The sequence below is a fragment of the Hylobates moloch genome, unplaced genomic scaffold, assembly GCF_009828535.3.
Source record: "Hylobates moloch isolate HMO894 unplaced genomic scaffold, HMol_V3 SCAFFOLD_18, whole genome shotgun sequence".
In the NCBI taxonomy this organism is placed as follows: Eukaryota; Metazoa; Chordata; class Mammalia; order Primates; family Hylobatidae; genus Hylobates; species Hylobates moloch.
In genome coordinates, this window is record NW_026652293.1 from 58,413,382 (window position 1) to 58,701,739 (window position 288,358).

General features: G+C 42.0%; 1 protein-coding gene and 1 non-coding gene across 8 annotated transcripts; one reads left to right on the forward strand and one right to left on the reverse strand.

Annotated features, from left to right (window-relative positions):
• Positions 1 to 44,783: 44,783 nt before the first annotated feature.
• ENAH (ENAH actin regulator) lies at positions 44,784 to 204,193 on the reverse strand. 7 transcript variants are annotated; one of them, XM_058430914.1, is made up of 15 exons: positions 203,826 to 204,190; positions 203,458 to 203,573; positions 118,261 to 118,426; positions 105,415 to 105,592; positions 80,758 to 80,842; positions 69,385 to 69,716; positions 67,378 to 68,172; positions 64,801 to 65,105; positions 63,044 to 63,189; positions 62,830 to 62,887; positions 62,022 to 62,070; positions 58,191 to 58,257; positions 50,948 to 51,026; positions 48,288 to 48,345; positions 44,784 to 47,753 (listed from the first exon to the last, which is right to left on the reverse strand). In XM_058430914.1, the coding sequence occupies exons 2-15, from the start codon at positions 203,502 to 203,504 to the stop codon at positions 47,716 to 47,718; spliced, it is 2,403 nt and encodes an 800-aa protein (XP_058286897.1). In that variant the 5' UTR covers positions 203,505 to 203,573; positions 203,826 to 204,190; the 3' UTR covers positions 44,784 to 47,715. The 7 variants fall into 7 exon arrangements, with proteins under 7 accessions (XP_058286897.1, XP_058286899.1, XP_058286901.1 ...); XM_058430916.1 differs by lacking the exons at positions 203,458 to 203,573; positions 203,826 to 204,190 and adding an exon at positions 123,257 to 123,337 and having other exon boundaries at positions 67,378 to 67,488; positions 67,957 to 68,172; XM_058430918.1 differs by lacking the exons at positions 203,458 to 203,573; positions 203,826 to 204,190 and adding exons at positions 85,715 to 85,771; positions 123,257 to 123,337 and having other exon boundaries at positions 67,378 to 67,488.
• An 83,587-nt stretch (positions 204,194 to 287,780) lies between these two features.
• LOC116458132 (U6 spliceosomal RNA) lies at positions 287,781 to 287,886 on the forward strand. The gene has a single exon (XR_004245206.1). It is a non-coding gene; the product is annotated as a U6 spliceosomal RNA (small nuclear RNA).
• The last annotated feature ends 472 nt before the right edge of the window (positions 287,887 to 288,358 follow it).

The window sequence follows — 288,358 nt, forward strand, 5'->3', positions numbered from 1 at the left end:
CCAGTTATGGTCAGTCTGTCCCTCTGTTCCTTCTCATCCGAGGACTTGGAAAAAGCATTCGCTGTCACCGGGCTGCGATCCCAGAACAGCCGCTATTCAAAACATCTTTATAAGGTCTGATTCTGCCTCTGCCTCACCCCAGCCCCACAGAATTCGACTTGGCTCTGGAAACATGATGGATTTTTATTCAGTGTTTTATTGGTCAAACACGTATCTTTGGGATAAGATCTTCCGAAACGCACAGGGTTTGATGGAAGTGCTCACAGCCTTCTTCCACACACATCTCTGTCATTGCTGGCTTCTGGACTTTTCATTACTTTAGCCTGGGATAATATTCATCCTTCACTTCATCTGACCAAGACACAAGGAAAGTTTATACCTCAAACTATGCACAAAGCAGAGGAAGCTAAGTTTCAGGGATCTTTGTGAGGTTGTCCTGGATAAGGGTCCTGTGAGTCTCTCAGAAATTTGTCCTCCCAGAGTAAATTCAACCTGGGGACCTGTCATAGCTCTGTGGCCTCAAAAGCCTCTCATTCCCAGGCACTGTGGCGGGAACACTGGGCTATTGTCCGACAGGGCTAGCTAGTGTGTGCACAGCTCTCGGCTAGGATCAGAGAGAAGTTTGCAGGCAGACCCAAGGTTTTAGAATCACAGAAATCACATCTCTTCCCTTCCCAGGACCCTCCATCCTGGCTTCTGGCTGAGATTTTAGGAGAAGGATGCTCAGTCTAGTTGGTTTTCAGGTTGTGTCCACTCTGGTGAGAAAAGAGTAAGGTTTGGTGGGGGCACGCAAAGGTTAACCCTCTCAGGGTCTGAACTTTGGGGTGGCCTCTGGGTTCCAGCGCCTGCCTCTCATTGAGTCCCAGGCTCCCGACCCCCTGTCTGGATGTCCTCATGGTGCCTGGGGCATCCTGCCTTGGGTGCCCACTATTTCTGCACCCCAAGGGCAAATTCTGTGTCTTACTCAGTGACCCAGGTGCCACCTTCAGAGTAGGAATTCTATAAAGACTCCCAAAAAGCTGAATGAGGGAAGGACCTAGCAAAAGGTGGAAAGCTGAGATTGAGGAGCTGTGCTTGGGGAAAACCCCACATAACTTTGTTCTTTTCAGCCTCTCTATTGCTTGGATCTCAGCTTAACTCAACACAATTCGGGGGGGTTTTTTTGTTGTTGTTGTTTTGTTTTTCTGAGATGGAGTCTTGCTCTGTCGCCCAGGCTGAAGGTCAGTGGCGCCATCTCAGCTCACCGCAATTTCCGCCTTCCAAGTTCAAGCGATTCTCCTGCCTCAGCCTCTCAAGTAGCTGGGACTACAGACGTGTGCCACCACAACTGGCTAATTTTTGTACTTTTAGTAGAGATGGGGTTTCACCATGTTGGTCAGGCTGGTCTCAAACTCCTGACCTCAAGTGATCCGCCCACCTCGGCCTCCCAAAGTGCTGGGATTACAGGCATGAGCCACTGCACCCAGCCACAATTTGTTATTAAAAAAAAAAATTCCCACTCTTCATTACCTCAGTTCAATCATAGGGCCACCTGTATCCTCTATGCCACCTTCTAGGCTGGGCATTCACCCGTCGAGCTTACAGGATGAGTCAGAACCCATCCTTGCTCTCCCAGAGCCTGAACTCTAGAGTGGGTTGGGAATAAGGAAAGGCAGGCGCCGACCGCCAACCATACAGGTGCATATCTCAGCGCGCAGTCACGCCCTTCTCGCCCAGACCTGCCTCTGCTCTGTCCTCCTGGCCCCTGAGGAGCACCTGGGGCAGAGGAGGAGCCCCTAGGAAGCCTCCATGATAGAGCACAGGAGCCTGCAAGCGGTTGATTTGGTCTCCTCTGCCCGGCCCCTGCCTCTCTCTGGACCCTGCAATGTCGAGGTAGAGAGTGTTATTCCCATTTTACAGATGAGGACAATCAGATTCAAACAGGTCAGGTGACATGCCCACACTCGCACAGTGGGAAGGTGGCAGAGCCAGCTCTCTGCCGCCTGGAAGGGAAGCCTGTGTTCTGCTCATTGGGCAGCACTGCCTCCCTCGACCACTGCCAAGCTTTGATGGCAAAGGAGCAACAGAGCTCACGTGTCGGGGACTGGCAAGCAAGGGTGACAGGAGGAGGTGGCATTCCAGAAGGGCCTTGGACTATGGGCAGGATTTTAGAAGACAGTAGAAAAGATGGGAAGGTTGACCTGGCAGGGGGCACAAAGAGAGCCAAGTCGGGGAGGCAGGATGGTGCAGGCCATGCCCTACAGCAGCTGATGATCCAGGTTACCCAGGGGCGGCCCCTATGCCTCACACCTCCAGGCCCCTCCAAGGCAGAACAAGCTCCTGACACATTTCTCATGATTCTCCAGAATTCCAGGGGGCATCTTTTCCAGTTATCTAGGGCTATGACATTGTACCACACTGTGAGATAAATAAAATATGTATAAGCATAGCCACTCTTTCTTCTTCTTCTTTTTTTTTTTTTTTTTTTTTTTTTTGAGACAGAGTCTCGCTCTGTTGCCCAGGCTGGAGTGCAATTGCACGATCTTGGCTCACTGCAACCTCCACCTCCCAGGTTCAAGCAGTCCTCCTGCCTCAGCCTCCCGAGTAGCTGGGACTACAGGCGAGCACCACCATACCCGGCTAATTTTTTTGTATTTTTAGTAAAGATGGGGTTTCACCATGTTGGCCAGGCTTGTCTCAAACTCCTGACTTCAAGTGATCCACCCGCCTCGGCCTCCCCAAGGGTTGGGATTACAGGCATGAGCCACTGCAGCCAGCTGCAACTGTTTCTTCTGATGAATGCAGCTGTGCCAGTTTCCAGGCAGCCTGTGCAAAGCTCTGCCAGCTCATCATCCTGCTGTCGCAGCCCTGGGGCTTCCTGTCAAGGGGAAGGTCACAGTGGCCCATGTAATCCCTCACTCTGCTCACACAGTTGTGAGCAGGGGCACACTCCAAACTGCAATGTATATGACAGTAAGTAAACTGCAAAGAGAAAAGGGAAAAAAGGCAATTGCTTTCCTGGAGCATAACCAAAAAGTCTAGGGACAGATCTGGTGCTTCCGGCTCAGCTTGACCAAGGGACTCATATGATATCACTGGAGCCACAGTCTCCCAGCCCTTGCCTCCACTTCTGCTGGAAGTTTGGTTTCATTGTCAGGCCGCAGCAGCTCGAGGACACAGCCAAACCGTATCACCATCTTTTACCAAGGTGCACACAGCCCTTCAGAATCCTCCTCCCCCTCACTGGCCTCCTCCTCTGACCCTCTTCCTTCTGCTCACTCAGCTCTAGCCACAGTGGCCTCCGGGCTGTTGGATTCCACCTCAGGGCCTTTGCACATGCTGCCCTCATGACTGGACCACTTCCCCAACACTCCTGAGGCTCTCTCCCTCTTCTTCAGGTCTTGCCTTTGCAGTGAGGCCTTTCCTGACCGCTCTGCTGAAAACTGCAACCCATTACCAGACCCAGTCCCCTTCCTTCCCTGCAGAGCACTTTCCACCACACACGTATGTCACTCCTTGTACGCCCATCAGTCTGTCTGGGCTGGAAGAATAGCTCCTGCAGGACAGGGGTTTGTGTCTGTTTTGTTCGAAGCTGCATTCCCAGTCCTAGAGCAATGCTTGTGGGGCCTAGCAGGTGCTGGCTAGGTGCTCATGGACTGGCTGAGAGCTGAGTTGACTCCATAGGCTATGCCACAGAGTGGCCCTGGGCAGCTTGCTGTCCTTCCTCCACACGGACAGAGGCGGTTGTGGTTTGGTAAGATACCCTCTGAACACCTAATGTGGGTAAAGAAGCATCTCCCTGTGGGCAATGGTAGCCATCTGCAGGCCCCTGTGGTTCAGCTCCCTGCTCTGGAGGGCTGAGTCATTGACGTGGTGGCCTTTTAGAGACACACCTCGCGAGACTCCGTTGTTAGGACAGAACAGTGTCTCCTGGAATCTTTATTTAAATTAAAAAAAAAAAAAGTTTCTAAGAACCAGGCCTTCAGAAAACTTCAGACTGCCCCTCACTTTGTCCCCACTTGTCAGAGATGGTTTGGGAAGAAGACAAAAAAAGACACTGGGAAAGGAAACAGGGTCAGGCTGCGGGAGCAGCGCGGGGGCCTGCCTGGATTCCTGCGTGTCAGCGCCATAGCGCCTTCTGAGAGTGGCACCCAGCCGGGTTAGGGACGCTCGGTCCAGCCATTCTGGCGTCCAAGAGCAGCAGCGCCCCCTAAAGCAGCTTGGGAGTGGGTGCTTCCCAGTGCCAAGCGGGCTGCAAGTGTCTGCCCGCTGCCCGCACCCGCGCCCACCCCACTTCGGGGTGCTGTCTCCAAATCTTGGCACTATTTACCTGTGCTGGGCTCCGTTCGGCTGTAGTGCGGAGGCCCCTCTCCTGGGGAACTCCTGCACCACAACAACTGGAGCTTGCAGGGGCCAGCAGCGGGGGCGGTGAAGCAGCAACAAAACACCCCAGTCTCTGTCCTGGGGCCTCACCGTCTGGTGGGAAAGGCAGCGGTGTAGCTATGGCTAAGGGCGGTGGTGGGTGAGGAGGGCAGAGTACATGAAAATTATGGCGCCTTCTCCCCGACCAGCTCGGGGGCCACCGGCAGACAGGTCACCCTCAGGACCCCAACTGCCCTTCGAGCCCCAGGACACATTCTGGGTGAGGCCTTGATTTCCTTAATTAATACATAGAACATGCTTCTTACACCCAAGTTCACAGCAGCATTATTCACAATAGCCAAAAGGGGGAACCACCCACGTGTCCCTCAATGGGTGAATGGATGAACAAAACGTTGTATTTACATGCAATGGAATATCACTCAGCCAGTAAAGGAAGACCATGCCCCCACCTGCCACAACATGCACAAACTTTGAGAGCTTAATTAAGTAAAAGAAACCAGACACAAAAGACAAATACTGTAGAATTCCACTTAAACAAGGTTCCTAGACTGGTCAAAATCATCACGACAGAAAGTAAAATGGGAGTTGCCAGGGCCTGGGGGAAGGGAATGGGGCATTACTATTTAACAGACACAGAGTTTCTGTTTGTGAAGATGAAAACGTTCTGGAGCTGGGTGCGGTGGCTCACGCCTGTAATCCCAGCACTTTGGGAGGCCGAGGCAGGCGGATCACGAGATCAGGAAATCGAGACCATCCTGTCTAACACAGTGAAACCCCATCTCTACTAAAAATACAAAAAAATAGCCAGGCGTGGCGGCGGGCGCCTGTAGTCCCAGCTACTCGGGAGGCTGAAGCAGGAGAATCACTTGAACCCGGGAGGCGGAGCTTGTAGTGAGTGGAGATCACGCCACTCACTCCAGCCTGGGCGACAGAATAAGGCTCCGTCTCAAAAAAGAAAAAAAGAAAACGTTCTGGAGAGGGATGGTGGTGATGGTTACACAATAGTGTGAATGTACTTAATGCCACTGAACGGTACACTTAAAAATTGTTAAAATAATAAATTTTGTATATTTACCACAATAAAAATGAAAAAAAACTCATTTCAGGTGCTTAGGAAAATATGTGTTTGGGTGCATCTTATCTGCAGAATAATCCACTGGGCTGGACACTTCTAGATATTCATTTGGAGGAAGGGGCATAGCATCATGATCAAGAGCATCAGTTTTGGAGACTGTATTAATCTGTTCTCATGCTGCTAATAAAGACATACCAGAGACTGGATAATTTATAAAGGAAAGAGGTTTAATTGACTCACAGTTCCACATGGCTGAGGAGGCCTCACAATCATGGCAGAAGGCGAATGAGGAGCAAAGTCACGTCTTACGTGGTGGCAGGCAAGAGAGATCTTGTGTAGGGGAACTGCCATTTATAAAACCATCAGATCTCATGAGCCTTGTTCACTACCATGAGAACAGTATGGGGGAAATTGCCCCTATGATTCAATTATCTCCACCTGGCCCTGCCCTTGACACGAGGGGATTATTGCAATTCAAGGTGAGATTTGGGTGGGGACACAGCCAAACCATATCAGAGACATATTTCCTGGATTGAGAATCCCAGATTCTCATCTAGCAGCAGTGCGACTTTGAGCAAGTGAGTGCTTCTAGTTGCCACAGTGTCCTCATCCATAAAATGAGAATAATGATAGCACCTTCATAAATATGACTTGTTAGAGGTAAATAGGAATAATGCATTAAGCACTGGGCATGGCTTCTGACATGTAGCAAATCTCACAACAAATGTTAATGCTCACTAACTATTATATATTATGCACAAAAGAACACAGCGCTCTACAGGAAGAGCAGTTACTAAAACCTGCACTCTTGCAAATGTGCCTCACAGTCTAACATTTGGATTAAACAGAACACCCATCAGAAGTTGGCAATGCTCCATCACACACAGTCATGTTTATTTGTTATAACAGGTGCCAGGATCAGTAGCTAAATTTGGTAGCAGTTGATGCTGCACCATTAGTTGATTCAACATATATTTACTGAGAACCTGTGCTGGGTATGAGAACACAGATGGAACGAGACAGAGCACCCCTGCCCTCCGGGAATGTGTGTCCTCGTGGGAGAAAACAGAGATCAAACAAAAAGTGAACAACTCCTCACCTCCCTCCATTAGTGAGTAATAAGAAAACAAGTTTGCATCACAAAAATATCTACAAACGGGAGACAATGTGACGAGAACATAACTAAAACATAAAGATGGTCATTCTTGGAAGAGAATGTGGCTCAAGTCAGCTTAGCACAGATACCCTTAGCAGCAGACCATCCTGAGGTTGGCTGGGCAGGGGACTCTCATAGCCACAAAAGCCTTCTCAATGGAGGCTCCCTCTGGTCATTCAGATCTGAGCTGAAATGTCATCTCCTAAGAGATCTTCCTTCGGCACCTGACCTGAAATAGCCCTCCTGGTACTCTCTGGACATTACCGTTGTTTTCTGCAATTAACATTGGTATCTGATGTTTGCTTGTTTATTACTGGCCTTTTCCCCACTAGAGTGAAAACTCTACAGAGAGAGGACTTAGCATCTCATAGGAGCTCAAGATGCCTGAATGATGAGCTCCAGGAATCTGCATTTAATAAATGCCCACAGAGATTCAGAAAGGCACTTGCGTTCAGGCTCCATTGCCTTCAAAGACCAGTCTGTCAACTACCTGACATTTCTCCACTTGTGATTCACACACTGGTGACTCAGCCGCCCATTTGGCCAGGGTGATGGAGAAGTCAGAGAAATGCCAGGACTGTTGTTCAACACAGGCTGGCTGCTCCTGTCACCTCTCCCACGCCTCCCACCCCTTATGTCTAGTCTCAGAAAACCAGAACCAGGGTGACAATTGCCCCCAGAGTCCACAGGGAATCAGAAGAGCTCTTTAAACAAAAGAATCACTCAGAATGATTATTAATTTTGAGTGTTGTTCTAAAACACAAGAAAGGGAAGATGTATGTTTCCTCATTAAAGGTAATCAATCCATTTGTAGATGGATTGATGACAGGGAAAGGGAGGAGGAGTTAAAGTATCTTAAAAGGATCAGGAGCAGTGGCTCACACCTGTAATCCCAGCAATTTGGGAGGCTGAGATGGGAGGATGGCTTAAGCCCAGGAGTTCAAACCAGCCTAGGTAACATAGTGAGACCTCATATGTACAAAAAAATAGAAAAATAAAAATTAGCACATCTATAGTCCTAGCTATTCAGAAGGCTGAGGTGGGAGGATCACTTGAGCCTCGAAGGTTGAGGCTGCAGTGAGCCATGGTCACACCACTGCACTCCAGCCTAGGTGACAGACTTTATCTCAAAAAAATAAATAAATAAAGTATCTTAAAAGGAATTGCCCATTCATGTAGATGTTCAAGGGACGCAGGATAGCCAGAACAATCCTGAAAAAGAACAAAGTTGGAGGACTCACACTTTCTGATTTCAAAACTTACTACAAAGCTACAGTAATCAAGACTGTGTGATACTAGCATTAGAATAGAGATATAGATCAATGGAATGGAACTGAGAGTTCAGAAGCACATTCTCACATTTACAGCCAATCAATTCTTAACAAGGATGCCAAGACAATTTTCAGTAAATGGCGCTGGGACAACTTAGACATCCACGTGTAAAAGAATAAAGTTGGAACACTGCCTCACCTCACACACAAAAATTAACCTAAAATGGATCAAAGACTTAAATATAAGAAGTAAAATTATACACTTCTGTGATGGTTAATACTGAGTGTCAACTTGATTGGATTAAAGGATGCAAAGTATTGATCCTGGGTGTATTTGTGAGGGTGCTGCCAAAGGAGATTAACATTTGAGTCAGTGGGCTGGGAAAGGCAGACCCACCCTCAATCTGAGTGTGCACCATCTAGTCAGCTGCCAGTGTGGCCAGTATATAAAGCAGGCAGAAAAACGTGAAAAGACTAGACAGGCCTAGCCTCCCAGCCTACATCTTTCTCCCATGCTGGATGCTTCCTGCCCTCGAACATTGGACTCCAAGTTCTTCAGTTTTGGGACTTGGAGCAGCTCTCCTTGCTCCTCAGCTTGCAGATGGCCTATTGTGGGACCTTGTGATTATGTGAGTTAATACTTAATAAGCTCATATATATATATATATATATCTCCTATTAGTTCTATCCCTCTAGAGAACTCCAACTAATACAACTTCTTTGCAGAAAATACAGTCATACATTTTTTTACTGATACATAATAATTGTACATATTTATGGGGTACATGTGATATTTTGACACATGCCTACAATGTGTAATGATCAAATCAGAGTAACTGGAATATCCACCACCTCAAAGGTTCATCGATTCTTTGTGTTGGGAACTTTTCACATTTCCCTATTTTGAAATGTACAATAAATTATTAACTATAGTCACCCTGCTGTGCTATTGAACACTAGAACTTATTCCTTCTGTCTGACTGTGTGTTTGTACCCAGTAGCTCAACCTCTCTTCATCCCACCCACTTTCCCAGCCTCTGGTAACTATCATTCTACTCTCTACCTCCATGAGACATGAGATCAACTTCTTTAGCTCCCACATATGAGTGAGAGGACATTTGTAGTTCTGTGTCTGGTTTATTTCACTAACACAATGATCTCTAGGTCCCTCCATGTTTCTGCAAATAACAGAATTGTATTGTTTTATGGCTAACTAGTATTCCATTGTGTATACATATACTACAGTTTTTAATTCATTCATCTGTTGATGGACTTTTAGCTTGATTCCGTATCTTGGCTATTGTGAATAGACAAGGGTGGTGCAGGTATTCCTTTAATATATTGATTTCCTTTTCTTTGAATAAATACCCAGTAGCGGGATTGCTGGATTGTACGGTAATTCTACTTTTAGTTGTTGAGAAACTCCCATACTGTTTTCCAGAATTGCTAAACTAATTTATTTCTCCACCAATATCATCTAAGAGTCCTCTTTTCTCCACATTATAGAGATAAATTTTGACATCAAGGTAGGCAATGGGTTTTAAAATATGACACCAAAAGTACAAGCAACCAAAGGAAAAACATGGATAAATTGGGCTTCATTCAAATTAAAAACTTTTGTATTTTAAAAGACACTATTAAGCCAGTGAAAAAACAACCCATAGAATGGAGAAAAGTTTTGTAAATCATACGCCTAAGAGACTTGTCTCTAGCATATATGAAGAACTCTCACAAACCAATAATAAAAATATAAATATTCTAATTTAAAACGGGCAAGGGATCTGAATAGACATTTCTCAAGGAAGATACATAAATGGTCAATGAGTACATGAAAAGCTGCTGAACACCATTAGCCATCAGGCAAATGCAAATCAAAACCATGAGATACCACTTCACAGGCATTAGGATGGCCACAGTCAAAAAGACAGATGGTAATGAGTGTGGGTGAGGACGTGGAGAAAGTGGAACCCTCACACTTTACAGGGAGGATTGTGAAATAGCACAGCCACTTTGGAAAACAGTTTGCCAGTTCCTCCAAAAGTGACATAGAGTTACCATATGACTAAGATGACCGCTAGGTATATAGAGCAACAAAAACATATGTCCACACAGAAACCTGTATAGGAATTTCATAGCAGCATTTTGTATGGACTGTGTGTAATAGTTAAGAAATGAAAACAACCCATGTATTATTCAGTTCAGCTGGTGAATGGATACACAACATGTGGCCTAGTATATCCACACAATGGAATGTTATCTGGCCGTAAGAAGGAATGCTACTTGTTACAACGAGGATGAGCCTTGAAATATGCTAAGTGAAAGAAGCTAGCCACAAAAGACCACATAGTATAGGGTTCCTTTAATATGAAATGTCCAGGATAGGCAAATCTATAGAGGCAGACAGTAGATTAGTGGCTGCCTAGAAGTGGGAGAGGGTCAGGAGGCAGGAATGAGGAGTAAGTGGTAATGCACACAGGGTTTCTTTTTGGAGTGATGAAAATGTGCTACAAAATCGGTTGTAAGGCTGGGCGCAGTGGCTCACACCTGTAATCCCAGCACTTTGGGAGGTCAAGGCGGGTAGATCACAAGGTCAAGAGATTGAGACCATCCTGACCAACATGGTGAAACCCTATCTCTTCTAAAAATACAAAAATTAGCCAGGCATGGTGGCGGGCGCCTGTAGTCCCAGCTACTCGGGAGGCTGAGGCAGGAGAATGGCGTGAACCTGGGAGGCAGAGCTTGCAGTGAGCCGAGATTGCACCACTGCACTCCAGCCTGGGTCACAGAGAGAGACTCCATCTCAAAAAAAAAAAAAAAGAAAAAAAATCGGTTGTGGAGGTGGTCACATAACTCAATGAATGTGCTAAAAGCCATTGAATTCTACATTTTAAATGATTGACTTGTATGATATGTGAATTATATCTCAATAAAGCTTTTTGTTGTTGTTAAAAAGAAATTATTCACCGAGATGGGAGCAGGGAGACCATGGAGGAAGAAAGACCAGTAAGGAGGCGACTGCAGCTGCTGAGGGTAGGAATGGGGAAGGTCAGAACCACCACTGTGGCAGTGAATGGGACCTGGATCTGGAGATAAGGTGGAGCCCACAGGACTGAATCACTGGCTGAGTGTGTGTGTGTGTGTGTGTGTGTGTGTGTGTGTGTGTGTGTTGGGGGAAGGGATTAATAACAGCTCATTTTTACTGAGTGCTATCTGTATGGCCACTTCTAATGGAATATCTCATTGTTTCCTCACTAGAAGTCTATAAGAGGAGCACTGACGCTATCTGGGAAACTAAGGCACAGAGAGGCTCAGGAACTTGCTAGGATCACACAGGAGGTGGTAGAGCCAGGATTTGAGTCTGGTGGGTGACTCCAAAGCCTGCATTCCTCTGACCCCAGGGCTTCTGGGCTGGGTGCTTAGGAGGTGACATTACTCTCCGAGTAGAGGATACTGAAGGAGGGGCGGGGATGTGGGGGAAGGGGGACCAGTTCAGTTTGGGACACAATGGAGTTGAGATGCCCCTGGATGTCCAATCGCAATTCCTACAATGAGTTATATGAATCAGAAACTTTACAGAGAGGAAGCCTAGAAACAACAGATTTCCGAGGCCTGGGCACATGTCTGTTCTCCTCGGGAGTGGACAAGCTCAGGTACAAGGGTCTGGTTGGGAGAGAAGAGGCTCAAGAATGAGGACCTAAGGTCCTTGCTACTGAAGAAGGGAGCCTGAGGAGAGGACCCAGCCAAGGAGGCAGAGAGCAGTCCCAGGGTAAAGGCAAGGTGGGAGGGAGCCCTGGAGCTGAGCATGGCCAAGCGAAAGGTGCAGGACCTCAGCGATCCGTAGGATGAGAACTGACAGGATCCACTCTGTTTAGCCACAGAGCTAAACAGGCACAGTCAGATTATTCTGGGGGAGGAACGAATGAGGGTGAGGAAAAGGTGACAGGGAGGCCAACCTGGATTTTCCCACGGAAGGAAATCCCTTTTCAGGCCCCTGGTGGCAAAAGGAGGAGCAGAGGGAGCATCTCCAAGAGTCCTCGGCAGCTGCCTCTGGTACCGCCCACCCCAACCAGGGCCTTTGTTGGTGTCTGTGGTCTGGGGGCTCCCGGGGCCATCCTCCCTGCAGCCTAGGGTGCAGACAGCCACCACCTGCCACCCAGATCAGCAGTCATGTCAAGGGCTTCTGTTGAACTGGTTTAGGAGCATAAACTATAGTTAGCTGAGGCCTGGGGATTTTTTAAGCTACAGAGTATTTTACGGGGTTTTGCCAAAGGTTGCATTCTGCTCAGAAACCTAGCCTGTCCCAACTATTCTTTCTTGCCATGCTTCAGGAAGATCTAATCTACTGTAAAAGCAGCAACCACAGCTATGAGAGCTAAGCCAGGTGCCACCTCAGGTTAAGGTCCCTCAGCTGCCTTAACCCCTGCAAGCTCCTCTCCTTTGCAGCCACCTCCTGACACCTCATATGACACTGCCCACCCCACAGGGCCTTTGCCCATCATTTCCTCTAGATAAACAATTGCTGAATGAATGAATCATCCACCAGCCAGCTCCCCCTGCCAAGAGCAAGGAAGCGGCAAGGCCCCTCCCCTCTGTCACCCACACCTCTCACTGTTACCCCAACAAGGGTGCCACCCAAGGTTTCTAGTTCGAGAAACAAAACCTCCTAGACTCACATTGCTAATCACACCTACTGAGTATAAGTAAAAGCAAGTGCGGCTCTCCCCGACCAGCGGGGGATGGTGGGGAAGGGGTCTTTCCTGCACAGCTGGCAGACAGGCACCCCTGGCTGATGCCTCGCCTGGGCTGGGGAGGTGATTTCACTTCTCCTGCAGCCTCTTCTCTCCGTGTCCAGCTGTCCTTGCCTGTTTGATGCGGGACAGCACAGGGAGCTTGCTGCTCCTGCCTGGAGCTAGCTGGAAGGATGAGGTGGCTTTGGAAGGACTTGGAGGACCTACTCCCCACTTCATCCTCATCCACGGTTCCTCTCCATCCAGCTCTGCTGATGTTTACCGGAGTCTGGAGGGCAGGCAAGGTGCAGAGTGGCAGCCGGCCAAGGCCCAGAGGGGTTGCAAGGTCACATAGAGGACCTTGGGCTTCGCTGCACAGCTTCAAACACATTAAAACCCTGAAGGCCTGAAGATATATGAAGCAATCCCCTAAAAATGAAACTGCTCAGGGGAGCCCTCTTTGTAGCTCACCTGCCCCTGCCGCCTTTCTCGTATTACTTGAGGCTGTGTGCTCTGCTCTCTGGGACCAGATGGCCTGTTGGAGACTTCTGGCAAACGCCCCAGCTCCTCTGCCCAGTCGATGCTGCAATCTCCACTCCCTGCCTGCCCACGGCCAGGCCAGGTTGCGGTGTCTTGAGCCTGCTGGGCTCCCAGACCAGGCTAGAAGAGTCCACCAGGTAAATTGTTTTGTCCCAAAGCCAGAGATGTCAGGAGGAGTCTGTGCCCCCCTCTGCCCTGCCCCATTGCCTGAAGGAACAGCACAGCTTCATTTTATAAAACCAGGATACAGAACGGCCTGGACCCAGCAGACCAGTTGTGCCCCTGTCCCCTCAGCCGCTTTGTCAGGACTGGTGAGGGCCAGGGAGGGGGCTGGCAACTCTTCAGGAGCAGCCAAGGAGCACAGCTGCTGGGATGTGGGTGTCCAGTCACCCAAAGCATGACAGAATATCTGGTGACTTGGGGACCCACCTACTCAAGGGCATGAGAAGGTGTTGAGGGAAGGAGGGTCAAGGTGGCTGGGGCTGGAAAGCCTGGAAGACTGGCCATGGGGCCACATCACTCATCTCCCAGGACCTCCTTCAACATCCAGACTACAGGAGCGCTGCCCCTGCCCTGCCACCCCATGGCCTGCCTCAGGGGGCCTGGAGCCGGGGGCCGTCTCCCTCTTCTGACCCTGCCTGCACAGCTCGCCTTCCCCGCTCTCTCCAACCCACAGCCGCTGCTGTCCCAGGCCCGTGGTGGTGGGAACGGCCTCTCCCATGTCCCCCTCATGCAATAAAAGCCCATTTACCTGCAGACCAGCTCAATCCAGCTCCAGATTCCCAGGGAAGAAACTTAACAGCCCACCCTGGCTGGGCTCATGCTCATCTGGGTGGAGGGTCTCATTGAACCTGGGGCAGTGACACAGACCAGTGAGGGAGGATCTCATTGGGCAATGGTGGAGGACTGCTCTGGCTAAGGGGTTTGCTGGGGACTAGAAAGATGCTCCCAAAATGTGTTCACCTCAGATGCTGCAACCATCCCTGTAAGCTTTATAAAATGAACCCGGGAAGTAGGGAGTGGGGGGAAGGAAAATAAACCCAGCTGGCAGCACATCCAGTGTTCGGCACGAGGCCAGCCCACTCCCAGACCCGCTTCCTCAGAGATGTTCGCCTATTGTCCTAGAATCACGTAGACCCTGTGACAAGATTAAAGTTCCCCATCACTGTTCTATAGATAACAACTTGAACACTATAAAATGGCGAGTTTTCCATTTGAGATATTCTTTCAGGTCCTTGCATACCAGTGACACTACTGATGTCAGCTGGTCTCAAGGACCCCACGGGAACAGACTCACAAAGAATGGAGTTTCCACCTCCTGGTGGCTTCATTCCCCTCACTCCAACCAATCAAAGACCCCAATCTCCCAACCCCTCACCCTCCATGATCCCCTTAAAAATCCCAGCCCAGAACTCTTCAGGGAGATGAATTTCAGGGCTTCCTCCCACCTCCTGGCTTGGTGCCCTGCTATTATTTCCCCGCTGTCTCCATGTAATTAGCCTGTTACTGCACAGCAGGCATGCAAACCTGTCAGTCCTAGAGCAATGCCATCTTACAGAGGTGGATTTCAGGAGGAGGCGCAGGCGTGGGGAGAAAAGCAGTGAGTCTGAACGGTCCCTGCGGCGTGGAGTGTCTGGTGGGATCATGCTCTGCAGAGGCCCAGCTGGAGGCGTGGATCTGGGAGCCATCAGTAACCAGGTGGAGAGTGAGGTCATGGGGGTGCAGGTCATCCCGAGGAAGAGAGATGAAGGGGCTGAAGAAGAGGCAGAAAGAAGCATCGTCAGCTGAGAACACAGTGGAAGGGGGCGGAGCAGGAGCAGTCAGGGAGGCGGGAGGAAAACAGGCAAAACAGCCTCCCAGGTAAGAGGAGGGAGGGGAGGGGAGAGGTGCACAGGGCCTGGTGCTGCTCAGAGGCCAAGCAAGATAAAGCCTGTCAGGGGACAGGGCTGAAGGAGCAGTTCTCGGAAAGGCCCCTGAGAGGGGTGGGCTGAATCTGGAGAAGCAAGTGGGAGATTTTCAGGTGGAGAATCAGGCAGCCAGGTCTGCAGGATGAGAACGCACCTGTGCAAAGACCCCAAGGAAGCAGAATGCCTCTGGACAACTTCCAGGGACAAGGAGTTGGCACAGGGTGTGGCGGTGGGGAGTGGTAGTGGGTGTGGCAGGTGAGACACTGAGGAGGTAAAAATGAACCACACCCAAAATGCTCACTGCACTGCTGAGCTGAGCAGGCCTTATTCTGTAGACTGGAACCGCAGCCCCAGGACCAAATCTGACCTGACACCTGTTTTTGTGAATAAAGTTTTATCGGAACACAGCCCTGCCTGTTTATTTGCATACTGCCTGTGGCTCTTTTCACCCCATGATGACCTTATGGCCTGAAAACATTTATAAGTGGCACTTTAAAGTGAAGGTTTGCCCGCCCCTGCTGTAGACGACATTTCACCACTGAGCCACTCTGAGAGGTGAACAAGAAGATGAGACCTCACTGGCTGCAGTGGAGGCAGCGCTGGAGGGCAGGAGGCTGGAGGCAGGGGGCCAGGGACCCGGCATGGCTGTCATCCTGGTGACAGTTGATGCCAACCTGAATTCGGCCAATCAGGATTGAGGGCACTTCACGTTCCAGGGAGAGCAAATAAAATCCTTTGGTTAGGCCAGGTGTGGTGGCTCATGCCTGTAATCCCAGCACTTTGGGAGGCCGAGGCAGGCAGATCACCTGAGTTCAGAAGTTCGAAACCAGCCTGGCCAACATGGTGAAACCCTGTATCTACTAAAAATAAAAAAATTAGCCAGGCATGGTGGCAGACATCTGTAATTCCAGCTACTTAGGAGGCTGAGGCAGGAGAATAACTTGAACCTGGGGGGCGGAGGTTACAGTAAGCCAAGATCACGCCACTCCACTTCAGCCTAGGCAACAAGAGCAAGACTCTGCCTCAGTAAATAAATAAATAAATAAATAAACTTTGGTTAGCGCTGGCTACCTGAAGTACTGGATTGAGAAAAACCCCGAGCATGCAGCTTGGCTCAGCAAGAGTTCACTGCATCATTAACGTCATATGGAAAAGGGACCGGGAGCGGGTAGCACAAGACCACGTAATTTTTCCCCAGTTTGAAATATCTATTTCCGTTTCGTTGAAAACTAAAGCTTGGCCACTGGGGTTTCTCCTCTGCTGAAAGATACTTTAAAAATTCATCTTGGGATTTGCTCACATCTGAAATCTCTAGAATCTCCTGAAGACTCTTAATGGCAGGACCTGGGAGGCTTGTCTGGGCTTATACTCAGACAAAGGCCTCTGTCTGCAAGTCAGTCCTGCATTCCAAAGAAGGAAATGAGGGGCGCTGGGGTCTGACCTCACACAAGGGCTGCAGGGTTCAGCGGCAGAGGGAGGCTGGGCTTCTGAGGCCACTTGCGCTGCAGACTCCAGGAGCCAGGGCTGGGCTTTGACTGGCAGAGTCCGAGCAGAGGAAGCTTGCCGGACCCCAGGAGAGCTGCCACCTGGACAGAGCTGGCCAGAGGCCTGTGCATGGGCCACAAGGAAAGAAGGCACAGCCTAACGTAAGCCCAAGGAACCTGGCAAGCCCCTGTGTAGCCTCTGGAAGTGCTTACCCAGAGAAGCAGGAGCACGGCGATCTGGGTGTTTGGTGACACTTCCATCTGAGAGCAGGGCCCAGGTGGAAGAGGCAGCTGGATGCAGGTTAGTGGGGCCGGTTCCATGGACATTTGGGGCTGGGTGGGACAGGAAGTGGGATCTAAAAAAACAGTGTGACCATGCCCAGTTAGCCAGGGCTAGGGAAGGAAACACAAAGCCTTTTACAAAGTTTTTTTCTGGGTGAGCAAAATGGGCACAGCAGGGTGCTCCTGTCCCATTGAGAGCCTGGTGATGCAGGCAGGGCTACGGGCTGGGGCCTGGGGCTGTGAACCACGTAGGACTCCAGCACCAGCTGTCTTTTCCTGATCCACAGTGCCATGAGACGTCTTTGGTTGAACGCCTGCCAGATGGCTATGAAATGAGCTGTCTGGGCACAAGAAACGAGGTGAGAGGAATGCGCCTTCCCCCAAACCTGGAAGGACAGACAGGACTTTGTGCTCCTCCGCCAGGCTCCCAGAGTGGGAAGGAAGGATGGGCTTGGGAGCTGATTCTCTGTGCTTCAGGGGCTGCCCAGGCAAGAAGGAACCACCTCCCACAGTCAGACCAGAGAGGAATCACTTGAGTTGCCCGAGACCCAGCAGGAAGGGGGCCTTGGGCTTGGGGGCCTCCGACAGGAAAGGCCTGCCTCCTGCCCAGGTGGCCAGACTGCCCACGGGCCGTGGTGTGGACTCTGGAAGAGCCACAGAGCTCCCCCGTCTCAAGAGCCCTGAAGGGGTCCCTGGGCACAGTCTGGCCACCCAGGAGGACCCCGTGGGGACATCTCTGAACCCCTGGAGTGGGGGACACTGTTCAGGGAACAGAGGAGCCGCAGTGAGTGCCCAGGATTAAGCCAAGGCCGGCGCCGTGCTCCTGTTCCCCCAGAAGCCTCAGGACTCCCACATGAGCCCATGTGTTACCGGAAAGGGGTCCGGATCCAGACCCTAAGAGAGGATTCTAGGATCTCGCGCAGGAAAAAATTCAGGGCGAGTCCGTAGAGTAAAGTGAAAGCAAGTTTATTAAGAAAGTGAAGGGGCCGGGCGCAGTGGCTCACGCCTGGAATCCCAGCACTTTGGCAGGCTGAGGTGGGATCACCTGAGGTCAGGAGTTCGAGATCAGCCTGGCCAACGTGGTGAAACCCTGTCTCTACCAAAAATACAAAAAATTAGCCAGGCATGGTGATGGGCACCTGTAGTACCAGCTACTCAGGAGGCTGAGGCAAGAGAATCGCTCGAACCCAGGAGGCAGAGGTTGCAATGAGCCGAGATCTCACCACTGCACTCCAGCCTGGGCAACAAGAGCGAAACTCTATCAAAAAAAAAAAAAGAAAGAAAGTGAAGGAAGAAAAGAATGGCTACCTCATAGACAGGCCAGCCCTGAGGGCTGCTGGTTGCCCACTTTTATGGTTATTTCTTGATGATATGCTAAACCAGGGGTGGATTATTCATGTCTCCCCTTTTTAGACCATATAGGGTAACTTCCTGATGTTGCCATGGCATTTGTAAACTGTCATGGCGCTGGTGGGAGTGTAGCAGTGAGGACGACCAGAGGTCACTCTCATGGCCATCTTGGTTTCGGTGGGTTTTGGCCAGTTTCTTTACTGCAACCTGTTTTATCAGCAAGGTCTTTATGACCTGTATCTTGTGCCGACCTCCTATCTCATCCTGCGACTTCCTTAACCATCCAGGAATGCAGCCCAGTGGGTCTCAGCCTCATTTTCCCCAGCCCGTATGCAAGATGGGGCTGCTCTGGTTCACACGCCTCTGACACATGCCGTGAGGACCCCTCCCTGCCCAGGAACCCAGTGGATGATTCCTCTCAGGAGGTGCGGCTGGGATTTAATTTAATTTAGGGAAATGATGCTTGTTTCATGTTCAAATGTTCTGAAGCGGTTACACCAGTGACAGAGACCCTCTGAACTTACACACACGAAAGGCAACTCATTCGCAGGAAGATGAGAAAGCAGAAACAGCCTCAAGACAGGAAGCTCGGCTTGGTGTCACCCAAATGTGTCTCCCCTTGACGAGCCACCTCCCATGATCTGCCGGTCCCCAGGAGGACAGGCAGGAGGCGGTGATGGGCTGTTGATGTGCATCTGGGCGTGTGGCAGGTGACAGGGCACCTTCGTAGGTTTCTTCTCTGCAACTTCACTGCCACCCCCTCGGAAACTGAGACCCATCAGCGGCCGGCCTGAGGCACCCACAGCTGCAGAGAGCCGGGCACATCCAGGGCCTTGGGTGTGTCTCCCCTCCACTGTGCCAAGCCCGGGGGGGCTGGCAGGCCCCGTGGGTGTGGCCCAGAAAGACCCGCAGTGTCTGTCCCAGACCTCAGGGCCACAGACACCAGATAAGCACCCACCGCACTCAAGGCCTCTCTGATCAAGTCCCGCGCCCAGGCTCTCCAAGTCCTGACACTGAAGAGACCCCCAAAAGAGAAGGATGGAGCAGGGGGCAAGGCTCTCAGCTCCCGGGACTCACCCAGCTGCAGAGGCAGGGGGAGCCGCCCTTTCTGTGGCCGGGGAAATTGAGGTCACTTCCTGTCTCGCTTCCCTCTCTCTGTGCCGGGTGCATCCTTCAGAAAGGGGATGGGTGGCTGCAGGGCAGCGCCAGGCAAGGCTGCGGAGAAGCCGGTGCTCCCTGTGTCTAGGACGAAGAACAGAGCAGGGGGCTCCTCGGCAGTGTCCCTTCACCTCTCTTCCTGCTCCTCGATTCTCCCCACCCCCACCACTGGCCCAGGTGGAGGCTCTAGGTGATGAAGGAGCCGGCAGTGAGGGGCCTGCAGAGTCGGCATCTCTCCGCAGCTGGAGGGGCTCTCGGAGGCCAGTGGGAGCCGGAGAGGGAGGAGGTCAGAGGCCTACAGTTGGTTTTCCTGCTTGGAGAAAGAACAGATAGGAGCTTTCTAGGGCTGCGGCTCCATAAATAGATCTAACTGTCCTTTCTCTCTCTTTTATGTTCTTTCAAACATGAAGAAAGAAACAAGCTCTAGCAAGGGACTCAAGTTAGACCTGCAAGTATTTGCCAAAGGTTAAGGGGCCAGAAAGCCAGAAGGTGGACACAACCTCAGGGACCCTGGGCCATGAGCTGTGAGACCTCTAGGATCAGCAGGGCCCAACAGGGCCACGCAGGAAGCCCTAGCTTCAAAGCTACAGGCAGCGGGGAGTGGGTGGGGGCTCCCCAAAAACCACACACTGCTCCCCAAACTCCTTTTAGAAGTGCCCTGGAAGACCTGGACCTGGCTGTGCACAAAAGCACCATGCTGTCCTCTGACCAGATCCCTTGGATGAGATCCTTAAAGACCCCCTGGAGCTCAGTTTCCTCATCAGTAACTGGAGAGGTTTGCACCCCAGCTCTGAGCCCACGATGGTGCATTTCACCCCCTGGACTGTGTCTGAAAACTTGAGAAGGAGTAGGGAATAGGACAGATGCGAACTGAGCTTCTTGATGGGGTCCCGTACCTGCCCCATATTTACTGCACTAGAAGCAGGGCCTGGAATCCACACTTCAACAAGCTCACACTAAAATGGCAGACCGTGCCACGCTGGCCTTTGTGGGGCTCCTCAGCCACGTTTTTGCACCTGCTGTTCTCTCTTTCTCTGTTATTTCCCCTAGATCTGCACTGCTGTGTCCCTGATTTCACTCAGATCACTGCCCAATGTCCTCTTCAGAGAGGTCTTTCCTAACTGCCTCCTCTAACAGGTAAACAAGTAATTTTTTAACGTAGGTATGTCCCATGCAATGTTTGGAAAATACCGATACTAAAACATTATTTGTAATTGATCTGAAATTGAAATGTAACTGGACATCTGGTATTATTATTTGCTAAATCCAGCAACTCTAAGCAACAAGGACTCTGCACCCCAGCCCCCAGACTATAGGCCATTTGTGAGCTTGAGTCTCCGGGGCGGCAGACAGGGCTGCAGCTGCTACCCCTGCCCAGCCCTTCCTCTCTGCTCCCCTCCCAGAAAGATGCATAAATGCCCGGGGTGGCCTAGGCAACTAAGGTGAATTGTCTTCTGGGCAGTCCTGCATACCTGCAGAGGAGTGTACCTGCAGAGGTGTGCACAGGAGTTTCTGGGCCAAGAACAAGACCTCAGGGCTTTCTCTTCCCATTCTCCCCTCCCCACCTCCTACCCCACATGTTTAAGATGCCTTGAGTCCCCAGATGATCACACACTCTAGCCAGCTGTACATATTGGTACACACTACAATGAGGCAACTGCTGCATGTGAGCGCCCCTGCCATAGGTAACAGGCACCATGGTTCAGACATATAAATAGAAGGTGAGGCTTCTGCCAGTAAGCATGGCAACCTGGAATTGGGGTGTGTTATAGGTTAAATGGTGTGTCCCCTCAAACTTCATATGCTGAAGTCCTAAGCCCCAGGACCTCAAAACGTAACCCTATTGGGAGATAGAGTCTTTACAAAGGTAAATCAAGAGGGCATAAGGTCATTAGAGTGGGCCCTAATCCAATATGACTGGTGTTCTTATACAGAAAGAAACCTGGGGCCAGGCATGGTGGCTCACGCCTGTAATCCCAGCACTTTGGGAGGCCAAGGCAGATGGATCACCTGAGGTCAGGAGTTCAAGACCAGTCTGACCAATATGGCGAAACCCCATCTCCGCTAAATACAAAAAATTCACCTGGCGTGGTGGTGTGCACCTGTAATCCCAGCTACTTGGGAGGCTGAGGCAGGAGAGTCGCTTGAACCTGGGAGGTGGAGGTTGCAGTGAGCTGAGATTGTGCCACTGCAACTCCAGCCTGGGCAACAGTGTGAGACTGCCTCCCCCCCCAAAAAAAAAGAGAAAAAAGAAAGAAACTTGGACACAAACGCATGCCATTGGAAGACCGTGGGAAGACACGGGCAGAAGGTGGCCATCTCCAAGCCAGACAGGGACCTCAGAAGGAGGCCACCCTGCCAACGCCCTGGTCTTGGACTCCAGCATCCAGAACTTCGAGATGATAAGTGGGGGTTGTTGAAGCTGCCCAGTCTGGGGAACTTTGTGACAGCTGCCCCAGAAATCTGATCCACTGTACCTGGCCTCAGAGTTCAGGCCGGCTCCACCCTCTCTCTCCCAGCACCTCCCATCAGGTGGGGACCTGCAGCCCATTCCCAGGTGGGGGTCTGCACAAGGACAAGTTTGGGATGAAGTCTCAGGTCACCTGGCTTCCTGGATCTATAAACTGTCATCTAAGCAACTGGCTTGGCTCAGGAAAGCCGCTCGGTGCCAACCAGCTTGAGAGCCTAGCTCCCGGGGGCAGGCCACCCCACAGAGAACACACATACTTTCATAACAGCCTTGCTGGGGAAATTTGGCCACTGGCTGCCAAAACCTCACTGGAAGTAAAAAATAGGATTGTCAGATCTTGTAGCTGAATGAAAGAAATTTGGACCAGCCAGGGTTAAGGAAGACAGACTTTCTGCTCTCCAGAGTCTGCCTGTGCTCTCAGGACAGGCCTCGGTGGGGCAGCACGTGAATCAGTGGCAGGCTGTTTTTCTTTCTTTCCATGTTCCCGGCACCTGGCACACGGTAGGTGCTCAGAAAGTGCTAAGGAATTCCTAAATGCAAACATACACATCCTAGCCCGTGCAGCAGGGAACGGAGATCATGAGCACTCGGAAGCCAGCCACTCAGTGGTGGGCAATTTGAGCCGCTGTCTTCAGGACCCAGACCAGGCATCAGGGACCCCAGATTCTGGAGCAGACAACAATGCCAGCTGACCTCGGACGACGTCTCGTCCCGTATTCTGTGTCTCGTGTCCTCTGTGAAATGGAAGAGCCTCCATCCCTAAGGGGACAGAGTTTCGGGCTTGGTGAACGGAGCCTGGTGCGAAGCAGGAAGGAAGCCCCTTGGCTCCCACCTGCCAGCCATTCCGGGGCACTCCCCTGACCTTCTAGCCGTCTCCATTGCTCAGAGCCCCACCGTGGGAGGTCTGAGCTCTCAGAGGCTGCAGTGAAGAGTGACAAGGATGATGCCCCCACCAACCCCATCAGGGTTCCTGGGGGTGCGGATGACATGCGGGCCACCTGGGCTTGTCTTTAGCGTTTTGGGGAGATGAATAGTTTGAGTGACTGTCTGCCTTGCACCTGCCTCAGGACAGAGTAGTGAGGGGTAGGAGGAAGGCGTGGAGGGGAAGGGAGCTCAGAGGTAACCCCTGATTGAACTGAGGGTGCACAGGTGGTCATCCTGCACTCCGGCCTCCTGTCAACACCAGTAAGTGGGTGGGCCCCTCCCTGGGCAGAGCAAGACCCCTGGGCCTGAGGGAGGTAGGAACGAGTGCAGGTGGCGGGGGTTGAACATCTCCGCAGGAGGCAGAGCCTGTGAGCCAGCGCCTCTGGTCAGCCCCTACTGCTGGGTATAGCAGGTATGAAGGGAGACATGTGGACCGGCACCTTGTTCCGGCCACTTCCACTCTGAGCTTTGCCTGCCCATCACACCAAACTGCCGGTGGCGCCCCCGCCCTGCAGTGCCGCCACCTGAGGCCCTATCCAAGCCATCCCTGATAGAGCTGAGCCTTGAGGGGCAGGACTCCCCTAAAAACATCCCCTGTCTTCAGCAGGAGTCCAGGGGCCTAGACCGTTGGGGGACCACCCCTTGTTGCGGAGTGACTGGGAGGGCCACCCGAGGAGAGCCAAGCAGGGGACCACCCCTCCCAGCATGGGCAGACCTAGCAGGGCAGCCCGGGGGCTTGGGGCATGAGATCCGGTTTCCTGGGGCTCCACTCCTGGCTGGGGGCAGGCCAGGCCACCGCGGCTCTCCAAGGAAGGCGCACTGCCCAGCTGCGTGGAGGGTGGTTGGCCTCCAACTGTTGGCTTCCTCAGGGTCAGCATCCTCTCTGCCTCTCCAGGAGTCTGAGCTAGGTGAGGATACAAGGGCCTGACTATTCCATCCCTCAAGGGCTCCTCTGATAGGCAGCACTGGCTCTGCATGCCCACTGGGCTGCCAGAGATGAGTGTGGCAGATCTCCATCACAACCTACACACCCCTCCTGCACTCTCTTGCAGCCTCTCTATTCTTCATGGGTGTTGCTCCCTCATAAGTATATATATATATATATATATATATATATATATATATATATACACACATAGTTGTTGTTGTTGTTGTTTTTGAGGCAGGGTCTTGCTCTGTCGCCCAGGCTGGAGTTCAGTGGCACAATCACAGCTCATTGCAGCCTCTACCTCCTGGGCTCAGGTGATCCTCCTACTTCAGCCTCCCAAGTAACTGGGACAACAGGTGTGCACCACCACACCTGGCTAATTTTTGTATTTTTTGTAGAGACAAGGTCTTGCCATGTTGCCCAAGCTGGTCTCAAATTCCTGGACTTAAGCGATTTGCTCGCCTTGGCCTCTCCAAGTGCTGGGATTACAAGTGTGAGCCACCATGCCCAGCTAATTTTTGTATTTTTTGTAGAGACAAGGTCTTGCCACATTGCCCAGATTGGTCTCAAACTCCTGGTCTTAAGCAATCCACTCACCTTGGCCTCCGCAAGTGTTGGGATTACAGGCGTGAGCCACAGTGCCTGGCTTCTGATAAATCTTTTGCTCCCCTAACTCTGACTCAGGATTGGCCTCCTGGAGAATCCCGTCTGTGGCACCGTCTTCTACACTCCTGTCCCTCCGTTTCCACCTCACAGCTGGTATCCATGCCTCTGACCCAACACTGAAGCAGGACTGAGCCAGAACCCTGTGCCACGCCCACCTTTCCGAAGCACTCTGACCTCCTGATTCCCCTCCTGCCCAGTGAAGAGACGAGACAGCCTTGTGCCCACCCCACAGCACTGGCCATGCATGCCTCCTGCCTCGTTCCTAATGATTAGGACCTGTGTCTCCTAAAGAGGCTGTGAGCGCCTTAAAGGGCCTTCCCATATTTATTCTAATTCTTCCAGACCAATCAGCAAGTGGCCAGCCCGGCACTCTCTAGGCCCCTGGTGAGTGGGATGTCCACTTCATGAGGATGTTCCCTCCTCTGGAGGACAGCCCTGGCCAGTGGAATGTTCCAGATTGCAGAAACCTGCCACCCCATTCTTTCCATTGTTCCTCACACGACTGGATCTGGAGTCCCCCACCACTCTGCCCACGCAACCTGAACATGTTGTAGTTTGCTGATGAACTTCAAAAGTGGGGTACCCAGGGCTCAACACAGCTCCCTGGAACTAGCCGATCAGCTGAGCACAGAAAAAAGGCTCTGTGGACACATTGACACATATGACAAAGGTCATATTCGTTACCCTGGACTTCATGCAGACTCTTCAGTCAGAATACCTGCATTCACATATTTTCTCAGTCAGCTTCACCTCGGATGCATTACTTCACTTCAGCGCCTCTGTCTCTCAGCTGTGAAATAGGATCCTACCAGTACCCTCCAATCCCAAACTGAAAGGCCGGAAAAAGGCAAAGACGCCCGTTGGCCGGCAGAGGGCGCTGCGCACCCGTGTTGGACGGGGGCGCGCTGCCGAGCAAGACCGCCAGGGGTCGCTCGAGCGCCGCCGTCCAGGCCCCGGCCCCCGGCAGAGCCCGGCTGGCCTTCGGCGCCCTGCGGACCTACACGCCTGGGACCTTGGGACGTGCCGCCCTTCCCTGCTACTCACTCTCCCCGCTCCCCTGGGAGGCTCCGAGTGGTTCCCTGCAAATCCCCACACCAACCCGGCTGCAGTGGCCGAGGGCAGGTGGGCAGGCTGGGTGAGATTGGTGGGATGGTGTAGCTAGTGATGCCAGCCTTGGAAAGGATGGAAATAACACCGCAGAGTACAGCAGACCCACCACCTCCAAGGACTCAGTGGGGTCGAGGCCAGCTCCTCTCCCCAGCAGTGTCTTCTCGTCAGCTGCTCCTGAGGCCTGTCCTGGCCCAGGACCTCATGTGCTCCTCCTGGCCAGGTGCCTGTACCATCCACCCTGCCCGGGGCGCCCTCTGCTCCATTAAATGCCCCGCCCGGGAGCCTGCGAACTCCCAGGACTGCCCCTCCATGGAGCGTCAAGGAAGCAGGCTGGCTTTACCGGGAACTGCAGAACAAACAGACGGATCCAGAGCCGATGTTAGAATTCTCCTTCCCGGCCGGGTGCGGTGGCTCACGCCTGTAATCCCAGCACTTGGGGAGGCCAAGGCGGGACAATCACCTGGGGTCAGGAGTTCGAGACCAGCCTGGCCAACATGGCGAAACCTCGTCTCTATTAAAAATACAAAAATTAGCCGGGCGTGGTGGTGCGCACCTGTAATCCCAGCTACTCAGGAGGCTGAGGTAGGAGAATCGCTTGAACCCTGGAGGCAGAGGTTGCACTGAGCCAAGATGGGGCCATTGCACTCATTGTCAGCCTGGGTGACAAGAGCAAAACTCCATCTCAAAAAATAAAAACAAAAATAATTCTCCTTCCCCTTGGTGAGGAAATGGAGATGACACCTCTTTCTGGCCAGATGGGAAATGGCAGTAAATGGTCACAGTTCCTCTTCCTCTCGGTGGCCAAGGAAGCATTTTGATTGGGCCTAAAGTCGAGGAAACTGCCGTTTCCAAAGTGCCTGCTGGGTCCTTGTCAGCCAGGGGAAGACCATCACATCTCCGTGAAGGTTCATTTTCAGTGTCGACTTGGCCATGGGATGCCCAGGCATTTGGTCAGACATGATTCTGGCATGGCTGTCAGGGTGTTTCTGGATGCAATTTGCATTTGAATGGGCAGACGGAGAACAGCAGATTGTCCTCCCTGGTGTGGGTGGGCCTCATCCAATCAGTTGAAGGCTTGACAGAGCAAAAAGGCTGACGCTCCCACAGGTAAAAGGACATTACCTGCCTGACTGCTTGTGCTGGGACATCATTTTTTCTTGCCTTCAGACTTGCACTGAGACTTCAGCTCGTCTCACATCTTGAGCCTGCTGGTTTTTGGACTGGAGCTACACCATTGGCTGTCCAGGTCTCCAGCTTGCCAACTCACACTGCAGCCTCCATCATCAAGTGAGTCAATCCCTTATCACAAGTGTGTGTGTGTGTGTCTGAATATACTTGTATGTATATGTCTGAATGTTTATTTTCCCCCAAAGTTCACGTGTTGAAATCCTAACTCCCAAGGTGATGGTATCCAGAAGTGGGGCCTCCAGGAGGTGAGGTCATGAGGGTAAAGCCCACATGAATGGGATTAGTGCTGTTATGAAAAACATATGTACACCACATCCTCTTTGTTCTGCCTCTCTGGAAAGCCCAGACTAAACATCCAAACCAAAAGCACACAACGGGCCGGGCGCGGTGGCTCACACCTGTAATCCCAGCACTTCGGGAGGCTGAGGCCAGGCGGGTTGCTTGAGCGTAGGAGTTCAAGACCAGCCTGGGCAACATAACGAAACCCTGTCTCCACCAAAATACAAAAAATTAGCCGAGCGTGATGGCACACATCTGCAATCCCAGCTACTCTGGAGGCTGAGGCACAAGAATTGCTTGAACTTGAGAGGCAGAAGTTGCAGTGAGCTGAGATTGCACCACTGCACTCCAGCCTGGGTGACAGAGTGAGACTCTGAAAAAAAGAGAAACAGAAAGAGAGAGAGAGAGAAGAAAGGCTACTTAAAATTGTCCCTGAGGTTGAAATGACTGTGTCAAAGTGTTCATGGCAAAATGTCCTTTATCCCTCCTATGTTCCAACTAAATGGGAATTTTCCAGTCCCATTCCCTAATTTCTGTGCTCCTACAGTACTCTCTGCCTGCGGCACCCTTCACCATTCACCCCCAGGGTTGCACTCGGATGCCACCTCCCGCATGAAGTCTTCCTCTGCACTCCCACACACCCTGCTTGTGTCTATTAGGAATCCTTTTGGCTGCAAGCAACAGAACCTCTGACTAGCAGTGACTTAAACAAAGAGTGGTTTCTTTTTCCTTAAATAAGCATGGGGGTAGGTGGTTGCTGACATGAGTGTGGTGGCTCAGAGATGCCAGGTCTGGCTCTCTGAGATTCTTGACCTTCCCCTCATGATTACAAGATGGCTGCAGTTGCCCAGAGCATCATACACTCCCATTGAGTTCAAGGAAGAGAAGTAAGGGGATGGAGCAGGGGAGAGCTTTCTCATTTGCCTTCCTCTTATCTGGGAGAAAAAAAAACCTTCCCAGGAGCTTCCAACAGATGTGCCCAGAACTAGGCCACAAGGCCCCCCTCACAGATGGATCTGCATTCCTGAGATCAAGGGAGCTCCACTGAGGCCTACACGAAATGGGGTTCTGGCAGCAGGGAAGAAGGGAGGGGGAGGCTTTTGAGGAGGCAGCTTCTCCCACATTGCCAGCTGTCCCTTTCCTGCCTCCCGCTGTAGATCACAGGGCTGACCATAAAAGGCACTTAAAACATTCAGACTTCATTTTGATTACAGTCTGTGAGCCTCAAAAGGTCTCGAGCAGGAAGAGGCGTGTTCTGACATGCGGTTCACACGGCTCCCTCCGGCCACAGTGGGCTGTATGCAGGGCGAGAGAGGAGGAAGCGGGAGGCTGCTGCGGAGGTCCAGTGAGAGGTGGTGGGAGGTTGACAGGACTTGGCAGCAAGGCTGGAAACAAGTGGAGCTCCGGGAGGACCATGCAGGAGGCAGATCCACGGGGCCTACTCACTTATGGGCAGGGGAGCCCAGGAGAGAGTAAAAATTGCCTGGGGGTCAGAACAGAGGAGGAGTGTCAAGAGTTTGGTTTGGGTCATCTTGGATTTGAGATGCTGCAGGGCTGTCCTGGGGTCTTGTCCCCAGTGGGCAGGACAGGGGCTGTGGTGCTCAGGAGAGAGCACAGGGCTAAGACACTCCTTGGAGTCACTGGAGTGTTGATGGAGAAAAGGCGAGAGAAGACACGGGAGAGGACAGGCTCTCCCAGGGAGGCTGAGAGGTGGGTGAGGAACAAAGCCTTCAAAAGCACCAATAGCGGCTGGGCGCAGTGGCTCACGTCTGTAATCCCAGCACTTTGGGAGGCCGAGGCGGGTGGATCATTGAGGTCAGGAATTCGAGACCAGCCTGGCCAAAATGGTGAAACCCCATATCTCCCAAAAATACATTAATTATTTGGGCATGGCGGCGGGCACATGTAATCCCAGTTATTAGGGTGGCTGAGGCAGGAGAATCATTTGAACCCGGGAGGTGGAGGCTGCAGTGAGCCGAGATCGCACCCCTGCACTCCAGCCTGGGTGACAGAGTGAGACTCCATCTAAACAACAACAAAAAAAAGCACCAATAGCGGGTGACAGCTCCAACAAGGAGACTGAGAAGGAGCCCCCTCAAAAAGAGAGGAGATGGCAGGGCAGGACAGCTCCCAGGAAAAGGGCTGACACAGCTTGGACTTTATAACTCACAGGGTTCTCATTCCTATAATTCTGGTCTCCAAGAACCTACAGTAAATCCCAAATTTACTGAACTTCACTGTAAGTTCAGCTCTGTGGATAGAACTTACCTCTAAAAGGAGGTAACTGCTTCTCCTGAACCACAGTAGTCAGTGTGGTGCACGCTTGGACCTTTTAAACAAACTGTCATTCGGTCTTTGGAGAGAAGCAACTAATCTTGGTATCTACCTTCTTTCAGTGTTCCAAGAACCATCCCCAGTTCCTTAGGTTCCTCACCTGAGACTATTTCACAAATCTTTTATATACACAAGCCAGCAGAGACAGCTAATCAGTTTTTGGATTAAAACATTTTGATTTGTGGTTCATGCAAATATTCATATATTCTGCCAGCCAGGCATGTTGGCTCACGCCTATAATTCCAGCACTCTGGGAGGCTAAGGCAAGAGGATCGCTTGAGCCCAGAGTTTGAGACTAGCTGTGGCAACATAGTGAGAACCCATTTCTACAAAGTAAAGATAAACTAGCCAGGCATGGCAGTGTGCACCTGGAGTCCCAGCTATTCAAGAGGCTGAGGCAGGAGGATCGCTTGAGCCTGGGAGGTTGAGGCTGCAGTGATCTGAGATTGCATCACTGCATGCCAGCCTGGGAGACAGAGCGAGACCCTGTCTCAAAAGTATAAATGTATGGCTGGGCATGATGGTTCACGCCTGTAATCCCAGCACTTTGGGAGGCTGAAGAGGGCAGATCACTTGAGATCAAGAGTTCAAGACCAGCCTGGCCAACCCTGTCTCTACAAATACAAAAATTAACTGAGTGTGGTGCTGTGCGCCTATAATCCCAGCTACTCAGGAGGCTGAGGCAGGAGAATCGCTTGCACCTGGGAGGCAGGGGTTGCAGTGAGCCAGGATTGCACCACCGCACTCCAGCCTGGGTGACAGAGCAAGACTATGTCTTAAAAAAAAAAAAAAAAAAGTGGCCGGGTGCAGTGGCTCATGCCTGTAATCCCAGCACTTTGGAAGGCTGAAGCAGGCGGATCACCTGAGGTTGGGAGTTCAAGACCAGCCTGGCCAACATAGAGAAACCCCATCTCTACTAAAAATACAAAATCAGCCCGGCGTGGTGGCATATGCCTGTAATCCCAGGTACTCGGGAGGCTGAGGCGGGAGAATCACTTGAACCCGGGAGGCGGCAGTTGTAGTGAGCCAAGATCACGCCACTGCACTCCAGCCTGGGCAACAAGAGCAAAACTCCTCCGTCTCAAAAAACAAAGAAGTATAAATATATTTATTACTGCCTACCAGACCATGGATTCGAGTTTTAGCACAGAGGTGTGATACACATCAGTGTGGCTTTCCAGAACTCCCTAGCCTTGCTTTGGGGTGAAGATGAGGCCCTGGGGTGCCTGCCTCATAGCCACGTCTACTGCTCCTTGCTGGGCAGCGAGGAGCTCAGGAAAGCGGGTTAGGTCCTGAGAGATGCATGGTAATTCGTCTGAACCAATTAAGGGAATCTCTCTTCTTTGTATATGAAGAGTAGTGGGATGGGGCCAGCTCTGCCTGAGATCTGAAAGTCACCAGGGGCCACAGAAAAGTTTCCTGCCTGAGAAGAACAGAAGGGATGCACAAGGACGAAACCTCCTCCTGGGAGCTGAGGCAGTGACAGTGGCCCTGCGGAAAGGCAGGAACCTAGCTAGTGGTGGCATCCAAAACTGTGGAATTAACCAACCCGGGCCCTCCTACCTCAGGGTTGACTGTCACATGTGCTAATAAACCTGTAGGGTAAGACCTAAAATTCAAACCCAACACTATGTGTTGCCTTGATCTCTGCTCCAATCGGAAGGGCCAGGTGTGACCGAGCTGCAAGTTCCCCTCCTCACTCTGTTCTCACAGATAAGGCCCCCCAGCCAAACATCCCTCCTTACCCAGGGGACCAGGCAGGGCTCCTGCTCACCCACCAGTTGTGGGTTTCGCTTCCTTACCAGCCAGTGGAATTACTTAAACAAGTCAATCATATTCTCCGGTGGGAACCAGGGGTCACCACACCCTCTTGCTACTACGAAGCCTGCCTCCCACAGCCTCCGCTGGCTCCCTCTGTTCCTGAGTGCAGTTCCCATGGGGCCCTGTGTGGGGCGCTGTCCTCCTCCCCTGAGCTGTGAGTTCAGGTTACTGATAACCTGCTGTCAATCGCACCTGTCCAGGATCAGGTGCTGTGTGTTTGACCATTGCTACAATCCCAGGGCAGGAGTCCTTCCCTCATTAACAGATGAATAGGAGGAAATTAAAACTGCTATTTACATAAGCTGCTTTAAGTCAGGTGTTATTTATGGCTGGACGCAACCTGTCATCTAAACCCAGGTGCTCCCATAATACCAATTACTCCTACCCTGCACTCGCTTGACACGGACTCAGGAAAGCATCAAGCCAGTGGGTTTATTTCCTGCACCCAGAGTGTGACAGATCACAGAACCTGATCACCGTGTGGCACATCCATGAATCCAGGTAGCACTGGCACGGCTGCTCTCAACCACTGTCCAGGAAATGACAGGCCGTTCTGTTTCCTAAAGGGGCCAATATATTATTTTTATTTTCCCTCTGGAATACTTAAAAACAATTTGTATTGGTGGTTTTTTAAAGGGTTATATTTTCTACATTCTGAATGTGCAGAAGAACGTGCTTTCTGGCAGACAGGGAGTATGTCACACATTTTTATATCTTCTGTGCCAGAACCTTAAAATCGTTTTCTTTTTAAAATCAGACTAAAACGCTCATTAGGACCTCTGAAGCTCCCTAGAAACCATGCAGTCTAATGTGGCATGTGCCGGATTTCAGAGGACAGAGCAAAATGCTTCCAATGCTTTCCCAACCTCTCCAGCTCACCTCCCGCCTTGCCTCCACCCCACGGCTCGTCTCCAACCTCGCCCATTTACGGGGCCCTGTTGCAGAACAGCCCATGCACTCTCACACCTGCAAACACTGCTGGTTGCTCTGCCAGAAATACCTTGCCCCGTTGATGCCCAAGAACACCTGCTCATTCTTAATAGCTCATCTGTTAATTCCAGGTGAATTGACTTCTCCATCACCACCAAGCAGCTGACATTATTTCCCCATCTGTTTCTATACCATTCTGTATAATTTATTACACTCACATTGTAATTTTTGTTTTGTAAACCAATTTAAGCCAAATTGTTCACTGATCTACTTGTCTGCCTCCCCCTAAACCCACATGGACTTAGGGACCAGGGCTGTATTTTAGAGGCAAGTAAATGCTTCTCCCTCTCCCTTGCCTTACAATTCTAGGGAAAGAAGTGCGTCATTCCATTCGTATCTGGGTGTTGAGGCCCTTGTGTATTTGTGATGGGGGTTATTATGGGAAGAGAATGTTAAGCTGATCTACCATCTTGGGTAAAATCTTTTCAAGCTCATTCACATAATTTACAAATTACTTGGCACTGGCTCCTGTCTGAATTCCAATTACCCTCCATCCTCCCCACACTTAGAGCTTCCTGATTTGGCAGGGCGGGGGGGACTGGCGGGGGAATGAGCCACCAACTCTGACAAGCTGCCTCTTTGAGCTGTCACTGTCTGGCAGGGCTGGAGCTAATGATTTCTATGGTTACCCCAAATTATGAACTCGGATCGTTCTCCGATCCTTGGCCCTTTGACATGCCCCTTTTATAATCATGCCTTTTAAGTTTACAGTTCCAGCCCCATCCTTGCTGTTCAGTACCCACTCCTGCTACGTTAATCCACGAGGATTCCGGAAAGCAGCTCTGAAATTTGGAATTCCAACAATGCCTGCATTTGCTCATTTGGAGGCATTTCAAGCAGCTATTTTTATTCTTTGTTCACATCACCAGGTTTCAAGAAAGCACCCGAGACACTGTGCCATTAAGTGTTGAGTAGGACAGGAGATCTGCAAGGCAAAAACAAATTCCCCTTCCAGTTCCACCCGCTGCGCACACTCACAGCCTCGGGAACCTTGCTGACTAACACGTCTCAACGTTCACAAGATAATCTGACACATGGGATTGATATTATGTGGAAAAAGTCTTTTCCCTTTTTTTGAAAACAGGAGCTAGAGGGCTTTGGGACTTGAACAGCTCCCAGTTAATAATAATAAATAATCTTTGGCAGTGGGTCATGCCTGTAATCCCAACACTTTGGGAAGCCAGAACAGGAGGATTGCTTGAGACCAGCCTGGACAACATAGCAAGACTACGTCTCTAATTACATTTTTCAAAAGAAAAGCACTTTTTTTTGAGATAGAATCTCGCTCTGTTGCCCAGGCTGGAGTGCAGTGGTGTGATCTCAGCTCATTGCAACCTCTGCCTCCCGGGCTCAAGCGATTCTCCTGCCTCAGCCTCCTGAGTAGCTGGGATTACAGGCGCCCACCACCACGCCCTGATAATTTTTGTATTTTTAGCAGAGATGGGGTTTCACCATGTTGGTCAGGCTAGTCTCAAACTCCTGACCTCAGGTGATCCGTCCACCTTGGCCTCCCAAAGTGCTGGGATTACAGGCATGAGCCACTGCACCTGGCCACTTTTTTCATACTGCCAAAAATTATTGGCACTTAACACTGGAGATTTGTGTCTGACCATCCACTTCATGCCCTAGATTACTAGACAGAAAGTGGAATCACCTCCTTTAATCAAGCAAATTCCCGTCTCATAATGGGGCTATGGGAATTTCTCTAGAGGACATCGTTTAGAGAAAAATAAAAAAGGCAGCCGCTTCCTTGGCCTTTGGGTATGTGCTCTTGCTTCTTGTGCCCTGAGAGTGAGACCATTTTATAAGCTGCAGGTCATGAAGAAATGTCTGATCCATCAATCTGCAACTTGTTAGGAAGCAATTCTAAATGAACTAAAAAAAATTAATTTCATTGAGTATAAACTCACCTTATTGGAGGAAAATAGGCCTTATCTTCTAAGTAAATGCTTACAATAAATGTCGACATGAATAGTATCGTTGTTAAGAGGGAAAGAAAGTTGTATTTGAAACTTAATTCCATGTTTCAGGGAAACAGAATGAGACCGCAGTTAGCCGTCCAAGGCAGGTTCGGTTCTTTCACTGGATTGTTCCCTGTGCTGCCCGTGGGGCCATTCACAGAAGGGAGCTACGTTGGAGGGAGGCTCACAGCCCCACCAGCTGACATGCCCATAAATGGCTCCAGCACTGCTAGGCACGTTTAGAAGTGGGTCAGGATCTACTGAAGCTGAACGCAGGCATACGCTGTGACCCACCAACGCTATTCCTAGTCACACACCCAGAAGAAACACATCCATATGTTCACCAAAGACACATGCTAGAATATTCATAGCAGGACTACCCATAATAGCCCTAAGCTGGGAACTACAATATCACGAGGACAGACAATCCACCACTACACACACTACGGATGATCTCACATCCAATATTGGGAGAAAGGAACCAGGCACAAAATAGCAGGATTCCTTTACATCAAGCACAAACACAGCAACCTCGGGGGTCAGAAGTCAGGAGAGGGGTGATGCTGGAAGGGAGTGGCTGGAAGGAAACACGAGGGGGCTTCTGGGTCTTGACAATGTCATTTCTCGCTTTGGGTGCTGTGCAAATGGGTGTAGTTTGTCAAGACAGTGAGCCGTATGCATACGTACACTTTTCTGTCCACGTTTTACTTCAATAAAGTTTTTCGAAGGCCGAGCATGGTGGCTCATACCTGTAATCCCTGCCTTTTGGGAGGAGGGTGAGGTGGGAGGATTGAGCCCAGGAGTGAGACCAGCCTGGGCAGCATGGCCAGACCCCATCTCTAAAATTTAAAAAAAAAAAAAAAAAGGTTTTTTTAAAAAGCCAAAACGTGGTGGGCAATCCCAGCTGTGGAGGCTCCTGACAGCAGCCCTTTTGTGGGGTTTGAGTGGCCTCATCCGTGGGGCCCCATCTGTCCCAGGAGGCCTGCTCACCTCGGCTTCCCAGCTGGCTGCGACAGGACCTGTCTGCAGGGTTCTAACACTTCACCCAGCGGCAGGAGCTGTGGCAGGAAAGGCCCAACTCAACGCGACACATTTTTTGCAAACCAGCTTCCTGGCTTCTCAGACTCATTTTTGTCTTGGGGGTCGGGAGTGATGACTTAGAGCTATAATCATCCAACGATAGACATCACTGTCATATCCCAGGTGACTTTTAAAAATGCTTTGAAGCACGCATCTCCGATGCCTTTACCCACAGGAGTGGCTTTACAATATTAAAATTGGTTCAACGCTGTGTTACTCCTCAGCCAGAGGCCTTTGCCATGATAGCCTGTGGCCAAGGAGAAATGACAAATGAGTGGTTCTTTTTAGCTTGTTCACAGAGAGAAGCCTTGAACTTCACCCACATAACCCCTCCATACTTGTGTCTGCAGCTGTCAGTGTGAGTGTGGTGACAGAGGCTATCTCGCACTCTATGATACTGTCACTGTCAGCCGGGCCACCTGGGTGGGGAGCCTCAGCCAGATACCCCCAGCATATTGAAACCATAGAAGCTGGAGCTGGAATGACCTTTGAAGACCCAAACACCTCACTTTACAGCTGAGAGGAGAGAAGGCTAAAATACAACTCCCAGACTCAGTGCCCAGGTGCCACGGTGTCCTTGCCCACACCGCCCAGGGCTAGGGTAGCAATCTCATGACAATAAGCTCCAAAAGTTACTGGGAACTGAGGGGCTTCACAGATCTTTTCAGCATATAGTCTCTTAGGGTCTGGCCTCTTTGCCATAACACAATGGGATTCAGCCTAGAATGAAAACATCCAAGAATACAGGAGGCTGGGTCAGCTCATGACTGCAGTGGCAAAATGCATTCCCCTACAGCCCCTTTCCGCTGTACGCCAAGGGCTTCTCAGTTGAAAAGGAGAGGAGAGGTAACAGACATTCAGTCTATTTAGAAACGAGGCTGGCGAAAAAGGAGGTGACAAGTTACTCTGGTTCAGTTGATGAACCTTCTTTTCACCTGAGCCTTCTTTTCACCTCCCTGACATCAGAGAATGAAAACAAAGACATTATACAGAAAAGTGTGGCCATTAGAAGGATCACACCCTTTACACTAATGTGCCAGCAAGCTCCTCACAAACCAGACTCCCAGATGTTCTTAGCTGAAAGGCACCTGCCTCTAGGGACCTCCAGTGAGGGGCAGGATGGTCACAGAGTGAGAACACCAAGTTTTTTGTTTTTTTTTTGTAGAGATGGGATTTCATCATGTCACCCAGGCTGGTCTTGAACTCCTGGACTCAAGCAATCCGCCCACCCCTCCCAAAATGCTGGGATTACAGACATAAGCCACCGTGCCCGGCCTGAGAACGCTAAGTCTTATGTGTGTCTTCAGCTCTTCAAAGCCCCAAAGCACTTGTGCCATTGTGTAATTTTGCAGTGGTACCAGTACTGGTTCCTGCAGTAAGTATGCTTAATGCTAAAATGCACAGGGCATTTGGTCCTGGAGGAAAATAGCACGTGCATGCAGCTCGTTCATTTACCAACAGGCTGTTCACTGGCCTTGGACGCCTCCAATGAAGAGGTCACCAAGCTTTCCGTCATAGAGGAGCAGCAGCATTCAGGGAAAGGATGGCGGATTGCAAAACACTCCCCTTGGTGATAGGCTGAAATGCAGAAGGACCAGTATAGAACGCTCCTCAAGCTTTTAGAACTGAGCGTATTTTAAGGTCAGAATCACAACCAAGACAACGGAATGCAACTCTTTTCATGTCATATACCTTTGGTAAATTAAGAGCAACTGGTAAAATAAATACAAGTCTCCTTTGAATTAAGTATTTCATCTTTTTATTTCAAAAGAAAAAAGGATACCAAGAAGCAGAAGAATGAAGCAGTTAAAACCAGCAAAGCTGCAAAGTAGGAAAGAAAGCTGAGGGAGAGATGGATCCGATTTCAATGATATGGCCACTTAATGCAAACACAGGGGTCTGATGCTGCAAACCTAAGTCACATAAGTCCAGTGACTTCAGCAGGTCCACTGATCCACCACAGTGACAGGGCTAGGCCCCTTCCTGCTGAATCCTAACTTTACACATTCTAGACACATGTCATGCACATACAGGTTACACTTTATGGTTACATGAAATTGCATGCAATTCACACAGAGAATCATTTTGAAGGCACTGTATTTTGCAGCAGGAGCTGCTACTTTCTGGCAAGTCCTTCCTAGGTTGGCTCACAAGTGGTCTTCCTTTTTATTTATTCCTATATGAAACTTTGGTCCAAAAATCAGGTGCGGTCTGATCCTACCCTGCCAGCTGTTTTAGTTTCATGTCTCGCCCTCTCTTCCACATTCCCTTCTTAAACGCAGATGTCAAGCTTAGAAGATGTTTCCTGACAATGAGATCCTGTTTAATTCAGATTTTCAAACAACTTGAGTCAAGCAAGGAGGAGCTTATAGTATGTTGATTTAAAACAAGTTGTTACCAGTTTCCCTTACCCTTGAATTCGGCAAGGCCCATAATTCACAAATTCCACGATAAGATACATGAGGTTCTGTATGCATAGTAAATGATTTCTAGTTACAATTAAAATACAGCCTTGTATATGCTTAAGTCAACCTTAACTTTTAAAACATGATTTCAGTATATGCAACCTTAGGCTCACTTCCAGATTATAAAGTCCCATTCATGGGGTGCAAATGTTTACATCGTTAGCAAAGAAAATAATTCTGCATAATCTTTTGACATACATGCACACTTCTAGTTCTAAAATTCAGAGCAAAGCAAGATGACAAGAGACTCCAATTCCAGCATATACTATGAAAGGTTATGGACTGTCACTATCATCCTTTTTGACCATAAGAAATTCACTTTTAAATTTTTTCTACTGTGCTGTTCTACTATATACTTTTGGTCTATCAACTTGGTAGGCCTGAAAAAAAATGTATTTAACCTTCTAAATCTCAAAATAGAAATTATGTATGTTGTTCTTTAACCAAAAAGGTTCACTGCTAACTCCCCGACCTCTCAAAAAACAAACAAAACAAACACCACCAAAGCTTTCCGCCATTCATGCACATGCTTATTCTGACCCCACCCCCATCCCTACAAAGGGGCAGCAGAAAGCACAATGGTCAAGGATAAGGTTTTTATTTATTTATTTATTTGTTTATTTATTTTTAAGGAGACAGGCCTCGCTATGTTGCCCAGGCTGGCCTCCCACTTTGGGCTCAAGTGATCCTTCTGCCTCAGCCCCCCGAGCTGCTGTGCCTAGGAGCACACGCCATCACACCTGGCTTAAGCAGAAGGTTCTGAAATCTGCAAGAGGCTGAGCAACAGAAAGCTTCTAATGAGAACTCAGAAGGCATTCACTCTGCCTGAAGTTGTGCTCTGCTCACAGCACGAGTGTGGCTGTCCCTCTCTCTCTCCCACTCCAGCTACATAATAGGGACTTTCAGGATGCTCCTATAAATACAGACTCCAGAGAGGCTTCCTCAAAAATTAAAAAAAAAATTCTATGCAAATATGTAAGTACTGTAATTGAGGATTACAGAAATACTTTGCATCAACTACAGATGTCTCAAAATAGAATTCTTTCTAGCTCATTCAGTTTTGTTAGAAACACTTCGTGTTCTCCAAAAAAGAAAAGCACCTAACGAAAAGCATGTCCTATTCGTGCTAGCAAGAAATGAATCCCAAAAGACACGCACTAAGAACCAAAGTAAAGAATGTCAGCAAAACAGGACCCATCTTTCATCATCCCAAACTTCTATTTACATCTCTGACTTTCTGCCACATTATCTTCATCTTCCTAAGATGAAGCAAAGACTCAGAGCCCGCAAATGGCACGGAAGCGGCACCCGGTCTGCCAAGACATTGCTGTTAAACAGAGTCTTTTGGATTAAAACCAGGGAACTCGGAAGGAATGACTATATGGATATAGATGGGTAAGATGGAAGATATAAAATAACAAGGGCAAGAGGGTAATATTATTCCTTTTTTCCTTTCAAGGATGACAGTGATAGAATAAACAGCAGCACAGCAGGTTCAGATGATATGAAAACCACTGAATTCTGCCCAGGAATTGAAAGGGCTTCTTCACTTCGTCGAGCTCTGGAAAGTCTATTTACTTAGAAACAGCTCTTTAACTAGAAGAGTCAAATGGACCTTCTGTTATTCATATAATTGGAGCATGGATCTCGTGTGGTCCCAATACATGATTGGAATCAGTCTTTCTGAATGGCAGAATGTGCTTCCAGGTTGAAGCACAGTGGAGAATGCACTGAAGCCACCACAGAGATGCCCATAATTCAAACTGTGAAAGCACGTGGCACAGAGGAAACTGGCACAGAACAGCACAACACTGGTGCTTTATGCAACACCACTGACCTCAAAATGGTCACTCCATTGATTTTTCCGCATTGTTTACATCCAGGATGCATGCTGTCCAGTGCAATAGCGTCTATGACTATAAAACAACTAAAAGCTGCACTTAAGATGGGAGAGCCAAACTCAGATCTTTTTTCTCCTTCTCTTCAAAGATCAAAAGAATAAGAAGCCGAAAAAGATAAAAAAAGAATAAACCAACCAGTAGCTGCCGAGAATACACTGAAAGAGGAAATTCAGAACTAAACTTTATCAGGGACGGGCACGGTCGCTTACGCCTGTAATCCCAACGCTTTGGGAGGCCAATGTGGGTGGATCACCTGAGGTCAGGAGTTCGAGACCAGCCTGGCCAACACGGTGAAACCCTGTCTCTACTAAAAATACAAAAATTAGCCGGGTGTGGTGGCGCATGCCTGTAGTCCCAGCTACTAAGGAGGCTGAGGTAGGAGAATCGCTTGAACCCGGGAGGCAGAGGTTGCAGTGAGCTAAAATCACACCACTGCACTCCAGCCTGGATGACAGAGTGAGACTGTCTCAAAATAGTAACAACAATAATAAAAAGCTTTATCTATCCTTGCTTGTATAGTGGCAAGGAAAAAATAAAAACAAAACGAAAAGAATTTAAAAAAAGAACTAAACTTCAGCGGTAGAAGGCTCAGAGAGAATGACTGACAGCCTGAAAACTGGTGAAGTCAGTCCCAGTCCAATGACCTGCCCACAACTCCACACGCAAAAAGGACAGACTGAGAGACTGAGGGCAGGAGGAACAAAGAGAAAGGGAAATCAAGTCCAACAAGGTGGCAAAGACATGGACTCGAAGACAATCTTTTTACCATGTTTTCTTTCAGAAACAAGGACATTTTATGTGAGGATCAAATATTCTCCCTTCAAAAACTTCTGCAATTGAAGGCCAGGCACTGTGGCTCATGTCTGTAATCCCAGCACTTTGGGAGGCCGAGGCGGGCAGATCACCTGTGCTCAGGAGTTCAAGACCAGCCTGGCCAACATGGTGAAACCCTATCTCTACTAAAAATACAAAAATTAGTCGGGCATGGTGGCATGCGCCTGTAGTCCCAGCTACTCAGGAGGCTGAGGCAGGAGAATCCCTTTGAACCCAGGGGGCGGAGGTTGCAGTGAGCCGAGATCGCACCACTGCACTCTAACCTGAGTGACAGAGCAAGACTCCGTCAAAAAATTTTTTTTGCAATTGAAACTTAAAATGATCAGGCCTAAAGTACCTCTGGGAAGGACACCAAATTGTGAAGTCCTGACTCAGGCCTGAACCTCCCATCCCTCTAGTAATGAGTAGAAAGGAAATGCTACCTAGATTTTAACAGGGCTTTCTTCTCAATTATCTAAGCCTTCCCAATTACCTTCCTCAGATAAACTATAAGCTATTCTTCTCCCTGGAAAATTAAGTGGCAAAGTCAATGTCTATTACCAACCATCCATGGGCTGTTGCTGAGTTGTGGAACTAGCCTACAGCTAACTCAAATTCATCACCTCAGACTATGATGCCCAACCACTGGCACTGGGGTGACCTCATGACTTACGACAATCAGATGGGGTTTGTGAATCCATGGTGACGCTAGCCCACCACCAAGGATGGACAAACCTCAGACTTGATCAAAGGGTGGAGGGAAACTCCATATTTAAAACGCCCAGTGCCTCGGTCAGCAGAACCAACCAAGTGACACCTGAGATCAACTGGTACTAACAATGAAAAGCTGGTGTTTCTCACATAAAACACGTTGAAAAACATTTATTTATTTAGAGATGGAATCTCACTCTGTCACCCAGGCTGGAGTACAGTGGCGCGGTCTCAGCTCACTGCAACCTCCACCTCCCGGATTCAAGCGACTCTTCTGTCTCAGCCCCCCGAATAGCTGGGATTGCAGGTGCCCACCACTATGCCCGGCCAATTTTTTTGTATTTTTAGTAGAGATGGGGTTTCATCACGTTGGCCAGGCTGGTCTCGAACTCCTGACCTCAGGTGATCTGCCCACCTCAGCCTCCCAAAGTGCTGGAATTACAGGCGTGAGCCACCATGCCTGGCCATGAAACATTTATTTTTAAAATGCCTTTAATCTTAAAAAAAAAAAGAAAAAAAGAAAAGAGGTTTCACAGATGTGACTAAAGCATAGAATGTTAGGTGCTTGAGACCAAATTTTTAAAAGCTTTCTATAATGTATTTCTCTTGTATGGTTACAACAATGTATACTTTAAGTGTAAGCCAATAACCTTTTCTCTCAGTTTCTATAGACTTGGATGGAAACTTTTGGACTTGATGGGAAAATTAACTCTCTCTCAATCTAAACACCAGTCAATGTAGACTTTCTTTTCTTCTGAGTGCTTTTTCCTATTGAATTCAAAGTACCAACTATTCGATTTTCTCTATTTTCTAAGCCTTCTTAGAAGAGTAACTATTTACTAAAACCCAACCAAACCAACCTATAACATCATCCATCTCCTTTATTAGTTATTTCTTTATGCTTTTAGAATTGTCATCTACTGCTGAAGAAATCTTTCTTGGAATTGAAGGGGAACAGTTAAATCAGATTTACAACATGATAAACTATGAGGTCATTTTTATGTAGAACTTTTACAGAATAAATGTAGTCTAACTGGGCTCTCTAATGAAATACGTAAGCTTTTCTAATAATTTCTATTAAAATGAAAAGCTATATTCTCTTAGAATTTTTTTGAGACACAGGTTCTCGCTCTGTCACCCAGGCTGGAGTACAGTGGCGTGATCACGGCTCACTGCAGCCTCGTCTTCCCTGGGCTCAGGTGATCCTCCCGCCTCACTCTCCTGAGTAGCTGGGATTACAGGTGTGTACCACCATGCCTGGCCCAAATTTTAAAATTTTTTTTTGTAGCAACGAGTCTCCCTGTTACCCAGGCTGATCTCAAAACTTCTGGCCTCAAGCAATTCTCCCGCCTCTGACCAGTTTACTGAGCTATTTAGATGACCTAACTACTAGGAATTATATGTCTTTAAAAACTGAGGAAAAAGAACAGCACTACTCAAATGGTGTATTCTTTTTACTCTCAGCCACCAACTGGGGCCCCTAATTTTCTCCCTCTGCCTAGAATTCCTGTGTCCTACACCAGAAGCATCTATGGGCCCTGCTCTCTGCTCTTTATGAGTATTTAACATGCTTCACAGAACTGGGGTGCAGCTCACTGATTCTTTTGGTTCAAAAGATGGGGCTTCATCTTTGATTTTTTCTGTATGTTAATCTGCAAATACTCAAGGCCTACTACGTGCTTTAAATGATACTAACACTTCTGTTTAGAAGGTTGCGTGCATCACAGAGTATCTGTAACGGAGACAGTCCTATTTCCCTTTCTCAATTTTCAGATGTATCGATTCCTTCAGATTTCAACAGAAATAACCAATAAATGTGGCAGACATTCTTACAGCATCCTAAGTCATCATGATGGTCATTTATTTACCCTTTTACAATGCTTCTGTTACTTTATAAAGAAAACTATTTAGACAAATTTACAGTTAATTCTTTAGCAGTTTTCAAATGTGTCTCCTCACCAAAAGATTTAATTTTACTCTTATGTGACATGACCATTAGTATTCCACAAATAATTTATCCTAGAACTCCATTTATTTATGTTGATGGTATCTGTAACCATCCTAAATTTACTGCATTAATATTTTACTTTTCTTTCTAATCAATTTTAGGTTTTAATTTGAAGGTTTCATCTTTCCAGTATTGATATTTTAAAAAATCTTGGTGTCTCAAAAATTATCTAGAGATAACATAAAGGGGAACACACCTAATAATCCACAGCTTTTTATGTTGGGAACAGAAAAACCTGCATCACAGACCTCCAACAGTTCTTGGCTCCTATAAACGGCCTTTCTTGAGGGGTTACTGACTTCAGCTGCTTAGTCAAATCTACAAATCCTCAGAAGAAAACTCTTCTTATAAGTAATTGTCCTCTACTATGTCTTTACGTAGCCAAAGCTATCTACATCAATTTCATTCCTTCAGAGTCATGGAGATTCCTTATAAATACCTGTATGTCAAGTTTTGACTTTAAAAATATTAAATGGCTTTCAGTGAAAAGGCAGAGGTATTAAACATCAGTAATTTCAATATACTAGGATCCTTTTCTCATTCCTTAGAGCTTTGGAGAGATGTACAGATATGAACTCATCTTTCTATTAAAAACAAAAGTGGTGCTACCAGAAAAAAGTTTGAAGTTTGGAAGTGAATGATAGAGTAAATGTCTTCAGGAAAGTGAATTTTATGATAGCTACATAAAGGAATTAAGAGCTCCTACAGAGTTCCTTTGCGGTGTTTGCTTTATATAGTTACTTTTATGCTGCTTATAATTGGTAGAATTTAAAGGGTAATGGTGTTATAAAGTTATAATGGATACACAGGAATTAAAGAGACCCTGTAGCATACCTTTGCACACTGTGCTTCATAGGGTAATAACACTACTTAGAATTAAAAGGCCAATTCTTCACAACGGCACTGAAAGTTATAAATTTACAAGAGACATAAAAGTTGTAGCTAGGCAAATTTAAAAGATTATCATGTTACTTAACTCATTTTTGAATGACAAGTGACTTTTAATTTGTAGACAAAAATACTGACACATATGAAGAGAAGCAAGAACACGAGACAGGATAGAGCAAAAAAAAAAAAAAAAATCAGCTGAAAATTTTACAACTGTGAACTCTGTAATGGCTGCAAATGTTAATGAATATTGGGAACACGCGGTCCACGATAAGTGGAGAGGAGAATGGTGGGGGGGAAAGGGGGAAAATTTGGGTCTGGTCAAAGAAAAAAAATACAAGGATTGTATTTTTGTATTTCTAATGAAGACATCAGAATTATAAAATGGAACTCAAAATTAATACTTTATAATAGAGAAAAAGTACTACTGCTTATATGTAGGTTTTAAAAAATCAGCATCATGTATAAACACCACACACATTTTGCTATACTTAAAATTCATTACTCGATAACGCCCTTTACCACACAATGTCCTTTACCATGCAGACTACAGAAAGGAAGATTCTAACTGCATGAATGAGTTTTAAGCATCTGAACGTGTTGCAGAACAAAATGGAATAAAAATTAAACACTTATCATCATCTTGACTATAAGAGGAAGTTACTGTGTCAAGGTGGGCAGAGAGAAAATAAGAAGAGGGAACACCCAACAGTTATTTCAAACAAAAAGTAGACACATCATCACATATTTCTTTTGTATACATTACTTAGTATTCACGACTTCTATGAAATCTTTAAAGAATAGTGACGTGACATGTAAACTTTTAAGTAGTAAAGTCTTGGACTTTAAAAGGTGTTTTTCACATCCAATATAACTTACTTTAAAACAAATTATTTCAGAAGATTATCTAAGTGTCACAAACAAGCAACATATGTATACTGCAATTTTATTTCAATCGCACAAACGAAGTTAGCGTGTAGGAAACTTAAATGAAACAAATTTAAACAAAATAGTTACGGTAAAAATAGCAGAAAACTGAAAATTCTAAAAAGGAAGTACACCTAAAAGCATGAGAATTCAACATTCATTAGTGTTTCATCTTCAGTTTTGATTGACACTTGATGCTTGCAAATTTTTAAACAAACTTTTAAATCATGATGACTATTCTGAAGAGATTTCAGCACCAGCACTAAGATTTGTACATTCAGTTTGTTTGCAATTGACTTGTGAGCCATTTACATAGTGGATAGTACAGATTTGTCACAGGTCAGATCACAGTGTTGAGGAAAGCAGTCCCTTCCTGTCATTAGAAAGGATCCCCTAAACTGTACTCAGCTTAAGACATCCAATGTACAAGAGCACAAAAACCATCATAATAATGTGGTTCCAAGGAACATAGTTTTGATAAGGTAAGTAACTTAGGCTTCTGTTTCCCGTTTTAATTACTGAAATCTCTAATAATGACACAGCTGTCATGTATGATAGCAAATGTATATAATAATTCATTCAGACTTCTTGGAAAGAACACATTTAGTAATCTGGGATGATGGAAAATATAGCATGATTCAACACTGGTTTTTTTTTTTTTTTTTTGTCATTTTACACAGACATCATGTTAATATTAGACCAAGGCACAAAACGTTTAGTGCATAAACCCAGTTTAAGATTTAGCATTTTATTTTAGTCTCTTATCTTAGTTTGGACCACTTGTACCCAGTACTCTACCTACTATAGACTATTTAACTTACCCAACAAAATCAAAAGAGGTTGCTGACCAGATTTATAGGGGACATAACTGTTTATATTATCAAAGTGTTTGCATAACCAAAAGTACAATAATAAAGATGAAAATGCCTCCTATTTCTTTTAGAAAATAATACTTAATAAGCTTGCTGCATCTTTGATGTTTTTACTACTACTGCATGACAATGAATATCTGATAGAAAAAAGAAATGTATACTTGAATTGATAGCTCATCCATCACAGCTTAATCTAAAAATGAAATTTCTACAGAAACAGGAACTATTTTGACAAAGAAAAAAAATCCCTCATCCAAACTTCTCTGCAGTGGTAAAGGCTGCAAATTCTCAGCGTTTAGAAAACTACACTATCGACAAGCTTTGCTTTATGGACTGAGACGTACAAAATCTAGAAAGCAGATGAAAGTGATTATTTCAAAATTTTAGTAAAACTTCTGAAAAACAGAGTTCAAAGCAAGTATGGCACATAACAACTCAAGCATAAATCAAGATGGAGAGCCTGGAGAGTTTGACTTCTCAAGTTTTCCAAAAAGCTATCATTGCAACATATAGGATTTCTCCCCTATTTTAACCTTACCAGTTTCAAAGGAAAGAAAAGGGAGTGGCTTCCATATAGACAGCACGTGCGCGAGAGCACACACACGCAGGGTGGCAGGCAGTGTCTAACTCCTTCTTCCCACCACCCAAGTCTCACTTTATTTATTAAAAGAAAACTGCAGAACTTCTCATTGGTTTTCCTTTACCTAATGATTTCTGTGACCTTAATTGCTGCCATCATTGTTATTTCTTGCATTTCAACATAACAAAATTCAAAAGCAGCTTCATTCAGGAACACGTATCTAAACACCTGTGTAACAGCAGGGGTACCTAGGTAATAATAACTGACAAATTCAGTGATCAAACTTTTGAGTTCCACAGTTAAGATATTATGTGAAGCTCAGAATCATGTTTCAGACCATTGAAATTACTGGTTAAAATACAAATAGCTGAAGACATGATGTGAAAGATTAAGTACTTGGTTTTGTAACATATTTACCAATTAAAGTCACAAAATATTCCTCATTATTATTCATGCAGGTAACTGAGAAAAAGATAGTGCAGAAATCAACTTTAAATAAAAAATTATTCCTCCCCTTCCTCCCACTCCCATATACTCTACAAAATGTTTTCCCTGGGACTAGGCCTTGAAAAGGCCACTACATATTAGTGTGACATGCATTATTGTCTGCAATTAAAAAAGCTAACCTTGTGGTGATTGTAATTACATTATAAAAATGTCCACATGCATAAATCTAAAAAAGGTTGAAAACCTACAGTAAATCTACAATATAGTGTTTACATTTGACCACTGGTTTGTGTTATGTAGAAGTCATAGATTTGGTAAAGCATTGTAACAATTTAGGAAGGCATCTAAATCTTTAAATTCTGGACAAATTTTATGTTTTAATCTACAAAATTGCATGAAGGCTAACTCGAGAAACTTCCTATCATCCTAAAATTCCTCAAGCTGAAGAAACATTTTTCGGACACTTTCTTATAAATATTACCCTTTGAAAGCACTTACAATTCCATTTGTTCCACATATTATGATCTTAACTTACATAGGGCTGATCTCAATTATTCGTGGAATATCAAACATGATAGGAAGAACAAACCTGAGAGAAACATTACAATACAATAGCAAACTTGCTCAATTCTTTACCAGCACTCTCTGCAAAAAAACTTCCTAAGCCTTTCTCCTCTTTATTTTAGCAATGTATTGTGGAAAATGTGACTTTATCTTGATAGGAAACTATTTCAATGCGTGGTGATCTTGCCTGATGGGTTTTAGTATTTTCTGCATAACTGTTACAGGAACTCTTATATGATTCTCTTCCATTCTGTTGTAAAGGCCAGAAAAAAGCAGCAAACGGAGAGGGAAAGAGCTTATCACCAGAGTCATAATGTCTGAAGGCTTTTAGAGTAGGTTGGTTTTTCCCTCCTTCTGTTTGTCTCCATTTTCTTCTTACAGCTCATAAAATGTAGGGGTTTGCTGTTGTGAACAGTTGTTGTCTGTAGGATTTTTTTCCTCCAGATTAAGGTCCTATCTCTCCTTAGTCTGTTCCTCTATGCAGTATTTGACTTGCTCAGTTCCTGCCTGATTGCTGGATGGAAAAGAACAAGTATTGAAAATAAATATAATGATAAAGTAAGATAAATGAGTGATTCATTCTTAAGAAACTTTAAGGATTGTGCTCAAACTCACAGTAATAAGAAGATTAACTTTGCATCTTTCATTGCACACATCTTTAATATTAGAAAGATGATACTAATTTCTATATATTTATTTTTTCCTTTTGTATACAAAATGAAAACACTGATTATGTGGGTTCAAAAACAAGAGGGCACTGGGATAGGTGAGTAGAGGTAACCTAGAGAAAGATCTGTTCATGTGGTTTTCCATCTAAGAAAAGACAACACCTGAAATTTAGGGATATTGTTTAATCCCTATTTATAAAAATAATTTCCATTATATGAAGGAGAAACCTCCTCCCCAAAACCCTAATCCTAAAAGGGCAGGACTATAGAAATCATTGCCCTCAACTAATCAACTAGGTATTTCCTTATTTGCATTTTCTTAAAAATGGTGAATCTTAAACATTGTTTTATAGGAATAGTAATTTTGTCCAGACACTTACCATCAATGAGCTCTTCTTTTAGCTTTGTTAATTCCTTTCTCATTTCATCTAAAATGTCCTAAAATATTAGAGAAAAATATCAGAAATACAGAAAAAAATTACCACTAAAGAGATTCTTACTCATATAAAATTTTAAGAATGTCGTACAATATGATGTGTAGTTTTTTTTGTTTCCAGAGCCACAATTCTATTTCTTAGAAGACTAGCCTTGGTGAATTTTGTTTTAATATTCTGCCCTTCCCAATCTTGGCTTATTCTAGCCTAGCAATATGTGAAAGAGAATGCTTCCTAAAATTAAGATAATTACTGTCATCCAGTGAAACGTATGAGTCAGATAGTTTCTAGAAATGATAACAGCTGTGCTTTTAATCTAGTCCTCTGGGAACAGTCTGAGAGGTGATGCAAAGGAAGTTTAGAGGAGAAAGATATTACAGTAAACTGAACAATTGGCTCTTGGCAAATCTGTCCTTTTGTCTGAAGTATGTATGGAGATTTCTTAGGAACCACCATAGCTGCCAAACCATATTTCAAGGAGTCTAGGATTTCCCTGAAGGGACCTCAGAGATTGCCCTAATGGGTAGGCAGGAAGGTGGATGAGGCCCTGGTTGACCCATGCTGTCCAATACGGCAGGCACCAGCCATATGCAGCTGCTGAGCCCTTGAAATGAGGCTAATCTGAAATGAGACGTGCTGTTAAGTATAAAACACACACCAGATTTCAAAGACTTAGTATGACAAAAATAATGTAAAATAACTCATTAGTAATTTATAAAATTGACTACATATTAAAACATACTTTAAATAATTAAGTAAAGTTTTAAAATTAATGTTGTCCTTTTCTCTGTTTTGTATTTTTAAAATGCAGCTACAGCTGGGCACGGTGGCTCACACCACTGCACTCCAGCCTCGGCAACAAAGCGAGACTCCATCTCAAAAAAATAAATAAATAAATAAATAATAAAATTCAGCTACTAGAAAAATTATAAAATATATACGTAGCCCACATTATACTTCTATTTAACTGTAGTGCTCTGGGCCCTCCTTCAAGAACTGCAGATTTGGCCAGGTGTGGTGGCTCACACCTGTAATCCCAGCACTTTGGGAGGCCGAGGCGGGGGATCACTTGAGGCTGGGAATTTGAGACCAGCCTGGCCAACATGGTGAAACCCTGTCTCTACAAAAACTACAAAAGTTAGCCGGGCGTGGTGGTGCACACCTGTAATCCCAGCTACTCAGGAGGCTGAGGCAGGAGAATCGCTTGAACCCGGGAGGTGGAGGCTGCAGTGAGCCAAGATCGCACTACTGCACTCCAGCCTGGGCGGCAGAGTGAGACTCTGTCTCAAAAACAAAAAACAAAGAAACAAAAAAAACCCCTGCAGATTTAAGATTAGAGGTCCCGTGACAAAGTGACACAATTTTAATAGGTGAAAAGTAATAGCTGTCCTTTGGAAGGATTAGTTTTGAATTGTGTGACTTTAACACTGAATACCCCAGGAAAAATTAAACTGCTCTGTTAAAGTTTACCTTTTGAAAAGCTTCTCATGTTTAAAATAAAACTATCAATTAGTTTGTCTTCATTTTAACAATGGAAAAGACTGAGACACAGAAGTTATTAAATAGACTCACAGATGCCCTGATCCAAATTACTCTTTACATCTCATCCCCCAAATCAAATCTATTCCTCTGTTGTCCTCCAATTCTTCAGATGACCAAGAATTGACCATGTTTTGAAGTGTGTGGAAGTGCTCTATTTTAAAATATTTTTCAAGAAAGCCATGTTCAATACACAGCAAAACAAGTGCTTTTCAATGACCACATGCTCCCCTTTAAAATTATATAACTCAATTTAACTTTTCAAATAGCTTTGCAGTATAAAAATTCAGTTTATCTAAAAAATGTATTTCACCTCTTCTGTGAATAAGGTATTTTAAATGACAATCTTATCACTTACTACTTTTTCCTGAGTACATAGGTATTAAATATAAGGCATATGTATCCAAATGTGGACAGTATCTTTTTCTTTTTTATAAAATTGAGATAACTGTACACATTTGTTTTGTTACCTAACACAGGCAAGTGTTCACAATTTACTATTAAGCATACTAAATTATGATCCCTTGAAGCCTACAGAGCCTCTACTCCACCCACTACACATTCGTATACTTCCACAATATTTTCTTCAAATAAATTCCTGGAATTCACATCACTGAGTTCAAGGTAAGACATTTATTTTTCAGGCTTTTGATTCTGTTTTCCCAAACTGCTTTTTAGAAAGCAGAAGTATAGAAGAGTGCCTATTTCCTTGCACTCTTGCCAAAATCAGATTTGTTGGGTTCAATTTTGCCGGTACAGTAACTGAAAAGTAAAAGCCCATTGTTTTCGTCACAATTGCGTACCATGCACTTACATTTACACCTTATGCTGTTATCACTGAACCACAGCCCCACCCTCCACTACCTCTGGACCTTCATGCAAACTCAATGAACCGGAAGTGTAGATTTGAAAAAATACAGTACTACCAATGCCACTGTTTAATTTGTATAACAATAGCTCTATCGTCTTTCTAAGTACATTCAGGATCCATGTCAAAGATATGCATATGAGATATTGTTTAAAAAGAAACAAGTACAAATAAAGGAAAGCTGCCACTGAGCACCCACCTGCTTCAGCCTATCATAGTCAAGTCCTTCCGTCTGGACTCCATTGGCACTGGGCTGTGACAAGGGTGTGGATTTTGGTCTGTATAAATGAAATTTCCAGGACAGGTAAACAACATTCTTAATACTTAATGAGTTCATAAATAATTGCAAATTTACCAACCCAACACCAGATTTAAATACATTTCTTTAAAAAAGTCATTTTCTTTAAAAATTATCAAAATTGTAGGGCTGATTAGAACATAAAACAAAATTTTTTCACTTTTCTCAGTACTTCTTATTTATAAAGGAACTAGAAAAAGGTGACAAGATGGTAAGACTTCTTCAGAAAAGAGCAGAAGACGGTATTCTTTGGGCATGAGGCAACCAGGTAACGTGGCACGTTGACCAAGACATTGATGAAGACGCCAGTTGAAACATCTGAGGCTCAAATAACACAATCTTGTTTTGTCTTTCTTTTGAACTTTTACATTATCTACTTAAATACCTGGGCAAACCAGTGAAAGGAGAAACATAAAGACTTGAATGTTTTACACTAACATAAATCAGCTTACAAAGTTGATGCCTTGGATTGCAGGAAGAAAACATTTTTAGTGAGCATGATTTGCTTTATACATATTATTCCATTTCAAGCATCAAAATAAAAAAGTTTTAAAAATGTTTATTAGATTAGACTATGTGACTATTTCCTTGTGAAATTTTTTATGGAGACGTCATTTGAATGGCGTGTTTCAGGCTAACTACTTCCATACATTTATTAAATAAAAAGGAAATGCCAGACAGAAGCAGATTGTCAATTATTACTGCACTTTCGAAAGTTTAGTTTCTATTATAATTCTTAATAAGTCAATGATTAGGTATATTTTAAACAAGTTTCAACACCAAATAAATCAGTCATGGCACCCTCTCCAATTCTGGCAATAAAAGAATCCTCAGTGGAAAACCTAGAGTTTTAATTGGGCACTCCTCTGGATTCTGGTTTAGTCTAGTAAGTGCCCTCCTTTATGAGCCACAAATAAATGCAATTTAAAACCATCAGGCAAATCATATATTCCCAATTTTGCAGAGTACCAATGTTAGCAATCTGAAGCAAGACCCAACAGGCATAATAAATTTTTCAAAGTTATAATTTTATAATTCTTATAAGACATAAAATACTTTAAACCCATAGGCATGGTTCCTGAAGATTAAACACTGAGTTAATCTGCTTTTTGTTGTTGTTGTTGCTGCTGTTTATGAGATGCAGTCTTGCTCTGTCGCCCAGGCTGGAGTGCAGTGGTGCAATCTTGGCTCACTGCAACCTCCGCCTCCCGGGTTCAAGTGATTCTCCTGCCTCAGCCTCTGGAGTAGCTGGGATTACAGGTGCACCACAATGCCTGGCTAATTTTTTTGTATTCTGAGTAGAGACGGGGTTTCACCATGTTGGCCAGGCTGGTCTCGAACTCCTGACTTCATGATTTGCCCACTTCAGCCTCCCAAACTGCTGGATGTAGGTGTGAGCCACCACGCCCTGCCTGTTAATCTGCTTTACTATCAAAACGTATTACTGCTTAAAAGACTGTTAGGAAGCAAGTCGTCTAATTTTAATTTATTAGGTATCTGCTTATATGAATAGGGGGAAATAATAACTTTCAGAAAATTTCATTCAATAAGCACTGAGCTAGGCATTGTAGGGAATAATATTCGTATGAAATATTTCCTTTCCTCTTGTGAGGCTACACCTTCTTACTTGCTAGGGAAGACTACTAAATTCCAAGGTCGCTTAAGATTTACTGAGACCCATAAAATGAAGAGTCACGTCTGGCAAATATTCTTAAAGTTTAGGACGTTATTTCATATACTCACTCATGCTACCTATTCCTGTTCTCTAGAATTAAGCTATAATTCATACTCTGCTTTTCTTTTACATTTTCCATTTAAGCGGCCCATTTAGCTAGTTATTTTCTCAAGTTATATAATGAATACCTCTGAAATTCACATGAACAACTACAGTCTGCTATTTAATTGGGCAAGTATGTTATGAATATATCCATATTTACTAGGCAATGCAAAAAATTATTGTTTTGTAATAAACAATTGTGGAAACATGCAAATTTTTTAAAATTTAATTCATGCTAACATGCAATCCATCACCACCACCACCATGATAATTAACTAAAGGGGGGAACTTTTCATACTGAAGGAAAGATGTAATCACCACTTTTTTTTCTTAACTTTTACCAAAAAAGTTTATCAATAACATTATCCCAGGGGGTACTATGTGTGAAAGCAGCAAGATAACTGAGCAGATTTACTACATTTAAAATATATATATATTTTTGGGCACAGGGTCTCATTCTGTCACCCAGGCTGCAGTGTGCATGATCTCAGCTCACCGCAGCCTTGACCTCCTGGGCCCAAGTCTTCTTCCCACCTCAGCCTCCCACAGGCACATGCAACCATGCCCAGCTAATTTTTGTATGTTTTGTAGAGACAGGGTTTAACCACATTGCTTAGGCTAGTCTCAAACTCCTGGATTCAAGTGATCCTCCTGCCTCAGCCTCCCAAAGTGCTGGGATTATAGGCATAAGCCATGGCACCCAGCCTTAAAAATCTCATTGTTAAATGCTATTTTTCTATGTACTAGCAAATTTTCTAAGGAAATCTTTTGGCCAAAACAAACCACCTCAAAAAAAAAAAAAAAAAAAAGGGCAGAAAAAACTATTTCACTACCGGGATAAAAACATTTTGCGAAGATTTAACTGGTTGACAAAATTAACTTGTCAAGTATTTTGATCATTAATAGCATAAAAATAATTTTAGCAAGTAAGAATTTGGCCAGAGTCTGCTTACAGAACTCCCAACTCACTGCAATAGACATCCACTATGAACAACATTTAATTCATATTCCCAGTGAATTTGATGTATTTTTAAAAAAAATAGATGTGTAAAATAACATAAATATATTTCAGTTATTTCTAACCTATGAGTTTTCATCATAATTGATCACAAAATGAGGGTTTCTCAGGTTTTTATTTTACTTTTTTCTTTTTCTCTAAGAGAGGGTCTCACTCTGTCACCCAGGCTAGGGTGCAGTGGCGTGATCATGGCTCACTGCAGCCTCTAACTCCTATGCACAAGATATCCTACTGTCTTAGCCTCCTGAGTAGCTGGGACTATAGGCACAAGCTACTAGGCCCAGCTAATTTTTTTATTTTTTGTAAAGATGGGGTCTCGCTACGTTTCACAGGCTGGTCTTGAACTCCCGGCCCCAAATGATCCTCCAGCCTTGGCCTCCCAAGGTGCTGAAACTATAGGTGCGAACCACCGTGCTGGGCCAGTTTTTATTATTTTATGATGAGAGCGTTGCCTTTAAACATCTGCCTATAAATGACTGTACTACTATATTTAAGTCCCTATTCTGCCAAATTAATTGTGTAAGTAACTGAAAAGCATTTGAGGATTATTTTTAGCTGTCAATTTTTTTTAATTAAGAAAAAAACTAGTTCATATCTTAAGTCTTCTTAATTAAAAAATGGTGTAATAGGGCTCATCCTAGAAAACAATCTACTCAGGGTGTTAGATGTTAAATTGTCCAAGATAATTTACTACAAAGTATCTAGGAAACAGAGATTTTCCTCAAAGAATCAATTATCCACCACCATGGCTTTAATATTAGTCCATGTTCCAGTAACAGATGGAAAAGGATCTTCTATTCAACTTTTTTGAAACCTTGTCTTACAATCATAAGACGAACAGCCTTTAAAAGAAAATGCTTAAGCTACAAATGGTCTAGATAATATATGTGGCCTTAGATTCCCAGTCTAGTATTCCTAACATGTTTACCATTTGTATTTATCCTAATCCAACTGTGAAGTGATGGCAGAATTTTTAAAAGGTATTCAAAATAAAGAAAAAAAAAATCTCCCTTGTGGTGATTACCAATCCAGGTAGAAAAAGCTCAGCCCTATCCTGAACATGTTATTTAAAAGTCTCAAATCACAACGTCACAGCAGGATGATACCTGTGTAATGAATCATAGGACCTGTTGTCAAAAACAATCTGATTTTTCCTTGGAGAATCCCGTCTATGAAGGGGAAAACCATTGAAAGGGATACACAATAGAACTTTAAAAAATAATTCTCATTATGTTACTGTTTTATAGGTTGTTAATAGCAAACAAAACAAGAATTGAGTTTATTAACCTTAAAATAACCAATTTTTCCCCAATAAGAAAGATAATTTTAAGACTACTTTTAGTTATGTGAAGATACCAGTTACAGAAAATTTTAAAAATCATTACACAATGGCTACTTTTTATAGGTTGTAGGCACAGTAAGTATATAAAAGTATACAAAATTAACTCTTCTCAGGAGGCATGTAAAGGACTAGTTTTCCCATCTTGAATACATGATCTGTAAGGTCTTAATAACCACAGATGAATGCACCAACTTCCCAAATGTTATAATCCGGTCATAGTTTAAAGCATTTTTAACCAAACATTCTTGCTTTTACTCTGACATCTTCACTTAACAAATACAGCAATATGCAATATCTCATGCATATTATGGGACATTAATCCATCTTACCACTAACATAATTTTGACAAAGCTATTCCAAAGAGAAATGGGCACCTTCACTACAATGCAAGGATAAGACATACTTAAAGCAGCTAATACACTTGCTTTCCGAAGGAACAGGGGAGATAACTTAGGAAGAAAAGCAATATAGTTCTTACTCTTTTAAACATATTTTAAAAATCCTTCATGGTTTAAAAGAGCTTTTGGTGAAGTTTTAAAACCTATATATCAGTAGTTGGATCAAATCTATCAAAAGATATATGAGTGGTCAGGAAATAATCAGGAGTTTCAGAATTTCTATTTTGGGAAAGGGGAGAAAAACCACCTAACAGAATTGAAACATGATTATGGTGCACTACTGGATATTATGAATCAAGATTCAACTCATCTATATAAAATTATTTTCAAAATGATGACCTTCAGAGCACTTACTAAATTTCCAAGTCTGAAAAAAAAAATCTTTTTTTCCCTACCCTGGAATTAGGAAAAATAAAAAAATCTTTCAAAGAACAACTTTTCCCTTACTAAATGGACCAAATACATCAAAGAATGTATTCCATTTGGAGAACCTCGTCCATGTCCCTTCTAAGACATGACTTCTGCCATCAACGTAGGCTTAGCTTTAGTTCACTATGGAATGCAGATCAATGAAGCATGATGAAGAGAAAGGACAAATGACACATGACAGGTCTGCAGACTGGAGTGCAATAGCGTGATATCAGGTCACTGCAACCTCCGTCTCCCAGGTTCAAGTGATTCTCTTGTCTCAGCCTCCCAAGTAGCTGGGATCGCAGGTGTGCGCCACCATGCCCAGCTAATTTTTGTATTTTTAGTAGAGATGGGGTTTCATCATGTTAGCCAAGCTGGTCTCGAATTCGTGACCTCAAGTGATCTACCCACTTGATTTTAAGATAGCTTCGTCTTTTCCAATTTGTATTTTGAAAAATTCAGAACTACAGAAAAATTAAAAGGATAGTACAGTGAATATGCGTAAACCCATTTCCTAGGTTTAACAGTTGTCAACATTTTGCCCCACTTGTCTTAACTATCTACATATCCACACTTTTTTCCCCTTTACTAAATGGACCAAATACATCAAAGAATGTATTCCATTTGGAGAACCTCGTCCATGTCCCTTCTAAGACATGACTTCTGCCATCAACGTAGGCAAATCCCAAAGCGCTGGGATTACAGGCATGAGCCACCACACCTGGCCAGCTCCTTGTTACGGGCTTAATAAATCAGTACGTCATAATGTGCTACTGAAGAAAATCCGTAACTAGTAGATATGTGTTAGAAGGCCATCTCAGTTAGGAGTCTTAGAAACATAAATGTGCAATTTTTCTACTCTACTGAAAACACATGTCCACCAAAAGCAATTCCCCCTTTCTTCTAAAGTAAAATACGATCATCTTTCAATCACTTAGAAACTAAAAGCTTTTATACATTCCAAAAGGCCTAGTTTCTTTGTGGAGCTTAAACAATTGTGTCATTACCAAATCTTTCCTACTAGCAGAAAGAACCACATAGAAAGCCAAATCCAAATTCAGACTTAGACTAACACAGAACAGGTCTGTGATAATATAAAGTCTATCCTTGTACTTATCTTTATTAGGTTTCTATAATTAGAGTCAAGTTGCTTTTTACGAGACAAAAATAAGGCAAATAGCTCAGAAAGAAAAGACAAAATACCTTTTAGTTTCTAAATACATACTTTTTTTTTTTTCTGGGAAAAATACAAGTCCTTTAAACTGTCTCATAAACCAAGAAAAGGTTTCATCTATGTTCAGGAGCTGTGATATAAATTTAGTCATGAAAATAAAGTATGCCTAGCTAAAGGAAGAACAAATTTGCCTAAATATGCCCACATGTACTTGTAGAAACAAGTATTAACTAGCCTTGTTTCTGGATACTATCTTTTCTAACTTGATTACACTTACAAGTTTCAAATGAGATAGGGAAATATATGTTTCTACTTTACAGATTCAAAGATGTATGTTTTATTTTGCTCTCTTTTCTCTCCAGCTGATATTCAGCTTAAAAAAAGGCTCCAAAAAATTATTTTTATAATATATATATATATATATATATATTCATCTATGTCATTGGGACTAATGGGGAAATGTGACTATATACTATATTAGATAATATTATTGTTCAATGTTAAATTTCTTGAGAGTAATGATGGTATTCTGGTTACATAGCAGATGTCCTGGTTCTTCCAAAAAACACTGAAGTATTTAGGGTAAAACAGTTCTTATTTGTGAATTGCTTTCAAACTAATCAAAGGGGAAAAAAGTGTGGATATGTAGATAGTTAAGACAAGTGGGGCAAAATGTTGACAACTGTTAAACCTAGGAAATGGGCTTACGCATATTCACTGTACTATCCTTTTAATTTTTCTGTAGTTTTGAATTTTTCAAAATACAAATTGGAAAAGACGAAGCTATCTTAAAATCTCAGATCATCTGGTTAATAAATATAAGGTAGAACTTATCAATCACTAGTAATGTAGATGAGTAATATATAATGAGGCTTGGTGGTCATCTAAATACTAGGAGGATCATGAGAGTTTTATGGGCTCCTCTGTATAATTTCTTACCATTCAATTTTTTTCTACACTAAGAATGCATTAATTTCTTTTTTTATACAAATAAAATATAAAACTTAGAGAAGAAAATTGATACCTGGAGATAACAGGTGACTTGCTGCCATTCATTGTATTTGTTCTTTCCCAAGGTTTTCTTGTCGGTTCTTTAAAAATAAAAAACAAAAGCTATTAAACATATGCTTCCAGAGTTATTATAAAACAAATAACAAAATACTAAATCTCATTATACCTGTTTACATAGTAGTAATATATTTAAATTCTAAACTTTAATTGAAATCTGTAAGGACTCTAATTTGCACAATGCCAGACCTTAAAATGAGAAGAAATTATAAGCTAGTACAGTAAGTTTCCAAGGAAAAACTTACATTGTTAAGTCTAAAATATTATGATTCTATAACCTGGATAGTAAGGAGTTTCTCTAATAAAGAAAGGATAGTAAGAATAAAGTAGGATAATTTTTAAAATTAGGATAGTTCAATTAATTAAAATGGAATAGTATTACCGACACTGTTTTAAATTATTTTTAGTGCCAATGATAAAAACAATAAGTATAACTTATAATATGTTCATGTATTTCAACATTTAATCTAAATCCAAATAGTGCCTCTTGGGGAAAAAAATAGGAACAACTCAAAATAAATATCGGAATCCTGAAATTCTATTGTACTTCCTTGATTCTTAAACAATTAATTCTTGGGCCTTAGCCGATTATTCCAGTGAAATATAAACAAGCTCGCTCTAAGCTCTTATTACAAAAGACACTATGTAGTCAGTGACTCACTGCTTGGCTGTCTATTGTGCTTGAATTGTTTTTCTAATATGGGCTGACTCACTGATGCTGTCACTGGCCTCGCTACATGACTGGGTAAAATCAGAAGTGGAATCTTCTCATGGAGGAAGAATTTGGGCCACATGAGAATGAAGTCTATTCATGAGTTGTGATCTCACTGTATAGTTTTAACTAAAACTGCTCTGAGTTCCAATGCAGCTCCTCAACCGGCTTCTGCACATTCTCAGGTAGCTAACGGTCTCTCTTTAAAGTACACTTAACGCAAAAATAAACTCACACTCTTCCATGAAGCCCTGCTTTTGGTTCTGGATTTCTTGTTGCATGCAGGCATTAGGTGTGAAACCTTAAAGTCATTATTGATCCTGCTTTACTCCTTATCAACCAAATTCCTTCATTTTTATATTCTTTCTTTTGTATTCTAACAGCTAACACAGTCTCTCAATGACCGCCACAGTGGTGGCAAGTTCCACACTTGACCAGGAAGATCAAATAATCGGATGGGGTTTGGGACAGGCGGAATCAGAAACATATCCAACTGACACCAGCCCCAGCAGGTGAAAAGAGGGAAGTCCTGAATGAAACTGAGGGACACCTGGACAGGGAGAGGAACGGTCATCGGACCCTGTCACTAAGGAGGAGGCAGGTGGAAGGATGACGGAGTAATTCCAAAGTGGCTAAGATGTAGCAAGGGCTACCTTTTAACAGCTGGCTGAGGTCCTTTCTCAATCAGCCAAACCAGAACCATCTTTTAGTCTTAAAAGGGCTCATCTGGTTCAGCTGGCCCTGCGGAAGCTGAGAAGCAAGGGCCTCTTCTCTCTAAGGAGCTCGGGTGTGTTTCAGGAGGGGCAAGGCTGGGTTCCCTTCAGAGGATCTTTACTGGCATGCATATAGAGCTTCCTAATTGGTCTGCCTATCTCAATCCTCCCTGGTTTCAATGGGAAAACCACAAGTGCCATTTTAATGTGCCTCAAATAGTTTCAGTGGATTAAATGTCCACTGAACTCAGTACTTGCAGGATAAAGTCTAAACTCTTGATAATTTTATAAAAGGCTCTCAACATTTTTGTTTCTAACTCATATTTTCAACCTTTTCCCTACAATACTCCTCAAAAAGATTCCCTGTTCTAGTCTATTTCCTATTTCCTAATCTCTCTTTGCTCATCTCCAACTCCATACCTTGCTCATGCTATACTTACATCCTGAAATATCACACCTTCCCTCACTTTCAGCCAAACTAAATACTCTTCAAGGAATAATAAGTCACTTTTCTCTACAAAGATGACTCAGGTGACTCAAATACGTCATTCCCTCCCTCTTTGACACATTACTTAGTATCCAACAAGTGGTTGTAAAAGGTTAACTTCACACCTGAGTGTCTCATATTCCCAGCTGGACCATGAGTTTTTTTGGGCTTAGGACCTGTACCTTTCACTTCAGGTGCCTGACACAATGTCAGTTTAAAAACGGAATGAAACAAGTGACAAAAGAGGCCCTGCCCTTTTTGATTTTATATATATGACACACACACAAAACCTGTGCCTTAGTTTTTCATATTTTATATAAGGGGTTATACATTAGATAAGGAATTTTTAACTTGGAGTCCATGGATAACCTTCAAGAAATTCATGAACATTCTGAAATTATGAACAAATCTGAATAAAAATACAATTTTCCTCCCTGGAAAGAGGATCTGTAGCTCTCATCATATTCTAAAGGTTCTGTGACCCTAAAGTATGGTTCGGGTTTACAACATCTATGCAGTACTAATGAGAGTATACACAATTAATTTTGGCTTACAGAAAGAAGGATAAAGCTAAAATAAGTGGGTCACAAACCAGTGAATTTTTAATGAAAATAACATAAACTGAGTCCTATTCAGAGAGAAAACAAAGCCATGATGTTAATTATGGTACAGCAATCAGGCTACTGAAGAGTCACTATTTAATAATAAGAATGAGGAATGGGGGGGTGGTGAAAAGATGGATTACAATCACAAAAACAAAAACTTCAGAAGTACTTAAAAAAAAAAAAAGGAATTCTACGTGGCGCACTGTGGCTCACGCCTGTAATCCTAGAACTTGGGAGACTGAGACAGGTGGATCATTTGAGCTCAGGAGTTTGAGACCAGTCTGGGCAACATGGTGAAACCCTGTCTCTACCAAAAATGCAAACAATTAGCCAGGAGTGGTGCCATGTGCCTGTGGCCCCAGCTACTTAGGGGGTTGGGGGGCTAAGGTGGGAGGATCACTTGAGCCCAGGAGGTGGAGGTTGCGGTGAGCCAAGATCGCACCATTGCACTCCAGCCTGGGCAACAGAGTGAGACCCCATCTCAAAAAAATTTTAAAAATGAAAATTAAAAAGGGAATTGTAGATGCAGCTGGTTGTCTTTAAATCAAAACTGTAGGAATATAAGCATTTCTCTATAATGGTTTCCTATGGACCACTCTAGACATTAACTCATCAAGTTTATTTATGTCGTTTCATTCCAGAATAGATAAGGAGTTCAATAGATAGTCCAGCCCTTAGTCTTTAATCAAATATGAGGAAATAACATGTGAACATGTAATGAGTTCGCATTCTCATCTTGGATACAGTACCATCAAGTACCTCTAGTGAAATATACTTTGTTAATATTCTAGGTGATTTACTGGATGCTCAAGAATTCTCAATGTCAGAAATTTCACTGAATTCAAGAACACTTCCCCAGAATTTTAAGGAGACTTTTTAAGTTTACAAATCAGAAACTTTATTCCCTTAATTATCAATATCACCCAAATGAATGGCTAGGACATCCTTCTCAATTTGAGAATGTTCTGAAGCAGACTGCATACTAACTAACATGCTCACTTTATTTTTACCTCTAGAAAAACAATTATGAAAAATACTCTCGTCACCTAATGGTACATTAATATTTTCCTTGTTTTAGTAAGTAACCTCAAGAAAGTAACAGCAGCTTCCAGGAGGAAGAAAGTTAATGTTTTCGGGTGTGAACAAAGAACTCTGGCACTTTAGTGTCCAGTCACTTGGTCCAAACATGGGGAAAGGGGGAATTTTTAACTGGGGAGTATTAATATTTAGAGAAAGTTTATAAAGGTTAAAATATTTATCTTGAACTTACCAGGTGTACTTGTTGAAGAGGCCTTAGAAGTTACAGGCTCTGAATCTTCCTAAATATACAGATATATATTAATATCACATCTACCAGTCCCCTGTTGCTATATACATTTAGTTTTACACGTCCACTTCTAATATTCTTTCTGCCACTCCCACTTTCTCTTTCATCGGTCTTCTCTCCCTTTCATTTCAGCTTAGACTTTCTTCTCCTGTCTTCAACCACCTCCCCCTCCTTCGACCCTCCCCACAGCTCCTTTCCTCATGTGTTCTCCCTGAGAACTTTCACTAGCCAATGCTACAAAGCCAGACACAAGAGACAGATTTGAGGAACGGCATCTAAGGTGGCCAAATGGAGCAGGGGGAACATATTATTTGTTGCACACCAATATACAGCACAGACAAAGCAGAGTTTGCCCAGCTGAATCAGGGAGGAGGACATGAAGGTTACATTCTTAAGGGGCACAGCCAATAACCATCGAGCTCCTAAGGAAAACATATGAATTTAGGCGAATTACTTCCTTTTAAATTAATGCAAGGGAACTGAGATTCTAAGAGAGAAAGTAGTGAAATGTCGTTCACTCATTTAAGGAACAGTATTAAACTCCACATATTCAACTCATTTTACTAAGACTGCCATTAAAAATTTATAAATAACAGTCAAAACAAGCCACTTCACATGCATAGTTTAAAATTAGCAAATATAAGTTCAAACTAATTAAGCCCAAATTAAATAAATGCTGACACTATTTCCTGAATAAGCTGTGCTTGAATTCCATATTTTAAGGTATGGTAGACTATCTTTATTAACTTACACCTTTGTCCTCTTTTTGTTCTGTTTCTATTGTTGATCCCTTTTCAGCAATTCTTCTCCTACAAAGAAGGCAAATCCGATTTTTAAAAATATTATCTGATTCAATATAAAAACCACTTCTCTATGAGGAAAGAAGTGCATCTAGTTAGTTGTATTTGGAATAAAATTAAAATCCTCTCAATTCTGGGCATGTCCATTATAATGAAATTCCTTACCTCCTGGCCAGCAGGGCACTCATTTCTTCCATTAAACCACTACCCCCTAAAGGAAGGGGTCCATTTCCACGGCCTGTATCTGTTTTAGATGAGGCCGAGTTCACACCAATAGCATTCCCTCCACTTGGGAAAGAGGTATCCTCCATCTTAATGAGAATATACAGACATAATCAACTCCTATGTTAGACAACCATATTTTTATTAATATATTACATCTAAAACAGAAGGAAACATCAGCATTAATTTTAAAAAACCTAAGTATTATTTTTTAAGCTTTAAGAACCAAGATTCTTAGCATTGACTTTATATATCAACAAGAGTTTATCAAAACTACTTATCACCAAGAATGCAATAAAACAGTATCATGTATCTCTTCCTGTGCTGCCATGAAAAGGGCATGACTTTGCTTTGATAATATTCCTGCTAAAACAACCCCTGCATAACTTGAATCTAATCTTGAGGAAAAATCAGATTTCTCCTCTGATGAGGAAAATGAGAAAAGATGAGAAAAGCCAAACTGAAGGATAACAGGCAAAATAACTGCCCTACAGTCTTCAAAAATGCCAGTATTATGAAAGATAGAGGAACTGTCATAAAGTATATCAAAGGGACATTATAACTAAATGCAATAAATGATCTTGCACTAGGAAAAAAACTGTCACTAAAGATGTCATTGGACTATAGATGAAATTTGAATAATACATTTGTAGATTACAGTATTCTATCAATGTTAACTTTCCTGATTTTGATAATTATACTACTGGTTATGCAGGTAAGTGTCCTCGTTCTTATAAAATTCACACTGAGGTACTTAGGAAAATAGAAGCTTGTGTCTCTGAGTTACTCTCAAATCATTCAAACAAAAGTGCATGTATAGGCCGGGTGCGATGGCTCACACCTGTAATCCCGGCACTGTGGGAGGCTGAGGCGGGTGGATCACCTGAGGTCAGGATTTCAAGACCAGTCTGGTCAACATCGCGAAACCCTATCTCTACTAAAAATACAAAAATTAGCTGAGCATGGTGGTGGGTGCCTGTAATCCCAGCTACTCAGGAGGCTGAGGCAGAATCGCTTGAACCTGGGAGGTGGAGGTTGCAGTGAGCTGAGATCGCGCCATTGCACTCCAGTCTGGATAACAAGAGTGAAACTCCGTCTCAAAAGGAAAAAAAAAAAAAGTGCATGTGTAAAGAAGGAAACATATCCAAAGAAGCAATAAAAAGGCAAATACTGGTAAAATGTTAATGGGTGAATGTAGGTGATGAATTTATAGAAATTATTTATACTATTCTTACAACTTCACTATAAAAATTTAAATTATATCAATTTTTAATTTTTATTTATTTTTTGAGACGAAGTCTCACTCTGTCACCCAGGCTAGAGTGCAGTGGCACGATCTCGGCTCACTGCAACCTCCACCTCCCGGGTTGAAGCGATTCTTCTGCCTCAGCCTCCTGAGCAGCTGGGATTATAGGCATTATACACACCTGGCTAAGTTGTGTATTTTTAGTGAGATAGGGTTTTACCATGTTGGCCAGCCTGGTCTTGAACTCCTGACCTCAGATGATTGGCCCACCCCAGCCTCCCAAAGTGCAGGGATTATACAGGTATGAGCCATCGCGCCCAGGTAAATTATTTCAATTTTTTAAATCAATGAAGTTCATAACAGTTCATAAAATTAGAATACAATAAATTCAACATTTTAGGTATTTAGGAAGAATAAGACATATTAAAAAAAAAATTTTCAGAAAGGTATTTACCCGTGACACTTTCCTAAGTTTTGCTCCGGCAATTGCAGCTGCAAGTCCAGTTAAAGGGCGATTGTCTTCTGACATGGATGCCAAAAAGAATCCAGATGCAGGGAGGGGTGGGGCAGGAGGTGGCGGTGGAGGAGGGGGTACTTGATTAGGGAGAGGAGGGGGAGGAGGGGGCGGCGGAGGCCCAGTGGATGGGAGTGGAGGAGGGGGGGGGGGCCCGGGGGGAGGAGGGAGGGCTACTGAAGCCTGTGCAGGCCCTGGTGGAAGTGGTGGAGGAGGTGGAGGTGCAAGTGGTCCCAAGACAATGCCTGAGAGAGAGAAATGTTAAGTAAGACCATCAACAACAGAGCTGGGTGATATTATTTTATGTGGGAAGGTACACAGAATGCCATGCTCAATTAAACTGACTCATGTATTTACTTAATGAGTCCAACTTATCATAGTTGTAAAAGTCTAGGTCAGTTTTTGAAAGATACTGAAATGTAAGGTCCAAGTATATATAACTACTTACTTTAGGTTAGAGCTTTAGTAATAGAACTATGCAACAGATCATCTAATTAAGATTTTTTTTTATGAGGATTTGGTAAATAAGCAAAATAAATACTTCTAAATTTGGAAAAGAGGTAAGCATCCCCGAAAAAACAAACTAGTATATAGGATGGCAGTTAGTACTACTTGAAATAACAGACCCAAAATAATCCACATTAACCTTAAGTGTTGAGACAGTAAATTCAGTAACAATGAACACATGCATTTAGTTGTTTACAGTCAAAGTGGCTGTATTAAAAACATGAAGGAGGAGTAAATCCCAGCTTCAGCCATTTAATTCAATGGATAGCCAAGGCTGAGAATCACTGAAGTAAAGGAATTCACTAGTACAAAGTAAAACCTCAAAATAACGCTCGGAAATAAGTAAATACCATAGGATTTGAAGTAGAGTTGTTTTATCCCACAAAATGGGGGGCAAGAAGAGAAATGTTCAAATGTTATAAAATCATAAAGGGAGTGAACAAGAATTTATTTAATAACAGAATCCTGAAATAGTAGGTGCTCCTTTAGTTAAGGTTTAAGAGGGGTGTTTTCAGAACGAATAAAATGCTATTTTGCACACTGGGTGGTAATTGCTAACTTTTTCAGCTTGAGCAGTTACACAAGTGGAAAACATAAATTGTTAAAAGAAGCATCTAGAAATAGTCTGTCCCTTCTGTAGGGGTTGTTAAGAGTTCTGAAGCTACAGCAGGTCACTTTGTCAGGCTGGCTGTGCCCATTTTGTACAGTATAACTGTCACGGTGAAACCAAACTGAACATCTTAGAATTCTGACTAACCTTTTAAGCAAATTTGGTAAGTCAACAACAAAAAATATATATATATACAGCAATAACAAGCCTTGCAATGCTTCTTTAAGTACAAATTTGTTTTCAGTTTTCTTTCTGTAGTCCTCCTTAAATCGTATTTTATAAACGAGGGTTGCCAAGCATCTTCTTATTTACTTACAGAACCACGTCCTTTTCTACTTACAAATAATCCACTTAGAGATTACATCCTCCCTTCCCTGTTACCATAACAATAAGGTGGGGGGTGGGGAGAATAACTACAGAGGATGCTATTCTCTCTCGATTACCCCTTCAAGCCACTACTTATTGTAATTTTGGACCTTGGAACCCTTTAGGGCATATACGAAGCCTGCCATCCTCTCTACTCCTCCTGCAAAGTCATAATGCTCCAAGGGTTAGGGTGACACCTACCCTGAAAGTCCAACATGGGGCATCTAATATAGGAAAGGCAAGAAGGAAACAGGGCCCAAGACCAGAACTGCTCCAAAGGAAACTCTGGGATGACGTATCTAATGACTACAGTTGGGCACTAAATATATCTAAGTCTCCCAGAAAATGAGGGAAAACAATTTAGATCATGTATTTATTGTGTGGTAGATCAATGTGTCAAGCAAAGTTTTCCCAGTGAAAGAAATGTATTGGCTGGGTGAGGTGGCTCACACCTGTAATCCCAGCAATTCTGGGAGGCCGAAGGGGGCAGATCACATGAGGTCAGGAGTTCAAGACCAGCCTGGCCAACATGACAAAACCCCGTTTCTACTAAAAATACAAAAATTAGCCAGGCGTGGTGGTATGTGCCTGTAACTCCAGCTACTCAGCTGGCTGAGGCAGAAGAATCGCTGGAACCCGGGAGGCAGAGGTTGCAGTGAGCTGAGATCCTGCCACTCTACTCCAGCCTGGGCAACACAGCAAGACTCTGTCTCAAAAAAACAAAGAAAAGAAAAAAAAAAAGAAAAAAAGAAAGAAATGTATTATGAGGGGCTCTTAAATACTAGAAAACATCTTTAACTGTGATACTATAAAAGATACCAAACCTAGTTCAATATGGAAATTCCTCCAAATGCAATTAATCCAACAGGAAAAACATTTTTCCACTTTAATTTTTTTAATTAAAAAAAATGGCATTATGGCATATAAATGTTCAACGATCAAAACCATCCTACCCATCCATTCAGGCAATTAAAGTCGCTGCTATATAACATTTTCAAGTGATTAGCTGTTAGTAGCAATAATGAAAGCCTTACCCTGTTGGGCTGGAGTCTCGGCCGGCTGAGAGGCTGCCTGCAAGCCTGGCTCAGAAGCAGAAGAGTCTCCCAGCACAGAGTTTAGAGGAGTCTCAACAGAGGCAGGGGCAGCTGCAGAGGGAGAAGGGAGAACACTAGGCTTGGATGAGGGAGTTGAGGCAATAGGGGTGCTTGGAGGAGGAGAAGCTTGAGATCCACAGTGTGAGAGTGATGCGAGGGAAGGCAGTGGAGGCGGCGGCGGAGGAGCTGCTGGCCCTGAGGTAGGCGGTGGAGACACTGGATATGTTACAGAGTCAACCAGCCCATTGGGTGCTGTTGGTGATGGAGGCATTTGGGGCACAGGAGAAGAAACACAAACAGGGAGGACAGGCCTCGGACCAGTAGCTTTGCCTGGGGGGCTGCTAATCATTATTGGAGGAGATGGAGGGAGGGGCGAAAAATTGGAAGTAGACCAGGCACAGGGCTTCGTAGCTGGAGGCTGAGAAGAGGGTGTGTTCACAGGAGAAGAAGGTCGAGAGTTTTTGTTCAGAGGACGAGGAACTGTAGCGTAATGGGGAAGAACAGGGTGGAAGGCTGAACCTAAAGATGTTGCAAAACGTGTCGCTGAGTGTCGCAGTGGTGGTGTAGGGGGTGTGGAAGTAGGTGGCAAAGCAGTCACTACAGCATAATCAGGAGTGGCATCTGACACTGGAGCTGAGATGACTTTAGCGTATGATGGAGGAGGTGCTGAAGGAGGCTGGCAACTGGAATACTCAGGAAGTGGAGCGTTATACAGGGAGCTGTCTGAAGATGGAGCTGGACAGAAGGTGGAAAGCAGCAGCAAAAGACAGGATAAAAAAGGAGAGAGAAAAAGGGAGCTAGTGAAGCCACAAAACCAGCATTCAGACACAATGTATAAATGTAGACTACAGTTAGTATCAGAGAATTAGGCACAAACGCAAATAACTATTTTCACCCAAGAATATTTTAACTTGTAAATACATTTTGAGATTCAGAAGGGGATGAAATAAGTTTCCTTTTTATCTAATAAGTGGATTAATAAATTTAATTGACTAATTTCTTTTACAAGAAAAGGCTAGTATTAGTCTTAATTTTTTTATTTAGTCCACAAGAAAAAGGACATTAAAATCACATGACTAGGACCATAAACAGAAGAATAAATTTAGTTGTTTTTTTAAAAACAACAAATAGCAAAACTAGTAAAGCTGGCAAAACATTTAATACGAAGGGTGAGAAACCTCCTATTCAATGCTAATTTGTGGAAAAGTTTTGTTTTGTTGGCCATAACTCCAGAAAATAGATAGCTAAAAATACATAAATTAACTTAAACAATAAACCAACCAACCAACCACTATTTAATCAAACCACATTGAGACTTTTTATACAGGCCATAAGGAATATTCTTAAATCCTATAATGAATGCTAATTTTAATAAACGTTAAAATATCTCAAACTTTCAGCCATATATTAACCCTTATGTCTTTCAGTAAATTCCATCAGATTCCGTAATTTTCACTAATTTTTCATAATACTAGAAAGCATATTTAAATAACTAGTCTTAGAGAATATTTCTCTAAAATAATTCTTCCTCCAAAATCTTTAGAATGCAATCAAGCAAATTTCTTGCTGAATGGTACTACAGTACTATAGTATTTGAGACAATTTAAGTGATCTCATGAGGGAAATATATTTGAAGTTCATCCAGTAAAAAAATTTCCCATAAAAACACACTTACACTTTATAGCCATTTTATAGGGAGTTAGAAGAATTAGAATGGCAGAATAAAAATTTCCAAGAGCTTTCTTTAAGTCTCCAAGCAATAAAAGCAATATAGAGAGAAATAAAAAGAAAATGTTAAAGTAGTAATTGCTGCATATTTTTCATAATTTCAAATTGTATGGCTTAATCCCAAACATCTCAAATGTGAAATATTTTAACACATGACTGCACAAGAGACATCATCCAAGCTCCGATACAAGAACACAGAAGAGTTTGTAAACTTCTTACCAGCACTTGATATTCTGCGCTCTCTCTCCCATTCCAGCTGTTCCCTTTCTAACTGCTCTTGTCGCTCTCTTTCTTGCCTCTCCCGTTCCAGTCTCTCCAGCCTCTCTCGTTCTTGTCTTTCTTGCCTCTCCCGGTCCAGGCGTTCCTGCCGCTCCAGGCGTTCCTGCCGTTCCCGTTCTTGTCTCTCTCTCTCCAGCTGTTCTTGTTCCAGTCGCTCCCTCTCCAGCCTTTCCCTTTCTAACCTCTCTCTCTCCAACCTTTCTCTTTCCATTCTTTCTCGCTCCAGCCTTTCCCGCTCCAACTCCTTTTGCCGTTGCTGTTCTTGTAGTTGTCTGAAAAAAAAAAAAAAGTAAAAACATGCATCTATGGCTACTCATCATGAAAAAGCGATTCTTTTCACCTATGTAAACTGTTTCTGAGTCAAATAAAAGCAATGTAGAGCATGCAAACATCTCTCCTCCCACATGAAGGCTACCTTGGATAGAGATTGTTTCATACAAATAAAAATCATTTCTCCTATTAGCATCATATTGGCTGAATGCTTCAGCACATTACACTAACATTTCATTTTATTCTGTACTTTTCATGAGTACTCTTGCAAGTAAATGAATTTTCCAAATAACATACCACTTTAATAACCAAGTCATTATTTTAATCATTTAGTGAAAAAATTTGTAAAATTTAATATCCTTAACATCAAATTTAATGGTACAAATAATAATAATTTCAGAAAATACAATGACTGGCCACAGCAATAGCTCAATAAATATTTACTGAATGGGCCGGGTGTGGAGACTCACACCTGTAATCCCAGCACTTTGGGAGGCTGAGGCGGGTGTCTCACTTGAGGTCAGGAGTTTGAGCCCGGCCTGGCCAACACGGTGAAACCCCATCTCTACCAAAAATATAAAAAATTAGCCGGGCGTGGTGGCGTGCGCCTATATTCCCAGCTACTTGGGAGGCTGAGGCAGGATAATCGCTTGAACCTGGGAGGCAGAGGCTACAGTGAGCCGAGATCGTGCCACTGCACTCCAGCCTCGGTGTCAGAGCAAGATTCCATCTCAAAAAAATAATAATAATAATAAAATAAAATAAAAAAGTTTACTGAATGAAAAAGAGTCAAGAAAGAAGAAATAAACTTTAAATGACTGAAATCTCATATCCAGAGGCAACTATCATCAACATATGTATATAAAGACACACACATCTATATATACACATATACATACACATACACACACACACCCCTATATACCTCTAGACTTTCCCTCGTGTAAAAATACACACATAAACTTTAAAAACAAAATAAAATGTAACCATTTCCCGCTACTGTGAAATCTGCTTTCCTTTCTCTCAATATATTGTGAAAGTTGGTCTGGGTGAAGTGGCTCAGGCCTGTAATCCTAGCACTTTGGGAGGCTGAGTGGGAGGACTGTTTGAACTCAAGAGTTCAAGATGGGCCTGGGCAACGAAGCAAGACCCATCTCTACAAAAAATTTTAAAATCAGCCAGGCATGGTGCCATGCACCTGTATTCCCAGCTACTTGGGAGGCTGAGGGAGAAGGATCACTTGGGCCTAGGAGTCTGAGGCTACAGTAAGATAAGATTACATCACCACACATCAGCCCAGGCAACAGAATGACACCTTGTCTCCAAAAAACAATGAAAGAAAACAAAGGAGGAAGGGGGGAAGGAAGAAAAAGAAGGGAAGGAAGGGAGGGAGAGAGGGAGGAAGGGAGGGAGGGAGAAGTTAGTAAAATTGAGGATATCTAGGATGAGAACCTGCCTGTGTGTACAACTCTGGCTGGATACACACACACACACACACACACACACACACACACACACACACACAGAGAGAGAGAGAGAGAGACAGAATGTTATCCTAAGGCACTTAGTTCAGCATCTTTATTTTCCATGAGTACATAATAATATTCGATTGTTTAGCTGTCCACAGTCTAAGCAGTCTCCTACAGTAGGATATTAAGTTATCCTAACACTATTGGCAATACTGCAATAACACTGTGTTCATCTTTGAATCTTTTTCTGTTTCTATAGGATCAATAAGGACATACATTTTGCTAGGTGAAAAGGTATGAATTTAAGATTTTTGACACATGGTTCCAAATTGTTTTCAGGAAAAATTGTGTCAATTAACCTTCCCTAAAAAAAAAAAAAAGTTATCTTTGCCGGGCACGGTGGCTCATGCCTGTAACCCCAGCACTTTGGGAGGCCGAGGTCAGGAGTTTGAGACTAGCTTGGCCAACACGGTAGAACCCTGTCTCTACTAAAATTACAAAAATTAGCTGGGCGTGGTGGTGTGTGCCTGTAATCCCAGCTACTTGGGAGGCTGAGGCAGGAGGATCACTTGAACCCGGGGAATGGAGGTGGCTGTGAGCTGAGATTGTGCCCCTGTACCCCAGCCTGGGTGACAGAGTAAGACCCTGTCTCCAAAAAAAAAAAAAAAAAGGTATCTTTATCTTACACATATATATTTCATAGCACTGTGGGGAAGATTAAATGAAGTAATACCTAAAAGCTCTTTAAGAAGTACCTGAAACATAAGAACACTCAATGTGGGCTATAACAATAATTTTTTTGGTTTTTTTGTTTTTGTTTTTTTTTTGTTTTTTCCCCAAGACAGAGTCTTGCTCTGTCGCCTAGGCTGGAGTGCAGCCATACAATCTTGGCTCACTGCAAGCTCCACCTCCCAGGTTCACACCATTCGCCTGCCTAAGCCTCCCGGGTAGCTGGGACTACAGGCGCACGCCACCACGCCCAGCTGATTTTTTGTATTTTTAGTAGAGACGGGGTTTCACAGTGTTAGCCAGGATGGTCTCCATCTCCTAATCTCGTGATGCACCCGCCTCAGCCTCCCAAAGTGCTGGGATTACAGGTGTGAGCCACTGCGCCCGGCCTAACAATAGTTATTATTTGAAAATTTTGAATTGGGACTTTCTGGACTGGCTAATAAACTGGGTGGGTCTAGTTAGAGACAAAGCTCAATGACAGCACATGCATGCTATCCTTTGTTCCTTCCAGCGGTACCAACACACCAGTAAGATCTTTCCAAAAAGCTCTCTCCTTCATGTTTCCTAAGCTGGCTATACAACAAAAGAAAAGGCCCATTTGACAAATATATCAACCCCACTGCTCTCACAAAACACACACCCTCTCCTGGACATACCATCACACTTAACAATGACTGCAAGAGAAAAACACAAGAAACTGACTTTATTTATGAGTAGTTATTTATGAGCAGTTGTTTGAGATACTGACTACTAATAAAATCAGATTTTCAGGATCTAGTACTGACTTCATTATGCTATTTGATAAATCACTAGCTGCCAAAGTTTTTGAGGGATAACAATATCCCTGCAGGGATGAGGGGAAGAAATTAGATGTATTCAAAAGAATGTTTTTAATAATAAACAAAGAAAAGTCAGGGTTGGTTGTTGTTGTTGTTTTTCCAGTAACCTGCAGTTAATAAACTCAGCTGGAGCCTGTATTAAATTTCAGATATTCAACATATATCAAAAAATATGGGCCATTTAAAATATAATATTGAAAGCAATCTGTTGTGCCCAAAGGGCAAAAGATACGCCCATATTATTCTAATTAGAACAAATTTAAATACAGAAGCTAAAGAAAAATATTTAAGAGCACAGTAGCTGTCCCAAGAAATCTATGATGAAAAGATCTAAGTTTTTAGATCTTTGAGCATTTCTGTTACTTCTTCTATTTTATCAAAACAACATAAATACATACTTTTTAAAGCTTATAACAAACATCAGTAGTTCACTGCCCCAACCCTCCCACCCATTTCCTACTCTTGTAGCTGTTTCTTACATTTTAGCTTTCGCTATCTACTTTCTAACAGGAAGATGCCTTCTACAACTCCCTCACTATACTCATGCTTCTCCCAATACGGAAAAATCAATATTCAGGGCTTACATTATTCACATGATAATGTAAATGCTGCTCACAGCTGAACCAAATAGTATTCTATGACTACATTTCAATTCTCATTCAAGTTCTTAGTAGTTGGGGTTTTTTTTTAACCACCAAGTTAATGGCTGTTTCTCTAAGCAACACAATGCTTTTAACACACAAAAAGTAAGCTTAAGTCACAAGCAGAAGGCCAGGCATGGGTGAGGTGAATCTGAAAGAATTATTGGTAACAGCATTTACAGCTAGGGTGTATTGACTTAAGAAGTTTGTTCCACATGTCATCATATTCCAGGGTTTTCAGACTATAAAAGATAAGGAGTGTCTACTGGTACAGGAAAAGGGCACAATGCTGGGGAGTATTTCTAAGTTCACAGACAGATGATTCAAGCACGCAATTCATATAGCTGCAGGAGATTCTTACTATTTTCTTGTTCTGAAGGTAAGAAAAGAAAGTGTTGAACACTTTAAGCTAATTTTTAGCCTGCTTGCTGAAAAGATGCCCATCTCAACGGATTTCCCAAAATAGTGATTCAAGCAGAAAATCTCTGGCTTCCAAATCTTGTGTGGCATGAATAATTCCCACCTAAATTGGATGGTTTATAAATTTGACTCTCATGTTTTGACCTCTAAAGCAAGACATTTGTGTAGCTTTCTAGGAGGAGTTTCCAAATTTATAAACTTTGCTTTTCCTCAGAATTATCGCTGCCAATTCACATACTGGAAATGCACATGGCTCCTCTTCCTAGAGTTCTCTCTCCAACTGTTTTCTTCAGTCATTAATAGAATCGTCTGAGGACTTTTTTCAAAGAAAGAGTGCCTTAATTCTGAACCATGAAAAATCCTGACAGACTACTTTAATTTTTCTTTTAAGCTAGGCGTATATATTCTACAATAATTTGAAAGTTTCTGAGAATATAAATTTTTTTCAGAAATAATTATAGTGTGAATGATCAATATTATTTTTTAAGCATTTAAAAAATATCAGACACAGTTCCTCCACCACCCAAATACCTATTTCTCTCCAAAACAGCTATCCCCACATGTAAATAGATGCACAAAGCACCAGCCCACATTGAGATTAACAGCTTTTTAAATATATATTCATTAGTTTATGTTGACTCAAAGACATTTCTTGAAGCAAGTAAAATGTAAATAACATCAGTTCAAAATACATCTCACCCAGCTTTACCTATAATGAATAGTGTTATTAGGTAAGTAAGAATGATTTCAACTTTAACAAAATGAAATAGGAACAGTCTAGGAAAAATGTTCTGAGTTGGTAATATTTAGTAACACTGTTATTATTGCCATTTCTCAGAAAATACAACTACGCAGATACAGTTTGATTGTATAACATGAGCATTTCACTTCACTATCAGTAAACAAATAAAACATGGATAAAATGTAATCAGACAGCTAAGTTTTAATATTACAAAGCCGCTGAGGCAAGAGTTGATACTCACAAGAGAAGGCGGTCAACTTTTGGTCCATCCTGCCTCTGAAGGCCAATAGGAGGGCTATACACTCTCATTGTTCCAACTGCTCAGTTCTGTGCCGCAATTTTTATTCCCCTCTTATAACTTTCAGATAGTACTGGTGATTCGCGAACTATTTATAGATATTAACTATATTAAGGTTCTATGTGGAGACTAACATAGGACTGACTCATGTTTCTTAGAATGTTTTCTCATCATGGCCAAGCCAAATATTAATTATGAGTAGGAACCAAAAACTATTTAATAAATGATATAATAATAAAGGGTATTAGACTAATAAGAATGAACGCTTAGACATTTGCTCTATTGACTCTACATTTATTAAAAATAAAAAATTAAACATAACAGTAGTAATAACTAACTTAAAAAGCCAAATTATATTATAAGACTTATAACAGTACAGTAATCCTCTTACTAATGCTCACCACTTCTGATTTTGCTCCCCAGAAGCAATTATTTTCAATACTCTGGTACTTATCACATGTTTCTAAATACAGTAATTCATTTAGAACTATTACTTCTAGACTTTTCATATTTAGATGTTATCTACTTACTTCCTACTATACAAATTATTTAATTCCTATATCTCTAGCTCCCCAAAACCTTTTCTTCTCCATTTTCCCAATAAACTCGTAACACCACTTTGGATACACCAATATTCACGTATCACATAATTCACTGCTGATCACATTTACTTTCTAGAACAATTTTTTTCTTACTTTGGTGCTAAAAAGTAGTACTTTTTAAAATTTAATTCTTTTTCTATATACCTGTCCCTACTTCATCCCAAACTCTCCATTAGAACTGTAATCCCTATCAACATGGTCCAACATAGCAGAACCATGGTCAGGTTTTTCTATTCTTTCGTTTTGCTTTCCCTCAGAACTACCCGACGGGAGCTTTCAGCCCTCCTGGCACCAACCGGACGGGCTGCTCCCTAGGTTTTGCTTTGACCTTAGTCGTGCTGGGAATTACCTATCTCTTTCCTAAGTTGGATTCCTTGTCTCCTGGATGCTGTCATGGGTTCAACATTCTTGCTTTACTCCCTCATCTTAACAGAACAGATCTTCCAACAGCTTCTTAGGAAGTTGTGCAGAAGAGGAGATTTTAGACTGGAAAGAGATTCTCTTAGGATTTTGAAGCTCCCCCACCTTGTCGCTCCCACCACCCCTTACCAAGCATTTGAAATCTTACTTATTCTAGGACAGCATTCTAAAATACCATAGTGAGAGGCCTTGGTGGGAGGTCTTTGTGTTTTTCCCACTTACTGGGCTGGACTTTTGGCAAGCTTTTTTGACCTACACCAGAAGCTAGCAAACTATACAGCCCTAGGGCCAAATCTGGCTACAACCATTTATTTCCATTTTGTCTATGGCGAGCTACAAAGGAAGAGTCTAGCAAATGACACAGATGGCCCTTCCCAGAAAAAGTTTGCGGACCTTTGATCTAGACGATCAATGAGTTCCAGCAAATTTTCTTGCTATTTATTTGCAAATTCAATTTCTTCACGTTTTTGTTCTCCTTCCCACTCCCCCAGAACTTCTATTATTTGGATGCTGAACCTTCTAATCTGATCATCTTACTTTACTTTCTTTCTCATATGCCACCTCTTTGTTTTAGGACTATTTTCAGAGAATAAATTGCTCAACCTTAGTTCTCAAAACTTTTTTTTTTTTTTTTTTAAAGACGGAATCTCACTCTGTTGCCAGGCTGGGGTGCAATGGCATGATCTCAGCTCATTGCAACCTCCACCTCCCGGGTTCAAGCGATTCTTCTGCCTCAGCCTCTCAAGTAGCTGGAACTACAGGTGCATGCCACCAGGCCTGGCTAATTTTTGCATTTTTAGTAGAGACTGGGTTTCACCATATTGGCCAGGCTGGTCTTTAACTCCTGACCTCGTGATCTGCCTGCCTCGGCCTCCCAAAGTGCTGGGATTATATAAGCCACAGCACAGGCCCTTCTACTTCTCGGGGCGGGTGGGGGACAAAAGTAAGGTGGTTTTTAAAAAAAGTTTCCAAGTTTACTTTCTTGTTCTCAGAATGATCCATTTAAAATAACTACCAATTTTTATTTCATCAATGAAATATATTCTCCTAGTTCTCTGAAGCTATTGCAGTATATTTTTAGGTTTTCTTCCATTCCCTGCATTGCATCTATTTCATACAATTTCAACTCTTTGTTTTGGTCTTTCTTTTATAGAAGTTGGCCTGAAAGGTTTGATGATCCTTGGCTGTCTGTTCACATTTATAAGTAGCACCAAAGTTGATCAGAGGCCCTTAACTAAACGAGCTTCACTGGCAAGGACGAGTGTCAACATCTCTGTCTTCTCTTGGCCATGGCAATTTTCCCACAGAGGAATCTTAGTTTCTTGCTGGGCTCTACAGGTCTGGCTGCCAGTGTCTAGGAGCTGAGCAAAGGAAAGAAACCAAGTTGGCCAACTTTCACCTAATCCCTCTTTTCATTTGGCACCTCACCCACATTCTCATAGCTGTGAATTTATAATGCAAACTGATAATGTTTTTCATTACACGTTCCAGTAATAGTATAGAAAAAGGCCAGTTAAACAGCCAAAGTTAACAGGACAATTTCACTCAGCTTATGAAGTATAAAGTTGGCCTGAGGGTATTTTATTGTGCCTCTGAAGATTAAATCAAGTTTTAAAAAATGATTTTTATATAAATAACCACATGAAATAAATTTTGGAAATATAATTTCTACTGAGAACCAAACTTCACACTAGACTGTGCTATACATCCTTCCCGTTTGCGAGCCTACACAACCAGATCCAGCCATGCACTACTGTCAGCTGAGAGAAAGTGAAAACCAGTACTAAGTGTCTATATAAATATTTAGTAGATATTTTAGAGTTTTGTGGTATCTTTTTCCAAGTATGGTTTAACCACAGGCAAAAATAGATTGTACGGGATATATGTCAAAGAAAAATGACAAATACCTTTTTTATAATTGTATATAAGGCCCTTACAAGGTGGACACAACCTCATCTAACCGTACCATTGGTCCTGGAGGGGAAAGGAGGAAGCGTACTCACATTGCACGTGTGTTTGCATCGCCTTTACACGCCTACTCTTTCTTCCTGGAATGCTTTTCCCTTCTATGACTGGAAACTCCTACTTTATTGCCTCTTTAGGCACAGCTCAAAGAGCACCTCCTCCATGAACCTCCCACCAACTCCCAAAAAACACAGAAAATCCTAGGCAGCAAGAAAAGAGTGTGTTATCTTAATCAACTCAACAACCTTTCTGGGTAATGTCTTCCCTAGCACCTGGGAAGTCTCTAAAAGGCCATTTACCAGCTAAACATCAGTAATTTCTCCTCCAAACCATGAGTTTAGAGTGGGGAAAAAATTAGGCAAAAGTGAAGAAAATTACTACATTAAAGGACAAATATATATTTTCTGTCTTATACCCCAAAACCTGCATATAAATTAATTCGGTACCAGAAACTTCTTAACTTTTTATTAGAAATTTTATTGAGGTTTCTACTCTCAAATTAGCCCATAATGTTCACTGTGGAGGTAATACTCAAACGTAAAATAAACAAGTAGGAAGAAAATACAAAACACTGTGTGATTAAGTTACAGGAATTCAGAAAAGAAGAACATCAGTGTGCACGGAGAAGAGTCTACAGAAAATGACAACGTAGAAAGGATATGAGAAGGACATGTCAGAAGAGGTGAATGCTACACACAAACACCGAGGAAAAGATGAGTATGGTGTACACAGAGACAGTCATGAGGGGTGAAACACAAACACGGGGTGAGTTCCTAAATGCCAGGCCAAAGAAGTAAACTGGATGTGAGGAGAGGCAGCCATAAGGAATGCTGAGCAGGGAGATGACAAGACAGGACTGTCTGGACTCTTATTCAGGTTGGTAGATTGAGGAGTCCTGTAATCTTCCCCAAAATTCTACTAAAATTCCAGAAACATCAATTAAAATGCATATAAATAAACCCATGACCAAGTAGAAAACTGAAGGTGGTGGTCATTAGTAGCGCAAATTTATCATGAGATTTCCGGAAGACAGAAAGGGTAGGAAAGAGTTATATGTTTAGAATTCTTCCTTAGTCTCCTAGAGACTAATATTCAACATCTCTACTTACATGTCCAGTAAAAATCTCAACCGAACATCCTCAAAATTCATCTCTGACACCCCCCAACAAGACCTGCTCTACGCAGTCTTTCACAACTATTAATGGCAACTCCATCCTTCCCACTAGCTTAGCCTAAAAACCTCAACCCCTCTCCTTCCCTCATACCCCACCATACAATCCACCAAGACATATAAGGATCTGACTTCTCAACAACCACTTCTATTACCTGAGGGAAGCCACCATTATCTCCTGCCTAGTTCACTGCAACAGCCTCTTAACTGGCTTTCTTGTTGAGCTGCTGTCACAACCCTGCACCTGCCTCAAGTCGTGTCTCAATAGTGTAGGCTCAACAGAGCAGCCTGACTGATTCTGCTAAAATTTTAAGTCAGATCATGCCTATGTTCAAAACTGTACAATGGTTCTCCTTTCTCTCAGAGTAAAGTTTAAATTCTTCACAGTAGCCTGCAAGGTCCTGAATGATCTGACCTCTATTACCTTTGACCTCATCTCCTAATACTCTCTTGTGCTCCTGCCTCCACGGCCTCCTTGTTTTCCCTTGTACACACAAGCACTATCCTTCCTTAAGGCCTCTGCACAGAATGCACTTACATAGGTATCTGCTTGGTTAATTCCTTCTTTTCACCTCAGTGAGATCTACCTTGACCACTCTATTTAAACTCACAAGTATTGAGACTGATAAGTAATGGATGGAAAAATAAAATAAAATTCAACCAGCACTTCCCTCTGCCCCTCCACAACATATAATCCTCCTTACTCTGTTACATTTTTCCCCATAGCACTTACCATCTTCTACTGTATCATGTCATGTCTATTGTCTGATGAGTTTAAAGCTTTTTGTTCCCTCCACTCTCCCCACCCTTCCCAATATAACTTAAGCACTTAGAACAAAAAAATGCCTGTGACATAAATAAATGGAGCAGCAGAGGCATCCACAACCCAGAACACATACTGAAGACGGTCAAAGCAGACATGGGAAGAGGAAGCTGGGAAAGACCTAACTTGAGGTCAGCAGGTAGAGAGAACGGGAATGAGCAGTGCCACAATAATCAAGCTGATTAATAAGTATATACATTGTCTGAAGAACAGCTGTACCAGCTCCTCCCCTGTCCTCCCCAACCCCAGCTCAATGGATGGAATGGCATTTACCAAGGAAGACTGTTCTCTAAAGAAACTGAACAAGCTGCCTCAGATGAGTTGGGGCTTCGGGTGGAACTTTAAGTAGCTCAGCGTTTGTGCAGTTCTGAGGCCTGCCTGCTCGCCATCCTGGTACTCCAAAGGTTTGCCTGTCAGCCTACGTACTCTGCCCACTTTCAGAGAACTCCCAGTCATGGAAGAATGCTGCCCAGTAGAGAATGATTTTGTATTCTACTACTAAACCCTATAGTAATATCTGAAGATCAATGTGTTACAGAAACAGCCAACACTATTTCAACTTTTTAGTTAAATTTGTCACATGAAAATCATAGTAGTCACAAATCACTTTATAATTACAAAAGTAAGACTTCTTGAACCATAAGAAGATTTTGAATTCTGTTAAGTGTATTTACAATATTTTAAACATACCCTGAGTATAATTTTTACAAAAAAAAAACACATATGAAATTTTATAACATCTCATGTCCAGCATAACAAGTATCTGGTAACTTATTAATGATAGTCGCAAAACTTACTAATATAAGAATAAGTTGTGACTCTTCAACAGCTGATAAGACATAATCTACTTTAAACACAGGATGTTCAGTTTTGTCTTCTGAAGCATAAAGAAAAAGTACAAACAATAACTTGAAAATTTACCTTCTTTGAATTTCCAATTCTTCTTGGGATGGGCCATTTTGAACTTGAGCAGGTAGTTGTGAGTTTTGTCTAGGCAATGTTGGCCCTACGGAGGGAGAAAACATTACAGATGAACATTATCTTCATATCTAGCTGGATAGAGGAGATAAAATCATGAGAATAACATAAAACCATCACATATTTACAAACGTGTCTTCTTTTTGTCTAGCAAAATAAAATATAAGCTTTACATAACACAGAGCAAATGAAAGACTGCAACATAATACTGTCATCATCTCCAGAAGGCTTACTTGAAACAAATGGAAAACATCAACAATAAGGAAAAAGAAACATTTATATATGAAGAGCTTGAGTAAAACAAGTGTTCGATGAGCATCTGAAGAGGCACCTAAGCTTGACATTTTCTAAGACAATGAGACATTCTCTTTGGGGTAATTATTCATGAAGTGGAGAGGGAGAACTTAAATGAAAAATCAGAATTCAAAAACTCACCTAAATAGAACACTGGAAATGAAAAACAGGAGAGAGAGAGAGCATGAGAACCTTATTACTAGACTCCAGTATGCTAAAGCATTTATCAAATTTGCCCAATTTAAGCTGCCATTTTTGTCTAATGGCCTAGCATTTCCAGCACTGGTGAAAACAAACATTTGCTAAACTTCCATATAGTAATTAACCTACTGAACTGAATTTTTAATGTAATAGGTAATTTTAAGTTTTCATTTAGGGTAAGAAGAAAAAAAAAAACTTGCATTCATACAACATGGTTCTGTCATGAGACACTAATGACCATCCATTCCCACATACCATGTACAATGCAGACCTGTTTTTTGCATCTTAGATAGAATGCCACTGAATTATGGGACATCTTAATGTCATTGGATATAAAAATTAAATCTGTCACAAAATGAGATAAATACTGGAGCTAATATATAACACCTAGGGTTAAAATAGAACAATCTTAAAGTCTAATTCAGTAAACAAGAAAGTAAAGAAACAATAGTTATCTTCCACTCTTAGAGAAGAATATATGAGTAATGACACACTACATATATTTGTGAATTCTAGTGTACCAGCAAATGCTCCTAACAGGTATTTTGAAAGATTTGTAGCCAACTTATTTAAAAGTTACGAAATAAATCCTTCTGTGTACTAAATTCTTGTAATCTATGGGCTAATCGTGCAAAGTATTTTATACTAGTGGAGTAGATTTCACAACCAGAAGTAAAGATTTATTAGGATGCAATGCAGTACTGGTGTATCCCAAGTGTGGAAAAACAGAATTAATTTGATCTGAACTTACCTACTAACTTTTTTTCTCACCTCTTTACAAATGTTTTTAGATTAATCACTTAATTTGTCCTCTAAAGACAAATTGATGACAACTGCAGTGATATATTTCATTAGATTTCCTAAGAGTCTGCTATTTTTAAAACCAAATAAAGGAAATATAAAAAAAAATTAATCCTATGTAATCAATAACAAAAAAAACCCCAAAACTTTTGAAATTAAATACACATCTAAATGTTTGTATAAATAAAAATACACGATTGCTGTCTAGTAAACAGACTAGAATTCTTTCCTTGGGAAATTAAAATAATGATGTAAAAACAGACTCTCCTATTAGGCTATACACAAATGTTTAATACTTTACAGGGAAAAGACCTCTCTTCTGGGGACACACAAGTGCAAGGAGGGGCGGGTAAATCTGAGGTAGCATGAAATTATTTGGGGAATGTACTTTATATATCCAAAGTACCAAATGTGAGCATTTAGCATGGGCAACTCACAAGATCATTATGTTTTAACTATTTTTTAAAATAATGTTTACTTGAATATTTAAGTTGAAAGCCTCAGGCTGCTTAAATAATGAAACAGCTGAATGTGAGTAGGTTAGACTTGTTTGGCATCTACCTCAAAGAAGAATGCAATTATTCCAGTCACACACCTAGGACAGGTGTTATATATCAAAGGTATTATTAATGGATTAAATTTGCCAATTAAAATCTCAGTTTTAATTCAAATATATAGATTCAAAAAAGACGTCAAAATTTCAACTCAATCCTATTTAACAGGTTTTTAAAAAACTAACACAAGTTTAATGTAACTCACAAAAGCTAAGAAAAGAAAATCTTTTAGCAATTTACAGAACCTGCTTTGGAATATTTTTTTTAAAGCTTTTTAAAAGCTTAACTAAGCAAATCTGTTCAGAAAGGAGATTTTTAAAATGTGGGTAATAATTTGTGGCTGTTATCATAATTATAAAAAAAAATTACTACAGTTTATTCCTGCAGCTGAGATGAAAAGCTTCAAGGAAGATCCTTTTAAAATGGGGAGAATTTTGATCCTAGAACAACTCTTAACAATTCTTTACTACATGGTTCTTTGTGATGATAATGGATTTTTGGGTTTTTTGTCTTTCCAGACGTCCTTTAAATGGGGTGTGTGCATGTGTGTGTGTGTGTGTCCGTGCATGGAATCACTCCCCTTGGCACTTTTTCACATCTACATTTAATCTGGTTGTTCTGTTTGTTTCTTCTTCAAATTGTCAGGTTGCAGTAACTAGCACATTGAAATTTATGTGCATTTAAAAATTAATACAAACATACTATAAACATTAAAAGTTCCAGGTAAATATAAACTTAAGGTACACAATTACATTTTTCCTTCTTGTCAAACATTCTAATGGGCTATAAAATTGGTAAGTAATACCAAAGCCACCCCACATGACATGAAGCAGCAACTAGGATCAGGCAAAGTCTCAGCTGCCACTGTATGTTCAGGAATATAAACATTACTTTACACAGGTCACGTTCCTAAATGAGTGTGTTCTCATAAAATGCAAAATAGGTACTTTCATAACCATTTCAGTGGGCAAATGACAATATTTTATGAGCATCATGTGGTGGTTAACAGCCCTTTGGGAAGGGGAAAAAGAGGGAAGAACAACCAAGGTTAAGAAACTAGTGAACCTGCTTTGCTCTTTCTGTGTTATCATAAAGAATAGCAGCCGTTTGAGAGTTTGTTCTCTCCCTCACAGCCAAAGATAGTGGCTGATCTTAATTTGTCCTGGCTACAAGAAGAAGGTATATAGCAAAGTTTGTGAGTTACTGTTTGTAACAAAGAAATGTGGCAATGTCACTGATACAGTATCCTATCAATGATTAAAATCAGATCAGGAGACTCTATAATAGGAACTGCATGTCAGTCTTGCCTTCAATATTGAGTTTTGGTTAAAGCACATTCCACTTAATGTCACATTTTAATTTTCACAAATCTATTTTCACAATTAGCCACAGACTATTTAAAAACACAGGACTAAAAGACAAATCGGTGTTATTATATACACAATACAATCAAGTTTAAACTTAGCAACGTGGTAGTTATATTGTTTGCACACAGTTAAATTAAAGGTAATAATGGGGGGAAATCTGCTTTTTAACACATGATTTTACAACTTTAAAGATTCACCTTCACTTAGGTCAAATCAATATTTTCTCTGCAATTGGGTAAAGTATCCATTATTCTGCGTATGGACCTCAACATATTAAATAGAAAGGTATACAACATTGGGTGGGTTTTCAAAATGAGCTAAAGAGAGTCCTAATAACACAAATATCAATAATCACTCATGACTAGTTCAAAAGATAGCCTGGAAAAACCCCCAGGAGGAGGCAGAAAAATGAGGAGAAAAAGTTACTGATTACACATTTAATCTGCAGTGTTTAATTGTGGGATCTGGGAGGGAGAGGAGAGATTTATGAACAGCCACACAATAGGCTCACTGCTGTAACTGTGTCCTCTGGAACAATCCTAAAATATAACTTTAAGTGACTAACAAATACATTAGCCTTTTCTTTTCTTTCCTTTTTTCTTTTTTTTATTTTAAAGAAATTTGCAACACGTACTTCTTTGCCTAAACCAGAAAGTACATACATTTTAAAATAATTCTCTTCGTAGGTAAAAAAAAAACAATATCATTAGTATTGAGGAGTCACATTAAAAATTCTGAGTCACATAAAGTACATACACAGAGCTGAACACTTTGTGTAAAATTGGAGCAATACTGTATATCATTTAATAACTTTACCTCTCTCATAAAACAATCTGGCTAGCAAGGTACACATGAATCAAAAAGGTATATATGAGGTTTCTTTTCAAAGCTCAAGTAATTAAAAGTAACTCTTTGGAACTTGGGTTTTTAAAACAGAAAGTTTCAGAAACAAATGGAAATAAAAAGAATTTAGACAAGGATATGTATCTATCTGTGTTTATAGATAGATGCGTATCCTTGGGTATATATCTTATTATCTCTAATTTGGGGTAGCTAAGTGACATACCTGGTTTGTCCATGCAAACAATACATATATGTGCACACGTGTGTATATGAGAGTGAGAGTGAAAGAAAACAATAAGCCTAAATTCACTTAAGTCACAGATCTCTAACCTACCGAATAAAGGAGGCTGTCAATCAGAAATCAACCTATTAAAGCAAGTAATAGCTTACATCTGCCTCACAACATGCACACCTAAAATTAATTCAAGTTAAGCAAAAGTTTCCTTTGCATAAGGCACATTTACGTTCCTCAAATCATATTAAGATGGACATAAATTTTTTCCTTAAGTTCTAAATCAAAAATTTGCTCCCAAACAAAATAATTAAAAACAAAAAAGTACAAACAAACAAAAACCCCTTTCATTTGTGTTGGAAGAGGTGGACAAGAATAGTTTTAAGATCCTAATTCTAACTAATTCTAATCTTCACTAACAAGCCAACTCAAAGCTGACCAAATCACCTACATGAACCACAACAAATATCACAACATAAAAACAATAGCTTGCTATATATCCCAAATATCACAAACCAGACTATGGCCTAAGAAAACAAAAGTTATGGAAATGCGCAAGTAGCATGTACCACAGCTTGAAAAAGTAATGTAAACATAATGTTGCTTACCACAGAAAATACATCGCAAATTAGTGCTGTCCTGGGTAGCAGTAACCTTGCTCTGGGCTGCAACAGACACCTTGGTGTTAGAAGCTTCGAAGGACAACGGGGCCATCTGAAGAACTTCACATAAACTAAAAGGTGCTTTGAAATGTTCAAAATGTATTTATACATACGTCCTATCTAGATCCTCATCCTGGAAGCTCTGTAATTTAATAAAAACGCATCCTCTTTAACATCGGCTCTTAAAAAAAATTTATGCAATCTTTTTTTGTGGAAAAACCCTCTAAGCAGCCATAAATCAAATGATGCACTTATAACTTAGTTATTTCCTAAGTTATACGGTCAAAGAGTGCAACCAGCATTTTAGGGTTATATATTTTTAAAGTCAATGAAGATACGGTAGAGGAAGTCAAGATCTATGGCTATTAGTGTTAATTTCACAAGATCTATACTCTCAGTTAGGAGAATTGAATCCGAAAAAAATTTAGGCTTGGAAGTGCTTAATTAACTCATTCCTACTAGTTGGAAAGAGACCAAAGCCATTATAAATGGCACACTGCAATAAAGAGTTTTATATTCATTGATACAAAATAAGAATATCTTTGGTTTGCTAAAAATCAGCTATTCATTTTTTACCAAGCCACGTTACTATTTTTTTCTCAATATATATATATACACATACTTGACAAAATGTCTTATTAAAAATGTGTGGCCAGATCAAACAGCCATTTGTTTAAGCTATTTACATTAAATTTTAGCTTAACTGTCAATGAAGTAAATTCTTTTTAGGAGAAAAAACTCAATGAGAAGGTGATGATCTAAGAAAAGGGGAAGGGTTTATCTGAAATCAAAGTGACACTCAAAATTGGGATGAGACAAACAAAAGTAAATTTTTTTTTTTACTATTACTTTAGTGACATCCAAAACTTTACATCGATAATTTTCTGTAAAATCCTAAATAAATTATTTTCAGCATGGGAAAGATTTTCTTTTTCCGTTGGTATTAACCAAGAAACAATTAGTGGTTAAAATGCACTGGGGCTTAAGAAAGCCCACATAAAGGCAAACAAGACAGTGTTTTAGATCTCCCCTAAGACTGTATTATTTAAAACATACAACTCATGCTAACTAAAAGTTTTAGAAAAATCAGAACCAAATCAATTTATATTTAAATAACACACATCTAAAAATGGTAATGTCTTAAATAAGAGAATTTTTCATCATTTTTAGAAATTAGATTTAACATAATCCAATTAAGTCTTGCTTTGAAAATATTACATACACTATATTTTTTTGCAAACATAAGATTGATAAATGTCACCTTTGCTAAGTACTTCCAATCACCCAATGTATTAAAGTTGCATGCACAATATTTATTTACAGTAATGACATAAGATATAGAAAGACCATAGGCGTACATATAAAATGTCTACCAAGCCAATGAGATCATTCCACAGGAGATAAACAATTTAGAATATTTTCAATAATTATAAGTTTAAACTGTTTTTTAAAAATCTGTCTTACCGATGTTTGCAAATGGCTACTTCTATAAAACCTTTATTAAAGAAACATGCCTAGTCTTCAGGTTTTACCCTTCAGTTCCTTTATTCCATATATAAAGAGAAAAAAAACCCATAAGGACAATTTTTAAAACTTACAAGAAAAACCTGAGAAATTATCTCTTCTTTGACAGCAAAGAAACTGCCACATCCCATTACCAATCATGTTGGCAAAAAGTCATCTGACAAGTGTCAGAATGCAGGTAAACCATTATTGCTGCGTAAGACAAAACATTTCCAATAAAAACTTCCCAGTCTTTCTCACAGTTTAAACTATTAACATTCTTCACTTGGTATCTTTAAGCATCTTCTTTCCACTGACTTTAATTTCATACTATCATGTAAAATATTGATCTAAATTCTGATAGGGTGCTTAAATTCTACTGCAGTTTGCATTTCCTGAAGATGCTAAATTATTCATACCATCATATGCATAAGCCTAACAGAACTTCCTGCTTAAAACTGATACCATTAACTCTTTCTTCATTCAGTCAGGGGAGCAGAGCAGAATAAGGGAAAGAAGATTTATTGTCCAGGTTGAGTAAATTCAGTAATGTTTTCAGCATATTTTTTAACACTAGCACTGATGTTACATAAACCTTACATTTTACCTATGAAAGGACATTTCTTTTTAAGTTAGCCATATTGACTTTTTTTTTTTTCATGGCTGTCCCTTTATTGCTAATGCAGTTGTCAAACAGCCATCCTTCAGGTTTACCCCTGCCTTTAACATACTTTACCATTAGGTGTTTTGTACGAGCAGGGAAATGTAGAAATGTTGGGTGAGTTAACAGTAGTGGAAAACGACAGGCTGTTTAGATTTGATTGGCATTGGCTGTATTTTATTACTGTATATAATTACTATAGTAGACTCTGCATTCATGATTTTCACAACCAGCAGTTTCTCCTATTAGCAATTAGTCCCAAGGCAATTGGTAATGCGGATATGATCCATCTCAGCATTGTTTCTTACGATTAAATGAGATAATGTTTGCTTAAAGACTGGCTTGAATCTGATTTGCATTCTCTGGAAGGCTGGTCAGTTGAGTGGGTGAGTGAGCACAACATCAGCATCTAAATTAGTGGTGTTCACACTTTGGACCATCAATAATGCCCCCAGGTATTTCTCTCATGATTGCAAAGTTCTACGCAATACCTTTTTGAGACAGAGTGAAAGCAAATGTGTTTACGTTTGCTCAAAGGTATCTAGAATAGAAGGGAGGCAGATACTGCAGTGGTACAGTTGCTGCATTAAAAAAAAAAAGTTACCACATTGCAGGGCACTGTGCTAGGAGGCATAAGGATTACAAACAGTAAATTTTATTCAAAGCAATGCATTTTTAAAGTGGCATTTTGAAACATTTTCAAAAATATTATTTCAAATTTCGTTTTAAAATGTGATTAAAAAACTTTTATATATCTCAGGAAATGGAGCATCGTGCATATATAGGTATACATGAAAATGTACCATCATAAACATCTTCCCTTTTTTTTTTTTTTTTACTCAACCTTAAGGCGAAACTGTATATACGATTGGGTTTTTTCCCCATCCTTTATTTCTTGTAATCCTCTCCCAACTTATGACCCAAATGCATTTTATTCCCTTCTAAGCCAATATGAAAATCACTGCTAACAGTTGATAACTTGCTGAAAAAGTATTCGTCTGCACTGGCAATAGTCTTAATATGTTCCTCAGTCCACCATGTTTTGTAAGCCGTTTATTTTTAGTTGTGAAATGAATGGCCCTGCCTCTAGCTAAAGACACTTCAAGAGGCAACTGCAAGTTGAGGGGCCTATCATTTACCAATCCTGTCATACCCTAATGCCTCCAAAGGCAAGAGTAACCTGTGTCCTCAGGTTCATTGCTCTGCTTCCTCTTCCTGAACACAGATCAAGACTTGCCCATCAAATGCCCTCCTACCATTTGTTACTAAGGGCATTATTGAGTATATGCTCAGAGAAACCACCACATTCTGGTAGAATGCTACTTTAACACAATTAGCGTCTATCAGAGTGTTTGCTGACTCTTTAATCAGCGCTCTTATCTATTCAGTTACACAAACCAGAAATCTACTACCTTTTCTTTTACTCCTATTTAACAAATTTTCAAGTCTTGTTAATGCAACCTCCTAATTTCTCTCTCCAAACTATCTCCATTGCCACTGTTCTTGTTCCATGATCTCTTGCTTAGTCACGTTCAGGGTGGGGCAACATGTATCCCAGAAGCTTAACATACATCAGTTGGGGTAGGGAAGAAAATAGTAGCACTTCCATTCATTAATTTTTCTCATCTATTTCACTGTTTTTTAATGTCTTATAATGTACTCAACATGTCAACAACAAAGTACATATATATAAATGATAAACACACATGTACAGGGGATAAGCTCGAAAACTGAGAGACCACCAACCTAGACAATTACATTAGCATCATCTAATTAAGTTGCCCATTCCAATCTTGGTATCTGTCCCCTTCCCCACAGTAGCCAGTGATACTTTAATAATTAACCAGATCAAATTACTGCTCCTAGTAAAAGCTCTTCAATTGCTGCCCACTGCTCTTAAGATAAATACCAAAATCCAGTGCTTGCCCCCCATGATGTGATTGCCACGTATCTCATCCAATTCCTATTCTATTGCTCTCTAGGCTCTAGGTACACTGGTCTCTCAATTTCTCAAATATGCTGTATCACCTTTCCTCTGAGAGCCTTTCTGACACATGCATGTGCCTTCTACTTCTAATATTATTCTCTTGGTCAACTGGCATGCCTCTTTTTGTACCAACTAGAACTTTGTGGCAGTCAACACTCAAGAGTTACTATTAGCCCTCAGAAAACTAAAATAATTAGTTCTTCCTTCACTTGGAATCTCACTTTCTACTTCAGGTTTTATTGTGTATGCTTTTTTCTGATTAGCCACTTCAAGAGATTCGAAAGGAGAGAAGTATAAATATAAAATTAGATAATATCAAATTTCCTAGGAAATACGAGAAATCAGTCTAAAGACTCTCAGGAGAAAGGTTTTAGAATGATATTAAAATTAAACAAAAAGGTTCAAACTTGTATTTGGGTACAAAAGAAAGAGGGTTTGTTTTGGTTTCTTTCACTCTGGATGCGAGTGGGCAACGGAGAGAAAATAAACCTGGAATAGCCTAAAAGCTTGAAGTTTCAGGGGAAAATGATAATGGCACCCAATTCCATAGCGTTCAAGATAGGAGGATACCTCACGTCATTTTAAGGAAACACAATTTCACTCTCTTATCCACATGTAAAAAGCTGAATCTCCTTTAACCAAGATAGGTGTTTTTATTCTTTATAAGTAATTTAAAAAGACTTTCAAAGACCATGTCTGTTTTCTCCCACTTTTATAGGAGAAAAAAGAATTAAGAGAAATACAAAGACATGAGGTTTCTCATAACTACAGTAACATACTTAAGGGTGGGAAAAAAATGAAGGTGGTGGAGGTAGGGCAATTCTGGGCAAGAAAACTGAGCCTGGACCAAGAGAATAAACCTCAGACATTTCCACAATTTGGTCAAGAATTCATCCCTCTTTACACTCAATCTGGCATTGAAAATGCTACACAGTTCTCCTTTACATAATTTACCAAGTTTTAAAACGTTTATTAAAAAAAAAAACAACTAAAGCATCTGAGGAAGGCTTCTTGCTTTGATTTTAATCTTTGCTTTAAAAATTCTTAAGATTTAGCCATTACTTTTCACTATACACCACACTCACACAATTAAAATAAGAGCCAATAACTAAAACTAAGAAAGCATGCCTAGATACATGAATATGCTTTTTAACTAAGATTTGCTTTTCAAAATGCCATGCATGATAAACGCTACAAGATGTATGAGCCCTGAAAACAGTACACTAATTGAAAGCCAGTCACACACAAAAAACCCCCACATTTTATGATTCCATTTATCTAAAACGTCCAGAACTGGCAAATCTTCAGTGATAGAAATTATGTTAGTAGTTGCCAGATGCTGGGAGGTATGGAGGAATTGGGGTGAAGGGACAATGACTTAAGGGTAGAGGGTTTCTTTCTGGCGTGATTAAAAATGTTCTAAAATTGGCCAGGAACGGTGGCTCACGCCTGTAATCCCAGCACTTTGGGAGGCCAAGGCGTGCGGATCACGCAGTCAGGAGATCGAGACCAACCTGGCTGACACGGTGAAACTCCGTCTCTACTAAAAATACAAAAAATTAGCCAGGCGTGGTGGCATGCACCTGTAATCCCAGCTACTCAGGAGGCTGGGGCAGGATAATTGCTTGAACCCGGGAGGCAGAGGTTGCAGTGAGCCAAGATCGCGCCACTGTACTCCAGCCTGGGCGACAGAGTGAGACTCAGTCTCCAAAAAAAACAAAACAAAACAAAACAACCAAAATGTTCTAAAATTGTGGCAAAGGTTGCACAACCTTGTGAATATACTAAAACCACTGAATTGTACCCTTTAAATGGGTAAACCGTATGGTATGTGAAGTAAAGCTCAATAAAGCTGTTACGGAAAATAACAAGTGCCATGCTGTGCATCTGTTCTTCATCTCACAATTGTTTATAACACAAAGTTTAAAAATATCCCAATGCCTACTGCTTTTTCCATTTTGAAAAGTATTAGAGGTGATTGGTGGAATTTTCGGTATTTTTATTTTCTTCTTCATGCTTTCCTGTACTGCTTAAATTTTTATAAATAGCACGTGACTTTATCTCAGAAGAAAAGAACTTATTCTCACTTGAAAAACAAAATGCTATGGAAATTACAGTTCTGTTAACAAGAGTGGTTCTGGATGGACAGAGCTCTAAAACTGGCTCTAGTTTGTTTTTTGTTTTGTTTTGAGGCAGCGTCTTACTTTGATTGCCCAGACTGAAGTGCAATGGTGAGTTCCAGTGCAGTGGAACCTCAAACTCCCAGGCTCAAGTGACCCTCCCACCTCAGTCTCTTGAGTAGCTGGGACTACAGGTGCATGCCACCACAACCAGCTAATTTTTTAATCTTTTTGAAGAGACAAGGCCTCACTATGTTGCCCAAGCTGGTCTTAAAATCTTGGCCTCAAGTGATCCTTTCACCTTGGCCTCCCGAACTGCTGGGATTACACGCATGAGCCACTGCGCCTGGCCTAGCTCTAGTTTCTAACAAGAGAACTGGACATAAAGAATGAAGTGACTCTATAATAACGCCAACATGACCCCAAATGTTTGGAAAGACTGCAAAACCAGGACCTGAATATCCTTTCCAAACACCAGAGCTGGTTGAGAGAAGGTATACAGTGGCTGTTATGCCATCACGCTACTTTCCAAGAGGAATCGAACCCAAAGGCATTTTTTAGGTCATAACTCTCTCAGTACATATCCATTCAGGATGGTTCATCAAAAACCAGGACTGTCCTAGTTAAACAAAGACAGCTGTCTCCTTTTCCATGGGAATCCTATTGCCCTTGCCCTTCTCTATCTCTCTGCACAATAATTCCTGGTATTTCAAGAAGCTGCTTACCAAGAAGCAACCTCTATCTAAAACAACACAAGACAGCTAATATTTAAATGACAAAATTGTCCACATTTACTTTTTGAAATTCAAAAATATGTAAAATTCTATTAAAATAGTTTGGTTGAATACACAGAAATTAAATAAACTGGGTTTGTCTCACATGGGATTTACTAAATAGAATTAAAGATGGCCAGGAGCAGTGGCTCATGCCTGTAATCCCAACACTTTGGGATTACACTGAGGCAGGACATTGAGGCCAGGAGTTCAAGAGCAGCCTGAGCAACGTAGTAGCGAGGCCTCATCTCTACAAAAAAATTAAAAATGAGCTGGGTGTGGTGGCATGCACCTGTAGTCCCAGCTACTCAGCAGGCTGAGGCAGGAGGATCCTTTGAGCACAGGAATTCGAGGTTACAATGAGTTATGACTGCACCACTGCACTCCAGATTGGGCAACAGAGCAAGACTCTCTCTCTCAAAAAAAAAAAAAAAATTCTGTACTTTATTCTAAGATTGATAAGAAGCCATTGCAGGGTTATCGCTGCATATTACAATAGTTATCAAAAACCCACTCGACCATCTTCCTAGCAATATAAGGCTAATTCCATCAGTTATCTGCAGAAGAGACTGGAGACGCATTTCCTAGGCACCCATATCATTCATCCAGTCTTCAAAGTGGGACTGATTTCAAGGCTCAAGGAAAACTTTAAACCAATGGGAAACCAGTGACTATTTCTGAATAAGAAAAAGTAATTCTCTTTGTTACAATATTACCACAGCAAAGAGCAGGATAGTATTTGCAAAATAAACTCCTTCATAAAAAATGTATTTCTTCCTACATGAATGACAATGTCATAGCCAAATACACTTGAAATTTTCCAGAAAACAGAAGTCATTTGTTTTCTCATGTGAATGATTTCAGAAATTACAAAAGCTCACAGAAATAGCAGGTCTACCTTGTAAGAATTATTTTTGGTACCTTTACATGAGTAGCATTCTATATTTGTTTCCTAACTACCATTCTGCACCATTCATGGTACTTACACTGCCTTGTGGATATTTTTGACCATGACTTATCCTCTCTACACAATTAACAGCCCCCTTAAGACCAAAAATTTTGAATTATTTGTTTCTCTCATCTCATGTAACATAGTACCTTAACAGGAGTACAAATAATTCCAGTTAACTACAGCATTTCTTCTCTTAGATTAGAACAGCATCTACCTCTTAGGAATTTTTTATGTATTAATGAAATAATGTCACAATATTTTTCATATATGAAATACCAACTGACTTCAAAGATACTACTATTCAACACCATCTTCAAAAGACTCCTTAGAATTTTTCTACTTTGCCTAGATTATGAAAACAGGAATGCCCAATGTTAACTCAGAGGCAATGCCCCAAAATATGCACATGGGCAACCTGACAGGGCACCATCAGGCTTCCAAATGCATGAAAGCACAGCCAAGATTAAGCTGTAAAAATCGTGGACAGGTTTGGCTGCTGCTGTGTGTTGTGAATGGTCTCATCAGAGTGGAAGTGGTTCCTGCAATTCATCTCTTATCATCAATGGAAAACAAGACAGACTATTAAAGCCTCTCTTTATTGTTGTTTTAAGAGGAAAACGTTCCACACAGAGGTATCAAAATTTTTGACTATTTAACATCCAGCAAAATGCTTCTTCAATTTATGAGCAATAAAGGATAAAAATTCATGAATAAAGTAATTACATGCAAATTACTATCCTCATGTAGGAAAGCATGCAAATATTCACAGATGACATCCTCAGGTCATTGTAGCACCACGGAATAAAGATCAAGCCTACTGTAAAATAAGCCTGGAAGAACTGAAGTCACTAGCTGGACATGCATCAGACAATAGATTATAAGGTGCCTAACTGCCACAGAAACAAGGACGCAGAGAAAAGGGAATGAAAGGCAGACAGAATATAGTGTTTGCATGACAACAAACTCCAGGCTAAAATAACTTGTTATAAGACATGAAACCCATATTTATCACAAAAATAGTATTTGCCTCTTTTTAGCCATTTAATCATTCCCACCTTGGAGCAGGACAAGATGTCTTAAGTCCCACAACGTAAGACTAAAAGCTGTGTTCATGAAAAATGAGGCTTCATAAGCTAAAGCAGCTTTCCCAGACAGTTAGTGAACAAGAACTTAAAAGTCATATAAGTTAATATATTAAAATGTATTTATTGTAATTTAGTATAAACAATTTATAAATCCACATATATGAATATGTAATTCCGATATAATTATGAAAAATCACAAAAAAAATCACAAAAAGAAAAATCACAAATGTACTGACTGAGACAGAGCTAGAAACAGCTAGTAACAACAGTTACCGCTATTAAATAGATGGTGGTTACAAAGCTAATTGCTGGGCAATTTTTATATATTAAGCATCAAAAAGGCCATCAGACCTACATTTTCCCTTTCGTTGACAGATGATGACAGCAATTAGGAATAATTTTTGCCACTTCTGTGACTTGCAAAGTCCCACTTCTGGCCAGCCCTCCATGATGTCTTCATGGGGGAGGAGAGAAGATGAAATACAGAAAGGAAAAAGACAGGAAGAAAGAGTTCTCTGTTACAAGCAAAGCTAGGCATGTCCACCTACATTGAAGGGACAGAAAATATGGAATAATCAAGCCCATCTGACAGACAGCCTTTAAGATTTTTTTGCTTTGCTAGCCTGTTTGGAAAAGATAAAAAGACTATAGAAATTCCATTCTTAGTCAACAGCTGTCCCTGCTAAGTTATGACAGTAGTTTTCAAAGGTCTTGTTCCTAGGATCCACTCTTAACAATTATTAAAGACCCTAAAGAGCTTTTGCTTATGTGGGTTACATCTATCATTATTTACTGTACTAAATAACTAAATTACATGTTTTAATTTTTACGAATTCAGTTTTAAAATAACTAAAAAGCAGTTACATTTAAAATAAGTAACATTTTAATGAAAAATAACTATTTCCCAGAATAAAAAATATTAAGTGATTAGAATACCATGGTTTTACAAATCTCTTTAGTATTTAACACTAAATATTAAATAATAATCCAGACAGCTAGATTATTTCATTTGCTTTTGTATTCAGTGTGCTGTGGCATGCTGTTCTGGCTGAAGTATAAGGAAGAAGATCCCTTGAAATGGTCCAGAGGGGGACCCTCAAGAGTTGCCATGGACCACACTTTTTGAATCCCTGAGTTAGAGGTTTAAATTCAAGATTCCCAATTTTACACCTGATTTAGCCCAAAGGAAAATTAAAACATGGAGAACTACAAAGTACATAGTAATTTAGGCCTTATTAGCTCTAATGATTAGGGTATCTGTAGACTTTTTTTTTTTTTTTTTAAAGACACAGGGCCTCACTGTAGCCCAGGCTGGAGTGGTGCAGTGGCGTGATCATAGCTCACTGTAACCTCAAACTCCCAGGCTCAAGTGATCCTCCTGCCTCAGCTTCTCAAGAAGCTAGGGCTATAGGTGTACGCCATCATGCCCACCTAAATTTTGTTTGTTTGTTTTTGTTTTTGAGACAGAGTCTCGCTGTTGCCCAGGCTGGAGTGCAGTGGCACGATCTCGGCTCACTGCAGGCTCTGCCCCCCCGGGGTTCACGCCATTCTCCTGCCTTGTAGCTGGGAATACAGGGGCCCGCCACCACGCCCGGCTACTTTTTTTGTATTTTTAGTAGAGACGGGGTTTCACTGTGTTAGCCAGGATGGTCTCGATCTCCTGACCTCGTGATCCACCTGCCTCGGCCTCCCAAAGTGCTGGGATTACAGGCGTGAGCCACGGTGCCCAGCCTGCCCACCTAATTTTTAATATATGTATTTTTAAAGACAAGATCTCACTATGTTGCCCAGGCTGGTCTGAAACTCCTGGCCTCAAGAGATCTTCCCAAAGCACTGAGATTACAGGCCTGAGCTACCATGCCTGGCCCCAGTGAGAAGAGAATCAGCCTGGCCTGAGGTCTGTAAACTTTAAGAGGATAAGCTACTATCAAATATTCACTCAAATTTTCCTTTTAGTGACTATGAATTATTAGATATAATTTCAAGCATTAATCAACACAAATATTGGAAGATAAAGCTATAGTCATTTTCTGGTCCCAATTCCAACCCAGAACTTCAAGGTTGTTCTTGTGTGTAAATGGGGGATCAGAAAACAGAAGCATAAAGGGAGGGCAAGGAAAGAGAACAGAAGAGAAGCATCCTTCCAAGAGAGTCTGGCCCTAACACATCCATGGTAGGTAAAGAATACCTAAATACAGTCCTTGGGAGAACTGACATTAGTTACTCAAACAATTTTCCTTAGAGCTTAACTGTCTCACAACCCCGGTTGAGAAAGGCTAAGGAAGGGGCTGAAAACTGAGACTTTGAGGTGTAACAGGTAGGCCACAGGATCTGGAGGCCTAATTCAGTAGCTCCCAATCTTTTCAACAGCTAGAAACCCTTTTATACTGTAATTAACCCCCCTTGAACTCAATATTTAGAGTGAATCTGCCCAAAGAAACTGTATTTATCATTAATCTTAAGAAATTAATGAAGTTTCTTTTGCCACATTGTGAACTATTTGAAGCCAGAATTGTGTCTATGTACCTTTCTTTCTAAAACCTGGACTGAGGCTCACAGTAAAACTCAAACTTATGCTGAATTACATTTTCATTTTTACCTGTTTCTCCCAAAGTACTGATTTTCTTCATATAGTAGAAATAATTTTAGGTGTCACACACATTATATTCAAACATATATGATACTTTCCCGGAGACATCTATTATTTGTTTTGTTTTGTTTTGTTTTGTTTTTGTTTTTGTTTTTTTTTGAGACAGAGTCTCACTCTGTCACCCAGGCCGGAGTGCAGTGGTGTGATCTCAGCTCACTGCAACCTCCGCCTCCTGGGTTCAAGTGATTCTCTTGCCTCAGCCTTCTGAGTAGCCAGGATTACAGGTGCGCACCACCATGCCCAGCTTATTTTCGTATTTTTAGTAGAGATGGGGTTTCACCATGTTGGTCAGGCTGGTCTCGAACTCCTGACCTCGTAATCCACCCGCCTTGGCCTCCCAAAGTGCTGGGATTACAGACGTGAGCCACTGCACCCGGCCGAGACCTCTATTATTAACATATGAGAATGGGTAGCCAGAATTCTTTCTTAATGAAAAAGTTACCTAAGTGAAGTACAATCAGAACCATATTGGTTTCCTGTTTAAATTCACCTCATTCTACCACTGTTTGAATTTTCTTCTCTATTTCTGCCTTCACTCAGGAACTGAATGCTTGACTTACAGCCTCCAGTAGCTCCCTTTTCAAACCACAGCTACCTTTCTGGAGTACAGCTTTACTCACATTATCACTCTTGCTTGAAAACTTACACTGAATCTCTATCACCCAAAGGTCTCAAACACCCTTCTTGATCACCTACCTTTCTGCTATTTATTCCCACCAGGCCAAACAATTCCCTGCTCCACAAACACAGCTCATTCTTCCCATTTTTTGTACACGTATGCTATTCCTCAGGCCTGATATGTCTTTCCCCCTCATCTTCCCATGCCTACAGTATGTCCAACTTTCAAAATCCAGACCTGAAAGTCAGCTCGTCACTAATATGTTCCCGGCTGCTCCAGTGAGAAGAAGGCTCATCCCCTTCACACACCCAATACAGTATGTCATCTGTCCTCAGACAGGGTTTCTCTTGTGTGTTATGGTTGTGTCTTATCTCCCCTGTAAGAGGAGAAAGAAGATCTGTGAGGACAAGACTTGTGTCTAATTTGCCCTGGCATACAGATGCACTCAAATGATGGATGAATTGATTTTTCTATAGGAAAAAAAAAACACCCAAAAGATACGTCTTTACTGGGCAGTTAAGACAAAGCAGATGTTGGAGAAAATTTGAAAGTCTACCTTTTTTTTTTTTCCTCTAAGTTAATCCACATAGAATTTTCATTTTTTTTTTGGACATTAGCATTCAAAACAACATTTCATAGCTTAATACTATGCCTTTGCCTTGTTTAATTTCCATGATATCCTGACATAAATATTCTCATGATTCACATTTTATAAATTAGGAAACAGCTTTAGAGAAGGCAACCTGCCACCAGAGGGAGAGACAGAACTAGAGTCTTTTGACTCGAAACTCAAGTTCTGTCTACTAAATCACAATAAAGACCTTAACATTTTACTTAAAAACACAAAACTAAAAGTAAATTCAAATTTTCTCTTTCCTAATTTCTCACTCTAAACTGATTTCCCTCAAAGGCGTTTTTAAAAATGCTTTGAAGATCCTGAATGGAAGGCCAAACGCAGTAAAAAGAAATGGCCTGAAGGCTCGAAAACCCAATCCCCTTTGTGCCTCCCTTTCTAGGTATGGACAGCCTGGGGAAATCCCAGCTCTCCATGTCAATCTTTCTAATTGGAAATTGGGAGTGACAACAGACATATTAACCTCACATTACTGTGATTCACAAAGGGAGGACTGTGAGAGGTAAGTATGAGAAGAAAGTAGAGCAGGCAGACCTATGAAAAGACTGTTCCCACCTACCCAATCCCCGAACCTGTTACTTAATACTTAGTGAACAGATTTTTTTTTTCTTTTTTGAGGCGGAGTTTTTGCTCGTCACCCAGGCTGGAGTGCAGTGGCACAATCTCAGGTCACTGCAACCTCCGCCTCCCGGGTTCAAGCAATTCTCCTGCCTCAGCCTCCCAAGTAACTGGGACTACAGGTGCCCGCCACCACGCCCAGCTAATTTTTGTGTTTTTAGTAGATGGGGTTTCACCATATTGGCCAGGCTGGTCTCGAACTCCTGGTCTCAAGTGATGCACCCGCCTTGGCCTCCCAAAGTGCTGCGATTACAGGTGTGCGCCACCACACCCGGCCGAACAGATAGGTTTTATAGGGTTCAAAATGTTAATTCTCCAGTAAGATTAGTTGTTTCAGAAAGCTAAACTAAAAAACTTTGTCCAGGGTTATCTTTGGGATTCTTTTCAGGTCCAAATTTTTAAGATTTCATGAAAGCACTAAAAGAACCCCAAATGCAGTATATCCAGAACCAAATGTGTTATCTACAGCACAGTATTTCCTCTTCCACCCTCTTCCACTCTGTCTCTGGTTAACAGTACCATCTTTACTGGGGGCCCAAACTGACACACCTGGTCATCATTTTAAAACACTGTTCTCTCCTTCCCGGCCTGCCCATTACATCTTACTGATAAAGAGAAAAGAGGTTGAGTTCTAAGATCTCGGTACAAAAGCCACTAATGCCACTGTCTAGCTGTGGGTCCTCGAGTCACTACAGTTACCTTCTGTAAGTGCCAATCTCATTTCTAAAACAAGGATAATATCACCAACCTTGTAGGGTTGTTATAAAGATGATTGGTTATGTATATGCCAGATTAAGACCAGGCACACAGAAGGTGACCAATAAATAGATCATTATTCCTGCCTCAGAATGGCTTTAATTTCTATATGAGGACAAAGGTAGAAAGCTAGAACACTGCCATGGCAGGTACAGCCAGCACTAAATGAAAGCTGGTCACCTCCTTTTCATTCTGCTCCTCTCCTCTCTCTACTTTGTCAGTTCAGGCCTCATCTTTCTCACCAGTATTATTACAACAGTGTCCTGAATTGATCTTCATGCTTGTAAACTTGCATGCTCACCACACTTGTCCTAAAGCACAAACTTGATCGTATCAATCCTTTATTTAGCATCCTTCAATGACTCTTCACCACCACCATGACAAAATGCACACTCGTCAGCACCAGGCCCTTCCCAACCTTATCTCTTGGGATGCCCTGCTCCTGAACCCCACCACATAAATTCTCATGTCCAAGCCACATCATGGCATATTTGTTATTTCCCAATTGCTCCATGCTCTCATGCTTCCAAACCTATCTAGAATGTTCTATCACTGATGAGCCCTCCCCATTCTTCAAAACATAGCTGAAACATCACCTTCTCTTCAAAGCTTTCCCTGACCCTAGAATTTTCTTTGATATTCCGAAGGCCTTTCTTCACACTACATTCGCAAGCTGTATCCTAATTTTGCTGGCCTTGTTTCTGGCAGCTGTAGCCCGACTGTGACATCAGGCAAGGGACAGGCTTTATTTATCATTTTTGTATTATTCCCAGTGCCTAACACAGTTTGTAAAAAACACGCTTTATTGAAAATATTTTTGTGATATAAGCTTAATACTGTTTGCATTAATATCAACAATCTGGAAGACTAAAAAACAAAACTGTCACTATAACGTATTTCTGGAAACTATTGAGATTTTTTTAATCCTATTAATTCCAAACATAAAGAGATTTTTAAATGCTGTGATAAAACTCACATAAATGCACATACTGGAAGGTGTATGTCAGGCCAAATTATCATTAAAAAATGAAATCTCAGTATTACAAAACCTCTAGAAAATTTCAACCATAAGGAAAGTATGACTTTTGACCATGTTCTCATGTTCAATAGATTAAAAAATAAAACCCAACAAAAGTAGTCTTTTAGATAATGGTAAAATACTTATTTTGGGGTATTCTGTTTGAAAAGGCATGCTTCATCTTGGCTGAGAACAAAAGCAGTGGGATAATCTTACTGGTTATGCATATAATTTTCTTTTTTTTGGATTTAAAAAATTATTCCTATTTTCAAATGATTTAAACCTTTTAAAAAAATAAAACAGTTGGGCAAATTTGCCTCCACCAATTATCACAAAAATTAACTTTGTAGTTTATATAATCCATAACTATTACCTATAAAAATCTATAAATGTACTGGATAAATAATAGAGAAATCAAAAATATCACTTTAGGTAATACACCCATTTAAAATTGAATCCATTTCCATGGAGAAAGGAAAAAATACACTGTAGCATTTGGTATAAAAGGAAGAGCACTAATTCAGCTCTTTTTCAAAAATGTTAGAACATGTGATTTGTGTTTTTTTAACTTCCAAATATAACTCACTGTATTTAGCACCTTCTGTACTTTCCAGTATATTAGATAATTGCATACCAAGTTAAAAACAAAATAAAGGAAAACATTTCTGCCACCCACCATTTTCATTAAAAAAAGGAAATATTACACAAACACACAGAGCACCTTGTAAAGGTTGGTATGACTAGCCCCCCAGAAAGCTGTTTTTTATAAATTTAAAAAATTTGAGGATTTAGGGGACATGGGAGAAGAGGAAAGGAAAATTATGTGATTATTGGTTTTAGCACAAAAGGTGAGCTAGTAATTTTCAAATTCAGTTCTAGAGAACCATGGAGGCATCTCGGTGGTTGCGGATCCAGAACCCTACATCAATTAGAGAAGCTCCATATTTTTTGTCCATTTATACACTGAACTACCAAAGATCTCATTTGCACAAAAATGTCCATAACTTTTAAAAGTCTGAAAATCACTGAGAAGGATTAGCCAATGACAACAGCGGATAATATTGATATTAGCACCTAATAAATAAAAATACAAACAGAAATGTTTAATATGGAAAAATGTTTTAAAAAGTGGTAAAACATTAAGAAACGGGCAAGACTAATATTTGTAGCTGCTTTGTCAATAAGTTTGTTCTGCTTCTCATCGGTTTTATCAGGCTACAGTTTGTAAAGGGAAGGGACATGTAAGTTAAGCTTTTTCAACTTGGTTTTGGAAGAAAGACAGTAGATGATTTCAGCAGCGAATTGGCTGTGTACCCAAAGCAAAGATTTTTGGCAGGGTATGATCAAGCTGAGAGGTGACATTATTGGGTATGTTTGTTTAGATAAAGGGGAGGTGGCCCATATAATGTTGGGGTACGGTATATACCTTTTCTACATTGGAGAATCTGTGTAAGAAATTATATCTATTCCCAAGAACACTCCTGATCCTTTTTTTTTTTTTTTTTTTTGAGACAGAGTCTTGCTCAGTTGCCCAGGTTGGAGTGCAGTGGCACGATCTCAGCTCACTGCAAGCTCTGCCTCCCGGGTTCACGCCATTCTCCTGCCTCAGCCTCTCGAGTAGCTGGGACTACAGGCGCCTGCCACCACGCCCGGCTAATTTTTTTGTATTTTTTAGTAGAGACAGGGTTTCAGCATGTTAGCCAGGATGGTCTCAATCTCCTGACCTCGTGATCCACCCGCCTCGGCCTCCCAAAGTGCTGGGATTACAGGCGTGAGGCACTGTGCCCGGCCCTGATTCTTAACATCTTACTCTCTCCCATGCTTCTACTTCCACACTAATTAAGGCCATCAAAAATAAGAAATAGTACTTAACTACAGTAATTTATGAAAACAGTCATTTTCTAAGTAAATCAGACTATTTAGAACTTAGCCATTCTATATGGTTTTTTTTCCATGATGAAAAACTACAGAACTAAAAGCTTCCTTGCCAGTGACCTGATCCACAATACCAGGAGGCAGCTGTGATGGACTCATTTCTTCCACCATTATCTCTTTCCTCAGCCCCTTAGTATGAGTGGTTGAGATTGTGACTGAGAAGAGAATAAAGTATCAAAATCATCTAACAAGAAGCCTTTTTCCCACACTAAAATGCTTGTGTAGCTTGTAAAATGATGGTCGATTTTCCTATTTGTCAAACTTTCTATAATGTGGAACACTGTTTCTTAATGCTTATTACTTTACAATGGAGAATGTAATTGAGTCTCTCCACATTAAGATTCATTAATTGAAAAGATCAAGATAAAAAAAAAAAAAAGGCTGTGCACGGTGGCTCATGCCTGTAATCCCAGCACTTTGGGAGGCCGAGGTGGGCAGATCACTTGAGGTCAGAAGTTTGAGACCAGCCTGGCCAATACGGTAAAACGCCATCTCTATTAAAAATACAAAAATTAGCTGGGCATGGTGGTGCGCGCCAGCAATCCCAGCTACTTGGGAGGCTAAGGAGGGAGAATCACTCAAACCCAGGAGGCAGAGGTTGCAGTGAGCCAAGATCGCATCACTGCACTCCAGCCTGGGCAACAGAGCTAGGCTCCGTCTCAAAAAATAAATAAATAAATAAATCAGAAAAAAAACCATTAATTAGCATTTGCATTTTGAAATCAAACCATATGACTACTCGTTGAGAGAAACAATCCTTTCCATTTGGCTAAAAACTAAAAATCAAAAGTCAATGACAAGAGGAATAATGATTTTAACTACTTTTTAAAAAGGAACATTTCATTCCTAAGTTCCTAATATCAGTAACATTTAGTTTCTAATATCAACGGATACACTTTTGAAAGTTTAGAAATCAAAATAATGCTAGTTTGTTCTAAAACATGGGAAAGTCAAACGTCTACTCTCCAAACTTTGATACCTTAATTATTTATCACATAACTGACCTATCCAACAAGATATTAAGAATCACGATTCTAGCTTCTTCCCTACGGTAAAACTACAGTAAATGAAAAGCAATTCTATACCTATGATAGCATGCCAATAAAATACTGACACCTACAAAAGAAGTACAGAGACTTAGAGAAATGACCTACATACAAGACTGTACAGACTTTCCTATGCTGTTTTCTGGACTTAGAGACACACCAGGCCAAGTTCTAGTGGTTTATTTTCTCAAACTAGACAAAATATGCAAACTATGTATAATTTATGTATTGATATTAATTTCCTCAAAAGAAGATCTGATACAAAACATCTAAAGGCATAACAACTTTAAGTTTCTGCAAGATCCCAAAATGTCTTCTTGCTCTGAAATTAGTATTTGACAGACTAACACATGAGCTAGATGCTTCAATCCTTTTTAGTATAAGGCAACATACACATTTTTAATGTATTTATAACAGATTTTGAACAGATTTTGATATTCTATACTTTCAACAAAGTATCAAATTTTCATCTGACTGCAACTCTTTCCTCTTAAAATATATATTGTTTACAGTGCATTTATATCATTAAAATCATTACTAAATATACAATATAGGCAAGAGTAATCATATTTGTGTTTTTATGTATAACAATTACTTTCTGATTATAAAATCTATCTCTTCAAAGAAATAACCACACACTGGTACATTGTTCTATTTTTTAAACCAAGACAAAACTGAGCTTATTCTTGGCATATATACGGTTTTTAAAAATTGGGATTTTTTAAAAAGTGATTTCTATATATATTTCTAACCAATATGCACTATCAGAGGAGATGCAATTCATGACTGGTACCACCTGAGGGCACTCCTAAAATCTTTAAAAAACCGAGAATCACATTTTTACCTACTGGGAAGGAGACCCAGTCCTACTTCAAGTTCATGGTTTGAAAAATGTCTTTCAGAAAACATGTATTTCTTTACACAAAGATGATAAATAAGCATAATTCCTATCCACTGCATATTCTCTGGGCTTCATGTACTCGCAACAAAAGTGTTTCTAAAGCAGGATGAAACACATCTAAATACTTCAAATAAAAGGGTTACAGAATTAAAGAGAACTAAACTTACAGGATTATCTTTCTAGATTATACATTTATCATCAATAAAAAGTTCACATTTCTACAGAAAATAAAAATTCAAGAACTACTTCAAATATATACAAGATCTAAAAGTTAAAAAACAGTTTTAACATATACATGGCACTTCAGTTCAAGAATACAAGTAAACCTTCAGTTTTGCTTTGTCTCTGGAAAAAGAAAGAAAATACAAGTAAACCACGGGCACCTTACCTGTTTCCTGTGAATTTAACACTTCTAAGGCATGCATCATGGCACTTGCGAAGACATTGGCATCCTCTTTGCTGCCAAAGTTGAGACCATACACCTGTCTAGCATCTCGCCACTGGTGGAAGGTCTGTGTAGCTTGATTGTACTTCAACCCTTTAGGAATGGCACAATTTATCACGACCTAAAAAATAATAATTCTTTATAAAGTCAAACCAATAACTGGCAAAATCAAGGATGTCAACAAATGCTGATTGTATATATTCATTCAAATGTGTTCCTAACAGACCTTGGCAAAAATTGCTTAAAAAATTATCTGGGTAAAATCTACAGAAATATCAGTCTGATAGAAGTTAAGCTTTTTGCTGATTACAAAGGTCTGCCATAAAACAGTAAATCAGCTGGGCATGGTGGCTCATGCCTGTAATCCCAGCACTTTGGGAGGCCGAGGCAGGCGGATCACGAGGTCAGGAGATCTAGACCATCCTGGCTAACATGGTGAAACCCCATCTCTACTAAAAATACAAAAAATTAGCCAGGCGCGGTGGCGGGTGCCTGTAGTCCCAGCTACTCAGGAGGCTGAGGCAGGAAAATGGTGTGAACCCAGGAGATGGAGTTTGCAGCAAGCCAAGATCGCACCACTGCACTCCAGCCTGGGCAACAGAGTGAGACTCCGAAAAAAAAAAAAAAAAAAAAAAAACGTACATCAGCAAAACAAAAAAAAATTTTCCTCATTAAATATATTTTAACTTGTTTGCTGAAGTTTTACAAATACAAAAAAGTATACACAACCTAAGAGTGTATCTCCGTGAATGTTCACATGAAGTCAGTACCCTGATTAAGAAATCAAACAGCAGGCCGGGCGCGGTGGCTCAAGCCTGTAATCCCAGCACTTTGGGAGGCCGAGGCGGGCGGATCACGAGGTCAGGAGATCGAGACCATCCTGGCTAACACGGTGAAACCCCGTCTCTACTAAAAATACAAAAAATTAGCCAGGTGTGTTGGCGGGCGCCTGTAGTCCCAGCTACTCGGGAGGCTGAGGCAGGAGAATGGCGTGAACCCGGGAGGCGGAGCTTGCGGTGAGCCGAGATCGCGCCACTGCACTCCAGCCTGGGGCACAGAGCAAGACTCCGTCTCAAAAAAAAAAAAAAAAAAAAAAAAAAAGAAATCAAACAGCAACACCAGAAGCCCCTCTTCTTAATTCCTCCCACCTCCCAAAAGGTACAAGCCACACTTCTAACATCATAAATGACTACATTTATATGAAATCCAAAAACTAACATATCAATCTGAGGAGGGTCTTGAGTACCTATATAGGGATCTTAAGTATCTTTCATTAGATTTATTTCCTACTATTAATCGAGTTTTGTAGGTTTTTGGATTTTATATAAATGGAGTTATATAACATGTATTATAACATATCTGCTCTCTTATCCTCAAAATTATAAGAGCCATCCACTTGTTGCATGCAGCTGTGGTTTGTTCATTTTCATTGCTCTATGGCAGTCCTTTGTATAAATCATATTTATTTAACCATTCTCCCATTAATGAACAATTGGATTATTTGCAGTTTGGGCTATTAAAAATTGCGATGTTATGAACTTTCTACTGCATGTCTTTTGGTATAAACAAGCATTCATTTTTGTTGGGCACATACCCAGGAGTGGAAATATCACAGGACATGTGTATGTTCAGCTTTAGTAGAAAATTCCAAGTAGCTTTCCAAATTGGTTCTAGTAATTTACACTTCTACAAGAGTATACAAGAGCTTGTGCTACTTCCACATACTATGCAACATTACAACTGGTACTGTCAGTCTTTATTTTAGCAATTCTGGTGGGTATGAATGCTTTATCACTGCAGTTTTAGTTTGCATTTCCCTGATTTTTATTAGCTATCTAGATGTCTCTTTTTGTGAATATCTGCTTGAATTAAGTCTCTTGTCCATTTTTCTCCTGAGTTGTCAATTTTTTTCTTCTTTGATTTCTAAGCCCTTTATATATTCTAGATATGATATCATTGTTGGTTATGTGTGTTGCATATATCTTACGCCATTCTATGAATCGCCTTTTCACTCTTAACAGTGTCTTGATGGATATAAGTTCTTCACTTTGATTCTGTTCAAATTAGCAATCTTTTCATTTATAGTTACTGCTTTAGTGCCCTGTTTAACAAATGTTTCTCAATCACAAGATTATGAAAATATTGTCCCATATTATCTTGAAGAAGCTTTATTATTTTACCTTTCACATTTCTATCCCCAATCCAACTGGAATTGATCTGTGCCTATGGTGTGAGGTAGGGATCAAGTTTGCTATTTGTTTCAATATGGCTGTCCAAATGATCCAGCACTATCACTGTGCTGCAGGTTTGCCTGCAGCACATAAATCAAGTGTCTATATGGCTCTACTTTCTCCTATAGATCAATATGCCTTTTTGCCAACTCTACAATGTCTTAGTTGTTGTAGCCTTATACGAAATCTAGATGAGTATTAGAGTGTGTCTTCCTGTTTCATTCTTTAAAATTGCTTTGGCTCTTCTCAGTCCTTTGTGTGCAGCTAGTTTTACATTCTTTTTTTTTTTTCTTTTTTTTTTTTTGAGACAGAGTCTTGCTGTCACCCAGGCTGGAGTGCAGTGGCGCGATCTCGGCTCACTGCAGGCTCTGCCCCACCGGGGTTCACGCCATTCTCCTGCCTCAGCCTCCCGAGTAGCTGGGACTACAGGCGCCCGCCATCTCGCCCGGCTAATTTTTTGTATTTTTAGTAGAGACGGGGTTTCACTGTGTTGGCCAGGATGGTCTCGATCTCCTGACCTCGTGATCCGCCCGCCTCGGCCTCCCAAAGTGCTGGGATTACAGGTGTGAGCCACCGCGCCCGGCCTAGTTTTACATTCTGATTATCAGTTTCTACTAAAGAAATTTTGGGGACTTTGAGGTTGCATGAAAGCTAACATATCAATCTGAGGGGCTCTTAAGTATCTTTATAGGGGTCTTGAGTATCTTTCATTAGATTTATTATTTTCTATTATTAATTGAGTTCTAAGTATTAGAATCTTCTAATATTCCTAATAATTTACATTAAAGTTTTTTCCTCTAAATACACAACCATGTGATCTGCAATGGACAGCTTTATTTCTTCCTTTCCAATCCATTCACAATGTATTTATCTTCATACACTGGCTAGAAATAACAATACAATGCTGAAAAAAAGTGTTCATAACAAGTATCTTTATTTTCTGATTTTAGAGGGAAAGCTTTCTCAATTAAACCATTAAAAGTATGATCTTTCACACCAGGTGAGGTGGATCATGCCTGTAATTCCAGCACTTTGGGAGGCCAAGGCAGGTGGATCACTTGACATCAGGAGTTCGAGACCAGCCTGGCCAACATGGTGAAACCCCGTCTCTGCTAAAAATACAAAACTTAGCCAGGCATGGTGGCATGTGCCTGTAATCCCGGCTACTTGGGAGGCTGAGGCAGAAGAATCACTTGAACCCAGGAAGCAGAGGTTGCAGTGAGCTGAGACTCTGCCACTGCACTCCAGCCTGTGCAACAGAGTGACACTCTGTCTCAAAAAATAAATACATAAATAAATAAATGATCTTTCATGTAATAATTTTATTGATATCTTTTACCTGGGGAAAAACCCTATTACTTGATAGCTAAGGGTTTCCATCATGATTGAATACTGCATTTTATCAAGTCCTCCCCAACATCTCTTGAGGTGACAGGTTTTTCTGTTTTTATGCAGTAAATTACACTGATGATTTTCTAGTATTAAATCAACCTTACATTCCTAGGATAAACAATCTTGGTCCTCACATATCAATTTTTATAAATCTCTAGATTTTTGTTTGATACTGCTCTGTTTGAAATTTTTACATGCACTTTTATGAGAGAGATTCACCTGTAATTTCCTCTCTATTGTATTCATACCAGGTTTTGATACCAAAGTAATGCTGGACTTAAAATGAATTGGCACTGTAGAGTTGACAAAAAGATAGGCATCCTCTTTTTGTATTCTCTGGAAAAAAGTAGGTAATATTGGTGTTCTTTAGTTGTTAAAGGTTTAGTTGAAAAGGACACCACCAGTAGTGCCAGCTAAACGAAGTTTTCTTCCCTTTACTTCTTTTAATGATAGTCTTAATTTCTTTAAAGTGTTTTCGTAGGAATTTCTACATCTACATTTTCAAAATTACTAAAATAAAGTAGCTCAAAATATCTCCTTAATCACTTAAATGTCTGTAAGATTCACAGTGATGTCCCTTCTTTCTTCATAATGGTTAAACCATTCTTTTTTTTTTTTTCAAGAGCTGTCCCTCACAAGGACTTTAGAGACAAACCTCTCCTCCTTAGTGTGTTTGCTTTCTACTGCATTAATTTCTGCTTTTTTTTTTGAGACGGAGTCTCGCTCTGTCGCCCAGGCTGGAGTGCAGTGGCGCCATCTCGGCTCACTGCAAGCTCTGCCTCCCGGGTTCACACATTCTCCTGCCTCAGCCTCCCGAGTAGCTGGAACTACAGGCGCCTGCCACCACGCCCTGCTAATTTTTTGTATTTTTAGTAGAGGTGGGGTTTCACTGTGTTAGCCAGGATGGTCTTGATCTCCTGACCTTGTAATCCACCCACCTCGGCCTCCCAAAGTGCTGAGATTACAGGCGTAAGCCACCGTGCCTGGCCTGCTTCTGCTCTTATCTTTATTGTTACCCTCTTTCTATTAATATTCTATATGGCTTTAATGGCCTGTTATTTAATTTCTTGAGATGCATCCTGAGTCTGGCTGAAAAGTCAACAATACTTTTTCTTATTTCATTGTGATTTCTTCTCTGACTCATGGACTATTCAGAAAGGTATTTCTTAACACCTACACCTATGAGATTCTCTATTATCTTATTTCTAGATTAATTCTGCTGTGACCATACACTTTGTATGATTTTAATCCTTTGAAATTTGTTGACACTTTCTTTAGGGCCAAGCATACATACAATTTTGAAATTGTGACATGTACATTTCAAAGGTATGTGGTATATATGTCAATTAGGCTAGGGAGGTAATTGTATTGTTCGAGCCTTCTATACATTCTTACAGACCTTTTTTTCTGACTGCCTGTTCCATCAGTTACTAACAGAAGTAAGTTAAAGTCTCCTGCTGTGACTCATAAATTTGTAACCAGAACAAGAGGAACTGTGAGATGTCTGGTTCCAAAATGGCAGCGCAGAAGCAAGCTATGGCAAAAGCCGCCATTACTTCTGCAGCAACCTAATAGTTCCCTACTCTCCCTGCCTCCTCTCCCCCTCAACAAAACAAAATCAAGAATACAGCACCAGCAATATCCCACAACTCAAATAGGAGTAGGAGACAGTTCCTGGAGACACAGAGAAATAAAAAAGCTCTCAGCAGACAGTAAGAGAATCAGATCTCCATATCCACAATGGCCCTCCCCACAGCCTGCTGGCACCAAGCATGCAGAAAATCTCCCCCAACTCACGCCTTCTACACTGGAAAAAGTGAGATCAAGGTAAACAAACTTCTCCACCATCCTGGGTTCATGGCAAAAGATCCATCTGTCATCTCAAACCACGGGAAGCACTGGGAGTGCCAGAAGGGAGAAATATCCCTGAGAACAGCCAGAGACAAAGTGGGGAAGCAAGACTAGCCCAGAAAGTCTGCTCTGTAACTTGGCCAAAGGAGACACCGAGTCAAAGTGGCTGTTCAGCAGCACCACAGCCAGCCTTCCCACACTACCAGGACATCCCCATTGGGACTTCCTCAATTTGGGATGGGTAGCTCTCTGTTTACTAGAACCTAGGGAAATCTGAACTTTTTTTTTTTTTTTTTTTTTTTTTTGAGACAGGGGCTTCCTGTGCCCCCCAAGGCTGGAGGTAGCTCATGGTAATTCTAGCACTTTGGGAGGCTGAGGCAGGTGCATCACTTGAGGTCAGGAGTTCGAGACCAGCCTGACCAACATGGCAAAACCCTGTCTCTACTAAAAATACAAAAATTAGCCAGGCATGGTGGCACATGCCTGTAATCCAGCTGCCTGGGAGGCAGGAGAATCACTTGAACCCGGGAGACGAAGGCTGCAGTGAGCCAAGATCACGGCATTACACTGCAGCCTGGGTGACACAGTGAGACTCTGTCTCAAAAAAAAAAAAAAAAAAAAGATTAAAATATTATGTACATTTTACCATAAGGCTGGAGTGCAGTGGCTATTCACAGGCACAATCATAGGACATGACAGTCTTGAACTCCTGGTCCTAGGCAGTTATCCTGCCTCAGCCTCCCGAATAGCTGGGACTATAGGCACAAGCCACTGTGCCCACCCTCCTGATGTGGTTTTTATAAATATTGGGGTGGGGGTGTCACAATTCCTTAGAAGACACTAGAAACCCAAAGCTACTAAATTTTAACATTATCAGAAAATTAGAAGACCCATTTTAAGGCAAATCAATATCCCTGCTTGGCAAATAGCTTAAAATGGCAAACAAGAGAAAAGATGTGTTACATTTACTTTTTCAATTGTTCATAACAGAATGCTAGAAAAAGTTGTGGAAAATATTACTAGAATCAAAATTATATAAACTACTGTTTCCTTTTTCCAATATAAAAATTTGAAATCTGGGGCTGGGCGTGGTAGCTCATGCCTGTAATCCCAGCACTTTGGGAGGCCAAGGCGGGCAGATCACGATATCAGGAGATTGAGACCATCCTGGCCAACATGGTGAAACCCTGTCTCTACTAAAAATACAAAAATAGCTGGGCTTGGTGGTGCATGCCTGCAATCCCTGCTACTCGGGAGGCTGAGGCAGGAGAATAGCTTGAACCAGGGAGTCAGGTTGCAGTGAACAGAGATTGCACCACTGCACTCCAGCCTGGCGACAGTGAGACTCCGTCTCAAAAACAAAAACAAAATTTTTTTAATCTGAATTAATTCTTTCACTCATCTAACCACTGAGGATAGACAGTACTGCAAATAATCTTTAAAAGTATTAAAATTAAATATTTTCAGGCTGGGCGCAGTGGCTCACGCCTGTAATCCCAGCACTTTGGGAGGTGGAGGTGAGCAGATCATGAGGTCAGGAGATCGAAACCAACCTGGCCAACATGGTGAAACCCTGTCTCTACTAAAAACATAAAAATTAGCCAGGCGTGGTGGCACGTGCCTGTAATCCCAGCTGCTCGGGAGGCTGAGGCAGGAGAATCGCTTGAACCAGGGAGTTGAGGGTTGCAGTGAGGTGAGATGGCGCCACTGCACTCCAGCCTGGCGACAGAGTGAGATTCCGTCTCAAAAATAAAATAAAATAAAATAAGTATTTTCACTTAATAACTACTTATTGGATGTCCACTAAGCATGCTGTCAGGTTTGGACTACATCATAATCTTAAATTCTGTGCTTCAGATCCAGTGAGCTTGAGTCTAGACTGGTGGTGATGTTCCATCTCACACATGCCTACCCATTTTTAGCCTGACCATAACAGAGTAAATAGGGCAGTAAACACCCACACTTCCTTGTGACCTGGCTCACTATCTTATCCTGTCTATGAGGTCATCCATGACCCTTTCTCCTATCTTCTAAACAAACTGATGATGCTTTTATGCCCTCACTGTGCTCTATTTTACACTTATCACAACTGAAACATTTAACTGTGGTTCTTTGCTTATGTGCTTAACATCTCCATCCTGCCTCAGCCTCCTGAGTAGCTGGGATTACAGGCGCGCACCACTACGCCTGGCTAATTTTTGTATTTTTAGTAGAGACTGAGTTTTACCATGTTGGTCAGGCTCTTCTCAAACTCCTGACCTTGTGATCCACTCACCTCAGCCTCCCAAAGTACTGGGATTAAAGGCGTGAGCCACTGCGCCCGGCCAACATCCCCATTCTTTACTGCATCTTTGATTCAAGGTCAGGAACAATATTCTATATAAAACCCAAGCACAGGCCGGGCGCAGTGGCTCACGCCTGTAATCCCATCCCTGTAATCCCATGGAGATCAAGACCATCCTGGCTAACACAGTGAAACCCCATCTCTACTAAAAATACAAAAAATTAGCCGGGCATGGTGACGGGCGCTTGTAGTCCCAGCTGCTCGGGAGGCTGAGGCAGGAGAATGGCGTGAACCCAGGAGGCGGAGCTTGCAGTGAGATGAGATCGAGCCACTGCACTCCAGCCTGGGCGACAGAGCGAGACTCCGTCTCAAAAAAAAAAACCACACCCAAGCATAGTACCCATAAGCACTTAATAAATGTTAGGCTGGAAAATGAAGTATTTTTTTATATATTTATATAATTGTACATATTCAATTTTATAAGTAAATGGTGGGTGGTTTTAACAGCTCTTACTATATGAAGTTTAGATGTTTAGTAAATTATAACAACATGTGCCCACTTACAACAGACTGACAACCACTAAGATACGTAAGAATGATGGCCAGCCACAGTGGCTCATGCCTATAATCTCAGCTACTCAGGAGACTGAGGCAGAGGGTTATCACTTGAGCCCTGGAGGTCAAGGCTGCAGTGAGCTATGGTCACACCACTGCATTCCAGCCTGGGCAACAGAGCAAAACACTGTGTCAAAAAAAAAAAAAAAAAAAATGCAAGAATGAAAGACAGAAAACCAATTATTTATTAGATTTATTCTTAGGGATGGTGTTTCCTTAAGTATCATTATATCAATAAAATTATATTTTCTAATTGTTTATTGCTTATACAAAAATGCGAGTGGCTTTTATATACTAATCATGTAACTAGCAACCTCACTGAAAATCTTGTCAGTTCTAATAGTTTATCTGCAGATACTCCTGGGAGATTTTTATGCAGACAATTACATCATTGGTGAGTAACCAGCTGTTTCTTTCTTATCAATTCTTACAGCTTCTATTTCTTAAACTTTGTATGGCTAGGTTATCTAGTACCTCCTCTGTAACACTAAATGAAAGTGATTAGAGCTGAAATGCTCATTTATTAACAAATTTAATGGAAATGCTCTTGACACTGTACTATCCTGTAAGATAATTGCTGTATGCTTCTATTATCCACCCATATCAGCTGAAGAAGATTAATTTTATGCCTAATGTGATGAGAACTGTTATGCATTCATTCAAATTTTATCAAATGCTTTTTCCAGAACCTCTTGCTTTTGTAGGTTTTCTCCTGGGAAATAACATTAGTAAGTTATCTAATGTTAACCATCCTTATATCACTAAGGCGAACAATGGTAAGCCCTATTTGATCAAGAAGTGATTTTGTTTTGTTTTTTACTCATTACTACATTTGGTCTGCTAATATCTTACTGAGGACTATTATATCTAGGTATATATTCATAACTGAAGACTGGCTCCTCTCCCAGACATGTTCTATGTTTTGGATATCAAAATTATACAAGCCTTATAAAATATCATTTTCTACAATGGTTGCATAAAACAGAAAATATCGTGACATTTTAGATTTCATTTGTAAATGCTCTGCACTCTCCTGCAGCTTTTTAAAATTTGGGGGGCAGATTATTTACTACTGATTTATTTCATGATTGTAGGTCTATCATATTTTCCTATTCTTCAGTTTTAGGAAGTTATGTTTTTCTACAAAATGGCCTACTTATTGGCATAAAGTTTTTCATAATATTTTATTTCCTTCGGTAACTATAGTGGTATTATTTTCATTCCTAAAATTGGTTATTTGTACTGTTCCTTTTTTTTTTTTTTTTTTTTTGAGACATGGTCTTGTTCTGTCTCCCAGGTTGGAGTGCAGTGGCACAATCACACTCACTACAGTCTCCACCTTCCAAGCTTAAGTGATTCTTCCACCTCAGCCTCTCAAGTAGCTGGGACTACAGGCACACACATCACACCTGGCTAGTTGTTGGGGTTTTTCTCTCTTTTTTTTTTTTTTTTTTTTTTTTTTTGGAGATGGCGTTTCACTCTTGTTGCCCAGGCTGGAGTGCAATGGCACAATCTCGGCTCACTGCAACCTCCGCCTCCCAGGGAACAAGCGATTCTTCCACCTCAGCCTCCCAAGTAGCTCGAATTACAGGCATGCGCCACCACACCCGGCAATTTTTTTTTTTTTTTTTTTAAGTAGAGACGGGGTTTCACCATGTTAGTCAGGCTGGTTGCGAACTCCTGACCTCAGGTGATCCACCTGCATTGGCCTCCCAAAGTGCTGGGATTACAGACAAGCACCACCACGCCTGGCCTGTTGGGGTTTTAAAAAATAGTTTTGTGGAGACAGAGTCTCATTATGTTGACCAGGCTGGTCTTGAACTCTTGGGCAAGCAATCTTCCTGCCTTGGCGTCCCAAAGAGCTGGGATTACAGGTGTGAGCCACCACGCCAGCTAGTTTATCTTTTCAATGAAGCAGCTTTTGTATTAACAAATACTATTTATTTTCATTTAATTAATATCTTTTTAATATTTTCTTCTGCTTTCTTTGGGTTAAGCTCATTATTTTTTAGTTTCCCTTTTTTTCCTACTACATGCAATTAAGACTTGCCCATCTAACAACAGCTTAGATGTCCTACAGGTTTCTATATGTAATATCACTCAGGTCTCAGTGTTTTCTTATTTTCTGAATATTTTCTAATATTCATAATAATTTCCTCTTAATGTCACAATTTAGAAGCACAGTTTTAAATTTTTAAATGTTTTAAGAAACATTCTATTTGCCAAAATCTAAGAGTCATAGGATAGTTTACTTCTCCTGGAAATAAAAATTTTGGTATTTCATATGCAAATTTCCTAGCTTAAATTTCTTTCCGGGCCTGGCGCGTTGGCTCATGCCTGTAACCCTTGCACTTTGGGAGACTGAGGCAGGCGGATCACCAGAGGCCAGGAGTTCAAAACCAGCCTGACCAACATGGAGAAACCCCATCTCTACTAAAAATACAAAATCAGCCAGGCATGGTGGCACATGCCTGTAATTCCAGCTACTCTGGAGGCTGAGGCAGGAGAATCGCTTGAACCCGGGAGGCAGAGGTTGCAGTGAGCCGAGATCGCGCCATTGCACTCCAGCCTGGGCGACAAGAGCAAAACTCCGTCTCAAATAATAATAAAAAAAAATGTCTTTCTGATTATCTTCAAATATTATTTTTCGTTTCTCTAAATGTAGGATTGTTCATCAGTACTTTCAAATAACCAATTCACTAAATTTACCAAAAATGTAGTTACTTTACAGCTATCAGTTTAGAATGTTGTATTAAGAAGGTTCAACAATTTCTACAAAATTTTAATTGTCCAGTTTTCTTTTTTTTCCCCCATAATAACATCTCGGGGTGTATTTGATTTATCTCTGGCCTAAGTCACTGCTGGAACAAAGACAAAGATGAGAGAGTGCTCCCCAGAACCTGGACTACAAATAGGACAGAGGGGGCTCTTGGTAAAAAGCCTGAGAGACCAGAAAAAGGCTGTGCAACACAACAAGGAAACTGGAGCCTAGAGGAAAAGGCAGGAAGACTAAGGAGGGAAAAGAAGAGAGTAAGAGGGCGGGGCACAGGGGAGAGACAGAGAGAAGGGAGCCGGAGAGGGCAGAAAGAGGGGCAAGACTAAACCGTTTGTATAAATGGATAAATCTGGTGAATTCAGTGAATTGCTCTTTCTACAGACTGACTCAGAGCTGTGAAAGTTCATCTCCACGCAGGCACCACATTTGTTTTTACCACGTGCCCCAACAGTTTCAGTGCTCTACAACCAGTGTTTCCTAATTTCTTGGCTTAAGTTGCTTAAGTGAAGGAGTTTCTCATTTCTCGGGGGAGCTTCGGAGCCAGCTAAGAAAGCAACTAACTCCTTTGCTTCCCTGTGCTGATAGGAGGATTTCTCTTAGTCCTCTTTCTACGGGGTGTAGCCCTTCTCAGATTGCTAGTTTTCTGTGTTTTTGTTTTTTTGTTTTTTGTTTTGCCAAAATACCAGTTTCACAGCCCAACCTCTTGTAGGCCCACAGCCCCTATATGCATACACGACAAATCTTACCAATCCATAATCACCATCCTAAAACCCAGGGCTAATGCAGCATCTGTTTACACCACACCACCACACAATGTAGGGGAAACCTAGGAACCTACCTTTCTTTATAAGAGCTCAGCTGGGCAATGAAGAAGAAAATTTGTTACATTCTTTCTGCATGTGTAGCAGGATGATTTTTAAAGTCAGTTGATTCCAACATCTTTGGTAAATATTTTTTCCCAAAGTATTTTGTAAATCTACTCTTTGTAAAAGTTCTTACTATTAGTATATAGTTAATGTTAGTAAGAGCTTATCTGCCTTTTCCTCTATCTACTGCTCTTGATCTGTTAAGGCCCAAGAAATCAAGTAATCAGATAATCCAGCTACTTTCTAAGAAATCCGGAGCAAGGAATTAGTAAAAGCTTAGCTGTCGCCCCAGACATGAACTGCAAAAGCCGAACTATTCCAGCAACCTCAATACCTACTATTTTTCTATCATATGTGAATTTAACAGTGTTTTCTGAAACTATCTATACTTTCAACTCCCTCTTCTAACCCCATATCCCAAACTTTGGCAGGAAATGAATTCCATAAACATACAATCTGCCACTTAAGTAGTTTTGTTTCTGTTTGTCCTTAATTTGCTTTAGATTTCAAAAACTAACTAATTCAAGGCCAGAAAATCTAATGAAAATTCATCATAAAAGAACTCGTATTTCTATTTTTGTACAATTTGGTCTAAATCTTCATTTAAGTTCAGGCTTCATAAAAGGTAGAAAGGATGGAGAGACAATTTCATATTCAGTTTTTCCCAGAGAGACTATTTTGATTAGAGTTTTAAAACTACTTTATTTTACGGAATATACCAAGTCCTTCTGTAATACTAAATCATTTTTAACAAGAATTGTAGTAAAGCCTTACCTGATGGTCCTGAATCTTCCTGCCCACCACTCTGAATGTGTTGTTGCCTGTATGGTGATAGATATGAACTCTGCTGAATCCAGTTGAGCCACCAGCTGGCACCCACTTCTTATTGGCATCATCATAAACCATCACAGCAGCTCTTGCCTGACAGATACTCTGTTCACTGTAAAAATAAAATAAAATATTCAAACTTACAATATTTAAAATATGCTAAGTGTTCCACATAGCCACATAAACCTAGGAGTCAGTCAACAGTCAGTGCTATTACTGGGTGCTGGAAACAACAATGGACAAGACAGAGGCTTCCTGCCTTTGTGCGTAGAGTCTAATGGTGAAGACAAACCAAAAAAAAAACTATAATTAAAAGACCGAAAGGAGAGCAGGACCCACGAAGAACACTTAGATAAGCAACACAAGAAATGGTTCTTCTAAATTTGAGTATCTAATTCATTCACTAAACTGAATACAACTATTATGTTGGTTCAAAAGTAATTGCACTTTTTGCTATTTTAATGGCAAAAACCGCAATTACTTTTGCACCAACCTAATACAAGTGTAAATTAGTCATTATTTGCTTAACTGCATACATGTTTAGTATATTGATGACCTGTCTGTGATAACACCTTATTTACTGAGAAAATTATTTTTATCCTCAGGCTTGCCTTAAAGTCTGTAACGAAGTCTGATAATCAACCATCTGCCCCTTTTAGACATGGAGTGGCCTCTAACAACCAATGGATGGCAGTGTAACTAAATTCCTCATTCCCCTTGGGCAAGGTAACATCCCATGCTTCAAATTTCTTCATTTAAAAATGAAAATGTAAAATGAGATAATTTCTAAAGACCCCACTAGATTTTAAATTCTAGCCTCCACAGATAAATATTAAAGGGGAAAAGGCCAATTCTGTCATAGAATCTTTAAACATTAGCTTCATCTATCTCAATTATTCTTACCAAGCGAGACTGAGATACACAAATAAATAAAATAGAGACGCCAGGCACAGTGGCTCAATGCCTGTAATCCCAGCACCTTGGGAAACCAAGGTGGGAGAATAACCTGAGGCCAGGAGTTTAAGACCAGCCTGGGCAATATATCAAGAACCCGTCTCTATTTTTAAAATAAAATATAAAGATAATCTCAATTTCGTCTTAAGCAATGGGTTCATCTTTCAAATACTCTAGGATATTAGAATACGCACATCAACTCTATGCTGTTAACCCAATTAAAATAACTCAACCTCAATACAGACAAGCCTTCTGATACTCCTGATGACTTAATAGTCGTTAACGGAAATCATCTGAAGTAGCTCATGCAACCACATCCTTCACAAAAGCACTGCTTATTCTACCGATTTTATCTCAAAAATTTTAAACAATAAATCATGTGGGTTCTTTCCTAAAAATTCTCAGAAGCAGAAAGTCACCCTCACACTCTCCCCTCTTGCTCGTGCATCTGCCCCACCTCTTAACCCATCCAAGAAGGATAATGAAATGCAACTTTGCAGGAGATGGCATGTGTTTTATTCTTGTCCTTGATGACAGAAGATCACTGAAGGCCTAAAGAGGTCACAGCACTGAGTAATAAAATTGCGTCAGAACAACAGGGTTATAATTATTTGTAATTTTCCATTAGAAAAATGTTTACAAAAACTAACTTGTAACAATATTTGTGCAGCAAACCCAATGGTAATGTCTAAATTTTTATGCTGCACTGACATTTTTGGTAAAATACTTCTGGGAATGCAAACAAGCCAATGACTAAAACTTGAATTATTTTTAATAAAAGATAGATTAAAGGGCATTTGTCAGTAGCAGCTGAAAAATCTCTCCATCATTCACAACAGAAATATTTTGTATGTGATGACATTTACATAACCCTATGGAAAGATTACATGAAACAAGCTAAGGCAAAGTGCCTCTTACAGCTTACAATTCAAGCAACAAATTTACTGCTAAATGTAAATAATTCAATAAACAAATCTAGAATAATACAGGATAGTAGTTTCCAGTTTTCAAATAATATTTTTGCAGCTACATTGTTTCCAAGATTCCCAAGATTCAAGAAATAATGTCTTGGGGTGTGGGGGGCTGGGGCAGGGACAGCGTTAGGAGAAATACCTAATGTAAATGACGAGTTGATGGGTGCAGCAAACCAACATGGCACATGTATACCTACGTAACAAACCTGCACGTTGTGCACATGTACCCTAGAACTTAAATAATAAAAAAATAAAATCATGTCTCTTTAAGAAGTGTCAGTAAGATCATATAAGCTAAAGCAGTACCTCGTTTTGTAAATAGGTCACTTCATGCCTCAAAAAAATTTTTTTCTTTTAAGTATAAGAAATCTATAACAAGAAAAGTTAGCTTTAATGGCCCCAAAGTTTTCCTCTACTTTTTTTCTCCAAATGAACATATCCAAGTAGCCAAGTCAAAAATGCAAAAAATTAATTGGTTTTCTGATGAAGATGAAAAGAAATCTTCAAAATGAAATGTTAAAACATTTCCAATTCTAAACAAAGCTGAGAATAAAGAGAAGAAAAAATAAGCTATGGGTAAGAGCTGAGGTGTTATTAGAGAGGTAGTAATAGCCATGTGGGTATGTGGCACACTGTGAAAGGATTGGCTAAACCCAAATAACTGTGTAATCCTAGAAGATATCAGGCACTGGTGGGGCGCAGTGGCTCACACCTGTAATCCCAGCACTTTGGGAGGCCAAGGCAGGTGGATCACCTGAGTTTAGTAATTCGAGACCAGCCTGGCCAACATGGGGAAACCCCATCTCTACTAAAAATACAAAAATTAGCTGGGTGTGGTGGCAGGCACCTGTAATCCCAGCTACTTGGGAGGCTGAAGCAGGAGAATCATAATCACACCACTAGACTCCAGCCTGGGCAACAGAGCAACACTCCATCTCAAAAAAAAAAAGACATTAGGCACTCAGAGAAGCCCCATCAAGGCCCAGCCAGGAAAGGATGGCACTGCCTGCTGGGGTTTAGCGACAAATACAACTCAGTCCTCTTATTCCTTTCCACAGCATCTGAGGACCTCTACTCACTAGAGACATCCTGTCATGTAATAAAAAATACAGCTGACCATTGAACAACATGGGAGCTGCGCAGGTCCACATATACATGGATTTCTTTTTCCAGTGTGTTTTTCAGTATTTTTTCCAGTGTTACACTGGAAAAACTGTGCCTGCCTCCTCTTCCACCTCCTTCTCCTCTCCCACCTTACCCTTCCTAAGACAGCAAGGCCAAGCCCTCCTCTTTCCCGCCCCTCCTCAGCCTGTTCAACATGAAGACAAGGATGAAGATCTCTATAATGATCCATGTCCATTTCATGAATAGTAAATATATTTCTCCTTCTTGTGATTTTTAAATTTTTTTAAATAACATTTTCTTTTCTCTAGATTACTTTAAGAATATGGGCTGGGCATGGTGCCTCACACCTGTAATCCTAGCACTTTGGGAGGCCGAGGCAGGCAGATCACCTGAGGTGAGGAGTTGGAGACCAGCCTGACCAACATGGAGAAACCCCGTCTCTACTAAAAATGCAAAAATATTAGCCAGGTGTGGTGGCGGGCACCTGTAATCCCAGCTACTCGGGAGGCTGAGGCAGGAGAATCGCTTGAACCTGGGAGGCAGAGGTTATGGTGAGCTGAGATTGCACCATAACACTCCAGCCTAGGCAACAAGAGCGAAATTCCGTCTCAAAAAGAAAATGGTATAAAATACACATAATATAACAAAACATGTGTTGATCAACTGTTTATGGATATCTATAAAGCTTCTACTCAACAGTAAGCTATTAGTAGTTAAGTTTTGGGGGATTCAAAAGTTGCACTTGGGCCGGGCACAGTGGCTCATGCCTGTAAACCCAGCACTTTGGGAGGCCAAGGCAGGCAGATCATTTGAGGTCAGGAGACCAGCCTGGCCAACATGGTGAAACTGCATCTCTACTAAACATACAAAAATTAGCCAGGCATGGTGACGTGCACCTGTGATCCCAGCTACTCGGGTGGCTGAAGCATAAGAATCGCTTGAACCCAGGAGACGGAGGTTGCAGTGAGCCAAGATCACACCACTATACTCCAGCCTGGGCAACTGAGTGAGACTCTGTCTCAATAAAAAAAAAAAAAGAGAGAGAGAAAAGAAAAGAAAAGTTGCACTTGGGGGCCAGAGTCCCTAACCTCCTCCATCCCTCTACTCACCTTTTGTAACTCTACTGTTCAAGGGTCAACTGTATTTGGTCTGGGGTCCTGGGTTCCTAGTACAGGGCTCCTCAAAGTGTCTTTGGTATACTACTGAGATGATTCTTGGCTGAAGGGGCTTCTAGATGGCTTCAGATGGGGCCAAGCGGCCAGAAATATCATGGCATGATTGGAAGGCTGGAACTCAGGCCCACACTTCCCACTTCATTACTGCCCCCCCCCCCCCCACCAACAACTGGGGAAGGGAAACGGACTAGAGATCAAGTTCAATCACAATGGCCAATTATTTCATTGATCGTGCCTATATAATGAAACTTCCATAAAAACCCTGAAGGACAGGGTCAGAGGGCTTCCAGGTTGATCAACATATGAAGGTGCTGGGGGAGTCGCACTTGGAAAGGGCAGGAAAAGACTCAACCCCCGCACCCTCACACCTTGCCCTGTGCCTCTCTTCCATTTGGCTATTCCTAAATTATATCCTTTATAATAAATGGGTAATAGTGAAGCGCTTTCCTGAGTTCTGGGAATCATTCTAGCAAATTATCAAATGTGGGTTTGCTGGTTTCAGGAACCTCAGTATTTGCAGTTGGCTAAGCAGATGTGGGTAGCCTGGGCACTCCATTTGCAGCTGGTATCTGAAGTAGGAGCAGCCTTATGGAACTGAGCCCTTAACCTGTGGGGTCTATGTTAACTCTGCATAGTGTCAGAGTGAACTGAATTGTTGGACACCCAGCTGGTGAAGGAGAAGAGACTGTTGAAGTAAGGAGAAAAGGTACTCACATACTAACTCCGATTACAGGTGTGATGCACAAAATAAATTGGTGGTAAGCAGTTTTAGACTTCATGGAGCCATGAACATCAAAAGCAGACTGGATAATACAGAACTGGCTGCCGATATTTTGCCCTACTTGACAGGTATGTGGTGGTGGGGACCAACATAACTTATTTAAAATGATATTTTTGGAATATAAAAATAGGAATATTTCAAAACAAAGACAAACCATTAAATGCAATAACTTGAGCTTTCTAGACAATTCCCTCTACTATCTTAGATTTTGTTTTCCCCCTGTTTCTCCCTGGTCCAGTGAAATGCTTAGCCAAGGGCCTGCTTTAAAATATGGCTGGCCTTAGCCACAAGAGACAATATTGCTGCATGGACACTGGTGAACAAATAATAGAGCAATGTGTATCATTTTACTACCATCCTATCTGCATCATGACAAGCCTCAAAATGAATACCCAGTCAAAGTCTTCGAGATTCTGAGTCAGTGAAGCAACTACGCAAAAGATTAAATTAGTAAATTACCAAGCTGTACTTTTGTGCAGATCAGGCACTACATTAGTTATAAACAAAAACTTCATTTTTATGACCCAATGCAATTGGTATATATAGTTAATTATACTTCATCTTCTGATGTTAATGTTGGTATTTTAAAATAAAATATGGCATTAAAAGGCTAGAGACAGCTGGTTTAAAAGAGGGGAAAAAAGGTCTAAAAACCAAGACACCAAATTACAATTTTGTAGTTTTGTCAGGTAGTTCATTTCGGAATATAGTCAAGTTGACTGAGCAGGTATATGTGATGAGAACGCTTGCCAAGTTCTATTCTCACAGGTACCAGTGAATGAAGCGCTTCCTGGTATTTAAGCAGACTAAGGATTGCTAGGCTAGTCTTGTATATACTATTTATTGAGATTGCAGTAAAACCAAGTTGTTAACAAATATCAATTTCTTTTCAAAGATAGCACTTATTAATCATTACTTGTCAAAGAAAGCATGAATATGACAATATGTAGCACATAGTAGGCACTCTTTAAATGCTTTTTCAGCACATACTGTAATCTAACAAAATCCTATTCATCAAGACCTGGATCAAATACTATTCCCTCTTATTAATTCTTTCTGCGGTTCCCAAAGCCAGAACTAATTACTCCTTTCTCCGAGTTCTCAGAGTATTCATTAATCTCTCAACAAACAAGACTCTCTGAGGAGGCAATATTTAAGCCATGAGAAATACTTGAGTTTTACTCCAAGTGTATACTGGGAAGCCACTGAAGGGCTTTCAGCAGAACATGGCCTACATTTTAAAGATAACTGTAGCTACTATGTAGAGAAAGAATTCAAGAAAGCGGCAGCAAAATCAAGAACAGAAGCACAAATACCAGATGAGAAAAAAGGAGGGAGAGGAAAGCACTGGGGATGTATGCTGCAAGTACAGCAGAAAGGATCTGTAGATAGATAGGATGCAAAGGAGGAGGCAATCAAAAGGAGGAAAAAAATTATGGATGCACCTAGCATTTTAATGATACTCCCAGTTAGTATGTGATATGCTGTAAAGTATTAAAATGTACCACCACTGAAAGTCATGGCCCAACTCACTTATTTAGAAACATGTCTTCATCATCTTTGAAAATGGAAAATATGTCATCCCTTCTTGAATCCCCTATGTGCAGCACAGAGCCTAGTCTGTAGTGAGTTATCAATTGTGCACAATAACCTCTACCATACTATCAGCCTCTTAAGAGAATATATCCTAAAGAGAATTAGCATCACGTCTGTTATGATACTGAGTCATTCTATGAACTAAGATGTCATTTATTCAGAAGACAAAATACTAAGAAATAACACTAAAAACTTTGGAATTTTAAAGACAGGATTTCCATCTTATTCTCTGATGTCAATTTATTGGGTTAAGTCTACAATATTATGACATTTCAAAGATTAAAGAGGCTCAGAGTAAACACAATTGTGTTAGGTTTCCACCCAATTCCACAAATATTGTTCACATTTATAACACAGGTCCTGGCATATAGTAAAAGTGAGCGAGACCATCTCAGTTATAAAAGATTGCGGGCCGGGCGCGGTGGCTCACACCTGTAATCCCAGCACATTGGGAGGCTGAGGTGAGTGGATCACCTGAGGTCAGGAGTTCGAGACCAGCCTGGTCAACAGGGCAAAACCCCATCTCTACTAAAAATACAAAAAATTAGCTGGGCATGGTGCCTGGTGCCTGTAGTCCCAGCTACTTGGGAGGCTGAGACATGGGATTCGCTTGAACCCAGGAGGCAGAGGTTGCAGTGAGCCAACAGTACACCACTGCACTCCAGCCTGGGTGACAAAGTGAGACTCTGTCTCCAAAATAAATAAATAAATAAATAAAGATTGTGCATTCAGATAGGAATAATAAACATAGTTTTCTCAAACAGGAAAGTGAATAATAAATAGCATGTGCTATATATGGTGTTAAGCACTAGACGAGCTTTTTCCTAGTCCATAGCACCACCACCACCACTCTGAAATCACCATCCTACAAATGTAGGGGTCACTCCAGAATCCTCCGTGACCCTCACTGTTCCACACACACAGTCACCAAGCCCTGTCAATTCTATTTCCAAAAGACTCCTACAATGTATCAATACCCTTTGTTCACAATGCTCAAAAGCTTTAATTTGGGCCCTCCCTAGTTCCTCAACTGGATTATTTCAAAAATCTCCTTACCTGTATCTCTCACTGCAATCTTATTCTCCCCTCCCAATGCTTCCAGAGGGATATTTTTATAAATGAAATCTGATCATGCCACTCTTCTGGTTAAGATACCTCAAAGACTCATTTCAGGATAAATTCTGGCTTCACAGCATCACGTACAGGGTCCACTATAATTGGGCCTCTGTCTTCCTCAACATTTATTTTTTCTTTAAAATACTTATTAAGCATGTAATGTGTGCCAGACATTATTCTACCATCCTAGTGCTGGGAGCACACTGGTGTTCAAAATAGTCTAAAACTACAGCAATAACACGCCTTCCCCTCTTCCTGACCTATCTGCCCCATTTTCATCTTCCCAGATACGTTCTAATTCTGATCTGTCCTTGAGAATTCAGAAAATCACCTCTTCTTGAAAGCTTTTACACTCCCACAAAACAAGAACTTATTTCCTGTGCTCTCACAATATATTGTGCATATCATCTCTACCAATAACAGATGTTAAACCCATGAAGGACTGGCACTGTATCTCTCCTAATTAAAGATTTGTGAGAGAAGTGGCCTGAAAAGTGGTGAGAGATACTAAATGTAAAAAAGTAAAAATCTGTAAACTTGGAGTAAGAGCCCTGAAATACGACAGCGAAAACTTCCTTTTCTGACCTCCAATGCCCAAATGGACAATCTCTCCACTCCTCCCCTTCCCATCCACAAACCATACCACTAGCACTCTAAATGCTCAGAGCTCCTCAACTCATCACTCTGCACTGTTCTGCTCCCAGAGGTTAGGTTGCGCTTGAGAATCAGCTATGCAGCTTGGGCAACACAGCGAGACCCCCACCTCTACAGAAATGAAAAATTTACAAATCAGCTGGGCACAGTGGCACGTGCCTGTAGTCTTAGCTACTTGGGAGGCTGAGGTGGGAAGATCACTTGAGCCAGGATTTTGAGGCCACAGGGAGTCATGATCATGTCACTGCACTCCAGCCTGGGTGACAGAGCAAGACTCTGTCTCACAAAAAAAAAAAAAAAAAGAATAAAAGAATCAGCTGTGTCTGTGACCAAACATATTCATTATAATTGTACTTGTAAGTCTGCAATCTAAATATTATACAAACTGATATGTGAGTATACAGAAATACTATAAAAATTAAGTTAAATGTTTTGAAAAGTCTTTATCAAGGTAGGTCACTAAAAGGATCATACAAGTCTAATAGAATTCTGTATTCAGAATGCTTTGCTTATGTCTAAGTTCTCTCTCCACTTCAAAGAAACCAAAGCTGAAACATCATTATCTGCTGGGGCATGCTTTAGGAAGAAAAACAATACAGAGTTCTCATCACCAGACTAACACTAAAGAAAAAGCTTTACAGCAAAAGACTAGAGAATTAACACATATGATATAACAGAGACTAGAGTATTTAAAGAGTGAGAGGCACCACAGGAGCAAGCACACAGTGGGACAGTCATATGAAGAGGCAGTAAGAGGGTGGCCATCTACAAGCCAAGGAGAGAGGCCTCAGAGGAAACCAGCTCTGCCAGCACATCAAGCTCAGACTTTCAGCCTTCAGAGCTGTGAGAAACTAAATTTCTGGGCCAGGCGCAGTGGCTCACGCCTGTAATCCCAACACTTTGGGAGGCTGAGGCAGGTGGGCTGCTGGAGCCCAGGAGTTCAAGACCAGCCTGGGCAACATAACAAAACCCCGTCTCTACAAAAAGTACAAAACTTAGCCAGGCAATGTGGCAGGCACCTGTGGTCCCAGCTAGTCAGGAGGCTGAGGTGGGAGGATTACTGGAGCCTTGGGCCAAGATTGTGCCACTGTACTCCAACCTGGGTGACAGACCCTATCTCAAAAAAATTTTTTTTTAAATTTAAAAATCTATTTAAGCTTCCAAAAATAAATGAAAAATAAGTATTTAAAGTTACATGTCATTTTTAAGGATACCAAACTTTATTTCAATTAACCAACCACTATCACCAGTAGACCAAATTAGAAACTTATCTCCTTTGCCATTCCGTTAAAAAAAGAAAGAAAAAAATCTTGCTAAGAATCAGGGGAAAAAATTTGCTTGCTAGTTACAATTAGGTTCTGCCATAATGGCTGAGAGATTGAGGAATACAACAAAAGCACTGTGAATGCCACTGACAAACAGCAGATGCAAATAACGGCAGCCTACAAAGTTATTTTCTGCAAGGCAAGAAAACCATCTGGAATGCAGCAGCACCAAATATGCAGAAAGGCAAAACTTCCTCTAAAGACCACACTTATGTTTCATTCATCTTTCTGAGAAATAGAATAATAAATAAAAGGTAAAAACATCAATATGGCACTGTTAAACTCTTTGTCCTACAACACCTATATTCATGTGCAAAGTACAAATGCAGTCTAGTATAACTGATCCAGATTCACCAAAGAAAATGGTCAGTCTAAATGATCATCGAAAGCAAGATGGCGTGATTTAAAAAAAAACATTTCAGCAAATCTATTGGGTCATTCTGCAGGATGAAAAAATCTCTTAAAATAGGGGAAAACGTTAAGGTTAAATACACTAATATGTATAAAAAGTACTTTAGAGAATGTACCTACCACATGTAGTCATGTGTGCTTAGGAGTAATCTTTTTTCAATAGGGAGTAATCTTTTCTCAGTAATTCTTATGATACTATTTTACTTCAATCATGAATTCCTCTTACTTAAGTACAGAATCTGCAAAATTCAATAAATGTGACTCAGGCGATAAAAAGAACCTGTCCCTATCTGCAACATACCTGGAGACAGAGAATAATAAAGACAATGAGAATGCACAATTTCCATATTCTTAGAACCACAAGAGAGACAGAGAAACCTGTAAAACTTATAAAAGCTCTGGAGACCGAAAAAAAATAAAAAGAAACATTAACAGGCTGGATACAGTGGCTCAGGCCTGCAATCCCAGCACTCTGAGAAGCCAATGCAAGAAGATCACTTGAGCCCAGAAGTTAGAGATCAGCCTGGACAAAACAAAGTGAGACTCTGTCTCCACAAGATATAAAAAATAAAATAAATTAGCCAGGCACAATGGTGTGCACCTGTAGTCCCAGCTACTTGTGAGGCTGAGGTAGAAGGATCACTTCAGCCCAGGAGTTCAAGGTTACAGTGAGCTATTACTGCGCCACTGCATTCCAGCCTGGGCAACAGAGCAAGACACTCTCTCTTAAAAAAGGAAGAAAAGAAAGAAACATTAACTAGTAAGACTGAGAGTATCTAGGATGGGAACCTGCTTTGTGTGTGCAACTCTAGCTGGCCACATAATGACGAAGATGGCCTGCTGCCAAGCAGCACAGAAAAAACTCAAGCAATGCTCTCTTTCTTGTAATATGAAAGACTCATTAACAAAGATAAAGCAAATGTTACTTGGAAAAGTTAAAACCAACAGTTTCAGAAGAATGCACTCTACAACTGTCTATAAATATTTCAGAGCCCATATTTCAGAGTATTGTTTAACTGTAGGCACAAAAAAATCCTATCAATGAGGAAAAATGTTATCAGTGAATTAGTAATAGAGACTAACAGCTCCCCAGTTAGTCAGTTATAAAGAATCCAAATCTCTTGGTTTATGTTATGAAAGACCTAAACCCCAGAGACAATTAAGTGACATAAGTAATTACTGAGCCAGTGTTGATACTAATAATAAATACTACTAACAATAGTAAAAAATAAGGATCTGTATATAGTACTTACTAAGTACCATATATGGTTCTATGTGCTTTGCCTTTATTAATTCACTTATCTCTTCAACAACCTTATTTGGTAGGTACCATTAATATCCCCATTTTACAGATAGGAAATTGAGACACAAGAAGTGAATTAACTTGACTAAAGATATACTGTAGGGAGAGGCAGAAATGGGACTTAAAGCAGCCAGTCTGCTTCCAGGTCTGGACTTGCAACCACTCTACTAAAAAAAGAAAGATTCTGACTATCAACTATATTACTTCCACAAAATTACCTCTTCGTATATTTTCTATTATTTCCACATTATACTTCATGTTATATTTTATTTGAAGCTAAGAGGAAAGAATTTATTTGCTGAAATTTATGTTCTTTTTAGAAATAACCAAGGTTTATTTTAAAAGATTTCATTACTGAAGATATAATGTTAACCTATAACAAAAACATGTCTAGAATATCAGATTTTTTAAGGCAGTAGGAAGAAACTTATTCATAAAATTAATACTCCAGGGAAAGTTTCATTCAAATAGAATCTCAACTTTCTTCAAAGAATTACATGAAAGACAAAATCTGTGGGAAACATTTTAGACATCAAACTATAGATACAGATAGAGACTCACACAGACATGCACACAGAAACATGAAGAATATAATAGCAGCTATCGTTCCATTATTTTAAACTACTCCAATCTTGTTACTACACATGTATGAGTTTAGCACATTACAGGAAGCACATGAACTTTGAAGTCTATTAGCCAATTAAAAGAATGTGTCTTTCCATCTTTCAAAAAGAATAGGTAAAAAGAAATAATATACTTTCAGTTATAAATATTTTCATCCAAGTCAGTATAGAAAAATATTGACTAGAAAATTAAGATAAAACTTCAACCTAAACTACAGAAAAGGACCCTTTCAATGTTTAAAGTTTTGTTATGTTCCTTTGCTGTTCTTCTTATGTAAGACATCACATAGCTTCCTAGTGGTAAACTTTGCTTTTAAAATTTCTCACCCTGCTGTGTGATTCTGGTTCCTACTCTAAGTATACACTGCAAAAAATTAAAATTTATACCTTCTTCTTCCCCACACCCTCAACTCACCAACAAAAAAAATAGCTATTAATAATCTCCACACCTCCTGGTATTCATGCCCAGAGACTTGCCTCTACTGAACAGGATATGGAAAAAAAATACATGTATATATATGGGATGTCACCTCCAAGGTTAATTTACGAAATGACTCTGGCTTCCATCTAGCTTGCCACCTTATGGAGAGGCCCACACGACAAAGACAATTATCAGGAATAAAATGAGGCCCTCAGTCTAACAGCTGGCATGCAACTAAATCCAACCCATTAATGTGAATGAGCTTAGCAGCAGATCCTCCTCCCCCTGTGATGACTTCAGTTGAGACTGCAGCCCTGGCCAACATCTTGACTGCATTTGTGAAAGACCCTGAGCTAGAGGATCCACCTAAGCCAATCCCAGCATCCTGACCCTCAGAAACTGTGTAATAAATATGTGACTTTTAAGCCACTAAAACTTTTAGTGTAATTTATTGTGTGGCCATAAATAATACACTACCCCTTCACTCCCTCTTGCCTGACCCCAAGACCTTAAACTACTTAAAAGCCAAGATTGGGCCCAGTGCAGTTCACGCCTGTAATCCCAGCACTTTGGGAGGCCAAGGTGGGTGGATCATTTGAGGTCAGGACTTCAAGACCATCCTGGACAACATGGTGAAACCTTGTCTCTATTAAAAATACAAAAATTAGCCAGGCATGGTGTCTCGTGCCTGTAATCCCAGCTACTTGGGAGGCTGAAGCAGAATTGCTTAAGCCTGGGAGGTAGAAGTTGCAGTGAGCTGAGATCGCATCACTGTACTCCAGCCTGGGCAACAGAGAGAGACTCTGTCTCAAAAAAAAAAAAAAAAAAAAAAAAAAAAAGCCAAGATTACCTCAGATTTCATAAGCTCCATGACTTTTAGCACACATATAGGCACACAGGGCTCAGATTCTTCGTCTGGCCACCCATCTTTTTTTAACTGGACTTGTAATTTTCAAAGATCAATTCCCAGTGCACCAGCAAACCTAAACCGTCATTCACAGCATGAGAGTTCACAAAAAGTACAGACACCTAGAAATGGTCACAGAAAAAAAAAAAATGTGGGAAAACACTTCACTTGGCAACACATACTTCCCTATCTTAATAAATTCTCCCATTAATAAGGGATAATAAGAAACTTTTCTCAGTAACTGAATAGATTATTTCACCTGTTTCCTGTAGTTCTTCTTTTCCTCACATTATTTTCATGAAGTTATATGGCAAAGCCTCTCAAAATACTTTCCAAGCACTGTAGAGTTAAAAATATCAAGTGTGGCTAATTTTAGCTATGAAGGCACCAGGCAGAGCCAAGTTAGGACAGACGTGGAAATAAAAACGGGGGATGAAAGATGAGGTGGGGGTGGAGGGTGGAGGGTGAGCCACACTGACTTTTTATATTTTCGTTTTGCAAGGTTATTAATTTCAGTGAATGAATAGTGTCAGCAAAAGACAAGCACCATATGAGATCAAGAAAGAAAAACTATAGTAGAATACTATAGAATCTCAATCTACTTTTCGCAAAACGTAAGCAGGGAGGGTTCTGCTTCTGGCCAAGTAATGACCACCTTTCCAAATGACCCTCCCATAGATAAAACTATAAACTCTGGATTAAAATTAAAAAGAATTTTTTTTTGAGACAGGGTTTCACTCCATCACCCAGGCTGGAGCGCAGTGGTGCTCACTGCACCCTCTACCTCCCAGGCCCAAGCAATTCTCCTACCTCAGCCTCCCAAGTAGCTGGGACCACAGGCACGCACCACCACACCCAGCTAATTTTTTTTTTTTTAATTTTTGGTAGAGATGGGATCTCCCTATCTTGCCCAGGCTGGTCTCAAACTCCTAAGCTCAAGCAATCCTCATCTCTCGATAAAATTTATAGAACAACTATATGAAATGTATGGTTTGGATCTGTGTCCCTGCCCAAATGTCATGTCATTGTAATCCCCAATTTGGAGGTGGGGCCTGGTGCGAGGTGACAGGATAATGAGGGTGGTCCTTCATGAATGGTTTAGCAACATCCTCCTGGTGCTATTCCTTTGATACTAAGTTCTCATGAGATCTGGTTGTCTTCCCCCTCTCTCTCTTGCTCCTGCTCCAGCCACAGGAAGTGCCAGCTCCCCCCTTTGCCTTCCTCCATGATTGTAAGTTTCCTGAGGCCTCCCCTGAAGCCAGCATCATGATTCCTGTAAAGCCTATGGAACCATAAGCCAATGAAACTTCTGTTTTTTATAAATTACCCAAGCTCAGGTATTTATTTATAGCAGTGAAAGAACAGACTAATGCAGGAAGGCACTGGAGAACGAGAAGAAGGGAGTCAATTCTTTTAAGAAAGGAATAATATGGGGAGAGTTCTCTGACGTTTACAGCTTTCAGCCTGACAACTGGTCCTGGTCTGTGCTACATGGGAGAGCTAAAACTCTAACAGAAACCCCCACAGACTTTCTAGCTTAAAGATAAAAGGATAGAGTTCAGGGCAATCCATAGCTGCTGCAAAACGAGAGGAAATTCCTGGGAGGAAAATGAGCCAGTGGGCAGGAAGGAACCCCAAATTCTGTATATAAACTCTGCCTAAATCTCTGGATGATCCCTGATCTACTCATGTGTAGGGCAGTTTCCAAGTAACTGAAAAGAGCTCAACCAAAATATGACCCACTGCCTAAAAGAATTTGCTGTTTGAGTCCAACCAAGTTATACAGATCTGTGGGACAGTATCATTGGGGCTAACATATTAATATGTGTAAGAGTCTGGGACAATTCCACTCTCCGCAAAAAAGAGCAAAGCATATTCAATCTAAAAACAACCACAAGTAGGTATATCACAGTTGAAGACGAAGATGCTTGAAATGGCTAGAGAAAAATGAAACTTTACATATAGAAGAACAATAAATTGGATGACCACAGACATCTTCATATTGTACTGCAGAAACAAAAGAGAGCAGAGACAATAAAACGACATCTTTCAAGAGCTCAAATACAAAGCTGCCAATCCAGAATTCCACATCCAGGGAAAATATTCTTTAAGAATGAAGGCAAATAAAGATATTTTAAGAAAAAAGAGGTCAGGCGAGGTGGCTCACACCTGTAATCTCAGCACTTTGGGAGGCCGAGGTGGGCAGATCACCTGAGGTCAGAAGTTCAAGACTAGCCTGGCCAACATGGTGAAACCTCATTTCTACAAAAATACAAAAGCTAGCCAGGCATGATGGTGGGTGCCTGTAATCCCAGCTACTCGGGAGGCTGAGGTGGGAGAATCGCTTGAACCCGGGAGGTGGAGTTGCAGTGAGCCAAGATCGCACTACTGCACTCCAGACTGGGTGACAGAGGAAGATCCTGTCTCAAAAAAAAAAAAAAGAAAAAGAAAAAAAGAGAAGTATTCAAGTTGAAAGAAAATGGTACCAGACACTCAAATAGTCTGTAAGAAATGAAGAGCATTAGGCTGGGCACGGTGGCACACGCCTGTAATCCCCGCACCTTGGGAGGCAGAGGCGGGTGGATCACCTGAGGTCAGGAGTTCACGACCAGCCTAACATGGTGAAACCCTGTCTCTACTAAATACAAAAAAATTAGCTGGGCATGGTGGCGCATGCCTGTAATCTGAGCTACCTGGGGGGCTGAGACAGGAGAATCACTTGTACCTGGGAGGTGGAGGTTGCAGTGAGTCCAGATTGCGCCATTGCACTCCAGCCTGGGCAACAAGAGCAAACCTCCAAGAAGAAAGAAAGAAAGAAAAAAGAAAGAAAGAAAGAAGGAAAGAAGAAGAAAGGAAGGAAGAAAGAAAGGAAAAAAGAAAAGAAAAGAAAAGAAAAGAGAAATGAAGAGCATCAAAAATGGTAAATATAGGCCAGGCACAGTGGCTCACACCTGTAATCCCGCTTTGGGAGGCCAAGGCCAGGGGTTCAAGACCAGCCTGGCAAACATGGCGAAACCCCATCTCCACTAAAAATACAAAAATTAGCCAGGTGTGGTGGTGCACACCTGTAATCCCAGCTATTTGGGAGGCTGAGACACAAGCATCGCTGGAACCCGGGAGGTGGAGGTTGCAGTGAGCCAAGATTGTGCCACTGCACACAAGCCTGGGCGACACAGCAAGACTGTTTCAAAAACAAAAAAGGTAAATACAGGGTAAATATAAATTAGATTGTGTTCTTTTAAGGTAAAACTTGTAATGTTATCTTAAGAAGGTTCAAATTATGCAGATAGGATATATCAGACAAATACAGCAAAATAAACTGGGGGGAACAAACCTAGAGAGTTGCAAGGTTTTTAGGTTTTATGCAAAGTGCTACAGCATTAACTCTAAGTAAATGGTAAAAGTGAAAGCAATAGCTAACGGGAGAGAAAATGCAAAGAGGTATAGCAAAAAAGTCAGTAGAAAAATTAAAATAGAATTCTAAAGGTATTCAATTTATCCCCCAAAAAGGCAGAAAAGGAATAACAAAGGAGCGAAAACAGAAGGGACAAACAGAATACAAATATTAAAATGGTAGACTGAAGTCCAATCTCTCCATAATTACATTAAATGTTAATGACTAAACACTCTCATTAAAAGGCAGACATTAGATAATAAAGAATCAATTACATGCTGCCCACAGAGATGCACTTTAAATATACAGAAAGCAGGTAGGTTCAAAGTAAATAAACATTGGTAAGCAACAAGATCTTCAAGGTAACATAAAAAGAGGAACAAAGTAAGTAAACAAAATATTATATGCCATGAAAACAGTACACATATAGTAATATCAGAATTGATACATTAGTATCAGATAAAGTAGACTTTTAAGCAGAGGAACTTTTCAAAATTATAAAATGGTCAATTCATCAGAAACAAGTAACAATCCTGAAAGTGCAGTCACCTAATCGCCATCTCTAAACACATACAACAAAAATTGACAGAATTAAAGGGAAAAATCTCAGCACTTTGAGAGGCTGAGGCGGGTGGATCATTTGAGGTCAGGAGTTCAAGACCATCCTGGCCAACATGGTGAAACCATATCTCTACTAAAAGTACAAAAATTAGCCAGGCAGTAGTGACCTGCGCCTATAATCCCAGCTACTCAGGAGGCTGAAGCAGGAGAATCGCTTGAGCCTGAGAGGCAGAGGTTGCAGCGAGCTGAGATCACGCCACTGCACTACAGTCTGGGAAACAGAGTCAAAAAAAAAAAAAGAGAGAAAAAGAGAAAAAGACATTTTCACAGTATTAGTTGCAAATTTTAACACCCCCTTAAACTGATAAAACTAGACAACAGAAGTACACAAAAAAATTTGCAAGCACACAGAATGAAGGTTATTAACCACTTTGACTCATTTGATATTTTAAAGACATTATACATAACAACTACAGAACACACATTCTTTTCAAGTACACCTATAATCACCAAGATAGATGATCTGCTGGGCCATAAAAAAAAAATACCGAATAAATTGGCCAGGTGCAGTGGCTCATGCCTATAATCCCAGCACTTTGGGAGGCCGAGGCAGGTGAATCACCTGAGGTCGGGAGTTCAAGACCACCAACCTGAATAACATGGAGAAATCCCGTCTCTACTAAAAAAATACAAAATTAGCCGGGCATGGTGGCGTACACCTGTAGTCCCAGCTACCCAGAAAGCTGAGGTGGGAGAATTGCTTGAGCCCAGGAGGCTGAGGCTGCAGTGAGGCATGTCTGTACCACTGCACTCCAGCCTAGGAGACAGAGTGAGACTCTTTTTAAAAAATAATAATAAATAAGAAAAAAATCATGAGATGCAGCTAAAGCAGTGACGAATGGGAAATTTATAGTTGTGAATGCATATATGAGAAAAGAAAGGCCTAAAAGCAAAGACTTAAGCTTCATTCTTAAGTTAGAAAAGAATGGGCATGGCGGCTCATGCCTGTAATCTCAGCATTTTGGGAGGCCAAGGTGGAAGAACTGTTTGAGCCCAGGAGCTTGAGACCAGCCTGGGCAATAAGTTCAGACTCTATCTCTATAAAAAAATTTAAAAATTGGCCAGGCATGGCTGCGTGCACCTGTAGTCCCAGCTACTTGGAAAGATGAGGCAGGAGGATCACCTGAGCCAAGGAACTTAAGGCTGAGGCATAAGAATCGTTTGAACCCGGAAGGCGGAGGCTGCAGTGAGCCGAGGTCACACCACTGCATTCCAGCCTGGGAGACAGAGTGAGACTGTCTCTCAAAAAAAAAAAGAAAAAGAAAGAAAAAGAGGAGAAGGAGGGGGAAGAAAAGAGGGAAGAGGAGGGGGAAGGAAAAGGGAAAAGGAAGAAAGAAATTGATACATGAAGCTCCTCACAAACAAAACTCCAGGCACATGGTTTCACTAGTGAATTGTGTCAAATAGCTCAGGAAAAAACAGCCCTGATGTCATATAGACTCTCAAAAAAATAAAGAGGAAAACATTTCCAGCTTGATTCATGAGACCAGCATGATCCCAACATGAAAGCCACACAAAGATACTACAAATAAAGAAAATTATATTATCCTTCAATAATATATGAAATTTCTTAACAAAATAGTATCAAAGTTGGCAATATTAAAATACTAACACATCATGACAAAGTAGGGTTTATTCCAGGAATGCAAGATTGGTTTAACATCTGAAAATCAAGGTAATTCACCATAACGGAATAAAGGAGAAAAACAACGTAATGCAAAAGAGGCAGAAAAAGGCCAGGCATGGTGGCTCACCCGTTATCCCAGCACTTTGGGAAGCCAAGGCAGGCGAACCACTTGAGGGCAGGAGTTCGAGACCAGCCTGGCCAACATGGTGAACTGCTGTCTCTACTAAAAATACAAAAATTAGCCGAGCGTGGTGGCACGTGCCTGTAGACTCAGCTACTTGGGAGGCTGACCATCTCAAAAAAAAAAAAAAAAAAAGGTAGGGGGGTGGGTGGCTGGGGGTGCAGAAAAAGCAGGGATAAAATGCAACGTCTGTCTTGACAAAAACTCTCAGAAAAGTAGGAAGAGAAGTGATTTTCCCTAATGTGATAAAGATCATATACAAAAATATCTAGAATGTCATACTTAATTCTGAAATACTGAATTCCTTTCCCCCTAAGGTCAGGTAGAAGGCAAGGATGTTCTTTCTAACCACTTCTATTCAACATTTTATTGGTGGTCCTAGCTGTTGCACTAAGGCAAAGAAAGAAAAGAAAAAAAAGTAAGGACAGAAAGACAGAAAGGGAAAATAGCCGCTACTTGCAGATGATGAATTGCTGGTTATGGAAAATCCTAAAGAATCTACAAAGCAGCAAATTAGTAAGTGAATTTAGCAAGGTCACAGGATTCAAGTTTAATTTAAAAAATCAGTTGCATTTTCTATATAGTAGCAACAACAAACTGAAAAAATAAAGTTTTAAAAACTGCATTTGCAATAGCACCCAAAAAAGAAAATCTTCATAATATCGTGTGTAAAATCTCTACGCTGAAAACTAAAAAACACTGGTAAGAGAAATTTTAAAAAGCTTAAACATATACAATGTTCATGGATTGGAAGCCTCAATATTGTTAAGATGTCAAGTCTCTCCTAAATTAATCTACAGGTTAAATGCAATCACAATGAAAATCCCATCAAGCCATTTTTGTAGAAATTGACAAATTATAATATTCATATGGAAATTCAAAGAGCACAGAATATCCAAAACAACTTTAAAAAAAAAGAATAATGATAGAAGGCTAACAGTACGATTTCAAGATTACAAAGCTACAGCAATTAAGAGGGTATGGTAGTGGCCTCAAAAATAGACAAATATATCAATGAAACAGGACAGAAAAATCAACACATATAAAGACAACTAATTTTTTAAAAAGACGTCAGTGGAGAAAAGACAGTCTTTTCAATAAGTGGTGCTGAAACAATTGGATACGCATGCAGAAAAAAAATCTCAATGCATACCTCACACCATACAAAAAAATTATTCAAGATATATCGATTTAAACCTAAAAGCTGGACCCATGAACTTGGAGAAGGAAACCTAGGAGAAAAATCATCACGGGTAGGCAAAAGTTCTTCTCAAATTAAAATTTTCTCCCATAAAAAGACACCTTTAAGAAAATGCATAGAGTATACAAATTTTCTCTCAATAAAGCTGTTACAGGAAGAAAGAGAGGGAGGAGGGAAAAAGGGAGAGAATGCATACATAGGCAAGACACAGATGAAGAAAAAATCTACAAAACATAAATCTGATATGAATCCAACATTTCTGAAACTCTGACAACCAATAAAACATTGGGCAAATAAGTTGAACAGATGTCACAAAACATGATATATAAATCCTCAGTAAATTTGTGTTACATCATTAATCATCAGGGAAACGCCAGTTAAAATCACAATAAGATGCCACTACATAACCAGCAGGATGGCTAAAACATGGTTTAACCTTAACTCCCACACAGCAATGGTGAGAGTATAAAATGGTTCAACAAACTTTGAAAGAAAAGTTGGGGCCGGGCATAGTGGCTCACGCCTGTAATCCCAACACTTTGGGAGGCCAAGGTGGGCGGATCACGAAGTCAGGAGATTGAGACCAGCCTGGCCAACACAGTGAAACGCCACCTCGACTAAAAATACAAAAATTAGCTGGGCTTGGCGGCGCATGCCTGTAAGTCTCAGCTACTCAGGAGGCTGAGGCAGAATCGCCTGAACATGGGAGGTGGAGGTTGCAGTGAGCCGAGGTCGTGCCACTGCACTCCAGCCTGGCGACAGAGCAAGAGTCTGTCTCCAAAAAAAAAAAAAAAAAAGGGAAAAAAGTTGGCAGTTTCTTACAGAATTAAACAAACACCTACCCTCTGACAAGTCAATTTCAATGTTAGGTATTGCCCAAAACTGGAAACAGCCCAGGTATCCATCAACAAGAGGATGGATGAATTGTAGTGTATTCACCCAAAGATTCATCAGAAAACAAGAAAAGCAAACAACTGATACACATGACATGATAAACTGCAAAAACATTATGCTGTGAAGAAAGCCTTACACAAGAGTATATATTTTACGGTTCCTAGATGAAATTCTGGAACAGGAAAAAAAGCTAATCTATAGTAGAAACAAAACAGTATGGGCAGCAAGGGAGGCAAAGTGAGGAGTGACATGAGAAGGGGCTTCAGGAAATTTTGCCATCACCCCCAGAACATTCTGTAATCTTGAAAGGAGTTTGAGTTACACATGTTTGCATCTGTCAAAACTTGCCCAATACTCTGTGCATTCCGCTATATATATATCACAAAAGGAAAAAAATATATAAGTATTATTGAACCCTAGGTAATGATATAAATACTGACATACTTAGGCAATAGTGTGCTGATGACTACAACTTACTTTTTATTTAGAAATGCATCTAAATAAATAAATAAATTACAGTTAGCCCTCAGTATCCTCAGAGGAATTGGCTACAGGACTCCCACAGCTACTAAAAACTGCAAACACTCAAGTCCCTTACATAAAATGGTATAGTATTTACATATAACCTATACACATCCTCTGGTATACTTTAAATCTCTGGATTACCTATAATACCTAATACAATGTAAATAGTTGTCATACTGCATTGTATTTTTATGTGTATTATTGTTGCATTGTTTTTTAATATTTTTTATCTGTGGATATGAAACCCATAGAGGGCCAACTGTATACAGAGAAGGTGGAGAGACAGATGTGTGATAAAGCAAATATAGTAAAATGTTAATATTAATAGTAGGCTCTAGATTGTGGGTATACATATGTTAACAGAAAAATTCAACCATTCTGTATTCTTGAAATTTTTCATAATAAAATGTTGAGGGGAAAATTAACCATGTGTGCACTCCCCGTGCAGCTTTTTCTAATAAAAGAACTAATTATGCACAGACTTCATTAGAGGGTAAAAGAATGGCATGTTTTATTTCTCTATATTCATTCAAGTAAGTATTCTAAGAATTTTAAATCAAATGGGTTGAGAAACAACATATAAATGAAAATAAAATTTGGTAGATGCTGTGGTAACTAATCACCTTCCCTCATCACTCAACATACACACACACACACACACACACACACACACACACACACACACACAGTGCCAAGGTTTAAACACAGATTCCAAATTCACCATTTCAACTAATACCTGTTAAAAAGTGCCAAACAGGGGCCAGGCGTGGTGGCTCACGCCTGTAATCCCAGCACTTTGGGAGGCCTAATCACTTGAGGCCAGGAGTTCGACACCTGTTTGGCCAATATGGTGAGACACTGTCTCAACTAAAAAATACAAAAATTACCCGGGCATGGTGGCGCACACCTACTCAGGAGGCAGAGGCTCAAGAATCACTTGAGCCCGGGAGGTGGAGCTGAGATCGCACCACTGCACTCTAGCCTGTCTCAAAAAAAAAAAAAAAAAAAAAAAAGAAAAAAGAAAAAAGGCAAATAGGTATTTACGGTCCATACTTCTCTCCTGAGCAACAAACTCACATAAACAGCTGCCTATTATGTGTTTCTACCTAGATATCATACATACCTCAAAATACAACCTATTTTTCTCCCCCACATTCCCTTTCCCAGATGAAGGATACCAAAACCATACTGTTTGGCCCGAGCTAGAAACTGGAGTGCCCTAGATGACTCCTCTGCCAACATCCCTATGTCAGTCTCCAGCCCTGTCAATTCTACCACCCAAACATCTCTACTAACACCTCCTCCACTCTGTTCCACTGTGCCACTACATTAATGCATTCTTTCTCTCCCAGATTACAACAGCCTCCAAAACAGCCTTTCTACCGCCAGCCTCTCCACCTAGAAGCCCCATAATCTACTTCCTGAGCAAGAATAAGCATCTAAATATTACCTAGAAAATATAACATCCTACAATTTCTGCACAGGAGACTCTAGTTAAGAATAGTTCAATTAGGACCTTTTACAAAATACATTTACATTTCCGTTGGCTTCATTGGTCTTATTTTCAGGTAAACTATTAAAGACTATTAATGCTACATCACTTTTTAAGTTAAGACAGATGACGATGATTTTATTATAGAATTGTTGCTAAGCATATTTTGTGTTATCAGAATCACTGGCACATGGACTATACATTTTTTTCTCACACATTCTATACCTCGACAAAGCTTCAGGCCAGGCGCGGTGGCTCATGCCTGTAATCCCAGCCCTTTGGGAGGCCAAGACAGGGAGGATCACCTGAGGTCAGGAGTTCGAGACCAGTCTGGCTAACATGGTGAAACCCTGTCCCTACTAAAAATACAAAAATTAGAAGGGCGTGGTGGTGATGCCTGTAATCCCAGCTACTCAGGAGGCTGAGGCAGGAGAATCGCTTGAACCCCGGAGGTGGAGGTTGCAGTGAGTCGAGACTGCGCCACTGCACTCCAGCCTGGGCGACAAGAGTGAAACTCCGTTTAAAAAAAAAAAAAAAAAAAAAACAGCTGGGTGTGGTAGTCAACACCTGTAATCCCAGCACTTTGGTAGTCCAAGTTGGGCAGATCACGAGGTCAGGAGATCAAGACCATCCTGGCCAACATGGTGAAACCCTGTCTCTACTAAAAAATACAAAAATTAGCCGGGCATGATGGTGGGCGCCTGTAGTCCCAGCTACTCGGAAGGCTGAGGCAGGAGAACTGCCTGAACCCGGGAGGTGGAGGCTGCAGTGAGCCGAGATCGTGTCACTGTACTCCAGCCTGGGCAACAGAGCAAGACTCCGTCTCAAAAAAAAAAAAAAAGGCTTCAAAAGTCTTACTGAAATGTTTAACATCAGTACTAAATTCTTCAGGGCAGAGTGTTGGTCTCTTTAGAAGCACCAGAGCATGGGGATTAAGAGGAGGCAATCTGGAGTTAAACCTAAGTGAATTACAATTCCAGCTCTGTCATTTCCTAGTTGCGTGACCTTAAACAAGTTTTTATTTAGCCTCCTTAAGCCTCTGTTCCCTGATTTCTAAAGTATAATAATAACAGTAATACCTCATGGATCTGTTGTGAGAATAAAACCATGTACATGAAGCATTCAAGTATCTGGCACATGTTAGGTACTCAGCAATGTTATTCATTACTGTTACTATCAGCAGCAACAGTATTTTGGTAAATGGAGATTGCAAATAAATAAATCTAGCTATCTGCTAGAACCACAAGTGAGCTCAACACTACCAAACAGTACACCTTTAACATTTGATGTATTGACAAACAAGCCCAAAGACCCACATGCCTCGAGCCATCCTCTGACCAATACAAGAATCTAAACTTCCCATTCTGCCAGTCTGATATGTGGGGAGTGAACGTGACCAATTCCCTATCCAGCAAGTGAGCTTGGTGAACTTCCTATGAAGTGCATCCCAACGAGACTCTCTTCATTTTTACTCTTCCCTGGATACTCATTTTATGTGGTGGGTATTCTAGGCTACAGTGGTTATCTGTCAATCTGGGAATTCGCGATGTTTAGCACATCTCTGTGGACTGAAGTACAATTCTAACTTCTTGTTTCAATTTAAGTTAACTGCTACTATATGTGACTTAAGGTTTATGTACTTTTCAAGTCCTAAGAAATTGTCTTTTGTTATATTTTAGTAACTGGATTAAAAGTCAACTTGAAATAAAACATAAATGAATGCAACTAAATCAATTATGAACTGCTGCTTCTTATGCTTAAATATAACCACTTGAGGAAAGCCTGGTTTTACTATTATCCTAAGGAAGCCCTTAATTTTCCAAGAGCCTTTCTTGGACATTTGTGGCTGCAGACCAGACATTTATAGTTTGGCAAATACATACAACATTTGCCAGCTGCCAACTCCTGCTCACAACTACTTTATAAAAGTTGTAAAATTCTGTCCTGAAAAATAGCCCGTCCACTACAGCTGGGGAAACGTATTTGTTTCTCTTGCTCTCTCCACATCTAGTTCCTCCACACAGATGAGGAATACAGCCCCTAAACATGACATGCCAGATGACCTCTGGCACAAATTTGCTGTATCAAACGAAGTTCAAAATACTTTAGTTCCAAGGACTAGACTAGCTATAACTACCATATAGCTATAACTACCATATAACAAAAATGCCAGAAAAGATTATTTGATAACAGATGGCACATAGTAGACCTTCCACACACACACACACACACACACAGACTAAAGATGTCTAGCCGCCTTGAAGAGCAAACAGATTTCTCAGGAGTTTCACAGTTCACATTAAAATTGAATGAGTATTTTATAATCCACCCCATTACACTGCCTATCTTAATATAATGTTCTCTCCATAAATCTTCCAGTAGAATTGATCTTCCAGGTAGATATGCCACTTTTGTCATCTACAGTGTGCTCCATATGCTTGCACACTGCAGCCTGCCCCCGTGTGTGTGTGTGTGTGTGTGTGTGTGTGTGTGTGTGTGTGTGTGTATGTGTGGCAGGGGGTTGCGAGTAACCTAGTATGAGAACCCAGAAAGTACCAAAGAGTGTTTGTGACAAGAGGAAGACTGAATGTTAAGGTAAATACCAAAACTTTATGCTTTGAGAGGGGTGGAAGAATAAGTACAGAATGCAGTGTCACGCGGTTGACACTACCAACAGAACAAATATGATGAAAGCTAAGAGTGATTTGGGAATCACTAGCATATGATGTTTTGTTCACACACTTTGGCAATGTGTTCAGAAAGTAATTTTAGCACAGGCATAACAAAAGAGAATTACTGGCCGTAATCTGAAAAACAGCAGCCCACTTTTATCATTCGTCTTCAGCTAATTACGAACTGCATGACATTCAAAAGATTCTGGAACTTCTTGTCCTGTGCTTCTACAAAAGATTAAAACAAGGTAGAATAGCAATTATTACAATTTTTAAAGCTGCTTGACTAGAAGAAGGCCTTAATGTTGTGCTTTTCTGATAATATCAATAAAGTGTAGTTATTAACAATCAACAGTTGCTTGCAAAGACTACTGGAACCTACTGAAGAAGTAACCAAATCGGTGTGCCTTGAGATTACACCTAGTATTCTTACATGATTTTCAGCTATAAAAATTCCCTCTTCAATCTGCCTTAGGAAGAAGGTGAAATGAGTGTGCCTGCCATAAATGTTGGCATGAGGCTAGAAATTCAGAGATGATCTTGTTATCTTGAGAACCAATCACATTGCTTCTCTGGAACATTGCTAGATTCAAAGTTTAAGGACAAACTGTTCTTGGCCGGGCGCGGTGGCTCACACTTGTAATCCCAGCACTTTGGGAGGCCGAGGCGGGCAGATCACGAGGTCAGCAGATCGAGACCACGATGAAACCCCGTCTCTACTAAAAATACAGAAAAAAAAAATTAGCCGGGCATGGTGGCGGACGCCTGTAGTCCCAGCTACTCGGAGAGGCTGAGGCAGGAGAATGGCGTGAACCCGGGAGGCGGAGCTTGCAGTGAGCCAAGATTGCGCCACTGCACTCCAGCCTGGGCGACAGAGTGAGACTCCGTCTCAAAAAAAAAAAAAAGGACAAACTGTTCTTAAATGGATGTGAAAGTGACAGGCACATGCAATATATTTTACTTCTAATTTGAGTAAGGACATCTTCAAATACTGAGCAAAGTCTCAGTTTTGGTGAAATTTCAATGAAATTACATCATTACAACAATCTATTAAATCCTATCATTCCCACTGGGGCAACAGTTTCTCTTCTCTTCACTCATTTAATCATGCTATTCCTGACTGTCAAATAAGAAAATCCTTCCTTTCCTCCATCACCTTAATTGTTACTGCTCAATTGTATCTCCCAGTTGACATCCAAGTAGTCTACTCAAGGCTGCCTTCTTCCAAAAACATCCCTCTAGGAGGGAGGTCTCCAAATGCCACAGAACTGCAGGGATACTCCTACCACAGCATGATCCTCACTCTATTACGATGATTTGTTGATTAGACTATAAACTTACCAGTGTAGAGAACTGCATCACCTCTATCTACAATATTAATATCTGAAGCATATTCAAGCATCTGCTAAATGTCAAATTAGTAAATGGAACACGATGCCCAGCAGGAACCATGGATAATCACTATTTTAATCTTTTTAAACTTTCTTTAGTAGAGATCACTTTCAATGAAAATAATACGCAACTCTGCATTTGAAGTTTCTCTTTATGACATCTTTGCTATAAGCACAAAATACTTTATAGACAGCTTTGCTAAGAGCATAATCAATGAAGGTTAGAAACTACATATGCTCTCAATAAACACAGAATTAATACAATCAAGAAAAAAATAGGTATACAGTATCGGAGCTGTTTAATTGTAGCTTGGGAGCAACTCAATCTTAAAACTACTAAATCAACCATGGCACGAAGAATCTAAGTATTTAGGTAAATTTTAATCAGCCCAGGCACGGTGACTCAAGCCTGTAATCCCAACACTTTGGGAGGCCAAGACAGGTGGATCACAAGGTCAGGAGTTCGAGATCAGCCTGACCAACATGGTGAAACCTCGGCTCTACTAAAAATACAAAAATTAGCCAGGCATGGTGGCATACACCTGTAATCCCAGCTACTCAGGAGGCTGAGGCAGGAGAATCACTTGAACGCGGGAGGCGGAGGTTGCAGTGAGCTGAGATTACGCCATTGCACTCTAGCCTGGGCAACAGAGCGAGACTCCGTCTCAAAAAAAAAAATTATCAAATGAAATACAAAAGCTGAAGTTGGTAATGCAATTCATCTTGACAGGAGTAGCTGGTCTCAGTTACTCTAACTGCTATCAAAATGAGGGGAGAATACTCTCAGCTCTCCAACAGAAAACCTAAAGCCAGTCTCCTAATCATGAAATGTGGTATGTCATGACAAATAGTTAGGTGCCTAAAACAAGGGCAGGCACTACCCAGAACATTTTAAAATATGATATTCATACCCTTTAAGAATTTTTATTCCCATGTGTTAGGATCTCTTCATTTGTAGCAGCTGACTATCAGCTGGCATAGGACCCAAATCATGATCCTACTGCTCCAAGTAATTCACATACATCTCCAAGCAACAGCTGTGTAATCTTTATAGTATAGCTAAAAATATAAAGTTCAAAACATTAAATGAATTTCATCTAACATTTAGGAATATGACTGAAAAAGAATACAGTTAATTCATGCTAAAGGAGTAATTTAGCAGAAGGCAACATTCAAAATGATGAGTAATCCAATTCATAAAAAATAAAAATGTTATGGGCTATATTTTAATTTTAGAAGTGTCCTCTTTTTTCCTCAAGATACGCAATGTCTGCAACTGAACTTAAGCATTTTTTCTTATTATTATTTCCCTACTACTAAAAAGGATACCCTTTTGGTTACAAATTTAGAAACTATAGTTTTCTCAGCATCTTGACATAATTCTATGGCCTCCCACAATTTTTCTAATAACAAAGAAAGACTCTTCTGAAGCTGGCTTATTTTTTTATTCCTTGACTGACCTCATAAGCTGCTTAGCTGGGAAAGACTCATGATACCTTTAATACTCTACCCTGGAAATCCCATTGCTAGTGAGACAGACAGCTATGTCTAACACAAAGTACTCTTCATTGAAAAACCGAATTTTCAGATATTTTCCCCCCTTAGTGATAATCAGGAATTTATATTTTACTTAGCCTAAGCCTGCCAGGCAAACCCACCTGACTGATCCTTCTACCAGTCAGAACTAGCACTTAATCAGCAAAGAGTCAGGACTCAAGTTGAGTTTAGCCCTCTCTGGTTTTCAATGTCCTCATCTCTTAAACAAAAGGGTTCCTGAAATTACACCGGCCTTATTACAAAACTAGGAGGACCACATATAGCCATAGTAAAACTAAACAGCTTCTGATTAAGAAGGAGGAAGGGAAAAAAAACTGGCTTCCAAAGTACTCTGTTCAAGTTTAACTATACTCCTCAAATAGCATTTAAATTATGCCACAACAATGAAAAACTAGAAATATTCTTCTCCAATTATTAAGCCTGAAAAGAGTGATTTAGCATACATACATTGCTCTAAATCCATTGTAATGTTTCTATGAAGTTTTATTTATTCTAGAAATACACTTTGAAAACTTGATTTTACTGATAGCCACAAAATAAAAACATCATAATCAGGCAATACAGGTACAACTTGGGCAGTGAAGGGTTAAAAACTACTGTTTATCTGCAGTTGGACAGTCTACCCCTTACACACAGCTGACATCTTAAGACTTCAAAACTTTCTTTAGGCCGGGCGCGGTGGCTCACGCTTGTAATCCCAGCACTTTGGGAGGCCGAGGCGCGCGGATCACGAGGTCAGGAGATCGAGACCACGGTGAAACCCCGTCTCTACTAAAAAATACAAAAAAAAATTAGCCGGGCGCGGTGGCGGGCGCCTGTAGTCCCAGCTACTCGGAGGCTGAGGCAGGAGAATGGCGTGAACCCGGGAGGCGGAGCTTGCAGTGAGCCGAGATTGCGCCACTGCACTCCAGCCTGGGCGACAGAGCAAGACTCTGTCTCAAAAAAAAAAAAAAAAAAAAAAAAAAAAACAACAACTTTCTTTAAATGTTCAAATGAAAATTAAAACATCTGACCAGTGGGATAAAAATGGCAAATAAATTGAACAAGTGGCCACAGCTGTTAGGTGTACTGTTTCTGTCATTCTGATGAGATCTAGGATAGAAGACTTCTAAACCCCCTTCCCACCTCTCCCCTTCTTTTGCCCATACTTTTCAAAAAGACAATAAAAGCCTTCAAGTCAAATACTGAACATCAATCCTACATGTAGGACGTATACCCAAAATAGCCTATTATTTATGTTTCCATTCCGCCGTGAACCAAGTATTCTACCCATGGTAAAATATAAGAATTTAAACATTAACACCATATTAAATCATGAGTCTCCATGTTTCATAATGGTAGTGCCTTGGAACAAGGTCAATACTGAAATAAAATATAACCTAAAGTGGGAGATGTTAGACAAAATAGTCGTTATTCATCAAAAATGTCTATGTTAAGACTGAGGAACTGTTCTATATTAAAAGACACAAAGAAGGCCAGGCGTGGTGGCTCACACCTATAATCTCAACACCTTGAGAGGCCGAGGCAAGAGGACCTCTTGGGCCCAGGAATTCAAGACCAGCTTGAGTAATATAGAAAGACTCTGTTTCTACAAATTTAAAAATTAGCTGAGCATGGTGGTACACACCTGTAGTCCCAGCTACTCAGGAGCCCGAGACAGGAGGATCACTTGACCCCCAGGAGGTAGGGGCTGCAGTGAGCCATGACTGCGCCACTGCCCTCCAGCCTGGGTGTGACAGTGCAAGAGCATCTCAAAAAAAAAAAAAAAAAAAAAGACACTAAAGAGATGTGACAACGAAACCCAATGTGCCATGTGAATTGAATCCTGGGCCAGAAAAACAAAAAAGAGTATTTTTCTTCTTTTGCTACACTGAAACGGAACAAAATATTAATAGATGATGCATAAGGCCTACTGAAGATCCATTCTAAGATCATATTCTACTGAGAGCTAGATCTGAAATCAACCTGTTTAACTTTTTATTTAAATTCTTACTTTCTAATCAATGACATTTTAAGAGTTTCTCTCTACTTAACTTTTTTTTGCAAATATTAATATTCTTTTCTAGTTCTATGCTTCTATGTTACCGGAATCCTCACAAAACCTCTGCAAAGTCAGTATTCTTCACTCCTTTTTTAAGGTAAGGAGACAGTTAACGTAAAGAACTGAAGAAACCTACCTTCTTGAGAGCACCCAGCTGGACCTAAAGCCACTTCCCAGTGTTTAAACACTAACGACTCATGCGTGTGGTAGAGTTCTTCCACTTACAAGAAGATTCCTATCCTTGCATACACACATATCAAAAATTTTTAATTATTACTTTAATCATTTGGAAAGAGAACATAAAGTAAATTATATAATATCTTGCTGTTTTCTAAAAGATAATCTACCCAAGAGTGAAAAATAGAACAGGAAAGTGAGAAAGAAGGAATGAAGGGAAAGAGAGTAAAGGGGGGAAGCACAAATACAGAGAGAGTGAAAGAAAAAGGAAAAGACAAAAAGTATATCCATAATTTAAAAAATTAAAAATTCTAGATTAACATCAACTTGACCGTGTGAGGGGTGACCTCGCCCAAGAACACAGAATGAAATAAAGTACCTATCTTATTAAAGAGAAGACAGTAACATTATTAAATTTTTTTAATCAACAGGAATAAACATCTCTATGTTTTAAGGGCAAATGGCTAAGAATACACACACACACACAAATGTATAACCTTTAAACCAGAGAAAGAAAATTCTATCCATCTATTGGAAAACAGGACAAAAAGGGATGGACAAAAAATAAAAGAATGGGAAAAGGTGTAAAAGACAAAGGAAAGCTGGAATAGCAATCTTAGCACCCAGTAAAATATAAAGACAAAATTATAGAAGAATGGCAGCTAACAGAAGAATAGAAATGGAAAATCACCATTTAAAACTACTATAATAACATTTGATTCAGGAAAAAAAAAAACCAATGGGTGCTAAATCACTGAGTTAAGGAGTGTTAGTTATTCAGTTTCAAAGCATCACTCTACAGTCCACTGAGTAATTAGGGAAAAGGATGTCTTTAAAATGGAGAGATCTGGTGGACACTACCTTAACAAAATAATCAAACTTAATTTCCCAATATTGGGAAAACTGCCATCAGGGGCCTCCAGATGACGGACTGAAAAGAACACATCACTAGGTAATAGAATAAATAGTCCTGTCCAAAAATGTTTAGCCTGAATCCATTCACGCAAAAACAACGAAACAAATCCAAAATGAAACATATCAAAGAGAACAGATCTTTTACAAAACAACTGGCCTGGCCACCTAAAAGTGGCAACATCAAGAAAGAAAAACAAAGCTAAAGAGAGAATGAAGAGACATAAAAATGAAATGTAATGGTAGAATCCTGAATGGAGAAAGAGGAAGGCTAAAGGGAGAAGGACAGTAAGAAATATCATTGGGAATCTAAGAAAATCTGGGTATGGAAAGTATATTACATGATATTCAATTTCCAGAGTATGATAACTGTACTATGATTATGTAGGAGAATGCCTGTATTATTCACACTGCGGAGTAAAGTGCTGTGACTTAAATGGTTTGCATGTTTGTCCCCTCCAAACCTCAAGTTAAAATGTGATTGCCGGCTGGGCGCGGTGGCTCACACCTGTAATCCTTGCACTTTGGGAGGCCTCGGCGGAGAGATCACCTGAGGTCAGGAGTTCAAGACCAGCCTGACCAACATGGTGAAACCCTGTCTCTACTAAAAATTCAAAAAAATTAGCTAGGCGCCTGTAATCCCAGCTACTCAGAAGGCTGAGGCAGGAGAATCGCTTGAACCCTGGAGGCAGAGGTTGCCATGAGCCAAGATTGCACCACTGCACTCCAGCCTGGGCAACAGGGCCGAGACTCCGTCTAAAAAAAAAAAAAGTGACCCCTTTATTGGAGGTGGGACCTGGAGGAAGCTGTCTGGATCATGGGGGAGGATCCCTAGGAATGGCTTGGCACCCTCCCTGTAGTAACAAAGTAAGTTCTTGGTCTGTCAGCTCACTTGAGAGCTAGGAATGCTGGTTATTTAACAGAGCCTGGGTCCTCCTCTTCTCTCTCCCCATGTGACATGCCTACTCCCACTTCACCTTCTGCCATGAGTAAAAAGCTCCCTGAGGCCTCACAAGAAACCAACCAGATACTGGCACCACACTTCCTGTAAAGCCTGCAGAACCATGAGCCAATTAAACCTCTTCTCTTTATAAATTACCTAGTCTCAGCTATTTCTTTAGAGCAACACAAAATGGACTAACACTGTGACTAACTCTCAAATGGTGCACTCAACACACGTAGAAAATGAGTAAGACCGCTATTCGGGAGACTGAGGCGGGAGGATCACTTGAGCCCAGGAGGTCAAGGCTGCAGTGAGCCATGTTGGTGCCACTGCACTCCAGCCTGGGCAACAGTTAGACTCTGTCTAAAAAATAATAATAAATAAGAAAAAAAATAGATGCAGCTAAAGTAATGTTTAATGGGAAATTTATAGTTTTAAAGCCTTATGTTGGGTTGGTGCAAAAGTAATTGCAGTTTTGCCACATTTAATGGCAAAAAACGCAATCACTTTTCCACCAACCTAATACAAAGGCCTAAAAGCAACGACCTAAGTAAGCTTCCTTCTTAAGTTAGAAAAGGCTGAGCATAGTAGCTCATGCCTGTGATCTGAGCACTTTGAGAAGCTGAGGTGGGAGGACTGCTTGAGCCCAAGGGTTCAAGACCAGCCTGGACAACAAGGTGAGACTCTGTTTCTGCAAAAAAATTAAAAAATTAGCCAGGCATGTGGTGTGCGCCTGTAGCCCCAGCTACTGGGGGGAATGAGGTGGGAGGACCATTTGGGCTCAAAAGTGCAGTAAGCTATGATCACAACACTGCACTGCAGCCTGGGAGATTTAAGAGGAAAATATATAGCTTTAAACATTTACCAGGAAATAAAAAAGACTAAAAAAAAAAAAGAAAAAGAAAGAATATTAATTGGTAAATCTGTATGATGAGCAAAACAATTTTCTTTGTAACATTCTTAGAACATTCTTAAAGGTCTGAAATTTTTCCCCAAAAAAGGCAAATTAAAAGGGATTTAAAAATACATGAAGAAGAGGCTATATACTGATGAAAATGACAACAGAATATATCTACCCACTTCAAACAACAGGTCTTAAAATATATTCAACAATTAACAGAACCGTCAGAGAAAAAACAATTACTCTTCATCAACTCTGTTCAGACTGATAGATCAAGCAGACAAAATATAAGCAAAAAAATTCAAGTCCTCAACAGTACAAACAGAAGGTTCCAATTACGGCCAGGCGCAGTGGCTCACGCCTGTAATCCCAGCACTTTGGGAGGCTGAGGTGGGCGGATCACGAGGTCAGGAGATTGAGACCATCCTGGCTAACGCAGTGAAACCCCGTCTCTACTAAAAATACAAAAAATTAGCCGGGCGTGGTGGCAGACGCATGTAGTCTCAGCTACTTGGGAGGCTGAGGCAGAAGAATGGCGTGAACCTGGGAGGCGGGGCTTGCAGTGAGCCAAGATCGCGCCACTGCACTCCAGCCTGGGCGACAGAGCGAGACTCCGTCTCTCAAAAAAAAAAAAGAGAAGGTTCCAATTACAAAATACTTACATTAAAAAAGAAAGGCCTAAAAGCAGTGACCTACACTTCCTTAGGTCAAAGAAATACATCCCAGTGGACAGGGATACATTCTTTTTCTCACATACCCTAAACATTTATATTACTAAACCATGTAGTAGGCACAAGGGCATACAGATTATGTTCTGATATAATACAATGAACTCAGGAATCAATAATTTTTTTAAATCTTCAAGTTTGGAAACTAAAAAAATATAACTTAATAACCCTTACGTTAAGAAATCAATAAAAAGCAGGAAACATTTAGAAAATACATGTTAGAGCCAAGGAAGAACTTAAGAGGAAAATATATGGCTTTAAACATTTACCAGAAATAAGAAGGTGAAAAAAAAGAAAAGCCTAACAAAGAAAAGCCAAATAAATAAAAAGGAAAGAAATAATAAAGGACAGAAATCAATGAAAATCTAGTCCAAATGAACAATTAAGAAGATAACAAAACCAAAAGCTGTTTCTTGGTAAATATTAATAGCCTAGATACAATTCTAGTAAGATTCACCAAGAAAAAGACAAAGAAGATCCAAAAGAAGAGAAATGACAAAATTATCACAAGAAATAAAGAGGATTTGAATAGGTTGAAAGAAAATAGATTGAAAAATAGATCAAAAGATTAAAGCAACTGAAATGGCAATGCTCTTCTCCCAACAAAGTAAAACAAAACCAACTTGGCGATGAGACTTTTTTTAATAGGTGGATTCTACTCAGCTTTTAAGAAACATTCTATTCTTATCTTATACAAGTTGTTTCAGAAAGTTAAAAAGAACAAAAGCTACGTAGGTCATTTCTATCAGGCTAGTTTTGAATATAAAACCAGATAACAATACTATAAAGTTATAGCCTAAATAAAATACTGACTAATCAAATCCAACAGTTTTTTTTGTTGTTAATTATTAAAGGCTAAAAGAAAAAACTCAGGTGGTTATCTTGATAGAAGCAGGAAAACAACTGGACAAAAGAAGCACCTACTTAATAATTTTTTTAATCTATGCAAACCTGGAATAGAAGGGAGTTTCCTTAATTTAGCAAAGGTTTTATATATATATTATATATATATAACATATATAATACATAAAATATATATTATATATAATACATAAAATATATATTATATATAATACATAAAATATATATTATATATTATATAAAATTATATATATTATATAAAATATGTATTATATATAATATATAAAATATGTATTATATATAATATATAAAATATGTATTATATATAATATATAAAATATGTATTATATATAATATATAAAATAGAGAAACTTCAAAAGCCTTTCCCTACGTCAACAAATATGACCATGCTGTCTAGCACAGTGCCAGACTGGCCAACACTGTAAAAAATAAGAGTGTAACATTTGAAAAGAAAGAGATAAAACTGTCACTGCTGCCGATGACATCATCATGTATCTGGAAGAACCAAAACAATCCACAAATAGAATAACATTTCTCCACCAAAATTAATCTATAAATGTAATGCAATCTCAAATTGCCAGTTTGATTCTTTAAAGAATTCAATAAACAGCCTAAAATGTTCATGCTAAAATAAAGGCTGACCAACAGCTAAATCAACCTCAAAAAAAAAAAAAAAACTTGCTTGACCAGATATTAAAACATACTATGAAGTATAGCCAACAGCAAGAGATATGAGCACAAAAGCAAATGCCCAAATAGAACTAAATGAGAACTTACTCTGGGACACAAAGAACTAAATGATAATAAAGGATTAAAAGGTACCCACAAATCAATGGCAAAAACAATAGAAATTTGTTAATAGTTCTTAGCTATCCAAAATGTGAAGGCTCAACCTTTAAAAAGTCATTCTCCCTAAGTAAAAATAAATAATTAAGCAAATATTTAGAAGTATATGTATAACTTCTTAAAAGCTCAAAAGTTTAACTACACAGATGGCTCTTTATTATATAGTTTGAGATACATATTTTAAAGTTCCTAAATTATTAAAAGAATAACCCCTGAAATAAATTGAAATATGGTAATTTGCAGCTTCTATAAATTACTTTTATTAATTTAATAATTACACATTAACACTCAAAAACAGTCAATGAAAGTTAGAAAAAAGTGTACCTGCAAATATAACCGTGTTTTTCTCTTTCTCCAAAACTACGCTCTGTTCATCTTTAAATTCAGCACTAGTATCAAACTTCCATTTCAGAAAGGAAAGGAACTGCTATGTTTATTCTACCACAGCCTCAAAATGCACAGAGGCATTCATTACAGGCATGCTCTGGCTACCCAAGTGCTATGAGTCATGTTTATTTTCAAAGACAACACTTTGAAATCAATCAGAAGGACTGTGAAAAAGTACATTAAGAAAAACACTGGTATCTACCAAATGTAAAGTTTTCAACATGAGAGCATCAGCCAAGATACAAACTTGTAAAACTGAAATCACTACAAAGAATTTCACAAATTTAAGTAGCTAATGGCTATGGGTTTAAATGGTCAGAATAAAAATTGCTGATCACTTAGAATTAACCATAGGGAACAAAAAGAGTATGGTGAAATCACACATGTGTTGTATAAAATTAATGAAATTATTACCCAGTAGCCTTTTGCATACCAGGTTTTCAGGGGTCACTCATTCTAAATCTTATTTATTCGAAACCTTTTGTGAGTACTATAATTTCGACTAGAAACTTCTAATAAGCAAAAACTTGCATGTATGCCAAAGAATCTTTAATAACAGTACACACTATGAGTAATAACACTGTCATTCTACTAATTAAACTCAAATTTAAACAACCTACTTTCAGTGGCAGACATAAAAACCAAAATTCCTTATCACTTTGATTTTGAAAATAACACTCTTAGGAGGTATTCTGGGCATAATTAAAGTCCAGGCTCTCTCACTATTTTTATTCAGTGAAGTTATTACTGTTTCTCTTAACTTTGGAAAATGTCAATGACTTGCTGAGGGAGAACAGGCAGGCAGAGCTAAAGGAGGAAAATGAGGGCTTAATATAAATGGGGGTAAATAGGTGGGAAAATATGCCCTAGACAGCTATTAAACAAAGGGAGACTACATATTGTGTGCCTTATCCACTAGAAAAAACCAATATTTTAAAATTGTACAAGTGTGGCCAGGCGCAGTGGCTCACGCCTGTAATCCCAGCACTTTAGGAGGCCGAGGCGGGCAGATCACTTGAGGTCAGGAGTTCAAGACCAGCCTGGCCAACATGGTAAAACCCCGTCTCTACAAAAAAAAAAAAAAAAAAAAAAAAAAAAAAGGCCGGGCGCGGTGGCTCACGCTTGTAATCCCAGCACTTTGGGAGGCCGATGCGGGCGGATCACGAGGTCAGGAGATCGAGACCACGGTGAAATCCCGTCTCTACTAAAAATACAAAAAAAAAAATTAGCCGGGCGTGGTGACGGGCACCTGTAGTCCCAGCTACTCGGAGAGGCTGAGGCAGGAGAATGGCGTGAACCCGGGAGGCGGAGCTTGCAGTGAGCGGAGATTGAGCCACTTTTTCCAGCCTGGGCGACAGAGCGAGACACCATCTCAAAAAAAAAAAAATTAGCCAGGCATGGTGGTGGGAACCTGTAGTCCCAGCTGCTTGGGTGGCTGAGGCAGGAGAATCGCTTAAGCCCATGAGGCAGGGGTTGCAGTAAGCGGAGATTGCGCCACTGTACTCCAGCCTAGGCGACACAGCAAGGCCCTGTCTCAAACAAAAACAACCAACCAAAACAAGGACAACTGATAAAAGATTTAGAGAGGGCTGATAAAGATATGAAAAGCATTAAAGCTAGCTAGTAAAGAAATGCAAGTTAAATAAACAAGATATCCTTTTAGACTTTGATACTTAGGAGAAATGTAATGTTAGAGTGGGAAAAGGGCATCTTCATATCTTGTTGATAAAAAGCAAAGGCTCTTGTCCTTATGCATCAAGAGACTTTGAAACGTGAATATCCACTGACTCAGCAGATTACACTTCTGTAGGTTTCACTTAAAAGTATGTAAAATGTTAAACTGAACTACATGATGATTGGAAATTCTGACAAGCGACTGGGTAAATACATTTGTAGATCGAATCTTAAGAATCTGCTGATATTCAACCACTTGTGAATAGAAAGACTAAGCAATTTTAAAATGATATATATCTATACTCTAAATTGACACCTTCTGATATTAAATAAGGGGGAAAGATACAAAACACTACTTTCGGGGGTGGGGGAGAGAAAAGACCAGTAAGAACATAATATTTAGAAGTCAACTCGATGTCAGGAACTTTTAACATACATCGTCCTTAATTTCTTACCATCACTCTGTGATGTACAGTTACTCCCAGTTCACAGATTTGGAAGCAAGTCTCAGAGAAGTTACAAAAATTCAGGGAACTATTAAGAGGCAAGGCTAGAGTTCAAGCCAGGCCTATCTGACTACAATGTCCAAGCTATTTCCACTTCATCACACTAATACATTCCTTTCTGAAGTGTATCAGAAATGATACTCCTTTAAATGCATGAGATAACAAAAATATTTGTTATGTGCTGAGCTGTGCCCCTCCAACACCCACCGAATTCACATGTGAAAATCCTTACCCCCATTACCTCAGAATGTGACTGTATTTGAAGACAGGGCCTTAAAGAGGTAACTGAGGTAAACTGAGTATACAGGTGGGCCCTAATCCAGTATGAATGGTGCCCTTATAAGAAGACAAGATTAGGACACACACAGAGGGAAGATCACTGTGGACAGAGAGAGGAGAGCCATCTGCAAGCCAAGAAAGAGGCCTCAGAAGGAACCAACCCTGCCAACACCTTGACCTTCTAGCCTCCAAAATTGTGAGGAAAGTATTGTTTAAGCCACCCAGTCTGTGGTATTTTGTCATGGCAGCCCTAGCAAACTACTACAACACTCTTACCTAAAAATAATGAACATCTTAAAAACCTAAACCTCACATTCCCCTTTTATTATTATTTTTTAATGTTCCTTTTGGATAGATTATGCTTAAAATACCAAAATGGAATTTTTCACAAATACTTTTAATGTTATATTAGACCATTTAAAAAATACACCTGAATGTGACCTATTAGAATTATCATATTTTGGCTGGGTGCAGTGGCTCATGCCTGTAATCCCAGCATTTTGGAAGGCTGAGGCAGGTGGATCATCTGAGTTCAGGAGTTCGAGACCAGCCTGGCCAACACGGCAAAAACCCCATCTCTACTAAAAATATAAAAATTAGCCATGCGTGGTGGCAGGCACCTGTAATCCCAGCTACTCGGGAGGCTGAGGCAGGAGAACTGCTTGAACCTAGGAGGCAGAGGCTGCAGTGAGCTGAGAACGCACCACTGCACTCCAGCCTGGGCAACACAGAGCAAGACTCCAATTCAAAAAAAAAAAAAAAAAGGAATTACGATATTTTAACATATTAGTGATAAGCACTCGCACTCGTAGAATCTAGTTAAGCTATAATGTAGCCCATTCAAAATAAGTCAACTTTTGGCCAGATGCAGTGGTTCACGCCTATAATTCTAACACTTTGGGAGGCCAAGGCAGGCAGATCAGTTGAGGCCAGGAGACCAGCCTAGCCAACGTGGCAAAACCTCATCTCTACTAAAAATATAGAAACTAGCTGGACGTGGTGGCGTGCACCTGTAGTCCCAGCTACTCAGGAGGCTGAGGCAGGAGAATCCCTTGAACCCAGGAGGCAGGGATTGCAGTGAGCCAACATAGCACCACTACACTCCATCCTGGGCGACAATGCAAGACTCTGTCTCAAAGAAAAAAAAAAAGTCAATTTTCAATAAACTTAACCAATCACAAAACTAGTCCTTCTCACACAAATCCAATAAAATAACTACGCACACCCCAAGGTCCTGAATAACACAGCTGAGAGTGCCAGGCACACAGACCTGGGAAGGCCTCACCACAACAGCTCACACTTTCCTCGGCAGAGTGGAGCAGAGTGTTTCTTACAAATCCAACACTAAATAATAAATAATTTTTAAATGCAGAGACTACAACAAACAGAAGAGGACACTACAGCAGACTCTAGATCAGGAGTGTGCAATCTTTTGGCTTCCCTGGGCCACACTGGAAGAAGTGACTTGGGCCACACATAAAATACACTAACACCAACGACAGCTGATGAGCTTAAAAAAAACAAATCGCAGAACAAAAATCTCATGTTTTAAGAAAGTTTACGAATTTGTGTTGGGCCACATTCAAAGCCATCCTGGGCCACATGTGGCCCACAGGCCATGGGTTGGACAAGCTTGCTCTAGATATAAGCACAGTTTTGAAAGCTGAAAAGCAGATGGATTAGAGGTAACTGACTTAGTAGACTGAAGAAAACAGAAACTGCCTAGCAGAATTACTGAGGGAATGTACCAAGAATAAAGCCTAGAAAAGTTCAGGAATCCAGAGCAGAGGGGGCAAAAAAAAAAAAACCCTGGTTGAAACTCTAGATAAGGAGCCATTCATCAAAATCCCAGATATCATAACCCAAACAATGCCATCAGACACTCAGCCCATTACTCTGGGAAGTTTACACAGGAGAGACTATAAACAAAGGCATTCTGAGGGAGGTATGATGGGAATTAAATGCAAGCCTAAATACCGAATGGTAACTAACCACCCACCCACCCACCACCCTCCTTTTCCCCAATTCACCACAGAATTCTGGCAGTCAAGCTTAGACAGGAAAACAAAACAGCCTAAAAAAGAGAGACCTGGAGACACTGACAGCTGAGGGTCCCCACGGAAAGCCAGATTCACCAGTTCAGAGAGGAAGACCATGTCACAGGCCCATACCATGGAAAGACTTCCCAACTTGCTTTAAAAATAAAAACTTTTTTAAAAGCCTCAGGCTTAAGTCTGAACAGATAGGCAAGCAACATCAAACATTTAAGAAAACCTTTAATTTGAAAGATAGGAATCAAAACAGAGCAAGGGAAAAAAAGAAACTACGCAAGGAACAGAATCATAATATCCTCAAAGGGTGGAAAAAAAGATACGCATCCGTGAAATAAGAATGATTAAAAGAAACATTCATAAAACAAAAGCTTTTCAAATTAAAGACAGCAGAAACTTCAAATCCAATAAAGGAGTTGGAAAATAAAGAACAGAAAAAAAAAAAAAAGACAAAATCAGACAGCAAAGAGTAGATAAAAGAATTCAGAAGACCCAAAAACCTCCTAACAAGCAGTTCTCCCTTTTCAGAGTCCATTACCAAAGAAACAACTTTCTAAGCACTGAAGGGCATATGTTTCTAGAATAAAAAGATCCGTCAAGGGCACAGCACAACGGACTTTTTTTTTTTTTTTAACAAAGACTCACATTAAGAAATATCATTATAAAATTTCAGAACACCAGGAATAAGAGAAGATCCTAAAGGTTTCCAGAAAGAAAAAAACAGCTTTCTCATAAAGGTCTTGGAGGCCGGGCATTGTGGCTCACGCCTGTAATCCGAGCACTTTGAAAGGCAGAGGCGGGCGGATTACCTGAGGTCAGGAGCTCGAGATCAGCCTGATCAACATAGCAAAACCCCGTCTCTACTAAAAATACAAAAATTAGCTGGGCGTGGTGGCAGGCGCCTGTAATCCCAACTATTCAGGAGGCTGAGGCAGGAAAATTGCTTGAACCCGGGAGGCGGAGGTTGCAGTGAGCAGAGATCACACCACTGCACTCCAGCCTGGGCGACAGAGCGAGATTCTGTCTCAAAAAAAAAAGGGGGGGGGGGAGGGGGGTCTTGGAATCAAAATGACATCAGACTTTTCCGAGCAACTCTAGAAACAAGTCACTTGAGTAATGCCTTCAAAATTTTGAAGAAAAATAATTTCCAACCTTGACTTGTAAATACAGCCAAGTTATCTATCAAGAGTAGGCTCTAATAGATATTCTTAAATATTCTAAGTCTCAAAGAATTTGCTTCCCATGCTTCATTTCTAAGGGAGCTACAATGAAAAGCAACAGAATAAGGCTGAAAGAATTCCCATGAAAATGGTAAAAATCCCACTCCAGGAAGCAAGCCAAGAAGGCAATCAGTTCAACTGGAACACAAAGTTAGAGGTATCCAAAATAAAAAATAAAAAGAAACTGAAAGATTACCTGATGTGTTTATTATATTAAAAGGAGAGTTAAACTTTAGTAGGATAGTCTGAGCTGAGTAAGTGATGAATGCATGGAAAACAAACACAAAGATTCATTAAATCCAGCTAAAACAAAAAGCTGTTTCAAAAAAAAAAATTAACCATATTAAAATAGTACACAGCATGGCTCCAATGTGAATAGTTATATAAACTTTGATTAACCAAAATTGGTTACATAACCATATAGAGAAGATGGAAAGTATGCATCGTGGGGAGGAGAAAATGTAAAACAGCTAAACCACTATCTTCCATCATGGCAAGTCAAAAGATAAATCTAAAACTGAAAGAGTCAAAAAAGGTTAGTTTAAACATGTTATCTGGAAATAAAAAACTACCAAAGAAACATGTCAATGCTGATAGTGGTTCCTCTTGAGAGCTGGATTCTAGCAGGAAAGGGAATGGATTTTTTTTTTTTTTTTTGAGATGGAGTCTCTGTCGCCCAGGCTGGAATGCAGTGGCACCATCTCGGCTCACTGCAACATCCACCTCTCAGGTTCAAGTGGTTCTCATGCCTCAGCCTCCTGAGTATCTGGGATACGTATAGGTATGCGCCACCATGCCCAGCTAGTTTTTTATATTTTTAGTAGAGACGGGGTTTTGCTATGTTGGCCAGGCTGGTCTGAACTCCTGGCCTCAAGTGATCTGCCTGCCTCAGCCTCCCAAAGTGCTGGGATTACAGGCATGAGCCACCGTGCCCGGCCTACTTTTTTTATTAGCCTTGTAAAACTACATGACTTTATAAATTATTAATATGTACATGTATACCACTTTGATAAAAATTAAATTTTTAAATCATGGTCTAATTTTTTAAACCCATGCTTTAGAATAATATTTAATTACAGAGGAAAGTATTCACAGTATATTTAGGGGAAATCACATTATAGAACATTATGTTCAATAAAAAAAAAACTAGTATTGCCTAAAAACAAACAGAAAGTGTACATACTAAAGTGGTTTTCTCTCAAGTAGTGGCATTATTTTGATTTCCTTACATAATTTTCAAATTTTTTATAATGTGTATGCATTATTTTGTAATTTTAAAAGAAAATAAGATATAGAAGGTTCCTAGAGCTCAAAGACCAAACAATTAAAACAATATTGCTTTCTGTTCCAATTAGTCTCTAGGACCTACTGTGGGGTTATAATAAATTTGTGATTTTATAATTACTGTAAAAATATTGGGGGATACTCTTAACATTTGGTAAGAAAAGAAAAGAATGACAGGTCCCCAGTAAAAAAATATTCTCTTTTTTTCAAGTATGCTTGCATTTCATTCATCTTAAACTTCATACCAAGATTATGTGACTCAGAGAGCTGACTTCCAATTTCAAAACTCTAGATGAAGGGGTCATAATCCAAACTTAAAACTAACCAAATAAATGAACAAAAAAAAACCACTTACAACTTCTCCATGCCTAAACAGAACTAAAATTAAAAGAAAAAAAAAAGGCCGGGCGCGGTGGCTCACACTTGTAATCCCAGCACTTTGGGAGGCCGAGGCGGGCGGATCACGAGGTCAGGAGATCGAGACCACGGTGAAACCCCGTCTCTACTAAAAAATACAAAAAATTAGCCGGGCGTGGTGGCGGGCGCCTGTAGTCCCAGCTACTCGGAGAGGCTGAGGCAAGAGAATGGCGTGAACCCGGGAGGCGGAGCTTGCAGTGAGCCAAGACTGCGCCACTGCACTCCAGCCTGGGTGACAGAGCAAGACTCCGTCTCAAAAAAAAAAAAAAGAAAAAAAAGAGAAACAGCCAACAAAGTAGAGGAATTATTTACACCAATGGCGACATTTTAACGCTAGTACAACCAACCACTCCAAAAGCTGTATTTGGCCCACATACACGCTCAAGAAAAAACAAATAGCAGAATATTCATGACATTATAAGATCCAAAAACTGCAACCAGTCCAAATGTCCATCAACCTTAGAATGAATAAACTAGTATTTCACACAATAGAATAAAATGAATGATACAGAAGAATGGCACAGATCTAAAGTTAGGCTGAAAAAGGCAGATACAGAATATGTACTATGTGATTCTATTCACATGAGTACAAAAGCAGGCAAAACTAATCGACGCTGTTCTGGGTCAGATGGGGTTACTCTTTGGTGAAAGACTGTGACTGGAAGACGGCATAAAGTGATGGTTACACAGGTGTACTGAGTTGGTGCTATGTGCCCTTTTCTGTACATCTTATACTTCAATAAAAATTTCAAGTTGAAAAAAGATAATAGTCCCTGTAATCCCAGCACTTTGGGAGCCAAAGGTGGAAGGACTGCATGAGCCTGGGAGTTCTAGACCAGCCTGGGCAACCTTGTCTCTATAAAAAGAAAAAATTATTTATTTATTTACATATTTATTTATTTACTGAGACACAGTCTTGCTCTGTTGCCCAGGCTCGGGTACAGTGGCTCGATCCCGGGTCATTGCAACCTCTGCCTCCCAGATTCAAGCGATTCTCCTCCCTCAGCCTCCCGAGTAGCTGGGACTACAAGCGCACGTCACCACACCCAGTTAATTTTTATATATTTTGTAGAGATGGGGTTTCACTATGTTGGCCAGGCTGGTCTTGAACTCCTGACCTCGGGTGATCCACCTGCCTCGAGCATCCCAAAGTTCTGGGATTACAGGTGTGAGCTACCATGCCCAGACAAAAAAAAAATTTTAATTAGCCAGGTGTGGTGGCCCACACCTTTGGTCCTGGCTACTCAGGAAGCTGAGGTGGGAGGATCAGTTGAGCCCAGGAGGTCAAGGCTGCAGTGAGCTGTGTTCACACCACTGCACTCCAGCACAGGTGACAGCGTGACAAAAAGATAATACTCAATGGCCAACAAGCACATGAAGAGATGCTGAACATTTTTAGTTATTAGGGAAATGAAAATCAAAAACCACAATGAAGTACTACTTCACACTCATTAGGATGGCTATCATAAAAAACAAAACACAAAAAATTTAAAAATAACGTATTCGTGAGGATATGGAGAAATTAAAACCCTCATACACTGCTGGTGAGAATGTGAAATCACGCAGCCAAGGGGGAAACCAGTTTGGCCAGTCCTCAATGAGCTAAATGGAAAATTACCCATCATGTAACCTGGCCAATTCCACTCCTAGATATATGTCTGAAAAATCTGAAAACAGGTATGCAAATACTTGTACCTAAATCTTCAGAGCAGCTCTATTCACAAGAGCCAAATGGTGGAAATGACTCAATGTCCATCAAGAGATGAATAAATAATCAAAATGTGGTATATCCAAACAATGGAATATTAGCCATAAAAAGGGAAGACGTACTGACACTGCTATGACACGGATGAACCCTGAAAACTTGATGCTTAGTCACAGAAGCCAGACACAAAAGGCCATGTACTATATAATTCCATTTACATGGAATGTCCAGAATAGGCAAATCCACGGAGACAGAAAGCAGATTCATGGCTGCCAGGCATTGATGGGGAACAGGGATTGGGAAATGATTACTTGGTGGGTACAAGGTTTTCCACTTAGGGTGATGAAAAAGTTCTGGAAGTAGATAGTGGCAATGGTTGCACAACACTATGGATTTATTTAATGCCACAGAATTGTACACTTTTAAATGGTTACCATGGTAAATTTTATGTTATCTGCATTTTCCCACAGCAAAAAAAATTTTCAAAACAAAAATAATACTTAATGCTGGCCGGGATACAGTAAACACTCTCTACACTTTGGTAATTGGAACATAAACTAAAGCTTTTGCCAAATATTCTGGCAATAAATACTAAATAATTCATATCTTTGCCCTAGTTTATATTTTGCCTTCTGAGGACCAACCGTAAGAAGCAAAAAAGTTTTATATCCAAAGTGCTCACTGAAATAGTTATAATAATGCAAAAAAAAAAAGGGGGGGAGGGATCTAAATGCCAAACTATTGGGGAATGGGTAAGTCAACCACGATACGTTTACAAAATTAATTGTGTCAACACTAAAAATGTTTACTAAGGTATGAAATGAAGACTGTTTATATTATGAAGCAAATATTAAAATAGCAGAATACAAATTCTATAAATACAAGCCAAAGTATACATCTACAAAGACTCAAAGTATGTGTCCTATGGTTTTGCTACGGACACTATTTTCTTCCTACTTTCTGTCCCTTGAACAAAGCAAGCTCATTTTCATTGCAAGGTGTTTGGACCTCTTCTGCTTAGAGTACTCTCCTCCCTGCTCTCCAGTGACTGCCTCCTTATCTTTCAGAGCAACTCAAATGTCCCTCCCTAAGAAGCCTTCCGTGACCACCCCAACCAAGTTAGGCCTTGCCTTCACCACCCATCTTTTCTCACTACACATTTTACCTTCTTCACACTTACTGAGAATAACGGACTTATTGGTACATCCTTCTCCTCCATTCAGCTATGAGAATGTAAGCCCCCTGGGTACATGACTTGTTTAACTCCATTTCCCCAGGGCAGAGAACAGTGCCTGGCGGTAATAATAAATATTTGTAAGGATAATAAATATTTGTTGATTAACTTGTTCCTTCTACTTTTTCAGTTTGTCAATTTTATGTGTAATAAGCACATATTTTATTTTAATACTATTTTTAAATATACAACTAGATCAACAAACAACACTCATTGAACCAAAGAAAATGTGTGTAACTTTGCTAGATATTTTCTAAGAACAAAGCAAAGGTCTGGTTCAGCCATAACAACAAAAATAACTAATTATAAACTCTTCCTAATAAGGGATAATGCTCTACTACACCTTATAGCATATTTTATTATTAAAGATGGGGGAAAAAAAGTGTTTTTTCTACTCTCACACAACACACTTCTGACACCAGATTCTCTGGCAGACACCAAGTGAGTTATGATTTAATTCAATTCTGACACTATGTGGAAATAACATCACATCCCATAGGTTAAGGGATCAGTCCCAGAAGATCACCCCAACTTCTAATGCCAATCTCATGCCCCAGGTTGTGACCTGTGCTTCTGGCCCAATAGCTCTAAATCAGGGTTCCCATAAGCTCTACTCAGAGTTTAATTTGCTAGAGCAGCTCACAGAACTCAGGAAAACACTTTACTTATGTTTACCCATTTATTACAAAGATTTTTTTTTTTTTGAGATGGAGTCTCATTCTGTCACCCAGGCTGGAGTGCAATGGCACGATCGCTGCTCACTGCAACCTCCACCTACTGGGTTCAAGGGATTCTCCTGCCTCAGTCTCCTAAGTAGCTGGGATTACAGGTGCCCACCACCATGCACAGCTAATTTTTGTATTTTTAGTAGAGACGGGGTTTCACCATGTTGGCAAGGATGGTCTCGAACTCCTGACCTCAGGTGATCCACCCACCTCGGCCTCCCAAAGTGCTAGGATTACAGGTGTAAGCCACTGTGCCCAGCCAACACTAATATTTTAAAGGATACAAATGAATAGCCAGACGAAGAGATACATGGGGAAGGTCTGGAAGGGTCCTAAGAGCAAGAGCTTCTGATCTCCTGTAGCTGGGACGTACCCCCAATCCCTGCACTTGGATGTGTTCTTGCTCATCCATCTGGAAGCTCTCCAGACTCTATCCTTTGAGTTTGCATAGAGGCTTCATTATGTAGACATGACTGATTAAATCACTGGCCACTGGTTATCAACTCATCCTTCAGGCTCCTCCCCTTTCCCTCCCAGGAGATAGGTTGGTTGGTTCCCCTAGCAACCAGCTTCCCCACCCTGAAGCTATCCAGGAGCCCCAGCCGCCAGTCATCTCATTAGCATACAAAAAGACATTTATTACAGTACTTTGGTCAGTCCAAGGGTTTTAAGAGCTGTGTGCCAGGAACCAGGAACAGAGATCAAATATATATTTCTTATTATATTACAATACCACATTTACCTATTTTCAGACACTCAGAAACCTGTCTCAAACTTCCAATTCCATAAGGTAAGTAACCCTTCCTCCAACACCAATCCTAGCTCTATTCCAGAACCTCAATACCCTTCCCCATACACAAATAAATCCTTAAGAGTAATACTTTAAAATAGTCACATTTAAGGCATTAGAATTATTTCAGACTCACTGGTGACAATATGCCAATATTAAATAATGTTGAGAAAAAAATTTTAATGAATTTGAGTTTATTCATACAAGTAAATTTCAAATTAAAATACATTTAAAAAGGAGCGTAACTACAACTACTCTTCTATGTTGATGTACGGTTGAAATGCGGATTCACAAGTACATGTTATATATAGTATTTATAATTATATATTGCACCTATATACAAAAATTGAAGAGAAAATATTCTTCTATGAAAAGATAAGCTAATTGAGATGCTCAAAAATCAAAAGTGATACCACCATCAGAACTACAAAGTCAATCTAAGTATCTCTGGAGATGGTAATTCCAGACTCCAATAAAATACAAGCATTCAAAATTTATGGCTACTGAGTTTCTACTAGTGATTGGAAAACAGACTTCACCCATTAAATTAAGATTTGAAGCCAGGCAGGGTGGCTCAGGTCTGTAATCCCAACACTTTGGGGGGCCGAGGCGGGCAGATTACCTGAGGTCAGGAGTTCAAGACCAGCCTGGCCAAGTGGAGAAATCCCGTCTCTACTAAAAATACAAAAATTAGCCAGACGTGGTGGCAGGCACCTGTAATTGCAGCTACTCAGGAGGTTGAGGCAGGAGAACTGCTTGAACCTGGGAGGCGGAGGTTGCAGTGAGCAAGATTGCCCCGCTGCACTCCAGCCTGGGCAACAGAGCAAGGCTCCATCTCAATTAAAAAAAAAAAAAAGATTTGAAGATGTCCAACTTAAGTGCTGACCTCAGACCAACAAATGCAAATGCATTCTCAGACATCAAAAAGAAAAGGACATTTCCATCTGTCATCCTTATAGTTGAAATATACATGTCCACTGACAACTATGACATTATTTCTAAAAGTGAATTTAAATTCTACTCACAAAGTAACAACCAAACCAAATAAGCAAATATGTAAATGTACTTCCAGGCCCTGTACATTATCCTTCCATACCACAAAAGACGTTCTAGTACTGAGTGACAGCTTTTAGGCTATGCTTAGATAGAAATTGGGGTTATTAGGATCCTGGCTCAGGATTTAGACACATTATCTGATACATAAAGGTCAGGGTAAATCCAAATTAAAAGCACACATTGCAGGTTCTTATATCTGTGGTATTAAAAAAGTATTTTTTAAAAAACTTAAAAAACTGAAAGGATCTTAGCTGTATAGTGCTAAGTGGACAGTGTGGTGATCTGACAATTAATTTAGTCTCTTCCTTAAACTCGACTTAATTTGTAGCATCACAACTGGTCAGAGGTATGATTCACGCATGCAACTCCAACTCACTAGTAAGCTTAGGAAGAGCCAGCTAAGTAAATTTTACTACTAATGCTTCCAAAGGTTATTAGAATTTACATTCCAACACACAATATGAATAAATCTCGTGTGATACTGCCATCTAAACCACCAGAAAGCACCTTAAGTCTCTCCCATTACCGAAATGGTTAGATAATATACAGTTAATTTTGAACTGAAACGTTCTGTTACCACCAACCTATGATTAAATCCTGAGCAAAATCTTAAGGGAAGGCATAACATTTTTAATTGTTCATCGTAGCTATCAATTATTCTTTCAAGGAAGCTCTCTTAAAAGAGAAAGGTTATCAGTTAGAAGCATTACCAGCCAGAACTAAGTGAATGTAACTGGAATGAGCAGGAAAACATTTATCCTTGAGGCAAAGGAACATAATTTCAGAAACCAGGAGGCAGATTTCCACTACATACCAACTTGCACCTAATCCCAAACAGATTGTTCAGTAGCTGTTGCCCTTGCCAAAGTGGTCTCCATTCTTATCCAAACATCCCCCTGGAGGAAAATGACACTTCCCTGAGAGCAGTCAGCCTTACTAAGCAATCAACTTTTCCAAAAACTGGGGAGAAAGAAAAAGTGAACCATGGGCCAATATCCCTAAAACCTAATGAAACAATATCCTGCCAGCAGCTCTTTATATGAAAGGCTCACCCATCTCTCTTAAAAAAGAATGGTCATCCAGATACAAAATTGGCCACAGGGACTTCTTTCAATCATCCAGTCGCCAATTTGGAACCCTTTTCTCCTCACCTCTCCAAGACAGAACGCACAGAAAAAAAAGGGGAAGATAATCACCTCTCTGTTCCTACTATCACTTCTGCTTCATATTCACTAATACGTAGTTCACTGATCCTAGACAGGTGCTCAGGACTGTCTCCACCCATTCCACAAATCTATCAAGTGCCTACCTACCAGTCTTTCTTGTTTTCCTCTGAAATATAGATGGATTCTCAGTGATTACTCTACAAAAACTCAACTTAGAAAGTTTCATGTTCTACTTAAAACACTTAAATGAGAACACTATCTCTGTGCTTTAGGTTTTCTGTTTTTAACCACCTTTATACCAGCAACTACCAGGAATCACCTTTAAAAAAATTCCAAGGGATTCTACTCTATACTAAATTACATTGCGTTACATGCAAGTAAAGGAAAGACATGAGCCAGAGTTCAGAGGAGTTTGAGGGCACCAGTGGAGAGAGAGAAGGCCTACTTTCTGGCCCACAATAGGAAAGCAGAAGGTTAAAAAAGTCCAAGGATCCCTACAATGGCTTACCTTCAATCCCCAAGATGATAAACCTACATCAATTCATCTCCCAAATCAGCATTACTCAAATGTTTAAGGCCTGTGATAAATAAATACACTGCATATACAACCCAGTACACACACACACACACACACACACACACAAATGCACAGACTAAATGTTTCATGAAATCACACTTGCCATTACCATGTGCAATGTTTCTTGAATATTTTCTATTCTTTCATTTGTGATAAATCCTGTTAATAACCTACAGTTAGAAAAACTAACCTACAGTTAGCAAAACACCACTACACCACCCTTGCCAGGCACGGTGGCTCATGCCTGTAATCCCAGCACTTTAGGAGGCCAAGGCGGGCAGATCACTTGAGGTCAGGAGTTTGAGACTAGCCTGGCCAACATGGTAAAACCCTGTTTCTACTAAAAAATACTAAAATTAGCTGGGCATGGTGGCAAGCGCCTGTAGTCCCAGCTACTTGGGAGGCTGAGGCAGGAGAATTACTTGAACCCGAGAGGCAGACATTGCAGTGAGCCAAGATCCTGCCACTGCACCTCCTGCCTGGGCAACAGAGTGAGACCCCATCTCAAAAAAAAAGAAAAATACCACCCTAAAATACTCCCACCTCCCTAGTCTTATTTTGGGGAATCAGGGGAAGGAGGATGACTATAGAGAGAAAACCCATCAGAACCTTGGGATTAAGGAGAATCCCTGGGGCAGAAGGGCCTTCAATCTCAGACATCCCAATTTAAAACCCTGAATGGTCTCAAAGAAATGCTTTTAAAACACAGCTATCAGGTCAATTCTGCAGCCTCAGTGTTTTGTCAAATAAATTATGGACATCAAATGTCTGGTGATACCAAAAACTACTTGTACCCTAAAAGTATTGAAATAAAAAGTACATAAATGATAACAAATTTTAAAAATTCACTAAGCTAAAAAAAAGTGTCTGGTGATAATTAAATGTACTGGATTGAACCATGTGAAACTGCCAACATCTGGTGATTTGTGACTTCCAAAAACAGTAATTTCTTATAGTTTAGCCTAATAGTGTTAACACATACTTCAAGGATACGACGCATTAAATGGCCTTGTGTGTACCACTTGAGAACCTACTAGCCCTGATTATAACACAGTTCCCACAGAAAGATATGTGCTAAGCTCCTACCAAAAATCTGATTTGAAAGCTCGAACTATCTGCAATTAAGATGTAATGTGATCTAGTATCTCTGAATGCTTTTTAATGTGACCGCTACTGGTTTCAACACTTCATCACTAGAAAAGTCCCAGGCCTCGCGCGGTGGCTCACACCTGTAATCCCAGCACTTTGGGAGGCCAAGGCGGGTAGATCACAAGGTCAGGAGATCGAGACCAGCCTGGCCAACATGGTGAAACCCTGTATCTACCAAAAATACAAAAATTAGCTGGGCATGGTGTCGCATGTCTGTAGTCCCAGCTACTTGGGAAGCTGAGGCAGAAAAATCGCTTGTACCCAGGGTGTGGAGGTTGCAGTGAGCCAAGATCAGCCACTGCACTCTAGCCTGGGTAACAAGAACAAAACTCTGTCTCAAAAAAAAAAAAAAAAAAAGTCTCAGGCCTCTAATACAAACCCACTACTTTTCCATGCAACTTGGGATACTTGATTCATTCTTGTTTTCACACAATTACCAAATCTGTAGCCTCAATCTCAGCCTGCTACTTTCTATCAGATCTATCTTATTTTCTGAAGGTATGTTCACTTCAATCAGACCATAAGCTCCTTAATGTGGAGATAGGGCCGGGTGCAGTGGCTCACACCTGTAATCCCAGCACTTTGGGAGGCCAAGGTGGGCAGATCACCTGAGGTCAGGAGTTCAAGACCAGCCTAGCCAACATGGTGAAACCCCATCTCTACTAAAAATATAAAAATTAGCTGGGCATGGTGGCTGGCGCCTGTATTCCCAGCTACTCAGGAGGCTGAGGCAAGTGAATCACTTGAACCTGGGAGGCAGAGATTGCAGTCAGCTGCCATCTCGCCACTGCACTCCACCCTGGGTGACAGAGCTAGACTCCATCAAAAAAAAGAAAAAGAAGTGTGGAGATAGTCCTTTGTAGTCTTTGAAAGCCTCCTTCCTTATGGTGATATACTATCATTTGATAAAATGTGTCCCGAATTAAAACAAATCTCCTTGGGAAAATCCTCGCCCATGTCCACTTGCCTAATCATCTTTTTAGGAGTGACAATGCTATCATCCTATTACCAAATTCCAGAACCTTGGTGTGACCTTTCACAACAACCATTCTCATTATACTTATCACCCTTCTGACTCAGTATGGCCATGGGAATTACTTCTTTAAATCTATCTCTTAATCAACCACTAAGATCATTTTACATATACACCATAAGGGCCCAGTCACTCAATCTCCCAAATTCTTCATTGGCTTTTGTTAACTGCATACATCAAATACAAACATTTCCCACCTGTTACATGGACCTCTAACTGAACAAATCCCAAGCAGTCACTCTTAAATTTACCATTTACCTCAGCACACAGCTTCAGTTTCACCTAATCAGAAATTAAGTTGCTCTCTGTGACGTACCTATCCTCCTTCTCAAAGCTCTACTCAGTCCTTGGGGACAGGAGTATTTGCCTTGGAAGAGGAGAGACCATTGAGAACTCCCTGTGCTCTCTTTGATTCTCATAGCCCCTCTCTTCATATCTCTCCCTTCGAAAGAAGCTGAAAATGTTTCTAACATGAAACAATCTATGTACTATCATCTTGGATGTATAAAGAACACGTTTTTAACATGCCATTGCTCAACTCTTTAAAAAGTCATACTATTATTAAGACCATGTAACAACATGGAAAAGTGTTCATGGTTATGTTCATTGAAAAAGGACACCAAAGGTTATTATACATATTGAGTGTTAGGCTTAGGGAGTGATGTCCCTTCAACTTTGTGTTCATATGTTTATATATTAGGAGTGATAGATATGTTTGCTATCTTGATTGTAATCTTAAATATGTGACATTTATTGTATGTCCATTATACCTCAATAAAGCTGTTGGCCAGGCACTGTGACTCAAGCCTATAATCCAGCATTTTGGGAGGCTGAGGCAGGAGGATCCTTTGAGCGCAGGAGTTCAAGACCAGTCTGGGCAACATGGCAAGACCCCATCTCTATTTTTAAAGCTGTTAAAATGTTATAAATTGTATTAAATATTTGATAAGCTATGTGTCTTAGTTGTTCCTGCTGCTACAACAAAATACCCTAGACTGAGTAATTTATAAACAACATGAGTATACTGCTCACAGCTCTGGAGGCTGGGGAAGTCCAAGATCAAATTGCCAACAGATACGGTGTTTGGTGAGGGCACGCTGTTCATGGATGGCACCTTCTATTTGTTCTCATATGGCAGAAGGGCAAAAGGGGCAAGCTTCCCCGACCTAATCACCTCCCAAAGCCCCTACCCTCTTAATACCATTACCGTGGGGATTAGGTTTCAACCTAAGAATCTTGGGACCATAGCACTGTGGCAGAATGACATAACCACAAGCCTTAAGCATGTAAGGGCAGCTTATAAGAGCTAGGAGATAGGGGATCCAGAGAGTAATTTGCACCAGGAAGTAACTCGAAGGATGGATTTCAAAAGGAAAAAACTAGAAGCAGTGAGGGGCACAGGGATAAGACATAAAGAGAAATCCTCCACCCCACCACCCCCACCATGGCCCAGTTTATAGAACCTTCTCAACTTGAAGCAGAAAAACTGGCAAGTTAAGGCTTTAAAAGTAGGGGAACTTTCTATTACAGAAAAGGTTCTGGATTATGCTAAAATGCAAAAGAAAGGCAGCTAGAATTTTTCAAGACACTAGAGTTCTTACTATGGATTTAAGAGATCTCTGAAAAAATAGGCTTAGAGAAAAATAAAACAAACGTGGTTTTAATTTTGTCTATAATTAGCAAAGTAAATTCATTCCTTTGTTTTTCTAAATTATATTTCCCAATTTTTCTGTTTGGCTTAATATTGGTAAAAATGCTTCCCCTAAGGCTGTTAGATTATAGGCTATCTCATTTATGTTGTTGAGCTCACCAGTACTAACCTGGTGACTGAGAAAAGAAAAAAAGAAATTAAGTCTTTATCAGCAAAGACTCATAATTTCACTTGTATATTCAAAAATATGATAATACTTCCATTAACAAATTTTTCTTTTTTTTAGATTCAGGGGTACGCAGGTTTGTTACACAGGTACATTGCATGATGCTGAGGTTTGGGCTTCCTGCCCCCCAAGTTGTGAACATAGTACCTGATAAGTAGTTTTTTTTTTTGTTGGGGTTTTTTTTTTTTTTGAGATGGAGTCTCACTGTGTCGCCCAGGCTGGAGTGCAGTGGCGCAATCTCGGCTCACTGCAAGCTCCGCCTCCCGGGTTCACACCATTCTCCTGCCTCCGCCTCCGCCTCCCAAGTAGCTGGGATTACAGGCACCTGCCACCACGCCCGGCTAATTTTTTTCTTGTATTTTTAGTAGAGATGGGGTTTCACTGTGTTAGCCAGGATGGTCTCCATCTCCTGACCTTGTGATCCACCCACCTCGGCCTCCCAAAGTGCTAGGGTTACAGGCGTGAGCCACTGGGCCCGGCCAGTACCCGATAAGTAGTATTTCACTCTTGACTTCCTCTCCTGCTTTTGGAATCCCCAATGCTTATTGTTCCCATCTTTGTGTCTGTGTGTACCCAATGTTTAGCTCCTACTTATAAGTGAGAACATGCGCTATGTGGTTTTTTGTTTCTATATTAATTTGCTTAGGCTAATGGCCTCCAGCTGCAAAGAACATGATTTTGTTCTTTTTTATGGCTGCAACAAATCTCTTGAAAAACATAAAAACTTTAAATACTAAAAGCTTCATAGGTTAGGTACAGTGGCTCATGCCTATAATTCCAGCACTTTGGGAGGCCAAGGCAGGAGAATTGCTTAAGGCCAGGAGTTCAAGACCAGCCTGGGCAACATAGCAAGACCCTGTCTTTAGAAAAAAAAATTTTAAGATTAGCTAGTAGAGGAAGAAAAGGACAAAGAAATACTTTAAAAATAAATATGGCCAGGCATGGTGCCTCACACCTGTAATCCCAGCATTTTGGGAGGCTAAGGCAGGCAGATCACTTGAGGTCAGAAGTTTGAGACCAGCCTGGCCAACATGGTGAAACCGCGTCTCTACTAAAAATACAAAAATTAGCTGGGTGGGATGGTTGGCACCTGTAATACCAGCTACTCGGGAGGCTGAGGAAGGAGAGTCCCTTGAACCTGGGAGGCAGAAGTTGCAATGAGCCGAGACCACACCACTGTATTCCAACCTGGGCGACAGAGTAAGACCCTGCCACTAAATCAATCAACAAATAAATAAATAAACAGATATTTTAAAAATAAATAAAAATTCCCCAGGTGTGGTGGTACATGTCTGTAATCTTAGCTACAACCTGTCCTAGACAATGAAAGGATGCTCTGATCTCAACACTGGACTCTATCCACCGGGGATGAAGAAGCCAAGATTAAGGTCCCCTAAAAGGAAAATACCCCAGGATTCTGCTTGTGTTATCTGTCACAGGGTTGATTCTTCCCAGGTCACAATCTTACATGGTTTCTACATCACTGCATCACCAAATAAGTGGGAAAGCTAAGGACTAAGTGCTCACCTAACCTGGTGGCATGTGAAATGGCTCACCCCTTAATGTGACAGATAGCTCATGGTAGAGAACTGCGGTCAATAATGGGGATGTCGGATGTTCGGAATTCCCGTGTCCCTATTCTCACACATAACCTGTTCCTGAAAAGCATGTAAAAGCAGACAAGCTGAGCGATAGGCTTAATTTCAAAATGGGTTTTCATTCCAAGAGTCAAAAGATATGAAAAATCCTTAGTTAGGCTATGAATGTTTAGTTTTAAAAGCTAGGGTATAAGCAATCACTTAAAACAAGATAAAGTAAATATGAAATGTAGATAAAGTTAATTTTCTTAAATTCTTAGCTCAAATTCTAGTCTTCTTGGCATCCTAAAGCAATATTTAGCAGACAAAAATAATTTTTAAAAAACTGCTCAGAGACTTTGCAAGAAATGAGATGTTGTCTTACCAATTTTCTTTAACAAATATCTTAAGACATAGTTGAACTCCTGCCTTTTCTTCTTTTTAAAAAAAGAAGTCTTGCAAGCTACATTCCTCCACAAACTCTATGGTCCTGTCAATATAACAGATCACTAAAACAGTCAACACGTTTCCTGTATTTTTGTTTATTTTTTGAGATGGAATTTCGCTCCTGTTGCCCGGGCTGCAGTGTAATGACACGATCTCAGCTCACCCCAACCTCTACCCTCCTGGGTTCAAGCAATTCTCGGCCTCCCAACTAGCTAGGATTACAGGCATGTGGCAACGTGCCCGGCTAATTGTTTGTATTTTCAGAGAGACAGGGTTTCACCATGTTGGTCAGACTGGTCTCAAACTCCTGACCCCAGGTGATCCACCCACCTCGGCCTCCCAAAGTGCTGGGATTATAGGCATGAGCCACCACACCTGGCCTCCTGTAGTTTTTAAATATAACTTCATTTTGCTATCGTCCTCTTTAGTTGAATTATCATAGTAGATATCCATTGCCAGCATTCCTTCTTCCATTTTAGAACTCTGTTCCTTCTACCCATTGGTGCCTACCACAGTACCTCATCCCCCATTAGAGAAGAAGGGACAAAGATGCAAGTCGGACTTTACCAGTCTTTTTCAGGATTTTCCTCCCTGAAGATTACAGGAAACATCCTTTGACTCTCCATTTATGAAAGCTGGAATAATGGGAATCTAGAAAAACCATGAAGAAAGACTGCAGGGAAAAAAATAAAGCTAAGCAAATATGAGAGAGTAACTCCTATTTAACCAAAATGGTCAGCTCTGTTCTCATCCTTGAGGTCCTCAAGCTGCCCTAGCTCCAGCAACTCTCGCTTTGACTCTACCAGGAGAACTAACTTGAGTTTCTACCACTGCCAACAAAAAAATCTTGTCTGATAAACAGTCAGCTGAAGTACAAACTGGGTATCGTTCTACTGAGGTTAAATGCTACCGTTTGAATGTATGTGTCTCTCCAAAATGCCTATGTTGAAACTAATCACCAAGGTGATGATATTGCAAGGTGGGGCCTTTGGGAGGTGAATATGTCACAAGGCCTCCAACCTCGTGAATAGCATTTATGCCCTTAAAAAAGAGCTAGGCCCTCCTGCCTTTGCGCCTTCTACCACATGAGAATGCAGCAACAAGGCGCCATCTATGAAGCAGAGAGCAGCATTCAACCAAACATGGAATCCCTTGGCAACTTAATATTGGGCTTCCCAGGCTCCAAAACTGTGAGAAATAAATTTGTGTTTATAAATTACCTAGTCTAAGATGTTGTGTTATAGCAGCAAGAACAGACTAAAACACCAAAGAATTACCACTTTTGGAAAACCAAGTGACTTCCATCTTTATCTCAACTGTGTTAGCATTAACATTTCCTTTCTTCTATTCTCTACTCATTTTTATAAAGGCAAACCCACAATAGCGTTCAAATAAATACACTACAAAGGCACTGATACTAGTGAAAATGAGCTGAGTGGGCAAGCTGTGTCACCATGCAGTACAGTTCAAATCATTGGCAGCTAACATATGAAACACCAAACTGAGACAGAGGAATGGTATTTCATGACACAAGTACATAAAACACATAAATAAAATCCTCTAGTGAGAATTTTTGTTCTCAGTCATTGGGAAGGAAATAGGTAAACTTTCTTCTGGCCTATCAGAAGAAAAATTATGGGCTCTACAGTTTACAAAATGAGAAAGACAGTTTTAATACAATATGTCTTAAATTGATATTATTTATAATTTAGCCCCCTACATTATTTTTATGGTTGAAACTTTGGGAAAAATGTTACTGAAACACCTAAGTATAAACTTGTATGAAAATATCACAATATCCTGACTTGGACACATGGTATTTAAGGTGCCTATTAGTTATACAAAGAGAATTAAAGTGCCAGCTTATTTATCTAGGGCTCAGGAGCAAGAGCTACGTAAAAAATAAATCTAGGAATAAGCAGCACACAGGTTGTAAAGCCCAGGGAGTGAGTAACATTGTGGAGGAGGGGAAGTCTGATGGGGAGAAGAAAATGAAAAGGGAGGAAAGGAACAAGAGATACAGCCAATGAGATAAGGAGAGAACCAAGGGAGCTTAAAATCACTGCAAAGTGGCTCAAGGCCAGAATGGTCAACTGTGCTGAATGCTGTTATGAGGCCAGAGGAGACCAGATAAGACCTCCGTGTTATCAACTTTCAGTAGGAATGGTGTCCCCTGACCCTCCTTCTATTCAGAGAGAAAATTATCCATCCATACTTAATACTAAATTATCTAACAAGTTCTTAGGGAAAAGCTACTTTACCTCCAGACTTGTTAATGATTTTCTAGCTAAAGAAGTAGCAGTAGCCAGGCGCAGTGGCTCACGCTTGTAATCCCAGCACTTTGGGAGGCCAAGGCGGGCGGATCACGAGGTCAGGAGATCGAGACCATGGTGAAACCCCGTCTCTACTAAAAAAAAAAAAAAAAAGAAGTAGCAGTGACTCAGGCTACATCTAATTAGCACCCCTGGACAAGGTGGCTACTGAATGTAACTTTCAGACGCCTCCAGACACACCAAGCCCAGTTGAGGAGTGGAGAAGAGAGTCAAACCTACCCCAGCTCTCAAGGGAAATGTCATGTGAAACATACATTGTTTTGTCCCCTACCAACTTATAAACATACACTGTTTTGTCCCCTACCAACTTATCAAAATAATTAAGGGGGCTGAAAAGCAAAAAAAGGCAGTTACTTCATGTTTCCAAAAGAATGCACCTTAACTGGGCAAAACAGAATATAAGCAGCTGAAGGAGCAAAAACTGGTAAACTAGGCTTTCCTTCTTTCTAATCCAATCTCAACCATGATTATAATTCTGGGTGTAATTCAGGATAGAAGCCCAGTAGAGCTGTAAATCAATTCTTCTTAGATTTAAAGGTCAGCATCAAAACATTCCCTCCTATTGCTGGCTGAGGTGAAATGGACACTCCATATATTTGCTGGCTGGCATGAAAACTGGTACAACACTTTTGGAAAGCATTTTGGCAATAGGATTCAAGAGCTTTTAAAACCATTTCTATTCCTTCAGGGATCTAATACTATTTCTGGAAATCCATCTTAAGGAATTACTCTGCAATTAGGAGGGGGAAAAAAACCTTTGGGTTCATGAAAGCATTATTCATTACACAAAATCACTGTGAACCACATAAACAGCCATTTTAAAGGAAGTAGGTAAATTACAGTGAAATATGCAACTAATAAAATTCTAAGTTTTTAAAAAACATAGAAAATGCAAAACATATCAAATGAACAAGGCAAAAAATGTATCAAGTATAATCGCACATATATAAATGCACAAAAATAAAAGAAGAAAATTTTTTTAAAGGATGGTGCAACTAGGCCGGCGCAGTGGCTCACGCCTGTAATCCCAGCACTTTGGGAGGCCGAGGTGGGCAGATCACCTGAGGTCAGGAGTTCGAGACCAGCCTCAACATGGAGAAACCCCATCTCTACTAAAAATACAAAATTAGCCGGGCGTGGTGGTGCATGCCTGTAATCCCAGCTACTGGGGAGGCTTAGGCAGGAGAATTGCTTGAACCTGGGAGGTGGAGGTTGTGGTGAGCCGAGATCACATCATTGCACTCCAGCCTGGGCAACAAGAGCGAAACTCCATCTCAAAAAAAAAGAAAAAAAAGAAAAAAAAGATGGTGCAACTGTGAACAGATATGAAAAGCAAACTGACTATAGAGTAAGTCTGGTTGAGCAAGACAGAAATATGGGCCAGGCGCAGTGGCTCACGACTGTAATCCCAGGACTTTGGGAGGCCGAGGCGGGCAGATAACGAGGTCAAGAGTTCGAGACCAGCCTGGCCAACATGGTGAAACCCCTTCTCTACTAAGAATACAAAAATTAGATGGGCGTAGTGGACCGTGCCTGTAATACCAGCTACTTGGGAGGCTGAGGCAGGAGAATCTCTTGAATCCGGGAGGCAGAGGTTGCAGTGAGCCGAGATCACACCACTGCACTTCAGCCTGGGTGACAGAGAAAGACTCTGTCTTGGAAGAAAAAAAAGAAGGCAGGGAAAGGCCAGGCACTGTGGCTCATGCCTGTAATCCCAGCACTTTGGGAGGCCAAAGCAGGTGGATCATTTGAGGTCAGGAATTCGTGACCAGCCTGGCCAACATGGTGAAACCCCATCTCTACTAAAAATGCAAAAATTAGCCAAGTGGTAGTGGAGTACACCTGTAATCCCAGCTACTCAGGAGGCTGAGGCAGGAGAATTGTTTGAATCCGGGAAGCGGAGGTTGTGGTGAGCCGAGATCATGCCACTGCACTCCAGCCTGGGCGACAGAGTGAGACCCTGTCCCAGAAAAAAAAAAAGTAGAAGGTGGGGAAAAAAAAATCAAAGAAGGAAAGGTAAGCTCTTTAAAGAATGGTAGTAGAGATATTACGTGGCAGAAAACAAAGCAGAGTCTGCAAAAACTCATCCCTATTCATCAATTGGGAGTTAAATGACTCCTTGCAATGTTTTTCTCCCTTTTTACTCCTCCCTATTGCTCTTTATTCTAAACTGCCAATACTACAATTGACTCCAGATTATTCATGAAAAAGAAGATCATAAATTTAGAGAATACTAAGTAGATGATCCAATGCCAACTGGCTTTAGTCTTTGGATAGCATCATATTAAAATTCTCTAACAACAGTGTACCTTCCTATTTATATTAAATGACCAGAAAATAATTTGCATTCTCTATTGGAAGGAATGGCATGAAAAATGGTCCAGAAACAAACTGAAAAAGGAAAGTAAGTCCTTTCTATATAATTAACCATAATATATATAATTTCATATACAAATAACACAATATAAAATAACATAAACTGCATCCTTTTGAACTATTTAGAAAAAAAACGTCTAGAAGATTGCAGGGATTTATAGCCAATCTAAATTCGTTAACAGTCCAAAATGCTGTTAATATGTATTAACTTTACTTGGAAAAGCAACAGAAAGTAATCTTTTTTTTTAAATCAATGCTCTTACCACTAAACAAAAAAGAAAGTAATTCCAAAAGAGGGTAACATAGCATAATAGTTGAGAGCACAGAAGAGTTGGACTGTTGGTGTTTGAATTCCGGCTCTACTAATTACTACTTTTGTGTTCCTTTTTGTGCCTCACTCTTCTCATTTGGAACAAAAGTACTTATCATACATATAGGGTTCTTATGAAGATTAAATGAATTAAAGGATTTAGAAGACAGCCTGGACTAAGTTACTAAACGGGATGCAAAAGGTTGTTATCCAGGAGATGAACAGGTGATGTTTGCACAACTATGTGGAACACTCGAAATGGTTAAAATGGTAAATTTTGTGTTATATACATTTTATCACAATTTTTAAAAGGCTATTAGCCATCACCCATTTGCTATAAAGGCATTTTAATTTCTCCTGGCAGAAAATAAATCATCATACATGAGACTCCATACAAGTTTAAGCTTCCTATTAAAAAAACTTTATCAATAAAAGGGTTTTTTTGGGTTCATGTTTTTCAAAAATAAATTTTAAAATAATATGATGTGCTTACAATAAACTTCTGATGTTCAAATTATACAACTTGAATTCTCAAGCTAAAATTTACTCTTTGGAAGCTGGCAATATTACCCGTTACAGTAACAAAACAAAAATACACTGCTCTAACCTGAAACAACTTGGAAACAGATCTATAAACCCTTTGAACACTAGCATTTTATTGTATCTTCTAGTAAGTACAGAAAGGCTTCACAGACCTTAAATATAACCAATTACAAATAGCAACAAAAATTTTTAAATGCTTGTTTTAAAATAAAACCTTGCAAACTAGCCCCAAACCACTTCTCTCAGATTACAAAATGAGCATGTGGTGAAAAGGGACAGAGAATACCAATTTACTATACCCTATACTGACTGACAATTTTTGTTGCATAGCAACAAGATTCCGCAGTCTGAAAACAGCACAGAACTCCTTTTCTTGATTTGCCAAGCCACAATTAACCCCACCAAGGCTGAGAAGTATGCAAAACAAATCTGTCTGTATAAAGGCCTGGCACTTTGGCTCATGGCTGTAATCCCAGAACTTTGGGAGGCACGTGGATCACCTGAGGTCAGGAGTTTGAGACCAGCCTGACCAACATATAGTGAAACTGTCTCTACTATATTAAAAAAAAAAACTTAGCTGGGCGTGGTGGCACACGCCTGTAGTCCTAGCTACTTGGGAAGCTGAGGCAAGAGAATCACTTGAACTCAGGAGGCGGAAGTTGCAGTGAGCCGAGATCACACCACTACACTCCAGCCTGAGTGACAGAGCAAGACGCCGTCTCTCAAAAAAAAAAAAAAAGAAAAAAATTGCATAAACTAATATCCAATATTAAAAGTCTAATGATACAAATTCTAAAACTGTAAAATCACAAGCCCAAATTCCAGCCTATTTACAACTTGAAAGTATTAATATGCCTTCACTCTCAAAGTTTCTCCATGTACCAGCAAAAAGTGCCAGTGCTCATTTTTGGACTACATTTCTTTTGAAAGCATCATCTGCAAGAGTTAGTTGTTTTGTTTTGTTTTGTTTAATCCTAGGTAATAGCATACCCACAGATTTTGTTTCATAATTTTAAAGACATCATTTGATCCTTCCAGTTTATTTTCTAAAAATTATAATTTATAAGAAGAGACTATAATGTCCTAACAGTTTAAGTTTTCTCCTACTCACAATTTGTTTGTACTACTTTTATGGATTGCCTTTGTAGGTAACTAGTAACAATTCACAAAACGTTTTGGTTTTTTCACAAAATTCTACTTCACCTAGAGAACAAAAAACAACATTGCAGTTATTCTTGCTGTAGCTTTAAATACTTTCATTGTTTAGAGGTTTCCTCCTTTATTTTGAGAATGTTAAATGGCTGCCAATCTCCGCCTAAGAAACAGATTAAATAGAGAAAAAAATCTATGTAAAACAGTGGTTCTCAGCTGGTTGCAGGGGCTCACACCTGTAATCCCAACACTTTGGGAGGCCAAAGCAGGCAGATCACCTGAGGTCAGGAATTCAAGACCAGCCTGGCCAAGTGGAGAAATCTCATCTCTACTGAAAATACAAAAATTAGTTGGGCATGGTGGTGGGCACCTGTAATCTCAGCTACTCAGGAGACTGAGGCAGGAGAAGCTCTTTAACTCAGGAGGCGGAGGCTGCAGAGAGCCAAGATCGCACCATTGCACTCCAACCTGGGTGACACAGCGAGACTCCGTCTCAAAAAAAAAAAGGTGGTTCTCAAAATTTCCAAAGATGAAAAGACCCTTTAACTTCATGAATAATTGTTCTACTTTTAATACTGTATATGTTGACTGAAAAAATGTGATTTAAAAGCACATTAAATTTGCAAGCTTTTAAATGAATCTATACATTATCAGAAAAGCATCTACATATACTTGAAATATAATGCATGTAAAGGCTGGCATCTTTCGATTACAGACAAATCTTGCTATACCTAGGGATTCAACTATTCTTTAAAGGAATGGCGCAGATGCCTCCCAGGGCTCACAAACTGGAAGTCATTAATCCACTGGAAAAGTTCAAATTATTTTGAATAAAACACTTAGGGTAAGGTGCATATAGGCTTGGAAATGAGACAAAGCTGGGTTCAGGTCTAGGTGCCACTACTTACTAACCAAGCAGGCTTCACATTAATGAAGATATGTGCCCTGTATGGTGGCTTACGGACTGGAAGACATAATGTACAGGAAGTATGTGGCATGTTAGTTCTGTTCCTTAACTGTCAAAGTTTTTTTTTTTTTTTGAGATGGAGTCTCGCTCTGTCACCCAGCACCCAGGCTGAAGTGCAGTGGCGCAATCTCGGCTCACTGTAAGCTCCACCTCCTGGGTTCACGCCATTCTCCTGCCTCAGCCTCCCGAATAGCTGGGACTACAGGCACCTGCCACCAACGCCTGGCTAATTTTTTTTTTTTTTTTTTTTTTTGTACTTTTAATAGAGACGGGGTTTCACCATGTTAGCCAGGATGGTCTTGATCTCCTGACCTCGTGATCCGCCTGCCTCTGCCTCCCGAAGTGCTGGGATTACAGGCGTGAGCCACCACACCCGGCCAACTGTCACTCAAAGTCTTAAACACCCCAGCCCAACTGCCATATTTCCTACTGCTTCCAACACAAACTCCAACATGAGACTTGAGACAGCATTGGATGTGATCTTAAGGATGAAAAATGAAATTTGAGAAACAGCATTGAAAGATAAAATAATAAGAGGCTACAGAAAGTATTAAGAGCAAGGACTTTGGAGTTATGCAGGACTTAGATCTGAATTTCAGCTGTCATTTATCTACTGTATGACTTCAGCCAAGGATACTTAAGTATCCTAAGCCTTGGTTTCCTACACTATAAAATAGCAATGACAACATGAATCTCATGGCTTATTCAAATCCATTAAATGAAATGATCCATGTGAAGTTGCCTGGCCTATCTTTAAATATTCAACAAATAATATCTATTAATATTACTTATCAAAGTTATCATATATAATTGGTTAGACCACTTAATTTGCACCAGATGTGAACAAACACTACCCAAACGTTAGCCTCAGAGATGCTCTGGTCTGTGGTGAAGGACTTATACCCTGTGGCAGGCATGTTTTGGATATTCAGCTATCAGGCCTCTGGATTAGTAAGGACATTTAATATCAGGTCTTTGGAACTCAAAAGCTAATCTTTAAAAATAAGTTTATTTTAAGTACTTGCAATAAATTAACAATGAAGTACCTCAACTTCTTCAAAAGTGTTTTTTTTTTTCCATTTCACTATGTTAAAATTCAAAAGCTGATTTGTTTTCTTCAGTCAGTTCCAATTTATAAGTGAGCTTATGATATTTAGGATACAAACTGATTTTCTTTCTTGAAACTGCTTATAAATTGTGGCTGGTGTACTAGGCTAGCCTATTAAAGTCTAAGCAACCAAACAGATATGTGCATTTTGTAATAAAAGTAGGAAACGGCAAGAAAGCCACCTCATCTCATTTAAACATAAAGCATTTAAGAGTTTAAAATATGTTGAACATATTTTTTTAAATGTGTAACTTATATAGTAGTTGCTGACATGTTACAGAATTTAAAGAGGTTCTTCAAGGGTGATTTTAGCCCTCATAAACATCTGGCAGTGTGTAGAGACATTCTGGTTGTCTCCTCTGGGAGAGAAAGGTTAAGGGGTGTGCTACTGCTATTTGGTGGGTACAAACTAGGGATACTGCTAAACATCCCACAATTCACAGTACAACCCTGTAACAGGGAATTATCTGGCCCCAAACATCAATAGTGTTGAGGTTGAGAAACTCTGAAAGTAGGCACTGATGTTTTAAGAAAAAAACACTAAACTCTCTTTGAAAAGACGTGGGAATATCATTTCCCTAGCATCATTTGAAAAGATTATCCCTTCTCTCAGGAGAAAGTTCTTGTCACTGTCATCAAAAATCTATTGAATGTGAGGGTTTATTGGGCTCTCTATTCTATTCACTGGTCTATAGGTCTGTCCTTACTATGCCTTTACCTGTTTTGATTACTGTAACTGCAAAGTTACGTTTTGAAATCGGGAAGTGTCTCCTCCAACTTGGTTCTTTCCCAAGATTATTTTGGCTATTTGGGGTCCCTTGAAATTCCACATGAATTATTTTTGCAAAAAACGCCATTGGGATTTTGATAAGGATTACATTGTGTCTGCATATCAATTTAGGTAGTACTGTCACCTTAACAATATCAAGTCTTATCAAATAAAGTCTTAACAGTATCAAGTCAATATCAAATTCATGAAGACAAAGTCTTTTTATTTATTGAAGTCTTTTCTTTCAGCAATATTTTATAGTTTCAGTGTACAAGTCTTTTACTTTCTTGGTTAAATTTATTCCTAGGTGTTTATTTCTTTAGATGCTACTGTAAATGAAATTGTTTTTATATAAAATTTATTTTTAAAGAGACAGTCTATGTTGCCCAGGCTGGTCTCAAATTCCTGGCCTCAAGTGATCCTCCCATCATAGCCTCCCAAAGTGCTGGGAATTACAGGCACAAGCCACCACACCTAGCCTGAAATTGGTTTAATTTTTTTCAGTTGTTCATTGTAGGTGTATAGAAATAACTGGTTTTTGTGTGATGATCTTGTACCCTGCAACTTTGCTGAATTCGTTCATTAGCTCTAGCTGCTTTACTGTGGAATCTTTGCATATATTTATTTTTAATGTGTGCATGCATGTCTCCCTCTGTATCTGTCATCTGAGACAATTAGTTCATCTGACTAATGAGAGAGATGAATGAGATCATTGTGGTCCATACTCAAAGAGGAAACTCAGGCAAGAGGTTGATGTTGAAGTCCTAACCCTCAGGAGATCACTATGTGACCTCTTTTACAAGCAGGGTCTTTGCCGATGTAATTAGTTAAGATGAGGTCATACCGGAGTAGAGTGGACCCCTTAATCCAATATGGCTGGTGTCTTCATAAGAGGAGGAAAACATCAACTGAAGAAAGACAGGAAAAGACAGCCATGTGACTGCAGAAGCATGAGACTGAAGTGATGGACCTACAAGCCCAGGAATGCCAAAGACTGCCAGCAAACCCAAGCCAGAGAAAGCAATTCTGCCTCAAAACTGTTAACACAGAAATCCTCCTGTTTGAGTTTCCAGTTTACTGACCTGCTCTGCAAATTTCAGACTCGAGATGCAACATCAATTCTTGCCTGAGTTTCCAGCCTGCCTGTTGGCCTTACAAATTTCAGACTTACCAGCTCCCATAATCATGTAAACCAATTCCTTTAAATAAACAAATGCTGGTTCTGTTTCTCTGGAGAATGCTGGCTGATAATGATGGGAGCATTTATGAAAACAGGGGAAGAGTAGATGTGGAGGTCACAAAAAATTAACTGCCTACCTCAGAAGTGTACCCAGGATCTGCATAAATTTATGTACTTATAAAGTTTTTGTAAAGCCCTTACTGTATTAGTTTCTAATTTTAGTAACTTTTTACAGACACAGAAAAAACTAACAGTCAATATGTTAAAGGGAAACAGAATTGCTGATTGGGTGACAAGATTCTTATTTTGTATAGCATTTCCAGGCAGGAAAAATAAAACCAAATATATTTGATGTCTTGCCTTTACATTTTCCAGTACATACTGAAAATTTTGGTTAAAATGTTATACTATGACATCTTCACTTTGTCACTTACCAAAACATACTATGTACAATATAAAATTGTTTAAAGTACTGTCCCAATACCTTTATTAAAAATCAGATGATTTAGCTAAAGAATAAAATGAGGGTGCAGTGACTCACAGCCATAATTCCAGCACTTTGGAAGACTGAGGTGGGAGGATCGCTAGAAGCCTGGAATTTGAGACCAACCTGGGCAACACAGCAAGACCCTCATCTCTACAACAAATAAAGAATAAAATGAGAAGGCCGAAAACAATCAATAGTCATGACTTTAGTTTTTTAATTTATTCAAAAGTTATTAAAAGTGTCTCATTAAACCCAGCATGATATAAAGTGTTCAGAGAGATGTGTCATGAGCTGATACTCCATTTTTTTAAGGGAAAAATGTATGTATGACATACCAAAACAGCTAGTCAACAGAGACTATGAAAAGACAGAGACTCAGCCTGGAACGATCACTAAAGACAAACCAGAAGAGGAAACTAAAGCAAGAATGAGATTGACGTGAGCACAGAGAAGGCAGCTTTCCAGAAGACAGAGAGAATAAAAGTAATGAAACCAAAACTTCACTGGTACCTTTGGAAAACAATAAACGAGTATTCTGAAGTGAATTCACATAGCGAGTATTGAAAGGCATTGCTGAACTGTTTCTCGAGGGCCCTGAATGCCAAGTTAAGACATCTCTTCTGTGTGCCCCAGGGTGCAGGGGAAGGTTTTTTCCAGTAGATTGTTTTTTGTTTTCTGTTGTTGTTGCTTGGTGTGAGACAGGGTCTCACTCTGTCACCCAGGCTGGAGTGAAGTGGTGCAATCTCTGCTCACTGCAACCTCTGTCTCCCACGTTCTAACTATTCTCATGCCTCAGCCTCCCGAGTAGCTGGGATTATAGGCATGCACCATCATGCCCAGCTAATTTTTGTATTTTTAGTAGAGACGGGGTTTCACCAGTTAGCCAGGCTGGTCTAGAACTCCTGGCCTCGAATGATCCACCCACCTCAGCCTCCCAAAGTGCTGGGATTACAGGCGTGAGCCACCATGCATGGCCTTTTTTTTTCCAGGAGAAAGTTTAGATAGGATGGCTGACCACATGGGAACCACACATTATGAAGGGAAGGTAGGGTGACAGATCTAGGGGGAGAACTTGTAAGTAATGCAAATAACCATTCTATGTCTGGGTGCTGGTTTTTAATTTAAATATTCATCTTAAATTATAAACATCATTTTGAAATACAGGTACTCTAAGAATTTAACTGGCTATTTGCTTGCAGAGTACCTAAAAAACAGAAACTTTCATATTAAAAGTTAAAAAAGGCACACTGGGGTATGATGGCAGGTACCTATAGTCCCAGCTACTCAGGAAGCCGAGGTGCAAGGATGGCTCGAGCCCAGGAGTTCCAGGTTGCAGTGAGCTATGATCGTGCCACTGCATTTCAGCCTGTGTAACAGAGTCAGGCCCTGTCTCAAAACAAGAAAAAACAAGCAAGCAAGAAGGAAAAAAGGCAAAACAACATTCAGAAGCTTGAATTTTATTTTTTGTTTTAATCTCATGGTACAACACAAAGAAAACAATAAACAGAATATGCCCAATCCATAAAAACTCTAACTACATTATGGCAAATCTCAAAACAAGGCAATGAATTATTAATCCCCTTTTACAGAAAAAGAAATTAAGGTTGGGAAAGTCAAGGTCTCACAGCCAGTAAATAGCAGAATGGCTTTGAAGTCAATGCTGATTCTATTAAACTTGACTAACTAACCCCAAAATGCAAACATCTTGAAAAAAAAAAAGCAGCCTAAACCTTCTGGGCTCAAGTGATCATCCTACCTCAACCTCCTGAGTATAGCTGGGAGTAATATTATTTTTTGTAGAGATAGACCATGTTGCCTAAGCTGGTCTTGAACTCCTGGGCTCAACTGATCCACCCACCTCGGCCTCCCAAACTGCTGGGATTACGGGCATGAGCCACTGTGCTCTGCCAGCTCTTGAAAATTAATGCCTCCTCCCCCACTAAACTGTAAGTCTAAGGTAATGGGTCATACCTATGCACATTTTTACTTTTTTGTAAATTATTGTTGAGGATTTTTCTTATTGGGTCATTTTACTTACTTTGGAATCACTGAGAAAGTAAAATCATGCAGGACTTAGGCCATAATGAGGAGGAGCTTGGTGGAGCTTGGTCTTAATTCCAAGAGCAATGGGAAGGCACTGAAGTAGTTCAGATTCAAGGCTGAGCTGATCAAATCTAAATTTCATAAAGACCTAACGGCTCACAGCTAACAGATTGCATAGGAGTAATAGACCAATGCAATAAATTAGAGAATCTAGAACAACATATATGTAAAAATGTAATACAGAACAAAATAGGTACAAGGGTCTTAAAATGAAAGTTCATTATCAGACACAGAAGTTGCCAGGGAAGCAAAAGTATTAACACAAAAATATCCACTAATGAACTAAACATTTATAGTATCAGTCCCCATTAAACATCCCTCCCAAAGCAGCATTAGCCTGTATGTCATGCCATTTCACCTTCACCCTGTCAGTCTCTCAATGATTGACAGGTTATTTCAATTACAAAGCAACACAATGCATTATCATCTACAAAGTGAACGTGCAAACATTCCAAAAGATGTAGGCCTTTATGAAGTCACTGAAAATGATGAAAACTCTTTACAAAGCAACTGAAAAAAATGAGTATTTGGAAAGATACCGACTGGGAAGGGGCATGAGGGAACTTAATGGCCTAAGTGTGTTCTATATCCAGATCTGGTTGGTGGCTACACAGGTATGTATACATAGTAAAAATTTACCAAGCTATATGTATACATGATTTATGCATTTAGCTATATGTAAATGATACCTAAAGAGAGTTGTTGTGGTTTGAATCTTGAAACTCGTGTTGAAATTTAACTGTAACAGTACTAAGAAGTGATTCGGCCATGGGCATTCCACCCCCATCAATCGATTAATACCATTATGATGGGAGTGGGTTAGTTACCACAGGAATTCAACCTCTTTTTTGTTTTCAGCATACACCATCTTGCTGTGTGACGCCTTCCACCATGTTATGAGACGGCAAGAAGGCCCTCACCAGATGCAACCCCTTGATCTTGGACTTCTCAGCCTGCAGAACTGTGAACCACATAATCTCTTTCCTTTATAAATTACCCAGTCTGTGGTATCTGTTACAGCAGCACAAAATGGACTACAGTGGGATTAAAAAAACACACACGCACACAAGAAGGATGGTCCTACTTCCTCCAAGAATTACTGGGTCTGAATATGAATCCTGGAAGCCCTATGGTCTACTTGTTACCAATATAAAGATGAGTGAACACCAAAGATGGTAAAATGTACCTGTGTCCTCAAAGACATCAGTGACCCACTGACTAGTCGGTGTGAAGCCTATCCTACCTCTGGACCTCTAATTATATGAGATCAATTTTCTCAATATTTAAGCACTTTAAGTCTTACTTAAACAGTTACTTGGAGCTGAAAGCATTTTAACAGATTGTAAATTAATAACTGGAGAACTAACAAAGATGAGATTACCAGGAGGTCAAAAGAAAATCTGAAAATCAAAGTAAAGTTAGGAAAACTAACAAAGCCCTTGAATATTTTGGCACAAAGGACTGTCTTTATGATCATACTGCAAAAGTCCATCATAACGTGGATAGTTTCATGTGATCTTACAATTTCCTCAGAAAAAATATGTAAAATTTTTTAAGCAACCAACACTTGATTCATTCTTCTTTCATTCTAATAATTTAACACATAGTTGCAACCATAACATGAATGTTTTCATAATTTTGTTTCATTTTTCAAGATTAAACCCAAATAAAGCCTTTTCTCCCCACCCCAACTATGTACTATTATCTCTGAAATGTTCTAGGCCAATTCATCCTACAAGATCTTGTTCTTATGCCTATTATTTTCAGAAAATAAAGACCCCCTAAACAATGAAATCACAAGGAAAAATAAATTACTCATCCACACATTAACATTTGGAAAATTCAAATATAAGCTTCAGTTCAAAAGTTAACCATTATAAAGAGTTATGTATAAGAGCTTACTGGTTAAAAACCATGGGCTCTGGAACCAGACTGCCTGAGATGGAATCCCAGTTCCACTGTCTACTAACTGGGTGACCCTGGGCAAGTCACTTAACTCTCTGTGGCTTAATTTCCTCATCTATAAAATGGAGATAACAGTTCTATCAGTGTTAAATGAGTTAATAAAGGTTTCAAACAGTAGTACTCAATAACAGCGATTACATTTTTTTTAAACTCTAGGCCGGGCGCAGTGGCTCACTCTTGTAATCTCAGCACTTTGGGAGGCTGAGGCGGGCGGATCACGGGGTCAGGAGATCAAGACGACGGTGAAACCCCGTCTCTACTAAAAATACAAAAAAAAAATTAGCCGGGCGTGGTGGCCGGCACCTGTAGTCCCAGCTACTCGGAGAGGCTGAGGCAGGAGAATGGCGTGAACCCGGGAGGCGGAGCTTGCAGTGAGCCGAGATTGCGCCACTGCACTCCAGCCTGGGCGACAGAGCGAGACTCCGTCTCAAAAAAAAAACAAAAAACAAAAAAACTCTAAGAAAACTGAAGAATATAAATGCCAACACTGAAATTAAGTTAATTAGCAAAGGAAAAACATTTTTAAAAACACAAGCTTTACGGTTTAAATACAAGTACATACTTTTTTTTTTTTTGAGACAGAGTCTCGCTCTGTCGCCCAGGCTGGAGTGCAGTGGCGCCATCTCGGCTTACTGCAAGCTCTGCCTCCTGGGTTGATGCCATTCTCCTGCCTCAACCTACCAAGTAGCTGGGACTACAGGCACCTGCCACCACGCCTGACTAATTTTTTGTATTTTTAGTAGAGACGGGGTTTCACCGTGTTAGCCAGGATGGTCTCAATCTCGTGACCTCATGATCCACCCGCCTCAGCCTCCCAAAGTGCTGGGATTACAGGCATGAGCCACCACACCCGGCCAAATACAAGTACATACATTTTAAATAAAATTAAGACAAAGAAAAATGAGAACAAATGTACTTATGATTTAAAAAAAGCTAAAAGTATATTATATATGCTTTTATATGATGTCTATATAGTAAAAAATTACGGATTTTACTTCTAAACATGTAAGAATTTTTTTAAAGATACCATGTCAAACCTATTAAACTAGAAACTAAGCCAAGCACTGTGATTCAGTAATCCCAGCACTTTGGGAGGTCAAGACAAGCAGATCACTCAAGGCCAAGAGTTGAAGACTAACTTGAGCAACACAGCAAGACTCCATCTCTAAAAAAAAAGAAAAGAAGTTTTTAATTAAAAAAAAGAAACCAATGAGTTGCTGCACACTTCACTAAAGATAAGATTTTAAATCTTAATATATGGAGGAAAAAAAGAATGGAAAACTCAGTATTACAGAAGATACAAGGCTGAACATGGTGGCTCATGTTTGTAATCCTAGGACTTTGGGAGGCTGAGGCGGACAGATCAGGTGAAGTCAGGAGTTCGAGACCAGCCTGGCCAACATGATGAAACCCCATCTCTACTAAAAACACAAAAAAAGCTGGACACCGTGGCTCACACCTGTAATCCCAGCACTTTGGGAGGCCAAGGCAGGCGGATCACTTAAGGTCAGGAGTTGGAGACCAGCCTGGCCAACATGGTGAAACCGTGTCTCTACTGAAAGTACAAAAATTACCTGGGCGTGGTCTCGTGCATCTGTAATTCCAGCTACTTGGGAGGCTGAGGCAGGAGAATCACTTGAACCCAGGAAGCAGAGGTTGCAGTAAACCAAGACTGCACCACTGCACTCTGGCCTGGGGGACACAGCAAGACTCCATCTCAAAAATAAAAATAAGAATAAATACAAAAAAAATTAGCCAGGCATGGTGATGCACGCCTGTAATCCTAGCTACTCAGGAGATCGAGATGGGAGGACTGTTTGAACCCAGGAGGCAGAGGTTGCAGTGAGCCGAGATCACATGACTGCACACACTCCAGCCTGGGTGAGAAAGAGTGAGACTCCATTTCAAAAAAAAAAAAAAAAAGATACATATAGTAAAGTTTACATTATGACCACCAATGAATCGCACCTCTTGATCTGTCCTTGGTAATCTCCTCCCCCACTGACTTTGGGCTTGACCATATGACTTGTTTTGGCCAAAGAAACATAAGCAAACAAGATGCAAGCTGAGGTCTGATAAGAGCTTTCATACTAGGGCACGCTGTCATGAGGAGGAGGCTGCTACTGTTAAGCGAGCGATGAGGCAGAGGGATGGGATAGACACACCAGATGAACCTAAGTGAAGGAAAACACACGAATGAGTCCAGGTAAGAAGAGCTGCCCAGCCAATCCGTAGCACATCTGTAGTCTCAGCTACTCAGGAAGCTGAGGTGGGAGGATCACTTGAGCCCAGGAGTTCAAGGTTGCAGTAAGCTATGACTGTACCACTGCACTCCAGCCCGAGTGACAGTTTTACTAGGTTTTGAGATGCTTTGTTAAACAGCAGTAGATCTCAGATATGATATATGTATATGCACTATGAAGAGTTAATATCCTATTATAAATCATTAGAAGAAAAACTACACATCTCATTGGGAAAATAGAAAAAGCATATGAACAGACATCCACACAAAAATAAAGATGCCCAATAAACAGAGACCCTACAAGTAATCAAAGAAATACAAATTAAACCAATGAGATAACACCTTTTGCCTATCACATTGGCAAAGATTAAAAGACCAATAATGGCCTGAGCTGGCCAGAATGTGGGGTAACTAGAAATCTCATCTACTCTTGCTTATCTGGTAATGTGTATCAAAAACTGATACAACTCCCTTTAGTCATTTTCTTTATTATTCACTTAAATACTTACTGCATACTCACAGAAGTCTGTGCTGGGAACTTGGAATGCGCAGCCAGGTCATGCAAGACCTTAATAATTTTGGTTTTATGACTAATTGGGTTTTAGTCTAAGATGCCATCGAAGGCTTTAGATGGGAAATAACAATATCTGATTTCCACTTTAAGAGTATTCTGAGTGATGCATGAAGAATAGGGGACACGAATGGAAATGAGGAAACGCTAATAGTTCAGGTAAGAGATAACAGTGGCCTGGACTTGAGGCAGTGAGATGGAGAGAAGCAAGTGAAGGTGACCTGGTAGGACAATGATAGACGGGATACAGAAAAGTAAAGAAACAAAATAAAAAAAAAAAAAAAAACAGCACTACTTCTTGATTTTACTTCTAGGAATGTATCCTAAAACAGTATCAGATATGTACACAAAGACATATAACCAAAGATGTTCACAGCAGTGTTTTTTATAATAACAAAAATAACGGAACAAACCTAAAAGTCCATCTTTAAGATTTAAGTAGACAAAGTCATCCATCCAAAGCAATGGAATATTATGCAGTCACTTAAAGTTACGTAGCTATATAGTTAGGAACAAGAATTACTGGCTGGACACAGCAGCTCATGCCTGTAATCCGAGTGCTTTGGGAGGCTGAAGCGGGAGGATGACTCGAGGCCAGGAGTTCAAGACCAGCCTGGGCAACATAGCAAGACCTTGTCTCTACACAAAAATCTAACAATTAGAGGGCATGGTGGCGCACATCTGTAGTCTCAGCTACTCAGGAGGCTGAGATGGGAGGATCGCTTGAGCCCAGGAGTTCGAGGCTGCAGTAAGCTATGATTGCACCACTGCACTCCAGCCTGGGTGACACTTTAAGACCCTACTTAAAATATAAAAATAATAAAATGTAAAAAGTATAGACATTATAAATATGGAAAGGGACGAGCTACAAAATACACAATACAAATATAGTATAATTCCATTTTTAAATAGTATAATCTTTTTATATATAATCATATGCACATGCACAATGATGGCTGCAAATGCACTACAAAAAGTTTAGAAATTTACACATTAAAATATTAAAATACTAGATGGCTTGGATTTAACATTTCATAAATAAATGTTTTATACTTTCCATGCCTTCTAAAATCTGTTCAAAATCTGTACTACTTTACAATGGATGGAAAAAAGTAATTTAAAAAAATACTGACCAGACATATTTTTTTTTTTTTTTTTTTTTTTTTTGGAGACGGAGTCTCGCTCTGTCGCCCAGGCTGGAGTGCAGTGGCGCAATCTCGGCTCACTGCAAGCTCCGTCTCCTGGGTTCACACCATTCTCCTGCCTCAGCCTCTCCGAGTAGCTGGGACTACAGGCGCCCGCCACCACGCCCGGCTAATTTTTTGTATTTTTAGTAGAGACGGGGTTTCACTGTGGTCTCGATCTCCTGACCTCGTGATCCGCCCGCCTCGGCCTCCCAAAGTGCTGGGATTACAAGCGTGAGCCACCGCGCCCGGCCCTGACCAGACATATTGACAACAGTAATTGATTTATTTTTCTGAAAATACTGCAAAGACCACAAGTAAGTAGACTGTAAGTAAAAGTTTTAAATGAAAACTTAAGATACATAAATCTTAAATTGTTAAAAACTGAACAGTCACAATTTTGCTTGCAATTATCAGTCTAACATGAGAATTTGGGGGAGGAGGAGAAAGACTGCAGAACAAAGCAGATATTCAAATAACCAGTATTTAATAATTATTAAGCCTGCATAAAGAGATCCCTTCACTGAACTGTAAAAGGAGCAATTTGGACTCCCTTGAGACTTGACCTAAAGAGCTATTCATTTTATTTTACTTATGTTCTTGGTTCTTTATAGAGATCCCCCCTGCCAAGTTGCAAATATAACAGATACCAAAAAGGACAGAAGACTGAGGACCTCTAAGGCACAGTTAAAGGTAGTCATTTTGATTTCACATCATCAGATGTATTCTTACCAAGACCAGATGTTCTATAAGGCCTTTACCACTGGAAAAGGAATCAATTTATTTAAAAATATCATGATTACCTCATTCCCCAAAGACAAAACTTTTGGTATTTGAGACTACTGTAAACAAACCCCAGAAAATCACCACCCAGATTTAAGTTTTCTGAAGATTCTGATGGATTTGCTTCATCACATTTTACTGGTGACTTTAGTCATTCTTACTTACAACAGGCCTACCAAGAGATCCCTGGCTGTCTCCTTAGCACGAAGATACAGCTCCAAAATGTGTTCAGGCCTTTCAAAGGCACCACTACCAAGGTTTCCACCTCAGCACTCCCACCTGCTTGTTTCCCTACAGAGAAATGTCCAGTGGTTCTATCTTCAATCTCTCTTCTTTAAATAGCATGAAGATGTCAATTTAAAATATTAATCCAAAGTAATAAAAATGTCAGAAAGAACTCATGTAAAAAGCAAATGAGATCTTCTTCTGGTGTTATTATATAGATCTGCCTATTCTGGACATTTCATATAAATGGAATCATGGCATATATCGCCTTTTGTGTCTGGCTTATTTCACTTAGCATAATGCTTCCATCTATGCTGTGGCATGTATCACAACTCCATTCCTTTTGATGGCCAAATATTATTCCGGTGTATGGACATACCACATTTTGATGATCTATTCATGAACTGAGACACATCTGGGTTATTTCTGCTTTTTGGCTATTATGAATAACGATACTATAAACATTTGTGTACAAGTTTTTCTGTGGACAAATGTTTTCATTTCTAGGAATGGAATTGCTGGGTCATATGATAACTCTATGTTTAACTTTTTGAGGACCTGCCAAACTGTTTTCTAAAGCAGCTGCACCATTTTACATGGTTTTTCACATTCTTAACATAAACTTAAGAGATGTCAGACTTTCATAGAAGTAGGGGATTTACTCTTATCAAGCTCATTTTGTGTGCCAAGTGTTATGCTAGAATTTTATTTAATTTTCCCAACAACTCTATAATTCACAAAGTATCTCTATTTTACATAACAAATTCGATCCCAAAAAATGTTTATAACCCACTCAAAAATAAATTACTTAGTAAATGTGAAACTAGGGTCAAACCCAGAGTTAACTTCAAAGCCTGTCCTCTCTACCCTACACCATTCAATCTCTACACTTAGATATACGTACATTGCCTCATACCCAAAGTAGTCTTTGGAAAAGTTGCCTGTTAATAAAACTTACTTAAATCATTGTAAAATAGAAGCTTCCCAATATAAAGATATTTCTAGAAAATTTAACAGATATCTTGTATAAATCAATCAACTCCCCTAATTTATCTTCTTTAGTAAACGATTTCTGGTTACTTAAAACAAAACTTATCTAAAATTCACCTAAACATTAAACAAATTATTTTCTTCCAAAGTTGTACGTGCTGACAAAAAAAAATTTTTTAAATGTAGTTATCTTCTGCTATGGACTGAACTGTGTTCCCCTAAAATTTATATGTTAATACCCTAACCCTCAATGTGACTATATTTGGAAAAACGGCTTTTAGGAGGTAACTAATGTTAAATTAAGTTATAAGCGTGGGGCCCTAATTCAATAGGATTAGTGGCCTTATGAAATGAGGAGAAGAGAGAAATCCATCCCCCATCTCCCCGAACCCAGGATTCCCATACCCACCCTACCATGTGAGGACACAGAGAGAAGGATATCTTCTGCAAGCCAGGAAGAGAACCCTCACCAAAACCCATCCACACTGGCAACCTGATCTCTGACCTCCAGCCTCCAGAACCTTAAAATAAATATCCAGGCTGGGCGCCGTGGCTCCCACCTGTAATCCCACGAGGTCAGGAGATTGAGACCATCCTGGCTAACACGGTGAAACCTCGTCTCTACTGAAAAATACAAAAAAATTAGCTGGGCATGGTGGCAGGCGCCTGTGGTCCCAGCTGCTCAGGAGGCTGAGGAAGGAGAATGGTGTGAACCTGGGAGGCGGAGCTTGCAATAAGCCGAGATTGCACCACTGCACTCCGGCCTGGGCAACAGAGCTTGTCTCAAAAAAATAAATAAATAAAAATAAAAAATAAATTTCTGTCGTTTAAGCCACCTGGTCTATGGTATTTCGTTATGGCAGCCCACACTAACTAATACTTCAAGAGTATCATGCACTACCCAATGATTGGTATTTGAAGCACTGATAAGAATCAAAACAAAGCAGGGCTGGGCACAGTGGCTCACGCCTGTAATCCCAGCACTTTGGGAGGCTGAGGCGGGCGCATCACGAGGTCAGGAGATCGAGACCATCCTGGCTAACATGGTGAAACCCAATCTCTACTAAAAATACAAAAAATTAGCTGGGCGTGGTGGCACACGCCTGTAGTCCCAGCTACTCGGGAGGCTGAGGCTGGAGAATTGCTTGAACCTGGGAGGCGGAAGTTGCAGTGAGCGCAGATCACGCCACTGCACTCCAGCCTGGGCAAGAGTGAGACTCCATCTCAAAAAACAAAAACAAAAAAGAATCAAAACAAAGCAAGCACTAAATGGGGTAAAAATAAATTAAACCAATAGAGATGCGTATGCTTGTTACTTGAAAATATTTACAAGTTATTTGGTCAAAGAGACTTAAAAACAGATTGATGGCCCTTTCAGTAATTCAGAATTTAATCATAAAGTCAATTAAACATGGTATCCTCCAAAGGGCTTAGAATTTAGACAATCCTGACACTTGTAGCCACTTCTGAGCTCTGTGTTAGAATAAGAAATAAATTCTGGCCAGGTGACTTCAAAACCTGCCTGGTCAACATAGCAAGACCACATGTCTAAAAAATAAAAATTAAATTAAAATTTAAAAAAAGAACGAAAGAAAACCAAATTCTACACCTATTCGTGGAGTCAGGATGTGAGTTTTTGCTTGCTTAATTAAATTATGTTATTAACATTTAGTATCCACCAAATACTATACTACACCCTACAATATCCAGTAGAGCTTCTAGAACACTACAGGTATTCCAAAAATGGGACTGTTAGTGAATAGATTCTATAAAAGAACAACGCAGTCAAAGTCAAACACTTACACAAGCCACCCACTATTTGCCAAGTATTTTGCTAGTACCATGAATATAAAAATGCAGTCCCTGTCTTCAAGGAACTTACAATGAAGAGGGACAAAAAGAACCACATAATTATAAAACAGAATAAATGCAATAGCAAAAAAACATGTAAAGTGCACTGGAACACACAGGAATAGTGGGGGACAAGGGGGTTGGGGGAGCATGTTAGGGGCAAGTCAAGGACTATATCCCAGGTCTGACAAGGAATCCCCTTCGTTTCTAGTCGGGAAAATTTCGTAAACCCTTATCTGAAGAAGCATCCACTGAAGTACAGCCTCAGCTCATATTCTCTAACTTTTACTTCCACTCAATTCCATTCATCAATTTCAAACAAGGGGGAGAAAAAAGAGGAAAAGACAACTTTAAGTTGGCACAAGTAAGGTTTAAGTACCCTTTTACTCCCCTACAACCATACAAAAATTGAAATCACAGTTTTTCAAATCTTTCTTGATAATGACTCATGATAATGACTAGATGTTTTACAAGTTATACAATCACCCGTTTTAAGACTTCTGTAAGATATATCACCAAAACCTATTCAGTATGTAATTTCTTCTATACCAGCCAAATGGTGCCTCTATAGTTATTTTGCTTAATCCAACTGGGCCAACAAGGTATCCAACACCTTGAATACTGAATAAACTTTGGTGAATTTTCTCTATTAATCCACACTCTTATTCAAGATTTATTCACTTAGTAAATTCCTACAATACTGACATTCAAAAAATGAAGATTTGGCTCTTGCTCCTAAAATAAACCTCTGTGGGAAAGTCACACATCCAACAGCTACAAGTATAAATGAAGACCCATGGGAACAAAGAGACTACTATTTGTGTCCTTTCATGGATATCTCACTTGACACTTCACAAAACAATCCTGTGAAATATAAGATTTTTTTTTTTTTTTTTTTTTTTTTTACCAGTTTACTCAATTAACAGGTCAGCATATAAAACCTGGATCTTCTGACCCTTGATTGTACCACACTCTAAAATGTATATAAAATTTATGATTACCACAAATGAAGATACTTCAAAGACCCTAAGGAAGTAAACACACAAGAAGGAAACAGCTTCCTCATCTATAAAATAAGAAAAATGTGGTCTTTTTGACATCCTTGAGCTAAATAAGGTCACAAGGTAGAGCCTATTGCCCAGAAGTTTACCCAACTAGTCTAACATAGAAATAGGCCTGGAAATAGGAGGAGTAACATAAATTTAAGGCTTACCAGTGTATAAAGTACCTTCTATTATCATTTGATCCTCACTACTCAGTTAAGAATTATCTCTATTTTTACATATTTTTTTAAAATGCATCAGTGAAATAATGTAATCGATTAGTTCAAGGTCACCCAGCTAGTAAATGGCTTGGACAAATCCTCATAACCCTATTACACCTTTTTATATGAGAAAGTCAGAGTAGCAAGTGGAAGCCTGGACTATTTTAATACGGATCCAAGAACGTAAATACAAAATCTTCTGAGCTCTCCTTAGCCACTAGGCTACATGCAACTATTTTAGATCAGACAAGCTCCTCTTTCAGTTAAAAAAAAAAAAAAAGAGAGAAAGAAAAGAAATCTTAAGTAACGAACCAACTAATTTTAAAAATGCACTTAAAAGGCACACACTGTACATGCATACACACGCATTCACATACATACATGCACACTTTAATCATAAAGCATCTTACACTTTTGAAACATTGCATAAATGAAAAATAAGAATAGAACTAAACAGTCATACAGGACACTAAAAAGTACCAGCTTTTTGGTCTCAACCTTTCCACTGTCCTGTATAAGTAATATGCTTTTTCATTTTTTAAATGTTCATCTTTAAGCAAAATATTAACAAGTAAATTTATATACTGCATTTTACTCATAAAATGCCTATGACTGTTTCAGGAACATAAACTATTATTCAGTTCTCTTCTGTATAAGATTATACACAGTGAGCATGCTATTCCTAAAATTAAAGTCATCTGACAGATATCACTAATATTTATACCGTAATATATTCATTATATCCTCCGTTCAGGATTCTGACCGACTTAATTGGAAATTCCTGTTCAGGCATTCCTATTTCTGGATGGCCTTTGAAACATCAGAACTACCTCTTAATATAACCAAAAAGGACTCAACTTAAAAGACTAACATTAATGTCCCACAGGACTTGAAAGCATGGAGACTAAGCATATATTAATATAACCTGAAAATCACTTTCTTAAGCACCGAAATATTCCAAAGAATATTCCAAAGACTTTTGCAAGCAGCACAAGAACGTTTTATCCCATACCAATCTCACTTTTACAGGTATCTAAGCAAATCTAAGTACTACCTAACCACCTACCAAATAATCCAGATCCTTCCAAAGTGAAAAGCTGACCCTCTTTCCTGCTCTTATTCAAAATTAGCCTACAAAAAATTACTGTAGACTGCTTAAATAAACTTTTCAGACCTGTGTACCAAGTTCTATATTTACGTCACTGGAAAACATCAGTGTGGTTCCTCTCTCTCTACACTTCATAAGGAACAGAGCAAGAAAAGAGCTTAAAAAACAGAAGTTACTTTTTATTAGAAAAGGAACTTTCAAGTGAAGACATAATTTACCTGTGACTGACATCTATACATGACAGTGATTAAACTTGACTGAATACCCAAAACGGTAACTTTTTTTAGTTCACAATCTTCGAATTAGACAACTCTGCCTGTTTTTATTTAAAAATAACCCACTTTTGGCCGGGGACGGTGGCTCACGCCTGTAATCCCAGCACTTTGGGAGGCCGAAGCGGGTGGATCACGAGGTCCGGAGATGGAGACCATCCTGGCTAACACGGTGAAATCTCGTCTCTACTAAAAATACAAAAAATTAGCCAGGCGTGGTGACACCCGCCTGTAATCCCAGCTACTCGGGAGGCTGAGGCAGGAGTACCGCTTGAACCCGGGAGGCGGAGGTTGCAGTGAGCCGAGATCGCGCCACTGCACTCCAGCCTGGGCGAGAAAGCAAGACTGCATCTTAAAAAAAAAAAAAAAAAAAAAAAAAAACACACACACACACACACAAAAAAAACTTTCACTGTTTTATATTTCTCAGTGTAAAATAAGTTTACCCAAAGTTTGAAACAACTGATAACTTCTGGTCTGCAAGATCCCTACAGCATTAGATCTCTAAAACAGAAACCAGCAACATATAATATTACAAGATATAACAGTACGTATACTATAGTTCCTGAATTTTCAAGAACATCAGTAACTTGATTTAAAAAAAAAAAGTCATGCTCAAACATGACTGAAAGTTTTCAAGCCATATTTTACAAAGATTGTGTTTTTGGGTTTGCATGCTATAATTACTATTTAAACTGATCGCTTATATTTGAAAATAACTTGTGTGAAATCATCAAGGGAAAAGGGGTCAGTCACCTAGAGACACCACATTAAACTCACTCTTTAAGGCCATCATAAATACAGGTAACTTGGAATCAGAGAAAAAATTTCAAATTCACAGTAAGCCTAAGTAAAAATTCAACAAAGATATATCACAACATATATATATATATATAAAAGCAAAATGGAAACACGCTCAACCTTGATAGGAAAAAAAAAATGAAAAGCAAAGTTTAAAATGGAAACTACCGAAATTGAGGAAGAATTCCAATGACATGACATTTTCTTGCCAAAGTGAAGGAATTTGTAGATTATATCATTCAAATCTCATTGTACTACATTATAAAGGTCTCAGCAACGGTTGGCCATTAATCTTTAACACAAAGGAGATTCAAATCCAAATGAACTGTAAGACTATCTCTTCCAGGAGAGAGAAATGGAGTAATTTACTTTATCCACAATTGTTTAACCCAAAAGGAAGGCCTTTAAGGATGATAACGCAGAATGGATCAGCCTTCAGTCTACCAAGTCCCATTTCTCACGAAGTCTTGCACCAATCCGAAAAGAGAAGGTTATGGACACAAAACAGGTTTAGGAAAGGCTGGAAAAAAAATCTCCAATGAATGACACACCACATCATGGTTTATTCTCCTACACAATTTGAGAAACAATAAAGAAAAATATCACACCATATGTTTCATCGTATCAATTAAAAAAATATTTTACGACAGTACATTCAATTCTCTTCTTCGGGGCCGCAAAAATAATTTAGCTCCTGTTTTATTGATTACAGAGCAAAGGGAAAAAGCAGCTGCTGCAATGCAACACAGGCTGCTACAGAGGAAGGGGAGAAAAGGCTTTCCAAACAGATCCCTTCCCCGCCCCCGCTTACACACCCCTACCAACTTACTTATCCCAGTCTTTTACTGCCCCCACCACGTGAACCTAATCAGTTCTTTCCCTTCCCCCACCATCGTGAAATTTCACCTTTCACAGCTCCTTCACCTACCCCTACCAGAGGCACTTTATTACCAGCAGAGATTTCAGACCTTTCAAACTTTTCTTCCCTTTTTAATTAAACACGAGAGTTCGGAGGCAAAAGTGCATGAAATTTTTACATATATACGAGAAAATACCTGTTTCCCAGCAACATGCACGCTTCGATTCTCGAACCCCTCCCCATCTCCCGGGTTTCGCTTGCAAAGGCTGGGGGGAGGGAGCCAGGCGCAAATTAAATTTAGGAAGGGAAATCCTGGGTGAAAGAAGAGCATTTGAGGAAAAATGAGAGAACGATGAAGCGAGACCCCCAAACCACACGGGTTGGGGAGGTTTCCAAGAAAGAAAGATAAACTGGAAGGGACAAAAGGGGGAGGGGGGAGGAACAGACCAGAGACCAGGGGAGACGCGCCGGGCCGGGAGAGGGAAGGCGGGGTCCGAGGAGAACGGGGGTCGCGGCTCCCGCGGCACAATGGCCCGCCCGGCCCCCGCCCCGCGCGCCCCTCACCTCATGGTGCCGGCGGCGCAGAGGCTTCCCCACCAGCCGGGAGACGCAGAAGGCGCCGAGGCGAGGGGGGTCTCTCCTCCAGGGGTGGGGAGCAGCTCGGAGACGGGAGACAAGTGTCCGGCTCCTCCTTCGGCGGCCAGGGGGCTACACCATCTCCTCGCACAAAGCCGAGGCGCCGGCCGGGAATGTGGGAGAAGAGGGCGAGAGAAAGGCTGGGGAGGGGGCGGAGAGGCCGAGGCGCGGAGCTGGTCCCCAAGCGGCCGCCGCCTCCCACCTCCTCGTGGTCCTGCTCCTCCTCCCGGAGCTTCCTCGGCCGCCCTCGGAGGGGTGCCCGCCGGGGCCGCGCGCCCGGCCGCCGCTCCACAGGCCCGCGCTCGCCGCGCCGCCGCCGAGGCCGTGTGCAACCGGCAGCTGCTGCAGCCGCGGGAGGAGAGTCGGGATCGCCGCGAGGAGCCCGGGAGGAGGCGGGGCGCGCGGCGGAGGAACACGCAGGCGCCGCCCTCCACCCCTCCTTCCCCCGGGGGCGAGGGGGCGGCGCGGGGGGAGGGGAGAGAAGGGGAGGCGGGGGGCCGGGCGCGCTCCCCCGCGCCGGCGGCCGGGCCCCCGCCGGACTGCGGAGAGAGAGGCTGGGAGGGAGCGAGCGCGACGGCGGCGGCGGCGTAGAGAGGCTCTTTGTTGCCTCCCTACCCCGCCCCCTGCACCCCCCTGGGATTCGGAGCGGGCCACCCCCCCCGCCCAACACCTCCCGCCAGTTGTCGGCCGGGGTTCCTCGCCCGCGGTTGTCCTTGACCGTCGGCCCCCTCCCCGTCGCCTCCCGCTCCCCAGAGGCGTGGGGAGCTCCGAGGCCTCCCCCACGGCCGCGGTGCGTAGACCGAGGCGCCGAGACCTCCTAGGCGCCGGACCCGTAGGCACCGGCGTGGGGAGCTTGGACGCGTGACTGGGCACAGGGCCGGGGCAGGAGACTCCGGGTCGGCTCGCGGCCGGGTGCCCTCGCGCGGGGCGAGTGCCCACCCCGCCCTGTTGCGGTCTCAGGAGGGGGACGAGGGAATCGGGGGGCATCCCGGTCAGCCCAACCGCCCGCCCTCGCCGCGGCTGCGCCCAGCGATTCTTGCGAAGTTGAGGAGGGGCATATAAATGGAAAATATGGTCATCATTGTTCCCTTCGCTCCTTTTCTTCCCGAGGAATCCCAGCGTGCTGCGCCGGTGGAACGAGCTGATGTGCACACTAGGTATAGGGATGACTTCATCCCCAAACGAACGCAGCCGACTCTCAGGGAAACGCAGTCGCCGGGAGACGCGCGCGGAACAGTGTGTTGCCGCAAGAGTGGAAGAAGAGAAACGCAGCCAGTGGAGCCACTTTCCAGCGTCATTAGCAAAGAGGGAATCCCGGGCAGGGGGCGGGGAGAGAGAGGAACTAATAATAATTTAAAATTTCTCGTCATTCCCAATGGTCGTGAGGTCACCTCCCTTAAAAAGTAGATGTAAAATACTGGCGAGGCAATTTCATTTCAAGTCAAGTCGGGGAGGAGGGCATCCAGGAAGCCAGAATTGATCGTTGTTGAAGGTTTTGTTTTCGGTGTTTTTTTTTTAACTCTAAAAACAAATCCAATAATAAAATTTTTAACTGTACGAATTACAGCCCCCTTTTAGTCCGGAAGACAGGGATGTACTTTCTGTATAAAAGATGAGGAGGATGGAAAAGGGTTGTTGCTACAGGGATCCTACTGCTGAAGGATCTCATCCAAAATGGAGGACCTACCATGACTCCAGGAATCATTCAAAAGTTTTGGTGTTTTAAGATGCAGGTACCATTCAAAAGATAGGAAGGTTGGAATAATGTACACTTCTAAATGAAAAGACAAGTTATAGTGATCCGTGGTCAATGCCTGATTTGTCTATAATAGAACTGTGTAGCCCATTTTTAACCATAAAAAAAGCTTCCTGGTTTCAGCCGGGTGCGGTGGCTCACGCCTGTAATCCCAGCACTTCGGGAGGCTGAGGCAGGCGAATCATCTGAGGTCAGGAGTTCCAGACCAGCCTGGCCAACATGGTGAAACTCTGTTTCTACTAAAAATACAAAAAAAAAAAAAAAATAGCCGGGCGTGGTGGTGCACGCCTGTAATCCCAACTACTGGGGAGGCTGAGTCAAGAGAATCGCTTGAACCCGGGAAGAGGAGGTTGTAGTGAGCTCATATCATACCACTGCACTCCAGCCTAGGTGACAGAGCGAGACTCCGTCTTAAAAATAAAAAAAAACTTCCTGGTTTCAGAGCTCAATACAGAGTTATTTTCTTTTTGGAACTGGCAGCCTTAGACCAACAGCCGTACAGAAGCAGTGACCTGGAGCTATGGCACAGGATCAAGGTGGCCTCAGGTAGTAGAAAGCATGATGCCTTTGCGTTAAACATGGTGTACTTGAAGAACGCTAATTTCCACCCACATACCTAATTACAGCTTACCATTACAGAGGGCATTTTATTCAAGGATCTCCAACCACTGGAGAGAAAACAAACTTGCCAGTCAAATGTCCTAGTTGCCATATTGCAAGTAGAGACAGGGAAACATAGAGCTCAAGTAACTGGATCAATTAGTGCAACAGGCATGATTAAAAATCATAGCTACCAACTATGAGGGTCATTGTCTTACATAAGTTTCTCCCTGTAGTTTGAAACACATACCTCAAGTATTTGAACATGTGCTGTGGAGACTTTTTTCTTGGAAAAATTAAGACATATTGAACCATCTTGGAAAAGTATTAATAAAACATATTCGACCACAAAGAAGTCACACCAATTTGCCTTAGTCCATTCATAGCAATACAGTAAATCTGACAGAGCTTATGTTTCAGGGAAAACTCTTACAAAGGGCCAAAAGGGGTGGAGAGAGTGCTGTAATGACTCAGGCTATCTCCTGCCAGACACAAGAAACAAGGATAAAAATTCCTTACAGATGACTCCATAACCTACTTCTCATTTGTGAAAGTTAATCCATCCTGCGCTAAATAAGTGATATATCACATCATCTTTATTCCAACAGCAAATGTTCCAATGGTATGGGCACCAAATTAAGCAATCCAAGTGGAAAATGCTGTTCTTATTTTCTATGTTTATTAAAAATGTACCAGCCAAGAATTTTGGCTGCCTACAACCATTTCCATCCTTTTGGATGGCAGCCTGCCAGCTCACAAGTTGGTCATAGCATTGCCTTTTGGATTTAGATATTGCAATGGGTGGCCTGACCTCCAAAGGTCATTCTGTGGAAGGGCAATTTGTTGACTGTGACAAAATGTTATTGCTTCTTATTCATATTTGGTTTAACATTCAAAGAGAGCAAAGGGATACTTGAGGTAGGAAGTCACAGACTAATTCTGGTCACAAAGGAAATGCTGTGGAATGTGTTACCATATAGAATAAAAGAATTTTAGAGATGGAAGGAATCTTCAGTCCAGCCCACTCATTTTTCAGAAAAGAAATGTGAGACCCAGAGAGGTTAAGTAACTTGCCCACAACTTAAACTCAGGATTTCCAATTCTTGGTCCATTGTTCCTTCGACTGTATCAAACTACCTTCCTATGGGATGAGAGTGCACTAAGGCAATACAAATTAAAGCTGATTCTCTTCTCATAAACTCTGCTTAAAAATTAGGTCTGGGCCTGGCATGATGGCTCAGGCTTGTAAACCCAGCACTTTGGGAGGCTGAGGCAGGCAGATCACTTGAGCCCAGGAGTTCAAGACCAGCCTGGGCAACATGGCAAGACCCCGTTTCTACAAAATTTTTTTTTTTTTTTTTTTTTTTTTTTTTTTTTTTTTGAGACAGAGTCTTGCTGTCGCCCAGGCTGGAGTGCAGTGGCGCGATCTCGGCTTACTGCAGGCTCCGCCTCCTGGGGTTCACGCCATTCTCCTGCCTCAGCCTCCCGAGTAACTGGGACTACAGGCACCCGCCACCTTGCCTGGCTAATTTTTTGTATTTTTTAGTAGAAACAGGGTTTCACTGTGTTAGCCAGGATGGTCTCGATCTCCTGACCTTGTGATCCGCCCGCCTCGGCCTCCCAAAGTGCTGGGATTACAGGCGTAAGCCACCGCGCCCAGCCTTCCTACAAAATTTTTAAAAAATTAGCCATGTAGCCGGGTGCGGTGGCTCATACCTGTAATCCCAGCACTTTGGGAGGCCGAGGTGGGCGGATCACTAGGTCAGGAGCTTGAGACCAGCCTGGCCAACATGGTGAAACCCCGTCTCTATTAAAAATACAAAAAATTAGCCTGGTGTGGTGGCGGGCACCTATAATCCCAGCTACTCGGGAGGCTGAGGCAGGAGAATCACTTGAACCCGGGAGGCAGAGGTTGCAGTGAGCCGAGATTGTGCCACTGTACTCCAGCCTGGGAGACAAAGCGAGACCCTGTCTCAAAAAAAAAAAAAAACTATGGGCCAGGTATCATAGCGCGCCCCTGTGGTCTCAGCTACTCAGGAGGCTGAGGCAAGAAGATTAAGCCCAGGGATTTGAGGCTGCAGTGAGCTATGATCCGGCCACTGCACTCCAGCCTGAGAGACAGAACCTGTCTCCAAACAGTTAAAATTAAAAACTAAAAATTAGCTGAGGTTTTGTTGGCTTGGCTGAATAGTGGAAATCATTTGAACTCTTCTCTCATAAGGGTTGCCAGCCCAAGGCCCAATGGCTGGCCCGTCATGTAAGCACCTAGGTATTTAAAAGATGAATGAATAAATGAGTAAATGACTTCTCTAATTAAAGAGAAAACTATTCATCAAAAGAAATATACTCTGTTCTTAACATCAAGTATATAGATCTCAACTTTCCCTCAGATAAACTTTCACTCATGCTTTTTTTTTTTTTAGACTGACTCTTGCTCTGTTGCCCAGGCTGGAGTGCAGTGGTGAGAGCCCTGCTCACTGCAGCCTCCTCCTCCCAGGTTCGAGCGATTCTCCTGCCTCAGCCTCCCCGGTAGCTGGGATTACAGGCGCCCACCACCACACCCAGCTAATTTTCATATTTTTAGTAGAGACTGGTTTTACTACATTGGCCAGGCGGGTCTCTAACTCCTCACCTCAGGTGATCTACCCGCTATGGCCTCCCAAAGTGCTGGAATTACAGGCATGGGCCACCGTGCCCAGCTACCCCTGCTTAATATCACAGTAGGAGGCCTGCTCCAAGCCCTAGGTGTACAGTACAGAGCCATCACATTGGCCTACACATTTGTGAGCAGTGTGTACTCAGAAAAGGAAATAAAACTTGCTTCTGTTGAAGATGAGTTTGCTGCAGGAGTGTTGTCAGTCTGGCTCTGAGGGTTCACTTGGAACATGCCTTGTTTAAATTCATCTGATAGCATCAGTGTAGGCTTGTCCTCCATTTATGGGCATGAGGAGGATGCATGACTAATGCTACTCAGCAGTTAGGAAATCAATGCTAAGGATTGTAGGCATGGTCTCCCCCATCACCCAGAAAAAAGGCTCTCCCTCGAAAAATTAAGTTACTTTACGGATGGGTGAGGAAGAGAAGGTAGTTTGGAGTGAACTTGATTGTACACTTTCTACTTACACCTAACAGTATTTTGTTTTCTTTTGTGGCAGTTAGTTCACAGTATAATTTTTGTTTGTGTCTCCAAGAATGGAAAAAAAAATAACGTAGAACATGATATTCCGGTAGGATTCAAGATATTTTTATTTCTCATCTTTCGGCTTTAGCTGCCCATATATAATGTCGGCTCTAAAATATTATCAGGAGACACAGACATTAGGGGAAACTATTTGCCTCTCTGCCTTTTGCATTTTTCTTCCATTTGTCATTTTTCTCCCTTCCAAATTAGGATTTATTCAGTTAATTTCATTTCGTCTTCCCCAGAGTCTCTTTCTTTTCTTAGCTCTACAGTGTTTAGATTTGGCAGAAGATTCCCATAGCCTGAATGGTTTTGGAGTAACATTAGTCTATAGAGGCCATATTCTATAAAATGCAATGCGTTTTTTCCCACAAAATTCAGCTATGGCCACCATTTAAAGAATATGGCAGGTGGGCCCCATATCTAGATAACAATCAAATTATAGTGCTTTAGAAATTGGATTGAAAATAAGTATCAAGCCTGGTGTAGTGGCTCATGCTTGTAATCTTGGCCCTTTGGAAGGCTGAGGCAGGAGGATCACTTGAGCCCAGGAGTTCAAGACCAGGCTGGGCAATATAGTGAGACTCCATCTCTCTAAAAAATAAAATTCTAGCTAGGCATGGTGGCATGCACCTGTAGACCCAACTACATAGGAGGCTGATGGTGGAGGATGGCTTGAGCCAGGAGGTTGAGGCTGCGGTGAGCCATAATCACACCACTGCACTCCAGCCTGGGTGACAGAGCGAGACCCTGTCCCAAAAAAATAAAAAGAAAATAGAAAAGAACTATCACCATCCGGGCGAGATGGCTCACACCTGTAATCCCAGCACTTTAGGAGGCCGAGACAGTCGGACCACCTGAGGTCGGAAGTTCGAGACCAGCCTGATCAACATGGAGAAACCCTGTCTCTACTAAAAATACAAAAATATTAGCTAGGAGTGGTGGCACATGCCAGTAATCCCAGCTACTCGGGAGGCTGAGGCAGGAGAATCGCTTGAACCTGGGAGGCAGGGTTGCGGTGAGCCGAGACAGAACCATTGCACTCCAGCCTGGGCAACAAGAGCAAAAGTCCGTCAAGAAAGAAAGGAAGAAAGAGAGAGAGAGAGAAAGAAAGAAAGAGAAATGATCATCATAATCTAATTCTGAACTCTTAGCTCCTATTTTATAAAATCTAGCTGGTAGCTAGGAAAAAAAAAGATTGGTACCCTCTTTCTCACACTGAAGTGATTTATTGTAATAAAACTAGAGAATACCACTCAATTTTCACAGACAATACGATCAGGTGACAACTGACCTTAGAGTATTTCCTCAAAGGAGATCAGAAAAAATGTTATTAAATAAAAGATTATTTTCTGGCTAATTACAGTACAGAAGAAAGATATTACCACTAGGATGTATCCTAAACAAGCTGTCTAAAATCAATTCACAGGCCGGGTGCGGTGGCTCACACCTGTAATCCCGGCACTTTGAGAGGCTGAGGTGGGCAGATCACGAGGTCAGGAGATCGAGACCATCCTGGCCAACGTGGTGAAACCCCGTCTCTACTAAGAATACAAAAATTAGCTGAGCATGGTGGTGTATGCCTGTAGTCCCAGCTACTCGGGAGGCTGAGGCAGGAGAATCGCTTAAACCTGCGAGGGGGAGGTTGCAGTGAGCCAAGATCATGCCATTGCACTCCAGCCTGGGCAACAAAGTGAGACTCTGGCTCAAAAAAAAAAAAAAAAAATTAATTCACACTGCTTAACACCACACTTTTATCCCACCTTTCAGGTAAGTTTCAAAGCTCATTAAAAATCTCAATTATCTTTCTCTTTGAAACTGTTGCTAAGCATGGTGACCTGGCCAAATTCTACTTTGAGAAAGTATCTTCAAATGTTCACTTTCTTGGGTTTAATGTCCAAATTCAGCCTCTAGTCAAGTCTTTCTAAAATTGAAAGGCAGGAAATAATCAGATAAATAATGTCATTATGTGTCATTAGTTATAATACTTTCATTTGGCCTCCAAACATTCTAATACCCTTAACTCATTTATCATGAGTACCAACTTTTAATGAAGTAAAATGTTGATATTGTACTCATTTTGTATATGAAGCTGTTGGGTTCTTTGATCAAAGTAGCCAGTGATTGAATACTCTATTTGGTAGTAAATGAATTGAACTGCAAATCAATAATTAAAGCCATTGAGGGAAAAATTTAAATTTAGCCTCTTATTTCAGGCCCCTCTCTGTGGGAATACCTACCTTAGATGGAATCTGACACAAACAAGCTTTATATTTGAGAAAAATAATGTTATTTGAGTGGCAGGAATGTAAGAGATGAATGTAGCTAAGTGATTGGTTGACCAATAGTGATATTTACTTACCTGCTAGGCACTTACTTATATTAACTCCATTAATCCTCACAATATTCCTATGAAGTGGGTATCATTATAGTCATGCCTGCTATACAACTCATGAAAGTGAGGCACAGAAAGGTTAAGCGACTTGCCCAAAGTCACACAGATAGTAAATGAGAAAGCCAGAAAGGCCAGTTTCATAGCCCACACTCTCAACCTCTGCACCACAGGATCTCTTCTATTTCACTTTTCTTCCTGTGATTAAAAAAAGAAAAGAAAAAAAAAGCCTCAAGGCCCACTTAGGAAATGGAAGGTAAAAATAAAACAAACAAAATACTCTCAATTCCTTAACTTCCTCATTCTGCCACTAGAAACTATAGAGGTATCCTATCTGGTAAATCATGACACTTCTATCTCCCAAGCAATAAATAAGGCCTTCCCTTAGGCACAGATTTGATTCCTAGTGCTTAGGCTTGTGGCTTTGTGCACTGTAGGGGCTCAATAAATGAGTTAAATGAGCCTCCAAATCACAAACTCCAAATTAATGTTAGGACTTCATTTCCAGAACAGTAATGCTACTGAGAAGTAGCCAATAGCCATTCATTCATTCACCACTCCTTCAACTTAGATATTTCAGGCATACAACTAGTGGAGGTTTTATAAAGCTTATAGGGGTAGAGTTACTTAAACCAACTCAGTAAACAAAAAACTCATAGAAATGCTAACAGTTTTTGTTGAACACAGAGTGATAAACAAAATAAAGCCAAGCCTGTGCGTGCGTGTGTGTGTGTTGTCTCTTGTGTTTTTGCATTTTTTAAAAAAATAACTGCCTATATTTAACGTATACAATTTGCTGAGTTTGGATATATGCATATACCTGTAAGCCAATGTTTTTGTTTTTGTTTTTGTTTTTGTTTTGTTTTGTTTTTTTTGAGACGGAGTCTCACTCTGTCACCCAGCCTGGAGTGCAGTGGCGCAATCTTGACTCAGTGCAAGCTCTGCCTCCCGCGTTCACGCCATTCTGCTGCTTCAGCCTCCCGAGTAGCTGGGACTACAGGTGCCCGCCCCCATGCCCGGCTAATTTTTTGTATTTTTAGTAGAGACGGGTTTTCACCGTGTTAGCCAGGATAATCTCGATCTCCTGGCCTCATGATCCACTCACCTTGGCCTCCCAAAGTGCTGGGATTACAGGCGTGAGCCACTGCGCCCGGCGCCAGTGTGTTTTTAAAGGTGTTCTGAGAATGTCTAGCATTCTCTTTATTAATGTTCTAATTAGATTCAGAGAGTAGCTAAGGGATACTGTACCCCAAAAGTAACCTGATGCTATATTTAGCTTTGGTTGTCTGCAAAGCAATTTGCCATAGAAGTCTTACTCTAGGATGAGATGTACCAAAATTTTTGACAATAACTCATCTATTTCTTCACTTATATTCTTGTGAAAAACTTTTTTTTAGGACTTGCTCATTTAAAATTTATCACCAATGAGGGTGCTTATATTTCAGGGAAAAGCCCTGAATAGAAAACCACTATCCTAGCTTACCATTCAGGTTTTCTTGTCTAACTCAGGTGGCATTTTATATTTGTCAACATCTCATAATTAGTCTTTAAATAGCTCCTGTTTTGTGCGTTTTTTTGTAATGTTCACTGAGCAACTCACTGTACTTGATGTTATTCATTGTCTCTCACTTACAAATAATATTTCCCTTCAAAAGTTCACAGTCTGGTCTTTTCCTTCTTATTTTTCACTTTATTTTCTCTCCTCCTACTAGTGAGATGGTGATTCTTGATTTGCTTTATTTGAGTTATTTATATCTTCCGGCCTCTGTTTAATATCAAGTCTGGCTTGGCGTTCTTTTCCTACTGAATGATGCCCAAATTAAGTTAAGAAGCAATTCCTAAGAAAGCTGGACTGTGATTCTTCATGGTCTTCTGGTATCCCAAGCACCAGACAGTCTGTTTAATTTTGAAAGTTGATGTAACTAGCTTAGTTAATAGTTTATGTCAGGTTTGATTCAAGAGTTGCTTTCCAGAGTAACTCTGTTCCAAAACTAGATGAGGAGATAGAGTAGGGAAAGAAGAATTAAAGCAGTCTAAGTAGAGGTGGCTCACACCTGTAATCCCAGCACTTTGGGAGGCTAAGGCAGGCAATTGCTTGAGTCCAAGAGTTCAAGACCAGCCTGGGCAACATTGAAAAACCTTGCCTCTACCAAAAATACAAAAAATTAGCCGGGCTTGGTGGTGCATGCCTTGTAGATCCAGCTACTTAGGAGGCTGAGGTGGGAGGATGGCTTGAGCCAAGGAGGCAGAGGTTTCAGTGAGCTGAGATCATGCCACTGCACTCCAACCTGGGCTACAGAGCCAGATCCTGTCTCAATAAATAAATAAATAAAGTTAGTGAGGCAATTTGCTCTCTTGGTTAAGTTCTATTCATTTGGCATCAACCAATGGAATATAAGGCCTTTCGTGGTAGCAAGTACCTGTAATCCCAGCTACTCAGGAGGCTGGGGCAGGAGAATCACTTGAACCCGGGAGGGAGAGGTTGCAGTGAGCTGAGATCGGCCGCTGCACTCCAGCCTGGGCGACAGAGCTAGACTCTGTCTCAAAAAAAAAAAAAAAAAGACTATAAGGCCCTTAACTGGCTCTCAATGATGGGGCTCCAAGAGAGAACAGTCAATGGAGTATAATAACAAGGGGTCCTGATACCAACTTAACTACTCCCACCATTACCATCACCCCCATCAAAGAAAAGGAGCTTTTCTGCTTTTACCTTCTATCTGGTCTTTTTGTTAGGATTCTGGTTGCCGGTGATAGAAATCCAATTCAAAGTAGCTTAATGTTACTGTATATTTTCAGTATGCTCTTCCGGCTAGCTAGATCCAGGGGCTCAAACAATGGCATCCTCTCCATCTCTTAGTTCTACCTATCTTTGCCTTTCTTTGTGTTTTGACCTATTTTCTCCTCCTATATATAGTCCCAACTTCACTTTCTACCAGTACTGTGATCCCAAAGCTGGACAATCTGTCCAAGTAGCAACGTCTCTCTGATTGGACCAGCAGGAGTCACATGGTCATCCTGAACCACTTGCTGCAACCAGGGTGAAGAGGTTCTCTTATTGGCCAGAACCAAATCATGGGCCCACCCATGGTCAGGAAGACAGCTCTCTTACTGGAAGAGGTGGGACATAAAATAATATATTGGGCAACCAAATCCAAAACTACTCAAAGAACCACCAGCTAGGGAGCGTGGGTTTAACTAAACAAGAATAACATTCTTGAGTGGGGTAGGAGGAATGGGTGAGGGAATGATTTTTCTTTGGTGGTGGGAGTCAATTTACAAAGAACAGATACCTGGCCGGGCCAGGTGGCTCACGCCTGTAATCCCAACTCTTCGGGAGCCCAAGGCGGGCAGATCTCCTGAGGTCAGGAGTTCGAGACCAGCCTGGCCAACATGGTGAAACCCCATCTCTACTAAAAATACTAAAATTAGCCGGGTGTGGTGGCACATGCCTATAGTCCCAGCTACTCGGAAGGCTGAGGCAGGAGAATCGCCTGAACCCGGAAGATGAAAGTTGCAGTGAGCGGAGATCACTGTCTCACAGATTGGAGAACTCTGTCTCAAAAAACAAACAAGCAGACCGGGCACGGTGGCTCACGCCTGTAATCCCAGCATTTTGGGAGGCTGAGGAGAGCGGATCACATGGTCAGGAGATGGAGACCATCCCATGCTGTTTAACATGGTGAAACCCCATCTCTACTAAAAATACAAAAAAATTAGCCAGCTGTGGTGGCTGGCACCTGCAGTCCCAACTACTTGGGAGGCTGAGGCAGGAAAATCACTTGAACCCGGGAGGTGGAGATTGCAGTGGGCTGAGATCACGCCACTGCACTCCAGCCTGGGCAACAGAGCCGAGACTGTCTCAAAAACAAACAAACAAACAAACAAACCCAGAAAGCAGAAACCTCTGAGGGTAATATTTCCACAGGCTCAAACATAGCCATAGGTGCTTCCACAGATGCCCTGGGCTCCTTTGAAGTTAAGCTTGTGCCAACAGCCTGCTCGCCTCAACAGAATGATAGACCCGAGTAATAGAGGGTGCAGGAGCACAAAGTCCCTGGATCTCCCTCATTTTCTTCCTTCCCTTATCCTTCCCTCCTTCTTAACTGTGGCAGATTTTTTACAAAAATTGTCACAATCATTACGCTGTCAATATCCATGCTTTTGGTTGGCCTCTCCCTCACTAACCCTGAGCTTGGCCCTGTGACTTGCTTTGGACAGTGGTACAATAGCAAATGTGACACAAGCAGAGACTTGTAAAAGGCTTTTTGCATCAGGGCCCACCCTTTCTTGCTACTCTCTGGAAACCTGTGATGGCCACGTGAAGAAGCCTGGATGGGTTTACTGAAGAATGAGAGACTTCATGGAGTAGAATCGAGTTGTTCAAGCTGAGGCCCTGGACCAATAGCCTGCCAACTGAAAGATTGTGCATGAGACCATTCTAGACCGTCCAGCCCCAGGTGAGCTCACCTAGACCAAAATAACTGCCCAGTCAACCCATTGTTTTAAGGCCACTAAAGTTGTGGAGTAGTTTGTTATACAATAAAAGCTAACTGATAGACCCATTCTCTTCTTCAACAACTTCCCATAAGTCCTTGAATAGAGCAATGGCTCCTGCACTGAGAGGAGTATTTGTGGTTGAAGCTCTTGCTCCAACTGAAAGATGTTCACTTTCAGCTGGGCACGGTGGCTCACACCTGTAATCCCAGCACTTTGGGAGGCCGAGACAGGCGGATCACCTGAGATCAGGAGTTCAAGACTAGCCTGACCAACATGAAGAAACACCGTCTCTACAAAAATACAAAATTAGCTGGGTGTGGTGGCGCATGCCTGTAATCCCAGCTACCTGGGAGGCTGAGGCAGGAGAATCGCTTGAACCCGGGAGGTGGAGGTTGCGGTGAGCCAAGATCGTGCCATTGCACTCCAGCCTAGGCAACAGGAACGAAACTCTGTCTCAAAAAGAAAAGAAAAAAAGAAAAATGCTCACTTTTGCCCAAGATCTCATATCCAGGCATATTCTTAAGACTTCGCAGAGTCCATGAGCCTTGATGTACTACAACTACTCACCACTGGTTCATTGGCTGATATTCTTTGGAGTTCTTCCTCCAGAAGGGGGCAGGAAATCCAAGATGGGAAGGATGAGAATAATAAAAAGGTGGAAACTCTGAGGGCACCAGATTACATGCAGTTAAGGCAGGAGTTATTATTTATTTATTTATTTATTTTGAGACGGAATCTCTCTCTGTCACCCAGGCATCATGCAGTGGCGCGATCTCAGCTCACTGCAACCTCCGCCTCCCGGGTTCAAGCGATTCTCCTGCCTCAGCCTCCTGAGTTGCTGGAACTACAGGCGTGAGCCACCATGCCCAGCTAATTTTTGTATTTTTAGTAGAGACAGGGTTTCACCACATTGGCCAGGATGGTCTCGAATGCCTGACCTCAGGTGATCCACCCCCTCGGCCTCCCAAATTGCTAGGATTACAGGCAGGAGCCACTGTGCCCGGCCCTATTTATTTATTTATTTATTATTTTATTTTTGTCGAGACAGAGTCCCACTCAGTCACCCAGGCTGGAGTGCAGTGGCGCGATCTCAGCTCACCACAACCTCCATCTCCCTGGTTTAAGCGATTCTCATGCCTTAGCCTCCCAAGTAGCTGGAATTACAAGTGTGTGCTGCCATGCCCGGCTAATTTTTGTATTTTTAGTAGAGACAGGATTTCACCACGTTGGCCAGGCTGTTCTTGAATTCCTGACCTCATGATCTGCCCCCCTCGGCCTCCTAAAATGCTGAGATTACAGGCCTGAGCCACCGCGCCTGACCCTATTTATTTATTTTTGAGACAGGGTCTCACTCTGTCGCCCAGGTTGAAGGCAGGAGTTCTTGAGGCCATGAGCAAGAGCTGTAACTTGATGTCAGATGATCTAGATTCTTATTTCACTCTCTGTTTATTTTCCTTTTGTTTTCCAGAAATCTTTGGTAAAGTCTTGTTGGAATGTTCCAAATTGCTCTCAGCTGGTCCACAAGGTAGTAAAGGAAGAGTCTTTGTCCACGCTCAAGTTAATTTTCTAAGGAGAACAGCACCCCTCTCATGCTATCAGGCTGATGGCAGAGGAAGATACTGTCTCTAGTCCACCTAATACATTCGTTAGGAATAAACACTTAGGAATCAGCTCCTACTCAGGTATGCTTGGCAGAGTTCTCAGCGAGAGTCCATTGTCTATATGTCATGGCTAAGGAGGCGGGCATGAGTTGGGATAAAACTCATGTTTCTTTCCAATTTGAAAAAGACACTGAGGTCATCCCTCAGAAGAGTTCAATGAGGCCATTTCTCTCGAACGGGGGAAGAAGGAAGGAAGCTATATTCCTGGAGGTCTCAGAACAATATTTTAGATCTTGGCCTCCAGACTTACTAGGCAGCAGTCCAGTGGAGTAACTGCAGTGAAGTTAGATTATATGAGATACAAGAAGGCCGTAATAAGGGAACGGAGAGCTCAAGACACTTAGATCTCAATAGAAGCTGACATCTGGGTCAGGAAGAGGAAAGAATCAAGGCTAATAGGAGGGGGAGGGAAATTCTTTACAAATACCTGGGATGCAGCCATCTGGAAGGGGTTCTGGGAACCAACCATATTGCATATCAATATAAACCTGGCCTCACACGACGAGCCCTCAGTTTTTTTCACTAGGGACCCAAGCCACTCTTTGCTGCTTTGGAAAGCTTGACGATATTATAATCTATGCCAGAGGACTATATATACATACATATATATATATATATATATATGTTTTTGTTTGTTTTTTGAGACAGAGTCCAGCCTGGAATGCAGTGGCACGATCTTGGCTCACTGCAACCTCCATCTCCCAGGTTTAAGCAATTCTTCCTGCCTCAGCCTCCCGAGTAGCTGGGATTACAGGCACCCGCCACCACGCTCAGCTAATTTTTGTGTTTTTAGTAGAGATGGGATTTCGCCATGTTGGCCAGGCTGGTCTTGAACTCCTGACCTCAGGTTATCCACCCGCCTCGGCCTCCCAAAGTGCTGGGATTACAGGCATGCACCCAGCCCAAGAAACCTATATTAATTACTCCTTTTAAAAAAGATTTCAATGACAGCCAGCTTGAACTAAGAGAATTCTTTCTCATGTAGTGAACTCTCAGGAAAGGCAGGGATGAACAGCATCTCAAACAGGTCAGAACTCTTTCTGTCTTCCATTTTTTACTTTTCTGTGAGTATTAGCTTCTTTCTTTCAGGTTGGCTTCTTCACAAAGCTGTAACCACAGCGGCCAGCAGCTCCTGGCTCACCTCTTCTTTGGCCACCAGAGAAGGATGGACTCTTCCCCCAATAAACTGTAGGCAGGGGGAAACTGGGGAAAGGCTCTGATTGACTTACTTGGGTCATGTGCCCATATCCACCCAAACACTGGTCAGGAGGTAAAGTACTTTCATTGATTCTTCTTGGGTCACGTGCCCAGCTTCAGAGCCCTCCTAAAATCATACCCCTGGAGGCAGGGAAGAGAGACTCTCCTTCAAAGAAGGGAGGGATTACTCTCTGAAGACAGAAATAAAACAATGTGGCCAGGCACGGTGGCTCATGCCTGTAATCCCAGCACTTTGGGAGGCCGAGGTGGGCGGATCATGAGGTCAGGAGATCGAGACCATCCTGGCTAACACTGTGAAACCCCGTCTCTACTAAAAATACAAAAAATTATGAGCCGAAATTGCGCCACTGCACTCCAGCCTGGGTGACAGAGCGAGACTCCGTCTCAAAAAAAAAAAAGAAATAAAACAATGCTAAGTTCTGATTTTCTTACCAGGTTCTGCTGCTTCCCAGTGGATCACACATTAAGGAGTAAGATGGAAAATAATAGAGAAAAACCTAAAATAATGGCGTAATAACAAGTTCTGAGCGATGTCATTCTCTTTCACTTTATCACCCTATTTTACTTTTTCCCTAGATTACTTTTCTGAGCAATGTCATTCTCTTTTTTCACTTTATCACCCTATTTTACTTTCCCCCTAGATGTGTAATAAAAATTGCGAAAAGAATGAAAATAAAAAAGAATAAATAATTTTTTGAAACCAGCAGTATTAAAGATAACCCAGTCATTGTATTAGGCCTAAATACATAAATAAAGCAGCAGAGATGCACTTGAATGTAGAAAAAATGACATCATCAACATAGAGGGAAAAAATAAATAAATGTAGAAAAATATTTTTAAAAAACTTTTCTAAGGAGTGGAAGGGGGTACAAGAAGCCCTTAAAATAAATTCTTTCCAGTTTTAGGGGAGCTTATTAATATCACAGTAACATTTAGTTGAGTTGTTTTTTGCTAACATTGGAACTGGAGCTCTGTATTGTATTGGCTACTGAATTCTACTGCGTAAGTCCCTCCCCTTGATTAGCTGAAGGGAGTGAGAATCCTTTCTAAGTTTGTTTCCATCTGTTTGGACTGCATCGAGACATCAATCCATAATTACATAGAACCAAGGGAAAAGCCTATAAAATCAGATCAACTACCGTGTTGTTAGTTTATTCCATTAACCATCTAAATTTAATTATTTTAAATGAAACATATTGTGATATAACTTATATATAATAAAATGCTCCTGTTAAATGTACATTATCAGTTTTGACAAATGTATATGATCATGTGACCACCATCATAATCAAGGTGGAGAACAACCCCATTACCCCCCAAAATTTCCTGTAATCCTTCCTAGTTAATCTTTCTCTCACCCTCAGCCTGGTCTGCTTTCTGTTACTATAGATTAGATTTGTCTTTTCTAGAGTTTCATACAAATGTAATCACTTAGTATGTACTCTTGTGTCAGTTTCTTTCACTCAGCATAAGGGATTTGTGATTCCCCATGTTACTACGGGTATCAGCAGATCATTCCTCTTTACTGCTAAGTAGTATTCCGTTGTACAGATATCCCACAATTTGTTTAAATTTGTTGATCCATTTGTGTATTGTTGGATATTTGGCTTGTTTCCAGTTTGGGGACTATTATGTATACAGTTGGTATGTACATACATATACAAGTCTTTGGGCATATATTTTCATACACCTTGGGTAAATAATTAGGATTGGAATGGCTAGATCACATGGTAAGTGTACATTTAAAGAAAACTGCCAAGCCATTTTCCAAAATTGTTGTGTCATTTCACATTCCCACCAGCAATATATGAGTTTCATTTGCTTCACATCCTGGCCAACACTTGGTATGATCAGTTTTTAAAATTTTGACCACTCTAGTTGATATGTAGTGGTATCTCATTGTGGTTTATTTTTATTCATTTATTTATTTTTTGTTTTGTTTTGAGACAGAGTCTCACTCTGTCACCAGGCTGGAGTGCAGTAGCGCGATCTCAGCTCACTGCAACCTCCACCTCCAGGGTTCAAGTGATTCTCCTGCCTCAGCCTCCCAAGTAGCTGGTACTACAGGCATGTGCCACCACCCCCAGCTATTTTTGTATTTTTAGTAGAGATGGGGTTTCACCATGCTGGCCAGGATGGTCTCCATCTCTTGATCTCCTGATCCACCTGCCTCAGCCTCCCAAAGTGCTGGGATCACAGGCATGAGCCACCGTGCCCAGCCTATTTATTTATTTTTATTTATTTTATTTATTTGGTTTTTGTTTGTTTTTGGGTTTTTTTTTTTTTAAACAGAGTCTTCCTCTGTCTCCCCGGCTGGAGTTCAGTGGTGCTATCTCAGCTCACTACAACCTCCACCTCCCAGGCTCAAGCAATTCTCATGTCTCAGCCAACCAAGTAGCTGGAATAACAGGTGCACACCACCATGGCTGGCTAATTTTTCTTTCTTTTGAGATGGAGTCTTGCTCCGTCACCCAGGCTGGAGTGCAGTGGCGCCATCTGGGCTCACTGCAAGCTCTGCCTCCTGGATTCACGCCATTCTCCCGCCTCAGCCTCCCGAGTAGCTGGGACTACAGGCACGTACTGCCACACCCAGCTAATTTTTTATATTTTTAGTAGAGACGGGGTTTCACCATGTTGGTCAGGTTGGTTTCAAACTCCTAACCTCATGTGATCCACCCGCCTCAGCCTCCCAAACTGCTGGGATTACAGGTGTGAGCCACCGTGCCAGCCCTCATTGTGGTTTTAATTTGCATTTTTCTGATGACTTATGGTGTTGAGCATCCTTTGATGTGCTTACTGGCCATCCATATACCTTTTCTGTTCCTCGTTGTTGCCACTCTTCCACATTTAGGCTTGTGATGGTTAATATTGTGTGTCAACTCGATTGGATGGAAGGATGTAAAGTATTGTTCCTGGGTGTGTCTGTGAGGATGTTGCCAAAGGAGATAAACAATTGAGTCAGTGGACTGGGAGAGGCAGACCCACGCTCAGTCTGGGTGGGCACCATCTAATCAGCTGCCAGCATAAAAGCAGGCATGGAAAGAGCAGACTTCCTGAGTCTTCTGGACTCCATCTTTCTCCCGTACTGGATACTTCCTGCCCTCTAACATCAGACTCCAAGTTCTTCAGCTTTTAGACTCTTGGACTTACACCAGTGATTTGCCAGGGGCTATTGCGCCTTTGGCCAAAGACTGAAAGCTGTGCTATCAGCCTCCCTACTTTTGAGGTTTTGGGACTTGGACTGGCTTCCTGGCTCCTCGGCTTGCAGGCGGCCTATTGTGGGACTTCACCTTGTGATCCTGTGAGTCAATTCTCCTAATAAACTCCCCATTCATACGTTCATCTATCCTATTAGTTCTGTCCCTTTAGAGAACCCTGACTAATACAAGGCTCTCATCATCTCCTGTCTAAAATGTAAAATTCTAATTCACCTCCAGTATAAACCAAGGTCTGATTGTGTCCTAGCCCTACTTATAAACCTTCCCTGGAGACCTATTTTCCCAGAATAAAGTCCACACTTCCTAGAATGACATTCAACGCTTTTACCAAATTAGCCACAAAAGACTAAAAGATCAATTTCCTTTAATTGGGGTAATTTGGGTAGGGTAATTTTTCTTCCCCACCTTTTCTGCTTGACCCCACAACCTCCACACTTGCACATTGGACTGTTGGCTGTTCCCTAATTTTCTCACACATGCTCATGGGGTTGTGGCTTTGCTCATGCTGTTTATCCTACCTGGTTGCCCTTTGCTCTTTTCTACATGACAGTGTGTTCATTCTTTAAGGCCCAGCTCAAAGCTCTGCCTTCTCTGAAGCCGTCTCAGCCTCAGGAAGTAGAATCGACAGCTATTTGTGCTCTTTGGTAGCTCTGAGTCTGTAATGCTCACAAGCTCCTCACCACAGACTACTTACTGTATTAGCTGGTTGAGGGGCTCCTGTCTCTCTTTGCTGGAGCTTAACTCGTTAAGGACAACGGTGGTATCTTACTCTTTTTACATCCTGAGGTCCTCACATTAACTCCTGCTTAGTAACATGGTTGACTGAATGTGTAGAAGAATAACTGAGGAAATAAATGAAAAGAAATCTGCCTTGGCCGGGCATGGTGGCTCACGCCTGTAATCACAACACTTTGGGAGGCCGAGGTGGGTGGGTCACCTGAGGTCAGTTGTTCGAGACCAGCCTGGCCAACATGGTAAAACCGCGTCTCTACTAAAAATACAAAATTAGCCGGGTGTGGTGGCGTATGCTTGTGATCCTAGCTACCTGGTAGGTTGAGGCAGGAGAATCGCTTGAACCCGGGAGGTGGAGGTTGCAGCGAGCCGAGATTTCGCCACTGCACTCCAGCTTGGGCGACTCCGTCTCAAAAAAAAAAAAAAGAAAGAAAGAAATCTGCCTTTAAGCAAATTGTTTACCCTCTCTAGACCTCCATTTCCTTATCTAATTTGAGAGAGCTAGAATCGTTGATTTATAATACCTTTCCAGTTCTTTTCTTTTCTTTTTTTTTCTTTTCTTTTCTTTTTTTTCTTTTCTTTTCTTTTTTTTTTTTTGAGACAGGATCTTGCTCTCTCACCCAGGCTGTGGTCATAGCTCTGCAGACCCCAGCTCCTGGCTCAAGCAATCCTCCCACCTCAGCCTCCCGAGTAGCTGGGACTACAAGTGTGCACTACCACATCCAGCTAATTTTTAAATTTTTTTTTTGGTAGAGACAGGGTTTCTGCTTTGTTGCCCACCCTGGACTTGAACTCTTAGCCTCAAGTGATCCTCTTGCCTCAGCCACTCAAAGTGCTGGGATTATAGGTGTGAGCCACCATACCCAGCCTCTTTCCAGTTCTAATATATTTGATTTATTTTATTTTGTTTCTAATGTATTTTAAATTCTATGTTTATATTTTCAAATCCAGTAAAATAGTATATTTGAATGTATCCCAAAACTGGATGTTGGATCAAATGTGCCAATTAGATAATGCTGGATTATCAGTGACACTTTGAGGGGCCACATCTTATTCCCTGTGAAGTATAAGATGAAAATAGTGGGACCTTCCTCAGTTAACTTTGCTAGCAGATGTGATCATGAAGAATTATGATTTGTCACTATTTTTAGTCTGAATCTACAATGCAGCAGCAACAGCACATTCTCACACATTCCTATAAGTTTATGCCTTTATATATGTCTATATATTGTGTTTTTTTTCTTCTTTTATGGTCTAGGGGAAGACAAAAGGAAGAAGAATGATAATACCTAGAAGCTGTAATCTACCATTTAGTTTTATAAGGAATTATTACTTAAATTGTAATTTATAGTATTTATAATGAAAAAAAGGTGTTTACTCAAGTATATCAAGTTTAAAATATATAATGAAGGCCTGGTGCAGTGGCTCATGCCTGTAATCCCAGCATTTTGGGAGGCCAAGGCAGATGGATCACATGAGGTCAGAAGTTCAAGATCAGCCTGGCCAACATAGTGAAACCCCATCTCTATTAAAAATACAAAAATTAGCCAGGCGTGGTGGTGGGCACCTGTAGTCCCAGCTACTTGGGAGGATGAGGCAGGAGAATCACTTGAACCCAGGAGGCGGAGGTTGTAGTGGGCTGAGATCTCACTACTGCACTCCAGCCTGGGCGACAGAGCAAGACTCCATCTCAAATAAATAAATAAATAAATAAATAATAAAATACATGATGAAGACTTATTTTCATATAAAATATAACAAATATTCCATTTTATTTTTAAATAATGCAAACATTCTATAATTTTTTTTGTCCTATAAATCCAGGAGTTTCTTTTCTACATGATTATCCTGGATAAAGTTAGACATTGAGGCAGTCTATGATAGCTTCTTAACTTGTTTCCAGTATTATAGCTTCTGTTAGCTGGCAACAACCAGAGTCAAATCTACAATTTGGATTTCAGATTTAGTAAGTGGTAAATCATTTGTAAGACCCAAGACACACAAAGCTGCAGCAGTGACTATATCCTCCCCAAGCATTTCAGAAGGATCACAAGCACACTGTCAACATTTATTAATTGCTCTATAAAAAGACACGCATGAAGGCATGAGCCCCAAAAGGTCTGACAATGTCAAAACATCACTGGGATTACTGTTAACTGTCATTTAATTCTGAAGCAAAAGCTGCTCATGGAATTATAGAACAATTAATAAACCTCCAGGTCTCCTTCATATATTTAAAGAGTTTTTGTCCAAATTATGGATTTTCTTCCTCCTCTGACAGTTTGAATGCTGCAATGAATTAACCTATTCTGCATGTCTCTTTCCCATATGAATATTGTTGCCCAATAGTCCTGCCATTTAGAATCCAGGATCTAGAAATCCTCTGTGGGTGTCTTTCACATCTGCGAAATGGAAGTAACACTCTTGAAAAAGATGTGTTACCTTTTACCTAGCAACGCTCCTCTAAAAACTAAAAACAGGTTTAGTAATTTACTTTTTTTTTTTGAGCCAGCTGGTCTTATTATGTTGTCTAAGCTGGTCTCAAACTCTTGGCCTCAAGCAATCCTCCCATCTCAGCCTCCTGAGTACCTGGATTATAGGCAGGAGCCATAGCACCTGTCTTGATTTTTTTTAACTCTGTAGTATCCCCAAGAAAGTCAAGTACGTGAAAACCTCCCAAACAGATGATGTGTGATTATATTTTTAAGGATTCTTACTATATAGCTATTAATCACACCACAGATACAAATGGTAATCACAGATACAAATGGTATGTATCTGAAGATTATGTGAAGATATGATGACATAGGAAATGCTCTTAATGTATTATGAAATGAGAAAACCAGGCTACCAAACTGTAAGAATGGGATGACGACAATTTTTAGAAACCACGGTGTATGCACACGTAGATGGATGTGTGTGTGAATGTATGTGTGTATATATACATATATAGAATGCAGGGGATGCACCAACACGTTCATTAAAATGATCTTTGAACAGTGGGATTATTGGTGACTCTTCTTTTATTTACTTTTCTATAATTTCCAAATTTTCTACAGTGAACACCTATTATTTTGTAATAAGTTAATTTTCAAAAGATATTTTTAAGGAATCCATTATAGGCTTCTTTTAAATAGCTAGATACTCTGTACATTTAAAATATGATTCTTGGCCAGGCACAGTGGCTCACTCCTGTAATCCCAGCACTTTGGGAGGCCGAGGCGGGTGGATCACCTGAGGTCAGGAGTTCAAGACCAGCCTGGCCAACATGGTGAAACCCTGTCTCTACAAAAAATACAAAAATTAGCTGGGCATGATGGTGGGTGTCTGTAATCCCAGCTACTCGGGAGGCTCTGAGGCAGGAGAATCGCTTGAACCAGGGAGGCGGGGGTTGCAGTGAGCCAAGATTACACCACTGCACTCCAGCCTGGGCAACAGAGCAAGACTCTTTCTCTCTCTATATATGTGTGTGTGTGTGTGTGTGTGTGTGTGTGTGTGATTTTTATGATCACAACTACTATGCAAAGTGAGACATATCTACCTAACTTATTGATTCATGTTGGAAACACCCCCACCAATCTAGAGATCTGAAAGCCAGTAATTTTCACTATCTAAAAGATAACTGAGAACCAATAAATTAGCAAAAAAGGCATCTGTGAGAAAAATAACAAATGTGGGTGAGGATTTGGAGAAATTGGAGACCTTATGCACTGTTGGTGGGAATATAAAACAGTGCAGCCACTGTAGAAAACAGTATGGCAGCTCCTAAAAAAAAATCATAAATAGAATTACCATGAGATTCTGCAATTCCACTTCTGAGTGTATACCCAAAAGGACTGAAAGCAGGGTCTTAAAGAGATATCTGCACACTCATTTTCATAGCAGCATTATTCACAAAAGCCAAAACCCAAGTGTTCCTTGATGGATGAATGGACAAAGAAAATGTGGTCTATTAATACAATGGAATATTCTTCAGTCTTAAAATAGAAGGAAATTCTGACACGTGCTACAATATGCATGAATTTTTAGAACAGTGTGTTAAATGAAATAAGCCAGTCACAAAAAGTCAAAAACTGTATGATTCTACTTACATGAGGTACATACAGTTGTCAAATTCATAGAGACATAAAGTAGAATGGTGGTTGGCAGGGACTCCAGGGAGAAGAGAATAGAAAGGTATTTAATGGGCATGGGGTTTCAGTTTTGCAAGATGCAAGTTCCAGAGATGGATGGCGGTGACGATTGCACAACAATGTGAACTGTCTTAATGCCACTGAACTGTATACTTAAAAATGGTCAAGATTGGCCAGGTGCAGTGGCTCATGATTGTAATCCCAGCACTTTGGGAGGCCGAGGTGGGTGGACCACTTGAGGTCAGGAGTTCGAGACCAGCCTGGACAACATGGTGAAACACGGTCTCTACTAAAAATACAAAATTTGGCTGGGCATGGTGGCTCACACCTGTAATCTGTGAGCCAAAAAAAGTGCTGACTTTGGGAAGCCGAAGCAGGTGGATCACTTGAGGTCAGGAGTTCGAGACCAGCCTGGTCAACATGGTGAAACCCCATCTCTATTTAAAAAATACAAAAATTAGATGGCTGTGGTGGCGTGTGCCTGTAGTCCCAGCTACTTGGGAGGCTAAGGTAGGAGAATTGCTTGAACCTGGGAGGTGGAGGTTGCAGTGAGCCAAGACTGCAGAGATCATGCCACTGTACTCTAGCCTGGGAGACAGAGTCTCTGTCTCAAAAAAATAAAAAATCAAGATGGTAAATTTTATGTTATGTGTATTTTGCCACAATTTAAAAGAATGATAATTTTAAAAAGGCATTTGAATGGTTTTAAAAATCGATGTACAAGAGCTCAGCCTTGACATATTCATATGAGGACTTTTTGGGCTATTTATGTATTTATTTGAGACAGAGTCACGCTCTGTCACCCAGACTGGAGTGCAGTGGCACGATCTCCACTCACTGCTACCTCTGCCTCCCAGGTTCAAGTGATTCTCCTGCCTCAGCCTCCCAAGTAGCTGGCATTACAGGCACCTGCCACATGCCCGGCTAATTTTTGTATTTTTAGTAGAGACAGGGTTTCACCATGTTGGCCAGGCTGGTCTTGAACTCCTTACCTCAGGTGATCCACTCGCCTTAGCCTCCTAAAGTGCTGGGATTACAGGTGTGAGCTACCATGCCTGGCCTTCCGGGGCTATTTATTAGTGTTACTTATTAATCAATTCTGAGAAGTTTGACACTGGCTCCCTGGCCCTATACAAATTAAAGACAGCAAAATACAGATAAAGGCCTCAAGAGGTAGCAATGGGTGCGATAGCAGAGCGAGCTGGCGCCTACAAACAGGTGGGGAGGTGGGGGGGTAGGGGGCAGATGGGGGTAGCAGAGGAGCCCCGCACACCTTAGAGATTCTGAGCTGGAACAGCGAAAGAGCCTCAGCAACGAGGACCAAGAGCCTGCCACATCAGGGTAAATGAAAGGAATACATGTTTCAAAAGCAAAAATGTTTTTAAAATTTGCAGCTTGGGTTCTTAAAGAAAGAAGTTGCAGTTACCTGGAAGATTCATCAAAATTCACCAATACTGGGAAGTTTTTCTCCACCCCCAGTGCTAGACAAAGGAGGTGTGATTTGTCCATCGCTCGCAGCCATTTGAGCCACCCCACACTGAGGCGAGCCTCGCTAGCGCCTCGGTTATAGCCTTTCCCGCAAGGCTTCATTAAGTTGCGCCGGCTCTGGGGATGCTGCCTTCTCTCGGGCAGGTGCTTCGGCCCTCCAGACTGGGCCCGGACTGACCCCCGCAGCAGCCCAGCCCCTCCGGAGGGCCGGAGGGGGCAGGCGCAGCCACAGCCGCGCTCGGAGGGTTGGTTCCTCGGACCCTCGGGCCTTCCCGGAAGCCGCAGCCGGCCTTTAGGGAGAGAATTGATGGACTCATTTCAACTTGTGATTGTGATTGAAATCACAAGTTGCACACGTTACTTTCCACTCCACCTGCTCATCGAAAGGGAATCCCTTGTTTCTCTTTTCTTTCCCTCTGGGTGACAAACCATTTAATATGTGTAGCGCGTAGTATTTTAAGTGCTCGACGACCACTTAAGGCTGGTCCCAGGGCAATCATCAGAAACAGAGAGATACAACCCCATTTGGAGTTGGGTGACTTTCTTAGAGCAAGCAGTTTTGAAGGATTTGCGGGGACCGTGGAGCCGGGAGGTGGGAAATAACCAGCTTTGCCGCACAAAAGGTAAATGCCACCCTGATGGCTTGAGGGGAGAGAGGGCACCAAAGTGAGCTTCCATAAGGCTTATAAAGGCTTGGGAAGTTCTGGTCAAACTAACAAGCAGTTGATTCCACCTAGGATCCCTTAGGTCAACCTGTGGACAGCATCCCTCTACGGGAAGTTTCTGGAGTCCTTAGCCCCTTGGATCAGAGCAGTTTTGCCTTTGTTAGTTTTAAATTCTGAATACACTTGTCTTTGAAAAACCATAAACAAAACTTAAAAAAAAAAGTTTCTGCTTCTAGAATGTAGGTAAAGGTTGAGGACACTTCAGTTGGAAGTTTGGGTTACATTCTATGCTCACTAGTCCCCAGGCAAGTCAACTACTTGAGCCCTAGTTTCCAGGGATGAGAGGTGGAAATCATGTTATTTGTCTCACATGAGATAACATAAAAACAGCTTGCAAGTTAGTAATACTTCACCCAGTCCATAGCGCTATTCAGCCTACCTCTGTCACTTCTCCCAGGATTAAAAACACCCAGCCTTGCTGGTCTCGATCGCCTGACCTCTAGTGATCTGCTTGCCTCAGCCTCCCAAAGTGCTGGGATTACAGGCAAGAGCCTGTTAGGTACATAATCTTAGATATGTCATCTAGCTCTTCTTAAATGTAGTTTCCTCACTTGTAAAATGTTTGTTAATACCTGCCTTATCCTCCCCATAGGGTTATTGTGAAAACCAAATGAAGCAACACTTAAGCTTTCGTGTTTAAATTGATGTAAAAATATTCATGTTGAATGTGTTAATGTGCTGAAATTGTCAACATTTTAACTTACAGAATGTCTTACAGCGTAATTTGCCCAAGGCCTGCTGTTATGGACTGCCTCCTTTTTTTTTTTTTTTTTTTTAACTCATGAAGAACTTGTGACATAATCCCATTTCAGTCAAATTGAAAACTCAGGTTTAAAACATTGCTGTTCAGAGGTAATGGGGGATTGGAACTTGCATTCCCTAATTGCTCATCTGGACAAGATTAAAATGGTTACACTATACTCTGGTTTCTCTTCAAATCGTGTAAATCTTTCGCTTTAAAATTGTCACACTGGCTTTATTAGTTCTGTTAAAGGTTTTTCTGGTAGGCTTCAGTGGAATTTTATTAGTTAGAAATATTAATGTAATTTTTTTTTTTTTTTTTTTTTTGAGAAGGAGTTTCACTCTTGTTGCCCAGGCTAGAGTGCAGCGGCATGATCTCGGCTCACTGCAACCAGTGCCTCCCGGGTTCAAGTGATTCTCCTGCCTCAGCCTCCCGAGTAGCTGGGATTACAGGCATGTGCCACCACGCCTGGCTAATTTTGTATTTTTAGTAGAGATGAGGTTTCTCCATGTTGGTCAGGCTGGTCTCGAACTCCTATCTCAGGTGATCTGCCTGCCTCAGCCTTCCAAAGTGCTGGGATTACAGGTGTGAGCCACCATGTCCAGCCAGAAATATTAATGTAATTCTAAAGACACCTAAAATCTCTGTCTCTCTCTCTCTTTTTTTTAGACAGTGTATCACTCTGCTGCTGAGGCTGGAGTGTGGTGGTGCAATTGCCACCCATTGCAGCCTCAAGCAATCCTCCCACTTCAGCCTTTCGAGTAGCTGGGACTACAAGTACTCACGCTCAGCTATTTTTTCTTTTCTTTTCTTTTTTTTTTGAGATGGAGTCTCGCTGTGTCGCCCAGGCTGGAGTGCAGTGGCGCCATCTCGGCTCACTGCAAGCTCCGCCTGCCGGGTTCACGCCATTCTCCTGCCTCCGCCTCCGGAGTAGCCGGAACTACAGGCGCCCGCCACCACGCCCGACTAATTTTTTGTATTTTTAGTAGAGACGGGGTTTCACCGTGTTAGCCAGGATGGTCTCGATCTCCTGACGTCGTGATCCGCCCGCCTTTGCCTCCCAAAGTGCTGGGATTACAGGCGGGGGGCCCCGGCCCCCGCCCGTAATCCCAGTTTTTTTTTTTTTTTTAAGAGACAGGGTCTCACTGTTTTGCCCAGGCTAATCTTAAACTCCTGGGCTGAAACGACCCTCTAACCTCAGTCTCCCAAAGTGCTGAGATGACAGACGTGAGCTACTGCGTCTGGCCCTGAATCTCTTTAAACCAGGGGTTCTAAACATGGGGGTAAAAGGGTACCTATGATAAACTGCTGCTGGTAGAACTTCTCTGGCAGATCTTGCTGCTGCCTACCTGGCCTCTCAGGGGAACGGAGCCTGAATCGAGCATGGTCCTCTCTGCCTCACTCTGCACAGCATAGACGTGGTTTCCCACACTGCCTCCTCTTTCTCTCCTGACCTGCCTCACCTCCAACACGCCCCTTACTCTGACTCCCCAGTTGTGTCCAGCTCTGTCTAGTGATCTGGAAATGGGAGACGTCAGAAAATGAAAAGGTATGGAAAGTAACATCTTAGGTGAAAACAACCCGCGTCTATTAATGGGTTAATGGATAAACACATGTGGTCTATACATGCAGTGGAATATTATTCAGTCTTAAAAAGGAATTAAATTCTGACACACGTTACAACACGGATGAACTGTGAAGACGCCATGCTAAGTGAAATCAGCCAGACACAAAAGAATAAATATTGCATGATTCCGCTTTCCACTTATATGAGGTATCTAGACTAGTCAAATTCATAGAGACAGAAAGTAGAGTGATTTTTGCTAGAAGTTGGGGGAGAGGAGAATGGGAAGTTACTGTCTAAGGAGTACAGTTGCAGTTTTCGCAAGATGAAAAAGTTCTAGAAATGAATGGTAGTGATGGTTGCATGACAATATGAACATATTTAATGCCAACGAATTGTACACTTAAAAATGGCTAATATGGTAAATTTTATGTTAGGTATATTTTACCATAGTTTTTTTTTAACGTAACATCTCCTAGCAGAACGTTTAAGGACACCTAGTGACGTGCTTTTTTTCTCCCACCAAAAGATCAAACTCAGGACCAATTCAAGTTCCCTGACCAAAGTGTTAGAAATTAAAGACAAGTGCTTATTACTTCTCTAGAATATCTTGCTTTGTTCCACTTATTATAGAACTAGCTTAGCCAGTAAATTATATCTTTATTTCTCACTCACCCATCAGCAGGAATTATAAGTGGATAAGTAGGATTTAGGCATATACTGAAAGTATAATTGTGCTGGTAACCTAAACTCTAGCAAATACTCTTAGCAATGCAGGAAACTACTAGCTACTTTTCCCTGTAAAATGTCTCAGTTTTCAAAAATCTCAGGTGTCTTAGTACCCTTTCAAAAAATTAAGATAGTTTTGTGGTACTTTACTACCTGCTCATTTATAAATTCATTTGTATTAAAGGCAAATAATGTTGATGAGACCCCCAAAATTCAGTACTTTGAAAGGCCTGAATACACTGGGCTGTATAACAAGGAATGCAGACGAATGCTTGATTTAATTATAATGTTTGGTCCAATACTCTTAGCCTGGTTTAAAGGAGAGATTGCTTTGTTCAGTGGAATGACTTCTTTAACAATGAGCCATTCATTCACTTGTGATAGCACCAGAAGGAGAGAATTACTGGTTCTTCAAAATCGCTTTTTAAAGCAAGAAATCAACGTTTTGGGGTGAGGAGGGCTAGAAACAGGTAAGGGTTAGGAAATCAGATCTAGAATAATTGGACCTAGGCCACCTGGGACTTGGAAGCCAGTTCCCAAACTCAAATTATCTGAATTCTAAACTAGGGACCCTATTCCTGTGTTTCACTGTTGTTGTTTTCTCAGTCTGTCACCCAGACTGGCATGATCATGGCTCACTGCAGCCTTGACCTCCTGGGCTCAAGCAATCCTCCCACCTCAGCCTCCAAAAGTGCTGGGATTACAGGCATATACCATTGCACTCAGCCCTATTCCTGTTTTTAATATAAATAAATCTCTATCACACTGAACACAACTGACACTCATGAACACTTTAGCTGGTCTCCCCAGCAGAAGAAGCAAAAGCTAAGGGGGCCAAGTGACCTTCTGCCCCTCTGTCTCAAAGCCATGGTTGGGACAGGCGTGGAGGTGATGAGAGGAGAATACATTCTCATCCTCTTCAGAGGACAATTGTTCCTCCAGAATTGTCTACATAGCATCCTTCATCTGAATTGAAGACTCCTCAAAATAAAACAGCTCTATTTGGGGGCATGAGGAACTTGTAATGAGGAAGAAAAATGAGGTTTTGGATGAGGACAAGAGACAGTTCTGGCACAGAGAGCCAGTTAGAATGAGAAGAGGACTGGCCGGGTGCAGTGGCTCACACCTGTAATCCCAGCACTTTGGGGGGCCGAGGCAGGCGGATCTCTTGAGGTCAGGAGTTCGAGACCAGCCTGGCCAACATGGTGAAACCTCATCTCTACTAAAAATACAAAAGTTAGCTGGGTGTGGTGGCCCGCACCTCTAATCCCAGCTACTCGGGAGGCTGAAACAGGAGAATCGCTTGAGCCCAAGAGGCAGAGGTTGCAGTGAGCTGAGATTGTGACACTGTGCTTGAGCCTGGGTGACAGAGTGAGACTCCATCTCAAGCTGAGCCTGCTCACAAGAGAAGGAATGGGCAGGCACCAGCCAATAACTCAAGCACTGTACCCACATTTTATACATGAGAAAGGAAACCATCTCCCTCCATTCCCAGCCATACAGTTTGGACATGAGGACCAAAACCACATGCTGTCTACATTAATCCAACTTTATGATTCTATTGTGTTTATCAGAATTGCTTTTCGATTTCAGGAGATTTCCCAGGCAAATAACTTTATTGTTTATTACAGAAACTTCTGACTCTTTTCATAAAAAGCATCAACAGTTTATGTCCTAAGATTCTTTGAAACCCTGTCTCAAGGCCGGGCGTGGTGGCTCACACTTGTAATCCCAGCACTTTGGGAGGCTGAGGCGGGCGGATCACGAGGTCAGGAGATCGAGACCACGGTGAAACCCCGTCTCTACTAAAAATACAAAAAATTAGCCGGGCCTGGTGGGAGGCGCCTGTAGTCCCAGCTACTCGGAGAGGCTGAGGCAGGAGAATGGCGTGAACCCGGGAGGCGGAGCTTGCATTGAGCCGAGATTGTGCCACTGCACTCCAGCCTGGGCGACAGAGTGAGACTCCATCTCAAAAAAAAAAAAAAAAGAAACCCTGTCTCAAAATCCTCGGCCAACTGTTGCCACCAACACTAAACCACCCTTTCAAAAAATTAAGAATTGAGTAATTCTTACCCAATCCTACCAAAGCCACATCGAAAGACCTGCACTAAACCAAATTTCAAATTCTCAACAAATTCCAACCTTACCTTTTCCCTTCCAAGACCCTATCGAAGCTCTATGGATGAGGTGTTCTCCCTAACCACAGTAAGCAATAAACTCGGCTATGTCTTATCAACAGGCTGTTCTGTTGGTATTTGGGGATCCAGCATTCAACATCCTACTATGCACAGTACATTAGAAGGTTAATTGATAATCATTGCCGGCACTATAATAGATGAAAAATAGAATATTTAACATACTATTGTAGGGCTTTACAATTTACAGAAGGCTTCCCATGGGCGATTTCACTGAGCTCACTTACAGTGCGAGTGTGAGAGGTGAGGGGTAAATATTAGTATCACGACCAAGTCATACATGAGAACACAGCCCAAAGACGGGACATGATTTATCTGAGGCTGAACGGACCAATTAAAAGCCAGAGTAGAATCTTTATTCTAGATCTCCTGATTTTAAATATTGACTGTTAACCTACAGAAGTCCTAATGACAGTATTTAATATTTACATTAAGAGATGAATCGTTTTCTTAAATCTTAAAGAACCAAAGTGTATTCGTAGGGCTTCTGAACAAAGACCCACAAACGGGGTGACTTTGTGGCACCAAGGGGTTAATTTGATCAGGTCTGCCTGCCCTGCTTGCTTTTGCTCACTAGCTTTTTCTTTTTTCCTTTTTCCATGAAGCGGAAGGCCGTGGTAGTTGAAGGCCTTGCCACTGAACTGTGAGACTTAACCTTCACTGGCTACTTTATATATAACATTCATACATTACCATGGTAATGGCTGCTTCGGTTGTTTTTCAGGAACTTGGGCCAGCTCCTGTTCAGTTCAAACTAGTTGAGACCACCAACTGACCCTTCCACCCACCTCGGCCTCCCAAAGTGCTGGGATTACAGGCGTGAGCCACCGCACCCTGCCAGTCCTCTCCTCGTTCTAACTTGCTCTCTGTGCCAAAACTATCTCTTGTCCTCATCTAAAACCTCATTTTTCCTCCTCATTACAGATTCCTCATGCCCCCAAATAAAGCTGTTTTATTTTGAGGAGTCTTCAATTCAGATTGAAGGATGCAGGCCCTGGTCCTGCACAAGTGCCTGAGAGGTGGCCTTTTGATGTTGGAGGGCCCAAAACTCCACCCTCCTGATCATGCTGACAGCACCATTTTCTGTGCATATGTCTTGTGAAATGCCACAAACCCCAACTATGCTTGCACAACATGAACCCATTACTTCATTTTTCCCTACTGCCAATCACCTCTCCCTGCACCTTGGACCACCCCACTCCCCTAACCCATCAATATCCCTAAGCTTTATCTTCGGGAGGCAGATTTGAGAACTGTTCTCCCACCTCCTTGCTTGGCAGCCTCACAAATCTTTTCTCTTTTGCAAAACCCATGTCACAGTGATTGATTTACTGTGCACAGCCAGAACGGACCTGGACCTGGCCGGTGACATTAGAACAACCAAAATTTGTTGTCTCACAGCTCTGGAGATGAGAAGTCCAAGATGAGAGTGTTGGCAGGGTTGGGTCTTTCCGAGGGCTGAGAAGGAGAATCTGTTCCTGGCCTCTCTTCTCACTTCTGGTGGTTTGCTGGTTTGCTGGCAATCTTTGGCTTCTGTCACATCACCTGGTCTCTGCCTCCATTGTCACATGGTATTCTGCTTGCACATGTGTCTCTGTTCCCCCAGCTTTTTTATTTATTTATTTATTTATTTATTTATTTATTTATTTATTTATTTATTGAGACTAGGTCTCCCTCTGTCACCCAGGCTGGAGTGCAGTGGCACAACGATAGCTCTCTGGAGCCTTGACCTCCCAGACTCAAGCGATCCTCCTGCATCAGCCTCTTGAATAGCTGGGACTACAGGCATGCATCACTACACATCGCTAATTTCTTATTTTTTGTATAAGCGAGGTCACATTTTGTTGCCCAGGGTGGTCTCAAACTCTTAGGCTCAAGTGATCCTCCTGCCTCCACCTCCCAAAGTGCTGGGATGATAGGCATGAGCCACTGCACTCAGCCACATTTCCCCTTTTTATAAAGACACCAGTTATATTGGATTCAGGGCTCAGCCTACTCCAGTATGACCTCATCATACTTTAACTAATTACATCTGCAATGACCCTATTTTCAGAGCCCCGATGCTAAGCATTACACAATGACCCTATTTTCAAATAAGGAAATCTAAGGTACTGAGCTGGGGTGGGTAGGGGGAGCACGCAATTCAACCCACAGCACAAAGATAATGAAAGTTTGAGCCGGGCGCGGTGGCTCAAGCCTGTAATCCCAGCACTTTGGGAGGCTGAGGCGGGCGGATCACGAGGTCAGGAGATCGAGACCATCCTGGCTAACACGGTGAAACTCTGTCTCTACTAAAAACACAAAAAATTAGCCGGGCGTGTTGGCGGGCGCCTGTATTCCCAGCTACTCGGGAGGCTGAGGCAGGAGAATGGTGTGAACCCAGGAGGTGGAGGTTGCGGTGAGCCGAGATCGTGCCACTGCACTCCAGCCTGGGGGACAGAGAAAGACTCCGTCTCAAAAAGAAAAAAAAAAAAAAAGAAAGTTTGGTCCATCTCTGTAAGCCCAACAGTTCATAATTGATCCTTCTATTCCAGTAAATCCTTGGGACTAGGGATGGCTTTTAAGACAGGAAAATTTGCTTTAGTGCAGTAATGCTCATTACCTTAGGCAGATAAATTTCCTGGGCTGCTATGTGGCTAATTTTATTTTATTCTCACTAATAAGTAATCATGAATACTTCATGAATTATTGAGCAAAATGCATGCCTGAAAGCCACTGCTTGTATTCAGTTTAAAGAATAGGTCCATTTCAACTGAATTTTGAGTGATAGCAGTAAATAAATTGTGTCTACTGGTGACTCACACCTGTAATCCCAGCACTTTGGGAGGCTTAGGCAGGAGGATCACTTGAGGCCAGGAGTTCTATACCAGCCTGGGTAATATAGCAAGATCCCATCTCTACAAAAAATTTAAAAATTAGCTGGGTATGGCAGCACACACCTGTAGTCCAAGCTACCCAGATCCTCCCACCATGGGAGGATCATTGAGCTCAAGAGGTCAAGGCTGCAGTGAGCTGAGATTGCACCATTGCACTCCAGCCTGGGTAACAGAACAAGACCCTGTCTCAAAAAAAAAAATTGTGTCTGCAGAAGAACCTGGCCCAGTCTGGTGCATGCTACATGCTACACTCCTACTGGTAAAGATGGGTTTGTGTAAAAATATAGCTTGAAGAAAATGATCTGTTTTAGTCTACAAAAGTAGACAGGGAACATGGTCTGTTACTAACTTGGGTGAATTTATTCTGGAACCTTTTCTGCTTTAACATTCAAAGGTTGATCCCAGGAGAAAACATTCTACTCCTCAACATGGGTCTTGCCTGATTCATTTACCGACTATGACAGTAAGTACTGATCCATGTAGTCAATGCTTTAAAAAAAAACCAGTGACGACAGCCTAGACAGGCTGTTCTTTTTCTTCCTCTCCTTTTTAGGCCATTTTTGTTGATTTTGATGGAAATCTCTATTTTGAGGGAAAGAAATATATTTGCTTACTGTAATCAGATGTTTTTGAGCCAGTGCATTAGATGTTTTTATGGTTATATCAATTTTAGTTTTATGTAATATCAAATAGATTTAAGTATTACATACATGTATATATACATATGAAATCTATCTGTAAATTATAAACTAATAATAGAATAAACATATGGGAAAACCACTTTCGACAACTTAAGAATCAGAACATTACCAGTAACTCTATTCTTTCCTCCAGGGGTAATCACTCTCCTAAATTTGTGACTTCTTTGCCTTTAAAAAGTTTTATCTTTTTTAATCGATGTATCATAGTTGTACATTTTTTGGAGTAAATGTGGTCTAAAAAAAGTTGGCTGGGCACAGTGGCTCATGCCTGTAATCCCAGCACTTTGGGAGGCTAACGCAGGTGGATCACCTGAGGTCAGGAGTTCGAAGCCAGCCTGGCCAACATGGTGAAACCCCATCTCTACTAAAAATACAAACAATTAGCCGGGTGTGGTGGCAGGTGCCTGTAATTCCAGCTATTCAGGAGCCTGAGGCAGAAGAATCGCTTGTACCTGGGAGGCAGAGGTTGCAGTGAGCCAAGACCACACCATTGCACTCCAGCCTGGGCAACAAGAGTGAAACTCCATCTCAAAAAAAAAAAAAAAAAAAAGTTTTGCCACATATGGAGTATGTTGTTTTGTTTAGTTTTGCTCGTTGGGGGTTTTATAAAAATAACATACTATTTTAGTCTTCTGTGACCAGCTCTTTTCTCTCAATATTGTGTTTCTGGGATTCACTCACATTGTTGCATGTAGCAATAAAGTTCATTCCTTTTCATTGTTGTGTAATAGACAATTGTGTTAATGCTCCACAATTTGTTTATCCATATTCCTGGCAATGGGCATTTGAGTTGTCTGCAGTTTTTTGCTCTTGTGAATTATGAACATTCTACATTTCTCCAGGTATGTATGTCAAAGAGTTACACTATAGGGCATTGGTTTCCAAACTTTAAAAAACTGTAATATGTTTTATACACACATATTTCACAAGTACCATAAATACTTTACATAACAAGCTGTACACACATGGTGCACACATATGTGAAACTAACAATTTATGAAACAAAACTTACTCTTTTTTCTTTTTTTTCACTCCAGCACTCAAGTTGGAGTGCAGTGGTGTAATCACAAGGCTCACAGCAGCCTCCATCTCCCAGGCTTACGTGATCCTTCCATCTCAGCCTCCCGAGTGGCTGGAACTACAGGCATGCACCACCATGCCTAGCTAATTTTTGTATTTTTTGTAGAGACAAGGTTTCACCATGTTGCCCAGGCTGGTAAAACTTACTCTTACTATACTAAGTTTTTCCACTCTATTGAATTTTGTTTGTTAAAAAAAAAAAAGGTTAGTTGAGGCCAGAAGCAGTAGTTCACATCTATAATCCTAGTGCTTCGGGAGGCCGAGGCAGGAGTATCACTTGAGGCCAGAAGTTTAAGACCAGCCTGGGCTGGGCATGGTGGCTCACACCTGTAATCCCAGCACTTTGGGAGGCCGAGGCGGGCGGATCACGAGGTCAGGAGATCGAGACCATCGAGACCATCCTGGCTAACACGGTGAAACCCCGTCTCTACTAAAAAATACAAAAAATTAGCTGGGCGTGGTGGTGGGCACCTGTAGTCCCAGCTACTCGGGAGGCTGAGGCAGGAGAATGGCATGAATCCGGGAGGCGGAGCTTGCAATGAGCCAAGATCACGCCACTGCACTCCAGCCTGGGCGACATAGTGAAACCCCATCTCCACAAAAATAAAATAAGTTAGCTAGGCTCAGCTTAATGGTGTGTGCCTGTAGTTCCAGTTACTCAGGAGGCTGAGGTAGGAGGATTACTTGAGCCCAGGAGTTGGAAGCTGCAGTGAGCTATGATTGCACCACTGCACTCCAGTCTGGGTGATAGAGCAAGACCCTATCACTGAAGAGGAAAAAAAAAAAAATAGTTGTTTGTACCACCAAATTGTAGATGTTTGAAAAAACCCAGATCTAGAATACTATACCCAGTAGTGAAACTGCTAGGTCCTGGTTATATGTATGTTTGCCTTTACAACAAAATGACACATTGTTTATACCAAACTGTTTATAAGAATTTACATGCCCATTAGGAATGTGAAATAATGCCTGTAGTTTCACATCCTCTCCCACACTTGGTATCATCAGCGTTCTTAATTTTTGCTAATCTGGCAGATGTAAAAGAATATCTTGCTGCATCTGCATTTGCAATTACCTGAGGAATAATTAGCTGGCAGATCTTTTTTTTTCTTCTTTTTTTTTTTTTTCCACGGTTTGAAACAGAGTCTCACTCTGTCACCCAGCTGGAGTGCAGTGGCTCACTCAGCCTTAACTTCCTGAGCCCAAAAGATCCTCCTACCTCAGCTTCCCCAGTAGCTGGGACTACAGGTACATGCCACCACACCTGGCTATTTTTTAAATTTTTTTTATAGAGACAAGGTCTTGCTATGTTTTTTGGCTGGAGTCAGACTCCTGGCCTCAAGCAACCCTCTGGTCCTGACCTCTCAAAGCGCTGAGATTACAGGTGTGAGCTACTATGCCTAGCTAGCTTGAATATGTTTTGGATGTATTCACCCACTTTGTGAAGTGCCTGTTCATGTTTTTTGCTCACTTTTTCTATTGGAATTTTAAACAGATCTCATTCTGTTGCCCAGGCTGGATCAAGGCATGACTCACCTGGGTTCAAGCAATTCTCCTGCCTCAGCCTCCCGAGCTGGGATTGCAGACACCCACCACCACAACCGACTAGTTTTTGTCTTTTTAGTAGAGACGGGGTTTCACCATGTTGGCCAGGCTGGTCTCGATCTCCTGACCTCAAGTGATCCACCCACCTCAGGCTTTCAAAATGCTGGGATTACAGGCATGAGCCACCGCTGGAATTTTTACAAGGCACCTGTTGGAGAATTTGCATCACATTCTATAGCATTTTGTGTATTTAATCCAGGCATAAATTGGAAGATTATTCCTTTGGGGAGGGATTAAGAGTCAAGAAACTTGATTTGGTCTGACCAGGTGTAGGAGGAAAACTATGGTCCCATTTTTTGTTTTAGCCTTGTACTTCCTCTTGTCAGGAATCAACCTGTGTCAGGAATACTCCCCTCTCTTAGCTAGGCCTGGTACCTTTTTTCTTTTTTCTTTTTTGAGGGTATAATAGCTGCTGAAGACAGTAGCAAGGACAGTGTCAACCATTCTTCATTGATGCTGCTTCAATATGAACAGTGGCCCCACTCCCCATTTCCTGCCTCATTTCTCTTTGACCTCAACTGAGTATCTTATTCCTTTGCCCGTCTGGCACTGGGATTATGGGCTCCTGAATGCTCCAGAGCTCCTTTTAATGCCATTCATAATTTAATCTTGAGCTGCAGTTCTGGGTCTTTTGGTTCACACACCTCATTCTTCCTGCATATTTCACTATAAGTAGAGAGAAAAATGCTGGTCACTGGGTGCTGGTGGTAGCCATGCTCTGACCAGGGAGCCCCTGTTCATGCCCTTTGTCCAGGTCCCTACAGTGCTGTTCTGTGGCTGTCTCTGGGCCAGGGTGGGCCTTTTCCCACCAGTGCTTTTGGTAGCAGTGCATTCCATGCAACCGCTTCACAAAGCAGATGATATTTTTCCAGGGTAACCATGTTATAATTGGGGTTTGTGTTACTAACTAAATCAATCATAATATAAAGCCAATCCAATATCATAAAAATAAAAATCAAGTGACACACAAGCCTCTGTAATAATTATGACCCAGATTAGGAGTACAGCTCATATCTGACACTGGTCTGATCTGGAGCACGATTTCATCATTGTAGTGTTCATAGGTGGCCCTAGTTTTGCTTTGATGACATCATCCTTGGTGGTAGCATTGGGCCCTACTTCCCACATCTCAAATTGAGTCCCTTGGAACCCAACTGTTCTGGAGGAAAACTTTTGAGTTGACATCCAGCCCCTCAGTGTCATTCCCTAAGATACCAAGACAATGAAAGCAAGGAGGATGTGTGGGTGGCCAGAGCCTTGGGCCCTCTCTGTTCAAACTAGAGCAGTCTTTAAAAATACACAAACATGCACACACACACACATACACACACATGCAAACACATAGAATCCCATATATAATAGTTCATTTTTATAAATGCACCTTCAGTTTAGAAAGTGTGAACATCCCTGGAGCAGCTCATCTTGAGGCCAAGGTCTTTAAAATAGCTGGGGCTGTAGCTGAAGAGGAAAGGTAGGCTAATGTTTGCTGATAGTTTGTCTTCCTTCAAATAGACATACAGTTTCTGAAAATTAGACCATTTTTTCTTTCCTGCTCCCATGACATTTTTGATGCCTGGTCAAGGGTCCATGCATGGTTCCCCCCGTCCCAGTTGGTAGAGTCTTCTGGTTCCTTATTGTGGCTGACTTTGGGCTGTCTCCCAAAATCTATGTTCCCTTCTTCCATAGTAATAGAGTTTCAGCCCACATATCACTGCCCAGCCAGAGGCTTCAACCCTATTTTCTAATAGAATTAGCAAGTCCAAGAATTTTAGAACTGAGAGAAATTTCAGGGTCATTGAAATGAGTTCTAGAATTTGCATCCTTTTTGGGTTGAGAAGCTACTTTCGGATTTCTGAGGTCTTGAGATCACTGAGATTTGGGGTTTGAAGTGGCAACATGTTTTACCCAGAGCCTGGGAAGGCAGAGGGCTGCTAAGAGTACCTCCCTCCCTGACTGGATGTGTAGCTGACTGCACGGGGTATAGGAAGGGCAGCAGGAGGGGCCCAGGCCAGGTTTGGCTTGCCGCAATGCCACCAGCTTTGGTCCTCTGGCAAGTATTTGGGACCTTTGGAGACTCCTATCCTGGCCCAACTTTCTCTGTTTGTAGAGAAAGAAATTGAGCCCGAGTTTCTTGTCAAAGGTCACATAGTGATTTAATGGCAAAATTGGGACTAGAACCCAGGTATCCTGACTATCTGAGGCTATGATAGTCATGCTACTTTTGCAGGTGTCCTGATTGGCCCCAGATATTCCCCATTGCTTTCAAGACAGCTAGGCTGATATTTCTGGGCCTCAGCCCTGAAGTATAAGCTGTATCAACAAGCCACGACAAAATGTTTGATCACATTTTATAATCCTTCTGGAGTTTCTTCCCTAGAGCACTGCCCTTAGCTGGGTAGCCCCCTTCTCCATCTTTTGGCACTCTCTGCATTCCCTCCCTCTACTTAGCAGACCCAGCTTTCTGATTGATCCTACTCCCTGGCCTCTTGCCTTTTTTTATACAATTTTTTTCTTTTGAGATGGGGTCTCACTCTGTCATCCAGGCTAGAGTGTAGTGGTGCAGTTCACAGCTCACTGTAGCCTCAACCTGCCAGGCTCAAGCAATCCTCCCCACTCAGCTTCCTGAGTAGCTGGGACTACAGGTGCGCACCACCATGCCTGGCTAATGCTTAAATTTTTTTTTGTAGAGATGGGGTCTCACTATGTTGCCCAGGATGGCCTCGCACTCCTGTGCTCAAGCAATCCTTCTGCCTTGGCCTCCCAAAGTTCCACGACTTCTTTTCTCTCTTTGTCCTATGTCAGTACAGCATAAAAATGGGAGTAACCAGGGATCCCTCAGACGTCAGCCCATAAGACACCAAGACAAACAGGGACAGATTACTGAAAAGCACAATCTAAAGAAGTCCAGGCCGGGCGCGGTGACTCATGCCTGTAATCCCCGCAAGATCACTGGGATCGCAGTGGCTCATGCCTGTAATCCCAGGTGGATCACTTGAGGTGGGGAGTTTGAGACCAGCCTGGCCAACATGGTGAAACCCCATCTCTACTAAAACACAAAAATTAGCTGGGTGCGGTGGCAGGCGCCTGTAATCCCAGCTACTCGGGAGGCTGAGGCAGGAGAATTGCTTGAACCTGGGAAGCGGAGGTTTCAGTGAGCCAAGATGGCGCCACTGCACTCTAACCTGGGCGACATAGCGAGATTCTATCTCAAAAAATAAATAAAATAAAATAAAATAAAAAAGAAGCCCAGGGACAAATGAGCCCACCTCCACTATAGACACTGGGAGCCACATTCTCAAAATGAGTAACTACAGGGAAGAGACAGAATTCTCACAAGAGGGCATATCCTCCGCCCTTCATACATTTCTCCTGTAACACCTTTCTGGTTGAAAAGAAATAAGAAAGCTGTGCTTGACATTCGCTCTGGTGCTTTTTAAGATCAAGCAGGAATCTTACATTCTTTCATTGCCTTCCACATTTCTTTTCCTTCTTCCCTGTCCTCTTTCTTTTTAAATTCAGATCATTTAACAGACAAGGATCATAGCTAAAAATAAATCTTCATTGTACTGAGCTACCTATGATGTCATTTACTGTATTCACGGGTCTCCAGAGTCAGCACTCCAGGCATGTAGACACACACAGGAGAATAAAACCTCAGTTCCCAGGCAGCTTCCAGAAGCTGTGGCATTGCTGTGGCCTGAGGCCTGGATTTCCCAGGAGATAGGTATCCAGATCGTTTGTGCCCTTCCATATCACCTTTCATTCAGAGGCCTTACCTGGATTGGTAGCCAAGCATTGATACTCACACCTCCCCAAAGAGGTAAGTTTTAGTAGGAAACTGAAGGAAACCAAGGCCCAACAAAATGAGGTGACTAGACGGAGTGACTGGGGAAGTTTCCAGCCAAGTCAGATATAAAATTTGTACTGTGAAAAACTGTTATCTGTATTTTGGTATTTACCAAAAAACAGTGAGCCATGATCACTCCATGCAGTGGGTTAAACTTGTGGGGGAAATAAATTCTGTGATGTCAGCTCAGAACAGAACATATTGGGAATGCATAATAGAAAAACAGCATTCTCACTCAGCTTCATAACTCCAGCAAATTTGTGGATTGGGGTTAACCAAGTCTGGAATTCCAGAACTCGTTACCCAAGTGTGGCAGGCCAGGGAATTTCTGTGGGCTGGATGGGAAATCTTCAAAGTCAGCATTTATTTTGATCTGCACTCAATATTTTGGCCCAATATGTAAGTAACTTATTTCCATTCTTATGTTGATAAGGAGCCTAAAAGCCTGGAAGAGAGAAAGGAAAAGTTGGTCTCCACTTGGGTCTAAATGTGGTCATCAGTCATGGAAAATGCTGACTATGACCATTCCCAATCAGCTCCTCATGCCTGGCACTAAGAGACACTAGACACCTTGGGCTGCAATGACTGCATTGTGCATTTGTCACTTTACCATAAGCTGCATGAGTCCCCAGCTGGCTGTGTTAAAATGCTCCATCTTCCCAATAGCCATGTGTCCCTTGAAGGCAGGAACTCTTTTATGTTTCTTCTGCAGCTCTCATGGTGCACCGTGTTGCTTATTCTTTTTTTTCCCTTTTTAAATTTATTTATTTTTAGAGATGGGGTCCTGCTATGTTGCCCAGGCTGGTCTAGAACTCCTGGCCTTAAGACATCCTCCCACCTTGGCTTCCCAAAGTATTGAGATTACAGGCGTGAGACACCACGCCCAGCCCATGTTGGTATTCTATCTGTCAGGACCCAACCAGGGAAGCAGAACCATGTGTAAATTTTGAAGGATATATTAGGCAATGGTGGGAGAAGCTAAAGAAGGGTGCATGACAGGGAGTTAAAGGATCAGTCACAAACCAGCCTTCCCGAAGCACTGGTGTGGATGGAACAAAGTTTGCCAAGGAATATAAGCAGCTAGGCACATCCAGTTGCTGAAGTGGGACCGTGAAAATAGAGCTGGTAGAAAAGTCTATGTTTCTGATGGTGAGCCGGCCCCACTAATGGTCTTAGGAAGAGTTGCTGGATGTGGAACGGGAAACTGAACAAGCTGGAACCCACCAGCACCCCTGCACCTGCCAGCCAGAGCATCAAACCACAATGACCTTCAGAGAGTAGTGGCTGTTGCTTTACTTCCACCTTCCTAATCTTGGACAAATTTCTCTTTTGGCCAACTCTCACCCAGAGGCATACAAAGAAAGGAACTTTAGAAAACTATTCCAGTTAAAGCAAGTCGATCCAGCACAGTCCAAAATCCGTGCTACCCAGCACAGTCCAAAATACGTGCAGGTATGTACTAGTTGCTCAGAACTCAAGCAGTCAGTTTCTAGCACTGTGAGAAAAGCCCTGATCTAAAGTCAGGATATCTAGGACTTCCGGTCATAGTTCTACCTCTAAAAATGTATCTTGGGCTCAATTGTTAACCTCTCTGCCCCTCAGGTCCCTAGGGAAGGAAAACAATGACTCATCACCTCTTAGAGGGTGCATACAGAAGTGGAGGAGTTAAAATGTTAGCAGTGAAACTGTCAAACAGTACACAGGGGGAAAAAAAAGAAACTTCCATCCAAAAGTTCTAAAAGATGCTAGATTCTGCAATGTTATTTTCTCTGATTTTCCTACTGTGCATGTAAAGTATGTTTATTTACAGCTGAGTCTCCCTGCTAAAGCATGGGTTTGAAAATGAGAAATTCTAGGCCGGGCGTGGTGGCTTACATCTGTAATCTCAGCACTTTGGGAGGCTGAGACGGGTGGATCATCTGAGATCAGGAGTTCAAGACCAGCCTGGCCCACATGGTGAAACCCCGTCTCTACTAAAAAAAAATACAAAATTAGCCGGGCGTGGTGGTGGGCGCCTGTAATCCCAGCTACTCAGGAGGCTGAGGCAGGAGAATCACTTGAACCCAGGAGGTGGAGGTTGCAGTAAGCCGAGATCACACCACTGCATTCCAGCCTGGTCAACAAGAGTGACACTCCATCTCCAAAAAAAAAAAGAAAATGAGAAAATCTAGCTGTTTTTTCCTGTAACTATAATCTTGGTGTGCTGTGAAATTTGGAGCAAGTCATTAAACCATTTTCTGTCAACATTTACTTATATACAGAATGGGATTAATAATATTCTACACTTGATCTTAACCAAAAGGCCGAGAAGCGATGATTAATAATATTCTAACAATAGTAATTGACCATTAGCTAAGTCCTTTAAAGAAATGAAGTCTCCAGCATTTGTTGCATCAAGGCCCTGCAGAGCTGTATGAGCTTCAGCCCCGCTGTGTTCTACTAGACTCCAGGGCTTGCCTCTGTTATCTCCAACAGATAAGATCATGCCAGAGCACATGAAGTCAGCACTCGCCCCATATAACCTTAAGTCAACACTATAGGGTTTGCTTCCTTTTACCAAGTACCAGCAAACATAGAAAAACAATCAGTTTCCTGGTTCCAGTCTGATCTGCTGCAAAGAACAAAGAAGGGCCCGCCTTACTTTATCCACTGAATAAAGGGAACGGGGAGCCAAAAAATGATGTAGGAGATGGTGCCAGGCCAGGGTTGAGGAAGCAGGACAGAACCCAGGAATTTGCTTTCTCCCTGGACCTACTGCTTTCTACAGAGGGTCAGAAAGTTCGGCCAGAAACCTCCTCCAAGACCAAGGTTATGTGTGTGCCTCCTTAATTAGAAAAACAGGCCAGACACAGCAGCTCACACCTATAAGTCCAGTACTTTGGGAGGCCAAGGTAGGAGGGTCACTTGAGGCCAGAAATTCAAGACCTGCTTGGGCAACATAGTGAGACCTTATAATTACAAAAAAAAAAAAAAAGCCAGTCTATTAGTTCATTTTCACGCTGCCGATAAAGACATACCTGAGACTGAGCAATTTACAAAAGAAAGAGGTTTAATTGGACTTACAGTTCCACGTGGCTGGGGAAGCCTCACAATCATGGCGGAAGGCAAGGAGAAGCAAGTCACATCTTACATGGATGGCAGCAAGCAAAGAGAGAACTTGTGAAGGAAAACTCCCCCTTATAACAACCATCAGATTTCGTGAGACTTACTGTCATGAGAACAGCACGGGAAAGACCTGCCTCTATGACTCAATTACCTCCCAATGGGTCCCTCCCACAACATGTAGGAATTCAAGATGAGATTTGGGTGGGGACACAGCCAAACCATATCACCAGGTGTGGTGGCATGCACCTGTAGTCCCAGCTACTCAGGAGGCTAAGGTTGGAGGATTGCTTGAGCCCAAGAGTTTGAGGCTGCAGGGAGCCGTGATCGTGTCACTGCACTCCAGCCTGGGTAACAGATAAAGATCTCATCTTAAAAGAGAAAGAAAAAAAAAGACAACCCCAACAGCTCTGAAGGACACAAACTTCACACACACAAACACACACACACACACACACACACACACACACAAACACTGCATGAATTTCACCCCTTAGATCTGGAAGGTTAACTTCATGGCCAACATAGGGGTTACGAAAATAATGCACCATAATATTTCCCCCCCCAGTTTTTCATTAACAACATGAGCCTTCCTAGGTCTGAGTACTTTGGTGTCTATCCTTAATAATTAATATCTGAGCATTAAAAGTTTCTGCTCTTTCTACCTAGCATCTGTAAGCATCAACCAGAACCTACTAACAAATGTGAACATACAACATTTGAACATAAAGTAACATCTCTGGCCTTCGAAGGTGACAAAGCTCAGAGTAGCATTTCTCATCCTAAGCTTCCAGCTGTTGGCCTGAGCATATTCACAAAGGTGAAGCCTTGTACTGTACCATTCACTTTCTCTCCCATGTCTCTGCAGGCCAGGAGCATGCTTAAGCAAGTTGGCTGATGGTCTGAAGAGTTGCATAGAGTCAAGGATAAACATATTTTGGTCTTTTTAAAACCCAGCATAAAAATAGCAGTAAAAATATTTCACAATAAAAATAATCATTTCTGAAGCCCTTTATTAGTTTGCTCCCTTTCTTTTTTTTGAGACGGAGTCTTTCTCTGTCTCCCAGGCTGGAGTGCAGTGGCGCGATCTTGGCTCACCGCAACCTCCACCTCCTGAGTTCACGCGATTCTCCTGCCTCAGCCTCCCGAGTAGCTGGGACTACAGGCGCCCGCCAACACGCCCGGCTAATTTTTTTGTATTTTTAGTAGAGACGGGGTTTCACCGTGTTAGCCAGGATGGTCTCGATCTCCTGACCTCGTGATCCACCCACCTCGGCCTCCCAAAGTGCTGGGATTACAGGCGTGAGCCACCGCGCCCGGCCTAGTTTGCTCCCTTTCTTAACTGGAAGACTTTTAAGTGACTTACAGCATTTAGGTCCAATGTCATGTTTGTTATGTTTATATAGTAACCAAAAACTCTGGATAAATATTTATGTAGTTACAAAACTTTTAACGGGCCCCAAACTTGGAATAATCCAAAAGAAACACAACGCTCCATTTTGGGCAGTTGTAAATCCCCTGTTGTCAACATAACTCGGACATTGGAAAGGAGGGAGTAAGCCTGAATGGCTCCCATATGTTTGCCATGAGCGGGCTTCAAGGGATAGGGGTGGAGGGGAGAATGGAGGAAGGGGCTGCCATGGCTGGCCTGCATCGAGTGTCCTGACAGTCTGGTAACGTGTAGAGCATTGTTTTGCGCTTGTCAGCTGTTGCCCAGGGATGCCTGTGTGATAAATGAATAATGTGCTCCACAGGGCTCTCCTTACACTAAAAAATTCAGCGCATATGGTTCTGGCCAGTTTTCTATCCCATTCTATCTTTTGGTCACTCTGGAAGTACATTTGTTCCCTGGGCCATAAAAAACAATATTACAGCTTTTAGGAGAGAATTGAGGCCAACAATTCAGAGCATCAGTCTTTAGGGACATGACATAAAGAAATCATATTTGAAACCTGGATGCAAGATCATCTAGAAAAGTACCCAGGATCAATGGGGTGGGAGAGTGGAAATAAAGAAAAATAATTTAACAAAGGTTGCTCCCTTGAATACATAAAGACCCAAACTTACTTATTTTATTTTATTTTATTTTATTTTATTTTATTTTATTTTATTTATTTTTTGAGACAGAGTCTCACTGTTGCCCAGGTTGGAGTGCAGTGGCACGATAATGATAGCCTCAAATTCCTGGGCTCAAGAGATCTTCCTGCCTCAGCTTCTAGAATAGCTGGAACTACAAGTGCATGCCACCAGGCCTAGCTAATTATAAAAAAAAAAATTTTTTTAGAGGCAGGATCCCAATAGGTGCTTGGGCTGCTCTTGAACTCCTGAGCTCAAGTGATCCTCCCATCTTGGCCTCCCAAAGCACCGGGATTACAACCCTGAACCACTGCACCTGTCTGGCTCAAACTTGCTCATTTTTAACTGGTAATCATTTCAGAAATTTTATGAGAGAGAGAGACAGAAAGCAGAGGATGCTCCTAGGCCTGTACATACAACAAGTTGGCCGTGGAGTCATAGTAATCTGGGGCCACTCCTCTATAAAATAGTAATAATAACTGTATCTACCTCGTGAGGTTGTTGTGAGACATATCTACAGCAATACAGAAGTTGCTTAGCACAACGTCAGGCACAGAGTAAGTGGTAATCAATGCTAGCTGGTATTATTCTTCCTCAACTCTTCAGACACTGATTCACTACCCTCACTGCAGGGAAAGAGTTAAAACTAGACATATTTAGCTGGAACAACTAGAAAAATTGAGCAGAAAATCTTTCCAAAAGGTTTTGACTTGGAGAAAGGAGGTTTATGGTTCTGGTCCCTAAAAGCTATGGCCTAGCAGGGGACAGTCTCTGCCCAGCAGGAGAGAAACCCTACCGTCACTGAGGCTAAGTTAGCAGAAGGCTGTTCTCTTAAGAATGGAGGCTGGGAGGGCCTTTTGGTCTTTGGATAGTTCAAAGCATTTCTCAAAGCTTTGCTAGTGGGGCAAGAAATACCCAGTAAAACCTGAAATAGCCCCTGCCAGGGCTGATGGCCAACAGCTGTGGGAATGGCAGCTGCTGTGACCCACGTCACTGCACCTGACCCAGGCATGGGGATCCCTGACAAGTGGTCATGAGAGTCTCACATTTTTAATCTGTCTGGAAGCCAATAGGAGGTGTAAGGAAGCCAGATTCTGATCCCAAACAGTGGCATCCAATCAATTTGCGTAAATTTCTCATCGTGATCCGTTCCTCCTTACCACGGAGTTGGAGAGAAAGGGAGAATTCTCACACTTTGGCAATATGAAAGGACTATTCTGTAATCCTATTTTCAGGACAGTTTTCCTTCCTTTTAAAAATTCAGGTTGGCTGGGCTTGGTGGCTCACGCCTGTAATCCCAGCACTTTGGGAGGCCAAGGTGGGCGGATCACGAGGTCAGGAGATCAAGACCATCCTGGCTAACACTGTGAAAACCCGTCTCTACTAAAAAATACAAAAAATTAGCCCGGCATGGTGGCGGGTGCCTGTAGTCCCAGCTACTTAGGAGGCTGAGGCAGGAGAATGGTATGAACTCGGGAGGTGGAGGTTGCAGTGAGCCGAGATCGCACCACTACACTCCAGCCTGGGTGACAGAGCCAGACTCCATCTCAAAAAAAAAAAAAAAAATCCGCCTGTAATCCCATCACTCTGGGAGGCCGAGGCGGGTGGATCATAAGGTCAGGAGTTCAAGACCAGCCTGGCCAAGATGGTGAAACCCCGTCTCTAATAAAAATACAAAAAGGCCGGGCGCGGTGGCTCACGCTTGTAATCCCAGCACTTTGGGAGGCGGAGGCGGGCGGATCATGAGGTCAGGAGATCGAGACCACGGTGAAACCCTGTCTCTACTAAAAATACAAAAAATTAGCCGGGCGTGGTGGCAGGCGCCTGTAGTCCCAGCTACTCGGAGAGGCTGAGGCAGGAGAATAGCGTGAACCCGGGAGGCGGAGCTTGCAGTGAGCCGAGATTGCGCCACTGCACTCCAGCCTGGGCGACAGAGTGAGACTCCGTCTCAAAAAAAAAAAAAAAAAAAAAAAATACAAAAAAATTAGCTGGGCATGGTGGTGGGCGCCTGTAATCCAGCTGAGGCAGAGAATTGCTTGAACCCAGGAGTCAGAGCTTGCAGTGAGCCGAGATCGCACAACTGCACTCCAGCCTGGGTGAAAAAGCGAGACCCCATCTCAAAAAAAAAAAAAAAAAAAATTCAGATAAATTTTTCATCAGAATAGAATTCTATACCTGGGGCCCTCTGAATACTGTTTTGAATGTTGAACATCATTTGAGGTGAAATAATGATGCTAACTCACATTTCTTAAGCATTTACAATATGTCTTGCACCCCTGCAGGCACTTTATGTCTATTTAATTTAATCTTATAAAGCTTATCTCTAATACCAAGGTTACATACTAGTGAGTGCCAAAGGTGGAATCCAACTCACCTTTTTCTTCTCTTTTTTCTTTTTTTTTTTTTTTTGCAATGGTGTCTCACTCTGCCACCCAGGCTGGAGTGCAGTGGCGCAAGTGTGGTTCACTGCAACGTTCGCTTCCTGGGTTCAAGTGACTCTCTGGCCTCAGCCTCCTGAGTAGCTGGGATTACAGGTGTGTGCCACCAGGCCCAGCTAATTTTTGTATTTTTAGTAGAGACGAGGTATCATCATGTTGGCCAGGCTGGTCTTGAACCATTGACCTCAAGGGATCCGCCTGCTTCAGCCTCTCAAAGTTCTGGGATTACAGGTGTGAGACACTGTGCCTGGCCTAACTCACCTTTTTCTTTATAGAAATCTGCCTGGTTTTTGAAGGAAGTCTTGAAACATTTTTTTCCTTCTTAAAAGTATTTTATAAAGTATTTTGATTATAAAAATAATGTATGCTTATAATAGAAATTTTGGAAAATGCGAAATGTGTAAAGAAGTAGTAATTCTACTACTCCACATATAACTGCTGTTAATATTTTAAATTTTCCTAAGGTATTTTTCTGCGCATATATTGGTAATATTTCTTTTTTCTCCAAATTGTGATCTTAAAACTTTTAGACTTTCCAAAGATTTTTTAAACTTCTTTGAAATACCAAGAAGCCCATCTAACCCAGTGAAGCAAGTATGGACTTTTGAAGTTCAAACATAGTTTGGAAAATTGACCACATGGTTTCCAAGAGGAAACTAAAATTGGCAAAATGCCCTTTTCCACCCTGATATGGGCTTTAAATGCCTAACCATTTGTTTTGCTGGCAGCAGGACCACTTTTTAGTGGCAACCAATGACTATTAGTGCCAATAAAAGTTCTTAAACCCCTTACAGAATTAATCATGCTCCAGATATTACAAAAGTTGAGTGACTGAAAATGTACATACATTAAAGTCTTCAGCTGCTACCTCAAGGTCATGGGGATTTCAGCTTCATTCTCTTAATTCAGAGTTAAGCCAGACCCCATCGGTGAGATTTCAGCCTCATTATAAACCACAGAGGCTTCATTTTTGCATATATTTCAGCATTTTCTATTTTCCTTTGGCCACTCTTATAGTGTATGTGTTCCTTTAAAACATCTCCTCTTTGATGAATAGTCCTTCCTGGGGCCCTTTTGTAGGCATGAGAGATTATACTCTGTTTTGATTCTATCTTTGCCCCTGAGATACAAACCAGTAGCATTCTTCCCACTTTGTCTGATCAAATGGAATTATTTTTAGAAGAAGCTGCTGTGTTTGAAAGACAGCTTACAATCTTAAAAAAGCCCTTTACATTGCAGACATATGGGCTTCTTGACAGTGTGTGTCTAGAATTGCAATGTTTTCTCTGCCCAGAGGACTACCTTTGAATTCACCCTTTCTGCTTGTGTGTGTCTGTAAAGATAAATGAATTGCTTTGGCACTGAATATAGTAACTGTAGCGTGCATCATTTCTGACAACTACTTCCTGAACTTCTTCTCTGAATTTTGTACGAACTGTTCTCATTGGTTCTCCGCAGAGCTCGTGGCACAGAGGAAAATGGACATCAGGTAGCGGTAAGCAGGCTGGCGACTGTGGCTTTCACACATTGCTTCACACAACCCTGTCCAGGAGTTTTACACACTCACTAAACAAACAGAAGGCACCATCCAATTCACTGGAGCCCCGTTGGATAAATACGGAAAGAATGTGGGAGCTATGTCATGAACCACAATGGTTTTGAGTTCTGTGTAATTTGAAGACGAGATTCCTTTGCTGTGTGTCACCTCCCATATTACCACTGTCGCCCAACATTTCGTAACTATCAACTCTTTGCCAGTGCCCACATGCAAAGATGGGTTTGTATTAAAAAATAAATGAGAACAGCACATTCTGATGTGGTGTAGTATATCAGCATTTTCCACGAAGCCTCGTCGCCGGCCTTTCCCTTTTAGGAAACAAAGGACCCGTGACAGAGCCTACTTATCCCGTTACAGCTCCTGGTGAGAAGGGCAAAGTGATGTCAGAAATAATAGAAAAGCCTTTTTCCTTTGAAATATCTAAATGTTCAAAGATGGGAACAGCCACAGCGGGGAGAATACTGTGCTATGCAAGTTGATCTGATTTTGTGGACCATCCATTTCCAATTGGGAAGCTCACTTACTTTCAACTTGAAGCATCAGAAAACCAGACTCACAGCAGCTTCAGCCTATAGGGGTTTATTTTTCTCATGTAACAAGAAGAACAGAAGTGGACAGTCCAGGCCGAGTTCTCAAGGACTCAGTTTCTTTCTGTCCCATCAACCTTACCATGTTGGATTGTCATCTTTGTGCTTGTTGCCTCATGGTGGCAAGATGGCTGCAGCACCTCTGGGACTCACGACTGATTTTTAAGGTAGGAAGAAGGGGACAGGACTGTACTAGCCAGACAGCCTCCTTTCATCTGGAAAGCAAAAGGTTTCCCTGAATCCTCAGCAGATTTCTGCTGTCTTCCAATTGGCCAGAACTGTGTCACATGGTCACTTTTAATAGGTTTAAAAATGAGTTTTTCCTGGGAATATTGCCGGCTTGAACTAAACTGTGGTTCTGTTAGTGCAAAAGAAGAGGAGTGGGTGGAGTTTGGTCACATACCTCACACAGCCGCTCTTCTTAAGATGCTACTTAGAGGATGGTAGGGACTGAGAGGAGGAGGCAGAAGGAGCATAGCGACCTGTTTGGAGATGTAAGTGACTGTCTACATCGTGTGTTCGTAGAGCCATGGGAATCACAAATAACTCTTGTGATAGGATAGCAGCCCCAAACTTTTTGTTCACATGCAAAAATCTCTGTAATGAATTGTTAGTTCCCTGTTACAATTATTATGAAAATCTGCTGTGTTTAAATTATTAAGAAAGTAAAAGTATGATTTTTAAAAGGTAAATCTGACCATTTTGCCCACCCCTGGCTTAAAACCCCTTGGGAGATTTCCATAGCTCTTGAGATAAAATGCACCGTTCTTGGCATGGGCTCTAGAGACCTGCAGGACATTATTTCAGCAGCCTCCTGTGTGTCTCTCTGCTCCAGGGCTCTCTCTCTGTCCCTCCTTTTCCCTAGGACCCTCTTTCTGCATTTGGGGCCTTGCAGCCCCTGCTTATTCTTCAGCTCTAAGATGAAGGGTTCCTTAGAGAAGCATTCCCTTACCCATCAGCCTAGCTTTGGGCACCCCAATAGGAGCGCTGAGTATTCTGATCTTCTCCTTAGCATTAATTTTTAATTTTTATTTATTTTATTTTTGAGATGGGGTTTCACTTTTGTTGCCCAGGTTGGAGTGCAGTGGCATGATCTCGGCTCACTGCAACCTCCACCTCCCAGGTTCAAGCAATTCTCTGCCTCAGCCTCCCAAGTAGCTGGGATTACAGGTGCCCACCACCAGGCCCGGCTGATTTTTTTGTATTTTTAGTAGAGATGGGGTTTCACCATGTTGGCCAGGCTGGTCTTGAACTCCTGATGTCAGGTGATCCACCTGCCTTGGCCTCCCAAAGTGCTGGGATTACAGGCATGAGCCACCATGCCCAGTGGTATTTATTTTTATAATTAATTATAAAAACTAATTAATTTTCAGTAAATTGTTTCAATTCTGCTTTCCCTGCTAGAATGTTAACTTTATGAAGGCCCCGTTGTTCTTTCTTCCTACTTGATTTGTAGCACCTAGTTGGGTGCCTGCTATGTAGTAAGCACTTAAAAAAATGTGTATTGAATGAATGAAATGAAATTTTAAAAGTATGAAGCTGCTTTGTTGATACCACATATTGGTGCCCATCAAAATACTGTCCTCGAACTGGTGTTGGCCTGCAAACTCTTCACTATTCATCTGCAACAAGATAAGTCAGAAATTTAGAGGATTTAGAAACTCTTATAACAATTATCAAATTGTTAGTATGCAATGATTAGCAAATTTTTTCTTTTTTGAGACAGGGTCCTGCTCTGTCACCCAGGCTGGGGTGCAGTGGCACAATCAAAGCTCACTGCAATCTTGAACTCCTGGGCTCAAGTGATCCTCTTACCTCATCCTTCTGAATAGCAGCTAGGACTATAGGTGTGAGCCACCACACCCAGCTAATTCTTTTTTTTTTTTTCTTTTTTTAAGAGATAGGGGTCTCATGTTGCCCAGGCTGGTCTTGAACTCCTGGGCTCAAGGGAGTCTCCCACCTCAGCCTCCCAAAATGCTGGATTTACAAGTGTAAGCCATTGTGCCTAGCCAGATTTTTTTTTTTTTTTTTTTTTTGGATGGAGTTTTCCCTTGTCGCCCAGGCTGGAGTGCAATAGCACAATCTCAGCTCATTGCAACCACTGCTTCCCAGGTTCAAGAAATTCTCCTGCCTCAGCCTCCCGAGTAGCTGGGATTACAGGCACCTGCCACCATGCCCAGCTAATTTTTTGTATTTTTAATAGAGACGGGGATTCACCATGTTGGCCAGGCTGGTCTTGGACTCATGACCTCAGGTGATTTACCCACCTCAGCCTCTGAAAGTGCTGGGATTACAGGCATGAACCACCACGGCCGGCCCCCAGAAATTTTTAAAAATAAAATCAAATTGGCCGGGTGTGGTGGCTCGCCCCTGTAATCCCAGCACTTTGGGAGGCCGAGGCAGGCGGATCATGAGGTCAGGAGATCGAGACCATCCTGGCTAACACGGTAAAACCCCATCTCTACTGAAAAAACACAAAAAATTAGCCAGGTATGGTGGTGAGCACCTGTAGTCCCAGCTACCTGGGAGGCTGAGGCAGGAGAATGGCGTGAACCCGGGAGGCGGAGCCTCCAGTGAGCTGAGATCACACCACTGCACTCCAGCCTGGGTGACACAGCGAGACTCCGTCTCAAAAAAGAAAAGAAACCAAATTAGTCCTTTGCACAGTTTGAGAAACACTGCTATGGGTTAGATACTGCAAACTATCATTACACTAATAAAATGTAAACATTTCTGAAGCTTCAGGAGCTCAGAAGCCACTGTCAGCAGCATGGGAAGCTGGCAGGTCAACAACAACCTCCTGCAAGAGGGAAACAATATAGCCCCCACACCCCCCACTTCCTGAGTGGAATCCTAACTCCTTAACTTCCCAGCAAGTTATTTAACCCAGCTGCCTCAGTTTCCTCATGTGTAAATGGGGATTATAAAAGAACCTTCTTCACAGTGTTATTTTGAAAGATTACGTGGGGGCAACTATGTGCAAAGCGTTTAGTGCAGAATCTGTCTCCAGTATACACTAGCTAAGCGTCTGCTATTATTATTACTTGCAAACCATTTTGCAAAAAATAAAAGAAGATTTAAAAAAAAAACAGTTTTGATTAAAATAACACCTCAAATATAACAGCACATTGAACAGAGATGGTATCAAGCCTACACTGAGAGCAAAGTGCCTGCTGGGAGGATATGCAGTTGTGTGTGCCTGAGGCCTGGCTCTGACCTCATATCAAGGAAAATATTTGCACGGCAGAGCTGTTATATTCATGCGTGATTCTTTTTTCTTTCCTTTTCTTTTTTTTTTTTTTTTTTTTTTTGAGACAGTCTTACTCTGTGGCCCAGGCTGGAGTGCAGTGGCGCTATCTTAGCTCACTACAAGCTCCGCCCCCCGGGTTCACGCCATTCTCCTGCCTCAGCCTCCCAAGTAGCTGGGACTACAGGCAGCCGCCACCATACCTGGCTAATTTTTTGTGTTTTTTCGGTAGAGATGGGGTTTTACCGTGTTAGCCAGGATGGTCTCAATCTCCTGACCTCATGATCCGCCTGCCTTGGCCTCCCAAAGTACTGGGATTACAGGTGTGAGCCACTGCGCCCAGCCTCTTTTTTTTTTTTTTTTTTTTTGAGATGGAGTTTCACTCTTGTTGCCCAGGCTAGAGTGCAATGGTGTGACCTTGGCTGACTGCAACCTCCGCCTCCCGGGTTCAAGTGAGTCTCCTGTCTTAGCCTCTGGAGTAGCTGGGATTACAGGCACACACTACCATGCCCAGCTAATCTTTTGTATTTTCAGTAGAGACGGGGTTTCACCTTGTTGGCCAGACTGGTTGCGAACTCCCAACCTCAGGTGATCCACTCTCCTTGGCCTCCCAGTGCTGGGATTACAGGCATAAGCCACCGAGCCCAGCCTCATGCATAATTCTTATAGGGGAAAACTCGCAAACTGAACAGAGAGAGAGAGGGATGACTCTTTTTTTTTTGTTTTTTCATTACTATTATATTTTTTTCTAACTCAGGAAATGGCTGAAATTCTATCATTAAGACTGCAGGCTGAGTGCAGTGGCTCACGCCATCCCAGCACTTTTGGGAGGCCGAGGCGGGCGGATCACCTGAGGTCAGGAGTTGGAAACCAGCCTGGCCAACATGGTAGTCTCTACTAAAAATACAAAATTAGCTGGGCATGGTGGCGCATGCCTGTAATCCCAGCGACTCGGGAGCCTGAGGAAGGAGAATGGCTTGAACCCAGGAGTCGGAGGTTGCAGTGAGCCAGGATCACTCCACTACACTCCAGCCTGGGCAACAATAGCGAAACTCCATCTCAAAAAAAAAAAAAAAAAAAATACAAAAAACAAAAAACAACAACAAAAAAAACTGCATCTTCTTAGTTGAAGTCTTTAATGTAAAATGCAAGTACAACTTAAATAGGTTACATTTTTAGTCCTTCTCAGTCATTTACACTTTAATGTGAAGAAAACCTCTGAAGGAATCTTAGATGGTAGAGGCCTTGCTCCTGTCTTACTGTAACCTGGCACTTGCTCCCCAACTCCACCTCCACTCCGCAAAATCCCACCCATCATGGAGTTTAGCTTAGCTTGTACCTTAAGCTTCAAGATTTCTTTGCCCGTTCCAGCCTGGCTGTTCTCTCTCTTCCCTGGTAGGAAGCACAGTCTGTGCCACATAACTTGGCACTTATATTCTGCCATCCACTGTTCAGTAGAGTTCTGTGTGTTTATCTTAGTCACACCTCTGAGTTCAGAGGCCACTTTTTGATAATTCTTCCTTCCCCATCACGGGGCTGCACACAGAACAGGTGCTCAATAAACCCTTGTTGGACGATGGGGAAGGTGAGGCAGAAACCTGGGGCATATGTGTCAGTAGAGAGTAGGGGCAAGCCTCGAATGTGAACTGAACTAAGTCATTTGTGACCTTAAAGAAAGCGTGTTCGGCTGGGCACGGTGGCTCACGCTTGTAATCCCAGCACTTTGGGAGGCCGAGGCGGGCGGATCACGAGGTCAGGAGATTGAGACCATCCTGGCTAACACGGTGAAACCCCATCTCTACTAAAAATGCAAAAAATTAGCCTGGCGTGGTGGCAGGTGCCTGTAGTCCCAGCTACTTGGGAGGCTGAGGCAGGAGAATGGCGTGAACCCAGGAGGCAGAGCTTGCAGTGAGCCGAGATCATGCCACTGCACTCCAGCCTGGGCGACAGAGCAAGACTCTGTCTCAAAAAAAAAAAAAAGAGAGAGAGAAAGAAAGCGTGTTCAATATAGATGGGAAGGAGAGGGGGCCAGGAGGAAAGAGTGAGAGGGTGAAAACAATGATGGAGGCAGAAAGTATAGTGGGAAATCCCTTTTAAAATAATTTGTTGGCCAGATGCAGTGGCTCACACCTGTAATCCCAGCACTTGGGGAGGCCAGGGTGGGCAGATCGCTCATACCCAGGAATTCGAGACCAGCCTGGGCAACATAGTGAAACCCTGTCTCTGCAAAAAATACAAAAATTATCCAGGCATGGTGGCACATGCCTGTGGTCCCAGCTACTTGGGAGGCTGAGGCAGGAGGATCACTTGGGCCCAGCAGCTAGGGATTGCAGTGAGCTTTGATCACACTGCTGCACTCCGGCCTGGGTGACAGGAGTGAGACCCTGTATCAAAAAGAAAAAGAAAAGAAAAATTCACAATGTTTTCAAGATAGAAGAGACTTCATTCAGCTGGTGTATCTGTAGAAAGGAAGGAGACCACAGAAAGGACGCTGTTAAATGGGAAGAGAAGGGGACAATGGGTGCATGATTGTCCCTAAGAGGCATAGCACCAAGGGTTCTCATAGAAGGGCTAACCTTGGCTGGAAGGAGGGACCCCTCCTCTTCTGACGCAGAAAGGAAGGCAAGGTGGGTAAGTGATGATACATTGATGCTGAGGGGTGGACAAGAAATGAATGAGGGAGGGAGCTGGTAGACTTGACCTCAGAAGAGAGAGAATCCATGTTCTTCTCTTCCAAAGGAAGGTCACCCCACCTCTTCTCTCCTCCACCCCTGGCTCAGAGTTTGAGGCTTGGCAGTGGAAAGAATGTGTGGGTCAGTGATGAGCTGTCAGAAAAGAGGTGCTTAAAAAGCTTACGCAGTAACCTCCAAGGACCAGGTTTCTACTGGCTACATGGATATGTAGAAGAACCAGGGGCCCATTCATTCACCCAGCAATCACGTGTCCTCCATTTATCTACCAAACATTCACGTGTCCTCCATTTATTCACCCAACAATCACCTGTCCTCCATTCATTCACCCAACAATCACGTGTCCTCCATTCATTCACCCAACAATCACATGTCCTCCATTTATTCACCCAGCAATCACATGTCCTCCATTGATTCACCCAGCAATGACATGTCCAGTGCCTACCTTGAGCCAGGTGCTACTTAGAGCCTTGTTCAGCAGTGAACAAAAGAGGCTGAGTCCCTTCATCAAGGAGTTCGTAGACTAGATGAGAAGACAGGCAAACAGGCAGTTGGGGCACAGTGTGGGGAATGTTACAGTAGGGTAAATAAGGGGAGCTGTCGGGGAGATGGCCCCAGTGGTAACAAAAACTCAAGGCTGCAAAGATTAATCTATTTAGAGTGAGTGGCAGAATCAAAGGCCAAAAGACAAGAAGGAAGCTGGCTTTTTGGAAAGTAAAAGTGGAGCTGTGTGGCTGGAGCGAAGGGTAGGTGGCGAAGAAGAGAAAAGACCTGAGGTTGGAGAGGTAAGCAAGGGCTGATCACAGGCAGCAGAGCTTGCCCCTCCAGTCCCACCCAACCTGTCTAGAGTCTGCGTTTTATCCTGCAGAAGGGAGGGAGTTGGAAACAAGAAGGCCAGTTACAAGAGAGTAGTGACTGTGTAAGTGAAAAGAAACAAATGGAGTTGAGAGATTTATGGGCAGGATAATGGACAGGTCTTGTTAATTGATTGGATAAAGAAGAAGTAAAGAGAGACTCTCAAGTTTCTAGTGTGGGCAACTGGGTCAAGGGAGATGCCGTTCACTGAAATAGGAAACAGGAGGAAGGACTAGTTTATAGGGGAAGATGAAGAGCTTATTTTGAGCATGTGGATGTTGAGGGGCCTGTGGGGAATGTAAATGGGGAATGGCAGCAGACAGCTGGATTTATGTGTCTGGAGCCTGGAAGAGAGGTCTGGACTGGCGGCACTGGATGATTGATCTCCAGCTTTGGATGATAATGGAAGCCTCAGAATCATTGGGATGAACCAGAGGAGAGGAAAGAGTAAGAAAAGAACAAAACGAGGGCTAGACCAGCAGAGAATATTTAGGGATGAGCAGAAGCTGAAGAACTCACAAAGGGAGAGGAGTCCACACAGGACACTGGGAGGAGGGGCTGGGAAAGTAGGAGTTAAAGGAGTTAAAGAGCGGGACGTCCTGAAGTCAAGGGATGAAAAGGACATCAAAGGGGGAGCAATAAGCAACTTGGGAAGCTACTGAGAGGTCAAGGAAGAAAAGACTCAAGGCAGTCACTGGATCAAGCCACAGGGAGGTTTTAGTAACCTTGCTAAGACTGACTCCGAGGAGCTCTGGGTGGATGCAGAAAGGAAGGGAGGAAAACAGCGTCACAGAGACAGTGAAGGCGAGCTACTCTCCAAAGATTGCAGTTGAGAAAGCATGACAGATGAAGGGGCAGGTGAGGTCAAGGAAAGTTCTTAATTACGTTGTCATTTTTAAAAATTGAAGTAAATTGTATTTGTTTATATGGTGATGGGTAGGAGGCTATAGAAGAAAGGCTGAAGGAACAGGGAGAGTGAATAACTGGTAAGAGTGGAGTTTCTGAAAAGGCAACATACGATGGAAGGCATTGGCCTTGGACAGAAATGATAAGAATAGTAACAGCAATATTAATAATTAAAGAAAGTTCCTTGTGCCAGGCACCATGTACCTTTTCCATTATCTCTGTTTGTTTGTTTGTTTGTTTGAGACAAGGTCTTGCTCAGTTGCCCAGGCTGGAGTGCAGTGGTGCAATCATGGCTCACTGCAGCCTCGATCTCAACTCCGTCTCAAAAAAAAAAAAAAGTGGGGGACAATCTTTAACTGAGGCCCTCATGATTGCTCCATGTCACAGAGCTAATAAATGATGCAGCTGGGTCTCGTTCCATCCTTAACAGAGGAATAAAGGGGAAGATGGACTCAAGTGCAGTAACGTTGCAGGTTTGGTGACTGTGGGCATTGTCCTCTGATTACCTCTATCTCCTGTGAAGTAGGAGGTAGGGAGGTGGTGGTGGAGGGGTCAGTGGGAGGGAGAGGTTACCCAATCACCTGTAGTGAATGCTGTAACAGATGAGCAGCTGTGAGGGCCACATCTCCAGTAGCTCCGGCAGAAGAAGGAGGAGTTGGTGACACAGGACTGGGACTGGTTCTCACTTGTCTCTCCCTGTTTTTAACCTTCGAAACCTGAGGGAGGGCCTGCCTTAGAGGTGTACTAGCTGGAGTGCCAATTTAGTTCCAGAAAGGAAGAGGAATCTCTGGTTACCTGCCAATGTTAATACATGTCAGAACAATAGTCCTGCTTGGGTCCTGGAAAACTATGGTGCAACACCCATGTCATTATCGTCCTTATAATTTTTCATAGGCTTTGTAGCAACTTTGTAATTTGTGCTGAATTTCATTGACATACCAAATCTCAACAGCACAATACTTTTTAGTTCTGAAATGTTTCATTCATTCCATCTTTCATTTATTCATTCCACAAATATTTATTGAGAGTCAGGCAGTGGTGGCCAATACATCCAATGTTCCTGTCCTCACAAACCAGGAAAACACACCTATTTTAACTAGACTAGATGTGCGTCCCATGAGGTCATGGGCTTTGATTATTTTATTCACTGCTTCATTCTGAGTGCCTGAAACAGTGCTTGGCATGTAAGGGATGCTCAATAAATGTTTGCAGAGGTGCATTTATCAGGAAACTAAATGGAGTTTAAGCTTCATAGCCCCTCAGTTGCACTGTCCTCTTTCATGGCTCTGGGAGGGGACTACTGTGTGCTCTCATGGTAATCTGTTTTTATAAAAATTTCAAAGGTAAGATACTTTAACTAGTTCTCTGTCTCTACCCTAACTTCCCCTCCACCACTTTCCGCTGACGGCAATGACATTGGAGAGGCCATGGGCATTCTGGATATCCAGCTAAAAGGAAGTTGCACTGGGACTACATTTAGTATGGGATGTTGGGGACATATTTATGGGATGTGGGAGACGTATGTGGTATGCTATCACTTAGGTAGATATGAAGTTATTGCTAGCTATATCAGTACAGGGATGATGTCCAGGAATACTCTTTTACTCACTGTAAAGACCCACCTGGCATGTCATAAAGGTACAGGGTCAGATGTGATGTCACAAAATGAGCCTGTCCTGGGCTCCTGGCACTAGAAGTCTGGGGGTGGTAGAGAAACAAGAGCTTTTTTAAAAGAAGGCCTCCAAAATTGTCCAAGCTTCAGGCCCCTCAAAATGTGAATCTGCCCTTAACTGGTTATGGATAAATCTAAATCAGCTCATACTTTATTTTCTCTCACATTTACAGACTACAGAGCCTAAGTCAAAGCTTGTTCTTGGACCTAGGAAATATGTCAAATCCTTCCAGTGAATGGTGTGTCTTCCTAAATGACGCACTTGTGAGAACAGCTGGACCTACCTGTCTAAAGGACAGCTAGCTTCCAGCCCGATTTTCAGAGCTGATATATCAAAATCTAATTCCTTTTACAGAATAGCCAAATAAATATTTTCACTGGCAAATTCTTCACACCAAATGCTGTACAAGCAAAATCATTATACCTTAGAATAATGACTGTATTATATTCATAGATTTCTAGTGGTGTTCATTTATTCACTCATTTGATAAATACACGAAGTCCTTACTACAAGTCAGGTATTGGGGGTAATACATTAACTAAGACACAGTCCCCTTCTTCAAAGAGTCTATGGGGGAGTGAGACATTTAAACAGGCGATGACAATCCATGATTCACACTAAGATTGGGGGTGATGATGAGCACAGCATTTTTGAAGCACTTGGGTGGAGCTCCCACCTTGGCAAGGCAAGTCAGGGAATGCTTCTTGGAAAAGCTGAGTCAACCTCTTGGCAGGGATGCTGGAGCACTGGGTGGAGGGTGAACTGGATCAAAAGTTCCCAAATCTGGCTGATCATCAGAATCACCTGGGGGAGCTTTGAGAGTCCCAGGCCTGCCCCCAACCTACTGACTCAGAATTTCAGTGGGGTGAATTTCAGGAATCTGTCTCTTAAAAAATAAAAGCATGCCTGGTGGGTTTTTGATCCACCAAATTTGGTGAAGCGGATGACTTGTGATTTTGGGGAGAGGGCCCAAGGCAGGAAGGGGTAGATAAAAAAGCCCACGGGAGACTGCAGAATGCCCTATGGAAGAGGCAGAGTAAGGACGGGCTAAGGCACAGGTAGGCAGAGGAGACTTTCCAGGCAAGGGGAACAAGAACCTTCTACATGGGCTGTTTGAAGGAGCTCAGGCCCTTTTAGAACAGTCACTCAGCATGGCTGGCAGCTCACAGGGCCACTGGCTAACTCAGGTTCTGAAAATCATTTAGCAACATGATAGAGACCACAGAGGTGGCTGTGTTTCATGTCGGGGAAAGGGAGCAGGAATGCCCGCACTGTGGGGCAGGAAGGAAAAGGCTCAGACTGCCCCTGTGACCCTGCAGGGACTTTGGTCCCCTGAAAGCTTTGCACTAGTCCAACTTCCAATGCTCTGGTTTAAGAGACCTCCTTGTGTCATTTGCCCTTTTTTTTGAGATAGTCTTGCTCTGTTGCCCAGGCTGTAGAGCAGTGGTGTGATCACAGCTCATTGCAGCCTTGACCTCCCAGGCCCAAGCTATCCTCCTACCTCAGCCTCCCGAGTAGCTGGGACCACAAGCATGCACCACCACATGTTTTTGTATTTTTTGTAGGTATGGGTTTTTACCATGTTGACCAGGCTGGTCTCAAATTCCTGGGCTCAAGCAATCTTCCTGCCTTGGCCTTCCAACGTGCTGGGATTATAGGTGCGAGCCACCACACCCAGCCTTTTTTTCTTTTTTTATTTTTATATATGTATATATTTTATATATATATATATATATATAAATACTTTAAGTTCTGGGATACATGTGCAGAACATGCAGGTTTGTTACATAGGTATACATGTGCCATGGTGGTTTGCTGCACCTGTCCAACCGTCATCTAGGTTTTAAGCCCCGCATGCATTAGGTATTTGCCCTGATGCTATCCCTCCCCTTGCCCCCTACCCTTTTATTTTCTTTTCCTTTCTCTTTTTCATTTTTTAGAGATAGTGTCTCACTATGTTGCCCAGGCTGGTCTCCAACTTCTGGGCTCAAGCAATCTCCTGCCTCAGCTTCCCAAGTAGTTGGGATTGCAGGCATAGGCCAGCACGTCTGGCCCCTTTTCTTTTTCTAATAACAGCTTTACTTAGATGTACTTTACATGCCATAAAATTCACCCTTTTAAAGCGTACAATTAAGTGGTTCTTAGTATATTCACAGAATTGTGCAACCATCACCACTATTTAATTTTAGAACATTTCATCACTCCAAAAAGAAACCGGCACCTATCAAGTCACTTCTCATTTCCCTACCCCATCCCCATCCCCTAGCAACCAACAATCTACTTTCTATCTCTATAAATTTGACTATTCTGGATACTTCCTGTAAATAGAATAATACAATATATAGTCTGCCTGGTGTCTGGCTTCTTTTTTTTTTTTTTTTCTTGAGACAGAGTCTCACTCTGTAGCCCAGGCTGGAATGCGGTGGTGCGATCTCAGCTCACTGCAACCTCTGCCTCCCGGGTTCACGCCACTCTCCTGCCGCAGCCTCCCGAGTAGCTGGGACTACAGGTGCCTGCCACCACACCTGGCTAATTTTTTTGTATTTTTAGTAGAGATGGGGTTTCACTGTGTTAGCCAGGATGGTCTTGATCTCCGACCTCGTGATCCGCCTGCCTCGGCCTCCCAAAGTGCTGGGATTACAGACGTGAGCCACCGCCCCCAGCCATCTGGCTTCTTTTACTTATTAGCATGTTTTTGAAGTTCGACCATGTCGTATGTATCAGTACTTCATTCCTTTTGGTGGCTCAATAATCCTCCATTGTATGGATTTGGTTTATTCATCCATCAGTTGATGGACCTTTTGGTTGTTTCTACCTTTTGGCTGTTAGGAATAACACTGCTATGAACATTTGTATACAAATTTCTGCATCAACATAGGTTTTTAATTCCCTTGGATATATATGTAGGAGTGAAATTTCTGGGTCATATGGTAATTTTATTTAACTTTTTGAGGAACTACCAAATTGTGTTCCAAAGCAGTTGCCCTGTTGTATGTTCCCACCAGCAATGTATGAGGGTTCTGATTTCTCTATATCCTCCCCAACACTTTTTTTTTCTTTTGAGACGGAGCCTTGCTCTATCCCCCAGGCTGGAATGCAGTGGCGCAATCTCGGCTCACTGCAACCTCCGCGTTCCTGGTTCCAGCCATTCTCCTGGCTCAGCCTTCCAAATAACTGGGACTACAGGCGTGCGCTACCACACCCAGCTAGTTTTTGCATTTTTAATAGAGACAGGGTTTCACCATGTTGGCCAGGCTGATCTCGAACTCCTGACCTCAGGTGACTGGCTTGCCTCATCCTCCCAAAGTACTGGGATTACAGGCGTGAGCCACTGCGCCTGGCCCCAACACTTGTTTTTATTCCTTTTTTTTTTTTTTTTTTTGAGACGGAGTCTCGCTCTGTCACCCAGGCTGGAGTGCAGTGGCGCAATCTTGGCTCACTGCAACCTCTGCCTCCCGGGTTCAAGCAATTCTCCTGCCTCAGCCTCCCGAATAGCTGGGACTACAGACACGTGCCACCACGCCCGGCTAATTTTTTGTATTTTTAGTAGAGATGGGGTTTCACCATGTTAGTCAGGATTGTCTCAATCTCCTGACCTCATGATCTGCCCGCATCAGCCTCCCAAAGTGCTGGGATTATAGGTGTGAGCCACCGCGCCGGCCCTCCTTGTTTTTTTTTGTAGCTGTTCTAGTGGGTTTAAAGGGGTACCTTACTGTGGTTTTGATTTGCATTTTTTTTCTTTCTTTCTTTTATTTTAGAGTCAGGGTCTTGCTCTGTCACCCAAGCTAGAATGCAGTGGCACCATTACGGCTCATTACAACCTCAAACTCCTGGGCTCAAGCAATCCTCCTGCCTCAGCCTGCATTTTTCATACGACGAATGATGTTGAGCATCTTTTCATGTGCTTATCAGCCATTTGTATATTGTAGAAATGGCTATTTAGATCCGTTTTAAAATTGGGTTGTCTTTTTACTACCAAGTTGTAAGAGTTCTTACAACAGCTATATCTATATTCCAGATATAAGTCCTTTATCAGATAAATGATTTGCAAATCTTTTCTCCCAGTTTGTAGGTTGTCTTTTCACTTTCTTTATGATGTCCTTTGAAGCATAAAAGTTTAAAATTTTGATGGAAATTCAATGTATCATTTTTTTCCTTAGTTACTTGTGCTTACGGTGTCATATTTTGAAAACCATTGCATAATCCAAAGTCATGAAGATTGATTCCTATGTTTTTTTCTAGGAGTTTTGTCATTTCACTCTTACATTTAGGTCTATAATCCTTTTTTTTTTTTTGAGATGGAGTCTCGCTCTGTCGCCCAGGCTGGAATGCAGTGGTGGCACGATCTCGGCTCACTGAAATCTCCGCCTCCCAGGTTCAAGCAATTCCCCTGCCTCAGCCTCCCAAGTAGCTGTGACCACAGGCGTGCACCATGACACCTGGCTAATTTTTTTTTCTTTTTTCTTTTAGTAGAGACGTGGTTTCACCATGTTGGCCAGGATGGTCTCGACCTCCTGACCTTGTGATCTGCTGTCCTCGACCTCCCAAAGTGTTGGGATTACAGGCATGAGCCACTGCACCCGGCCTTTTTTTTTTCTGAGAAGGAGTTTTGCTCTGTTGCCCAGGCTGGAGTGTTGTGGCACAATCTCGGCTCACTGCAACCTCTGCCTCCCGAGTTCAAGCGATTTTCCTGTCTCAGCCTCCTGAGTAGCTAGGATTACAGGCGTGCCACCACGCCCGGCTAATTTTTGTATTTTCAGTAGAGAGGGGGTTTCGCCATGTTGGCCAGCATGGTTTCAAACTCCTGATCTCAGATGATCCGCCCGCCTCAGCCTCCCAAACTTCTGGGATTACAGGTGTGAACCACTGCACCGGCCTACAATCCATTTTGAATTAATTTTTTTTTTTTTTTGAGAGAGAAGGTCTCTCTCTGGCACCCCGGCTGGAATGAGGTGGCATGAATATGGCTTACTGCAGTCTCAGTCTCCTGGGCTCAAGTGATCCTCCTGACCCAGCCTCCCCAGTAGCAGGGCCCACAGATTGTACCACCATGCCAGGTTAATTAAAAAATATATATTTTTTGTAGACATAGGGTTTTGCTGTGTTGCTCAGGCTGGTCTCGAACTCCTGGGCTCTTCCTGCCTCGGCCTCCCAAAGTGCTGGGATTACAGGTGTAAGCCACCACACCCAGCCTTAAATTAATTTTTATATGATATGATATGATATAGAGGGTTCAATTTCATTGCTTTGCGTGAGGAGATCCAGTTACCCCCACACCATTTGTTGAAAAGATTATTTTTCCTCGTTGAATTGTCTTGCCACTCTTGTTGAAAATGAATTAACCATATTTGACAGTGTATTTCTGGACTCTCAATTATATGCCATTAATCTCTGTCCTTATTACAGTACCCTCCTGCCTTGACTATTGTAGCTTTGTAGTAAGTTTTGAAATTGGCCGGGCGCGGTGGCTCAAGCCTGTAATCCCAGCACTTTGGGAGGTCAAGGCGGGCGGATCACAAGGTCAGGAGATCAAGACCATCCTGGCTAACACGGTGAAACCCCATCTCTACTAAAAATACAAAAAATTAGCCGGGCGTGTTGGCGGGCGCCTGTAGTCCCAGCTACTCGGGAGGCTGAGGCAGGAGAATGGCGTGAACCCAGGAGGCGGACCTTGCAGTGAGCCGAGATTGCGCCACTGCACTCCAGCCTGGGGGACAGAGAAAGACTCTGTCTCAAAAAAAAAAAAAAAAAAAAAAAAAAAAAAGTTTTGAAATTGGGAGGTATGAGTCCTCCAACTTTGTTCTTCTTTTCCAAGATTGTTTTGGCTATTCTGAGTCCCTTGTATATTCATATAAATTTTAGGATCAGTTTGTCAATTTCTGCAAAAAAATATAGAAGGGGCAGCTAAAATTTTGATAGGGATATTGTTGAAATCATTTATTATTGAAGTAGTTCCATGAGGCCACTAACAGGTCAGAGTGGGAAACAACTATTTATTATCTATTGGACAGGAAAACTGAGACACAAACAGTGAATTTTAAAACTTCCTCAGCCTGACAGTGCTGCTTTCAACAGTAGAACAGGTATCTCCCAAATCCCATGATGCCAATTTCCTTCTGTCCTTATTAGAAGCAAATATTTCCTGAGTGTTTGCTCTGTGCCAGGCACAGTTCCAGGCCCTCAACAATGTAGAGGTCAAGCTTGAGGAAGAACCATATAAAACTTGCTGTCAGGCCGAGTGTGGTGGCTCACGCCTGTAATCCCAGCACTTTGGGAGGCCAAGGTGGGTGGATCAGTTGAGGTCAGGAGTTCGAGACCAGCTTGGTCAACATGGTGAAACCCCGGCTCTATTAAAAATACAACAATTAGCCAGGCTTGATGGCGGATGCCTGTAATCTCAGCTACTCGGGAGGCTGAGGCAGGAGAATCATTGGAACCCAAGAGGCAGAGGGTGCAGTGAGCTGGGATCGTGCCACTGCACTCCAGCTTGGACGACAAAGTGAGACTCTGTCTCAAAAAAACAAAAAACAAAAAACTTGCTGTCAAATCAATTGCTCTTTCTAAGAGAGGTGATATCCATCAGGAATTTTTCATTCTCTCTACTATCCAATGTATACCAACCAAATTTTCTCTTAACTTAATAATTTATTATTTTTCCTTTCCTGATTATCTATCACAGAAAATTTAAAAGATATAAAAATTCCAAAGAACAAAATGAAAATTACCTATAATCCCATAAATCAGAGACAGTCATTATTAACATATTGGTCTAAGACTTTAAACTCTATAATAATAATAATAGATAACATGGTGGTGAGTGTGTGTCTGGCCTGTTTAAATATTTTACATTCATCAATTCAGTTTAATCCTCACGAAAAACCAACCAGTTAGGTATTTATTTATTTCTTTGTTCACTTATTCAGAACATGTTTTTCAGCCCCTATTATGTGTTGGGTCCTTAGCTATGTGCTTAGCATGCATTAGTAAATCAAATGAATAAAAATCTCTGTCTTCTTTGATTTTACATTCTAGCAGGGGAAATTGCTACTAAACAGTATGATAAATAGGTTAATTATATATTACGTTAGAAGATGTTAAGTGCCATAGACAGGGATGGGGGTGGAGAGGAGGTGGTATGGGTTGCTTCAATGAGTAATAAATAGGATAGTCAGGTCTATTTATCTGTTTACCATGATTGTAGTGGATGCTCTGGTTCTGTCTAGGTGCCCTTTCAGGACTGGAGACTGTTCCCCCAGCTGCTGACAGTACGGTCAGCCCTCAGTTGCCAGTCCTCTTTGGGAATTGCCTTGGATGAAGAAAGTCACCTCACCCAAGATCACTCCAACTCCTGGGACCCACATTCAATGATTGGGCAATATGGGGACTCAAAGGCCTGGTCCCCCTTCCTCAACTTGAGACTACTCTGAAGGGATCACCCAGCTTCAGAGCTTCCCATGGCTGAGACTTTTAGACCTCACTGTGGTCCAGCCAACCTCTTCCTATACACAGTCCTGACTCCTTCACTTCCCTCCCAGCACTTCTTCTATGTTAATATCAAACTTCTGTGCTAATAACAAACTTCTTCTGTGCTAGTATCTCTCGGTGTCTCCTTCCCTGGGAACTCAACCCAAGATTGTTTATATCAGCAGTGATCCAAGAAAGAGATGCCAACATGAGATTTTGGAATTGGATCACCTACCATCCAGCTGGCAGTGCAGACCCCATCAGTGGCAGTAGGAGAAGTACATACAGTCCCTAGCACAAGGTAGCAGTGAAATTGTTAAAACTTTTGCCAATGGTGAACTAGAATGGTATTCCCATGGAAGGAAATGCACCAGAGGGTGTGACCTATCAGGTGGTTGAGAAATATGGGGGGAGTTACCACAAGGACAATGCAATTAGGTGGCTTTTGCTAAGGATAATTAACACTTAGAAAAAAAATAATGAAATGTTGAAAAGGATTCATCAGCAATTGAAAACTGAGTGGAGCTCATAGGGATACTCTCATCCCCTGCACCTAGAGTAAAGGCAAAGCTGAGGACCAGGTACATGGTGTAATCCTAAGAGTAGCAGAGTGCAGGCCGGGTGCGGTGGCTCATGCCTATAATCCCAGCACTCTGGGAGGCCAAGGCGGGTAGATCATGAGGTCAGGAGTTCAAGACCAGCCTGGCCAAGATGATGAAACACCATCTCTACTAAAAATACAAACGGCTGGGCATGATGGCTCACGCCTGTAATCACAGCACTCTGGGAGGCCGAGGCAGGTGGGTCACCTGAGGTCAGGAGTTTGAGACCAGCCTGACCAATATGGTGAAACCTCGTCTCTACTAAAAATACAAAAAAATTAGCTAGGCATCATGGCACAGGCCTGTAGTCCCAACTACTCGGGAGGCTGAGACAGGATAATTGCTTGACCCGGGAGGTGGAGGTTTATTTCTATTGTTAAAAATGTCAGTTATAAAACAGATGAATATTCTTTTTTTTTTTTTTTTTTTTTTAATGTTGGCCAGGCTAGTCTCAAACTCCTGACCTCAGGTAATCTGCCCACCTCGGTCTCCCAGAGTGCTGGGATTATAGGCGTGAGCCACTGCACCTGGCCCAGATGAATATTCTTACAGGTAAGCATATAATCACATTTCTGATTATTTCCTTAAGATGAATTTCTGGACGTAGAAATCCTGGGTCAAAAGGTATGCACATGTGTATAGCTTTGGATGCCTCTTGCCAACGCTCTACGGAAAGGTTGTAATCATTTCCACTTTTGTCAGCAACACAGGAGAAGGTCCATTTCCTGCATCATTACCAGCCCTGGGTCTTATCTTTCTCTCTCAACCGCCTCCCACTGCATAGTGAGAATGATACCATTTTATTTTCCAAATGTACAATTACCAGTTAGATTTGACCATGTTGTACAGGTCTGTCTTCCAGCCACCCCTTTGGCTTCTGCTGGTGTTTATCACTCTCAGACCTGATTGCCTTCACCTGACCCCTCTCATCAGGAATATTTATCTCTTGCTGCAACAGACCCGGTTTAGAAGGTAAACTGCACAGAGCTAGGTCGAATTTTAAAATAACAATAATTATAGGGTAAGAAATTAGATTGGGTGATTTTTCTATCTGAGAGACTGTGGAAGAGCTAAGATTTTAGAAAAGCTAGAGGAAATATAGGAAGGTGTGATAATTGGACCTTCTGTGTGACTCTCCATGTAGCTATGACCTAACAGTGTCTCGTTCCGAAGAATCCCCCAGAGTGTGCATTGAAAGGGGAGGGAGGTCCCTTCGTGAAATATACTTCCAGGGCCATAATCTTCAGTTTAGCCACTGTTGGAGGGCTTTCCTGCTCTTCCTTTGCTCCTCAACCTAGCCCTGTCTGGGAGCACAGCTGATAAACTGGCCCCAGCACATTTGAAAGAAGCATAGATATTTCTTTTCTTTTCTTTCTTTTTTTTCTTTTCTTTTTTTTTCTTTTTTTTTTTTTTTGATGGCATCTCGCTGTCTTGCCCAGGCTGGAGTGCAGTGGTGTGATCCCAGCTCACTGCAACCTCCACCTCTTGGGTTCAAGCGATTCTTGTGCCGCGAGTAGCTGGGACGACAGTCATGTGCCACCACATCCGGCTAATTTTTGTATTTTTAGTAGAGACGGGGTTTCACCGTGTTAGCCAGGCTGGTCTCGAACTCCTGACCTCAAGCAATCCACCCGCCTTGGCCTCCCAAAGTGCTGGGATTACAGGTGTGAGCCACTGTGCCCAGCCTGATATTTCTTTTCTTTTCTTTTTTTTGAGACAGAGTTTCACTCTTGTTGCCCAGGCTGGATTGCAATGGCGTGATCTTGGCTCACTGCAACCTCCGCCTCCCGGGTTCAAATGATTCTCCTGCCTCAGCCTTCCAAGTAGCTGGGATTACAGGCATGAGCCACTGCACCTGGCCAGATATTTCTTTATACCAGTAATACATAGTTGTTGTAAAAAGATTAGGAAATAGGCCAGTACAGTGGGGCATGTCTGTAGTCCCAGTTATGCAAGAGGATTGCTTGAGCCCAGGAGTTCAAGGCCAGCCTGGGCAACATAGAGATACCCCCTCTCCACTCCCCGATCTCCATCTCAAAAAAAAAAAAAAAAAAAGATTAGGAGGCTGGGTGCGGTGGCTCACACCTGTAATCCCCGCGCCTTGGGAGGCTGAGGCAGGTGGATCACCGGAGGTTGGGTGTTTGAGATCAGCCCAACCAACATGGAGAAACCCCGTCTCTACTAAAAATACAAAATTAGCCAGGCATAGTGGCACATGCCTCTAATCCCAGCTACTCGGGAGGCTAAGGCAGAATAATCGTTTGATCCCAGGAGGCAGAGGTTGCAGTGAGCTGAGGTTGCACGATTGCACTCTAGCCTGGGCAACAAGAGTGGACCTCCATCTCAAAAAAAAAAAAATAATAAATTAGGAGGTAATGACAGCAGAAAGAAAAATAATTAAACCAATAGAAATTCCTTCCACTGTCCTCTCAGATAATTGTTATTTACATTTTGCCAATTTTGGTTTTCAGATCTTTTCATTAAACATTTTGTATAATAAATTTACATAATCTATTATTTTCCAGTAATAAATCTTGAATGTCTTTCTAACTTTACAATTGTCAATCAATGTTAATCTACATTGTCATTTTTTTAAAAACAACTTTTGTAGAGGCAGGGTCTTGCTATGCTGCCCAGGCTGGTCTTGAACTCCAGGCTCAGGTGATCCTCCCTCCTTGGCCTCCCAAAGTGCAGGGATTACAGACATGAGCCACTGTGCCCAGCTTACACTGTCATTTTTAATGAGTTAATTTTTATTAAATTTCATTATATGGATCATTTTAAGTAATTTAGTTAATCTCTTATTTGTGGACTTTTATTGCTTAGTTTTTTACTACAATAAGCAAGAGTGACAATATTGAGGCTAGGTGCAGTGGCTCATGCTTATAATCCCAACACTTTGGGAGGCCAAGGCAGGAAGATTGCTTGAGCTCAGGGGTTTGAGCCCAGCCTGGGCAATGTACTGAGACCCTATCTTTACAAAAAATTTTAAAATTAGCCTTGTGTGGTGGTGTACACCTGTAAGTGCAGCTACTCAGGAGGCTGAGGTGGGAGGATCGCTTGAGCCCAGGAGATCAAGTCTGCAGTGAGCCATGATCATGCCACTGGATTCTACCCTGACGACACAGTGAGACCCTGTCTCAAAAAAAAGTGTGCCAATATTGTACATACATATTTGTCCACACATATTTGTCCACTTGTCCAGTATTCCTCTAGGATAAATCCCAAAAAGTAGGGTTACTAGCTCAAAGAGCATGCACATTTTTAGGGTTTCTGAGATGAACTCCTAATGATCCAGACATTTCCTGAATTACTTTATCTCCACAACAGAGTTCTAGTTATAGGTTTTCACTCAATGATGTTCACGCTGAAATGAGCAAGAAAGAAGTCACAGGTTCTCTTTGGGACAATGATTAGTTCTGCAAGCAAGGATATTATTTGAGAAAGATAAACTGAAAACAAAAGATGAATGGAAGGTGAGGAGTTTAACATTTAGAATGCAAAGAAGCAGATCTGTATGCACGTGAGAACCTGAGCTTCCAGAAGCTTCCGTGTGACTTGGCCTCTGCTTAATAGCAGCAGCAGTCCCAGGCCTCTTGTTTAAACTCTGTCTACACTCGCACTATCCTGTCTGATGGAAGAAATGACAGAACTGGAAGAAGAGCCATCTTAGAGATGGGGGTGTGCCCGGCATAGACAAGCACTTAGTATCCTGTTAAGAAGACCAAAAACATAAACAAGAGAAGAATCCTCTGTAGCAACATCAACAACCATCTTCACACTAGTCCTTGGTCTCTTAAGCCAACAGGCCTAAAATCGAGCTCATTGTTCTTTCCCATGGACTCTTGCTCCTGTCATCCCTATCTTCAATTAGTGGTATCGCCATTACTTAGCAAGCCTAAGCAAAAAACCTATGACTTCTCCTTCTCCTTTAACCCCAACATCGAAGGAGCCAACTATTTGCATGTATCCTATCCTCAGGGTCTTTTCTTTCCATTCTCCTTATAGCCCTGTATGGAGCCTCCATTGTCTTTTGCCTGAGAGAAGGTGGCGGTCTCCAGAATGTGTCTATGGAGGTTTCAAAACTTTCTGATGGCTCCATCGTCTGCAGCTGATGCTTCCACTCCTCAGTAAGGCAGTAAAAGCTTTTCCAAAATCTGACCCCAGCCTTGCTTTTCAGCTTCATCCCCGCTACTTCCCTTCTTGTGCTCCAGATACTTGGACTTCCCCAGCAATCGCCTCCCTGTGCTTTTGTTCTGGTGGTTTTTTTCCCCACTGACCTCACTCCTCTTCTCCTGCCTTTCCTAGCCTCCTGAACTCGTTCTCATCCTCAAAGGCCAATGCAAATATTAATTCTCTGCAGCTTTCTCCAGACAGAATCAATCATCCTCTCTATTGTGTTCCCATAGCATTTTGTCTAACTGGTAGAGAAGCATTTAGCATGGTATCAGATGCCTCCTGATAGACTGGGATTTCACTGAGGACATGGAATGTGTCATATTCATCTTGGATACCAACGGCATAGCCGAATTCCAGGCATATAGGAGGGGTTTAGTAAATATTGGTTGAATTGGATTAAGTCAGAAGTAGATCCAGGTCACTGACTCTTACCCAATGTCTTTTTTTTTTTTTAGACAGAGTCTTGCTCTGTTGCCTAGGCTGGAGAGCAGTGGCGCAATCTTGGTTCACTGCAGCCTCCGCCTCCCAGGTTCAAGCTACTCTCCTGCCTCAGCCTCCTGAGTCACTGGGATTACCAGTGCACACCACCACACCTGGCTAATTTTTGTATTTTTAGTAGAGATGTGGTTTCATCACATTGGCCAGGCTGGTCTTGAACTCCTGACTTCAGGTGATCCGCCCACTTCAACCTCCCAAAATGCTGGGATTACAGGTGTGAGCCACCACGCCCAGTCCCAGTGTCTTTTATATTACCCCAAAGTGAATGCTTGCACCACAAGGGGGCCATTATTACCAGAAGGCAGAATGGACCAATCTCCCACTCTTCCTGTTCCTTTCTGTTACCCCTTGAAATTCCATTGGAAATTAATTCTTTTGTGTATGATATCGTCTCTAGTTACATTACAAATACCCCTTCTGCTGAGCATTCTAGGGATAAAAAATTACAAATATCCCTGGGAGGGATTAAGACTTTAAGGCATTATCATCAAGGTTAACTCCACTAAAATTTTTGTGCTGAAAATGAACTTAGAAGTTGTTACTCCTAGGCTGGGCGCGGTGGCTCACACCTGTAATCCCAGCACTTTGGGAGGCCGAGGTGGGTGGATCACTTGAGGTCAGTAGTTTGAGACCAGCCTGGCCAACATGGTGAAACCCCATCTCTACTAAAAATACAAAAAAATTAGCCGAGCATGGTGGCCTATAATCCCAGCTACTCAGGAGGCTGAGGCAGGAGAATTGCTTGAACCCAGGAGGCAGAGGTTGCAGTGAGCCGAGATCGCGCCATTGCACTCCAGCCTGAGCAACAGAGAGAGACTCCATCTCAAAAAAAATAAATAAATAAAATAGAAGTTGTTACTCCTTTCTAAAAAAACAACTAAACAACTAACCTACAAGGACTACCTGCAGAAGGAGTGGGCGTCAGGTATGTTAACAGGAGCACTGAGAGGAAACAGTTGGAGAGCAGGGCTGGCGGGGTGGGTGGTAAGGGCCAGTTCTGCACGAGGTACCGTGGAGGGAGATATGGGGTAGTGCGAGTGCTCGGATGCCCGGGGAGGGGATGTGCAGGTAGGGAGGGAATTAGATCATGGGAGAGGGGAGGAGCGAAGACAAATTCTTCCTACTTCCCAATTCCGTCAAGTGTCTTCCCTGTGTAGAGTGATGACTGTTAATGAAGATCCTGACTTCCAAACACCTCTGGTAGATCTCCTTTTTTGCTAGAGTGCCAGAAAATTCTTAGGTAATTTTCCAATTTTAATTCACTTTCATCTTAAAAATAAATACATGCCTCATGGTATTTTTAAGAGGGGTGGGTGTTTGATGAAATAAAATGAGTGACAACAGGGTGTCACAACTCCAGAAAGGTTTCATATCGCTGGTTTAGAGATTCCCAGTGAGTAGGAGTTTGATGAACTGAAAAATGAAATGGCTTCCAAATCATTCTGCCCTACTATGCTGATTTGAAACACATAACCTGCCTACACTGCTGAAAATCTCCCAGCCCTGAGGTGAATGAACCCTGCAAAGCTACTACTTGGCACTCACCGAGCAGTTTGCAAAAGGCAGTGAAAGGAAATGTTCACAGTCAATTGATAGCAGCAGGACCCTTAGGGAGCTAGAGTGAGGGATGGGACCAGCCAAGGCCATTTGGACGGGCATCCAGGTCACCACACAAAAGCCTTCCTGGGAACTCTCAGGACAATGACGGTTTGGAGCCCTGGCTTCACATTTCACTTTAAAAGAGGCCACCACCTAAGTGGGTTGAGATGCTCCTTTCTGGCTCTCTCTAGTCAAAGGTTCATACTGCCCAGGAGAGGAGTGAAAAGGGAAAATCAGCCTTATTAGTATGTATTTATTTGGGGGCTTGACTCTGAGGCAGCATTTGGTGGTGCCTTTCAGGACTGGAAGAGGCTAGAAGATTCCTGCTATATTTGAAAGCAATTCATGACTTAATTTCACATTTTTTAGCTCTGGATTATGTAGGGTGCTTATATATTCAATTATTACCTTGGATTAAGATTTCAAATTGTGATCTTCCTATTTCCCAAAGAAGAGGGTTTGAGGAGTTCATTAGGCCAGGATTCTTCTTCCTTTGAGAGACAACCAAGCAGATGGTGTTGCTAATGCACAGACACCTGCACAGATGCCCTGCTGAGGCCCAAACAACACCTGTGGCTTTTCTTCACACCCAAGGAATAACTTACCTTTCCCTCTCTGATTTTTCCTCTTTTAAAATTCTGTATAGTTACTAATGGAGGGGATAAGGATAATGCAGGGCAGGGCTTTCAAAACACTTTTAAAGCAACGAAGCCCTCTTTCAATTGAAATCTGTGCCTAACTTCAGTATGTAAAACCAAAAAGAAAGGCCAGGTGTAGTAGCCCATGCCTATAATCCTAGCGCTTTGGGAGGCAGAGGTGGGAGGATTTCTTAAGGCTAGGAGTTCAAGACCAACCTGGATAACATAGCAAGGCTCTGTCTCTACAAAAAATACAAAAATTAGCTGGATGTTGTGGTGCACACACCTGTAGTCCCAGGTACTCAGGAGGCTGAGCCAGGAGGATCTCTTGCTTTTTGAGATGGAGTCTCACTCTTTTGCCCAGACTGGAGTGCAGTGACGCGATCTCGGCTCACTGCAACCTCTGCCTCCCAGGTTCAAGCAATTCTCCTGCCTCAGCCTCTCGAGTAGCTGGGATTACAGACATGCACTACCACACCCAGCTAATTTTTCTATTTTTAGTAGAGACGGGGTTTCACCATGTTGGCCAGGCTGGTCTCAAACTCCTGACTTCAAGTGATCTGCCCACCTTGGCCTCCCAAAGTGCTGGGATTACAGGTATGAGCCACTGTGCCCGGCCATTAGGAGGATCTCTTTTTTCTTTTTTTTTTTTTTTGAGACGGAGTCTCGCTCTGTCGCCCAGGCTGGAGTGCAGTGGCGCAATCTCGGCTCACTGCAAGCTCCATCTCCCGGGTTCATGCCATTCTCCTGCCTCAGCCTCCAGAGTAGCTGGGACTACAGGCACCCGCCACCACACCAGGTTAATTTTTTTGTATTTTAGTAGATACAGGGTTTCACCTTGTTAGCCAGGATGGTCTCAATCTCCTGACCTCGGGATCTGCCTGCCTCGGCCTCCCAAAGTGCTGGGATTACAGGTGTGAGCCACCGCACCCGGCCCTGGAGGATCTCTTAAGCCCAGGAGTTTGAGGCTGCAGTGAGCTATGATCATGCCACTGCACTCCAGCCTGAGCAACAGAGCAAGACCCCATCTCAAAAAAAAAAAAAAAAAAAAAAGGTAGGGGGCTGGATGCAGTGGCTCACGCCTGTAGTTCCAGCACTTTAGGAGGCCAAGGTGAGCAGTTCACTTGAGGCCAGGAGTTCAAGACCAGCCTCGCCAACATGGTAAAACCCCATCTCTACTAAAATTACAAAAATTAGCTGGGCGTTGTGGCACACACCTATAATCCTAGCCACTCCGGAAGCTGAAGCAAAAGAATCGCTTGAACCTGGAAGGTGGAGGTTGCAGGAGCCAAGATCGCACCACTGCACTCCAGCATGGTTGACCGAGCGAGACTCTGTCTGAGAAAAAAAAAAAGAAAAGAAAGAAAAGAAAAAAAGTAGTGGTTCTTTGGTTAAGCTGGGATGGGGACCTGGAGTTTTGACCTCCTCGCTTCTGGCCCCTGGGAAGCAAATCTGACATAAATTCCAGAATGCTGCCATCATCCCAATCAGAATTTCTCAATCTCCAAGGGAAATTTTGTCATCTGGCACTTCAATGGCTGTTTTAAAATGTTACAAAAGATTTGGCAAGGTCCCAACGGGAGGGGCAGGCACCTATATCTGGGCTTGGAAGCCAACGGTGTGATATGAGGGAGTCTAAGTGGCCACTGCCAGCTCCGCTCTGGGGAGTCATTCAAGATGAGACTGGCTGGGCGCGGTGGCTCACGCCTGTAATCCCAGCACTTTGGGAGGCTGAGGCGGGGGACTGCCAGCCTCCCATCCTGCTTGCTGTCTACATCACATAACGTGCCTGGTTGAGAAAAGGCCTTAGGAAGAGCCAGAGGGTGCCAGAGAATGGAAAGAGTATGACACATGCCTCGCTGAGGTGGGACAGCACGTCAGCCTTACTTTCCCAGCTGACTAAGGACGCCTCCCACCAAGCTGCTTGCCTGCTGAAGCCTGTCTTGAAAACTGACAGTAGATGGCTGTGACTACCTAGAGTTTTTCCCCCAGCAGTTAATGAACACACAGCAGACGCATGCATGCAATACCTTAGAATCATCCCAGAGGCTCCAGGTCAGGTCTCCTTGTCTGAACGCCCCTACCTAGCTGGGCCACATAAGCAGTTTCCACGCTGAGTCCACTAAGTAATCCAAAACAATTGTTCCTTGGGACTTTTCTGAAAAAGAGATAGAAAGGGCTCTGCCTCGGTGAGCAGAGGGAGCTGCTTCAGTATTGGAAACAAAGATAACTGAAATGCATTCTTTGGACTCTGATAAACCCTCTTCCCAGGACAAGAAAGGCATGAAGTCAGGCCTGAGCTTTGGGGCTCATTTCAGGTACATGCTGGCTTTAGCAACAGAGGAAAAGCCATTATCCCTGTCTTCTTAATTTCCCTCAGCAATCAGCCCTAGCAGGTTCACCATGTTCTCTGTGCAGTTTGAGACAAACTCACTAAATGTCCTGTTCTCTGAAAAACGATCCATCCAAGAGGGCACAGGCCAAGAATGTTTCTCCTTTTGGTATCAGGGACAGGTTGTGATGCTGCCGTGATCAAAGGCATGACTTCCTCAGGTGAGGGGGCAGCCCGGCTACAGCCCTGGTGGGGAGGGCTGCACTTAGCGTAGGAGCTGGCTATTTCACTGCCCCTACCCCATCTTCATTGCTTCTAGGCATCCAGAGCTCTATGGTGTAACATATATCCTAGAATAGTTCCAACATCTGTTCCAGGACTTGCTGGACGCAGACCCACTTGTGATATGGTTAGAAAAGTCACTTTTCATCTCCTGTGCTAAGCTGCTAAGAAAAACGAATCGTGTAGCCTAGATTTACATGTCTGCATTTTTCTGGCGATCCTGAGTGACTGATTTGAGCAATAAGTATATGACTGAGAGGCCCCCGCCAGGCATTTGTGGAGCAGATTGCTGAAGCTTGGTTAGTTAAGCAATATGCTAGAAATTTGGAGATCATGAACTCTGACTTTTGCCACCCTGCCACATGCTCTTCAGCCAGTTATTTCTCCTATGTTCTGCCTTTATAAAATGGGGATAAGCTATCTCTGAGATTGTTTTAAGAAGAGACACTAATGAAAATGATTGTCAAGTGCCTCTCTAAAGAGAAAGTACAGTAGGCATAAGTGCTTTATGTGATGAAATTCAATCTTTCTCCCTCCCTTTGCAACCTGAACCATGGAATCAATAATGTTTTTCCAAGTGCAGTGTCCCCAGGACAAAATGTGAATCAGTTTCCTGAGCTCGGCAGCCCTCGGATGGGGAGTAGCCCCTGCCCTCTGCGGCCTGGTGTCCAGGGTGTGGCTGGCTTTACTGCTGAAAGTGCCCATCTTATCCTGGGATTCCAGCCAAGATGCCAGGGTTGCAAATTTCTCTAATTTCAAAGGAAGCTTTGTTTACGGGTTGAGTCTTCACAATGGCTTTTGCCATCTATCTCCATTTTGTTTTCTCTTTTATTGAGTACCTATTGTACCCCAGGCACTGTGCTAAATGCATTCACCTATATTATCTTGTTTAATCCTCTGAGCAGCTCGGCAAGGGGGGTGTCATTACCATTCTTATTTTACCTCACGAAATAGACACTTGGGGGGAGTGAAACAAGTTAGCAAGATAACACAGAAAACAACGGGCAAGGCCAGGATTCCAGCCCAAGCTCATCATTACACTCCCATGCTTCCTTTCCCACAGTTGCCCTACATTCAGGCACTTCCCATTTAAGAGAAAATCAAGTTGCAGTTTGAGAAAACACTAACTAGAGAGTTCAAGCAAGTGGGGTCTTCTGCCCACACCTATGGGGAAGATGCTGTAGGCATGGCTATTGGGTACTACTTGCCTTGGAGGATGAAGGTGAAGGAAATGGGGTCCTTCCTCCTTCACCTGGTCCTGAAGACCAGTGCCCAGGCCTATGTGTTCTCAGAGCATTTCCTGCCCATCTGAAATGCAGAGCATCCAGGCTGTCACTGCTACAGCAGGGCCCCTAATGCACTGCCTTACAGTCAACATGATTGTCAACTCATTTCAGCTCAATCATCCGGCCTTGTGAGAGACGCCCACATGCTGAAGAGCCTTTCTGCAGTTCTGCATTGAACTCTTCATGTGGTCCCATCTAGTAATGAGTGCGAGTGGTAAGTGCAAGAAACAGAGCAAGGGAGAGGGAGAGGACCCTCCTCTTGTAGTTTTTTTTTTTTTTTTTTTTTTTTTCGAGACGGCACCTCTCTCTGTCACCCAGGCTGGAGTCCAGTGGTGTAATCTCGGCTCACTGCAACCTCTGCCTCCTGAATTCAAGCGATTCTCCTGCCTCAGCCTCCCAAGTAGCTGTGACTACAGGCATGCGCCACCACGCCTGGCTAATTTTTGTATATTTAGTAGAGATGGGGTTTCAGCATGTTGGCCAAGCTGGTCTTGAACTCCTGACTTCAAGTGATCCGCCCGCCTTGGCCTCCCAAAGTGCTGGGATTACAGGCGTGAGCCACTGCGCCCAGCCATTATAGTTCTTTATATAGAGAAAAAAGTTCTGATGACTAGTCCTTGTGTGTCCAGAATTGGTGGGTTCTTGGTCTTACTGACTTCAAGAATGAAGCCGCGGACCCTCGCGGTGAGTGTTACAGCTCTTAAGGTGGTGCATCTGGAGTTGTTCGTTCTTTCTGATGTTCAGATGTGTTCGGAGTTTCTTCCTTCTGGTGGGTTCGTGGTCTCGCTGGCTCAAGAGTGAAGCTGCAGACCTTCGTGGTGAGTGTTACAGCTCTTAAGGCAGCGCATCTGGAGTTGTTCCTTCCTCCCAGTGGGCTCATGGTCTCGCTGGCTTCAGGAGTGAAGCTGCAGACCTTCGTGGTGAGTGTTACAGCTCATAAAAGCAATGTGGACCCAAAGAGTGAGCAGTAGCAAGATTTATTGCAAGGAGTGAAAGAACAAACTCCCACAGTGTGAAGGGGACCCGAGTGGGTTGCCACTGCTGGCTCGTGCAGCCTTTTTTATTCTCTTATCTGGCCCCACCCACATCCTGCTGATTGGTAGAGCCGAGTGGTCTGTTTTGACAGGGCGCTGATTGGTGCCTTTACAATCCCTGAGCTAGACACAAAGGTTCTCCACGTCCCCACCAGATTAGCTAGATACAGAGTGTCAACATAAAGGTTCTCCAAGGCCCCACCAGAGTAGCTAGATACAGAGTGTCGATTGGTGCCCTCACAAACCCTGAGCTAGACACAGGGTGCTGATTGGTGTATTTACAAACCTTGAGCTAGATACAGAGTGCCGATTGGTGTATTTACAATCCCTGAGCCAGACATAAATGTTCTCCAAGGCCGCAACCGACTCAGGAGCCCAGCTGGCTTCACCCAGTGGATCCCACAGCGGGGCTGCAGGTGGAGCTGCCTGCCAGTCCCGGGCCCTGCACCTGCACTCCTCAGCCCTTGGGTGGTTGATGGGACTGGGTGCTGTGAAGCAGGGGGTGGCGCTCGTCGGGGAGGCTCGGGCCGCACAGGAGCCCACGGAGGGGGTGGGAGGCTCAGGCATGGCGGGCTACAGGTCCCGAGCCCTGCCCCACGGGAAGGCAGCTAAGGCCCAGCGAGAAATCGGGCGCAGCCCCGGTGGGCCAGCACTGCTGGGGGACCCAGTACACCCTCCACAGCCGCTGACCCGGGTGCTAAGCCCCTCATTGCCCGGGGCTGGCAGGGCTGGCCAAGCCCACGCCCACCAGGAACTCCAGCTGGCCCGCAAGCACCGCCCGCAGTCCCGGGTCCCCCTCACGCCTCTCCCTCCACACCTCCCTGCAAGCTGAGGGAGTGGGCTCCGGCCTTGGCCAGCCCAGAAAGGGGCTCCCACAGTGCAGCGGTGGGCTGAAGGGCTCCTCAAGTGCCGCCAAAGTGGGAGCCCAGGCAGAGGAGGCGCCCAGAGCGAGCGAGGGCTGTGAGGACGGCCAGCACGCTGTCACCGCTCACTTGTATCGATGAGAACTGAGGTGTAGAGCAAAGCGGAGCTGCCTATAGATCAACTGATTTTTTACCAAAATAAAGGAGGGTCCTTCCTGACAGTTTTGCTTGGGGACTGGGGGAGAGACTGCAGCTTATTGCATAATATCTGTTTCCCTCTTAATTATAAAACTCCAAGTTTATATGGAGCAAAGTACCCAGCTAACATCTACATTTCCAAGTGTTCCTGGCCACTGAGATATAAGGGAATATTACATGTAAAAATTTCAAGAAGTCTACTGAGAGGGAGCTGACTCAGTGGGCCAAGCTTTTGTTGCTTCGCTTGTCCCTCTCCCTTTGTCCTGCTGCCTGGAATGCAGATGTGATGGCTGGCATGCCACTGCCCTCTTAAACCATGAGGTAGCCTTGGAGATGGAAGTCAGTGCTAAGGATGGTGCTACAGAAAGCCAGAAGCAGCTTGGGTTCCTGCTAACTTCGTGGAGCCACTATTCCTGCCCAGGACTGAAGTCCCCTGGAATTCTTTTACATAAGAGGATAAACCTTGTTTTCTGTTGTATAAAGTCTAACTTAATCCTAACTGACAGATTCTGTTTGATAGAGGCACTTGGAAATTCTAGCTAGTCAAGATCACCTGAGCCCTGTCTGCTCTATCTACCTCCTAAAGGCACATACCTAAGTCTTCCTGATAGTCTGTGCACAAGTTATATGATCACCTGTAGAAGGGGAGATGTGGAGACTTTTTAGGTAATACTAAATGAATGCCTGAATTCTATCTTTTGTGGAACATATATATTGAGCACCTACCACACACAAGGTACTATGCTAGATATGCTCGGGTCTACTCTCAGGACACTTAAATAGAGTATTTTAATAGAGTGAGATGGCAATTTAAATAGAGTGAGATGGCTGGGTGCAGTGGCTCACACCTGTAATCCCAACACTTTGGAAGGCTGAGGCAGGCAGATTGCTTGAGGCCAGGAGTTTGAGACCATCGTGGGCAACATAGTGAAATCCCGTCTCTACAAGAAATACTTTTGGGCCGGGCGCGGTGGCTCACGCTTGTAATCCCAGCACTTTGGGAGGTCGAGGCGGGCGGATCACGAGGTCAGGAGATCGAGACCACGGTGAAACCCCGTCTCTACTAAAAATGCAAAAAAATGAGCCGGGCATGGTGGCGGGCGCCTGTAGTCCCAGCTACTCGGAGAGGCTGAGGCAGGAGAATGGCGTGAACCCAGGAGGCGGAGCTTGCAGTGAGCCGAGATCATGCCACTGCACTCCAGCCTGGGTGACACAGCAAGACTCCATCTCAAAAAAAAAAAAAAAAAAAAAATCCCAGCCACCTGGGAGGTTGAGGCAAGAGGATCACTGGAGCCCAGAAGTTCAAGGCTGCAGTGAACTATGATCACACCACTGCACTCCACCTTGGGCAACTGAGTGAGACCCTATCTTTACAACAAACAACAAAGTGAGATGTGCACTGTAAGGAAGTACTCTAACAGAGGAGTTCCCTAACCGAGTCTTGTAGAAGGCTTGCAAGAAAAAACTGGAGCCTGTAGGGCAAGTAGGAGCCAGTCAGATGTAAAGTAACCAAATGAAGAGCTTTCTGTGGATGATACACAATCCTTTTTAATGGGCTACGGTTGTCTTTCCAAACAGGCTACGACCCAGCAGCTGATTCTTGCTAAGCTTGCAGTGATCAATACTGGTGGCCACTCCATTACCGTACCCACGGTTTAGAAGGTAGTTTGTATTTTTCCTTCTTTTTCTTTTACCACAAACTTTACTCCCTCCTAGGGTCTAGAGTAAGGAAAAAAAAAAATGTGTGTAGATCAGGAAGTCTGATTATGTACCAAGAGCAGATTTGGGGAAAATTCAGACTGGTTGTATCCAGATGGGTTTGCGCAGTCAGTATGTGGTCCTAGGCCTTGGTCTTGGCAGAGAGGCAGTGCAGGGCAAGGGAGCTTCCCCAGTGATCAGTGGTCTCTAGGGAACCCGTTTGACTTTGTCACTCTCAGACCTGATCCGATCCAGGCAGCTCTAGGTCTGCTGCTTCTGCCCTGAACACAAGTTCTAAGTTTTTGTTTACATTCAAGATGAGACTGGCTGGGCACGGTGGCTCACGCCTGTAATCCCAGCACTTTGGGAGGCTGAGGCGGGTGGATCACAAGGTCAGGAGATCAAGACCAGCCTGGTTAACATGGTGAAACCCTGTATCTACTAAAATTACTAAAAATTAGCTGGGCGTGGTGGCATGTGCCTGTAGTCCCAGCTACTCCGGAGGCTAAGGCAGGAGAATCGCTTGAACCTGGGAGGCGGAGGTTGCAGTGACACAAGATCATGCCACTGCATTCCAGCCTGGGTGACAGAACAGGACTCTATCTCAAAAAAAAAAAAAAAAAAAAAGATGAGACTGTATTTGATTATAAGTAACAGAAACCAACTAAAGGCAGCTTAAGCACAAAAGGACAAGTCAGAGGACAGGTAAGGATTTTCTTTTTTCATCCAGTGGCAGGAAAGCAGCAATGTCAAAGGAGGATATCAAAGTCATAAACTAGAAGGTATCAGGAGTCCCCAATCCACATGATAATGAATAAATAGTGCTCGCGGCCAGACGCAGTGGCTCACGCCTGTAATCTCAGCACTGTGGGCTGCTGAGGCAGGCAGATCACCTGAGGTCAGGAGTTCGAGACCAGCCTGGCCAACATGGTGAAACCCCGGCTCTACTAAAAATACAAAATTAGCCAGGCGTGGTGGCAGATGTCTGTAATCCCAGCTACTTGGGAGGCTGAGGCAGGAGAATCGCCTGAACCTGGGAGGTGGAGGTTGCAGTGAGCTGAGATTGTGCCATTGCACTCCAGCCTGAGTGACAGAATGAGACTCTGGCTCAATAAATAAATAAATAGATAAATAAATAGTGCTCGCTTTGGCAGCACATATACTAAAATTAGAACAATACAGAGAAGATTAGCGTGGTCCCTGCATAAAATAAGTTTTGTGTGTGTGTGTGTGTGTGGTTTTTTGTTTTGTTTTGTTTTGTTTTTTTGAAACAGAGTCTTGCTTTGTCGCCAGGCTGCAGTGCAGTGGTGCGATCTCAGCTCACTGCAACCTCCACCTCCTGGGTTCAAGTGATTCTCCTGCCTCAGCCTCCCGAGTAGTTGGGACTACAGGCGCTGGCCACCAAGCCCAGGTAATTTTTGTATTTTTAATAGAGATGGGTTTCACCACGTTGGCCAGGATGGTCTTGATCTCTCGACCTCATGATCTGACCACCTCGGCCTACCAAAGTGCTGAGATTACAGGTGTCAGCCACCATGCCCGGCCAATAAAAAAAAATTTTTAATTTAAAAAAGACAAATAGGCCGGGTGTGGTGGCTCACGCTTGTAATCCCAGCACTTTGGGAGGCCGAAGCGGGCAGATCATGAGGTCAGGAGATCGAGACCACGGTGAAACCTCGTCTCTACTAAAAATACAAAAAATTAGCCAGGCGTGGT

Coding starts and splice junctions, on each gene's coding strand:
- ENAH (XM_058430913.1), bottom strand. CDS start 123,321: ATGAAGTCTAAAACTGCTTACCACCAATTTATTTTGTGCATCACACCT. Junction 105,593..118,260: donor GGAAGATTCAGGACCATCAG/GTAAGGCTTTAC, acceptor ATTATTTTTTAG/GTCGTGATAAATTGTGCCAT. Junction 62,888..63,043: donor AGTGCCCTGCTGGCCAGGAG/GTAAGGAATTTC, acceptor CCTTCTTTGTAG/GAGAAGAATTGCTGAAAAGG.